General features: G+C 39.4%; 3 protein-coding genes across 4 annotated transcripts in view; all 3 read right to left on the bottom strand.

Annotated features, from left to right (window-relative positions):
* Positions 1–16,622: 16,622 nt before the first annotated feature.
* Positions 16,623–115,870, bottom strand: LOC145981230 (sodium-coupled monocarboxylate transporter 1-like). 2 transcript variants are annotated; one of them, XM_083114375.1, is made up of 15 exons: positions 115,732–115,870; positions 90,472–90,684; positions 89,402–89,561; positions 87,164–87,229; positions 82,238–82,289; positions 81,475–81,542; positions 78,966–79,120; positions 74,935–75,075; positions 72,940–73,048; positions 64,171–64,280; positions 63,037–63,220; positions 60,662–60,748; positions 37,586–37,764; positions 36,842–37,043; positions 16,623–16,730 (listed from the first exon to the last, which is right to left on the bottom strand). In XM_083114375.1, the coding sequence occupies exons 2-15, from the start codon at positions 90,678–90,680 to the stop codon at positions 16,668–16,670; spliced, it is 1,785 nt and encodes a 594-aa protein (XP_082970501.1). In that variant the 5' UTR covers positions 90,681–90,684; positions 115,732–115,870; the 3' UTR covers positions 16,623–16,667. The 2 variants fall into 2 exon arrangements, with proteins under 2 accessions (XP_082970501.1, XP_082970502.1); XM_083114376.1 differs by lacking the exon at positions 87,164–87,229.
* Positions 115,871–117,277: 1,407 nt separating this feature from the next.
* LOC145981411 (uncharacterized) lies at positions 117,278–196,750 on the bottom strand. Its single transcript, XM_083114648.1, has 29 exons — positions 196,507–196,750; positions 187,528–187,743; positions 183,790–183,949; positions 180,372–180,437; positions 179,386–179,437; positions 178,349–178,416; positions 177,314–177,468; positions 175,550–175,690; positions 172,740–172,848; positions 171,099–171,208; positions 170,462–170,645; positions 169,233–169,319; positions 168,125–168,291; positions 161,795–162,005; positions 153,205–153,266; positions 150,636–150,842; positions 148,509–148,668; positions 146,052–146,117; positions 142,964–143,015; positions 142,552–142,619; positions 140,801–140,955; positions 139,224–139,364; positions 138,117–138,225; positions 135,243–135,352; positions 132,245–132,428; positions 128,588–128,674; positions 120,319–120,497; positions 118,695–118,920; positions 117,278–117,399 (listed from the first exon to the last, which is right to left on the bottom strand). The coding sequence occupies exons 1-29, from the start codon at positions 196,533–196,535 to the stop codon at positions 117,364–117,366; spliced, it is 3,597 nt and encodes a 1,198-aa protein (XP_082970774.1). The 5' UTR covers positions 196,536–196,750; the 3' UTR covers positions 117,278–117,363.
* A 7,393-nt stretch (positions 196,751–204,143) lies between these two features.
* LOC145981413 (sodium-coupled monocarboxylate transporter 2-like) overlaps positions 204,144–245,047 on the bottom strand; it is a 43,532-nt gene continuing 2,628 nt past the window's right edge. Inside the window, exons 2-8 of the mRNA XM_083114649.1 lie at positions 244,571–244,679; positions 244,035–244,144; positions 238,997–239,180; positions 231,725–231,811; positions 224,256–224,434; positions 222,401–222,611; positions 204,144–204,316 (exon numbers count right to left, since the gene is read on the bottom strand). Coding sequence (XP_082970775.1) covers positions 204,218–204,316; positions 222,401–222,611; positions 224,256–224,434; positions 231,725–231,811; positions 238,997–239,180; positions 244,035–244,144; positions 244,571–244,679 — 979 coding nt within the window. The 3' untranslated portion in view covers positions 204,144–204,217. The remainder of the gene's footprint in view (positions 204,317–222,400; positions 222,612–224,255; positions 224,435–231,724; positions 231,812–238,996; positions 239,181–244,034; positions 244,145–244,570; positions 244,680–245,047) is intronic.

A 245,047-nucleotide genomic window follows, 5' to 3' on the forward strand; every position in this document is an offset into this window, starting at 1 on the left:
CCAAACAAGAATCCTGTAAACTCTTCTTTTCTATCCCATTCGTGCCACATGGCCTGCCTACCTAAGTCTTCTTGATTTAATTATTCTAATAATATCTGGACAGGAATACAAATTGTGCAGTTCTAAACTGTGCAACCTTCTCTACTCACCTGTCTCCTCAATCCTTTTAGGTTCAAATAAATACAATTGCTTCATATTAATATGCCCAAGGATTTTAGTTCATATTCGTATTTTTGTTTTCTTGTATCTAAATTAATGTAGCCACTATTTCTGATGTATTAAATCACATAGTTAAAGAAGTTTTGCAGGAATAAGACAAACTAACTATCTGCACTCATTCACAAAAATAAATAATATCCTTGATAATTGAGTCAATTGTTTTACTTGTTTATGTACTCAACAAGTATATCTCCACATTAACATGACTGACACCTAATATATATTCTATTTATGTAGCCTTCATTGATAAATATATTAATTGAGTAATATTTTCTACGCTAATCTTCAAATTTATTGTTTCACGCTGTACTTTAAGCCGCTGGAAACATTCTAGAATAAATATATATATATATATATATATATATATATATATATATATATATAATATTAATGCTGCTACATTTCCATTCATAAACTTTTATCTACTCGTGTAATATCTAAGAAACTAAAATTTAATATACCGGGTGTTCCAAAAGCCGCTTGACCGAGAAATAAATATTTGTATGTATTTATTAAATTATTGTTGATTTAATAACACAAGTATTGTTTTCAAATACAAATATTTATTTCTCGGTCAAGCGACTTTTGGGACACGCGGTATACAAAACAGTAATTTTGCCTGTAGTATTATATGGATGTGAAACTTGGTCCCTTACATTGAAAGAGGAACATAAATTAAGAGTATTTGAAAATAAGATCCTTAGGAAAATATTTGGACCTAAAATGGATGAGGAGACAGGTGACTGGAGAAGGTCACATAATTTAGAACTGCACAACTTGTATTCCTGTTATTAGAATAATTAAATCAAAACGACTTAGGTGGGAAGGCCATGTGGCACGAATGGGAGAGGAAAGAGGAGTTTACAGGATTCTTGTTGGGAAACCTGATGGTAAGAGACCTGTAGGAAGGCAAAGGCGAAGATGGAGGGAAGACGTTGAGATGGTCCTAAAGGAAATCGGTAAGGATGGAAAATATTGGATTGTCTTGCCCAGGATAGAGACAGATGGAAGGTTCGTGTTGCTGCAGCCATAAACCTTCGGGTTTAACAAGGCTAGAGAGTTAGAGGTGAAAAAGCTTATACCAATTACAGCACTGAGTGGCGAATTCAAATACATAATATTAAAATGCAACCATACATAACATTTAAAAATATATAGAAATGTGTGTGTGTGTGTTCCCCTAGCATTCCATGACATATTTGAAGAACTAACATACTTATCAACGTGGGCCTCCCTCATGGCGCAGTGGTAGCGTCATTGCCTTGTAATCAAGGAGTCCTGGGTTCGATACCCGGCGGAGGCACAAGTGGTTCGGATCCCACTTTAAACTGTAGGTCCAGTCTCGATTAGCCTTACTGTGCATAAAGTGGACAGCAACTCAAACTCAAACTTAGCAACGTATAAACTTGCCTGTTAGAAATCTCTTCTCGAAGTACCTTGGGCTGTTTCCCGATCGCTACCCAGAACTCACAAAAGCATTCGTCCACCTGATATTCACTGTCATTTAGTCATATCCTGATGCGCATATTCCAATACCATCACATTGTATTCTCCAACAGTATTTATACTAGTAGGAAGGAAATGTATATTACTCACTGCGAAAGCTGCAGTCCTCACCTAACCTTTCTAATCGTGTGATTGTACTATTATGTACTGACAAAAACACCAGCTTGGGATTAAACAGTATGACGAGAAAGTCACGTGGCCCCTGAACTTTGACCGAAAACTAAGTCCAGAAACTTAGTGCCATTACAGGCTCTTTCTATTCAGTGTCTAAACCAGGGTTCATAGGCGTAGCTAGAACTTTATATTTGGGTGTGCACAAAGGAAAAAAATGAGGTCTTGTACCTTTTTAATAGCATATTTTGCAACACAATCACTTGGCTCTTTAACTCCACTGATGTTTGTAAATTAATATAAATTCACTAAATGACAGTGTTGAAAATTTCTGAATAAGTAGAAAAAATCAAATTGCATAGATATTACACACACACACAAAATGCTCATAATGTTACAAACAAATACATCAAAATACACGTCATCTATTACAAGAGTTGTCTGTCAGAAGGTACAATGTTCTTAAACCCATCAATAACTTCATTTACATCAATAGACGAAGCTTTTTCCTGTTCCACAAATAGCAAGAGCAGGGCTTCCAATCTACCCTGCTTCTCAGTTGCTCTTAATTTAGTTTTTAGTTTATTTAATAGTTTTAACTTGGAAAGGGTAAGCTTGGAGAAAGCTCTCTCTCACACGTCTTGTGACAGGTATAGAAGAAAAGCGCTGCAGTACAGAGTAGAATGCAGTAAATATCTTCCTTCTCCAATGACATCAAAAAATCGAAAACCTATAGACACCCGTTTCATCAGCGATAATGCACGCTTTGTACCAAGTAATGACATTTTCAACTTCTTATAAACTGCCGCTTATTTTCTCTCTTATTGAAATATCTGTATTTAATTCTCTTTGATAAAGCAGCCCATTAGGGTGTGCCTAGGCACACCCGGCACACCCCGTAGCTACGCCTATGCCAGGAACCAATTAATTCTAATGGGTTCTGTTGGGTTCCGTTAGAGGACCGGAACCTTTTTTTTTGGGGGGGGAGACAATTTAGACTTCTTCATCCAAGTTGTGTATTGTTTCATTGAAAAAGTTCCTGGACTGAATTTAAATTGATCTAGTAAAAAAAGTTCCTGGACCGAATTGAAATAATTTACAGATAAAATTGTTCTTTACGGTCCAGAACCCATTTACGCTTGCTGATTTTCTCTCCTGGACCGGAATTGAATTTATTTAAAATTCCTGGACCTTTAGCAACCCTGTTCTAAACCCTGTTCGGCAAAAGAACGAACTTGAAATTTCTTTGTTTGTCTTTTCTGTCGAAAACCAGGGAGAGTCACATGAACCGCTGAGCCAATCGGCTTGGTCCAGTTGCAACCGTGAGGGGAAAATTTATCTTGGTATTCTGTGTTGCCAATTTTTTCGCGAGGTTTGGCGTTTAGCAACACCTCTTTCCCACCCTTGAAACTCCCACAACTGGAGGCGAAAAGTCTGGGTTTCCTCAAGTCCATTCTTTGGCCGATCGGACTTTAGATGAAATTGGAATTCGCCACTGGCTGTAGAGAGAAATACTGAGATATTAATGAAAAACAAACCAAATATTTGACATGTGCTTCGTCGTTCGTACCCTTAGCCCCTTGGATTAAATTATGTTTAGCAATTTTTACCCTCTTTTCATTTAATGTTAAAATTATAAATGTGCAAAAGAAGTATTTTTCAAAATAATGCAATTGAGTGTGTCAGTAATTTAATAATAATACCGGGTGGCCAGAATTAAAGTTACCCAACGCAGAGCCCTCTGTAGCCTGTTTGAGGCATCGTAGAACTCTGAAATTTGGTGAATCCACTATGCAGAAAATATAGTTCAATTTTCCGCCACCAGGTTGAAATGTGGTGCTGTACTTCCATGATGGGTTGTACACCCAACGGCGAAAGAAACAGTAGACGAATTGTTCACTACCATTTTCATTCGGTCTGTATTACACAATGTGATTACAATGAATTCAAATAATGACGTCAATAAGCAGAGAAGAATGCCTGCTTCGAACAAACATAGTTTCATTCCTTACAACAACACAGGATATAGAATAAAAAAGTATTGAAAATAGTGGTGGACAATTTGCCTACCATTATCTTTGCCGTTGACTGTACAAATAATCACGTTAAGTGATTTAGCTGAGTTATTATTAGAAATACATTTGTTAGTGGCTGGAAGTTGCGAGAAAATAATCTCTCGTTTATTGCAAGATTGCATGGTAAAGGCAAATCCATAACCAATTGGAGCAGTTTACGTCATTATTACAACCCATCATGGATGTAGAGCGCCACATTTCAACCTGGTGGCGGAAAATTTAACTATTTTTTTATCGCCATTCTCTTCGCCATGGTCTGCATAGTGGATTCACCAAATTTCAGAGTTCTACGATGCCTCAAACAGGCTACAGAGGGCTCTGAGTTGGGTAACTTTAATTCTGGCCACCCGGGGCTGCTCTGCCACTTAACCAAGTTTGTCGGAAAGAAGATTGATAAAATTATACATTTTAATTGCATGTTAATACGAACTTGCTTTGGCATGAATTTGTCTTAAAATGTCAAGTTCCGTTCGGTCGCGTGACTAAATAATACCAGGTTTATATAAAATAACGGGATTGTAATAATGCTGGAGAAGTTCTCAACTGCTTCGCTTTCGTTCATTTCCCAAAACAAAGAGAATTCACATAGACAATTTTTTCAGGTAATATATGTGTATTCAACTGTACAACTCAATGGCTGGAATGCTCTTTTAATATGGATTTACTATCTGAATTTTCATCTCTTAAACCGTTGCTTCGTCACACATCAAGCTGGATTAAGCATAGGCGTGAACAGACCCTCTGATTCGGGGTGGGGGCAAAGGTCTTGATGAATATATATATATATATATATATATATACGAGGCTTGTCCGGAAAGTAAAGATACAAACACATTTGCACGTTAGGGGAAAAATGTGTACCAAAGTTGGCAACACTGGCAGTAACCGTGATCCATTCGACGAGTAATGGGAGTGAGTCGACAGTGCTGCGTTGAGTCTTGTTCGAGGAACACGCGTTGGAAATGTCAACGGCGATACCGAATCCCGCCAAGTGCGAAGTGCGCGCCGTGATCAGGTTTTTGCAGGCACAAGGAAAGCGTCCATCGGAGATCCACCGAGAAATTGTGACTGTGCACAGGAACGTAATGAATCGTCAAAATGTGGCGAAATGGTGCCGTGCCTTCGCAGAAGGTCGACGTGATGTTCATGATGAAGAGAGAAGTGGGAGGCCGTCAAAACAAACGGAGAGGCATGTTGTCAAGTGGAATCCGCTTGATTCACGACAACGCCCGCCCCCATGCAGCGAATGTCACCAAGGATCTGCTTGCACAGTTTCAATGGGAGGTTCTTCCCAATCCGCCATACAGCCCCGACCTTGCACCCAGCGACTACCACCTGTTCCTGTACCTCAAGAAAAATCTTGACGGAAAACACTTTGCCGACGACGATGAAGTCAGGGCAGAAGTCACAACTTGGTTCCAGATGCAGGCGGTGGATTTCTACGATTCATGGATACAAAAACTTGTTCCGCGTCTGAACAAATGTTTGGACAATGGTTGCACTTATGTGGAGAATTAGCCTCTGTATCAGTGTATCAAGTGTAACTTTAGTTACGAGCAATACATTTATTTTATATCTTATTTTTGGTTTGTATCTTTACTTTCCGGACAAGCCTCGTATATATATATATATATATATATATATATATATATATATATATATATATATATATATATATATATATATATATATATATATATATATATGATGCAGCAACATAGGGGCACCATAACGAATAAATAAATTGTCTCTGAAATGTGCGGCGCTCCTTTTCCTCCAAACAATTGTGTTCGTGCATTTAAGACAAAACTGTTTAGCAGCAAGAGTCCGAAGTACTTAATAGTCATAACTTCTCTGTCTGGTAATTTACAATGCATTGCAGAAAATAATAAAAGTGCGAGCGAAGTGAGCAAGAAAATAGTTAGATCCAAATTTTTGCAACCTGAAAACAATATTGATTTAATATGACACCACAAATATCCTGGGGCGCCATGGCATTATCTTTTACAATTTTTTTTTATTTAGATCGTTTCGGCGCCCAGGGACAACTCCCGTCACCACCTCTGAACTTAATAATACTAATAAAAGCAGACACTGCGAGGAAAGCGAGCAAGAAAATTTTACGAAATGTATTTGTATTTGCATAAAATTTGATATCGAGGGGGCAATTGCGCCTTTGTGCCCCCTTTCAGGTGCTCTTGGCCGTCTAGAAGAAATAATGCAGGAAAGACGTGAAACTAATTCCATCTTGAGTATCCTTTTGTCCTGCTACTATTACATTCTACTAGTCTTGCTATCTTTTACCTCAATGTTTGCTCCCCTAGAGTTGATTTCTCTGCAAGATTGGGGAGGGGCAATGTCCATTGCTCCCTGTGGTTGCGCCACTGCACCCCCTTCCCCCGTAGTTGCTAATCGACTTGAAAATACTTGATTTTCTTTAAGAGTAGAGTATACTATCGTTTAATAACGGCGATAACGTTCCTCTACACTAAATTTATAGGTGAAAGTATGATACTGTAGGGACATGGATCTCTTAAGGGGGGTAAGGATGGTCATACCTCCCCCTTTAGAAAACGAATGTCAACCTAAAAATACACATATCACACGTATATTTTGATTTCAGTCATAGTAAGTTACATAATTTCAAATTCAAGTGGTGTTTCTTGAGTTGTAACAATATTATCGGGGTAATATGCCCCATGGAAAAATAGCTTACATGTCCTTCCTTGGGAATAATCTGCGGACGTGCATGATTATGGGGAGGGCAATTGCCCCACTTTCCCCCGTGCGCACGCCTATGGCGAGTAAGGAATTTTTGATTGTAAATAAAAATGGTCATTCATACCTGTCCCTCTGGTGTTGAAGTTATCAGTTACATTCGGTCAGTGAATCCATGTAGCTTGTTGGCAGTAGTCTGTGGTTATCTTCCACAGCGGGACGTTTTCATGGAACCCATTGAGTTCCTGATATTCTTGAGTGCAAGGGGGAGACCTTTGGACCTTTGAACTTGTACAGCTTAAGGTGGTGATGAGTTGATTGTGTGTCTAAACCACGCGAACTGAGAATTTTTCTTTCCTCGTGCAAAACTCCCGGACGTTTGATCTTTTCTTTTTAATACTGTTTTCTAGTAACGGGCATAAGCTTGTAAGCTTTGCGATAAGATAATCGGGAGCAAAGAGCGATTGTTATCCAGTTTATAACAACGAAAGTGTTTATTGCAGTCAGTGGTGTCACGAGAGAGTTTCATTTGGGTGGGAATGTGGAGAAAAGATTTCCCTCTGATTCTTTTTTATCTTTCATTATTTCCCTGTTTCTTTCTCTATCCTGTCTTTTTGTTTCTCTCTTCCATCGTCTATTCGTACTTCTTCCTTCCTTTATCTTTCTTCTCTTCAGTGTGAAAACACGAGGGAATGCGGGGGTTATCCCCCCACAAAGAAAATATCCCTGGCAAAATACAATTATTTTTATCCATGCCAGGGGTGTTTAATCCCCCCCCAAAAAATGGAATTGAGAGCATAATTTCTTAACTATATAACAAACAGGTGAACAACTCCCCGAGCTAACAGCAGGCTGTTTTCCAGTAAAGTTTTCATGGTATATTACTGACATTTTACATGTATTCAAGTTCACAATAAATTTGTAGTTAGTTTGTCAATAGAAATTTGGTCAAGTTTTCGATATTATTAATTGGTTAGCACTTTTTGTAAATTTACAGGGTGTACCAAAAGTCCCATTACCCCCTTTGAATTGTAGGCAAACTTGCAAAATGTTATTTTAACTGCATGCGTATGATGAGAGGATGGTACACCATTAAATCAGACCAATGACCACTATTTACTCCAGAGGATCTGTGTGCACACCGCCATTTTCATGGCACAGTATTATTTGCCTCCAGGTGCGATGTGAAATCCTCCGTAACATAAGATGTCAGGTCCTGATTTCGGGGTGGCCATTTTAAGAGAATACCTCAATGATGTGTTCAGAGACAAACGGATTGGACGAGGATCGCCAAATCTACCAGCAGCTTTAAAATGGCCACCCCGAAGTCCAAATCTGACATCTTGTGATAATGCGCTATGGGGACACATCAAACAGAAAGTCGCCCATAGTCGTTATCAGACAACTGTGGAACTTCAAGATGCTGTTCGCAGTGCGTTTGCTTCCTTTACGCCAGCCAAGTTACGAAGGATTTCACATCGCACCTGGAGGCGAATAATACTGTGCCATGAAAATGGCGGTGTGTACACAGAGTAAATGGTGGCCATTGGTCTGATTTAATGGTATACCATCCTCTCATCATACGCATGCTGTTAAAATAACATTTTACAGGTTTGTCTACAATTCAAAGAGGGGGTAATGGGACTTTTGGTACACCCTGTATGTATTAGTGTTTCTTAATTACGTATAAATGTTATCATAACATTTAATGGCTGAGGTTAGAACAAATGTGCTAAGATTCTTACAACTGCCAGGCAATAACTGACTGGTAACACAAATTTGCATACCCCCAAAAAAACACCTACCCCTCGAAATTAAATCACAAGTACGCCACTGAGTGGGCACAACCTCCCCATAGCAAAGAAGTAAATTCGCACAGTGAATCTATTCATTTGTTTCTGTCTTTATTTCTCTTCACGTGATTCCTTTATTTTTCCTGTTTTTTACCATTTCTTTCTTGCTTTCTTCGTCTCTCTTTTCCCCCATATTTCTTTCTCTATGCCGGCTCGGTTGGACAGAGCATACTTGCGCATTCGCCACCGAAGTTCCCCGGTTCGAACCCCTGCTACCAGTTTTATTTCCTTAAATTTCATCTAATCGTCACTCATGCTCACCGTCGCGATTAGCCGAATTAATTAACGAAAGCAAGTTATTCAGTTCTCTTCCTGTATGTCTTACTTTAATTCTTCTGTTCCTCATTTTCTTCGTTCTTGCCATGTGTATCTTTATCTCCCTCTATCTTCATCCGTTGATCTTCTTATTAAGTATTTATGATCCCTGATAACCTAATGGTATCATCAAGGGGGGCCGGGTTCGATACCTGGTGGAGGCACATAGTGGTTCGAATCCCACTTTAAACTGTGGGTCCAGTCCAGATCTGTGCGTACAGTGGATTTCAAACAAAACTCACTAATCTTAAGTCTTTAACCTGACGTCAGTTTCAACAATCTCCTTTTTCCCATTCGACAAATTTCCAATTTACTTCAGGAAGGCCTTATTGGTTAGTAAGGTACTTGAACCCAATATGGCCTAGTACCCAATATGGCCTATTTGCTGTTTCCAAGTAGTTACAAGGTTAATTCAACAGATGGCGTTAGTGTGTCATTTAGACTGTCCGAATGACGTGATTGAACCTGTTGGCTGTAGCTATAGTACAGTAACTTGAAGACAAAGATTCAAAATAGTTGAACTTCATGATTGTGTTCTCCTTGATCTAATATTGCATATTCAAGTTATTATTTACTACATCTTCCAAGTGATAGGTAGTTATATCTCTAGCATATTATGATAGTTCATAATTAGTACTTTGCAACAATATACTTAGTTTAGACTGTAATCTAACGTACTGTTTGTAACGAAGGAAAAAGAACACTATGTAAGGTTCTCTGAATATGGCCTACATAGAATATACCGTGAAAGACATGCGCAAACATGACATTTGATGCTCTTATGTTCACTGTGTGTGTGTGGAACTTAGGATGATAAAGGACTTTTCATTTGTCAAGACTGTGATGGTCTTCTGTTGACAAATTGTGACATGTCACTCCCTTTTTGTTGATTTGTAAATAATATTAATTCTCTGTGCAAATCTAGCATGTTATTATGTAAATAGGATGCAAGCGTGTCGATATACGTATAAAAGCATTGTGGTACTTTATTTACAATTTCTGTTGCATATTTTGATGTGAAAGAACAAAATATATGACTAGGATATATTGGGTATATACGTACCCAATACGCCCTAAACGCTACTTTTTAATAAAATCTTCCGTGCACCCATGTTATTATTTGGAATTGGCTCCAATTTTCAGGAAACGTCCAAAAATGTTCCCTTTTTTAATCTTGCCACAAGTTTTACCTATCTGACTTTGTACACCATTACAAACAATCGAAAACCTTAGGTAGGCTACATTGAGTTCAGGTGCCTTACCTGGAATAGTTATTTCCTTGCTTCTTCAAAATCTATATTTGATATTAACAACTTCCAAACCTTATAATTTGCACTAAACTTGCCCATATAAGCCGTAAATGTGACTTTGTGCAAATATTATCACTTACAACTGAGGATAATGAGTCACTATGTTAAACCATATGCACATCTCACATCTAACTTAAAGACTCGTTCAAACATCCTCGAGGTTAACATTTCCAACGTCATGTGCTGTTCGGCGATATTGAATACCTCAAACTATGAGAGTGATGCTGCCATTTTGGCAGTTTCCCTGAATAAGGACCATCGAATAGAAGATTTGATACTAAATATGCTTCTCTTACTCCACATGATACACTATATTTTACCATTTTAATTTTCTTGGGACGATATTCTCCAAAAGTATTACTTTTGAGTTGAATATTGTACTCGTATTATTTTCATGTTTTCTCATAATTATTGTTAGTACAATTATTGTGCATTTTAACCAGTGCAGTGCCGTAGACTATAAGTTTACGTCTACATACGTTGTCTACACGTAATCTACGCGTAGATTACATTGGGTTGTAGTTTACATAGACTACGTAGACAATCTAAATTGCATTAAAATTAATTTTCAAGGCTTTCGTGAAAGGAGAGTGACATTTTCAACTATATTGGTTCCTAACGAACTGAAAAGAATCCTATTTACAACAAAATTTATCTTCTCTTCCATCATCAACTATGAAAGAAGATAAGTAGTATGCAAAAAATACAACAGATGGCAGTCGTGAGCCAAGAGTGGTCTTTTTCCCATAAAACACTAGAATATTTCCTATATTAGGTTTCTTCCTAGGTGAGAAATTGTTCGAATTTGGAAGAAAGGGTATGTAAAGCTATCCTTACACATCAGCAACTGATACGCAGTATAATTTTCTCTTAATTCCACGGCGCCCTTTGCTAAGTTATCACCTACATAGATTACGTCATCTACGTGTATAAAAGTCTACGTGTAGAATGTAGACTATCGTTGTTTACGCGTAGACGCACATCACTAATTTTAACTCAAATAGAGTTGCTTTTTATTTCCTTATTTTATTTATTTATTTATTACCACTCCTCAATGTGGTAATGAATACAGCATATACCCCCAAGCCAGTGGCGTGTCCGGAAGGGGGTGGTGGGGGTCATAACCCCCTTTTGGCCCATTATTCCTTAAAAAGAACGTCAAAGGTAGGAATATATGGCAAAATGAGGGCTAAGTACTAAAAAAGAAGCGTACGTTACATATCCATTTCGAAAATCATGAGCACGCCACTGTCCCAAACACGAAGTTCAGTTCTCACACACTATTATCCTGCCCCCGCCTTCCGGTACGGCTGATGTATTTCTCCTTCACCAATATAGGATATCCAGTGAATGGGAATGTAAAAACAATACTTTTTTTTTACACTTAAAATAATTATATAAACTTTCACAGAACATGAAATCAAATTTTAGAATACAAGAGACGTCCTGTAAATCCGAGATAATGGTAGTCCTACCCAGGGACATAAATTTAGCAAACTTACCTTGTTCAATACGGTAGTTTCGAAATGCAGTAGACCAAGTACACTCTTGTTTTTTATTTGGGCGAGATAAATTTATCGATATACACAGTAATATCTTGATAGTGCTATCAAAATTCCATTGGCATTTTAACGTGCAGTTAAGGAAACGACTTTCCTTTCATTGTATCAGAAGTTCCTATTGTTTTTGCTTTGTTGTTGAAATGACCATTTTGTCATGACGTAAGCAGGATGTGGACTTTGACTGTGAAACGAACGTTATTGTTCCAGTAGACATATCAATTCGTGTTTGTGAAAGGTAACCGTAGAGGTTTAAAATTTTAATACTAAGAACGTGTGAAGTTACGAATTATGAAAATCAACACTTTGTTACTAAAAACGCGTGGGTGTAGTCTACAGGATACGTCAGGAATGTCAAGAAAAAGTCAAGAAAATGAAGAAATTATGCTTGGGGTCAAGCATGAATTTACATTGTTATATACCTTTACTTGGATTTGATAAAATTGAATATTTGGAAATCTAAAATCGCATTGAGTTGTGGTTAAGAATTGTTCACTTCGTTTCTTAAGATTTACATTCTTGCATGTTTGAATAAGGTAATGTTGCCATTCCCCATCCAGGATGAAGTCAGAAGCATGAATTTTCACTTGCAGTAATAACACTGTTCTACAAAAAAACTTTTTTCATTTTTCTGTAGGAAAAAGTTGTGATTCCTATTGCACATTTTGCGCTGATTTAAAATCTGTATTTAGATTTTCTCTACCAGGGATAGTTTACGAGTAATCGTGATTTTAATTTTATCTAAAATTCTTGAAATTTTAAGGCGAATACTGAGTGAACTCGTGGAATAATTTAATCATCCTTTCTCGAAACATGGTATATTATGTTTAAAAGTGATAAATGTGATATGTGACACAATATTCGCACACAGAATTGTTATATAATACTTTTTTTTAAAATTTATATTGCATATAACATTATATCTATGCTCTTTTTCCTTTGTTAGTTAGACATGCTTCAAACTCTGGATTTGCTGAAGTTCCCTAATTTGAGGTTCCACAAAGTACCTTTCTTTCGCTTTGCTAGTGAAAGACGAGGCATTTTGTTTGAAAGACACTTAAATCTTCTTCCAGTTGTGTCCATACCCTTTGCAAATTGTTTCGTAAGGCTTGGCTTGGTGTGAAGAGGGGGAAGAGGAACATCACACGCTGTATATTTTTCCTCCCACTTGTCAATTTCGTTGAGCCCAATTCTTTTTTGTATAGTGGTTCTTCTGTCACGGGTATACCACTTGCAGAGGAAGCAGGTATACTTTGTGTAGCCAGGCTGCATCCCAATATCATTGCAACTATCTTGAAGTCGCCAATTATCTTCCACTTATGCTCATTATATTCCATGGATTTCTTCTAATATCCCTGGACCTAAAGGAAATCGGTAAGGATGGAAAATATTGGATAGATCTTGCCTAGGATAGGGACCGATGGAAGGCTTGTGTTGCTGCAGATGTAGCTTAACACAAAAGCTGCAAACACAATGCTTAGTATTTTGACAATAACTTGCAGGTACATCATGTAGCTTAGTAACAGGACTGCCAACATCTGAAACAGAAGCAGATGTTGCCAACTGCTCATCTGACAATTCCCTGCATTTATCACGAATGGTGAATCTGAGTAAAATGAGACTCTTTATTTCCTTATAAATAAAAAACTGTCCCTGATAGCGAAATTCTGATTACGGATTTGAATTTCGCGTACCAAATTCCTTCAGAAAAACTTATTTTCACATAAGAAATAAAACCCTTGTAGTACAGTGTAATTAAAGCAAGTTTATATCTCTTGTAAAAGTACAGCTTAAGTTCTCATCTTAACCGGCCTTGTGTTAGGAGTTTTTCATTGAATAAAAATACATATATATATTCTTAATTTCCAACTATAACTAAGTAGGGGACGATTAAATAAATGTTAAGACAAAGGGGGAAAAATGGTCAAGATAAAGGAAAGGAAGGTCAAGAAAAAGTGAAGAATTTTGGATTTGTGATTTTCGTAGACACCCTGCGTATGCGAATTCAAGTATGTTTAAAACGGAAATTCTCTAAAGAATTTATCAGATTGTTTAAGTTTTATAAGGTAAAAGTAACTTGGGGAAAATGCAACAATATTTTTTGCTAATTTACGAATATAAACTGAATGAATTATTACGGGTTTTCATATTTTTATATACATGAATTTTCCATGTCCCTATACAGTCCACGCGATGAAAGAACAGATTTTTTTGGAAGGGTGCGAAGTCACTTTGTTCCGTTACTCTCTGTCATAAACCACTCTTCAGCCAATCCCCTTGCAGTTGGGCCAAGGCATTCCCTCTAAAGTAAACCGTTGCGTCTGTTAAGCTTGGCAATGCAGTAGAAAGAGAACAAAAACAAATCGTTTTCATAGTAAAGAACCTTCTTTATTTGGCTCATACGGTAACACACCTCTTTCTACCCATCCACAAAATTGACAAATGTTGACTGACAGTTGGAACTCCTGTCGCTCGTAGAATAGTAATCATCAAGTCACGCGCATTACACTAGACAATCAATAAAGAACTGAGCAACATTTCGCTTACCTTATAGTTTGGATGTCAGACGGCGAAACAGTGACGTTGTATCATGCTCTCAACAGCCATGGTTTGAACGTTTCGTACACCGTCACACTAACACTAGGAAGTGCCACCACCTTCGCTTTCAATATACCCAGAAGATAATCTTATCATAATTTCATCGAAAGTGTGACCTTTGTCTATGACGTATGATATTGTGACAATTTTATGATAAGTTTCACAACTTTCAGACTTAGGTGAGATGTATCAAGCCGGTGTATTAACAAATCCCTTCTGTTAAACTGTACAGTAGGACATAAGTATTATCAAGCAAATGGTCCATCGCCATTTTTATTTTCTTTATTTTATGAAAAGAGAGTTTCAAGAATTGCAAACAAAACACTACACAACCTTCTGACAACCTCTGCACAAGAATACTTAAAAATATATTCCTTAAAAACACTTAAGATGCAAGGGAAAAAATAATTAAAATGGTCATGGACAATTTGCCGAGCAATATTTAAGCATCCTACTGTACTGAACATTTATTGAAGGATGAAAACAAAGAAATCTATGTTTTCAAGAACACATTATTTATTTACAAATACTATAACATGCCTACAAATGTATAAATACAGAGTTGATAGTTTTTACCGCAATAAATAGATTGCTAAATATCTCGTCTAGATCACCAACATGAAATTTCTAATTGTCATCGTAGACAATTTGCAGTTTCTTTCAGTCAACCACAAACGACCTGAACCAGACCAAATAATAAATGTCTTCATTGTTGATTGTGAGCGTCTTGCTTTACGCATAGAGATGGTCTAAATATAGCGAGCGGTCTTTCATATTAGAAATTAAAATTTGAAATTGGCTTGAAATCCGGTGTACAGTGGGATCCATGAGTATTACCGTGCAAATTGTCCATGACTATTTTCATTAATTTTTCTCTTACATCCTATGTTCTTTAAGCGATGGATTTTTTGTATGCTGGTGCAGAAATTGTTAACTGCTTGTTTCGAGTTTTCTCTTAATTCTTGAAGCTCTTTTTGGGTCAAATAAAGTGCACGAACATGGTGATGGACACGGTAATACTCATGGATCCCACTGTACTACAAGGGAATCCTACAGAATAGTACGGCCTATCCACGTTAGGGCCTTACTGGCTAATATGAAGAGATGTCAGTAAATAAGTCGCAAACTGATGTATGATAGCTAAAAATAATAATGAATAGTTTCTAAAGGTGTCATTAGGTGGCAGCACAATCCAGCTTGATGATATTCAGATAGCAGTCGCTAGATCAGAGGTGCAACCACGAATTTGTGTCTGGGGGGACAAGTATCAGGATAAACGCACCAGTAGTAGTAATAATAATAATAAAAACGATGTTATTATTATTATTGGTAAGTTATTATAATAATAACAATGATATTATTATTACTATCTATATATTTTCAAAACTTTCAATTTCATATTAATAATGGAAAACAAGCACCCAAACTGTATTTTTGAAAGAGACAGAAAATGCATCATAAATGCATTCCGAAAATAATTATTTTATTTTTTTACATATAACATGTATAACTTTAATGTACAACATATATTTTACACATATGCAACATGGAGCGACTTAAAATAAGATAATACATATGCAACATGCTAACACTAAATTGTGTACGTATTCAAAGTTTCTTTAATCGCGTACAATATATGTTATTTAAATAAATTACATAATCCACCTCATAATAAACCAACAGCAAAAATTGTATAAATTATCTCTCAAATGTGGTACGCTCCCTTTCTTCAAAAGAATTGTTCATCCATTTAACAGAATACCAATTCTTCTTTGTGGTAATTTACAATACATTACAGAAAAATACCATAAATTGCGAGCGAAGCGAGCAAGAAAATTTTTAGATTCATTGTTTTGCAAACTTAAAACAATATTGATTTAATGAAACGCAATTTCAATGAACGACAAGGCATTCTCTCTTTTACATTTTTCATTTAGATCGTTCGGCACCCAGGGCCGACTTCCCCCATTTCGCGGATGCGACTGTGACTTGGACAGCAGCCCAAAGAATTTTATGCAGCAGGTTTCGTCGTATGTAATGTTGGTGGAGATTATGTTGAAAAATGAAAACGGTTTACAAGTCAGTATCGCAGTATTTTTTAAATAAACGTTTGTGACTTACGTACTTACTGACTTACCCTTGTATTTTGAGGAATGGTGAATGAATGATAACTACCGGTCTGTTACTAGATGCCTGTGGTCAAAGAGAATTGCTTATCGCTTTCTCGCTCGAACTTTTTATTTTACCTTCAACGTGTTTGTACAAAAGGAACAGTGATCCTTACGTTGAATCCTGCAACCAGTGTTGCCAGAAATGAATGAACGATGACAAACTAAATGTACATGTTTTTGAGGAGAGGTTTCATAAATACTGCTATAAATGAATGTGAACTAAAAAAATGCTTCATAATGCTTGTGTTGCTATATCTGCTTTCTTCACAATGTATGTCTCTGGCTCTTTGATGTTCTGTAAAAGAAAATGAATGAAAACTCACATTATCTAGCAAATGAGATCGCTTGATACTATACAAGATATAGTAGGTGTGAAGATAATAGTTTCGCTAAAACTTAAATGCGCTCGATGATGTCAAAATTTAATAATATTCCAGCTTATGTAAACGCTATTTTCTGTGCATGTCTCAATGTTGCTACAGACTTACATGGTTATATGAAGGAAATAAAATGTGAAATACATATTTCTCAATTCTCAGACAACGTAACATGTTAAATAGTATATCCTAAGATTCGAAAAGACCATACACTACTTCCGGTCTGGATGACGTCAATTTGAATATGCTCAATTCCCGTTATGAAATAATGAACGAAACCACATGTTAACGTCATGGAAAAAGCTACATTTAGGGTCTTCAGAAATTTTACACATCGCGTTATGAAACATTAGTCGGAGATTTTTCTCTTCCATAGTACAAAAAATTGATAGAAGTGAAATTGTATTATGTTCTATGACTCTTTTCGGAAGGAATAAATTTATGAAGATGACAATATAGAATCAGAATAGAGTTCACACAGAAGAATGACGTTCCTAGATTGATAATTGAAATCTTTCACAGTTCACAGTGGACAACTTTCGATTCTTGTAATAGAAGACATAAAATTGATACTTAATTAGTGCAGTTGTTAGACTTCAATAATATAATGAAAAATTATATAATAATAACCTACCGACAAAATTCAGTGTATAACTGTTTTGGAATTCAGTTAAATTTTAAATTTCATCAACTGTAATCTTCATCGCCAATTTACAAATAAATATCTGATAAATGGATCGTATGATCTCCGAAACGTAACATTATAAGGAACGGGTTTATATGATTATAAAAACTCTATTCAGGAAACCTACAATACGAAAACGTAGTGCATTTATGAATATTTCTGGTTAGCCTTTCTGAACATAAAGTGGACTTACATTATGCTATCGTAATTCATTTTTCTTTACTTTCCAGTGAATTTTGACCTGTTTGAATACGTTTTCATACCAATTTAACATTTTCTTATGATAATTTCATCCTATAAGTCAGTGAATAGTGCATCATGTACTAGATTTGCTCGATATTGAAGTAGATAGTAAATATGCCTTTGACGCCAACTCTGATTTCTTGACCAAACGACCACAAAAAGTTGAAAAACTCACTTTCTCTCCCCGTTCCGCGCCTCATTTATTACGCTGACGACGTTTCACGGGCGCAAAAAGGCAGTGATGAGTGAAAGATGAGCTCTCATCCCCTCATCCTCTCATCTTTCTCATTCTCTTTTTATTCTCTCATCTTCCTCTCATCCTCCTCTCATCCTCCCATCTTTCTCTTATTCTCTCATTTTTTTATTTTCTTATTTTCTTATTTTTTGAAAGATGAGTGCATCTTATCGTAATTTTCCAAGTCTGGGACCAAATGTTTATATATCATGACCTACGTAAACCTCTTTTCTCATTCTCTCATTCTCTCATTCTCTTATTTTTTGAAGGGTGAGTGCACTTTATCGTAATTTTCCAAGTTTGGGACCAAATGTTTATATATCGTGATCTTCGTAAACCTCTCTTCTCATCTTCTTATTCTCTCATTCTCTCATTCTCTCATTCTCTCATTCTCTCTACCTTTAGAATATTGTCGTCAACATTAGAGATGAAGTTGGAGTGCTGGAATCAACGGGGCCAAATGTTTATATATAGTGACCTTCGTAAACCTCTCTCTCGGGGGAACGATGTGGCATATACACACGCGCGCGCTCTCATCTTCTCATCCTCTTATTCTCTCATTCTCTTATTTTTGAAAGATGAGTGTATTTTATCGTAATTTTCCAAGTCCGGGACCAAATGTTTATATATTGCGACCTACGTAAACCTCTCCTCTCATCTTCTCATCTTCTCATTTTTGAAAAATGAGTGCACCTTATCGTAATTTTCCAAGTCCGGAGCCAAATGTTTATATATATCGTGACCTTCGTAAACCTCTCCTCTCACCCTCTTATTTTTTGAAAGATGAGTGTACCTTATCGTAATTTTCTAAGTCCGGAGCCAAATGTTTATATATATCGTGATCTTCGTAAACCTCTCTCTCGGGGAGGGAACGATGTGCCACACACATACGTGCGCGCGCTTATGTATTGTAACACAAACAAACAAACAAATAATAATTGTTGTTTTTTAGGATGCCTGGCCCCTATAACCTCGCCAGGGTGGGTGGTGCCCAACCAAAAATGTAAAAGTTTTCTAATGGCTGCGGTTATAGATTACCGCACCTCTGTAGAGTTTCACGTGTTTTTTTTTTTCCCCCAAACTTCCATGAAACCCTACAGAGGACCTCCGTAATGCATGCAACGTGTACTAACGACTCTAGTGTTATTTGATGTTGTGATATTTTTTGGATATAGAGTTTTATTGTGAGATATAGATAAAAATAATTATGTTTATTATAATATTTTCTTGATGAAGATGGAGAATGTATGTGTGTGTTACAAATAAAGTTGCATGCTTATTTTCTAGTGTGTGTGTATATGTTTTTGATGTTTCGACAGCATCTGAAACGATAAAAAAGAAATTTTATTGTTAATTTTCACGTGTAAAAACAACAACAAATTTTTTTGTGCAAATTTTCTGATTGTCTCGTGCTATAGTGCAAAAAGATATTGTAGCTGATAGCTAATGAAATTGAGATTTGTAACTGATCTGAACTAGTGAAATTCGTATTGTGCCATTGTAACTGATTGTGCTAGTGCAGAAAATTTCTTATTATGCAAGAAAAGATGTTAAAAACTTGTTAAAACTGCTCTGTGACCCTCTCGTTCTTCACGTCGTAGGCGAAGGACTTCTCTGCAATCAGGATGACACTGCATAGGGTATCCTCGGGCAAGGCATCGTGGAACTCGCAGACGACCTTGATGTTGGTTCGATCGTTGACCACCACCTTCTTCCTCTTAGATGTGTTGATGACGGTCATGGGTCTCCGTGCTTTAAACTCGCTGGGCGTGTAGTACATGTCCACGCTTCCCTCGGTCACGCGTTTGTAAGCCGAAAACGCTTCGTAAAGTTTGAGGTAATCGTTTTTGGTCACGTCAAGATTGTAATTCTCGCGCGGGAACACTTCATTGCGTCCATTCTTGAGATAAACATTCTTGATCTTGCAGTCGTCGAATTTGCTGGAATCTTTTTCCTGATTTTTGTCTCTTCCGGTCTGAAAGAGCACTACGACGAAATCTGGCATGTCGAACTGTATGTTGTTGAACTGCGTCGTCACGTCGAATTCCATGTGACTTCCGGACGCCATCTTTTGCACGCACTGGTAACCGTGAAAGTGAATCGGCACCTGGGGACTTTTCAAGATCTCCGCTTTGTACTTGAGGGCGTAGTTTGTTTCGTATTCCACCACCGGCATTCTCAATTCCATGCTTCGGATGACGCATTTCGCTGCTTCGGGTAAAGTGTTGGCTATCGGCGTGGTGCCGTCCGGGCCCAAAGTAGCGTATCGCATCAGTGCGTCGTTGTCGTTGGCTGCTCTTCGAAACGTTACTCTCAGTCCTCCCTTCCACATGATCTCCTTGTAATCGGAGAAGAATCCCTGAAGCAGACGCATGGGAAAGAGCACTGTGTGACTTCTCGTCGATATTTTGGTCCCCGCTTCGAATCCTCCCGCCTGATAGTATGCTGCATCCGTTTTGGATAATTTCAAAGTTCCCACTGCCGTCGACGTGATGCCTGGATAATCTATTCTGTCGATGACGGTGTTGTGTTTCCTCACCTCCACCTGCGAGAACAGGTGAGGCACGAAGTTGTCTACGAGTATCAAGTTTGCTGCTGCGGGAAACGTGTCTCCGCTTTCTTTCTTCACCACGTCGAATTGAAGGTAGAGGTCCGCTCTGTGAGGATGAATGAACCCGTCGCCTACGTCAACGTCGTATTCGACCTCCCTGTTCGCCTCGTTCAGATTGGCGAACGTGCGACGGTTGGGAGGGAAAGATTGCAATTCGTAACTTTCGATTTGCTCCATTTTACATGTATGGTTATTTATTATACGTTGATCTCCACGATGGCAGTAGTTGTTGCACCTGCGAAATCCACCACGTCTCCTTTCTCGTTCGTCACCACCAACTCTATGTCGTCTATGCGGTTGCGACATACTGGAAAATAGATCGGCGAAGAGGGCGTGTAGATGATCGGTTCCATGAATTCGGAACTTGGTTTGAAAGTGGCTATGATTCCCGTCTGCTTGTGACTTCCTAACAATCCGTCCGAGGATTTCGTGATCATACCTTCTGCCACGTTGCAGTGTACGTTCAGAGTCTCTATGGCCAAAAATTTAGGAATGTTTGTTGCCACGTGCTTGATGCCAGCTTCGAGTTTTGTGTTGTTCTCGAAACCTAAAAGTTCTCCTATGGTGCCCAGGTCCACGGTCTCCGTCGCCGACAGGATTTCCACTCTGTGCGTGACCGAATTTTGAGAAAGGTACGTGCCTTTGGGTAATTGAGCTTGCAAAGTGGAAAGATTGTATTGTCCTGGCGTGACGACGATGTGTTCGCTTCCGACGCTAATTTTGTTGTTGTGCTGCGTGACGTTAGGTATGAGGTACATGCTGTAGAATGCACGCAGAGCCACGGATTTAGGATAGACGATGTCGTCGTGCAGCGTGAGTTTCAAGATTGAAGATTCGCTCGTGAGATGGAACACGCCCATCCTAGTGATGCTGTTTGAGGTTCCACAATGCTTTCTGGAAATCCTCGATCGTAGGGTTATTTATTTTAGAGAGAAACGCGAGCACGGAGAGGCAGAGATGACCGCAGTTCACGTCTCCGAAATCTTGAATGCGTTCGTCGTTGTAGTATATGGAGGTTTTGCTTGTTTTCAGATAATGAACTAAATTTGTAGGTGGAACACCTCCGAAAGAATCGAAAACGAATGCTTTATCATTATCGTTTTTGTGGTAACATATCCAATGCGTGCCTGGATTTTCTTGACCGTCCAAGTTGACTACTCCACATTCTCTTTTTTTCACGCTTGAAGGTAACGAGTCGGACATAAAAACTCCTCTGAAGTGTTTGATTTGTAACGGTTCGATCAGAGATTCAATGTCTCGGTTGGTGAGTGCTTCTGTTTCTTTTTTTTATATTTCTTCAAAGCATCGAGGTTGCTTTTTTGTTTTTTGGTTATACCTTTCCCCTTCTTCTCCATGGCCAGGTTGTGACGTTTCTGTTCTTCCAATTCCGCCTTGTTCTTCTTCGAGTCGATGACGGTTTTCGCAATGGCGGCACTTCCGCCGGCCAAACTTCCAACGGCCCCCAATGCTGCCAGGATGGCCGGGATGCTGAATATGAAACCTCCAATCTTTTGCTGTTTCCGCGAACGCTGCAACCTTTTCAATTGAGGTGTACTGAGCAGCAATTTCATTCCATGTCCTTTCGACAAGCAAGAACGTTTCTTCTCGCGTTGTTTCTTGGTGAGTAACCCATCGAGGGTACCTAGATTTTTTAGATTCGAATATGGTATCTGGTACACGACACCCTTGGGCTTCATGTTGATGCTCTATGTGTTATTTTCGCGGTATGTTATTTATATATATTCTGAGATTTTTTTCTTGTGTAGTTTTTTTACGGTATGTTATTTATATATAAATATTCTAAGATTTTTTTTCACGGCCCCGCAGTCGCTACACAAATTCTATTACGTGCTTTGTTTTCTTGCCAAAAAGTTCCTTTGTCCCCTTGTACACGATTCGAGTTTTGTTCTCGATTAAAATAGATAGCTTCTCGTCCGATAACATATTAACATATCGATCTGGTAAAAATAAACTGTATTGTGCGTTGAGCAACAGGCATACCTTGGGGCCATACTGGGTAGAAACGATTGAACCGGAAGTTATCGTGTAAGATTTGTCGACTTCCAATTCCCGAATTTTTACATACTCGACTGACAAATTTAGCATTTGTTTTAATGCTTGGAGATCACTCATTTTTTCAGTTGTCATATCGAAGAAGAGAAAAATTTCAGTGTGTGTGTTAGAGAAATTTAATTGTTTTTCACGATGAGTGTTATTTATATATACCGAAGATTATTTTTTTCACGATGTGTGTTATTTATATATCAAGTTTTTTTGACACGTATATATATTATTATTTTTTTAACAGAGGAAGAAAGTTCGTGCTTCGGAAAACGCGAGGATGTGCGTAGTGATATCTTCCGTCTCCTGCATAGACTTGTACCAATCATCAGTATACCGTCTTCTTCCCTGCCTTGCCTCGTACAGTTCGTCCGACCTATCGTTCAATTTCTCCCCCGCGGCCGAAAGCAGAATGTTGAGATCACCGCACCTCAGGCCGCTGATCTCCCGAAGATGGTTCTTGAGAACCATTTCACAAGGGATGCGAAATTCCGGCGTTGTTCTTGCTATGATTAGAAGTTTATTAACATCTCCGTTTACTATCTTTTTGAATATTTTAGATAGTAGCTCGGGTGGCAAATCAGTTATACGAGACATGTTGTTATTATTATTATTTTTTACTCTATGTTATTTATATACCCCACCCCAATTTTTGTTTCGTGTTCATGGCGATAGTGGTACCCAGTGCGGCGACCCGTTCACCCAGCGATGCGTCTCTGCTGACGAATCTTTCGAAAGCTGCGTGCTCTAACTTTCTGTTTGCTTCGTGACGTGCATCCAGATCCGTCTGCGTGGTGTTGTAAGCGATGTCGTGATCTTTGCATGCCGCGTCCAACGGATTCACACCCTTGTCTCCTCTCTCCAATCTTTTCTCGAGTTTGGTACCCGGTCCGCAGTACTGGTAGCCAGGTAAATGCATCTCGAAAGGTAACTTGTTGATGATGTCGTTCACAAGCCCCTTTCCTTCAGCCACGTTCCAAAATTTAGGAGGCAGCGTGTTGATGATTTTGATCAGGTAACCTATGCCCTTGTCATCGTTCACGATGAAGTTGGAAAGTTTCGTGCTGATCATGTCCACGATGCCAACCTTCTCGTTGTAGAAATTACGGTTGCCTGCATTCTCTTCGCCGGCTATCACCAACAATCGGTCCACGAGCTTCCTCACGTCGTCCACCCAAACGAATTCTTTGGGTAACGTGTTGTAGCGTTTGACCCCGCTGCCTGTTTTGACCTGGTTCCAAATCGGTTTGATGAGATTCCTGTACTTCTCGCCGCTGCTCGATTTCACCCTATTCTGCGAGGCGTCGTTGTTCTGGTACAAGGCATCCGTCATGATCAGAATTTCCTTGTAACTTTGGTAATCTTCGTCGGTGTAATCTTTCGGCTGCTTTTTGGCGACGAGTTCCCACAGTCCCACCGTACCCGGATACCTGTTCCAACTATCCTTGTCGCCTAAATTGACTTTAATGTCGTTGCCCTCGAAGGTCACCTTCGATTTCCCAATCTTCCACACCACACCGCCGCCTTCGTTGGTTTCCATGCTGGGATACAATCCGAACACTTCATCCTTGTCGAACTTCCCCGTGCTCAGGTAGTCTCGTGCCAAAGGTCCCAACTCGATTTTATCCGAAGACGACGTGCTACCAATGGCTCGACGTCGTACCGGTGCATCCTTCAGTTCGAACGGTGTCGAAGGAATGCTCGAAATGGGCGTGGGTACAGCATAACTTTTAGCTGCGAGCGGTACGAGTTCATTAATCAAATTTTTATTTTGTTCCGTGACACTTTTAATTTCTTTACCTAGACCGCTGATGGCATCGATCACAGGTTGATCCTGACGTTTCTTCTCTTCGTAGAATCCGCGATTCTCGGATTTCCAACCTTTGAAGCGTTTCGCGAGGTAATCGCGAAGCTTGAGATTTTCGTCTTCAATTTTTCGTTTCCTCATGACGTTATTTATATACGTCGTTTCTCACAACGTTGCAACGTTTAGAAAGTCGTTGATTTTGTTTCTGTATTTTCCGTCGTTGGGTTTTCTCGTCATGTCGATCGTCACGAATCCGAAATCGTCAGCGTTCCAGCAAGAAGAGCAGCCTTCCGAAAATTGATTGTAGTTCATGTCCCCGCCTACGTAGTCATCGTACGCGTGCTTGAGGTTGGTGTGATCTTGACGAAACAAACATATGAAATTAGCATTGTCGCGTACTAACTGTTTTGGAATTTTGGAAAACGTTTGAGCTAGGTAGAAGCAATCCATTCCTTTGTGACGACCTTGCGTGAAAAAGTTGCGAATTTCATTTTGATTTTCCAGGATGGCGTCGTCGAACACAACGACTGAATTTTCACGACAATCGTCAAGTGGTTTTATTTCCGAGGCGAACGTTGCAATGTCCAGACCATCGTACAGTTTCATCAGTTGCTGGTATTTGGATTGCTCCAAACTTTTCGAGAACACGTACAGGTGCCTGTTCTTCCAATCTAACCAATTCGGTGCGAGGAGAAAATTGTCCACGAGCAGTGTCGTTTTCCCACACCCTGAAGGACCTACGATCAGACAGCGGATGCTGTCGGGAAGCAATTCGCCGTTCTTTTTTTTTCTCGTTTGACTTTCCGAATTAGGTAAACGTTTCGCAACATTCCACGTACTCATAGAATCACTTCGTTTGAATCGATCCAACTTGTTTCCGGAAGTCCCAGCCATTTCACCAAAAATTTGTTGGCTCTCTTGCGCAAAACTTTTTCAATAAGGTACGTGTCGGGGTATTTAGTTTTAGAGAGTTCCTCTTCATAGAAGCGCCCCAATAAAATTTCACCGCCACTGTCTTTTATTATATACGTGTGACGGTTCCCGGGTAGAACTCGAACCACGGTAAAAAGTTCGGTGCTCCAGTTTCGTGTGAAACCCCTGTCGAACGTTCGCTTCAATTTACTAACCCTCACCTGTTCTCCAATTTTGTATTTAGCCTTTTTTGTCGTGGGCGTGTACTTTGGACAGTAAACGCTAGAAATTAAACGTTGCTCGTCAGACTTGGTAACGTCAGCTGGCTTCATGCCTATCGTTGCGTGCCGTGTGTGATTATAGTCGTTAACAAGTTCCGGAAGAATAGTGACCCACTTGTAGCTTCCCTGAAGCGTGAAGCGTGACCACATGCGCGATTTCAGAGTGCGATTGAATCTTTCCACGATGCTGGCCTTGACGTCACTGAAGGTCGAGTAATGTTGAACGTTGTGTTTCTGAATAAACTTTTGGAATACGGCATTGTAAAATTCCTTCCCTTTGTCCGTGTGCAGAAACCGTGGTTGTCTGCTGCCGCTTTCGCGAAAAATTGTCTTGAATGCTTCCGTGACGCATGTTCCCGTTTTCGCCTTCAAAGGTAGAGCCCATGCGAATTTCGAAAACGTGTCTATGACGGTGAGGAGGTACTTGTTGCCCTTGTTCAATTTATGTACGTTTTTTAACTTGCCGCTACTCATCTCCACGAGGTCACTTTCCCAGAGGTCGTCGATTCCCTTGGTTACCACAGCCAAACGTTTGTAGTTGCGGCGTGCAGGTTTATGCAATTCTTGGACGATAGCTTGCCTAGACATTTTTATTATTTTTAGAGATTACGTTTGAAGAGAAGCACAAGCGTGATGGGATTCAAAGAGGGTGGTACTTCGCTCGTGTTTTGAACGATCAGCTTATCGCCGGCACTCACGTCGAAAACGGTGAGATCTTCGTCTTCGTGTATTTCATATATGTTGCGCGTTTCGTTCCAACGTGCCAGAGGAATATTTCCTGCTTTCTGGACACCACGATTCGATATCAAAGTCATGGTGGGAACGCTAGCTTTTCTACCGTGAGACCAGTACGAAAATTCGTTTATCTGAATCGTACCATCGAGGAGAAACTTGTAGTACGGATGATAAGGATGCAACATGTACAGTTTGTTACCTTCGATGAACGTGGAGATTCTCTGTTGATTGGGTACGCTGTTGATTTCGATGGCTTGCAGAGAATGCAGTTTAGCGAATTTAGTATCGATGCTAACGAGGTTGCTGTGAAGCTGACCCAGTGTGTTTTGTACGGGCACCAAATGCTCGACTATGGTATCCGTTACGGTAGAAAATGACGGTTTGATTTTCACTTCCACGTTCAACTGCTTGTAGCTTTCGTTGAGTTCTTGCAACTTGGCACCGAAAGAGGCCAGCGTTAATTCCTGCGTTGATTCCAGCACTCCAACTTGATCTCTGATGTTGACCACAATGTTCTGAAGGTTCTCGACTTGATTCAATTTCGAGCTCTTCTCGGTAAGATCGTTCACGATGCTTCGCATCTCTGTAAACTGCGTGTGAAGGTCGGCGACGCTCTGCGAAGTGGGTAGCGTCGACACCAGCGAAGCAAGTTCGTCTCGAATCTGTTCCACGTTCGTCGTTTCCGTTTCCAGTCGTTTCAGCATACGTGATATGTTCCTTTTCAAAGCGTGTAATTCTTTGGAGGTAGGGAGATTGGCCACTTTACTCTCGAGATCGCTCAACGAACTTTTGATGTCACTCGAATCGGATAGTGCCGTCACCGCCGTTTTCAATTTTTCCAAATCTTCGCTCGAAGGCACGCTCGTTCGTAACGATTCCAAGTCACCCTGTATGTTGTCCAGTACGTGATGAAAATGAGTAAGATTGGATTCGACGTTCAAATTTTCCAAATATTGGATCTTCTGCTGAACTGTGCTTAACGTGTCCTGAATACTCGTCAACACACTTGCTTCAGCGTGAATATTTTTAATTTCTTCGTTGATCAACTCCAGAGACGCCTGAAGCGTAGCGATGGTGGTTTGAATGTGTTCGAAATCTTGATAAGCCTCCAGTTGAATTTTTATGTTCGCGACGCTTTTACCGATGACCTGCAGTTCGTCCGACGATGGTAGGTTCGTCATTGTATCTTCCAAAGTCTGCAACTTGGATTTAATTTCTTCCAACGTGCTGGTGAATTCTTCTTGTAATTTGGAAACGACGACATGCAAGCGTTCTGCGTCTATATCGTTCACGACGGTTTGAAGTTCAGAGAAATTCTTTTCTATTGCGGAAGTTCGTTCTTCGATTTCGAGTTTCAATTTTTCTAAATCTTCATTTTTCGATTGAAATTGTTGTAATTTGGCCAAATCATTTTGAAGCGAATCCACGTTCAACTGTATATTTTGAACGCTGTCGTAAGAAGGTACGTCGACATAATTTTTTATCAGCGTTTTCAGTTCGGAATCGATTTTCAGAATAGGGTCGAGACATTGCGTTTGGAGCGTAGCGATTTCCGACTCTAAACTTTTGTTTAAGGTTTCCTGCAAAGCGATCAAATCAGTCCTCAACTTCTTAACTCGAATGTCCAACATGAGAATCTCTTCTGCATGGTCCACACGCTTGGTGTTGCCGAAAATGTCGTTAGGCATTTTTGGTTAACGGTTATTTATAATAGGATAGACGATTCGTAATTCTACGAAGAGAGGAATAAGTTTGTCGTAGTCTCCGAGGAGTTCCACGTAAAGATAATCTCCTGCAGACACATCGTACGTAATGTTAGAAAGTATCTTGTCGTGCTTCATTCGAAAAATGTTCTTGCCGGTAGAAATTTTGATTTCGCCTGTGTTCTCCGGATTCACGGTGATTTGAAGTTTCCCGTCGATCGGAATTTCATAGAAATGTAAATTGTTATTAAAAACATAAAACATCTTGCCCACATCATTATTTATTTCCGTCCATATACTATTAAGATGTACAATTAGTAGACCATTGAGTTTAGATAACACGGAAGGTAAGAGGTTATTAGAATTTGCTGATGGAGTGTCCATCTTGCTTTGTTTGCGAAAACCAAAGAGATTCATTGTCCTTGTTAGTTATTTAACACATTGTGCTTTTTTGCTATTCTTCAAAACATACGGAGGAAAAGAATGAAAGAGGGAGCCCTCGGGCGATGAAAAGTTGCAACCTGTTATTATGTAGTTAAGCCCGCTCCAAACTGAGGCTCATTAAATTCAACTCTTATTTTTCATCGCCCGAGGGCTCCCTCTTTCATTCTTTTCCTCCGTATGCTATTCTTCTTCAAAAACACAACGGACTTCATGCTATGGGGTTACGGTTAACACACGTCACATTTATCGCTTCCATTGCAGTGACCCCACTCTCTCGTGTGGATTTGACAATCGAGAACACGTAATTTGTTGTCTCTTGCATCGAGTGCTACTTTGGTTACACGGGTCGTGTACAAATCATGCAATTTACTTGCAATGCGATAATCGGTGCTGAGTTGCCTTTTACCATGAAAAAGGCATTCCTTGTAGTCTTGCATGCTAAATTTGCTGGTACTTATTTTTCCCACCCCCTTCGCTTTCTTGATCTCTTTTTCTTCTGCAATCTTTACACAGTACATTTTGGCACGAAGCCCCGCAAATTCGCTGATGTACTCCCCGCCAACTTCATCTTTGTATTTTCCAATCGTCATTTTGTTTTCTGCCGAATGTAAGTGATGGCCTGATGGTAAGTTGCTAAAATCAAACAGATGCTTCATCTTAGTCAGATCATGTTCGAGGCTTGGTGTTTGGATTAGAAAAATGAAGCTATCCGTGTCAATGTAACATATTTGGATGTTATCTCCATAAAAAGGTTGAAACTGATCGTAGTACGATTGGTACATGTGCAATTTTGATAGTTCAAGGACAGTGGCACCTATGGCAATCGGCTTGTTGAGCATCACTTGCTTCTTGTTCCTCTCGACGAATACTAGATTCTCGTCGAAAATAGTGAAGTTTTTGAAGTAGGGTGACGCGACGATCTTTTCAAATTTCTTTTCGTCCGTGACCAACGTTGCGTCGATGTAATTACGCACGTTCTCCATCGTCTTGCCGTAGATGGCGTTATTGAACAGTTTGTACAGATCCTTGTCTGCAGGCGATGTCGATTGCGCTCTGCGTCGCGTGTTCTCGGTTATGTAGGGTTCCAGCCACTTGCTCTGTCGGAACTTCAATCCTCTATGAACTTTCTTCAACTGCAAGCCGTGACTTATGTAAAATTGGAGGAGTCGGTAGTGCAGAACGTAATTCCGCTTGTTCTCCATGCTTAGTATGAGTTTTGGCTCCGATCCTCCAGGTGGCTTCTTTTTGGAGGGGGCCAGGGCCAATCCATGATGTTTCTCGTGAAGTGTTTCGGGATAATCGAGATCCACTTCCAAGAAACAACCCCATTCGTTATCTTCGCTCCAGTTGAGAAAATCCTCGCAGGAGAGTTCCTCTTCGGTCATCCACGCGTAGTCGCTGATGGGAAGACACTGGGACATGGAGTGGCCGTACAGGTTGTTGACATCCCAGTAGACAATATAGGTGTTGGGCTTCGATGCATCGTAACCAGGCGTATGAGGATTGTTTGCCTGAGCATGGCGTCGGGGACATTGGACGATGCCACCGCGTATCGCACTCTCCATGAAAGCATACTGTTCCTTCTCTGCGATGAGTCCCAGTTCCACCTTGGTGTATTTCATCATCGATTCCCAAGTCAATCCCGGCGTGGTGAAGAAATACGCAGGATCCAACTTGTATATCGTGATGCATCTCTTACGAAACGATTCGAAAATATCCATCAGAAGTGTCACGTCCAATTTCAGATAGAGATCGTGATAATCGCGAAAAGTTTGGCAATTGAATGCCGTCCATACACTACGAGCGTGTTCGTAGTCCTCTTCGGAACAGACGTCCTCCGTGAGAGAAGAATAAAATACCTCCCGGGGTGGAAGTTCCGTCTCGTCAAATTTGTCGAAATTGTTGACGTACTCGTAAGGGTAGACGCCCTTGCGACGCAACAGATTCAAATTCTCATCTCTCCCCGAAAAACATTTTTGCTTGGTGGCCACAAGATCTTCGTCGCCAAGTTGAGATGCAAGGCTTGCGAGGCTGGAGGACAGGAAATTGTAAGAGTCCAGGATTCGCACTTCCACACTTTTTCCTTCTTCGAGAGGGATCCACACTCTCACTGTAATATACTTCTCGCTCGTTCTCGGAATAATGCTGATTCGAGAAGTTATGTTGTAGAGCTCTTTAACGAAGAGATGCGTGTCGTATTTTTCCGTGTAGTGCAGAAACACGGCAACGAAATGCGACTCCTTAATCTTGAGATTGCACGAATTACAGATGGTGCTCAGAAATAATCCATTCTGGTGGTCATGGTGGACGACCTTGTAATTTTCGGCGGTGAAAGTCTGGTTACACTCCTCGCATCTTGTCGCCGCGTCATGTCCCCGTTGTTGTTCTGTTGTGAGAGCAGGTGGAGAAACGTAAGAGCCTTTCAGGCCGGGTGCAAGTTCTCTCGCGCATTCCGCTATCTTCTCAACAAAATGTTTTGCCGCATCGGGTCCGCAATACAAGATGACATCATTCAATTTTTCTCCGTAGATGGAGAAACTGCAAGGCTCGTGGTGAAAAATTTGGGTCGTGCTTGAGGTAGAGGGATCAGGGTTGCAAGACGTCATGGGAACTTGGAAGCTTTCAAAGTCGGCATAAAGGACAGCGGGATGGTGGAGAAGAGCCTGGTGTTTCTGAAATTTCATCTTGGTTCCGGGTTCCGGCATGACATCTTCGGGTTCTGCATTCACGGAGCCAAAACACTTGTGCTGTTCTTTCATCTTCTTTCCCTCGCGAAAAATTTTTAAGCATCGATCGCAAATTTCGATCTTATCGTGATCCTTGGTGATCTGTCTTCCTACTAATCGTGAGAAATTCCGTATCAAACTGTAACGGCCATCTACAAGCAAGAGTCGAATTACATTATTCTGGCTTCTAGCAGGTCTTAACACACGAATATTGCCGGAATCGTCAACCCCAAACACAGAAATATCGATATCTTCTCCTTTTTCCTCTCTATAGTTTTTTAAAAATTGATTGATCTTATTCAGGGGCACAGGATAGGAAATTCCTCTCATCATATTCTCGTATCTCCCCTCATATCCTCTGTAATTGGACAGGCGTTGGGGTTTATCATTATTTGCTGGGTGTAATGCGGCGATGACAGACCATAGGAAACTCTTCTGATCATTACTTTGTATGTTCAACACTGCATTTTGCTTTTTTTGTTTTTTTGTTTTTTTTTTGAGCGCTGCGTAACGGTTTGAAATTGCAGACTCGAAGTTCTAACATGTGGCTGCGACCGCAAAGACTCCATCCACTTCCTCTACCTTCAAACTCTTCTTGTTTTTGTGTCAAGTGCTCAAATAGCCGTGTCACTATCTCGTCAAGATCCTCGTTATTGTCATCGTGTAAGGCTTCACACCCTACGTAAAAGCTAAAAGTACTTGACTCGGACGAGACAACTTTCTCATACAGCAGGGTCAAGACGAGATGAATTTTAATTGCAACATTGACGAGGCAATCACGTAATTTATCGACTACCAGAGATTTCACATTGTCGAGGAAGATGCTCGAGTCACATTTTTCGTCGCTTCCAGATTTATAGGTCATGATGCGTGCACTTTTATTCAAAGCACCGCATTCATGCCCATCAGTGCGAGATTTCTTTGCCGGCGGGACTAGGACATCATGATCCGGTCGACGACATTTTTTCAAATGCCTAGCAATATTAGGTTTAGAAATTGATATTCCGCAGTTGCGACATGCCACTTTAACGCAAAGACCGGAGGGACCTGGTTGCGATTCCATTTTTTCTCTCTGTTATTTATATATATATATACAGAGAAATTTTTTGGGGGGGTTGTGGTGATGGTAGTGGAAAGCGCACTGAAACAGAAGGAAAAAAAAAGTTGAAAAATGCTAGATATTTTTTCCTTCCACATATATATTAGACGCGAACAGTATGTATGTATGTATGTATGTGTGTGTGCACTGTTGTAGGGGGTTAAAAATATACGACATGTAAGTGTGTGTCAATTTTTTATGACTCCTTTGAATATGTGTGTGTCAGACGCAAAACAAAAAATATTAATATATCATGAAAATAAAAACTTACCTTTCAACAGAGATAGAGAGAGAGACTTCAAAATAAAAACTTGTAGCTCACTAAAACTTCCACGATGATATATATGTATACTGCTAGATAAACAATTAAGAATACTGAACTGCCACGATTGACGTTCACCTTTCAAGAGAGATAGAGAAACTTCAAAATAAAACTTGTAGCTCACTAAAACTTCCACGATGATATATATGTATACTGCCAGACAAACAATTAAGAATACTGAACTGCCACGATTGACGTTCACTATGATAATGACGTACAAAAAAGAAACTGATACGTTATATAGGAACTCCTCTTCTTTTTTCTCCTTCTCTCCTTCCTACTCCACGCGACTCTCTTTGGTGAAAACACAATGAGCGCTATAGTCAATGTCCTAGCAAATAAAACCCTTGTTGACTATAGCGCTCATGCTATATTTTTTTTCAACAAAAAACTTTTGTGATGCGCACAATATCCTGTGGGGGACAAATAACAATAAACGGGACGTTGATAGTTCCACCCATGTATGTATTGTCGATCATTTCCCCTCGGCCTCTATTCCACGCCCCGTCAGGGTGTGGTGTGTGAAACAAACGATTCCCAGTATAAAACTCAAAAAGCGGAAGATGCTGCTGTGTTTGCTTCCGCCACATCCCCCTCTGATTCTATTGTTATCGGGGATGTGATGGATTCTTCATTCAGAACCGTGGGAAAGCTGAAAAAAATAGAATCTCTTCGGGCGAAAGAGGATGCAAGGTGAATGGGTTCGGGGAGGGGTTGCTGTGGATAGTTTGGTCCGTGATGAAAATGTTACATTGGGCGACGAAACACAATTGCTCCACAGTAGGACAGGAAAAATTCTACCAAGCATCGCTATCCACGCGAACATTAGAAATTGCCTGAATGCCTTGGGGGCTTGGCATAGGATTATCGATTTTCGTTTTTAGAGAATAATTTATGTAAGATTCTAGCATCGAGAATAAACAATATTGATTAAATTTTTGACAACATTCGCAGTACAAATCTAAACTCGTGATGATTTCGCTGCCACCACATGCACCTCTGGCGAGGTTATAGGGGCCAGGCATCCTAAAAAACAACAATTATTATTTGTTTGTTTGTTTGTGTTACAATACATAAGCGCGCGCACGTATGTGTGTGGCACATCGTTCCCTCCCCGAGAGAGAGGTTTACGTAGGTCGCAATATATATAAACATTTGGCCCCGGACTTAGAAAATTACGATAAGGTACACTCATCTTTCAAAAAATAAGAGGGTGAGAGGAGAGATTTACGAAGGTCACGATATATATAAACATTTGGCTCCGGACTTGGAAAATTACGATAAGGTGCACTCATTTTTCAAAAATGAGAAGATGAGAAGATGAGAGGAGAGGTTTACGTAGGTCGCAATATATAAACATTTGGTCCCGGACTTGGAAAATTACGATAAAATACACTCATCTTTCAAAAATAAGAGAATGAGAGAATAAGAGGATGAGAAGATGAGAGCGCGCGCGTGTGTATATGCCACATCCTTCCCCCCCCGAGAGAGAGGTTTACGAAGATCACTATATATAAACATTTGGCCCCGTTGATTCCAGCACTCCAACTTCATCTCTAATGTTGACGACAATATTCTAAAGGTAGAGAGAATGAGAGAATGAGAGAATGAGAGAATAAGAAGATGAGAAGAGAGGTTTACGAAGATCACGATATATAAACATTTGGTCCCAAACTTGGAAAATTACGATAAAGTGCACTCACCCTTCAAAAAATAAGAGAATGAGAGAATGAGAGAATGAGAAAAGAGGTTTACGTAGGTCATGATATATAAACATTTGGTCCCAGACTTGGAAAATTACGATAAGATGCACTCATCTTTCAAAAAATAAGAAAATAAGAAAATAAAAAAATGAGAGAATAAGAGAAAGATGGGAGGATGAGAGGAGGATGAGAGGAAGATGAGAGAATAAAAAGAGAATGAGAAAGATGAGAGGATGAGGGGATGAGAGCTCATCTTTCACTCATCACTGCCTTTTTGCGCCCGTGAAACGTCGTCAGCGTAATAAATGAGGCGCGGAACGGGGAGAGAAAGTGAGTTTTTCAACTTTTTGTGGTCGTTTGGTCAAGAAATCAGAGTTGGCGTCAAAGGCATATTTACTATCTACTTATTGAAATGTTTAATATGCATTCTCTCTGTCCCAGGAGTCCATAGAGCAAACGAGCCATAACAAATCTTCCGTGCAAGTAGTGATTCAAGACGGCTCGACCAATGAAGTCCGTTTGCAGCAGCGCGCACTGCTTTACTCCGCCCATTCTCTACCTTTCTGCACGGCGTTGCTGTAAAGACTCTTGGGACAGGCTATAGAACTTTCCATATGATTTCCATAATCTTGGATATGTAAAATGATGAAACTACATGCAGTCTTTTTTTTAATATTCACGTAATTAACTTCCCAAGTTTGAAATGCTAATTGTACTATTATAACAGGTGCGGCAGTGAAACGGGCGATTTTGAAACCTCCACCAGAGATATAAATTTATTCACAACGATATCAAACAAATACAACATGAATTTACAATGCTTGCAATTTGTGATGAATGTTTCTGAACAACGTGCACATCTTGCACAGACATGTCACGGCACAAAATGTCCATCACTTGAAAATTACATCACTCAGGTGGCCCCCATTTTCCGTCACACACATGCGAAGTCTTTTACAAAAGTTCGACATCACATCTTGCAGTATTGGCACTGGAATTCAATTAACTTCCTCCCGAATGCGATCCTTCAGGTCCTGGATGGTCTGTGGTGGGTCACAACGGAAGATCTCAGATTTCAAATAACCCCAAAGGAAATCACAAGCCGAAAGGTCAGGGGATCTTGGAGGCCAGGAACTGTCCCCGTTCTTGGAGATGAGGTGACCAGGAAAGATGTTCTGTAGCACGTTAATGGAAATCCGCGAGGTATGGCATGTGGCCCCGTCTTGTTGGAAGAAAGTGTTTCCAGTTACAGGAAGATCAGCGAGCTGTGGCACTAGGAAATAGTTCAACATGTGAGCATAACGTTCTGTATTCACAGTCACAGCATTGCCGCGAACGTCTTCAAAAAAATAAGGCTGCGCGGCCACGTAGCTGTCGTTGTTTTTGTAAAACGCCTTGACGGCAAAAGCGCGTTGTTCACCTGTCCACGACGCCATTTCGACTGAACACCGATATCAGTGTCAATGGCAAAGATTTGTTGTCCAGATGGCACCACTCCCGTTTTCTGCTTGCTTACGTAACGTGCTATTTCCAGGGTTGCCAAATCGCCCGTTTCACTGCCGCACCTGTTATATGCACAGTACTGTCCCGGGTTCGATACCCGGTGGAGGCACAAAGTCGATCGGATCCCACTTTAAACTGTGGGTTCCGTCCCGATTAGCCTTACTGTGCATAAAGTGAACTTAAAATACCAACTCAATCAATATACACAGTACTTTTTTTCTGGCGGTTCACAACGGTACGCAGTATCGGCACCTTTTTATAGGTGGGAGCAAAAACTAATAAACTTTTACGAAGGATTTGCCATCATAAGAAGAATTAAGGGAGATGGAAAAAGAGAGATGAAATAAGCAATAGAATGGGAGAAGGGAAAGGAATTAATGAAACCACAGAAAGAGAGAGAGAGAGAAGGAAAGACAGCAGAAACATAAGTGAGAAACAGGTAAAATATGAGAACCAAAGATGCAAAGAAACACACACAGAGAGATAGAAGGAGATAGAGAGAGAGAGAGGGGGGAAGTGAAGGAGCTAGAAAGAAATAGAGAAGCCAAAAAGACAAAGAATGAGAAAGAAAGAAAAAGAAAAGCAGAAAGTACAAAGAGAAATATAGAGGAAAGAGGGGATAAGAGAGAAGAAAGAGTAATAGCAGAAGTTCGATATAGAGAAAGAATAAAGAAGAAACTGACAGAAAATGTGAGAAGGTCAAGAAGAGATGAAGTAAAGACGAAGGAATAGGTACTAAAGTGAGAAAGGGTAGAAAGCTGAGAAGAAGATACAAGGAAAAAAAGAGTCAAAAGAGTTGCAAATAAAAGGGAAGGAAGAAGAGGAAGTAGCCACTTTTTCCATATTTCAAAAGGACACCAACAAGTTGAAGAGTACCAGACCTTTCATCCCAGACAGGAAAAGCACTATACACCCTTTAGGCTCGGGTAACTATTGAACGAAAACCCCAGGAAACTCACAAGCAATTTCTTCTCGGCCGCTTCCTTCGACCTCTTGGGCAGGAACCGTTGGGTGAATGGTGCAAAGAGAGAGGGGTCCATTTCACTGGGGTCGTTGGCGCCTGAGATGAAGCTGACGGCGAGACCAACCACGATCACCGCCAGAGCACCGAGGCCCGTGAACCAGAGATAGGACATCCTGTACAAGGGGAACACTCCGTCCCTGAGGGAAAATTTAGAACATAACACTGTAGATTAGGTTCATTCAAATTTTCTGGACCAGTTATTTGATCAAGGAAAGAATAATATTAAAATTTCAGAGTTCTGCTGCAATTTTCTGAAAACTAGGGCTATGTACACTCCCGGTCAGATAAAGTGCACGTTCTTCAACTGATCAACCCTATAAAGTGTGCCACTTTATGTGAACAGGAGTGTATGCCCAACGACAAACAATCCTTTTCAGTTATTTTGTTTTCCGTAATGTGATGACAATGTCCCAATTGTATTGCCAGTGACTGAACTAACTAGTGAAAATTTCTTGAAAATCAAAATGGAAGGTGACTGTATTATACACTCAGCGTTGTCTCCAAACTTAGCCCAAGGAAATAATGCAGTGAGCTCTTTCTAATTCGAATTCCTAAGGGAAACAAAAAAAGTTCGAACCATCCAAAATTCGAATTAGCAAGAACATGATGTATCATTAAAGATGATTTCAATGGGAATAAACTTTGTTCGAATTAACGAGAGTTTACTGTATATACTTACATAATCTGCTCTGTAAGGACATCGATGACCACACCCGTTGTGTTGACCCCTGCCGGACAACCGTCGACCGAAATAGGCTTCTTTGGAAAGAGGATTTGGCCGGATGCAACCGCTGCCTGCGTTCCTAGGGACGTCCAGGCGACCAGCGTTATGCCCGATATTCCACCTACAAGCGCTCCCTGCAATTTCACACAGACCATTATAAAAACCTCGAATTATCAACTTAGCCAGCTCACTCTAATACCAGCCCCGTCTAGTCCGCTACACTTTTTGACACTGGGTGTAGTGCATGTGTATCCCGGTGGCGTATTTACAAACCCTATATTGCTGCAGAACCTCCATCGATACCTGGCTTCTGATTGGCTGTCGTTCCGGAAGTTAATGCGTTTAACGCTAGAGGGCAGGGTTGAGATTAACAGGGTAGATTTCAGTTATTCATCGCAAACAAGATAAGTAACCCCTTTAAACACAGATTGATATTTGAGGACAATTTTAAAATTGATGTTTTGAAAGACAGAAAAGCAAAACTTTCAGAAAAAATTATCTTCACTTAAAAAACATTATCCGTCATTAATACGCCTCTATTGTATATTTACAATGTCATGTTCATGGTTGATTATACAGAAATGTCATTTTAGAACCATATTTCAAGATATTTATTCAACATTATTATATTTCGATGGCTTCGTATTGATTTTTATCACCAGACAACGATTGAACAGTATTTTCTTACTGTCTCCCCATACAAAAGTATATTTCTTCACACAATTTGGACAATTTGATTACAAACTTTATTACTAAATAATCGCAAGTCTGACATCTTCATCCTTATTCTCAAAACAAACACTCAAGGGATGATGAACACGGAACATAAACACTTTCGGTGGGCACAGCCAATAAGAAAGCATTATAATCGTCTGGTTCTGCAACACTCGATGGTTTGTAAATACGCATCCGGGTGTCAGACTGTTGTAAGGAAATGACGTTCAACCAAGTAGACGGATAGGGGTGCTCACAACAAATGCCTGTCTGCTGCTTTGAACGTTCACTTGATTAGTTAGCACGCACCACGTGACCATACAGCACACGTTACACCGTTCCTGAACGTAAGGTAGGTGAACCAAAGGTTCTACTTCACGAAAATGATATTAGTATTTAACAAAGTTAACAAATGACACTACATCAATGTACCCAGTCCCCCTCTGGTGGACTGTGCAGAAAACGAACTGTCTCGGGCAGGCGCAGCCATTTTATGTAAGTTATTGTATCAAGGATCGAGCAGATAAATTGTCGTTGTTATTTTAAGGTAAGTTAGTAATGCGTGTGTGTAGGTCTTTGAAATTAACGAATGTTAATATTTTATACATGTTTTGAAAGCTCCTTTAATTATCTTTTTGATCACATAGTTACATTGTAAAAATGTTTTTGTGTCAAAGGAACGATACCTATTTTTGTAGAAAAACGTAGGCGAGAAGCGAGTTCCCAAGGTGGCCCATGGCACATTAACATAAGTGTTATTATCAAATATTACCTAATAATGTTAAATTTACACAGCCTTTTATGAATCAATTAATGTTATTATTATGTTGGTTTTATATGTTAAATACTTCAGTGATAATTTTATTTCCGAGAATTTCTTTTATTTATATCGTTATGCGTCGTTATTGTATACATAATGCATGTCACCAATCAAAAGTTTGAGACTAACAATTTCTCTAATAAATTATATAAAAATGAATAATCATGATTAAATATGTTTTCTTGAGCGCAAGCAACATTTTATACGAAACTATAATCAGTGGGCCACTTTTGGTAGGGGAGACCGGGGTCAAATGTAACACGGGTCAATTTTTCTAACAATCGCGATTGTGGGTTTGTTTTAATTGACTTGAATGCCGGCAGATGGCTGAAGTAGCCGGAGAGACAAAGTGAACGAAGCCACGAAGGACCGTTAGAGTCAGTTGCAATCTAGCTGCGCATTATGAATGGTTGTCGTGAACAATTTACAGTGTGACGCTGTAATTTACAATGACAAGGCTAATGTTTATATTCATAAGGAAGTTCATAAACAGAATATGCGACCCTTGTCATCTGATAACTAACTTTGGACAGAAACTGCTTCACAACGTTCCCATAGTGTTCTGGTGTTCCTCCCTATTGAAAAAAGCTCTGTAAAAAGTACCTTCTTCCATAAGCAAGGATGAAGAAACATGTTTATTTAACAAATCCAAGTAACCCTAAGCATTTAAGGTTCCGTTGATGGAAAATTGACACCTCGAAAAGAAGCAAATTGGTACAAGAATTCAGTCATAACTTTTTACTGGTTAAAGATACATCAAAAAAATCTTCACCATTGCATTTCTCGTGAAATTCTAGTCTGATTTGATATATCATATCACCCCCTTCCCATTTAAAATTCTAAAGTTGAATTCAAGATGGCGGATATCAAGATGGCCGCCGACCGTGCGGGGGGCGTCAATGTGGTCCCCCCTTGGCCTGGCAACGATTGGTCATCACCATTTCCATGTTGCACGCTGCAGTGGCCTTGTACCGGTGGTGTTAAGTGACTTTTTGAGCCACCCTGTACACTCACGTTGTGTGCTAAATTGTTTTCCTTTGTAGTTCCCTTTAACAATTTCATTACATATTATGTATTTGTTTGTTTCAGTATGACGCGTAATCGTGAAAGACGAACGGACCGAGGGACACCCCAAGATGTGATGGAAGCTGCTGCTTCTGCTGTTATGGACAATGACCAATCAGTGAGGAGTGCCGCTAAGGATTTCGGACCTTGCCATGTCTCCCTCTACAGGTTTTGTAATAAGAAACGCGGAAACAAGAATCCAAAAACTGGATACAATTTTCATAACTGTGTCTTCCAATCGCATGAAGAGGAAATATTGACAGATTATGTGAAGAGAGCTGCTGATTTTTATTACGGACTCTCCACCAAGGATCTGAGGCGGCTGGCCTATCAGTGCGCCGTTCGCTACAGTTTAAATTTTCCGAAGAACGTGAATGACAATGAGATGGCTGGTGTTGACTGGCTGAGTGCCTTTTTGAAGAGGAATCCGTCCCTGTCCCTTCGCCGACCGGAAGCAACAAGTCTTTCCAGAGCAATTAACTTCAATCGAACGAATAAACAATTTTTTTGATAATCTGTCAAAAGTCCTAGACGAGCATAACTTCGAGCCACACAATGTCTACAACATAGACGAGACGAGAGTCCATACAGAGTCCGACCAAAATCATTGCTCCAAAAGAAACAAAGCAAGTGGGCTCCATAACATCTGCAGAACGAGGGACTTTGGTAACAGTTTGCGCGGCAGTTAGTGCGGTGGGGAACTGTGTGCCACCAATGTTTATATTCCCCCGTAAAAACTTTCGCGAGCATTTTGTTAATGGTGGACCTGTGGGGTGCATTGGGACTGGAAATGCATGTGACAAGTTAGTCTGTTCATAATCTGAGAACCATTTATGAATGTATGAATCTATGTATGTTGTATTTTATGTATGATGGCCCACTATACTCACCAATTCTTTTAATTTATTATGAGTGTTACAATTGACCCATATGCGTGTTACAATTATCCCCACTAGTGGGTCAATTGTAACAGTACACCCTTCCGCACTTATTTGCATATTATGCACATATTATGGATCATAAATATGTTTTGTGTGTGTACTACAATGATTGGCGAAGGGTGAATAGATGGTTTCCAATAAAAATCCGTGATTAATTATTGCAAGTGTTACAAATATGCCACATTATTCAAATTTTGTTACATTTGACCCCGGTCTCCCCTACCCATCGGCCACCTTGGGAACAGATGTAACGGTTTTGTAATTATTAAAAAAGAAAGTTGCAAGCAATTTCACAAAATATTTATATGGTACATGTTGTTAATTAGTTATAGGAGTTATTTCTTAAAATTTCATAAATGTATCTCTCATTTGATATTTGTAAATTGTCCTAGAAGCTTATCTATGGCCACCTCTGGCTCACCTACCTTAGTGCAAACGGTGCATACACCAAATACACTACTTGACACCCAATCAACAAAGTAGAGGAGTTGGTGTTGCACCGTGTAACCAATTAGACGCACGAGCGCAGCTAGAGTAAAAAAATGTCGCGAACTGGACGGGGCTGCTGTAATACCATCTCAAGTCGTGTGTTGCAATAATAACATGATTAACAAGGAAATGAAACAAAATGCACAATAGGCATTTTAATTTTCAAATAAACGGGTGCATGCATGTATAAAATACCAATTGATACACTGTTAACTGGTGCATGGATTTTGTTCACAACCAATAAATGTTTATATATACATATATATATATAAGTAGAGTAAATATGTACTTCTGACGACAACTCTGATTTCTTGACTAAACGACCACAAAAAGTTGAAAAACTCACTTTCCCCCCCCGTTCCGCGCCTCATTTATTACGCTGACGACGTTTCACGGGCGCAAAAAGGCAGTGATGAGTGAAAGATGAGCTCTCATCCCCTCATCCTCTCATCTTTCTCATTCTCTTTTTATTCTCTCATCTTCCTCTCATCCTCCTCTCATCCTCCCATCTTTCTCTTATTCTCTCATTTTTTTATTTTCTTATTTTCTTATTTTTTGAAAGATGAGTGCATCTTATCGTAATTTTCCAAGTCTGGGACCAAATGTTTATATATCACGACCTACGTAAACCTCTTTTCTCATTCTCTCATTCTCTCATTCTCTCATTCTCTTATTTTTTGAAGGATGAGTGCACTTTATCGTAATTTTCCAAGTTTGGGACCAAATGTTTATATATTGTGATCTTCGTAAACCTCTCTTCTCATCCTCTTATTCTCTCATTCTCTCATTCTCTCATTCTCTCTACCTTTAGAATATTGTCGTCAATATTAGAGATGAAGTTGGAGTGCTGGAATCAACGGGGCCAAATGTTTATATATGGTGATCTTCGTAAACTTTTCTCTCGGGGGGGAAAGATGTGGCATATACACATGCGCGCTCTCTCATCTTCTCATTTTCTTATTCTCTCATTCTCTTATTTTTGAAAGATGAGTGTATTTTATCGTAATTTTCCAAGTCCGGGACCAAATGTTTATGTATTGCGAGCTACGTAAACCTCTCTTCTCATCTTCTCATCTTCTCATTTTGAAAAATGAGTGCACCTTATCGTAATTTTCCAAGTCCGGAGCCAAATGTTTATATATATCGTGACCTTCGTAAACCTCTCCTCTCATTCTTTTATTTTTGAAAGATGAGTGTATTTTATCGTAATTTTCCAAGTCCGGGACCAAATGTTTATGTATTGCGACCTACGTAAACCTCTCTCTCGGGGAGGGAACGATGTGCCACACACATACGTGCGCGCGTGCGTATGCCTCTTATTATTTTCCGTATTGTAACACAAACAAGCAAACAAATAATAATTGTTGTTTTTTAGAATGCCTGGCCCCTATATAACCTCGCCGGGGGGGTGCATGGTGGCGACGAAATCATCACGAGTTTAGATTTGTACTGTGAATGTTGTCAAAAATTTAATCAATATTGTTTATTCTCGATGCTAGAATCTTACATAAATTATTCTCTAAAAACAAAAATCGATAATCCTATGCCAAGCCCCCCAAGGCATTCAGGCAATTTCTAATGTTCGCGTGGATAGCGACGCTCGGTAGAATTTTTCCTGTCCCACTGTGGAGCAATTGTGTTTCGTCGCCCAATGTAACATTTTCATCACGGACCAAACTATCCACAGCAACCCCTCCCCGAACCCATTCACCTTGCATCCTCTTTCGCCCGAAGAGATTCTATTTTTTTTCAGCTTTCCCACGGTTCTGAATGAAGAATCCATCACATCCCCGATAACAATAGAATCAGAGGGGAATATGACGGAAGCAAACACAGCAGCAACTTCCGCTTTTTGAGTTTTATACTGGGAATCGTTTGTTTCACACACCACACCCTGACGGGGCGTGGAATAGAGGCCGGGGGGGAAATAATCGACAATACATACATGGGTAGAACTATCAACGTCCCGTTTATTGTTATTTGTCCCCACAGGATATTGTGCGCATCATAAAATCTTTTGTTGAAAAAAAATATAGCATGAATAAATGAATCAGCCAACAAGGGTTTTATTTGCTAGAATATTGACTATAGCGCTCATTGTGTTTTCACCAAAGAGAGTTGCGTGGAGTAGGAAGGAGAGAAGGGGGGAAAAAAAGGAGTTCCTATATAACGTACCAGTTTCTTCTTTTGTACATTATTATCATAGTGAACGTCAATCGTGGCAGTTCAGTATTTTTTAATTTGTTTGTCTGGCAGTATACATATATCATATATCATCGTGGAAGTTTTAGTGAGCTACAAGTTTTATTTTGAAGTCTCTCTATCTCTCTTGAAAGGTGAACGTCAATCGTGGCAGTTCAGTATTTTTAATTGTTTATCTGGCAGTATACATATTTATCATCGTGGAAGTTTTAGTGAGCTACAAGTTTTTATTTTGAAGTTTCTCTCTATCTCTCTTGAAAGGTAAGTTTTTATTTTTTCATGATATATTAATATTTTTGTTTTGCGTCTGACACACACATATTCAGAGGAGCCATAAAAAATTGACACACACTTACATGTCCCATATTTTTAACCTCCTACAACAGTGCACACACACATACATACATACTGTTCGCGTCTAATATATATGTGGAAGGAAAAAATATCTAGCATTTTTTCAATTTTTTTTCCTTCTGTTTCAGTGCGCTTTCCACTACCATCACCACAACCTCCCCAAAAAATTTCTCTGTATATATATATAAATAACAGAGAGAAAAATGGAATCGCAACCAGGTCCCTCCGGTCTTTGCGGGAAAGTGGCATGTCGCAACTGTGGAAAGTTGATTTCTAAACCTAATATTGCTAGGCATTTGAAAAAATGTCGTCGACCGGATCATGATGTTGTAGCCCCGCCGGCAAAAAAATCTCGCATTGATGTGCATGAAGACGGTGCTTTGAATAAAAATGCACGCATCATGACGTATAAATCTGGAAGCGACGAAAAATGTGACTCGAGCATCTTCCTCGACAATGTGAAATCTCTGGTAGTCGATAAATTACGTGATTGCCTCGTCAATGTTGCAATTAAAATTCATCTCGTCTTGACCCTGCTGTATGAGAAAGTTGTCTCGTCCGAGTCAAGCACTTTTAGCTTTTACGTAGGGTGTGAAAGCTTACACGATGACAATAACGAGAATCTTGACGAGATAGTGACACGGCTATTTGAGCACCTGACACAAAAACAAGAAGAGTTTGAAGGTAGAGGAAGTGGGTGGAGTCTTTGCGGTCACAACCACATGTTAGAACTTCGAGTCTGCAATTACAAACCATTACGCAGCACTCAAAAAAAAACAAAAAAACAAAAAAAACAAAATGCAGTGTTGAACATACAAAGTAATGATCAGAAGAGTTTCCTATGGTCTGTCATCGCCGCATTACACCCAGCTAATAATGTTCACCCCGAACGCCTGTCCAATTACAGAGGATACGAGGGAAGATACGAGAATATGATGAGAGGAATTTCCTATCCTGTGCCCCTGAATAAGATCAATCAATTTTTAAAAAACTATAGAGAGGAAAAAGGAGAATATATCGATATTTCTGTGTTTGGGGTTGACGATTCCGGCAATATTCGTGTGTTAAGACCTGCTAGAAGCCAGAATAATGTAATTCGACTCTTGCTTGTAGATGGCCGTTACAGTTTGATACGGAATTTCTCAGGATTAGTAGGAAGACAGATCACCAAGCATCACGATAAGATCGAAATTTGCGATCGATGCTTGAGAATTTTTCGCGAGGGAAAGAAGATGAAAGAACAGCACAAGTGTTTTGGCTCCGTGAATGCAGAACCCGAAGATGTCATGCCGGAACCCGGAACCAAGATGAAATTTCAGAAACACCAGGCTCTTCTCCACCATCCCGTCGTCCTTTATGCCGACTTTGAAAGCTTCCAAGTTCCCATGACGTCTTGCGACCCTGATCCCTCTACCTCAAGCACGACCCAAATTTTTCACCACGAGCCTTGCAGTTTCTCCATCTACGGAGAAAAATTGAATGATGTCATCTTGTATTGCGGACCCGATGCGGCAAAACATTTTGTTGAGAAGATAGCGGAATGCGCGAGAGAACTTGCACCCAGCCTGAAAGGCTCTTACGTTTCTCCACCTGCTCTCACGACGGAACAACAACAGAGACATGACGCGGCGACAAGATGCGAGGAGTGTAACCAGACTTTCACCGCCGAAAATTACAAGGTCGTCCACCATAACCACCAGAATGGATTATTTCTAAGCACCATCTGTAATTCGTGCAATCTTAAAATTAAGGAGTCGCATTTTGTTGCCGTGTTTCTGCACTACACGGAGAAGTACGACACACATCTCTTCGTCAAAGAGCTCCACAACATAACTTCTCGAATCAGCATCATTCCGAGAACGAGCGAGAAGTATATTACAGTGAGAGTGTGGATCCCTCTCCAAGAAGGAGGAAGTGTGGAAGTGCGAATCCTGGACTCTTACAATTTTCTGTCCTCCAGCCTCGCAAGCCTTGCATCTCAACTTGACGACGAAGATCTTGTGGCCACCAAGCAAATGTGTTTTTCGGGGAGAGATGAGAATTTGAATCTGTTGCGTCGCAAGGGCGTCTACCCCTACGAGTACGTCAACGATTTCGACAAATTTGACGAGACGGAACTTCCACCCCGGAAGGCATTTTATTCTTCTCTCACGGAGGACGTCTGTTCCGAAGAGGACTACGAACACGCTCGTAGTGTATGGACGGCATTCAATTGCCAAACTTTTCGTGATTATCACGATCTTTATCTGAAATTGGACGTGACACTTCTGATGGATATTTTCGAATCGTTTCGTAAGAGATGCATCACGATATACAAGTTGGATCCTGCGTATTTCTTCACCACGCCGGGATTGACTTGGGAATCGATGATGAAATACACCAAGGTGGAACTGGGACTCATCGCAGAGAAGGAACAGTATGCTTTCATGGAGAGTGCGATACGCGGTGGCATCGTCCAATGTCCCCGACGCCATGCTCAGGCAAACAATTCTCATACGCCTGGTTACGATGCATCGAAGCCCAACACCTATATTGTCTACTGGGATGTCAACAACCTGTACGGCCACTCCATGTCCCAGTGTCTTCCCATCAGCGACTACGCGTGGATGACCGAAGAGGAACTCTCCTGCGAGGATTTTCTCAACTGGAGCGAAGATAACGAATGGGGCTGTTTCTTGGAAGTGGATCTCGATTATCCCGAAACACTTTACGAGAAACATCATGGATTGGCCCTGGCCCCCTCCAAAAAGAAGCCACCTGGAGGATCGGAGCCAAAACTCATACTAAGCATGGAGAACAAGCGGAATTACGTTCTGCACTACCGACTCCTCCAATTTTACATAAGTCACGGCTTGCAGTTGAAGAAAGTTCATAGAGGATTGAAGTTCCGACAGAGCAAGTGGCTCGAACCGTACATAGCCGAGAACACGCGACGCAGAGCGCAATCGACATCGCCTGCAGACAAGGATCTGTACAAACTGTTCAATAACGCCATCTACGGCAAGACGATGGAGAACGTGCGTAATTACATCGACGCAATGTTGGTCACGGATGAAAAGAAATTTGAAAAGATCGTCGCATCCCCCTACTTCAAAAACTTCACTATTTTCGACGAGAATCTAGTATTCGTCGAGAGGAGCAAGAAGCAGGTGATGCTCAACAAGCCGATTGCCATAGGTGCTACTGTCCTTGAACTATCAAAATTGCACATGTACCAATCGTACTACGATCAGTTTCAACCTTTTTATAGAGATAACATCCAAATATGTTACATTGACACGGATAGCTTCATTTTTCTAATCCAAACACCAAGCCTCGAACATGATCTGACTAAGATGAAGCATCTGTTTGATTTTAGCAACTTACCATCAGGCCATCACTTACATTCGGCAGAAAACAAAATGACGATTGGAAAATACAAAGATGAAGTTGGCGGGGAGTACATCAGCGAATTTGCGGGGCTTCGTGCCAAAATGTACTGTGTAAAGATTACAGAAGAAAAAGAGATCAAGAAGGCGAAGGGGGTGGGAAAAATAAGTACCAGCAAATTTAGCATGCAAGACTACAAAGAATGCCTTTTTCATGGTAAAAGGCAACTCAGCACCGATCATCGCATTGCAAGTAAATTGCATGATTTGTACACGATGCGCGTAACCAAAGTAGCATTGGATGCAAGGGACAACAAGTTACGTGTTCTCAATTGTCAAATCCACACGCGAGAGTGGGGGCACTACAATGGAAGCGATAAATGTGACGTGTGTTAACCGTAACCCCATAGCATGAAGTCCGCTGTGTTTTTTCCTCTTCAAAAGCAGGCGGAGGAAAAGAATGAAAGTGGAAGCCCTCGGGCGATGAAAATAAGAGTTGAATTTAATGAGTCTCGTTTTGGAGCGGGCTTAACAGCATAATAACAGGTTGCAACTTTTCATCGCCCGAGGGCTCCCACTTTCATTCTTTTCCTCCCTATGCTATTCTTCTTCAAAAAACACAGCGGACTTCATTAACACTTATTGTGTTAAATAACTAACAAGGACAATGAATCTCTTTGGTTTTCGCAAAGAAAGCAAGATGGACACTCCTTCACCGAATTCTAATAACCTCTTACCTTCCGTATTATCTAAACTCAATGGTCTACTAATTGTACATCTTAATAGTATATGGACGGAAATAAATAGCGATGTGGGCAAGATGTTTTATGTTTTTAATAACAATTTACATTTCTATGAAATTCCGATCGACGGGAAACTTCAAATCACCGTGAATCCGGAAAACGCAGGCGAAATCAAAATATCTACCGGCAAGAATATTTTTCGAATCAAGCACGACAAGATGCTTTCTAACATTACGTACGATGTTTCTGCAGGAGATTACCTGTACGTGGAACTCCTCGGAGACTACGACAAACTTATTCCTCTCTTCGTAGAATTACGAATCGTCTATCCTATTATAAATAACCGTTAACCAAAAAATGCCTAACGACATTTTCGGCAACACCAAGCGTGTGGACCATGCAGAAGAGATTCTCATGTTGGACATTCGAGTTAAGAAGTTGAGGACTGATTTGATCGCTTTGCAGGAAACCTTAAACAAAAGTTTAGAGTCGGAAATCGCTACGCTCCAAACGCAATGTCTCGACCCTATTCTGAAAATCGATTCCGAACTGAAAACGCTGATAAAAAATTATGTCGACGTACCTTCTTACGACAGCGTTCAAAATATACAGTTGAACGTGGATTCGCTTCAAAATGATTTGGCCAAATTACAACAATTTCAATCGAAAAATGAAGATTTGGAAAAATTGAAACTCGAAATCGAAGAACGAACTTCCGCAATAGAAAAGAATTTCTCTGAACTTCAAACTGTGGTGAACGATATAGACGCAGAACGCTTGCATGTCGTCGTTTCCAAATTACAAGAAGAATTCACCAGCACGTTGGAAGAAATTAAATCCAAGTTGCAGACTTTGGAAGATACAATGACGAACCTACCATCGTCGGACGAACTGCAGGTCATCGGTAAAAGCGTTGCGAACATAAAAATTCAATTGGAGGCTTATCAAGATTTCGAACACATTCAAACCACCATTGCTACGCTTCAGGCGTCTCTGGAGTTGATCAACGAAGAAATTAAAAATATTCACGCTGAAGCAAGTGTGTTGACGAGTATTCAGGACAGGTTAAGCACAGTTCAGCAGAAGATCCAATATTTGGAAAATTTGAACGTCGAATCCAATCTTCCTCATTTTCATCACGTACTGGACAACATACAGGGTGACTTGGAATCGTTACGAACAAGCGTGCCTTCGAGCGAAGATTTGGAAAAATTGAAAACGGCGGTGACGGCACTATCCGATTCGAGTGACATCAAAAGTTCGTTGAGCGATCTCGAGAGTAAAGTGGCCAATCTCCCTACCTCCAAAGAATTACACGCTTTGAAAAGGAACATATCACGTATGCTGAAACGACTGGAAACGGAAACGGCGAATGTGGAAGAGATTCGAGACGAACTTGCTTCGCTGGTGTCGACGCTACCCACTTCGCAGAGCGTCGCCGACCTTCACACGCAGTTTACAGAGATGCGAATCATCGTGAACGATCTTACCGAGAAGAGCTCGAAATTGAATCAAATTGAGAACCTTCAGAACATTGTGGTCAACATCAGAGATCAAGTTGGAGTGCTGGAATCAACGCAGGAATCAACACTGGCCTCTTTCGGTGCCAAGTTGCAAGAACTCAACGAAAGCTACAAGCAGTTGAACGTGGAAGTGAAAATCAAACCGTCATTTTCTACCGTAACGGATACCATAGTTGAGCATTTGGTGCCCGTACAAAACACACTGGGTCAGCTTCACAGCAACCTCGTTAGCATCGATACTAAATTCGCTAAACTGCATTCTCTGCAAGCCATCGAAATCAACAGCGTACCCAATCAACAGAGAATCTCCACCTTCGTCGAAGGTAACAAACTGTACATGTTGCATCCTTATCATCCGTACTACAAGTTTCTCCTCGATGGCACGATTCAGATAAACGAATTTTCGTACTGGTCTCACGGCAGAAAAGCTAGCGTTCCCACCATGACTTTGATATCGAATCGTGGTGTCCAGAAAGCAGGAAACATTCCTCTGGCGCGTTGGAACGAAACGCGCAACATATATGAAATACACGAAGACGAAGATCTTACTGTTTTCGACGTGAGTGCCGGCGATAAGCTGATCATTCAAAACACGAGCGAAGTGCCACCCTCTTTGAATCCCATCACGCTGGTGCTTCTTTTGAAACGTAATCTCTAAAAAAATAATAAAAAATGTCTAGGCAAGCCATCGTCCAAGAATTGCATAAACCTGCACGCCGCAACTACAAACGTTTGGCTGTGGTAACCAAGGGAATCGACGACCTCTGGGAAAGTGACCTCGTGGAGATGAGTAGCGGCAAGTTAAAAAACGTACATAAATTGAACAAGGCCAACAAGTACCTCCTCACCGTCATAGACACGTTTTCGAAATTCGCATGGGCTCTACCTTTGAAGGCGAAAACGGGGACATGCGTCACGGAAGCATTCAAGACAATTTTTCGCGAAAGCGGCGGCAGACAACCACGGTTTCTGCACACGGACAAAGGGAAGGAATTTTACAATGCCGTATTCCAAAAGTTTATTCGGAAACACAACGTTCAACATTACTCGACCTTCAGTGACGTCAAGGCCAGCATCGTGGAAAGATTCAATCGCACTCTGAAATCGCGCATGTGGTCACGCTTCACGCTTCAGGGAAGCTACAAGTGGGTCACTATTCTTCCGGAACTTGTTAACGACTATAATCACACACGGCACGCAACGATAGGCATGAAGCCAGCTGACGTTACCAAGTCTGATGAGCAACGTTTAATTTCTAGCGTTTACTGTCCAAAATACACGCCCACGACAAAAAAGGCTAAATACAAAATTGGAGAACAGGTGAGGATTAGTAAATTGAAGCGAACGTTTGACAGGGGTTTCACACGAAACTGGAGTACTGAACTTTTTACCGTGGTTCGAGTTCTACCCGGGAACCGTCACACGTATATAATAAAGGACAGTGGCGGTGAAATTTTATTGGGGCGCTTCTATGAAGAGGAACTCTCTAAAACTAAATACCCCGACACGTACCTTATTGAAAAAGTTTTGCGCAAGAGAGGCAACAAACTTTTGGTGAAATGGCTGGGACTTCCGGAAACAAGTTGGATCGATTCAAACAAAGTGATTCTATGAGTACGTGGAATGTTGTGAAACGTTTACCTAATTCGGAAAGTGGAAGGAAGAAAAAGAACGGCGAATTGCTTCCCGACAGCATCCGCTGTCTGATCGTAGGTCCTTCGGGGTGTGGGAAAACAACACTGCTCGTGGACAATTTTCTCCTCGCACCGAATTGGTTAGATTGGAAGAACAGGCATCTGTACGTGTTCTCGAAAAGTTTGGAGCAATCCAAATACCAGCAACTGATGAAACTGTACGATGGTCTGGACATTGCAACGTTCGCCTCGGAAATAAAACCACTTGACGATTGTCGTGAAAATTCAGTTGTTGTGTTCGACGACGCCATCCTGGAAAATCAAAATGAAATTCGCAACTTTTTCACGCAAGGTCGTCACAAAGGAATGGATTGCTTTTACCTAGCTCAAACGTTTTCCAAAATTCCAAAACAGTTAGTACGCGACAATGCTAATTTCATATGTTTGTTTCGTCAAGATCACACCAACCTCAAGCATGCGTACGATGACTACGTAGGCGGGGACATGAACTACAATCAATTTTCGGAAGGCTGCTCTTCTTGCTGGAACGGTGACGATTTCGGATTCGTGACGATCGACATGACGAGGAAACCCAACGACGGAAAATACAGAAACAAAATCAACGACTTTCTAAACGTTGCAACGTTGTGAGAAACGACGTATATAAATAACGTCATGAGGAAACGAAAAATTGAAGACGAAAATCTCAAGCTTCGCGATTACCTCGCGAAACGCTTCAAAGGTTGGAAATCCGAGAATCGCGGATTCTACGAAGAGAAGAAACGTCAGGATCAACCTGTGATCGATGCCATCAGCGGTCTAGGTAAAGAAATTAAAAGTGTCACGGAACAAAATAAAAATTTGATTAATGAACTCGTGCCACTCGCAGCTAAAAGTTATGCCGTACCCACGCCTATTTCAAGCATTCCTTCGACGCCGTTCGAACTGAAGGATGCACCGGCACGACGTCGAGCCATAGGCAGCACGTCGTCGTCTTCGGATAAAATCGAGTTGGGACCTTTGGCACGAGACTACCTGAGTACAGGGAAATTCGACAAGGATGAAGTGTTCGGATTGTATCCCAGCATGGAAACCAGCGAAGGTGGCGGTGTGGTGTGGAAGATTGGGAAATCGAAGGTAACCTTCGAAGGCAACGACATTAAAGTCAATTTAGGCGAAAAGGATAGTTGGAACAGGTATCCGGGTACGGTGGGACTGTGGGAACTTGTTGCCAAAAAGCAGCCGAAAGATTATACCGACGAAGATTACCAGAGTTACAAGGAAATTCTGATCATGACGGATGCCTTGTACCAGAACAACGACGCCTCGCAGAATAGGGTGAAATCAAGCAGCGGCGAGAAGTACAGGAATCTCATCAAACCGATTTGGAACCAGGTCAAAACAGGCAGCGGGGTCAAACGCTACAACACGTTACCCAAAGAATTCGTTTGGGTGGACGACGTTAGGAAACTCGTGGACCGATTGTTGGTGATAGCCGGCGAGGAGAATGCAGGCAACCGTAATTTCTACAACGAGAAGGTTGGCATCGTGGACATGATCAGCACGAAACTTTCCAACTTCATCGTGAACGACGACAAGGGCATAGGTTACCTCATCAAAATCATCAACACGCTGCCTCCTAAATTTTGGAACGTGGCCGAAGGAAAGGGGCTTGTGAACGACATCATCAACAAGTTACCTTTCGAGATGCATCTACCTGGCTACCAGTACTGCGGACCGGGTACCAAACTCGAGAAAAGATTGGAGAGAGGAGACAAGGGTGTGAATCCGTTGGACGCGGCATGCAAAGATCACGACATCGCTTACAACACCACACAGACGGATCTGGACGCACGTCACGAAGCAGACAGAAAGTTAGAGCACGCAGCTTTCGAAAGGTTCGTGAGCAGAGACGCATCGCTGGGTGAACGGGTCGCCGCACTAGGCACCACCATCGCCATGAACACGAAACAAAAATTGGGGTGGGGTATATAAATAACATACCGTAAAAAAAAACAACATGGATTACATAACTAATTTGCCACCCGAGCTATTATCTAAAATATTCAAAAAGATAGTAAACGGAGATGTTAATAAACTTCTAATCATGGCAAGAACAATGCCGGAATTTCGCATCCCTTGTGAAATGGTTCTCAAGGACCTTCTTCGGGAGATCAGCGGCCTGAGGTGCGGTGATCTCAACATTCTGCTTTCGGCTGCAGGGGAAAAATTGGACGATAGGTCGGACGAACTGTACGAGGCGATGCAGGGAAGAAGACAGTATACTGATGATTGGTACAAGTCCATGCAGGAGAAGGAAGATATCACTACGCACATCCTCGCGTTTTCCGAAGCACGAACTTTCTTCCTCTGTTAAAAAAATAATAATATATATACGTGTCAAAAAACTTGATATATAAATAACACACATCGTGAAAAAAAAAACAATTAAATTTCTCTAACACACACACTGAAATTTTTCTCTTCTTCGATATGACAACTGAAAAAATGAGTGATCTCCAGGCATTAAAACAAATGCTAAATTTGTCAGTCGAGTATGTAAAAATTCGGGAATTGGAAGTCGACAAATCTTACACGATAACTTCCGGTTCAATCGTTTCTACCCAGTATGGTCCTAAGGTACGCCTGTTGCTCAACGCACAATACAGTCTATTTTTACCAGATCGATACGCTAACATGTTATCGGATGAGAAGCTATCTATTTTAATCGAGAACAAAACTCGAATCGTGTACAAGGGGACAAAGGAACTTTTTGGCAAGAAAACAAAGCACGTTATAGAATTTGTGTAACGACTGCGAGGCCTTGAAAATATATAAATAACATACCGTAAAAAACTACACAAGAAAAAATCTCAGAATATATATATAAATAACATACCGTGAAAATAACACATAGAGCATCAACATGAAGCCCAAGGGTGTCGTGTACCAGATACCATACTCCAATCTAAAAAATCTAGGTACCCTCGATGGGTTACTCACCAAGAAACAATGCGAGAAGAAACGTTCTTGCTTGTCGAAAGGACATGGAATGAAATTGCTGCTCAGCACACCTCAATTGAAAAGGTTGCAGCGTTCGCGGAAACAGCAAAAGATCGGAGGTTTCATATTCAGCATCCCGGCCATCCTGGCAGCATTGGGGGCCGTTGGAAGTTTGGCCGGCGGAAGTGCCGCCATTGCGAAAACCGTCATCGACTCGAAGAAGAACAAGGCGGAATTGGAAGAACAGAAACGTCACAACCTGGCCATGGAGAAGAAGGGGAAAGGTATAACCAAAAAACAAAAAAGCAACCTCGATGCTTTGAAGAAATATAAAAAAAAGAAACAGAAGCACTCACCAACCGAGACATTGAATCTCTGATCGAACCGTTACGAATCAAACACTTCAGAGGAGTTTTTATGTCCGACTCGTTACCTTCAAGCGTCAAAAGAAGAGAATGCGGAGTAGTCAACTTGGACGGTCAAGAAAATCCAGGCACGCATTGGATATGTTACCACAAAAATGATGATAAAGCATTCGTTTTCGATTCTTTCGGAGGCGTTCCACCTACAAATTTAGTTCATTATCTGAAAACGAGCAAAACCTCCATATACTACAACGACGAACGCATTCAAGATTTCGGAGACGTGAACTGCGGTCATCTCTGCCTCTCCGTGCTCGCGTTTCTCTCTAAAATAAATAACCCTACGATCGAGGATTTCCAGAAAGTATTGTGGAACCTCAAACAGCATCACTAGGATGGGCGTGTTCCACCTCACGAGCGAATCTTCAATCTTGAAACTCACGCTGCACGACGACATTGTCTATCCTAAATCCGTGGCTCTGCGTGCATTCTACAGCATGTACCTCATACCTAATGTTACGCAGCACAACAACAAAATTAGCGTCGGAAGCGAACACATCGTCGTCACGCCAGGACAATACAATCTTTCCACTTTGCAAGCTCAGTTACCCAAAGGCACGTACCTTTCTCAAAATTCGGTCACGCACAGAGTGGAAATCCTGTCGGCGACGGAGACCGTGGACCTGGGCACCATAGGAGAACTTTTAGGTTTCGAGAACAACACAAAACTCGAAGCTGGCATCAAGCACGTGGCAACAAACATTCCTAAATTTTTGGCCATAGAGACTCTGAACGTACACTGCAACGTGGCAGAAGGTATGATCACGAAATCCTCGGACGGATTGTTAGGAAGTCACAAGCAGACGGGAATCATAGCCACTTTCAAACCAAGTTCCGAGTTCATGGAACCGATCATCTACACGCCCTCTTCGCCGATCTATTTTCCAGTATGTCGCAACCGCATAGACGACATAGAGTTGGTGGTGACGAACGAGAAAGGAGACGTGGTAGATTTCGCAGGTGCCACTACGACGGCCATCGTGGAGATCAACGTATAATAAATAACCATACATGTAAAATGGAGCAAATCGAAAGTTACGAATTGCAATCTTTCCCTCCCAACCGTCGCACGTTCGCCAATCTCAACGAGGCGAACAGGGAGATCGAATACGACGTGGACGTAGGCGATGGGTTCATTCATCCTCACAGAGCGGACCTCTACCTTCAATTCGACGTGGTGAAGAAAGAAAGCGGAGACACGTTTCCCGCAGCAGCAAACTTGATACTCGTAGACAACTTCGTGCCTCACCTGTTCTCGCAGGTGGAGGTGAGGAAACACAACACCGTCATCGACAGAATAGATTATCCAGGCATCACGTCGACAGCAGTGGGAACTTTGAAATTATCCAAAACGGACGCAGCATACTATCAAGCGGGAGGATTCGAAGCCGGGACCAAAATATCGACGAGAAGTCACACGGTGCTCTTTCCCATGCGTCTGCTTCCGGGATTCTTCTCCGATTACAAGGAGATCATGTGGAAGGGAGGACTGAGAGTCACGTTTCGAAGAGCGGCCAACGACAACGACGCACTGATGCGATACGCTACTTTGGGTCCGGACGGCACCACGCCGATAGCCAACACTTTACCCGAAGCGGCGAAATGCGTCATCCGGAGCATGGAATTGAGAATGCCGGTGGTGGAATACGAAACGAACTACGCCCTCAAGTACAAAGCGGAGATCTTGAAAAGTCCGCAGGTGTTGATTCACTTTCACGGTTACCAGTGCGTGCAGAAGATGGCGTCGGGAAGTCACATGGAATTCGACGTGACGACGCAGTTCAACAACATACAGTTCGACATGCCAGATTTCGTCGTGGTGCTCTTTCAGACCGGGAGGGACAAAAATCAGGAAAAAGATTCCAGCAAATTCGACGACTGCAAGATCAAGAACGTTTATCTGAAGAATGGACGCAATGAAGTGTTCCCGCGCGAGAATTACAATCTTGACGTGACCAAAAACGATTACCTCAAACTTTACGAAGCGTTTTCGGCTTACAAACGCGTGACCGAGGGAAGTGTGGACATGTACTACACGCCCAGCGAATTCAAAGCACGGAGACCCATGACCGTCATCAACACATCTAAGAGAAAGCAGGTGGTGGTCAACGATCGAACCAACATCAAGGTCGTCTGCGAGTTCCACGATGCCTTGCCCGAGGATACCCTATGCAGTGTCATCCTGATTGCAGAGAAGTCCTTCGCCTACGACGTGAAGAATGAGAGGGTCACAGAGCAGTTTTAACAAGTTTTTTAACATCTTTTCTTGCACAATAAGAAATTTTCTGCACTAGCACAATCAGTTACAATGGCACAATACGAATTTCACTAGTTCAGATCAGTTACAAATCTCAATTTCATTAGCTATCAGCTACAATATCTTTTTGCACTATAGCACGAGACAATCAGAAAATTTGCACAAAAAAATTTGTTGTTGTTTTTACACGTGAAAATTAACAATAAAATTTCTTTTTTATCGTTTCAGATGCTGTCGAAACATCAAAAACATATACACACACGCTAGAAAATAAGCATGCAACTTTATTTGTAACACACACACATACATTCTCCATCTTCATCAAGAAAATATTATAATAAACATAATCATTTTTATCTATCTTATAATAAAACTCTATATCCAAAAAATATCACAACATCAAATAACACTAGAGTCGTTAGTACACGTTGCATGCATTACGGAGGTCCTCTGTAGGGTTTCATGGAAGTTTGGGGGAAAAAAAAAAACACGTGAAACTCTACAGAGGTGCGGTAATCTATAACCGCAGCCATTAGAAAACTTTTACATTTTTGGTTGGGCACCACGCACCCTGGCGAGGTTATAGGGGCCAGGCATTCTAAAAAACAACAATTATTATTTGTTTGTTTGTTTGTGTTACAATATATAAGCGCGCGCACGTATGTGTGTGGCACATCGTTCCCTCCCCGAGAGAGAGGTTTACGTAGGTCGCAATACATAAACATTTGGTCCCGGACTTGGAAAATTACGATAAAATACACTCATCTTTCAAAAATAAAAGAATGAGAGGAGAGGTTTACGAAGGTCACGATATATATAAACATTTGGCTCCGGACTTGGAAAATTACGATAAGGTGCACTCATTTTTCAAAATGAGAAGATGAGAAGATGAGAAGAGAGGTTTACGTAGCTCGCAATACATAAACATTTGGTCCCGGACTTGGAAAATTACGATAAAATACACTCATCTTTCAAAAATAAGAGAATGAGAGAATAAGAAAATGAGAAGATGAGAGCGCGCGCATGTGTATATGCCACATCTTTCCCCCCCGAGAGAAAAGTTTACGAAGATCACCATATATAAACATTTGGCCCCGTTGATTCCAGCACTCCAACTTCATCTCTAATATTGACGACAATATTCTAAAGGTAGAGAGAATGAGAGAATGAGAGAATGAGAGAATAAGAGGATGAGAAGAGAGGTTTACGAAGATCACAATATATAAACATTTGGTCCCAAACTTGGAAAATTACGATAAAGTGCACTCATCCTTCAAAAAATAAGAGAATGAGAGAATGAGAGAATGAGAGAATGAGAAAAGAGGTTTACGTAGGTCGTGATATATAAACATTTGGTCCCAGACTTGGAAAATTACGATAAGATGCACTCATCTTTCAAAAAATAAGAAAATAAGAAAATAAAAAAATGAGAGAATAAGAGAAAGATGGGAGGATGAGAGGAGGATGAGAGGAAGATGAGAGAATAAAAAGAGAATGAGAAAGATGAGAGGATGAGGGGATGAGAGCTCATCTTTCACTCATCACTGCCTTTTTGCGCCCGTGAAACGTCGTCAGCGTAATAAATGAGGCGCGGAACGGGGGGGGAAAGTGAGTTTTTCAACTTTTTGTGGTCGTTTAGTCAAGAAATCAGAGTTGTCGTCAGAAGTACATATTTACTCTACTTATATACCGTGCGTTCATTTCGATCTGCAGCCGAGAGATCGGGCGAAGCGTGGCGGGCGGCGCTGGCGGAGATGCCGACATTTGCGGCCTGTAATGCCTGCTTATTTTTATGGACATATGCAGACATTTATATAAATATTGCAAAACGGGCACTAACCTGTGTTATAAGGGTACAGTTTTAATTTTAGTAGCTTAGTGGCTGTATGTGCTGATGATTTTGACACGCCCATCTCCTGGAAACTCGGCGTAGAGGTTTGTTTGGAGAACGTTCTAACGCTGCACCAATTTCATCGAGTTTTGCTTCGATTAGAATCACTCGTTTTTGCTTAGGTATTTTAAAATTTAACGATCCAATTTTCTCGTAATTTAAGGACAAGACGTCTAACCGTATCTCTATGTGGAGGTGAAACACCTGGGAATTTCTGTAGAAATTGCCTACACACGTCTCGACACGAGTCTGTTTTCACGTAAGTGTCATACATAAAAATTATTTGTTCTAACGTGAACCTTGCGGCTGTCATTCCAATCGTCTCACTGACACAACACACATACACACTGCACTAACACAAACAAGTAACGGCAAGTAACCAAGAATAACACTCTTGCGAACAGTTCGAAATTAACACGTTCTTGGTTTACATCTGCTCGCCACTAAATTCACAGCTCTGTCTTCATCTAATCGCGAAGGTACAAAAAACTCGAGCTCTGAGATTTCGGAAGCTCACGAACACCACTGACTTTTAACGGTTTCGTCTGCAGCGTAATCTTGATACAGTGTTGCACATTCGAAACCTCCAAACGATCCCCATCGACACAAAACTCTTCCAAGGATATAAACTTAAGCAGGACGTTACTGGTCAAAACTATGATTAAAATGTTTATTATCTGTGGCTCTTAACATCATTTCTAAAGCGTATTTATTTGTGTATATAACGACAGAACTTGGATGAATTACAGAAGAACTTTTGCGTGTTATAACACAGGTTAGTGCTGGTTTTGCAATATTTATATAAATGTCTGCATAGGTCAATAAAAATAAGCGGGCATTACAGGCCGCAAATGTCGGCATCTCCGTCAGCGCCGCCCGCCACGCTTCTCCCGATCTCTCGGCTGCAGATCGAAATGAACACACGGTATATACCTATACTCGTAGAAACAAACTTCAATTGTACAAAACGGTCACAAATTATTGACCACATTTCAGTCATCGATTGATTGCGTTGGTGTTTTAAGTCCACTTTATGCGCAGTGAGGCTAATCGGGACTGGACCTACAGTTTAAAGTGGGATCCGAACCACTATGTGCCTCTACCGGGTATCGAACCCGGCAACCCTTGATTACAATGCGGCGACGCTACCACTGCGCCATCAGCGAGATACGCATTTCAGTCATGAATAGCAAAAGAACTACGTATATTAATCCATAGAGCAGCTCATAATGTTTTTTGTTTTCAAATTTTAATTCAGTGCCATAATTTGGTTATTGTGCAGCTAGAACGCGAAATTAAATGTACGTAAGCCCTGATTATCGAGTCTGCATTTACTCATCCAATAATCGTTCAGCCTGTTTAATTGACTCATTCGCCTTGCACCAACACACACATTCTACATAATAATGCAATTAGTAATCTCGTGTCTGATTAAGCGGGATAGTCAAGTAACTTTGATTTAGGTGAATTTTTATAAACTTTACACCCTTACTCTTACCTCTCATTATCATCTCAACAATTAGCAACTGATGTGTTCTTAATTCTGTGACAATGCAAGACAAATAAGCACTAGCATATAAGTCAAAATATAATTTATTCTCTTACCAGTGGATTGGCCCATGGAAAGAACATCCCAAGAGAAAATAGTCCCAAAAGAGGGCCTGCCGTTATTCCAGCCAGACTCTTGCCAACCTGAAATTTTAAAAGCAATTGTTTATCATTTTCCACTTTGATTTTTAGGCATGTAATATTTGAATAACCGACATTTCCATTGTTAATGTTTCGTTATATTGTGTGTTATGTCTGTAAACATGAATGTTAAATGAGTCTTGAGGCCAAGGGTAGATAAAGGTTCCGTTAACCGTGTTCCTGGTGATTAAAACGAAGCGAGCCTTCCTTGCAACTTGTAAATGCATTTCTTGGATCGGATTTAAATGTTTAACAGTGTTTCTGTGCCTCAACTTTTACCTTACCATACCATACACAACATTCTGAAATACTTGCAACAATCTCAGTTTCCTGTAACTATATTCTACAACCACGATGATGTATCCATGCAGAAAACGAAATTCATCAAATTTATTTGAACCAGAAACGCATGGATTCATGGGCGTATTTAAAGGGGAGTTCAACGGATCCTAACCTCTCCTCCCTTTTGGTTCAGTAAAATTACCAGATTACCTGTTCTATCCGCTTGTTCATAAAAATTTATTTGTACTTACTTTATTTTCCTAAATTTGAGACAATATGGATGGGAAGGAAATTACTTAATTCCACACATCAGATTGGACTAGAGACCAAATGTCTGCAATTTCCTCGTAGTTTCGGAATTTCTGCAATAAGAAACTACATTGGGACTGCCAATCAGTTATATTTTGTCCCCTTCGAGTCTTAAAGGAATTACGTTTTTAAAAACCCAGTCCAAGAAAACCAGTGAACTTCGTAATATTCTCAAGCTGTTTGACACAAGATGAACAGTAAAGTGTGAATACTAAGTAGCGTCACTTCGTGACTACACACAACTCTGTCGGGTCAACCCCCACCCCCCGGCTCCCCAACAAACTTCAGGTCAGCAGTGTCCTGGATTTTCACTTATGAAATAAAGCAACCCTAATCATACCACAAATTGAACGCCCCCTTACGTGATCTATATATACGCCCATGCATGGATTGATGCACTAATGTTTGTATTTTGGCGTTTGCCAAGAATCAGTTTACAGTGTCATGCATTTTTGTATATCGATTGTAAAATTAACGCCAAAATACATCATATGATTCAAATGAGTGTTTCTTTCCACATTGATGCGTTTTTTTATGCACCTGCCTGCATCTTTCTCACTGATGCACTTAGACATCTGGTCTGGGCTACAAACTTCATGCATTTTTGTTTCAACTGATGCATTTACTTCCCTGTTTGCATAGAGGCAAAACACAAATGTAGATATGTATGGTCGCAAGAGAGTTAATCCCGCTGTAGACGAGAGCATTTCCTTTAGCATTTTTCTTAACATTTATGCCATGACCAAAAAGCTACCGTGTAAAGTGAGAAATGTTATGGTATTTCAGATGCCATGGCATATTTCATGGCATTTCTCAAGGATAGGCTCGGTCCGAATCATTTTTCGTAGCGTAACCAATCAGAGGCGAGCTCTAGGTCACGAGTGCAGTTATAATGGCGGCCGCGTGAGATGTAAACAGCGTATCACTTCACATTTTTAAAAGACGATAACTATTCTCCCGAGAGGAATATCGCTTCGTATTAAATGGTTTTAGGTAGAGAAGAATGGCGCTGAATAAATACATACTTTACAACGTTTACTGTACACGAATGGAAGAATATTTTAGTTGTTTCAAATGTAAACACCGTGCACTAACCATAGACCATGTAACTCGACGTGCCTTTCATGCTGTATATATTATATATTGTAATCGCAAAAATTAACCGAAATGCTCCATGAAATGTTTCCGTGTAAAGTACTATCTTCTATAATATTTTTGGAAGCATTTACGATAGCAAAAATCTTAAAGGAAATGCCTTCGTCTAAAGCCGGCCTTACGAAATGGGGACTGAGGAAGCCTGCAGCCCCCCTCAAATGCACGATACGAATTCAAAATATGAAAGCCTATTCACTATTACTAAGATGGGTTCCCGGGCTCCGATACCCGATGGAGGCATGTAGTGGTTCGGATCCCACTTTAAACTGTAGGTCAAGAACCGATTAGCCTTTCTGTGTATAAAGTGGACCAGCGCTCCAAGTGGAAAATGTTAGCTCGGGGAATGTTTGGTCGAGCCTTGGGGTTAGCTGAGGGATGCTCTTGCGGTTTAACATGATGACAAGTTTCTAGCTGGTAGGATACCATCCCCCCTCACTTCGAGTACTGAGTGGGCTTGTAAACAAAACTCAAGCTATTACAAAAGCGAAAATGGTTAAGTAGGAATATTGCAATGTCACTAATTGAGGTTCCGAAGGAGAGCTTACCTGTAGAATGGCCCCTAGCTTTTCCACGAGGAAAACAGCCCCGACGCAAATGACCCCCACCACGACGACAATCACCTTCATGAAGAAGCTGGCCTGGGCCTCTGTGATTGGCTTCCGAAGCACCGGCCGCAGAAAGTCCTCCATGATGACACCGGTCATGGAGTTCAGGCCGGTGGACATGGAGCTACATGAGGCAACCAGGACATACAAAATAGACAAAAGTTAATGCATTCGAAAGCAGTCAAGTAAATGCATGTTTAATTAATAAGAGAAAATGATGACTTATACAGGGTGTTCCAGACGTTTCCGTACTCCCTAGATTAGATAACATAGTACATATTACTAGATACGTCCCGATGGTACAGTGGTTGCGTCGCCGCCTTGAAATTAAGAGGTCCTGGGTTCGATACCCGGTGGAGGCATATACTGGTTCGGATCTCACTTTAAACTGTAGGTCCAGTCTCGATTAGCCTCTCTGGCTACAGGACGCGCGCAGATTCGAGTCTCCTTGGGGACTGTTACTCGACGGGTGAGATTATACATTATAACATACTTGTGAACTTTACGTTACATTACGTTACAGTCCGCTTTTCATCGACAGCAATATTACGCTCTAAAAAGATCAAGCTTGCGACAAATCATGTAAATCTAAAAACAAAAAATCCTAGAGGTTAATTCTGTATAAATGAGAAAATCATAAAGTGTAACTGCTTTTTATAATAACAATAATTCTCAGATAAAATTCAACTTTTGTAAACGAACAAAATTTCCAAGAAATCGTTAGGAACGTTTTATAGTAGCAACTATTCACTAAACCGATCAGTCGGCTAGTACCAATTAATTGAGGAATAGGCTAATAGTAATCTTATTAACTTACTAAAGGATTTCTAGGCTAATTATAAAATGGGGTTTGTATCTTCCATGTCTGTATTTCTGACTGAGTTTTGCTTACGCAGAAAAAATGTCATACTAGCCTTGCATACAGCATATACCAATGGAGGTGAAAAGATGCCTTAAATAACGTTTTCGGTGATATTAAAATGTGACTCAACGTAAGATTACTGCCCAACGATTTCTATGTATTGCGATTTTTAGTGCGGATACACCGCTAGTTATAATTGTAACTTTACTCACCTGAGGGCAGCACTGAACACGCCCGCAACGAACATGCCTGGGAGACCAGGAATGTAGCTAGCGACATCCATTACAAAGTAAGGCAACAACTGGTCGGATTTCGTTATAGACTGAAAAGAAGATGATGAAGATCAGGCCCGTAGCCAGGATTTCTTAGTGTAGGGGGGGGGGGGCGAGGTCAATTCTAGGGGGGGCAATTTTTTAATATATTGTATTGCATTGGCAAATATTGCAGGGTACAAATCGGCACTTGCCCCCTCCTCCAAAAGTGTTAAGTAACATGAAAGGGATGATATCTTGAAACTCCAATGAACAAAAAAAGTTCGAACAACATCAAATAACAATATTACGATGATGACCTTTCGAACTACCAAAGAATACAAAGATAAAGTTTAACGTAAATAGGCTAATCGGGACTGTATCTACTCTATATTTACAAGTCAATAATGTTAATATGTACCAACAGCTTTGGGCTTCTCTGCAGAACTGATTAAGGAAGTTCTTTATAAATCGTGCTTCATAATAATTCCCTCTTAGTTTCTAGTATGCAAGATTTTTACACACAAAGGAATCTAACGATAATCCAACACCATTGTGTTGTGTTATGCATCAAAAATCGAATTAATTAAATAATAATGGTTACATATTATCTACATTTTGATGAATTGTGTAAAAATTTTAATACATTTCTTGTACTTCCTTAAACATTAAAACATGGGTCCACCACACTACAGACAATGTTTGTCTACTGGTTACGTTAACCATTTTTGCAAAATATTGTCTGAATTGTATTATTGTTGAAACACATGTGTTTGACACCCAACAAACAAATAGGCGTCCCTTGATTGATCGATGACTTCCTGGATGATAGTGTCATCTTTAATATTTCATAGTAAGTTTCAAAGAGGGAAATTTTGAATCATCTTTACGTTTGAAAAAGATGTTCCTTAATGACTATGGTACGAAACCAAACGATACAAGGGGTCTCCTTCGCCATACCCCATCCCCGCGGCACAAGGTCTCTGGGTCGCTTATCACCACCACTTTTTAAACAGAAGCGTACAAACCCCAAATATCAGTCTTTATTATGCTGATACGGATTTCTGCCAATCACAGAATGGCTTAAGATTTATTAATAAAATTAGGAGAATCAACTCCATAGCAGAAGAGTTTACATAATTATTTGTCAAAAAATGAGGTTGTGTCTGAGGTACTTTAAGAGACAACGTCTGCTACATAAACAATGTAATATTATAAATATAAGAAAAAAATAGAATATAATTTGAGAGATATTCAATCGTATTTATTTCACTGCAGCCTTTTTGTACTTGTCATTTTCTTGAACCTATATTCACAGGGTGGCGCCACCGACAACTTTCACAGTGTGTACAGGACATCAAGGCAAGCAACTTCTCTCAGTGACTATTTGCTCGTCTAATTCTTCTTTCGATGTTACAAGCAATCGAAATATAGCATCTTCTGTCCTTAATGTATGCAATCCCATTGTAACCTTCGCAGTTGCAAATATAATTTATTTTTACTGGCGTTTAAAATTGTGAGATAAATATATAACATGCTATGGAAACGATATCATGCAAACAGAGTTAAAACTTAACTTTTCCTTTATAAAATGGATATCGTAACACACCTATGTTGCTTATCATATTTGATGAGTTTGCATAGAGAAATGATTCAAAAGATTTGAAATTGATACCAAGGTATTTACAACACTCCATGACATGCTTAGTGTAACCCGTATCAAACTACAAATTTTATCGCTTTACAACCGAAATAATAAATGTGAAACACTATCACATTTTCATCGTGTTTGATGTTAATTTGAGCCAGTAAGCTGTCCTACATCTTTCACTAACCGACCCCCATGGTGGGATGGTTACATAACACACTACGAAGCCAGGGGTTCCAGGTTCGAGTCTGGGCATGAGTGTTCTTTGTGAGCAGAGGCGAAACCACAAATTTTTATCTGGAAAGGAGGGTCAAGTACCAGGACAAATGTGCCAATAATAATAATAGTAATATAGTGGTGGTAGTGGTAGTAATAATAGTAGCATTAATAAAAGACGTTATTATCGTCGTAAATCATGCAAAAGGGGGTAGAAGTTGGTGCTATAGCATTTGTGTTTGAACAAATGATTTGAAATACTTTTCCAACACGTTCAATTTATAGTTTTTCTTGTATGTACGCATTGCTTGCATGATAGAATTATTTTCCTGTAGTTTACGGTTATTACAAGCATAAGAAAACAGTTTTTTCTTTGTGACGTTTCAGGAGAACACACGCTCCTTTCATCAGACATTTATTTTCATTTTGACTAAAGATACAGTTATAACAATGGTTAGTAATTTTTAAACAAAAAGAATCTGTTATATAATGGATGTTGTCAATGTTACATTGTTGTAATATAGCAACTTAACTGTGAAAAAAGCAGTCTATTTTTTAAATTATGAATCCCAAATATCATCAGGTAATTCAAATTCATCATTGTTTTCACAAAGTCTCTTGATGTTTTCTGTTACATTAAATTTTAAAGATGGTGGCTTACTCCATTTGTGAAAAAGAAAACTCCACACTGGATCTATATTACCATTTTCATTATTTAATTTATTCCAGTGTTCTTCCGCAATGAACGAGGCTTCCCAGACATTCAACTCTGTGTTTCCCGTTAATCTTTTTAAAACCCTTCTCTTTTTAATCAAATTCTTCTCTTCGATGATATGAGTTGACAAACCTGTTCTTGGGTTTAGATTTATAATGTCCAAATCATGTTCGTGCCATCTTATTGCCATTTTCCTTGCTGTTTGTCCCACATAATCTTTTGAACATGAACAACTTATATTATATATTCCTGTGGTTTCCACATCTGGTAGCGAGTTTCTCATTTTGAATTCATTAAATGTACATTCCAAACTTCTTGGTGATTTAAAAACAATTTTGAAATTAAAACTTCTAAAAATTTTTGCAATTTTATGTGAGAATCCCTTGTGGAATGGAATGCACACAAATTTCTTTTCAACAGATTTTTCATCTTTGTCTGTATTTCTCTTTTCCTTTAGTTTTCTTGCAACTTGTTTTTTGATTTGGTTTATTCTGGTAGTGTGAAAGCCATTTTCTTTTGCTATATTAAAGAGCCTTTCTTCTTCATTTTTGATATCCTCATTATTAGAACATAGTCTTTGTGCTCTCAGGAAAAAATTTAAAAATATGTTATCCATTGTTATACGCGAATGTTCTGATTTGGCATGGATGTATTTTTCCCCCGCTAATTTTTTTCTATGGACTGATGTTTGAATTATTGAGTCAGTTGTCTTAATTTGCAGATCAAGGAAAGAAATTACATTGTTATTCATGGGTTCGCAAGTGAATTTTATGCGACGATATGATTCATTTAACGATTTAAATACGTTCTCCTGAAACGTCACAAAGAAAAAACTGTTTTCTTATGCTTGTAATAACCGTAAACTACAGGAAAATAGTTCAATTTATAGTAGCTAATAATGGAAAACAAGCACACAAACTGTATTTTTGAAAGACAGAATATACATGACGAACATTATTCTTTTTGTACATATGACACGTATAATTTTCATGTATTGGGTTGGCAACTAAGTTCCCGCCGTTTTTTTTAATTGGAAAAATCTCTATGACATTAAATACGTTTGGCACGAAGGTGTACATCATGCAAAAGAGAATATATTGTTCTACCTAAATTTATGTTTCTTTGTTACTAAGACAATTTTTTTTGTTATTTGCAGATTATTAAAATGGAATGTCAAGTTGAGAAGAATGAGCATTTTCGACACCTCCTCCTTTTTGCCTTTAATCAAGGTTCTAAGGCCGCAGAAGCTGCTCGCAACGTTTGTGCTGTGTATGGAGTGGGTGCTATAGCTGAAAGAACCGCCCGTGATTGGTATGCGAAGTTCAAAAAAGGAAATTTTGACCTCAAAGACGCATCTCGTTCTGGCCGTCCAGTTGAGTTCGATGAAGAGCGATTCAACCACCTGTTGCATGAAAATCCGCGTCAAACAACAAGGAAACTGGCAGAGACAATGGGTTGCTCCCACACTACTGTAGAGAAGCATCTTCACTCGATGGGAAAGGTTCAGAAGTGTGGAGCATGGGTGCCTCACACTTTAAGTGTCACCAACAAAAATCAACGAGCCACAATCTCCGCTGGTTTGCTTGCTCGGCACCGTGCAACCCATGGACACAAGGAACGATTTCTTCACCGAATCGTTACTGGCAATGAAAAATGGTGCCTTTACGTGAATATGAAGCGGCGTAAGGAATGGCTGAGCCCCGGGAAACAAGCGACCCCACGCGCGAAACAGGAACTTCATCCGCGTAAAACGATGTTGTGCGTATGGTGGGACTGGGAAGGGATTCTCCATTTCGAATTGCTTGAAAGGAACCAAACGATCAACGCGGAACTCTATGTGCAACAAATGGAACGACTCAACACGGCTATTCAAGAGAAAAGACCGAATCGGCAGCATGGTGTTCTTTTGCTGCACGACAACGCCCGCCCTCATATCGCCAATATGACCAAGGACGCCATTCAAGCTCATGGTTGGGAAGTGCTGCCACACCCACCATACTCTCCCGATTTGGCACCAACGGATTATCACCCCTTTCGATATCTTTCAAATGCTATGCGGGGAGTTTCGTTCAATACTGATGCAGAATTGAGAGCTTGGTTGGATGACTTTTTCGAGTCTAAACCACGTGATTTCTACCGACGAGGTATTGAAAACCTTGTTGAACATTGGCAAAACGTTGTAAACAACACAGGAGAATACATTATTGATTAACTACTTGTATCTGTTTATTGAAAACTAACCTTTTAACACCTTCCTTAAAAAACAGCGGGAACTTAGTTCCCAACCCAATACAACATATATTTTACACATATGCAACATGGAGCGACGTAAAATAAGAAAATACGTATGCAACATATTAAAGATAAATTGTGTACATATTCAAAGTTTCTTTAATATATATATATATATATATAATTTAAATACATTACATGATAAATTCATCCTCCAAATTGTCTCTCAAATGTGGGAGCTCCTTTTCCTCAAAAGAATTGTTCATGCATTTAAGCAGCAACAATCTGAAGTATATATCTGGCGTTACTTCTCTCTCGGGTAATTTAAAATGCATTACAGAAAAGAATCATATGGGGATCGAAGCGAGCAGGAAAATTCTTAGATCCAAATATTTGAAAACTGAAAACAATATTGATTTAATAGGGCGCAAATAATTTCATGAGGCGCCATGGTATTCTCCTTCATTTTTTTTTTCATGTAGATCGTTTTGGCTCGCAGGGCTGACTCCCACCGCCTCCTAGCTATGGCTCTGAACTTGGAATTAAGAATATGAGATACATCGTCTGCGAGCGAAGCGAGCAAGAAAATTTTACGAAATGTACCTTTTTTTGTATAAAGTTTGAAATCGAGAAGGCAGTTGCCCCTCTGTGCCCCCTGCAAGTGCCCTAAGCCCTGGAAGAAAAATACAATAAACACTTGAAAACTAATTCCATCCTGCGTATCCATTTGCCCTGCTATTCTTAGATTCTGCTAGTCATGATTCTTTACTTGAAGTTTGCCAGAAGTGAAATCGACAAGGGGGTTTGAGAACTGAAATCTCCTTACTCAGGTTAAAAGCTTAGGTTAGAAAGAGGCACTCCGCACATGAGGACAAAAGAGAGGGAAACAGAATCGTTTGTTTGTTTGCATTGTTGTTCTAAGCAGGGTTCTTAAAGGTCCAGGACCTTTAAATAAAATCAATTCCGGTCCAGGAGAGAAAATCAACAAGCCTGGACCGTAAAGAACCTTTTTATCCTGCTGAATTTAAATACAGCGTGTCCACAAAAACACTCCTAGATTTTTATTTGGTTATAAAATGAAAACTTTTTGCAATATGTTTGTAAGTATGGTGTCAGAAGGTGTAGTAACTCAAAATATTTTTGTTTATTCCCTACAGGTTGTGAAATTGACCCATTTTTCCGCTAGAGGACAGTAAATTCAAGATGGCGCTTTCAAAACAGCAACGAAGTTGGTGTGTGTTAGAATTACACACCACAAAGAGTGTCGAGTCTGTTCAACGTTCGTTCAGGCGTAAATTTGGTGTGGAACCACCTTCGAACAAGTCCATTTTGAAGTGGTACAAGGATTTCGTCGAAGAAGGGTGCATCTGTGACAAGCGGAAAGGGCACTCTGGCCGACCGACAGTCCCACAGCAAGTTGTCGAGAGTGTGAGGGAAACCTTTGTTCGGAGCCCCAAAACGTCAGTGCGCAGAGCGAGTATTGAACTACAAATCCCAAAAAATACGATTAGCAAGGTGTTACGAAAACGCTTGCACTTTCAGCCATATAAACTGCAACTGGTGCAGAAGTTAAAACCTGAAGACCGTCCAAAGCGACAGCAGTTCTGTTCGGATCTCCAGCAGTTAATGGAAAATGATGACAATCTTCTGTCGAAGATCATTTTCAGTGATGAAGCAACCTTCCACCTGCATGGTAAGGTAAACAGACACAATGTGCGGATATGGGGATTGGAGAATCCCCACGCCACGCTGGAGATACAACGTGATTCTCCTAAGTGTAATGTGTTTTGTGCCATATCTGAACAGAGAGTTTATGGTCCTTTATTCTTTGAAGGCGAAACTGTGTCCGGCGACAGTTACTTGGATGTGTTACAAAACTGGTTGATGCCTCAACTTACTGAGGTAGGTGACTGACTACCTTTTCCAACAAGATGGGGCACCACCGCACTGGCATCGTAACGTCCGTAACTTTCTCAATTAGGTCCTGCCAAACAGATGGATAGGTCGTGCTGGACGCCATGATCAGGTGTTTCTTCCCTGGCCTCCTAGGTCACCGGACCTTAGTGTTTGCGATTTTTTCTTGTGGGGGTATATCAAAGACATAGTGTTCGTACCTCCCCTACCTGCATCCATTGAAATTCTGCAGGACAGAATCACAGAAGCTGTAAACCCAATCACGCCCGATATGCTTTCCAGAGTCTGGAATGAGCTCGATTATCGCCTAGATGTTTGCCGTGTGACAGGTGGGGCACACATTGAGTGTCTGTAATGAAATTCAATCACATGAAACTTTATGAGTTTTTACACGTTTACCCAAAAAATGAACACAATATTCCTCAAAGTTTTCATTTTATAACTAAATAAAATCGAGGAGTGTTTTTGTGGACACGCTGTATAATCCAGGAACAATTTTTCCTGCTGAATTTAAATATAGTCTAGGAACAATTTTTCCTGCTGAATTTAAATATAGTCCAGGAACATTTTTTCCTGCTGAATTTAAATATAGTCCACGAACAATTTTTACTGCTGAATTTAAATATAGTCCAGGAACAATTTTTCCTGCTGAATTTAAATATAGTCCACGAACAATTTTTACTGCTGAATTTAAATATAGTCCACGAACAATTTTTACTGCTGAATTTAAATGCTGTCCAGGAACGTTTTTTTCGGATGAAACAATACGCAACTTGAATGGAATTTAAATTTTGCGAGAAAAAAGGTTCCTTTCCTGCAGCGAAACCAAATAGAACCCATTAGAATTTAAGGTTCCTGGATGTTTAGCAATCCTGGTTCTAAGTCCACTTTAAACTGGTTTTAGCCCATATTTAAAATAAATATGAAGTGGTGAAAACTGGTCGTAGAAGGTGATCTGTTGTTACGGTGACAGCAGATAGGGGACATAGTGTTGATACCTATTGTGTATCGGTGCGAATACTATATCGATGTTCCTATATCTACTAACTTGTTGACGCTTTCCCTGAAAAACTACCCGACTTTCTTACGTTATTTCTTCACTAACCCCTTATCCTTGAGGAATGAGTAAAATATCCAGGTGTTTTTCCAGAATATAGTCTTTACATTGATACACAATACCCACTACCTTTCTGTTTCTTAACTGCTGTGAGTGCAATAAAAAGTCACGCCTTTTTGATAATTTTGCAATGCCGAAGCATAGGGTCTTCGCGGGTGAAAGTTTATTTGGAAACACATCCGGGACACTGGCTCTGGTGTCGTCACGCTTAGCCAGTTCATTTGTTGTTACTGTGATTTAGGGATCACGGTTGTCACTATGATTTAGGGATCACGGGTTTGACTGTGATTTAGGGATCACAGGGTTGACTGTGATTTAAGGATCACTGTTGTGACAGTGATTTAGGGATCAAGATTGTGACTGTGATTTAGGGATCACGGGTTTGACTGTGATTTAGGGATCACGGGTTTGACTGTGATTTAAGGATCACTGTTGTGACTGTGATTTAGGGATCAAGATTGTGACTGGGATTTAGGGATCACGGTTGTGACTGGTTTAGGGATCACGGTTTTGACTGGTTTAGGGATCACGGTTTTGACTGATTTCGGGATCAAGATTGTGACTGTGATTTAGGGATCACAGTTGTCACTGTGATTTAGGGATCACGGGTTTGACTGTGATTTAGGATCACAGTTTTGACTGTGATTTAAGGATCACTGTTGTGACTGTGATTTAGGGATCAAGATTGTGACTGTGATTTAGGGATCACGGTTGTGACTGGTTTAGGGATCACGGTTTTGACTGGTTTAGGGATCACTGTTTTGACTGATTTAGGGATCACGGTTGTGACTGTGATTTAGGTATCACGGTTGTGATTCTGTTTCATAGATCACGGTTGTGGCTATCACCATTCTGTGATTTGCTTAACCACTGGTTAATGCTAGTTACCTTAGTTACGAGAGGGTCGCAGTCGTGGTAGGTGGCGTAGATGAGAAGTCCTGTGTAGCAGCTCATGGACACAATCACCATGATGCCAATCGCTAAGTTAAGCACAGCACTAAAAGACAAGGAGTAGAGAATAATTATATACAGCAATATCACCATGTACATTTCAAAACTTGAATAATCCTCCACTATAAAATCTTCTTTGAAACCGCCTTGACCCAAATTTTCTAGATAAAAACGTGAAATGCATGAAACAATTGTAAACGATACCCACGACGACATTTGTGAATGGCCTATAACGTGCATTCAGTAAGTACCGTGCGTTCATTTCGATCTGCAGCCGAGAGATCGGGAGAAGCGTGGCGGGCGGCGCTGACGGAGATGCCGACATTTGCGGCCTGTAATGCCCGCTTATTTTTATAGACATATGCAGACATTTATATAAATATTGCAAAACGATCACTAACCTGTGTTATAACACGCAAAAGTTCTTCTGTAATTCATCCAAGTTCTGCTCTTATATACACAAAAAAATACGCTTTAGAAACGATGTTAAGAGCCACAGATAATAAAACATTTTAATCATAGTTTTGACCAGTAACGTCCTGCTTAAGTTTATATCCTTGAAAGAGTTTTGTGCCGATGGGGATCGTTTGGAGGTTTTGAATGTGCAACACTGTATCAAGATTACGCTATAGAAGAAACCGTTAAAAGTCAATAGTGTTCGTGAGCTTCCTTGCAATCCGAAATCTCCGAGCTCGAGTTTTTTGTTCCTTCGCGACTAGATGAGCGTGTTAATTTCGTACTGTGCGCAAGAGTGTTATTCTTGGTTACTTGCAGTTACTTGTTTGTGTTATTGTTGTGTGTATGTGTGACGTGTCAGTGAGACGATTGGAATGCCAGCCGCAAGGTTCACGTTAAAACAAAGGTTTATTATGTATGACACGTACATGAAAACAGACTCGTGTCGAGACGTGTGTAGGCAATTTGTACAGAAATTCCCATGCGTTTCAACTCCACACAGAGATACGGTTAGACATCTTGTCCTTAAATTACGAGAAACTGTATCGTTAAATTTTAAAACACCTAAGCAAAAACGACGGATTCTAACCGAAGCAAAACTCGATGATATTGGTGCAGCGTTAGAACGTTCTCCAAGCAAACCTCTACGCCGTGTTTCACAAGAGGTGGGCGTGTCAAAATCATCGGCACATACAGTCACTAAGCTACTAAAATTAAAACCATACTCTTATAACACAGGTTAGTGCTCGTTTTGCAATATTTATATAAATGTCTGCATATGTCCATAAAAATAAGCGGGCATTTCAGGCCGCAAATGTCGGCATCTCCGTCAGTGCCGCCCGCCACGCTTCTCCCGATCTCTCGGCTGCAGATCGAAATGGACGCACGGTATTACACCACAGACTGACTTTCATTGTTCTCGATATCGTCTCGGCATGTCTCGTTTTGGGTCACTGCCATTTTTAGAAATTTTAGGTCATTTTATGCCTTGCCATAATCATAATAGTTTAGTAGCCAGACAAATTCACTCAGGTTACTACTTTCTTTCATAATAATCTCAGTACAACCTCTACAGTTAAGAGAGAACATTTTGATCCATTCATTTGTTTTAATTAACTTGGCTTTTCTGCCTCTTTGGCTAATTGCGACAATGAGAATGAGTGATATGATGAAATTAATGAAGGGACACTTCAACCAAGCGTGTGTTCAAGTTCAGGAAGATTCAACAAATGCCTGTCTCCTGCATTTGATTAGTTAGCACGCACGTGATCATACACCACATGCTACACCGGTCCAGAACGTAGTGCAAACGGTGCACGCAGAGAGAGTCAAAAAGTGTAGCGAACTGGATGGGGCTAATGATAAAAGCTACCACGTATATTTTATGATTTCAACTTTCTCTTTTAACTCCAGAGACCCACCCTTTCCGCACACTCTTAAGTTTAACAGAAGCTGAAAAACTGAAAAGTCACCAACATTTTAGCCTTGGCGAAAGTAGGTAGGGCCAAGCACCTCTGCACCATCGCTTGGTTCACCGAGCAAGAGGCCAGCCAGTTGAAGTAATTGCCCAAGGTAACAGTCCAGAAGGTGTGGCGTGTCGTTGGGTCTGGGTCGAAACTGTAGAAGAGAAGCAAGATTATCTTAAACCTTAAACAAAGTACCTACACGACCTTACAATTTGCCTAAATGTTACAGTCATTTTACAGAACATATTTGTCCTCTGTGCCTCAACCTGGTATCGAACCCGGGACCTTTTGATTATAACGCGACGGCGTTAGCACTACCGCCATTGGGGAGCCCAATTAAAACACATAAAAATTATCACCAGAGGAAGTATTTTAAGGTGCGAAATTATGGTCGGAAAAAGGGAAAAAAGGTTCTTAAAATGTTTTCAAAAAGGTGCTGATAAAATGCCTGTATTTAATGCTCTCTTTTTCTGCACCTTCTGTATATAACACAGGAGTCTCGTGAACGCATGCGGTGCATGCGTCAATTGTGGGCAAAAGGACAGCTTGGTCTGCGACGACATTCATGAGCATTTCTACATTTTAATTTCTTCATATAGGAGAAGTATTTATTTTACAGGAGAGCGCTGAACGAAGCTTATATTACATTTCTTGGATCTGAAGTGACGGATGCATCAATTGTGGGAAAAGAATTATTACTTTCTATCACTTCAGATCCAAGAAATGTAATATAAGCTTAGTTGAGCGATCTCGTGTAAAATAAATTCTTCTCCTATAAGAAGAAATTAGAATGTAGAAATGCTCATGAATGTCGTCACAGAGCAAGCTGTCCTTTTGCCCACAATTGACGCATGCGTTCAAGAGAAGCCTCTGGTATATAATGTGCGCGGACCGCATAGAGAACAGAGGCCTGCACAAGACCTGGAGCAGACCCGTTCGCGAGACATCGCTCCTGAAATGCCATGCAACCTGCGCAACACCCTCGCTTGAGCAGCTTGTATGCCCACCTGCCCAGATCGTTCCTGGCAGGCATTGTAGACCCGCCGGGTACCCGCAGTCTTACGATACCTAGTAGGTCTCAGTTCGTTCTTTCCATCAACTGCAGACCCCTCCCTCTGCATGACGTAGTTGCTTCGAGTTGAAACTGCACCGGGCCCACACCGTTCTGCAGTGTTGCCAACTGCAATAGATTTTCACTACTTAAAAAAGGGAACTCAAAGCTTCGTAAGCCACATCACCAATGAAATGAGATTTACGAATGTTGCTAACCCCCCCCCCCCCACACACACATTGAAATAGGTTTTCCGTGGCACAGGATCCATAGGTATATGTCGTAAATAACCAATATACGTATATATACGGTAGTGATATAGGGCAGGACTGAAACATGTCACGTTCGACGCTGAGGATTCGAGTCAAACAACACACTGTTCTACTGCGAACACCAGGGCCGTAGCCAGCCAGGGGCATTGCCGTTACACTCGTTTGGGGGGGGGAAGTACTTAGATAAACGTAACAACAACAACAATCACAATAATAGTAATAAAGTAGCATGAAAGGCATTATCATCCTCATAAATCACGCAAAAAGGGGGTAGAAGTCGGTTCTCACGCATTTGTGTTGAAACAGAGGATTAGAAATATTTTTTTCAACACGTCAATTTCACGTTAGCTAATAATGGAAAACAAGCACACAAACTATTTTTGAAAGAAAGAAAGTGCATGATAAATGCATTCCGAATGTACATACATATGGCATGTAAAATTTCCATCTACAATATTTTCTTTTCACATGGAGCGACGTATTACATAATTAATTCATCCAACTCGTAACAAACCAACATTAATAGCAAATAATATAACGGGCCGCCATAGCATTCTCTGTTTTAAAACTTTTCTCACATAGATCGTTCGGCGCTCAGGGCCGACTCCCGCTACCCCTTTGCTACGGCATTGAACTTGATGAGACTTGTACTTTAATGTTTGACCCCCACCCTGACCCCTCCGCTAGACAATTTCCGTCCAAGGTTGTGAGCAATGCACCCTGCCCCTTCTGGTTGCGCCACTGCGTGCCTGGTTAAGGCACCATGCAATGAAAAACAATTAGTTTTCAGTGAGGAGATTTTTGTTTGCTCGATCATTCATTTAGATAAATGAAACTGTAATATTGCGTGCATTTCCTGGCAATAAGATAAAAACTGCTTACGCTGAACTGAAATCGCTAAGTATATAAATTCTCCTTGGAGAAGAAGCTCCTCCTAGGACTTCGTAGGATTTAGTAGCTACGTAAGTAGGCAACACTGGCTGCAGCCGTCCACGTGGTGATGAAACACCTGGAGCGACACGCTGCCGGAGGGCTGTTTCCTTCCAGCAGGTTTTGCAGGCCCCCGGGTCTTGTTGAATGCCCAGGTTCCTTGTAAGCGCAGAGCGCCTTGAAGACCAAGAACCCGGGTAAAGACGCAAGTCGACTCGTTGCCGTGGGCAGGCGAGCAGGTAAACCTGTTATCGCGTGCAAGCGGGCAGTGGGTAGGTAAAAGTCAGACTATGCTGGCCTCTAATAGAGAACTGTGATTCTGCCGAATTGGTTTTCTTGAAGTTTGTGTTTTGTCTCCCTGGTTTTGCTACATTATCTTGGGAACTATTGGAGCTGAAATGATTATATTATACCATTTTGTAGCTCTCGTTCTGTTCTACAAAATGAGACTATAGGATCTTATGTAGTTGCTCAAGAAGAGTGCAAAATCGTTTATTTTTTGTCAAATGTTTTAACAAAACATGAAAGATAAGGAAGGGAAAAGCTGCTGAAGCATGAAACAGGGGTAAAAGGGAATACATGTGCTAATCTCACGAAAAGGTGCAACAAAATGTGTTCATTGTACTTGATTTCATGGCCTAAAATACATATCTCAAACGATCGGTATGAAAACAGTGCGGTGCTGTACCTTAAAATCCGTTTCCTAATTATCACTGTTGCATAAGGGCTGGATAATACAATTGCGTTCAGTGTGTGTCTTGCAGGATGTAAAATCCTAAGGGGACGGAGGAATTTCCCCCACCAACAATATTGACCAACAAAAATTTCTGGGGTCAATGGCGTCCGGACGCGTGCTGATCACATCATCCCAACTTTGACCGAAATCAAGAATATGTGGAGCTCTACCCCCTACAACATCCCATATGTCTTCATGTCATGTGTGCACGTGTGCTTTTACCTTACATTATCTTATACTTGTACACCCATATTTTACTTGAAAGAACTGCTAAATATTTGAAACTCGGGCAATGTTACCATGCAACGGAAAGAATTAAACCGTGTCTCAGCTGTTTCTGAAGCAAGGCCGCGCATAGCGGCAGAGAAGGGGGGAAATCGAGTGGGTAGAGCGAGGCAGTACTCGCTACTGCGAAGGCTGGAAACTGAAGTCGCTTTCCCCCTCCACGCAATCCCGTTCCTCTCACGTGTTCATTGGTGAAGCCGTCTCACGTCACTACTTGCTCAGATACAGATATAGAGTGTATAGTCCTATATCTTTGCAATGTACAGTCACGGACACTAGTGTTATAAAAATTCCATTGACTTTTAATGGGATATTACAACCCAGACATTTCAGTGGCGTGTCCTAGGGGGGATGGTAGGGGATTAGCCCCCATTTTGCTCAGTATTTCTGAAAATAATGTCAAAGGCAGGAAGAGATGGCAAAATATAGGCTGACTACTAAAGGAATTATATGTAACCTCCCCTTTCGAAAATTCTGGGCTCGCAAATAATGACTGTGGATTAAATTTATAGCTCTTTTCTGGTCTTACGGCGGCCGGTTCTCATGCTGGCAAAGGGGAGCGGGGAAGCGGCCAATCCAGCACGATAAAAAACGCAGCAGCTTGTAGAACGAGGTAGCTGTAGCTGTTGTCTGGTTTGTCTTTGGCGTAATCCCCGCTCCCCACTTCCCTTGCCAGCATGAGGACCGTCCGCCGTAAGCGTAGAAAAACCTATAGTTTGATTTTGTTATTTTTTATGAAACTAATGCCTAGAATTCTGCCTACTTACTTGAAAAACTCCAATCTGCCACTCTGTTTGCCTTTCTCGAAGACGAATCCAGGACCTCCTAAGGCGACAGTTCCAAGCACCATGACAAAGATCACTCCACCGAACATGACAACAGTCTGAAGCGCGTCGGTCCACACAACGGCTTTCAAGCCACCCTGAGGATACAAAAGTTTTCATTTCAGCAATATTTCACCTCAGTGGCGAATCGTTGTTAAAATATTAATACCGGGATAACACCGACTAAATCCAGCACGTATAGATTAATGCTCTATCCCGGCTTGCTGCAGTCGCTTTTACCCCTCCACGCAATCCCCTTACTCTCCCACGCTTTCATTGGTCGAGACCAAAGATTCCCTGGACAGTGTATAGCTACCAATTTCAAAACTTCCTTGCATCTTTGCAATTAGCTAAAGTTGTAGAAAATCCACGAAATTCATTCATTCAGAGCTTCTTCTGCCGATTAACGTTGTAGAGGGAGATTATTTCCGCAACATCTTTGGCTGTTATGCATTTGAAGCTTCGGAACGAGTCACAACACTCGAAGCAGCCAATCAACCATGCGAGCAGCTGACGTCATCTCAACACAGAGCCTATCGCTAAGCCCTTTGCTCAGGCTCTGCACACCCACTAGGCTCGCTAGACAGACTCGCTTAGTCTTCTGGAGATGTTCCGGAAGTATTTGGACTCTAATAACCCGTGGCTCGACAGCCCTTGAAGGGCCTAGGCCGATCTCCCGACTGCCAGTCTCCCTCCCACAACCCTACCTAGAGGTGTGGAGATCTTCAACCTGTGTGATCAGCGTCGAACCCTCAGCCGTTATAGGAGATATCCGTGACCGGGTTACGCTACTCACCCGTAGCTCCCCAATGTCCTCACGCTGGTGGGTTGCCACCGGTCCTATACACAGGGCGAGAACCCAGAGACTGAACCCAGGCGGACTCGAACCCATGCCGTCCCGCAGTCGGAGTCTAAAGCACAGCGCCTTAGACCGCACGGTCACGGAGGAGGACGCCGATTAACGTAGTATACCTTGGTAACTGCTCATTGCACGCCAACGAGGCTCTGGCTCCTAAACCTACGCCCAGGATAATCCTCCATAGGGCTGTGTTGTCCTGTGTTTGTCGTTCTGTGTGCTGAGTGCTTCTTTACAGCCTCAGCTTTGAAAATATAAGGATATTGTAGTCCTCAGAGGCAGTATTGTGTTAGTACTTGTTAGGTAATGAATGAATGAATTAGTTTTTAACGAATGAATAAGGAAGTTTTTAAAATACCGGGTGTCCCAGAAGTCCTTCCCTAGTTACAAACTTTATTCATATCCGCTATATGCAATGTAGAGATGTGAAAGTGGTGCCAAAATGTTGGAAAACTAACCAAGTTTATTTGTTGCAGGTTTCAGTAATGTGGCTGTAGTGTAGCAGTGTCAGTGCCAAGGAATCCGGAATTAATGCTCTTGACATCGGGTGGCATCTTTCCATACAATGTTTCTTGGACTTGACAGGATTTGGGAATGAAGATAAATTCCATTTTTTAAATACCAACTTATTGATGGCAGATATTCTAGACGAAAGAATTCTGTACATTTGAAAGTTCCTCTGCACTGTTATTGGTGACCGGGTCTCGTGATACCAGAGGAAATGCTGAGCTCTTTCCTGATTTGTGAACATTTCCGGTTTTCTGGGCACTGACACTGCTACACTACAGCCACGTTACTCAAACCTGCAACAAAAAAACTTGGTTAGTTTTCCAACATTTTGGCACCACTTTCACATCTCTACCTTGCTTATAGCGGATATGAATAAAGTTTGTAATGAGGGAAGGACTTCTGAGACACCCGGTACTATATTTTTTTTATTTTTTCATGGTAGGGACCTGCCCTCAATTTCGTTTTAGTTAAGGTGCTTCCCCCTTAACGGGCAAAAATAACCTATATGCTGATGTGTCCACACTGTAAAAATCTATCAATCATCTCGCGGTTAGTTATTGTGACGTTATAAAATGTGATCTCAAATTGAGTACATTCAGTGATGTAGCAGCAAAAGAACGAAAAAACACAGAACAGGCTAAATTTACCTTGCATTCCATTCATAAGATATAGGAAGTTCAGAGTTTATGAACGAAGAGATAAGGATTAATTGTAAATGTGAAATATATTTGTTATGGTTAAAAAATTTCGTTTCATTCACACTGAAACTACTTACATAAACAATTCAGTTCGTTTCTGTAAATAATCTCTGAAATATTTGACACGGTGTTTTTGCAATACAACAAAGATTTTGTTGCATGGAAAGAAAACCACTAGATGTCACTACTGGCAAAACAGCAAGATGGCAGACATTAATTTTTTCTTATTTTCTTCACGTCACTCAAGGAACAGATTACTATTTTGGCTCTAATTCGATACATTGTACAAAATATAGTTGGTACTGTACTATAATACTATACTGTACTGTACTATATTAAATATGCATTGAAAACACACACAAATCCGTAGTGTAAAATATATACTTACCACTGTAGTGTAGAAGATGCACACCAAACATACAAGTGGCGTCACAAGATGGAGGTTTACTCCCGTCACTGTAAAAAATATATAAAATTTAATGTATTTTTTAAGAATTTTTATGAATAGGATACGACACAAAAACGTAACCAGTATAGCCAACATGAAGCTACCCATTTAAATTACTATAGTAAGATGAACTATCGTTGTCACTTACAAAGGAAGGTGGCAGCACCTACCGTGATCAGATATTTACAGGGACATTGAGATTTTGGTGTGCGCAATATTACCAGACGCGCAGAATTACCCCACCTGCCCCTAGTCCTAAGTGGTGAGAAATTACTGGGCAGAAGTGGTATCGAGACGCCATTGGCAGTTGGTATATCTCGTTCTTGGACTGGTCTTGAGTTGTCTCGTTTCTATCTCGATTTATAAACACCTGTCTTGTCTCAGTGTCGAATGGTAAGTTCTTATCTCGAAATAAATTAGCAAAATTTCCACAGAGTAAAGTGTTATTGAATTTGAACTTTTGTTGTATGTGCACTTTATGGACAGATAGGCTGATAGGAACTGGTCCTACAGTTTAAAGTGGGATCCGCACCACTATGTGCCTCTGCAGGACCCCTTGACTAAAACTTCCAGCAACTACCACCAGATGGCAAATCAGCTAACTAGAATCACATAAATGAAGATTTCCTAAACAGAGTATTGTTTGAGAGAAGTACACATAGAGAAACATTTAAGAATTACAGGAGTTATAAATATGTCTTACCTTGATTGAATGCCAAAGCGGGAATATAAACGACGAGAGGAATATACAACATCTGTAAACAAAATCATAATTCTAGAAAAATATATAAATGATAATTTAACCCAAATAATTGATCTACCAAGAAGAAAAAACTCCTAAGGGTGCATGGGTAATGCAATCAGCTGCTTGCCGTGTAAGCCTGCTACTGACTGAGAAAAGAAAGCTCAATATGTGGGATGTTCTTCCAAACAACTTCATCACTTTGATTCAGTGTTAAATGTTTGTATGGAAAGGGAAAACGGTACGTAATATTTAACTTTGCTGAATGTTTTGAACGAATCATGGTGGGTTAAATATGACAACACGGGGTTACAAGCAAGAGAACATTTTCGTCTGTGTTGTCTGCGGGGTTAGGTGGAGGTCTCTCTCTCTCTCTCTCTCTCTCACTCACACACTCTCTCCCTCTCACTCACACACTCTCTCCCTCTCTCTCTCCCTGTCACTCTCTCTCTCTTCCTCTCTCTTTCTCCCCCTCTCTCTCTCCCTCTCACTCTCTCTCTCACACACTCTCTCACACACACTCTCTCACTATCTCTCTCCCTGTCGCTCTCTCTCACACACTCTTCCTCCCCATCTCTTTCCCTCTCACTCTCTCTCTCTCACACACTCTCACTCTCTCACTCTCTCCATATCACTCTCTTTCTCCCTCTCCCTCTCTCTCTACCTCTCTCCTTCTCCCTCTCCCTCTCTCTCTACCTCTCTCTTTCTCCCCCTCTCTCCCTCTCACTCTCTCTCTCTCACACACTCTCTCACTATCTCTCTCCCTCTCACTATCTCTCTCCCTCTCCCTCTCTCTCTCACACACTCTCACTCTCTCCCCCTCTCACTCTCTCTCACTCTCTATCACTCTCTCACTCTCTCTCTACCTCTCCCCCCTCTCTCCCTCTCACTCTCTATCTCTCACACACTCTCTCTCTCTCGCTTTCACTATCTCTCTCTCGCTTTCACTATCTCTCTCCCTCTCGCTCTCTCCCTCTCACTCTCTCTCTCACACACTCTCACTCTCTCTCTCCCTCTCACTCTCTCTCACTCTCTCCCTCACTCTCTCACTCTCTCTCTACCTCTCTCCCCCTCTCTCTCTTCCTCTCTCTCTTACTCTCTCTCGCTCCCTCTCTCTCCCTCTCTCTACCTCTCTCCCCCTTTCTCTCTCACTCTCTCTCATTCTCACTCTCTCTCCCTTTCTCTCTCTCTCACACACTCTCTCCCTCTCTCTCTACCTCTCTCCCTCTCTCTCTCTCTCACTCTCTCGCTCCCTCTCCCCCTCTATCTCTCTCCCCCTCTCCCTCTCACTCTCTCTCTTCCTCTCTCTTTCTCCCCCCTCTCTCTCTCCCTCTCACTCTCTCTCTCTCACACACTCTCTCCCTCTCTCTCTCACTATCTCTCTCCCTCTCGCTCTGTCTCTTACACACTCTCATTCTCTCTCTCCTTCTCTCATTCTCACTCTCTCTCTCCCTCTCTCCCTCTCTCATTCTCCCTCTCTCTCTCCCTCTCTCACTCTCTCCCTCTCTCACTCTCTCCCTCTCTCTAACTCTCTCCCTCTCTCTCTCTTCTTGGTACGGCAATTAAATTATTGTGTTTTTAAACATTAAATTAATAATCAAATTATTACAAACTTACAGAAATATTTTATAGCAGCCAATGCCAATGACAATGATTCTACATTAGCACGCAATGTTAATTGGGCAATATTCATTATCTAGTGCAGCGGTTCTTAAACTTTTTTCTCATTGTACCCTTCATTGTACCCTTTAGTTGCAACTAAACGTGTAATAGGTTTTCTCCAAATAGTGGGTTTTGGGATTTTCTTCTTGGTATCGGATTGGTGGGGCGTTTTTTATATGTTGGAGGCATGTACGAGTATCTGCAATGGAGCAAAATGGCATTCGGGATGTATGTGGAAAGATGGTAAATAAATAAACATTAGAATCCTATGATTCTTATTTTATTGTGTGTTCCGACGTTTGTGATTGGTTACAAAAAAAATGAAATGTGAAACACATGTATGCTAAGAAAAAAACACTTTAATTTTCACATATTTTTCCATACTTATTGAAAAGGAGTAAAGAACAAAAATAAGTTAAGCACAATTTTGTAATTTTTATTGTAAATCCTCAGAGTTTCTAGTGAGAAGGATGTGCCTGAATAGCCTCACACAGTTTCTTGATGTCTGATTGTGCACTTGAAACTTTCAAGCGGAAATTCGGCTCCAATTTAGTCCATTTCAGTACTTGTCTTTTAAGTACACCATAGATGAGAAACCACTCTCCGAGCTGATTGCGTACCCCCTTCAAGTAGTTCATGTACCCCTGGGGGTACGCGTACCACAGTTTGAGAACCACTGGTCTAGTGCTCTAAACTATACTTATTCTAACACTAAGTTTCAGGACCCTCTTCTCTCGTCTTCAGGTGAACTAATTTTTCCTTGCCGGTGATGGGAATCGAACCTATGAAAAGCCTGTGATTATTACTACCAGTGTTTTAACTAATTACTCCAATTACACCCCGTGGGGCGCCGTTGCATGTTAACCTCTCATTGTAGTTCCAAAATTAACAGTGAACTATGCTATTGCACGTTGTCTTTTATAATTTACTCTAGGGTATCCAAGGTGTAATGATACAGGTGGGCCGTCGTGATAATCAGAAACACATTAGATGGCGTCAAATTAGTTGACGTTCTGTAGAATAATAGTATTATAATTACAACACTTTCTAACTAACTAACTCTCTAGTCTTCTTAAACACGAAGGTTTATGACTGCAGCAACACAGGCCTTCCATCTGGCCCTATCGTGAACAATATCAATCCACTCTTTTCCATCTCAACATTATCCCTCCATCTTCATCTTGGCCTTCCTACAGATCTCTTACCATCAGGTTTCCCCGACAAGAATCCTACAAACTCTTCTTTCTGCTCCCATTCGTGCTACATGGCCTTCCCACCTAAGTCTTCTTGATTTAATTATTCGGTAACAGTTTGATATAGGCAAAACACATTTCTTCAATTTTACAGGAGAAAGTAGTTGCGGAACTGAGTTTCAGTAGACTTCTGAAAAGTCGTGGAAGTGTTTTCACCCTTCGTTCAATTTATTCGGCCGGTAAATCATGTATTTTTCGACATCAATATGTCTGCGATGCACAAAATCTCCTGCCTCCATTACCTTCGACTACGTGAACCAAATGTTCCGTGCGTTCGATGACGTAACTCCCGGTCAGTGTTTCCAACGACGCCATTGTTTTCCCGGAACATGACAATTTTAACTATGTTTGCCTAACCTAACAGAACCTAACCTAACCTTGCCGTGAATGGTTCGTGGGGCTATTTATGAATGGTTTGTGGGGCTATCCGTGCATGGTTCGTGGGGCTAATCAAATGGTTTGTGGGGCTATGCGTGCATGGTTCGTGGGGCTATCCAAGCATGGTTCGTGGGGCTATCCGTGCATGGTTCGAGGGGTTTTGGAACCCGGAAACAGATACAAAATCTGTGACACGAAAGTAGGAATTTTTCGGTTAAGATGGTTTGAAACACTGCATACCCACAGATGATAGACAACGCTAGTCAAGATTTGCCCGCCATATTGCGTGTAACGGAAGCGAGAAAGCAACGAACAATAAATACTCGTAATGTGAAAAATTACAATTATTTTCAGTGAAAAAGTAAAATCCCACCTTAAATAATGTTTCGCAATGCATAATAGGTAAGTACGAATGTAAAAAGTGACGAAATGGACGAGTGAAATGTGCTTTGCCTATATCAAACTGGTAATAATTATTCTAATAATATCTGGACATGAATACAAATTATGTACTTCTAAACATCTCGGTAACAGATGCGTTGGGCCCTGAACTCACCAGCTGATCACTGATATCTTGATATCACCAATGCTTTTAAAGAATCAGTTGGATAAAACTTGGTGAGGAAGTCAGTACGATTAAGTTGGATAAAACTTGGTGAGACATCAAAAGAGTAACAGTTTCATACATCGGAGACACATTTCCTCAATTTTACACAAGAAACTACTTACGGAAATGAGTTTCTCCAATGTTAACAACGTTCGTCGAGGTATTTTCTTTCATCGTGGAATATATTTGACCGGGAAATCATGTATTTTTCAAGAGAAATATCTCACCGACGCACAATTGCCATTGCTTTCATTTGCCTGCCCTACGACAACCGGATGCTGCGTACGTTTGATGACGTAAGCCCCTGTCAGTGTTTCAACCCCCCCTTTTTTTTACTATGCTTGCCTAACGTAACCAAACCTAACCTAATCTTATCGGAAATGGTTCGTGGGGCTATACGTGAATGGTTCGTGGGGCTATCGGTCAGCTACCGTGCATAATGGTTCGTGGGGCTATCCGTGAATGGTTTGTGGGGCTATCCGTGTATGGTTCGTGGGGCTATCCGTCAGCTACTCGTGCATAATGTATAATTTCCACCGGTGACGAACACGATATGAGGTGTTTTTCGGTGAAGAAGGTTGAAACACTGCATACCCACAACGTGAGTCAAGATGTGCCCGCCATAACGTGTGTTACGGAAACGAAGAAAGGAATAAAAAAAAGCACTCAGGATGTGAAAAATTGCGTTTGTTTTCGTGTAAAAAGCATAATGGCACCTTGAACTATGTTCCGCAATACACAATTGGTAAGTACGAACTATGCCAAACACAAAATATCCGATTTTAATGTGTCTCCAATCTATGAAACTGTTACCTAAAGAATCAGTTGGATAAAACTTGGTGAGGACATCTAAAGACATTTCTCGAAGAGGAAAGTGTCCAACGTGGACATTAACGTAAAATTAATAAGCTGTGTCCTAGGGAAGTACTTAAATTATCAGAATATCCAATGCGTGTAAGATTAAACACACAAAAATACAAATCGAACCATTTTGATGACGAACATCAAAGATCCCAGCAGCCTCACCGATCGGTTGAACCGCCTCTCCAGGTACTGCAAGGGAAAGAAATAATATATGAAACCAGTCAGCTCTTTCCAATATGAAGAACTTTGAATCTATCACAATAAAACATTCAAAAAATCACTTGGATGCGGATAATGCGTTTCCATCCGTAAACCGGATTCTACGCATCAAAAAGCGACACGGCACAGTGAGTCATTTTGTTTGTTAGCTAAAATCTGATTGCAGATTCCGTCCATGTACGCAACAGGTCTAGGTCTGTCTTTTATAGTTTAGGAAGCAATTAACAATGCGTAAGAATCAATGTATATGCAGAAATAATGTATTAATTTGGTAAATTTCTCTTAAGGGGCAGACGGATTTCATCAAATTTACAGGAGAAATTACTTACACTTCTGGAAGTTCGGGGAAGTGTTTTCTCGCATCGTTCATTGAATTTTGCCGGTAAATCATCTATTTGTCGATATAAATGTGTGACCGATGCACGAAAGCTCTTCCATCCATTTACTTCCAGGTGGATGTAGCCTGTGTGTGATGACGTAATCCCGGTCAGTGTTTCCAAACATGTTTTTTGTAACTGAAGAAGGTACGTTTCCGCAAATGGTTCTTGGGGCTGTGTGTCAATGGTTCGTGGGGCTATGTGTCAATCGTTCGTGGGGCTATGTGTCAATGGTTCGTGGGGCTATGCGAGAATGGTGTGTGGGGCTACGCATATTTTTTTCGAAACCAATTTTTAACTATTGTAACCTATACGAGACCCTACCTAACCTAACCTTACCGGAAATGGTTCGTGTGGCTATGTATGAATGGTTCGTAGGGCTATGCGTCAATGGTTCGTGGGGCTACGTTGGTATTTTTGAGTGCAGTGGGGTGGAAATACTGCATGCCGAGTACGGTAGTGAAACTGTGACCGCCATTTTGGGTGTTACCGAAGGCAAAAAGAAACGAAGAAAACTTACTCGATATGTCGCAAATAGAGCTTATTTCCGTGAAATAAGTGAAATGCCACCTTCAGCAATGTTTCTCAATGCAGAATACATAAGTACGAATGTTCAAATTAAATGAAGTACTAAATTTCAGTTGTCTGTCCTTTACAAGAAATTTACCATTAATTTATATGTTTTGAATTGAAACTATATATGTATATACTATTACTGCTCTTGCACTGCGGCGATGTTTATTTTAGGGACCACAGGGGCTATTCAAATATATATATATATTTTTTGCTCCCGTTTCCGGTCTGTGGCTGAACCAAATGAACTCGCGCATGCGCAGATCGTTTTGTCGCAAGTTGCTCCACGCGAGATCATATTCCACGGACCTTCGTTGTTTTGTCGCAAACAGTCGCAACGTGACTCAAATGTTTCGTCCGGTGTGCGGCCGACCATAAGAGACTCATGTGAAACCTTCCCTGCGACGGTTTGCAACTGAAATGGCTCGACGTTTCGTGTCGTGTTGGATCCGATGTTCGGTTGGCCAATTTGGAATTGTTGGCGAAACTAAATACCTCGATGCTTGATATTTCTACTGTACGCGGAACGTTGCAACACTGTTTGCAGTGACAGCCTGCAGTTTTCATGGTTTAACGGATATCGCTGTATGCCGTTTTGCCACGTTCCGCAATAATGTTTACTTCGCTGAATAAAAATCTGTATAAAATCGGTTTCTCAATGTGAGTTGGCAACGATAATCTATTTTAAAAACAGATTCTACGAGCTTCAAAACAAGACCTATATTGTATTTGTAGGGCTAAACAATACTAAGAAAAAGTTGTTTCGGAAAATTGATGATAACGGTTTTTTGACAAATTTTTAAAATATGAAAATTAAGATTTATGTTTAAAAACCTTTCTGCCAGCACCATACCAAAATGTCATCACGACCATACAACCCGTTTTCGATTTATAGAATTTGAAAAAGAGCGATCGTTTCAAATACTCCAAAAAACCGGCCATTTTTTGTTCTCACGACGAAAAAAAATGTAAGGCCTACTCGAAAAGAAATGTTTAGCATAGATTAACGCAGAATTGATTAAGCTAAATTTTGATGTAAATCTTTTTATGTAGGTATACTGGTTAATTTTTAATTCGAGTCCAAAATCGAGTATCTATATTTTTTAATCCGTTAGTTAGTGTTCAAATTCTACAGTTGATACATTTCATGAAAAATTAGTCTTGTTGTTGATAACGTTCTGTGTTAACTCACCTCGTATGAAGAAGTAATCTGCAACGTGTAGAACACAGGGAGGTAAACGAAAGCCATTGTTGTACTGACCAGTACCTCGGAAATAATGATCATCCAATATTGAGTTCCATATGTGTACATTTCAGCAGGGAGTCCCAGAAGAGAAATTCCGGATATGTAGCTGAAAGTAACATTTGAAATAGTGTGTCAAGGGTGATTATACCTGAATGGCTCATTGTGCAGTTCCAAAACAACTAAATCTCTAATGACGTAGCACTATGTGTGAATTAATTGGAATGTATATTAAGTACAGAGGGATGCATAAATATTACTAGGTAAATTGTTCGTTGTTTTCATATTTCTCTTACATGACTGAGATTGTACTAATTAATCTGCGACTCTTTTCTTACTTGTATTCATATGCGCATGAAAAGGGAAGTTTATGGTGAACCAAAATAATTTTTACGTCCTATTTTTCCACTCATTACATTCCAAATGTTTTTTCTTTAGCCAAATCTTTCTTTAAAAAATTCCGGACGACCCAATGCTGGCAGTAAACCAAATATAAATGTACAATCTGTGTCAGAAGTCTATGAATCAACTCCGACGCACAACGTTAGAGACGAGGAGAAAGATAGTGAACGAAGCATAGCAATCCCATTCACTCGCACGTGCTCATTGGTCGAGCTCTCACGAGTCACTACTTGCGTAGAGACTTGATTTTCCTTCGCTCGCTCAGGAGATTGCAGGTATAGAGTATAGAAATCAGGTTTGTTAAAAGGTGCAGGAATTTTAAATAAATTCAATTCCGGTCCAAGGGAGAAAATCAGCAAGCGTAAATGGGTTCTGGACCGTAAAGAACCATTTTATCTGTAAAGTATTTCCATTCGGTCCAGGAACCTTTTCTCCGTATCAATTTAAATTCGGTCCAAGTTCCGTATTGAAATGAAACAACACGCAACTTGGACCGAATTTAAATTGTGCAAAAGGTTCCGGTCCTTTTGCTGAAGCCATTAGAATTTATGGGTTCTTGGACCTGTAACAATCTTGATAGAAATAGTTTCTCTGAGATAGTGAAGAAATTATCTTACCTGGCTATTAGGGACAGAGATATCGGGATGATCCCCATCTTCTTGCCTCCCATGAGGTACTCCTTGGTAGTGTTTTGTTTCTGCTTCGCGCAGAACCCGTAGTAGACGCCGATAAGGGCAGAAACACCCAACATGGCGGCGAACACCGTGTGGTCCACCCAACTGAAGTACTTGGCATCCTGCTCCAAACTTTCTCGTGTCCCGTTCATTGTCCTGAAAAGGAATTGAGTTGCTGTTTTAAGTCCACTATATGCACAGTAAGGCTAATCGGGACTGGACCTACAGTTTAAAGTGGGATCCGAACCACTTGTGCCTCCACCGGGTATCGAACCCGGGACCCCTTGATTACAAGGCAAAGACGCTACCACTGCGCCATGGGGAGGCCCTCCTGAAAAGGCAATGCCACTCCATGAACAAGAACAGTTCGAACTATATATACCCATAAGTACTTGCGTATGTCTCATTGTATCGTGAACAATGTGATCCATTGAAGTGTAGACCGCCGCGTCGGTGTTTGCGCCAAAGGCAACCGAGGCGCTCTCGGCCGTTTGTCGGAATTGTAGAGTGTCGATGAAGCAAGCGAGCAACGGTTTCCGTAATAATTATCAAAAGTGATTTACTTACCAGAGATGTTCAAATGATGTGCACACATTTTTGATACATCTTTATTAACACCTTAATCGAACCATGTTTTGTGTGACATAAACAGAACCACCGGTCTGTGAGACCGGGAGTAGATTTTTAAGGGATTTCTTCCTATTTACTATTAAAAAATGCTGTTTAACAGTTAAATTTGACAAGGTAAGGTTTAATAATACCGAGTTTAAAAGAAACCAACCTGTACACCTGATTAAGTGACATAAAAAATTTTAAAAACTCTTACAAAATGCGTTTATTGATAAAACTATATAAAATGACTTACAAAATAAGTGTTACAGATACTAATGTTTTTCATTTGTTTTGAGTTCACAGTGCATTCAGCACATGTCTCTAGCACAATTAGTGCACACCTTTCGACTGAATTCCAAGCATATTGGAACGTCGCACTGGATGCATCTGTACTGCGTTTTCCTCTCTTTGTGGGGACGGAGATTTAGAGCAAGTTGTTCGCTTTTCCATTTTATCTGATGTACTCCTTCACCAGCTCTTTGAGGTTGGGTTTCGCCAAGGACCCTCTTCATGGCATCTCTTACGTCACGCCGAAGGTTGTGGATATTCAAACGTCTTCTGAGGTGTGGCTCAACTAAGGCTTGTGCTAGTTTCTTTGTGCACTAAAAATGTTGTGATCAGTGCCTTGTCCTTTTCATATCGAGCACATCGACTCCGCATTTTGTTTTGTTATAGAAACAAACTATCTCCAGTGGCGACATCCCCATATTTGGCGACTTTCCCCTACTTGCGACCCCCCCCCCCCACCTAGACAAAAATTCGTGGTTGCACCTCTGATTACTTCCGGCTTGTTTTGCTCTTCATCAATGCGATTGTTATGATGCATTGTTGATAGTAGCACAACAGTTCTGTTTGTTTTTGGAATATACGAAACGAGTGTCGTGGTGCCATTGAATCCAAAACGAGCTGATTTAGTTCGTCGGGTCCGATTGGGAAGAAACTCTGTAGGATTTTCTTTTTTCTTCTTTTTTTACAGTCCCTACGTAAGTAAGACCAACTTTTTCGAGTTCGTCGGTGACCTTCCATCCTAGAAAACCAATTTTCTACAGTAATATTACGATTAGTTCTTCGGATTGGTTCGCATAATCGCAGAACAGACTGTGTTGGTTATCTATTGTTTCGTTCTTTTTGACCCAATAATATCGCTGTCCTTCCCTGTGTATATGTACGTATTGTACAAATATCACGACTTAGTATCAGATTTTTATCCCGTATTTGTGGGTTTTTTTTGGGCATGTACCGGATGGTCAAAATTAAAGTTACCCAACTCAGAGCCCTCTGTAGCCTGTTTGAGGCATCGTAGAACCAGAGCGCGTAGAAGCAATATTATGCGCACTCCCTGAGTTGCCGTGGTCACCGCCTAGATGACAGTGGTGACGTTTGAGACGGCGCGGAAGATGCTCGCGTTGCTTACATAACTATCTACATTGCAACGATCCCGCTAGATCGTTACAAAGTTACACATTTGTTCTTTTTATTGTTGAATAGCATTGTGTAATCTTATCTGTTTGTTATCGCTTCTGCATAGGATGTCACTGCTATGCTTGGTAGAGAACGAAGTTCTACCGTATCTCACTAGGGAGCGTTATTCTTCTAATAGTTCTTTGTTACCCTGTATAGATGGCACTAATGTTAAGCAGCGCTCCCGTAGTTCACGAGTATCCACTAGAGGCGCTGGCGCTGCGCTCAGAATTGTATATAAGCAACGACGCGGCCCCGGCCAGGGACCTCTGTCCGAAGGGACCTGGAGTGGATACCTCACGGTGTACAACGAAGCTCCAGTGTCGACAGAAGAACATCGCGACGAGCAGCAGCCAGCACCGGCGTGATGGAGAAGCCAGCCAATCGCAGCTCTTCCCGCGAATCTCGCGGAGCCAATAGCAGACGATCAACAGAACACTTCGGCGATTCGCTAAACACAACAGCCATTCAGATGCTTCCTCCTTCTGATTGGAGCGAACAAGTTGACCAATCGCTGCAGACTATAAATAGCCAACGCCACAACTCTTCAGACGACTCGTCAGCCACATCAGAACAGTCGACGTCCAGAGAGAGGAAGAAATCTAATTCTGCAGTGCCCATCCGTAGGAATCCATCTTCAAAAGGACGAAAATCAAAACAAAGAAAGATAACACAATCAGATGAAACGAATATTTATTTTCCCCAAGAACAAAAACAATTATTTTTGCGACCTCAAATTCCTATAGTTGACGCGCAAGGATTCCAACAGGTTCCTCCCCGAAAAGCAAGTTTTCCGAAGACAACGGACAATGTTACGCTCCAATCGATAGAAACCTCTAATCTATTTGCAAGTCTGCAGCAAGAAGACAGAAATGAAGAAGAAGACAACAACGAAATGCAAATAGACGGGGCAGTGGGGGGGGGGGGGCAGATATCCCACAAGATTTATCTGGCATAAATCCTTCGAATACTCGTCGCTGTCCATTGATATATGTAAATGAACAGCCTGCCCCACATAATTTTGTCAGTTCGATGACGCAAAAACTGAAAATTAACCCGAAAATCAGGATAACTAAAGACAGCATCAGATTTCACCTAAACTCATCGTCAGAATTTAGTCGTTTTTGTGAATATTTAAAATTTATGAAAGTAAAACATGCCATCGCTCCTGAGAGGACAAACGACAAAGTTAAAGTAGTTTTTCGCCTTCTCCCGATCGACTTGGACACCAAGGACATCTGTTCAGAATTGCACGCCGAAGGATTTGTAGTCCTGACAGTACAGCAAATGACTCAACGAGCCTCTACATCTACTGGATGAAAGAAAATTCCGCTATTTCTAGTGACTCTATACAAATCTCCGGAAGTTTCCAACATTTACCAACTAGAATTCCTCGGCCGTTATAGAGTGCAAGTGGAACCCTATCAGCCATCGCCGATTTTGCAATGTTTCCGCCGCCAGAGACTAGGGCATACCCAGCTACAATGTTTTACAACTCCTCGTTGTGTGAAATGTGGAAAAGATCACCTGGCTAAAAACTGTTCCTTGAAAGATGATCAACCTCCGAAGTGCGTTAACTGTGGGGGTGCTCACCCAGCGAACCACAGAGGATGCAGAACTTCTATAGACAGTCAGAACCGTTCAGCAAATGCCGCAAGAACAAGTCAACTAACCAACAGAACAGCGACCTCGACAGCTCCAAGAACTGCAAGCATCCCTTCATCTTCTGCGGGACCATCAAGAGTATCATCAGATGATCCACCAACAGCAGCAATGAAGACAGCATTTAGACCCACAGAAGCTTCGCAACCACTTACATACGCCCAATATGCGGATCCACAACAAAGGCAAAGAAGAAAATCTTACGTCCCACCTCCTACATCTACAGGCGATGGCATCATAGCACTTCTGGAAATGGCGAAAAACTGGAACATATCGAAAATTTGGCAACACCTTTCAAGAGGGCTCCAGCAAATATCTCAAGCCACAACTGGAATGGCAGTCATCAGCACCATTATTCAAATACTCCTAGAAATGCAATCTGATGGCTGGGCCAATTAAATTTGCTGTTTTAAAATGCCAACGGTATAAAACAGCAGACTCCAGAACTATATCAGCAGTTAACAGAAAAACGGGTGGACATCGCACTCATCAACGAATCTCACTTGAAACCCAATATCAAATGGAATTTGCCGGACTACCGAATAATTAGAGAAGACAGAATAGGTCGTCAAAAGGGAGGCCTTCTCATCTTAGCCCGGAAAGGAATGAATGTAGCCCAAATTGCAATACCTCAGTTGCACTCTATTAAAGCAATAGGAATTCGTCTGCATGCAGCTGATAAAGAACTAATTGTAGTTGCAGCATATAGATCTCCGAGCTCCGCTTTACAGGATCAGGACATTTTCACGTTAAACTCCTTAGGACCACATGTAGTAGTTGCAGGAGATCTTAACGCCAAACACCAACGTGGAATTCAAGGGTCTCAAATACGGCTGGCAATCTTCTTTGTCGATATCCGCACCGAAGGACCCTACCTTCTATCCCACGGGTAGAGGACTCCCGGATGTGTTAGACGTCATCCTATGTAAAGGAGTAGGAACGAGCATAGCTCCATACGTGGAAGACTCATTAACTTCAGACCATCTACCAGTTTTCACAGCCTTGGCCCAAGGGGTGTACTGCTACCGCTTTCAGCTTCCGAACATGTTCTCAACGAATTGGGAACAATTTCAAAGATGAACTCACCAAAAGCTCAATCTACATCAAAGTATGGATACCCCGGGAGATACTGACAACGCTGTTATGCATTTTACATCAGTGGTTGCTAGAGCTTATCGACAAGCTACCACCGTTCAGCAGACCAAGGGCAAGACCATCTCATCTCCAATTCTTACGATTCTTCTTCAACTCACCCTTTGGGCTAGAAGAAGATGGAAAAGAACAAGAGCATTACACCATCGATACGAGTGGAAGTTTATTGCAAACCAATTGCATAAATATTTAGAACGTGATAGAATATCCCAATGGGATGAACGACTTCAAAACCTCACAGAACAAGATCCATCCTTCTGGAAATTGGCTAGAAAACTAAATGCCAGAGATGCACGAGCACTTTCAGAACTTACTGGGGATAACCGAATGGTATTGGCTCCGGAGGAAAAAGCAAAACTTCTTGCTCGACAATTCCATAACAACTTCCAACTGAACGAAGATCTAACGGACTTAGAGACTGAGCAAGCAGCATCTCAAAGTTACATTTATCTGAGGCAGCTTCCGTCCGGATTAGATGCTCCCCATATTTCCCCAAGAGAAATAGGCAGCATTACAAAGACACTAAAATCTACTTCAGCGCCTGGACTGGATGGCATTCCTACCTCAGCTTTGCAAAAAATGACAAGAAAAGGTTTTGTGTTTCTGTCAAAATTGTTCACAGCCATATTGAAAATAAGTTACTTTCCTACAATCTGGAAGATGGCTAAGGTTATTGCAATTCCAAAACCTGGCAAAAACCCAAAAGAGGTTATCAACTATAGACCAATCAGTTTGCTCTCTCACGTTAGTAAACTGCTGGAACGAGTGCTTCGGAATCGTCTGACCAAGATTGTAGATGAAAACCATTTACTCCCTGATCACCAAGTCGGATTTCGTATGGGGCATGGGACAACCGAGCTACTGTTACGGGTCATTGACTATACTGCCTCTCAAATTAACAGGAAACACAGAGCACTAGGACTTTTCATAGATGTCCACAAAGCCTTCGATAGAGTTTGGCATAAAGGGCTACTATACAAATTGGTAAAACTACCAATTCCAGTTTGCTACAAAAAGTTATTTCTTATGTATTTAACAAACAGACAATTCCAGGTGGCAGTCCAAGGATCAAAGTCATGTGCATATGCCATAGCAGCAGGTGTTCCTCAAGGTTCAGCACTATCTCCAATGCTCTATGCCCTCTACACAGCCGATATTCCGGACATACCGGATGGACTTATAGCCATGTATGCAGACGACACTGCCTTCTTCGTTCATGGGAGGAAGTTATCCACCTGCGAAAATCGCATGAAAAAGTATCTGCCATTATTAGAGCGTTGGGCAAGTAAGTGGAAAATTAAACTAAATCCAGAAAAGTGTAATACCATGGTACTTGGATATGAAGGATCTAAAAAACCAAAACCAAGCACGCTTAAAGCTATTCGGAACCGACGTACCGGCTGCAAAAAATTTAAGATACCTGGGGGTCAAAATTGACTCCCTTCTCACTTTTGGCCCCCACATAGATATAGTGTGTACACGAGCAAGGAAAAGAATTGGATATTTAACTCCAATGCTTCGATCTCCGGTTTTGGCCATGAATTCAAAATTACATCTTTACATAATGATGGTCCGTCCCATTCTTACCTTACATATACCTATGGATGCAGGCAGCAAACACTCACCTGGCCAAAATTCAAAGACTTCAAAACCGAGTGCTTCGTGCAATAGGTAGTTACCCGCGATTAACAACAATAGTGTAATTACACGAAGATTTGGAAATGCCATATATTATTGAGGTACTTAGACACAATAGGAACAAATTATGGGACAAGCTGGTCACTCATCCAAATCCTCTCATTCAACAAATTGGGACCATCAAAAACAAATATGACAGAATAGCACTTCCCCGTCCACAATAGCAAATCTGTAGCTGGCTTCTCAGAACCATGTGGTATATGTTACCACCTTTGTATGTTAGTATTGTACCTTTTTGTATTGTCTTTCATTATGTTTGTATTGTATTGGGAAATTTAGGGAACAATAGAAAATGTCCCCTCTTGCGACAGTCGCAGAGGGCTTGTATTTGAAGATTGTAAACCCTTGATTATTGTAAATTTATAAATGTACGATACCTGTTAATGAATAAATTGTAAACAAGATGCAGGTCCCCTCAACTGCGGATGTCCTGACCTACACAGGTAAAAAAAAAAAAACGGCCAGGGAGTTCTGTGTTGACTCTTCGGCGACTCATGGTCGAGCTCTGCTCCCGCAAATAGCCCAGCATTGTAAGCACACGGGTGCTTAGGGGTAAAGAGAGCTTTTTACAGTGTGGCCTACTCTGGTAGATTATACGAGTGGTAGGAATATACGCATTGTTTTAAGCTCAACCTCCTACAGTGTGGCCTGCCTGTAGAACGGAAACGTACTCCTTGCACGGCCTACGGGTAGATTATACGCATTGTATTGAGTTACGGTTTAGCTCGAGGATATACTTACAGTTGGGAGACGGCCTACTAGTAGATTATACGAATGGTATCCGTATTCTTTGGCCTACTAGTAGATTATACATTTCACAACAGTAGATGCAGAAATGTCGTCATCTTTTGGCCTACTCTGGTAGATTATTCGAAAGGTGATGTTCATCGATAGTTAATTTTTCATTAAGGAAAAAAATAAGAAGTGTTTAATTACTGTCTTTAGCTTAGCTTTATTAAAGTAATTAATTAAAGTAAATAAAGTTAACTAAGCCTTATCTATTATAAGCTTGCAAATACATTTCTTTTGCTTGTCGATATTACTCTTTGGTTACTAGGAAAGAAAATTTAAATGTTCCTTGAGTCGCTAAATTAATGCCCCATTGTCCCCATGTCAGCACAGAGGCGACCCAATGCCCTAAAAGGAAAATAAGGTCCCTTATTCCCCACAAGAGGAAAAATTGAATGGTCACTGTCCTCCCTCTCCAAGATTTCTGCAGAGGAGATTCGAACCTGGAACGTCAGGAACGACAAAGTGCAGTGAAATCGTATCAGGAGATATTGTGACTTTGTTTTGTGCGGATATCTAATTTCACCCCAGTGTAATAAACTGGTGAAGTCGACGCTAACATTCATTATATATATATATATATATATATATATATATATATATATATATATATATATATATATATATATATATATATATATATATACACACCCGAACCCTGAGTGTTTAAGTACATCATATCTCCGGCTAGAGAGGAGCTAACATCATGGGTAAAACTGAAAAATGTTCCCCGTCACAACGTCGAACCCGGTACGTTGCAGTCAAGTACGATTCTGAGTTTACCGCAACTGCAACGTTGTACCGAGGGTGTGTGTTGTGTGCAGGCGAGGTGCGTTTCAGTTATTTGGCGCCCAACGTGGGGCCCGATTAGTTATTGGTGAAACGTAGTGTCATTGCCCGACGATTGTTGGCCCGAACAGTGTGTCTGAGCCCGATGTACACAGAAAGTTGAAACTTAGTGTCATTGCTCGATAATCTTGTTGGAACAGAGTGTGACTGGTCCCGAAAGACTTAGAACTGTGAAACTTGGTGTGCGTACCTGAAGTATTCACGCGGGTGTAATGAACAGTGAGTTTAGTGGCAGATTTCTGAGGAGTAAATCAAAGAAAATCATGTACTCGCGAAAGAAGTACAGTTGGTGTGACGAAAGGTGTGACGAAACAGATCACTTCCAGTGTTGTCGATGTTCGTTACACTAGCACTTTAGTTGTGATGGACAAGATATAGCCACGGTGCAAGGGGATGTCGTATTCAAGGCGTGCAGGTCCCCATCCAACCCTGAAGCAGAACCTGTTGCTACCAGCACAGCCGCTATAGGTGATCTGATACTATTGTTTCAGTCACTAGAGAAGAGACTCGATAAACAGAAGCAAGAAGAAGAAGATAGAGAAGCAAGGTGATGAAGATAAACGAAAGAAACAAGATGGTGAAGATAGACGAGAAAAGGAGAAACAATCTCTGCCTCAGTATCTAGTCGATGAGCGGAAGAAAGAAAAGGACGAGGAAATAAAACAGAAGGCAGAAGAAGAGGTAGACGAAAGAAAGAGAAAGAAGAAGAAGATACCCTGCTTCACCTTCTAGCAGATGAACGAAAGAAAGAGAGAAGATGATGAAGATAGACTCAAGAAAAAAAAGAAGATGAATAGAAAGCGGAAGAAGAAAGACAAAAGAAAATAATATTTGAAGGATGAAATATTCTGGCAGAAAATAAGAATTCGCTTCAGAGAAGACCATCGTGAGTATATGTTAGAATCTGCTGAAAGACGAATAAAGAGTAGAGAAGATATAATAAAAATTAAACAAGAAGCCGTCCTCCGTGCCGAAACAGATATTAGAGAAGCAATAGGAAAAGCGTACAGCGATAAAGTAATCCTTCGGAGAAGAAAGTATGTAGAAAGAGCAATAAGGGAATATGAAGAAAGCTTACAGGAACTGGAAAGTTTCTATAAGTAAAACAATGATCGATTGCTGCAATATGAAGAAGAGAGAAAACAGGAGAAGGAAGAATTGGCAAAGTTGACTAATGCTTTAATGGGGGAATCCAGAGTTAAGTAGAAGAGTTAAATGATAAGGAATGTTCTCTTCAGTCTCCTCCAGAACAGGAAACGTTAATTTCCAGCATAGTTGTTGCTTAAGGGTCACTCCATGATACTCTCGAGCCGTTGCCTCTCGATGAAGAGACGAAGATGCAACCAGAAAAGCAGCCTGTAACAGAGATGCAGCCAGAAATGCAACCTTTAATAGAAATGCAGCCTGTAATGCCCTTACAACCAAGTGTTACTTCCCGCCTACCCGAGATGTTTCCTTCTTGTAAAGAAGAATATTGGAAACGAAAGAAGAAAACGAGGATAAAGAGACTCTTCTACTTTAGCCATCTCTTGCAGAAGAAGAAGATGAAGAAAAAGAAGAAGGGTTTACAGAGGAAAAGGCGAAGCATCTATACCACCGAAGCAGATGGAAGAGACATGACTGGCATTCTTCGGTTATTAGGATATGTAGAGATGCTATGCTTTCTTGTGAAGTCTACAAGGGCCGGAAAAAAGAGAAGTAATTAAAAGATAAACAAAGTAAAATTTCTCATTCTAGCCTAGTGGTGGTACTCCTGATTGTGTCTGGAGGACTGATACAATTGTGGAACTAAATAAATTAATAAATAAAGCACTTCATAGATATCAAAAAGTTGGAAGAAAACCAGCTGTTCAGCATAATGAGAGGAGGCATGACTCCAGTAAAATTAAGAAATGTAGAAATATACAGTTGAAGAAGAAGAAGAAGAAGAATGATAAATTAATGGTTGAATGGAAGCATGTGTTAAGGGTGCCTACTTGAAGTTATTAATTAATGGAAGGAATGGAGCTAGAAACAGGCCCAGATTAAAGGTAGTTTCCAGAGTCATAGCTAAATAGTGGTCGAGAGAAAAGACTCCCACGGAAGAGAGAAGACTCGCAGGGAATTTTATAGTGCTTATTTTTAGTTATTGCGCCCATGCCCTCAACCCAAGTCCAACTGTAATAAGAAACATGTCTCAAGAGCTGGAATAATATTGTCTTAACGATAGCTGAACGCACTTATAGGAGTGCCTATTTTAACTAAGCTGTTCATATATAATAGCCAATTTTACTGCTTCTTGAAAAGGCTTAGAATTTTTCAGAAATAAGAATGGAAACTAAAGCTACACTGGGATTCTCGGATGTTTGTTTAAAAGAAAGAAAGAATGAAACTAGAATAGACGAGAACTTTCGAAATGGTAATTCTAACAATGGGAGAAAAGATAAGTTCCACTGGATGGAAATTATCAGGGTTCTGCTGATAAAAAAGTTACACTTATTTTTGCGTTCTTGCAAGTTTAAGACATTGCTACCATTCTGCAGCATGACAGCACAGCACGCTGACGTTGAAATGCTACGTCGCCAGTTAGCAAGAAAGAAGATGCAAGCAAGGGCTTATCCTGTGCCTTTGGGACCGGCCCCTCCGAGGAGGAGACTACAGCTGATTCCCCCTCCTAACCACAACCCAGAGTTGAAGAACTCCTTTCAGAAGACCGAAATGAAAACTTCTACAGTAATATTTACTCAGAAACGGCGTGTGCGCTCTTGATGATCCAGTTTTGACTCTCCAGCCATGAAGGACAGCAGTGTCAGCCTTCAAGGGACCTCCTTCGAGTCCGAAGAGGTCGAATTCTGGCGAGAGAAGGTGCGCCTTTTGGATAAAGAGAAGAGACACCTGATTGCGGAGGTTAAGGCCCTGGACGACTCACTAATGGCCTGGAGTCCAATAGCCGAGACCAATCAACTGTCCGCGTCCTCTACCCCCAACGTAAACGTTGCAGCTCAGCGCAGTTTCCTTCCTGTTTCAGTGGAATCGGCGTCCAGCTCCCCCTCCGAGACCAGACAAGAATCTTTTGAGAAGTCTGTCCTGAACCTGGTTGGCATGAAGCAAGTGACTCTCCTCGAACTTAGGGAACTTCTGAAGAAGGAAGGAGTGCGGATTCCCTCGAAGTTTCCCTTGATATCCAGGATGAGGGAACTAGGAGTGCTGAAGAGGAAGTGAAGAAGGAAGAGTGAGTGTTTGAAAGGACTGACAGGAAGTATATGAGGACTAGTGCACTCTTATCAATTAGTGGATTTGTAATATTTAGTGGACTGTCAACTCGTATAAGATGTAATATTTAGTGGACTTTCAACTCGTATAAGATGTAATATTTAGTGGACTTTTAGTATTTAAATGACTCTTAAGTGTGTTGACGAACATATAAAAGTCAAGCGAGTGTAATACTTAGTGGACTTCTAATAACACAGTGCAACAAATTTGAACTTTGAGTCTTGCCGCGAGATGGAAGAAGGTGTTCTGTACTAAATCAAATACGCTGATTACGAAAATGAAATCAGAAATGTTCCATCACGTACCAATTTTCCTGTAAAATATATGCCACATGTACCACTTAGCCTATATTTGATGTAGTTAGCAATATATTGTAATTCATGAAAAACAAAGTAGCAACTTTCGCGACACTTGGAAACTACTCCATTACAGTACAGGAGAATCCTGTAGCTGGATTAAATACAGATCATGGAACAACATTAATTGTTTGCATTACAAAACATGAAATAAAGTACGAGAAAGATCTAAAAAGCTTGAAATGTACCTACAAGTTAGAAACGTGTCCTGGAAACTTTCCGTTTGTGGGTGGATGGTGAAACCTCTTGTAGGAGTGTCCAGCAGTTATCTGCCAAAAGGTTTGGTGACCATCTTCCCTTATATCGTCTTTCCATGTCAACGATATCTTTGTGAAATTGCTCACCATGTTGGTCGCTCACATCTCCGAGATTATGCGGGGGAAAATCCATATGAGAACGCAGGAAATGTATTTTCAAAGACATGTTGCACCCCATAGACTTGTAACAGTCCAGCATGTGTTCCGTCAGTTCCCTGTAATTGTCTGACCTGACGTTACCCAAGAAATTGTTGCATACATCTTTGAAGACAAGACAAGCTGCCTTCTCAGTATCTGTCAGCAACTCTTCAAAGGTTATGTCTTTCATCAAGTCAGGAATCTGAGGCCCATTGAAAATACCTTTAATTTTTGCAGTACAGGTCGCAGGAAATTTGGACAGTAAAAATTCAAAACCCCTGCCAACTTCGTTCATTGCTTTCACAAAATTCTTTGTAAAGCCCAATTTCAAATGGAGCTGTGGTAACAGCACACTGTCTTTGTCAACAAGGGGTTCATGCGACACATTTTTCGCACCCGGATTGAAGCTTTCAATGGCCCTGTTTCACTACATAATGCTCTTTCCTTGCCCTACTGTCCCAGTGACTCAAGAAACAGCAATATTTTGTGTAACCAGTCTGCATTCCCAGCATTTTCCATTTGTGGTTCGAATAGCCAATATACTTCAGAAGTAGTCTCATGTTCTCGTAGGTTTCTTTAACTGAACGGAATGGGCCACTGGTATCGAATGTTTCTCGTTCCCGTTATGCAAGAGAACAGCTTTGAGACTAGTTTTTGAGGAATCTATGAATAGGCGCCATTTTTCCGGATTGTGAATCATTCCAAATTCTATAAACAGTCATTACAATTATGTCATTACCATATACCAGACACTCTGTCATTGAGCAAAAGGTGGAAAGACCAAGATGTTGTGTACGGAATGATATACTAGTGTTTGGCTGTAGCAGGTTCTCTCCTTGAAGACGAGACCCAAGTAATTCTGCTCGCCTTTTTGAAAGATTTAGAACTCTTACAAGATCGTTCAATTCTACCTGTGACAATGGCTGTGGTTGGGGCTGTGATGTAGATGGCGTGTAATCAAGATCTTCGTGATCACTACCGTCGTCTGTTTCATCTTCCAGTGTCCGTTCCACTGGTGGTTTTGGAACTGGGAGAGAATCAGAATGCAAAACTGGGCGCATTGCAGATTCCAAATAGAGATATGAAACTGTGTGTTTCGATTTACTTGAGATTCCTGTTACTTTCGTTAAACAAAAGCAGCAATCTGTTATGTGGTCTCTAGGTTTCTTTTACAACTGTGTTACGGCAAATGGCATAGGTGGGTGGGTTCCATGCAACCAGCCTCTTAAATAGCGGGAGCAACGTGGGCAACAGTTCTGTGGTGTCCAACACTTACCCTCATCTACCTTTAATTCAAAATACAACTCGTACGCCTTTTTGACGAGCGAGAAAATGGGATGTCTTTGGGACTTCGTCGTAAACTCACCACACACAGGTATGGTGAATTATAACACATCCTAGACATCGCTGAACACAAGAAACACGCCAGCAATAGACACTGCTTGATCTCACTAGCAACTGACTGATGCAAATAACTGCAACTCCATTATACCTTACTATACCTCAACCAAGTGGCTATCTATCCCTTTCCTCTCCACCCCTTCTCCTATGCAATGTTGAGCCATAGTAACAGGCTGGGCTGATAAGCGCCGCGACAACAATAACATGAAGTCGTGCGCTGATAAAATTGTTTTTCCAGAGAGAAGTTTAGGTGATAGTGAAAAACGGTTTTCAACTATCATCATCAGGGCACTAAACTCCATAGGAATCACATGCTTTTCTTCTACGACAATTTTCATTATCGCACAGTGTAATTAAAGGACTGTGACTAACATATTATATTACCTACATAAAGGACTCTTAAGTGTAGTGGTGAATATATAAAAGTAAAGTGTAATATTTAGTGGACTATAATGGAACATTGTTTTGAATTTTTTTCAAGATTCTCATGTAAATTAAAATTTAGTTGAACTTTCAAAATCTTTCCCCAGGAGAGGGACAATTGCAACGATCCCGCTAGATCGTTACAAAGTTACGCATTTGTTGTTTTTATTGTTGAATAGCATTGTGTAATCTTATCTGTTTGTTATCGCTTCTGCATAGGATGTCACTGCTATGCTAGGTAGAGAACGAAGTTCTACCGCATCTCACTAGGGAGCGTTATTCTTCTAATAGTTATAACACCATTAAGCCTTGTTTACTTGATATGAAAAACTAAATATGCTGACCAAGACAGTAATTTATTTTATTAAAAAGATAAACTTCTAGCAAGGTCTTCTTCAGACTCTGTATCAAGTACAAATGTAACAAGATACACAAAAAGGGCATTATATATACACAAACATTACTCCCTCCAGACTATTTAAAGTTGTTAGGAACTTTCTAGCAGGTGGTTTTCACTTGCCAACTGTACTTTCACCTAAAAGGCTAAACATAATAACTTTCATATAGAATGTGGTTGGACTTTTTATCTCACGTCTTTTTCCTTCATTTTTCTTCCTTCTCCTCTCCTCTTTCTCTCTTGTCCTTTCCACTCTTTCTAACACCTTCTTCCATTCTTTGTTTAACTTCAGTCCCCCATTCCAGTTCATTGTGTCTTCTTCACCTTTCTTCTCTATTTCCTTGGCCTCCTTCCATTTTCTCACTAGTATTCTCTTCTCCCTTCCTATCTGCTTAGCCTCATCCCACTCTATGTCATGTCCTGTTTCTCTCGTGTTTAAATATTGCATTTCTCTCTCTCTTAAGTCGTACATCATCCCTATGTTGTTTCAACCTGTCTTTCAGCCTCTTTTTCGTTTCTCCTATGCACACACTCTGACATTCTTTACATTTCACTTCGTAGATAATCTACCTACCAGGTAGAATATACGCACTGTTTTAAGCTCAACCTCCTACAGTGTGCCCTGCTTGTAGAACAGAAACGTATTCCTTGTACGGCCTACAGGTAGGTTATACGCATTGTATTGGGTTACGGTTTAGCTCGTGGACATAATTACTGTTGGGAGATGGCCTACTAGTAGATTATACGAAGGGTATCCGTATTCTTTGGCCTACTAGTAGATTATACATCTCGCAACAGTCGAAGTAGAAATGACGTCATCTTTTGGCCTACTCTGGTAGATTATACGAAGGGCGATGTTCATCGATAGTTAATTTTTCATTTAAGAAAAAAAATAAGCAGTGTTCAATTACTGTCTTTAGCTTAGCTTTATTAAAGTAATTAATTAAAGTAAATAACGTTAACTAAGCCTTATCTATTATAAGCTTACAATAATTTTCTTTTGCTTGTCGATATTACTCTTTGGTTACTAGGAAAGCAGATTTAAATGTTCCTTGAGTCGCTAAATGAATGCCCCATTGTCCCCATGTCAGCACAGAGGCGACCCAATGCCCTAAAAGGAAAATAAGGTCCCTTATTCCCCACAAGAGGAAAAATTGAATGGTCACTGTCCTCCCTCTCCAAGATTTCTGCAGAGGAGATTCGAACCTGGAACTTCAGGAACGACAAAGTGCAGTGAAATTGTATCAGGAGATATTGTGACTTTGTTTTGTGCGGATATCTAATTTCACCCCAGTGTAATAAACTGTTTAAGCCGACACTAACTTTCATTATTTATATATATAAACACTTTTCGATGCATAGGTAAGGTATTTACAGCCGTCGCCCGAACCATAGTCTTGGATTAACGTAAGTGAGGCAAATACATTAGTTGGTTCCCCGTGCAGAAAAGTTGTACACAGTTTACAATCCGTCACTTTTGAAATATACCTCACTACGTATCCTGTCAAATGATACGCCAAGTATTCTTTACCAACACTTTGTTCATTTAAGTCCGGTATGTTGCTTTCCCATTCCGGTATTTGAATTTCATCTTCAACAATGGAAATGTTTTCCCTTATTTTATTTTCAGCTTGCTTCTTCACCGAAAGATTTTTATTTTCGGTTGATCTTGCCAGAGTTCACATTTGATTAACAAAAGACGTCAGAGGAGATTCAGTCCTGTATTCACAGTTTCCGCCCGAAAAGAAAGCAAGTTTTGCTAGTACGTAAATTGATTGCACATATGTAAGTGCAGAAAATCCACAGTGGAGGGATGATCATCACGAGTGAACGACCGCAATGTACCAAAATGGCGTTCTAGGGGATCTTGATTAAATTTTCCTGTCAAAACGTGCTTGTAATTGTTCTTCCACAAATATTCGGACACTTCTAAAGTACTTTCTAAAGTCACTCTTAAGGACTCTTAGAGTTTTTTTCTGAAGCGAAGGAATTTCGATTATCTCTAAGGACAGCATTCCATTTTATTAAAGTTGTATGTGCTTCTGATCCTTTATATAGTGCCTGTGCAGGAGTGAATGAATTTAATGCGTCAACCAGGCAGTTTAGGTCCCTTGTGAAATTTTCCGTTGTTTCACTACCTTCTAACCCCTCTGCATTAATACTCTGATAAAATTTTATTCCATTAGCCACAGATCTGCTGAACAGCTGCATGCGTGTCTTACATTCATTCGTTGGAATGAATTAGGATCCAAATGAGCAGAGGTCACTTTGTAGTAAGCTTTCATACCGGAAAATTCAGTAGATGAATCATGTTCATACACTTTTCTGTAAACTGAATAATCAACAGTATCACCATTATACAGTAGTACACCTGCACTTTATCATGGAAGTTATTCCTTATGCATTTAAATATATGTGGTGTGTCTGAAAATGCCCAAAGATTTCTACTAGAGTCAGCTGGATTGGGTATAGAGCACTTAACATTGTTTCTGTTTCCGGAAATTCCTAAGCGTTTCCATAACTTTTTGTTAGATTGGCTACCGTCAGATGTAAAACCAATAATTCTGACCCCTGCTTTTTCCAAATGTATGATTACCTGGATAAGTATTTTTGTGAGAATGTCACCAGGGGTGGCATTCCTGCTAGCATATACTGCTATGGGTTGAATCCAATTATACAGAAAAGGAACAAACATAAAAACTAGAGCATGATTTGCTAATTGATTCTTGCTTTCGTCTGGAGTAAGATTTCCCAAATCAACAAAGCCGTCTATTTTTAAGGAATTCGAGTTAAACTGAATTGCTTCCCTAATTATAACTCCATTAAGCCTTGTTTCCATGATTATGAAAAACTAAATATGCTGACCAAGGCAGTAATTTATTTTATTAAAAACATAAACTAACGTAACGTTTCAACCTTCTAGCAAGGTCTTCTTCAGACTCTGTATCAAGTACAAAAGTAACCAGATACAACAAGAAGGGTAATATATATACACAAACATTACTCCCTCCAGACTATTTAGAAAGTTGTTTGGAACTTTCTAGCAGATGACTTTCACTTTCCAACTTTACTTTCACCTAAAAGGCTAAACATAATTACTTCCATATAGAATGTGGTTGGACTTTTTAATCTCACGCTCTTTTCCCTTCATTTTTCTTCCTTCTGCTCTCCTCTTTTTCTCTTGTCCTTTCCACTCTTTCCAACATCTTCTTCCATTCTTTGTTTAACTTCAGTCCCCCATTCCAGTTCATTGTGTCTTCTTCGCCTTTCTTCTCTATTTCCTTGGCTTCCTTCCATTTTCTCACTAGCATTCTCTTCTCCCTTCCTATTTGCTTAGCCTCATCCCACTCTATGTCATGTCCTGTTTCTCTCGTGTGTTTAAATATTGCATTTCTCTCTCTCTTAAGTCGTACATCATCCCTATGTTGTTTCAACCTGTCTTTCAGCCTTTTTTCGTTTCTCCTATGTACACACTCTGACATTCTTTACATTTTACTTCGTAGATAATCCCTTCTTCTTCCTCTTCTCTGTTTTCCTTTTTCTTGTTAGCATTCCTCGCTATTCCTAAGATGCTTCTCCCTCCCTTCCTGTAAGTTTTAATTCCTACTTTCCTAAGCACTTTGCATATCTTTTCTGTGGTCTTTCCCATACTCCTTATTCCAAACCTTCTCTCCTCTTTTTCTTTCTCTTCCAATTCTCCCCTGCCCGTTTTCTTATTTCTTCTGTTTATGTCCAGTCTATCCTGCTTCTCATAGCCATTCTTTTCCAGCTGTTTCCATAGGCTATTTATTTTGCCTTCTTTTTCACATTCTTTCATGCATATTTTCTTGATTCTGTCCTCCATATTCTTTATAAAATTTATTTTTGTCACCTCACTTACATCACTTCTTTTGTGGCAGAATACCCCTGCTGCACACTTCTTCTGATGCCAAGCGGTTTCAATTTCTTGTCCTCTTTTCCTTTTCATCAATATATCTAGATAGCTTAACTTGTCTTCTTCTTCTATTTCAAGTTCCAATAATATCCCTCTTTCTTCATCTTGAATTTCTTTGGCAAAAATGTCAAGCTGCCTCTTCGTTCCCTTCCATATGCCAAAACAGTCGTCCACATATCTGCAAAACAGAATCATTTTGTCACCTCCCTTGAAATAGAAGAAGAAGACAAGTTAAGCTATCTAGATATATTGATGAAAAGGAAAAGAGGACAAGAAATTGAAACCGCTTGGCATCAGAAGAAGTGTGCAGCAGGGGTATTCTGCCACAAAAGAAGTGATGTAAGTGAGGTGACAAAAATAAATTTTATAAAGAATATGGAGGACAGAATCAAGAAAATATGCATGAAAGAATGTGAAAAAGAAGGCAAAATAAATAGCCTATGGAAACAGCTGGAAAAGAATGGCTATGAGAAGCAGGATAGACTGGACATAAACAGAAGAAATAAGAAAACGGGCAGGGGAGAATTGGAAGAGAAAGAAAAAGAGGAGAGAAGGTTTGGAATAAGGAGTATGGGAAAGACCACAGAAAAGATATGCAAAGTGCTTAGGAAAGTAGGAATTAAAACTTACAGGAAGGGAGGGAGAAGCATCTTAGGAATAGCGAGGAATGCTAACAAGAAAAAGGAAAACAGAGAAGAGGAAGAAGAAGGGATTATCTACGAAGTGAAATGTAAAGAATGTCAGAGTGTGTACATAGGAGAAACGAAAAAAAGGCTGAAAGACAGGTTGAAACAACATAGGGATGATGTACGACTTAAGAGAGAGAGAAATGCAATATTTAAACACACGAGAGAAACAGGACATGACATAGAGTGGGATGAGGCTAAGCAAATAGGAAGGGAGAAGAGAATGCTAGTGAGAAAATGGAAGGAAGCCAAGGAAATAGAGAAGAAAGGCGAAGAAGACACAATGAACTGGAATGGGGGACTGAAGTTAAACAAAGAATGGAAGAAGATGTTGGAAAGAGTGGAAAGGACAAGAGAAAAAGAGGAGAGCAGAAGGAAGAAAAATGAAGGGAAAAGAGCGTGAGATTAAAAAGTCCAACCACATTCTATATGGAAGTAATTGTGTTTAGCCTTTTAGGTGAAAGTAAAGTTGGAAAGTGAAAGTCATCTGCTAGAAAGTTCCAAACAACTTTCTAAATAGTCTGGAGGGGAGTAATGTTTGTGGATATATATTACCCTTCTTGTTGTATCTGGTTACTTTTGTACTTGATACAGAGTCTGAAGAAGACCTTGCTAGAAGGTTGAAACGTTACGTTAGTTTATGTTTTTAATAAAATAAATTACTGCCTTGGTCAGCATATTTAGTTTTTCATGCTTCCCTAAGTTTAACTTCATCACAAATCAGCATTCCGCTACCCTCATTCTCATCCTTTTCACTAAAAAAATGTGTTATAGCGTCGATGGCATGGGAATTGACGCCATAACGACATTTAAGACCCTTCACCAATTTTCTCAAGTGTGCTTCAGAAGACAAAGGTAGCAAATCGTGATGCAAACAGTGTCTATACCCCTTGGGGGACTTAATTTTTAATAGAAGAGAATCCAGTATAAACTCAGAACTGTATCTCATTCCTGTCTTACTTTTCAGTTGGCATTTCTTTAAGATTTCATCAATTACATTTTCTTTATTTTTGCTAAGAGACGCGAACTGTTTTGACTGTGTGACCGTTGTCTTTAATTTAGCATCTTTATCGCCTTTTTCAAGCAAATTTAGTTTAGCCTTTGCGACCTTTAGTTTATTCTGCGTTCTAATTAAATTGCGTTTCTGATGCTTTAGCAATGCTATTGTATTGCTAGCATCCGCAGTGTGAAGCAAATCATCCTCTACTGATAAGCTTAATGATACATTGCGACGAGTACTTACTTCGTATCATCTGTCCGCAAGGATTGCCTTTTCATGGGAGATTTTCGCTTTTTAACTGTCTTAGAGAGGTATTTGAGCAGATTAGGAAATATATGAGGAACTGCTTCTGGTTTTAATTTCCACCTTTGTCGTGGAATTTCTACTGTTTCGCCATCCACTATGAACGAATCCACTTTCACTAAATGGTCGGTGGAAAAATGAATATCACACACATAGCAATTATGACTTAGTTTTTTATCTTTTCTAGTGATGGCACTCTCCCATTTTGAGAAACCATTACTGTCTTTAGGTGGCCTGAAATAATGTCTACTACCTGAAGAATAGCGGCCGGGTACGAAACACGTATAGGCATCTTGTAGTTTTCGGTCGCTGCTGTCTCAAGCACAATAATAATGCGTTGAACACAACACAAACTAGTCACAAAGGATCAATCACAAATCTAACGACACTAAACTGAATAATGTAACAACGTTGCCATTAATAAAAGTACACAATGTTATTCTAGCACAACAAAATACAACGCTCTACGTAAAGCGCGGCCGCACTGCAAGCAGAAGACGCTCGTCGCAAGCGAAGGTGCTGCCAGTGTTTCGGTGGGGCACCGCTCTATTCACTTGGCTTACGGGAAGAAACCGAAGTGCGCACACTTTCTCTTCTATACGCTCTGGTAGAACTCTGAAATTTGGTTAATCCACTTTTTATCGCCATCCTCTTGACCATGGTCTGCATAGTGGATTCACCAAATTTCAGAGTTCTACGATGCCTCAAACAGGCTACAGAGGGCTCTGAGTTGGGTAACTTTATTTCTGGCCACCCGGTACATTCGAAACGACCATCGCCCTCTGAATGGCACGAGCATTTCATCAACTGTTACGTGCTCAGACAGAGAATAGTACTTTTGTGAATTGTCAGTAACCATTTGGAATATTTCAGATATAGTCGCTGCTTGTCAGTGGCTTTTCTCCTCCAGACTTCTAGCATCATCAAACCGCAAAGCAGATAACAGAATCTAAAAGCGCTTTAGCGACATTATAGGCGTTGACATACGGCCGATTAGAGTGCGCGTCAAATCTCCTGCATATGGCGATAGCCAATAGCAGCGCACTGCAGCGGTGCAATGTCGAAATCTCGCACGGAAAAGAGACAGCGTGGTTGAGCGAAATGCCTTGTAAAGGAGAGCACGGCAACGCCGCACGTCTGTGATTCGCTGGTGCTGTTCAGCCGTCCAAGGCCATATGCAGGAGACTTGACACGCACTAGTTGCGTCCTTTGAAAACATGGTTTCGTGGCTAGAGTTCAACACTGAAGTCCAATAAGGGCATTTACTTCCATTGTGTCTGTATCTATCTAATTTTGTTTATATGTTGTTGCACATAAACAGTTCCTTACATTTGCCAATTTGTTATTAGTATTAGTAACTATTGCATCAATTATCTTTTTGGTCAAATAATAAGTTCGAAACCTCTAATTTATCAGGTTTGTGTCCATGGGCGTCCGGAAGGGGGGGGGGGCAAGAGGGGGCCGTGGTCCCCCCTGGAAAATGAAAGTCAACCAAAAATTATGTATTTCACTTATATAATTTCATTTTAGCCACAATAATATGTGCTAAATATTGCATGAACACTATAAATTCAAATTTAAGCAATGTCTTTTTAGGGAACAACACTATTTTTTGTAGAAAATGTGCCTTGTTTGCCCCCCCTGGAAAAAAGTACCTTCCTTGCCCCTCCCTGGAAAAAATCCTGCGGACGTTCATGTTTGTGTCCTAATCTCCTTGCTGGTGTAGTCAAACCTGGCAGAGCACCCCTAATGATATTGCAGGCTCGTGGTCTTACTCTCACCTTTCTCTGTGGCTGTATGGTGCTCACAGGATAGCCAGGGCCAAATTTCTTTTCCCTGAGGTGACCACGAACCTATTCGGGCAGAGCTCTGTCAACAAGTAGGTCATTATCATCAAACTCGCCTTTCAAAAGCTGGCCATCACCTTCATCTGTACAGCCACTATCACTTCTGTCTTGTAGGGTTGCCACCCTCATGAAATAAAATTTACCTCCGGTCTCACAGACCCGTAGTTCGGTAAAGGTGTTAAGACATCCACTAACGTTAGCTGGCGAGGGGGTATAAACAGTTTTTTACGGAGGTCCAGAAAAGTGGACAGGAAACTGTAAAGTGATAATGGTCCTTGTTTTGTTTTGTGCAGCCTGTTTGTTAGTCTGGCAGCTGGGAAGTGATAGGTTGGTTATTACGTATTGTGTTCTTGTCTAGTGTACTCAACCGGAAAGTGTGTTACGGCTCAGCAAATGTTTACTACCGTGTTTATTTCTGATTCATGTGTGTTAACTCAATCGGCACGTGAAGATCAAAGGCGGTTTGAAACAAGATTCTCTGGTGTAAAAGTTCCATACGATTTTTATCACTGGGGTAAACGAGAAACGGGTGGGAAGATAACGGTAGAAAGAAAGCAGATACGATTTTCTGAAAGATGACAGTGCACGAAATAGCATGTCAAACGGAAGAAGACAAAAGGGGAACATGGAGTGAATGCGCGCTGAACATACAAATTCTTGTCCGGATACGTTTGGCGATAACAATACATAAATCGGTTGTAGGCAAGTTAGCGTATCGCTTTTGATTTTCATAAGAGAAAATCGGGGGCAGAGAGCGAGTGAAACACCCTGTATTAGTTAGTCTTCTACAGCATATCAATTTACATGAATTGAATTGTTGTTTTAAGTCCACTTTATGCACGGTTGGGCTAATCGGGACTGGACCTACAGTTTAAAGTAGGATCCGAACCACTGCGCATCCGCGGAATATCGAACGTGGGGACGATGTTACCACTACGCTATCCGCTCCAATTGGTATGAATGCAAATAACAGCAAGTTGTAAGCGTATACTCAAAACATACATTTGATTTGGTTTTGTTATTTGATTTGACAATTGTTGAAAACTACAGACGGAAACAACCGCATAATGCACTTGAAGACCACAATTTTGTCAACTAGTTTTTATTTAGGATTCCTGCATTGTAATTAGAAATATGTTAACATAATATTCAACTCTCTGCAACTATCATTACACATGGTGTCTCAAAAGTAATAACACCAACTGACACAGGTGAAACTACACGATAATAGAAGCAAAAAAAGTCTCAGTAAACATGGGTCTGCAAACGAGCCGTTTTCGAGATAATCGCGAATGTGTGGTTACAAGCTGCCACTGACTTCATTGTTTGTAAACGTCGTCCTAGTTGGTAAAATGCTAATAATACAGTAAGAAAAGTGACTCCCACAGTACGATTAGACAGTGTACTGATTGTATCCATCCTGTTTGATTCAAACGCCACCTCTCGGAAATCTTTTGTTTTGTAAACAAAGAGCAAACCTCATACTGCGCAAGGAGTAAAGCACTCGGTGTTTACAAAATGCAATCAATGACGACTTGTAACCACACATTCGCACACATTATTAGCATTTTACCAACTAGGGCTACGTTTACAAACAATGAAGTCAGTGGCGGCTTGTAATCACACATTCGCGATTATCTCGAAAACGGCTCGTTTGCAGACCCATGTTTACTGAGACTTTTTTGCTTCTATTATAGTGTACTTTCACCTGTGTCAGTTTGCACTATTACTTCTGAGACACCCTGTATGTAAAGACACTGTTAGCGTTTATAAAATTCACTATATATGATAATTATTAGGTACGTAATTTACTTCAGTGCGCTATGAAACTCATAACCATGTTTACTGTCTCTACTTAAATTGAGATAAGTTTATGTACATGTTGTTGTTGAGTAACTATATAAAGCTGTTCATATCCTCTGTCTGTAAGAAATGCGCAATCAAAAAGTAAACAACAAGACAAGATTTAAGTAAGTACATACTCTTTCACATCATATGTCCATATTCTTAATCGCGTGTTGACTATTCCAACACAGGATTGAGAAAGTTGAATTTCTACTTATATAGTTCGAGTAGGAAACGTAAAATTGTTCCCCGTGTATTTTAGTGTACCTTGATATGAAGCACATGAAGTCACATCAAGGTACCCATTTGTAAAAGTATGAACTCAGAGTATTAAAAATATAACTTTCAATCATTAATTTTACATCCTAAGATGAATATTGAGCTTACGTTGGCTATCTTTTTCCACAGATCACAAGATATGTAGCCTACGCTACGAATTGATCATAAACATTTACGACGGATATGCTTGCGCACCATCTGGTGGCAGAGCCTGAAATTTAAATAACATGCCACTGTGTTGTTGCGATTATAATCCAAGTACTTGCTTCGTAAAATAAGTGAATTCATATTCGCATTATAATATTACTGCAGTTCAAACTTATTGATGAATGAGTTAATGTTCGAGTAAGAAGTTATAACCTTGATGAAAATATCTTCATGTAAAACAATAGAAATATTGCACCAGTAATGGATGATACTCAACTAAATGTCATCACGCCGTGTACTTTTGTAAGAAATCGGGCAGATTTGGGTCTGTTAAGGAAAGCGTATGAGAAGCGTTCATACTGCGAGAAAAATATGCATCTCACCACGTCACACACTTTTCACGTTTTATGTAGGGCTTCGAAATCCTCATATAATCATGATAATGATACCTTGAATCGCTTCAGCAAAGGCCATATGCACAATGCTTGCACAGCACGTTTTCAACGCAGGAGCTGTTTGCCCGAAATGGCGCAATAAATTGTGGGGGAAGTTGTTCGCTTAATACCATCCATTATCACAGATCGAAGAAAAGCATCGCTGCTGCAAATACTTCTGCATCAAGTAGATACTTTGGTGAGATTGAAGGATACGCCTATTAAACCACAACTGAAAGATTACTTTGCAGATCATACATGAAATTACAACTTGGCCATACCTCGTTTCCTCCTTGTTGTCAAATTCGGCAGCAACCAGCAAATGCCAAAACAGATGAGACTTTTTCCTGTAGTTATGGAGGGGTTTGTGACCCAGGAAGATGACGAAATTCCGTTTTCTTTGTCTTGGCTAGATTTGCTATTTGCTTTTTCTCACATTTTGAGATTGTTTTCTGCGCCATTTAGAATTGTAATTCAACGTGAGGAGCTTTTGCTGCTACAGGAGAGTAAATGAATCAAGTCTTATCATGACCCATCGTGTGTGGAAATTTCCATTCAAATGTCACAAGTTCTAGGATTAACTCATTGATGTATACTTTATCTTGTACAGTTTTAAAACGTAGGTTGACTTTAGATTAAGCTGTTTATTGTGCAATTTGCGTTAAGAATAAAGAGAAGCATTTCCTTATCAATTATTTCACAACTTGAATCTGTGACTTACCGTTGATATTCATTACCACACGGACACTATGTTACTTAATGAAATGTTTAAGATTATGCCATGTAGATGGTTCGCATGAACATCAGGGAATAAATTCGACTGTAAGATGAAATTAGAGTGAGTTGTGGTACAGTGGGATCCACTAGTATTGCTCGGCAAATTGTCCATGATCATTTCTCTTAAATCCTGGGTTTTTAAGCGATGGATTTTTATGTATGCTGGTGCAGAAGTTGTCAACAGCTTGTTTCTAGCAAGGTAATACTCATGGATCCCACTGTACATCGAACGGCGAAAGAAACAGTAGGCGAATTGTCCACCACCATTTTAATTCGGTCTGTACACATTGTGATGACAATGAATTGAAATAATGACGTCAATAAGCAGAGAACAATGCCTGCTTCGAACCAACATAGTTTTATTCCTTAAAACAACACAGGATGTAGAATAAAAAAGTAATTAAAATAGCGGTGGACAATTTGACTACCATTATCTTTGCCGTTGACTGTACACGTTATGTATGTAAGTGGAATAGTAGATTTTGTACCCAGAAACGTGCATAAAATTTGGAGCTCTTGAACACCGAAAGAAATTAAACATATGACGCGAGATACTTCATCTCAAGTACAGTGGGATCCATGAGTATTACCGTACAAATTGTCCATGACTATTTTCATTAATTTTTCTCTTACATCCTATGTGTTTTTAAGCCATGAATTTTTATGTATGTTGGTGCAGAAGTTGTCAACAGCTTGTTTTGAGTTTTCTTTTAATTATTGAAGCTATTATTGGATCAAATAAAGTGCTCTAACATGGTGATGGACGATTTGCACGGTAATACTCATGGATCCCACTGTACAATGATTATAAATAAAGATGTGAATCCCAAACTGCCAAAAACATGAAAAGATCGCATAAGATTAGTTCCACTCTTTTACCTTAGGTTTGAATTATGATGTTATATTCAATATATATTGGTCCTAACACTTAATAAGCAAACGTTCCACTGGCATATAGGATATTTTTCGAAGACTTAAATCTGTCTGTAAAACATTTAACAACACACATTACAACTAAGATATGTCGTTTTATTGAGTAAACGATAAAAAATGAAGAGCAATTTTATAAAAAAGAAATCCTTTGCAGCGTTTAGTTCTTATAACTTATTTCCATCGTAGCGTCTTCAACGCAGGATTTATTGCCTGTTGCTCACTTGTTGTATTTTAACGTTCTGCAAGAAAGGAGAGTCACAATGTATGCATGGCTAACACTGACACTATATTAGCCTATGCTGTGAATTAAACACCAGCGCACACTTACACACACACACACAATCAAACAGGGTAAGGTGTGTTGTTGAGATAATTGAAGTGTTATTTCAACTCAGTTGTACTTCTTGTCTCGTTACTGTATAGCACTGCCCATAACCATGGACGTCGAACTGGTCTGTCGACTTCCCATAGGAATTGTCAGCATTGATTTCAAGTTACAGGAAATCAGAGAGCTTGTTATTTTCATTATGAATTATAGAAATAAAGTTTACTTAGTTAATATTCGAGCATGATAACCAAAGTAAAAACTGCATTAGAGCGTAAAATTTAGTGCAAAATACAGGAATCATGTTATCTTCTACCATGCAAAGAAAAATGGTTACACGGTTTTCAAAATTGCAAAGATAAGGTTCTCTGTGAGACGTCAGACAACGACTAAACTTTCCTACTAACTCTTAAACCTATTTCCGAATGAGATGTATAAAAGTGAAAAACAAAATTGAGTAAGCACAGTTGCCAGGCCCCACTGTAGTAGATGCTCTACTTTTATTGTGAAAATACCGAGGGATCCGTTTGAGATGTCAGAAAAATAAAGCTTTATACACAAGAGGTTAATGTACGTATCTGCGAGCAGCTTGTTGTAATATAAGCAGAAAGGATGTAAGTTTCGAGTGAGTGGAGGTTTGGTCTTTAGCTGCGTGGCGGCAGTAGCATGCATGTAATACTCGAAAATTTCTCATACCATACGACATGCTGTGTGCACTGTTCTGACGTGACCACCACTTTTGTTACCATGCACATTAGCGCCGTCGTGTGGCTGAAGTCTGTAAACCTCCACTCATTCCAAACCTACATCCTTTCTGCTTATATTACAAGAAGCTGCTCGGAGATATGTACTTTAATCTCTTGTGTATAAAGCTATACTTTTCTGACATCTCAAACGGATCACCCGGTACATTTACATTGGCAACAATGTACGTTAAGGGCGGAACAAACCTGTTCCATCCATATACTATAGAATCATAAAAATGATTTAAACACGTGTAAAAGAAACTAAGGCGTGTGTTTTAAACGTTTACAATTTGTTTTGAACACTTTTGTTTTACACATGCGAAACATGGTTCTTTGAGAGTGTCTCATCATCAATTTCATCATATGATTACTCATCATCATCTTCGCGATTAGCCAAAAGTTGCAGATGAGCAAAGTTAAATATAAACATAATAATTAAAAACAATAGAAATAAAAAACCTACACTTTTCTCCAGTAGAATTTCATCTGCTGGTTCGGAGCCTCTCGAAGGTAGAAACCTGTGGACAATCGGTGTCAGCAAATCTTGGTCCATGTCCATCGGGTCGTTTGGTCCAGTGAGGAAGCTGACCGCCAGTCCGACCACCAGGAGAGGAACGAACCCCAGGACAGTGTACCACAAGTATGAGAGTCTGTAGAGGACGAACACGTCATCGCTGCAATCAGAAAACCTGCTGGATGATGTCGTCGTACACAAAATTCAATAGAAATGTTTTGTTAGTTCTCTATTCGATTCTGGTGAGAGGGGTGTTGTCAATGTTTTGAGGAAATGTTTGGTCTACTCTCACATTTACAAATTTATTAAGTGGTGCATAGTTGAATCTAGATTTATGTTATTATAAAAGTCAAATGACAACCTTAAAGTCCAATAAAAATTGTAGGGCAGACGGTATTCAGCTCAAATTTACATGAGATAGCAACTGTTAGTTACAAACGACCTGAAGGCTGCAACACAAATCAAGTGAGCTTCAAAACGCCATTTTTGTTATTTTAAAGGTAGCGCCTCCTCTACACACTTGCACCAGTGAAGAGGAGTGCTTTCTTGTTCTCTGTCAGCCTAAAACTTACAGAAATTTCTCGGCAAATGAAAATTCAATATCATTCTGCATGCTTACCACACCAACAAGTTGCAGATTCGGAATCTGCACGTCACGACCCTTCAATAGGCTATATGGTCTACCATGTACTCTATTGAAAGGTCTTGACGTGCAGATTCCGAATTTGCAATTGCTTTCACTCTAGCTCAATTAGGGTCAGAGCGTCCCTTTGAAATTTTTGGGTTTTATAAAATTTTCCCTTTTTTTTTTCTTTCTTTTCGAAAATTTAAAATTGCCATATATTCGTTCCTAATTGAGCTAGGAGGATGGTTGATAGCTCGTTGGACTGAATGAAGTCCTCTTTACGATTCTAAAATACAAAATGGGGATTTCCCTTTAAAATTTCACAGTTGCCCCCGCCCCACCACCAAGGGGCTGAGGTGGGGATTCAAGTGTGATATCATTTCTTTCACTTATTAAACACACATTTTTTTCATTTTCCGATTCGATGTGTATTTCTCACAATATGTGACCGTTCCGGGACTTTTGGACCACCCGGTATGTATATATCTTTGTTCACTCCTGTTCAGAAAATGCGGCACATGCTTCAACTGTCCAACCTTATAAAATGTGCCTCCTTGTGTGAACAGGAATGTACATACCAATAACACATACAATTGGGACAGTGTACTAACCAGTGTGCAATCACAGCGCAGAACGGTTATTTTGACAAAATCCTGTTTCCCCAATGGCTGCTTTGTGGAGGAGGGATTGTAATGTTGTCCCTCTTGCCCAAGCGGTGGGCTTAATTGGTTGTTGAGTTCCTTCGTAGTAAACGCGGCAACAGAGGGTCACTGCCAGAAAGGCGGGTCCCGCATCGGAAGTTAGCGCGATTTCACTATAGGTGGGAGGGAAGGTTGGGCTCAGTCGCTGACACAAGATGGCACGGATTGAGCAATTCATAAAATGTAAGAAAAAAATAAGCGACGGCACAAATCAAGGCGTGATTCACTTTTTCTACCACCAACTTACTCAAACACTCGTGTCGTTGAGTTTGCTATGGTGAGATTGCCTGTGAGCTGCGTGGAGCATTCTTCTATGGAAGTGGGCTTCTTGGTGAAGTTTATCTTCCCCGTGGCAATGGCCGTCTGCGCCCCCATCGATACCCATCCGGCGAAGACCAGGCCCGCCACTCCTCCCACCAAAGCTCCCTGTACGAGACAAGGAAGCAATGAAAATTAGTATATTTTGACATCGCAGCAACAACTTTATTGAACCTACAGATTCCCATTTGGCTCTTGACAAGATGAGATTATAAAACACAAGGTGGAAACATGCAGGTTGGCCAATAAGGTACTTTTTAGTCATGTACATATATTGGAGGCTCTAAGGCACAGTGTGATATTTAAACTTTTCCCAGTAGCGAGATTGAAGTGATTTGCGACACATCAAGGTTTATGCAGAGTGAGTCAAAAGTTTGGTAAATTTCTCGTAAGGGACACGGATTTCATCAAATTTACAGGAGAAATTACTTACCGAATGCAGTTTCTTTATACTTCTGGAAGTTCGGGGAAGTGTTTTCTCGCATCGTTCATTGAATTTTGCCGGTAAATCATCTATTTGTCGATATAAATGTGTGACCGATGCACGAAAGCTCTTGCATCCATTTACTTCCAGGTGGATGTAGCCTGTGTGTGATGACGAAATCCCGGTCAGTGTTTCCAAACATGTGTTTTTGTAACTGAAGAAGGTACGTTTCCGCAAATGGTTCTTGGGGCTATGTGTGAATGGTTCTTGGGGCTATGTGTCAATGGTTCGTGGGGCTATGTGTAAATCGTTCGTGGGGCTATGTGTCTATGGTTCGTGGGGCTATGCGAGAATGGTGTGTGGGGCTACGCATATTTTTTTCGAAACCAATTTTTAACTATTGTAACCTATACGTGACCCTACCTAACCTAACCTTACCGGAAATGGTTCGTGGGGCTATGTATGAATGGTTCGTAGGGCTATGCGTCAATGGTTCGTGGGGCTACGTTGGTATTTTTGAGTGCAGTGGGGTGGAAATACTGCATGCCGAGTACGGTAGTGAAACTGTGACCGCCATTTTGGGTGTTACCGAAGGCAAAAAGAAACGAAGAAAACTTACTCGATATGTCGCAAATAGAGCTTATTTCCGTGAAATAAGCGAAATACCACCTTCAGCAATATTTCTCAATGCAGAATACGTAAGTACGAATATTCAAATTAAATGAATTAGCAAATTTCAGCTGTCTGTCCCTTACGAGAAATTTACCCAAAAGTTTATTATCACGCTTTCCTATAAAATGCAAATGAGTTATGTTGGGTACAATTGATCATGATAGAAACTAGGGATGGGCGGAACCCAATCTTTGAAGATTCGAATATCGAATCCTGAAAGAGTGTAATGAAGATTTGGGTAACGATCCAAAGACCCGGGATTCGAGATTTGAATCCATGATTCGGGATTAGGGATTCGAGATTTGAATCCATGATTCGGGATTAGGGATTAGGGATTTGAATCCATGATTCGGGATTAGGGATTCGATATTTGAATCCATGATTCGGGATTAGGGATTAGGGATTTGAATCGAGGATTAGGGATTAGGGATTCGAGATTTGAATCCATGATTCGGGATTAGTGATTCGAGATTTGAATCCATGATTCGGGATTAGTGATTCGAGATTTGAATCCATGATTCGGGATTAGGGATTCGAGATTTGAATCCATGATTCGGGATTAGGGATTCGAGATTTGAATCCATGATTCGGGATTAGGGATTAGGGATTTGAATCGAGGATTTGGGATTAGGGAATCGGGTTAGGGATCCAAATCCGAGATTCGAATTCAAACTGATCCGGATTGGGATAATTTTGGATTCGGATTCAAATGCCCATTCCTAACAGCAACGTTTCCGTAGCGCTGTCTGTTCATCAACAGGTAGGGACGTGAAGTTCTCGCTTTAACGATAACACCGAAATGTTGAGAGAAGCAAAATAAAGTGTTTAAAATGTATTTGGGTAGGTTAAGGAAGAAACTTTTCGGTGTTTCGGAATCGCGAAAGAATGCGAATTCTGCCATTTTTCAGAATAACACCGAATTTTACACTTTAAAGCGAAAAACGCCGCGAAATGTGCAATATAAATTAGGATAGCACTTCTTTTGTTAAAAAAGAACTAGGCCTACATGAAGAGCTAATCTGTCATTTGTAGTCTAGCTGGTAATAGTTCAATTCAGAAGTGATTGTCGCGCTTCATTTATTGCAGTTTGGCTCAGATATGACTGACAGTGTTTAACCTCGTCCTGGAATAGAATTCGCTCGGGGGGATCTTCCCAGAAGGAATATTTCGTAGGAACGGGAAAATTTTAAGGGAGAAGCACCTGCTGTGTTTCGGAGGGAGGGAGGGGGCGAGGACGTGTATGTGTGTGTACACAAAACGGTATTTTGAGGTCCAAGAAGGATTTTTCTGGCGTTGTTAGGGAAATATGATGTGTATGATTGTGCTCCAAGATTTGGGTGTTATCATTCAATAAACATTTTATATTTAGTGGTTGGTGAGTTGATATAGTTTTCCAAATGGAAGAAATTTGGCCATTTCCCACGAAAGTAAGTCATAAATATATTCTTTTTATCATTAGAACTAAAATTTGTCTCAATTTTCCAGAAGTAAACAATGTGAAAATCTTAAGCACAGAAGGAACTGTAAAAATGCATGTAGAAACAACACAGATGCGTAGTAGTTGTGCTGTCTAATTTGTTTGTGTTTGTCTTGTGTAGTAGTTGTGGTGTGTTTGTGTTTATATTGTGTTATAGTTGTGATATGTTTGGGTGGGTCTTGTGTAGTAGTTGTGCTGTCTAATGTGTTTGTGTTTGTCTTCTGTAGTTGTTCCTCCATTCATATTGGGGGTTAGGCGTAGAGCTGACAACTCTGCACTGTAAAAAGACATGTCAAGAATCAGCAATATAAGGCCATGGATGTTCCCAAGGTAAAATATTCCGGAGGTAAAATAGTCCCCCGTTCGGATCTCCGGGTGGGAACTACTTTGGGAGGTCCCTGGACTAAGGAGAAGATCTACGTTAGGAATAAGAATATTAAATTAGGCACCTGGAATGTTCTGAGCCTTTACCGGCCTGGGGCATTTCAATGTACAGTTAATGAGATAGTTAAGTATAAATTAGATGTAGTAGCTGTCCAGGAAGTTAGGTGGCCAGGAGAAGGGAATTGTAAAACTAAAAATTATACTTTTTTCTATGGTGGTACTGAAAATCATAATTTTGGAACAGGCTTTTTCATAAATAATAGAATTATCTCGGCTCTTAAAACAGTAGAATTTATTAATGATAGGATATCATATGTAGTTTTACAGGGTAGGTGGTGTAAAATTATTTTAATAAACATACATGCACCAACGGAAGATAAAGATGATAATACTAAAGATGATTTTTATACAGAGTTAGAACAGGTCTTTGATAAATTTTCTCAGTATGATATGAAAATTCTGTTAGGTGACTGTAATGCACAGATTGGCAAAGAAGAGACATTTAAACCCACGATTGGTAAAGAAAGTCTTCATGAATTAAGTAATGATAATGGTATAAGACTGATTACTTTTGCAACCTCAAAGAATTTAATTGTGAAAAGTACCACTTTTAAACATAAAGATATCCATAAATATACCTGGTCTTCTCCAGATGGTAAAACTCATAATCAGATAGATCATATTCTCATTGATAAGAGAAGGCGTACTAGTATAATTGACGTTCTTACGCATAGAGGTGCTGACTGTGCCAGTGACCATTATTTAGTAATTGCTAAATTAAGAGAAAGACTCTCAGTGATAAATCATAAGCAACAAAATCTAAAAGTTCTAAAATTTGATACAGGAAAGTTTACTGATGAAAGAATTAAGAAAGATTACCAAATTAAACTGTCAAATAGATTTGATGTTTTGCAGGATTTAAGTGATGATGAAAATATAAATGAAACAGACGTAAATAAGAATTGGGAGCACATACGTAATGCAATAGAATCAGCAGCTAAAGAAAGTATAGGATACCATAAACCGAGAAAAAGTAAGCCATGGTTTGATAATGAATGTCATAATCTAATAGAAATAAGAAATCAGGCTAGACTTAAATGGTTAAATAACTCTGATGATACAAATCTATACAATTATAATAGAATAAAGCGAGAAGTTAACCGCACGTTTAGAAGTAAAAAAAGAGATTACTTGAAAAGCAAAATTTACGAAATTGAAACAAACAGCAAAAATAAAAATATCAGAGATTTATATAAAGGTGTAAATGAGTTTAGAAAGGGGTGGCAACCTAAAGTAAACTTGATAAAAGATAAAGACGGTGATTTTCTTGCTGACCCAAGCGATATTCTAAATAGATGGAAGAACTATTTTAATGACCTTTTAAATGTCCATGTAGGAGATAAATCAGAAGTGAATGAAGTACACACAGCAGAACCTTTAGTTCCAGAACCTAACTTGACTGAAGTTAAAGATGCTATTAAAAGGCTAAAGAATAACAAAGCACCTGGCATTGATTTAATACCAGCTGAGTTAATTAAATATGGTGGAAATTCATTAATATGTCAAATTCATAAATTAATTTGTTTAATATGGAATAAAGAAGAAATCCCTCAACAGTGGAAAGAACCCATAATTGTTCCTGTGTTTAAAAAAGGTGATAAAATGAACTGCAATAATTACCGTGGAATTTCTCTACTCTCAACAACATATAAATATTATCTAACATTCTTTTAACAAGACTAACCCCATATGCTAATGAAATTATAGGTGATTATCAATGTGGATTTAAACGCAACAGATCAACTACAGATCAAATTTTTCACATCAGACAGACACTTGAAAAAAAGTGGGAATATAATCAAAATGTCCATCAGCTATTCATTGATTTCAAAAAAGCATATGATTCGGTCAAAAGAGATAAATTATATAATATATTAGTCGAGTTTGGAATACCTAAGAAGCTTGTTAGTATGATAAAAGTATGCACCAGTGAAACAGAAAGTAAAATTCGTGTGGGTATTAATATGTCTGACAAATTTACAATTCATGATGGGTTAAAACAAGGAGATGCATTATCTCCATTGCTTTTTAATTTTGCCTTAGAATATGCTGTTAGGAAGGTAAACGAAACTAAAGAAGGACTAAAATTAAATGGTGTGACTCAGTTGTTAGCATATGCAGATGATGTAGACTTACTGGGGGATGATGTGAATACAATTAAGAATAATGCTAAAATATTTTTCAAAACTGCTAAAGAGATAGGTTTGGAAGTTAACAAAGAGAAAACTAAATATATGCTTACAGGCCGAAACCAAGTGTTAGGTAATAATCAAAATCTAATTATTGATAACAACTCGTTTGAACCAGTTTCCAAATTCAAATACTTAGGAGTAATATTAACAAATGAAAATTATATTAAAGAGGAAATAAAAAGTAGGCTTAATTCAGGAAATGCATGTTACTTCTCTCTTCATAAACTTTTGTCTTCTCGTTTAATATCTAAGAAACTAAAAGTTAAAATATACAAAACAGTAATTTTGCCTGTAGTATTATATGGGTGTGAAACTTGGTCCCTTACATTGAAAGAGGAACATAAATTGAGAGTATTTGAAAATAGGATCCTTAGGAAAATATTTGGACCTAAAAGGGATGAGGAGACAGGTGAGTGGAGAAGGTTACATAATTTAGAACTACATAATTTGTATTCATGTCCATGTAATTAAATCAAGAAGACTTAGGTGGGCAGGCCATGTGGCACGAATGGGAGAGGAAAGAGGAGTTTACAGGATTCTTGTTGGAAAACCTGATGGTAAGAGACCAGTAGGAAGGCCAAGACGAAGATGGAGGGACAACGTCGAGATGGACCTGAGGGAAATCTGTAGGGATGGAAAAGAGTATATAGAACTTGCTCAAGATAGGGAAAGATGGAAGGCCTGTGTTGCTGCAGCCATGAACCTTCGGGTTTAAGAAGGCTAGAGAGTTAGTTAGAGTTAGTTAGTTAGAAACAACACAGATTGTGTATTAATAACACCGAATTTTGCCCTACACCGCGAAAAATAACATCGAAATTCAGGGAAAATAAAACGAAAACTTCAAGTGCCTATCAATAGGTTAGAAAGGCAGATCGGATGAATGAATCAAGTGTAAAATTCGAAATTAAAACAACGGAGTGCTTTCCCTCGATCTGAAACTCCAACAAGAAAGGAAGATGAAGCTAGTATCCTCAACTTGAAACCTGGAAGAATTTTGGATCTTTTTTTTTCTCGTTCGGAAGTCGGCTCCAGTGATAGAATATACTTTCTCTGTATCTGCGATGATAGATCTAAGTCTCCAACGGAGGATGAGTTGGGGGGAGAGTTCCTCTCTTCCTCCAATATTGTAGCAAAACGAAATTATTATTATAATGGTTATGATTGTGGTATAAACTAATAATAATGTACTACTGTATTTTATTCTAAGTTCATAATGATTATTATGATGATTATCTTTAAAATTATCATCATCATTATGAATATGATAATAATTAAAATTATGATGATGATGATGATGATGATGACGGTGATTATCACCTTTTTCTTCTTGGGAAGATTATACCTGATCCGCCAGATAAGTGAATATCCTGCAAAACTGTTTTTCATTTATAAAGTTCATACACATCTGGTTCAAAAGGACATCTTCAAAGGTGGGGGAAAGGGGAATTTGGAGGGAGACTCACAGTCCATTCTAGATTAAGAGGGGGGAGGGTGAAGCGACTTGCAGCCCGAGGTGGCAACCACCTTGAAAGATGACCTTTCGTTCGAGTTTCGACTGCGAGAACAGGGAATTCTTTTGCGACAGTGTCGGTAAGACCATGACTGTCTTACCTCTTCCATTTATGCTCAGCAGAAGTTGCCTTCCCTTCACTCTTCACACTAAACCAGCGCGCAACCACCCTTTGTAAAGATGAGCACACTTCAATCATGCATGTAAAGAAGAAATAAATGGTGCCAAATGAACATAATTACCCTACAACAAGTACAAAAATTACTGCTGTGGTATATTATTATTGTCTATAAAGTTCACCTGAGGTCTTGTACAGCTCACCCCTCACGAGAAGATCCCCAAATGAGGGGTGAGGACGTGCGGAGGGACAGGGGAAGATCGGTCTATTTGCAGATTTTAGGGGTAGCAGGAAGTCTTCCGCTGCGGTCATTGTCGTTGTGGAAGTGCTTGTGCGTGGGTGTTTAATTGTGATTTTTGGGGGGATTTTGCGTGGGTTTCGTGGTGTTTTAAGAGATATGGCAGGTGTAAGGAGGAAAGGTGCTACTGTGCATAGTGAAGCGCGTTAGATTATCAGCAAAGTTATTGAATTCTGAGATCGTGAATCTGAAGAAAAGAAACCTGTCAATTCCGCAGAGCACCAAGCGTGCGTCTGCAGCAACAGGTTTGTCGGATGATACGGAAAGAATCGCTTGAAGGGAATGATCGGCCACCGATGAGAAAACTTGTTTCCCCTGAAAGATTAGGAAAACACCACTTCACCGTAATGTGACTCAATGATTTTGACATGAATGTCATCATGAATTCAATTCGATTTCAATTATGAATTTGTTTATTTCTCAATGGTGGCTGTTTTTTCTTTTCAGTGTACAGAATATTTTTGTATTGCTTATCCTGCACATTATTAGCCGTGTTGTGTCGGAAACGTTCGAATAAAAGAAATTATCAACAATGTCCATATGAATCAATCAGCCCAAAATGTTCATGCCAAACCTAGATCGACAAAGTAATGTTTACCATTGTTGATATTTGTAGCTCTGCACATTGTAAGTGCAAATAAACGTTCCCTATTTTTCTTTGCCATTTTCTTCGAACGCCAGTGCTGTAACAGCCAATTCCGTCGTTAAAAATATCTTAACATTGTAGTTAGTACAATCGTCAGGTTCTTTATTTAAAAAAAAGTCAAAAGAAAAAATCGGTGTACTCTGTCAAGAAATCAACACCAGATTGACGATGATCTTACTTGACCACTAATGTGGATACCCCTTACCATGCGCGCGGACAGTGATTTGAGCGTACATGTGAATCAACCCTTACAGCGAGACCAAAGCGCTTGTTTCTGACCCAGGGTGCACTCCCCCAGCGTTAATAGTGGAGTCGCCTCCCCCTACGTCACTTGACTTCCGGCAGGGATCTTCTCCTGAGTGGTGAGCTGTACTCCATATTCAGAAATTCATGAAATTACAGAATGTCGGTACTTACTTTAGAGTTGGCCCACGGGAAAACCATTCCAAGAGTAAAAAGTCCCAGCATAGGACCTGCCGTTATCCCAGCTAAGCTTATAGCGATCTGAAAAAAATAAAAAAAAACAGTTACGTTTGGTCTTTGTATGTGTATGATATTTGCTATCTATAAAATAATTATATGTCGATATTTACCACATCATTCATCCTCATCGTTACGATATAACGTAGAGAGGCAAAAAAGCGCCGTGAAATAAACAAAAGTATAATGTTTATCATAATTTATCGAGGACCTAGAAGGGCAATCTCTGCTGGGTCACTGAGGCAGTTTACAAAATAATTGTACAGTGGGATCCATGAGTATTACCGTGCAAATTGTCCATCACCATGTTCGTGCACTTTATTTGACCCAATAAGAGCTTCAGGAATTAAAAGAAAACTCAAAACAAGCTGTTGACAACTTCTGCACCAGCATACATAAAAATCCATCGCTTAAATACACATAGGATGTAAGAGAAGAATTAATGAAAATAGTCATGGACAATTTGCACGGTAATACTCATGGATCCCACTGTACACTCGAATCATTTAGTACTCCGGCAGTGTGGTCCTTTACACAACGTATAAGGAAAAATAAAGTGCAAATACAGGAACCAGGTTGTATTTATATCTTCTACCATTTAATCCAATAATAAATGGTTTCACAGTTTGCACAATTTCAAAAGGCCAAAAGTTTAATAGCTGAACTTGTGGAAAGCTACAATATCGTAATAATCTTCAAATATAGAAAATACATTAGATTAAAACAGCACGAAATCGTAGACACTAGCTATCATTTTCCAGACAGGAACTCGACAATAAGGAATGCATTGTCAGACATTACCTAAGCTCTTCCTGGTCACCAACGGCGTAAACAGGTGAAGCCCAGGAAGAGGCTACAGGTGACTGACTCCTCATTGCTTATTGTGAAGTTCGTCTGGAAAATGATGATGAACTTATGATTATTATTATTTATTATCTCAATAGGGTTAAACTTAAGCCATACAACATTTCATTTAGAACAATATTAATACAAATAATGACTTGATGCCCTATGTGGTAAAAAATATACAAAAGCTACATCTAAGGAAAATGAGATGAATTTACATGAGTATACAGTATAAAGTGTTCTATAGTAGCAATGAAATAAAGAAAGTTTGAGAGTTATACACATTTAGAAGAAAGGATGCATAAGATTGTAGGATCTATTGTACTATATTATATATTTAATTTTGTAATTTTGTGTCCCATCACTATATAAAAATAAATTTGAAGGTACAAGACTGACACAATTGGCAACCTATGAATCTGGATTTTCTGAATCAGTAATATTTGATAAGACAATTTTTTACAGGCAAATTTTAAGAATTTAGAAACGCATATATTGCATATTTACAATCTAAAGATGTTAATATTTGAAGCGAAGAGAATGAATATGCATCAAGTATAGGGAATGTAATGTTATAATTTTCTACCCTTTCGCTTACAATCCAGATCATGGGCGTCGCCAGAAATGTTTGTAGGGGGACAGGTCAGGCCATTGATAAAACTTGATTAGTAGAGGAAGTCATAATAATTATTATTGCTATTATTATTATTATATAAATATGGAGACACGTCCAGCACAACTGTTTTAATTTTTTCTTAATATTTCATACAGTTAGTGTACTGAAGTTCATTTTGATATTAACTTTTATACACTTCGTTCAAGAAAAGGCTTCAAAAGTTAGAGGGGAATTTTAGTCATAAAGTTTATGTTGTATGACCTTTCGCATAAAACTATAATTTTTGAAAAAAATAATGTATCTCCTTCTTTTGACATAGTGATGTACTTGGTTGTGATACCGTGTTATCACTTAAATAAATATTATTATTGTTATTGTTATTAGACGTTAGATTGAAATGTTTAAAGTGTTTTGTTTGTCGATTCAACTTGGAGAGCTTTTTCTATACCACCTTAACTGCGGTGGTATACCAGCTAGGTCGAAATGATGGACCCGATTTGAGACATTTATTCTGTGTATGAGAAAGGAAAACTGTCAAAGTTTCTTTCAAACAAATCACAAGTGTTATATGTGAGCACCTCGCGTAACACGGCACACATCAAGCCGATAGTCTATCTCCTGCCAAACCTTGTGTAGCATGTTGCGGTCAATATCAGCAATGGCTGCTGTGATGCAGGCACGCAGGTCATCCAATGTTTGTTGGAAGTGGTGGTACATAAACATTATCCTTGACTAAACCCCACATAAAGAAATCACATGGGTCAAGTCGGGGGAACGAGGTGGCCAATGAAGGAGAGGTCAATTCTCTGGAGATGCACGGCCTATCCAACGTTGTTCCAATACCCCATTCAGATGGTCCCGAACGCTGCCATGGTAATGAGCAGGGGCACCATCCAATTGGAGAATGAAATCTACGCTATCCTCTGCAAGCTGTGGAAGGATCCATAGTTGCAGCATACCAAGGAAAACAAGTCCTGTCACAGTACGTTCATGGAAAAAGAGAGCCCATAAATATTTTCATGGGAAATGGCACAAAAGGCATTCACTTTGGGAGAATCGCGTTCGTGTTCCACAAATTTGGGGGTTAGCAGTTCCCCAAATCCTTACGTTGTGTCTATTCACTTTCCCTGAAAGGTAAAAAGTCACTGTAAATTAACCTCTCAGAGAACCTATCCGTTTCCATTAATCCGAGGAAATCAGCACAGAAGGACGCGCGCAAAGCATAATCAGTGTCTTTTAAGGCTTGAACTAGTTGCAAGAAGTAGGGTTTCATTTGTAAACGTTTCCACAGAACCCGCCAGACAGTTTTCTGTGGAAGTTGAAGTTCTCTCGCTGCCCGGTAGGTGGACTTCTGTGGACTCCGCACGAAACATGTGCGCACTCCATTAAATTAGGCACACACAGGAGATGTACTATGTAGATTTTCAGCGAAAAATGAAGGTTCGACCAGGACTCGAACCCGGGTCTCTGGCAATCCGTGCCATTTCTCTACCACTGAGCTACCGAGCCGGCCTGGCTTCCCCTGCATTTTCGCTGTCGCTGTTTTATCTGTGTGAAATCGTCTCTGAAAGTGCTACTGCAACGGGATCTGTTGCCTTTGAAACACTATAGACGTCGACGTTGCCTGGTTCCTCCCAGCGTAAAGTGGTAGAGCAATGGCACGGATTGTCAGAGGCTTGAGTTCGAGTCCTGGTCGAGCCTGCATTTTTCGCTGAAAATCTACATGTACGCACTCGTTCCACTGTCTCTTCCCCAGTCGAAGGACTACCAGTCGATTTTCGTTTACAGATGCAGCCCGAATTTCTGAGATGTTCATTCCACTTACGAATAGCCTTCCCCGTAGGTGGTTCTCTCCGATATTTGGTACGGAAATGCCGTTGCACACTAATCACAGACTTGTTCACATGATAATCAAGCACACAGAAAGATCTCTGTTCTCCAGTCAACGCCATTTTCCTGCTCGCTGCTGACTCCTAGCGGTAGAAAGTGGAAACACTACGTGGAAACTAAACTTTGAAAGTTAATCTTTCGAAGCGCATATCTCACAATAACATATGTTTATTAGATTTCATAGAATAAATTTCTGTAATCGGGTTCATCATTCTGACTTATCCTGTATATAATTGTTTTACCTGCAACACTCCTCCAAGGCGTTCCACGACGAACACCAGCGCCACGCAGATGAATCCAATGACCACAACCAGAATCTTCATGACTAAGCTTGCGCGGGCTTCCGATAGAGGTCTCCTCAGCCAGGTCTTTATGAAGTCTTCGTAGATGCAGCCAGACATCGAGTTCAGCCCTGTCGACATTGTGCTGGGAACATTCAACAGTTATGTTTGATTAAGTCCACTTTATGTTTAGGCAGGCTAGTAGGGTCTGGATCTACAGTTATTGTTAATATTATTAAGGTTATAGTTTCCAGTATACTATAACAAAGGAATAAGGCCAATAATGCTGGGTTTGAGATTTTAAAAAAATGTGGAAGTTTACTTCAACTAACTAAGATTTAAGAGTTTTAGATATATTTCATCTATACGCACGGCCATGAAAATAGGCGTCTGGCAGAATTGCGCTGGTGTCACATGTGGGAAAAGCCACGCGAAAGCGGGACAAAAGCCGCTGGTTCCCGCGCACTGTGTGACAATGTCAACCGGGCTGCGTTGCCTGGTTCGAGCGTCAGACCGCCTCTCTCTGGGGCACTTTTGTGTCATCCAGAGGCGTCTTCTGGGCGCATGCGTCAATCGTGGGAAAAGAATTATTACTTTCTTTCAATTCAGATCCAAGAAATGTAATATAAGCTTATTTGAGCGCTTTCGTGTAAAATAAATACTTCTCCTATATGAAGAAATTAGAATGTAGGAATGCTCATTAATGTCGTCGCAGAGCAAGCTGTCGAATGGACCGCATCAGCCAAGGAAGATTTTAACGTTGGCAAGCGCTGCTCGCGTGCTTCTCCCCTCTTCGCTTCTTCCCCCTCACAATGCATGAATATCGCATTGGCTGTATGCTGTGAGGTGACAGCTACAGAGAAAAGTGTGCTTGTTCTCTCGTTGAACAAAGAGGTGGCAGCGATTGATTTTTTTTCCTTGGAGGTTCAATGCAATGCACATTTAGTTTAAAGTTGTTGTTTTTTTTATTTCTGGGTCTCTTTCAAAGTTCCACATGACTTAGTGCAGTATTTTCCAGAAATATTTTTAAAAAATGACGGAAAATGAAACAGAGGGTATGATACAGGATTATTATTATTATTATTATAAAGCTAAAGAATGAGTTGATTGCTCTCTATTCTTCCCCCGAGTTTGAAAATAAACATGTACATGAACTACTACTATATATGAACACGAACAATATTCATAATATTGTGAGTGAAACTTACACGTTGGCTACACTCATTTTGTCAATACCAGCTTGAACTGCATCAATGTAACGATCTTTTTCAGCAATAAGAAGAATTAATAATTATATTAGAGCAACCCAATCGCAAGAAAGATTAAGTGCGCTTGGTATATTATCCATTGAAAAAGAGCTGCTTCTGAAAATTAAAGCATTGCCCTCATTTTACGAAGATGATGTTATAAGGGAATTTGCCACTCAAAACAGAAGAGCAGAATTTACATTTAAATTATTTTCATTAAGTCTGGTCTTTTGTTCCTGAATCTCTGTTTGTAATTTAGGCCCCTACTATAATGTCATTTGCATAAGCCAAACAAACCTAAATTGTGAATCTCCAATGTAAATATAAACTGTTTATAAATATCAAGTGATTTTATAATGTTATGAAGACTTCCACATCAGACATCAAACCTGGTGAGTTTTAAACTTTATTATCCATATTTCATTACTTTATACGTTATGCAATATTTAGTAATGTTAATGTGCAAATCGTCAACTGTTGAATATATATAATGCTATCGCCCATTCCATAATATATATGTTTTAAAAAAATTGTGTACAGCACGCCCTTTATGAAAATCCAGGATACGCCACTGGTGTCATCCTTGTCCTTTCGAGCAAATACTGTCAGTTCGTATCACATGGATTACAAATACCAACTCTACAGCGAGATCTTTCATTCTCTTAAACCTCCGAACACACGGGGTTGTGCTCTGACGTGACTTCAGCGCGAACTTCTGCCACCCGCCTAATTTCATGGCCCTGCGTTTAGATGTATATAATTGTAAGACAGAAAGACAAGCCAATGTTTGTCAACTTTATATTCAGGAAGACTAATTACAACTCCACCCACAGTTTATTTGTATTTGTCACGTCGCTTTTTCACCTGTCTAAGTTAATAGTGTCGATGAGGATGCATGAAGAACTCATGAACTGATATTCAAAATTGGATACAGATTTAAAAGAGACTCCTCCCGAGACTGGATGAGAGTCCCTGTGCTTCCTCTTCCCCTCCCCTTTCTCAAAATTTCGGCGTGAGGACAATTGAGGAGCTAGGTTACAAAACCTCTGTAAATATAAATATTGCCAAAAAGTTGAAAATGGATGATACATACTTTCCCATTTCTTTCTTAATCTGAAGAGTGAATTCTAGATGAAGAAACACACACGGTGAAACGACCATGTATTACTCAGGATTCCAACCTGGGATCTTTAGGATCGTACCTCTGTAGGCTAACCACACGTCCGCAGAACTTTGTGGATCTGTAGTTTAAAGTGAGATCCACCGGAAATCTTCGAATCCCGGCCTGGGAATTTTATGAGTGTCACTTCATGACTGTCATCTTATCATCACCCATCCTTATCGTCGCGATTAGTCAAGAGGAAAACAAGAGAGTGAGACCAATTATTTACAAGTTTGTCTCCAACTTAATACAGTGGGATCCATAAATATTGCTCGGCAAATTGTCCATGACTACTTTCATTAATTTCTCTCTTGCATCCTGATAGTTTTTAAGTAAATAGTTTTTACTTATACTGATGCAGAGGTTGCCAGCAGCCTATTTGGCGTTTTGTTCGAATTCTTGAAGCTCTCATTGCGTAAAATAAAGTGAGTAAACTTGGTGATGGACAATTTGCTGGGTAATAGATCCCACTGTACAAATCCGCGCTTTCCTAAATATCACGAATCGCGTGAAATGTATACATTGGCAAGTTAATAGTTCGAGGACCTACCTCAAGGCGGCGCTGAATACGCCTGCCACGAATAGACCTGGCAACCCTGGAATGTAGCCTGCTATGTCCATCACGAAGAAAGGTAGCAACTGATCGCTGGCTTTTATTTGCTGCAAGTTAAATTTACAAATATGATATAAAGTTTACGTACTTGCTCTGTATCTAAAATGTTAAAAGCGTCAGCTCTGGGATGAATATAATTATTATATCATGATTGTAATCCAATTTTTGACACATCTAAAACAATTAGCTGGGCATTACAACTGAAACACGGCATGGAATATTTCATTTAATAAAACTGGAGGAAAAGAAAATGTACAAATAAGTCGTACATTTATCATGAATATTGCAGTTTTTCATATTCTGAAATTCTGATAGTTCTATATTTATCCTGAAATGTATTAACTTTTCAACTAACATATTAAGATTGTAGATTACAACAACAAGTTTTGAGGAAGTTCATTTGTAATTACTATGCTAGGATTGTTATGACCTAAAAGTCACCAAAATATGCAAAATAAAATATGCTCTTATGACCTAAAAGTTTACAAAATATGCACTATAATTTGAAAAATATGCTCTTATAACTAGACTGTTTCAAACATCAATATCTATAAATATGGAGAAACTTGTACAAACTTTATATACTACCGTGTCTCTTTTCCAATTATGAATCAATATCTATCTTATATACATACTACTTCATATACATACTATTTTCAGTTCACTTTAGGGCCCTGATGAGTTGAAATACACAATTAATACTTTCTGTAAATTTTCAATTAAAAATGAAAAAGATTTTGCTGCAGTCTAAAAAAAAAACCTCGAGTGAACATGGAAGTGAGAACGAATCCACTTGGAAAATGACTGTATATTTCTTGAAAAAGCGAAAATATGCTGAATATGACCGAAAATCCATCAAAATTTGCTTCATCACGTAGGAATGGCTAAATATGCCCTTAAAAGAGCACCTTAATTCAATTCGTTTCTTCACAATATGAATATCTATATATTTAGGGAACACATCACCCTTAACCAAAAAAAAGCCTGCTAAGGTCATAAAAATCCTAGCCTTAGAAATTACAACTTAAATAAAAATAAATACGTGCGTTAATTTATAAATTTATAGTTTAAGTTTGGTACATTATTTATTGGATTTTATAGTTATCTATTTTATACAGTTAATTTTGCATACGCACTTTCGTGTACAAGACTACTTTATTTTTAGTGGCCGAAAATAAGGTGCCTGAACCCAATATGGCCTATTTGCTGTTCAACAAATGACGTTAGTATGTCATTCAGACTGTCCGAATGAAGTGATTGAACCTGTTGACTGCAACTGTAGTGTAGTAACTTGAAGATAAAGAGGTCAAATAGCTGAGCCTCGTGATTGGGTTCTATGTGATCTAATATTACATAGTCAAGTTATTACTTACTACACCTTCCAAGTGATACGTGTTGATATATCTAGTCCATATTATGGTAGCTCATCATATGTACGTTACAACAATGTACTTAGTTTAGACTTTAATCTATAGTACTATATACAACGAAGAAGAAAACAACAATATGTAAGGCGTATACTCAATATGGCCTACATAGGAATATGTCGTGAAAGACATGCGGAAATGTGACATTTGTTACTCTTTAGAACTCACTAAGGATGATGAAGGACCTTTCATTTGCCCAGACTGTGATGTGTAATCCATGGCCTTCTGGTAGCAAATTGTGAGTAAAAACTCAATATGCTGATCAAGGCAGTAATTTATTTTATTATAAAAACATAAACTAAACGTAACGTTTCAACCTTCTAGCAAGGTCTTCTTCAGACTTTGCACCAAGTACAAATGTAACAAGGTACAAGAACAGGACGATATATATACACAAACATTACTCCTCTCCAGACTATTAGAAAGTTGTTCTGGAACATTCTAGCAGGTGACTTTCCCTTGTCAACATTACTTTCACCTAAAAAGCTAAACATATTTACTTCCATCTAGATCGGTCCCGGGTTCGAATCCCGGTCGGGTATGGTTGTTTGTGAATGTCCATTCATCAATTTCATCATTTCATCACTCATCCCCATCTTCGCAAATTAGCCAAGAGGCACAAAACGCGAAGTAAAATAAACTAAATCAATCAATCAATCAATCAACTTCCATCTAGAATGTGGTTTGACTCTTTATCTCACGCTAGAAGGTTGAAACGTTACGTTTAGTTTATGTTTTTATAATAAAATAAAATTACTGCCTTGGTCAGCATATTTAGTTTTTAGTATCATGGAAACAAGGCTTAATGGTGTTACAAATTGTGAGATGTCACTCCCTTGTAAACAATGTTATTTCTTTGTGCAAATCTCACATGTCATTATGTAAATAAAATGTAAGCGTATCAATATACTGATCTACCTATGAAAACCACATGGTTGTACTTTCATTATAATTTCTGTTGCATATTTTGATGTGAAAGATCAAAATATGAGTTTTTTTTAAAAAAAAAATCTTCTCTGTTCCCATGATATTATTTGTAATTGGCTCCAATTTTCAGTAAACGTCAAGAAATGTTCCCTGTTTTGAATCTTGCCACTAGTTTTTTTCATTATTATCTTTCCGACTTTGTACACCACTAGAAACAATCGTAAACCTTAGGTAGGCCATATTGCGTTCAGATGCCTTATGTAATGGTTACACATGAAAAAATGTAAATCAACCTCTTCATTACTATGAACAGTTTTACGACTATGCTTCATTGATAACCTGGAAACATTGGGTGCATTCTTATTTTTAAATTCATTAATTAGAGCTATGCATGCGTTTCGGTAACCAACCTTGAATCGAATAACAAACACGTTAACTTAGATGACCTCAAACTTGCCTTTGTGCTCAGCGGGTCACACTTGTGATACGTCGCAAAGATGAGCAGCCCAGTGTAGCAACTTACGGAGATGATGATCAGGACTCCAATGCAAAATATTAAAATGGTGCTGGAAAAAAGGAAAATTTGTAACAAATACCATCTGCAACACAGTGATTCTAACATGCGTCTAATTTAGCCAGAGAAATATATTCTGAATTCCAAATGTAATCCGGCGTATTATCAACCGCCCACATTAAGAGGCGCCAACTTCACATAAATCACTTCATGTTTAGGCAGGCTAATGGGGACTGGACCTACAGTTGTTGTTAATATTATTACGGTTATACTTTCAAGGATACTATAACCTTAAAAACAAAGACGTAACGTGACAAGAGGCAGAACGACCTATTACTCAGTTGACACTTGTTTACATTAATAATATATATTTGTCAACTGACTTATGGGTATTCTCTGCTACGTTGCTGCCATGTCAACCAATGTCGCAATATATTTTCATTGCATGAGTTTTCTTTAAAGAAACAAGAATAACATGATGAAATAATGTAGATTTGAAACCAACATACTCTCAGGAAATGTAGTACTTTTACGTCAGCCCAGAAATTAAATTTTACGTCTTTGTTGGACGAGTTGAAAGTTTATGAACTGGAATGGTTAAAGTTACAGTGGTGTAAGTCACTTTCTTTAAAAAAGCAAAGAGTCTGACTCACAGCACTTTGCTGATCAACACAACAGATGTTTCCTCTTTAACCAGAACTTCAACTGTCATCTGTTGCTAGTTGAATGCATCTATGACTAACTTCACGTTTTCTGTTTACAGATTGACTTAACTCGATCTGGTTACTGTGTCTAGGTCTCTTTTTTTTACAACACCACTGTAACTTTAACCCATCCAACTGTACACTCACCTCAATTATTACTCCGGCAGTTTATTTCTTTATACAGCATATTTGCAAAAGATGCAATTCAACCTACATTTGTAACAATATACGCTGTATAGAACACACCTGATTACTAACTTCGTTGGCCCTGTACAAGACGTTAAGTTCATTCTGCCTAAATTGCTGCGCAGTGAACACAAAAAGGGAAAGAATTATTGGTATTTACATCTTCGCCCGTGCAAACGAAGGCATAGCAAGGAACCTCTGCACCATTCCTTGGTTCACAGCACAAAAGTTGAGCCATCGGAAGTAATTCCCGATCACCACAGTCCACACGGTGTGCCTCGCGAATGGGTCAGGGTCAAAACTAAAAAGAATAAGAAACAGGAAAAACTTCAGAATTGCAATCACTAATAAGTACGTACGTAACTGATTTCCACACTTGTATTTGTATCAAGCTTTTGTGTCGATTAATTTTAAGATTAGATTGTCACAAATAACATCCTACGGTTTCACAAATATTGTGCTCTATTCGAATATGTCTATTACATTGATCTAGTGTTGCGGCGTCGTAAAAAGTTAGGTAAATAGATTGAAAGTAAACGCATGTTCACGCTGTTTCTCATTATACAGCGTGTCCATAAATATACTGTCATACTTTAAAGTGGTATTACGTCGCTTTGGATAATCGTATTTAAATGAAATTGGTGACATTTGAAAGAAGAACTCAAATATTTTATTTTACAACTCATAGACATTGAATGTGGCCCCCACGAGTGGCCCTGCAGACATCAAGGCGATATTCCCATTCATGCCACACACGCTCCAACATTCCACAGTGATGGACTGGATTGCAGAAGTGATGCGAATTTGCAGTTCTTGCAGGTTTTGAGGCAATGGGGGTACATGGACACAATCACAGACCCGCAAGTCAGGTGACCTCGGCGGCCAATTGTAGAAGACCTTCACCAAACTCGGTGTGGAATGATATTCTAAAACACACCAACTACGTTCTTAAATCTTCTGTAATAACAACACAATTTTAAAGGGAAACATTCACATGCCTGCCTGCTAAATATCCAACAATGAACCCGCATCGTCCATTGTTGTCAGGAGTGAATTTATTTCAGTTTCTATGTTTCATCTCGTTCATTGTTGTCCATTGCTGATATTGGTGTCCATTGTTGACATGCACAAAAATATTTGAGTTTTTCTTTCAAATGTCACCAATTTAATTTAAATACGATTATCCAAAGTGACCTAATACCACTTTAAAGTATGACAGTATATTTATGGACACGGTGTATAATATAAAAGTCTTAAATGCAATATAGAAAACAAAATATAACAATTAAAAAATAAATGAAAAAGGGGACTAGTTAGTGGAGAAACATGCTTATTTAGAACATCTTGACTTGTATCATTGCTCTAATGATTTATGATGACTGTCCGTGCCATGATATTGTACCTTAAATATCAGATGAGTTGTTATAACTAAACATTTTAGATTTTGACAGAAATCGTTACTTGTCTTGTGAACACTATTCACTACAAGCATCTAATGAGCTAGAAAGAACCAAGTTTTCGATTCAAATCTATCAATTTCTAGAGTTCAAATCAAAGTTTAAACTCTAGCTAAGCCCCATCACTCCGTTTGTGCACAAATTATACAAAGGGAAGTGATAGCGAATTCTTTATCCGATTATGAGACTTAAATGCTTTACACTTTGAAAGCGTATATTATCTTTTGTTTTCAATAGAAGGCCAACACTGCTGATATCCTTTGCTTGGCGGATTACCAACTTGAAAAAATCCAGTCTATCACCAGCTTCGCTCCTGTTCCAGATGACTGCGGGTCCTCCGATGTCTATGGTGCCCATCAGCACCACCGCTATCATGGCACCAAACATCACCATGGTTTGAAGGGCATCGGTCCACACCACGGCCTTCAAGCCTCCCTGAGGGCAGAGAAACGACAGTTGTTTAGTTACAGGCGATATGGGTTCAGTATGGGGAGTTATGGGCTTCAACTATGAGGTCACCCACATAGAATTGAATTGTTTTTTTAAGTCCACTTTATGCACAGAAAGGCTATTCGGGACTGGACCTACAGTTTAAAGTGAGATCCGAACCACTGTGCCATACACCTCCATCGGGTATCGAACCCGTGACCCCTTGATTACAAGGCGACCCACTTACAAGAGTAGGAAGCATATTGACGAACTTTCGGCTGGAAATTCCCAGCCCTGTTCTTAACACAAACACGTGTTTGCAGCGAGTAACAACAACCAGCAAGTTGTTATATATTGTCCCCAATCAAATTACAAAAGAGCAGAAAGCTTGTTATTTTTATTGTTAATAACAGAAGTGAAGTTCATTTAGTTAGCAATTGAACAGTAAAAACTGTATTAGTTAAAAAAGAAATAGTGTATATTTTTTATATTCTACCACTTAATCCAAATGATAAATTGTTTCACAGTTTACAAAATTAAAAAAAATATAGTTTTATGTGAAAGGTCACACAACATAAACTTTATGAAAAAATGTCCCCGTAACTTTTGAAGCCTCTTCTTGATCGAGGTGTGTAAAACTTAATAGCAAAATATAATAACTATGAACTTCACTACACGAACTGTATGAAATGTTAAAAAAATAAAACAGTTGTGCTGGATGTGTCTCCATATTTATATAATAATAATAACAGCAATAATAATAATAATACATTTGGAATAAAGTTGGTGTATTCTTATTAGCTTATAATAGTTATTGCAAACGTATTATTATTTACTACTAATCAACTTGTATTAATGGCCTGACCACTCCCTCTGCACAAATATGTCCGGCGACGCCCATTATCTGGATTGTTTGAGAAAGAGTAGAAAATGAGATAATAACATTACATTCCCTATATTTAATGCATATTCATTCTTTTCTCTTCAAATATTAATATCTTTATGATTGTGATTATACAATACATGTGTTTCTAAACTCTAAAATTTATCTGTAAAAATTACCTCATAAGGAACTATTCCACTAACTTTGATTCAAAATATCCAGATTCATAGGTTGCCAATTGTGTCAGTCTGTTACCTTCAAATTTATTTTTATGTAGTGTTGGCAGGATATATTTGAAGATATTTTACTATGCGAGAAGTAAGACTACTACTTGTAAATTTAATAGGTTATATTTCTTTCATTACATGTTTCATGAATCACAAACAAAGAAATAAAATATAAATACAACTGCTTCAAAAATGTCAGATTGCTTTTATATAACTATATTATTAATGACTTTGAAATACTTGAATTTAGTTGTTGTGTAAGACTGCAACAATATCAGTATCTGCCACTGACACACGCACACAACACTAGTCACATAATCCACATAGTAAATATGTTGCTTAATATCCCATTTATCTAGAAAGTAATCAATAACCTCATTCCCCTTTGGTCTTTATACATTTACTTCCGATAACAACACAAGTGTCTCGCAGAGCTATTATTAATAACCAAAGTAGATTAGATAAGAATGCAACAAAATCAATTCAACATACCAAAGCCGTATAGAAAATGCAAACAAGGCAAACGAAGGGTGTCACGAGATGAACGTTTACTCCGGTAACTGAAAGTGATAGAAAAATGAAAATATTATTTTTCAATTAACAGATTTACTTATAGTAACCGTGATTCGTACCGTGGATAATTAAAACGTCCTACATAGCAATTACGTATCATAACATGAGGAAAAGGAGCACATTGTAGTTCCTTGTCTATTTCATTTAATCATTAAAGAGATTTTTAAGACCTTTATGACATACAATAGTAGAATATCATGACATTACATAACAAACACTGAGTTTCATATGCATATTATATCAAATGATTTTCCGAATCTTTTTTGTAAACCAAATATTCTCAATTTTGATCCCTTTTTCAACTCTTGATGGTAAAAGAAATTATTCTTACCTTGGCTGAATGCTAGTGCAGGAACATAGACGACTATGGGAATATAGAGAAACTGAAATTAAAAAGAAGACAACTTTGGTATTACATAATTGTAATTATTTCGTAAATGCTAATATATTAGTGGTACTTCCAATTAGTATGTGGTGTAACAAGATCGTTAGTTTATGCACACGCAAAACACGCTCTTTTGATATTATGTGAAATATGATGCTCAAAATAACATTTAAAAATAAATCTTTTATCTGTTGCAATTTGTAACAGATGCATTTTCGCAATGATGTGTCCAAAAATTTCGTAAGTGAGGCGAGAATTGTGACTTTCTCTAGTAATCAGTGGTATTTTAATCATAGTTTCTTTTTCATGAAGGTGGCGTTAGAAAATCATGGCCAGAGGTGAACTTTTAACCTTTTAGACTGCCGGGCGGGTTTTCGAAAGTAACCTCTCTCTGGCCGCCGCCTTTGCGCGGCATTTTAAAATTTTATACTTATTTCAGAAAAAAAGTTATATCTCGGACACTATTTGACCAAACTACTTCGAGTAACTTTTGTTTTTCAGCTAGAACATCAGGGCATGCAACCGTGCAGAAATCAAAACGCCAAAGCTAATAAGAGGGGTTGGGTGGGCCGCGGCCCCCAACTTTCAATGAAAAAAATCATAAACATGGGGAGTTTTTTTTACATATTCTATAATGTAATGCACCCAGAAACATGAAATGACTTTCATTCCGTTGAGAAAGGTCCATTCTTTGAAAATAAGGCTAAAGTTTGCCTCCCCTTTTAAAAATAGCGGGGAAGAGGGCGCAAACTCCCCATTTTTATGATTTTTTCATTGAAAGTTGGGGGCCGCGGCCCACCCAACCTCTCTTATTGTCTTTGGCGTTTTGATTCTTGCACGATTGCATGCCGTGATGTTTTAGCGGAAAAACAAAAGTTACCCGAAGTAGATTGGTCAAATAGACTACGAGTTATAACATTTTATGTCAAATAAGTGTACAAATTTAAAATTCGTTCCAGCTTCCATACGTAACTTTGGAGTCGTTGGGAGGGGGGTCCTGGGGAGGGGGGGTTCTTCCACATGACATTTCAAAGTTTTATCTCAACATCTGTGAGCGTTTACAACCTTACATACAAATATGAAGGCCTTAAAAGCACATGAATTGTTTAATCAGGACGATGGTCCCTGAGTGTGCCATTGGGCGACTCGGGCTATATTGTGGATGGAACACCCATAGACCATTGGGAAAGTAAAGGTTCAGTATGAACTCCCCTAGGCTCACCACTTCTACTCTCAGTGGAAAATAAACCTCTTGCTATTTCTTTAAATCAAGTAGACAACTTTAAATACCTTGAATGCATTAAAAGCAGTGATATGAAATGCAGCCAAGAAATAAGAATCAGAATAGCAATCGCGAAGGAAGCCTTCAATAGAAAGAAAAATATTGTCTGTGGATCTATGAACAAAGAACTGAGGAAAATACTAATGGGATGCTTTGTGTGGAATGTAGCTCTACGTGGTGCGGAAACATGGACTCTGAGAACAAGTGAGAAAAAGCGACTGGAAGCTCTAGAAATGTGGCTATGGAGACGAATGAAACGAGTGAAATGGACAGAAGAAGTGCTAGAAAGAGTTGGAGGAAAGAGATCAATGCTGGAGATAATCATGAAGAAATTGGTTGGGTCACTGGGTGAGAAGAAAGTGTATCCTAAGGGATGCTATTGAAGGAATGGTTTTGGGACAGAAAATCCGTGGAAGAAGAAGATTCGGTACAAGTTTCATAGATCGGAGACACATTAAAATCGCATATTTTGTGTTTGGCATGGTTCGTACTAACCAATTGTGTATTGCGGAACATAGTTCAAGGTGCCCTTATGCTTTTTACACGAAAACAAACGCATTTTTTCACATCCTGAGTGCTTTTTTTTTTATTCCTTTCTTCGCTTCCGGAACACTCAATATGGCGGGCACATCTTGACTCACGTTGTGGGTATGCAGTGTTTCAACCTTCTTCACCGACAAATACCTACTATCGTGTTCGTCACCGGTGGAAATTATACATTATGCACAAGTAGCTGACGGATAGTCCCACGAACCATACACGGATAGCCCCACAAACCAATCACGGATAGCCCCACGAACCATTTCCGATAAGGTTAGGTTAGGTTTGGTTACGTTAGGCAAGCATAGTAAAAAAAGGGGGTTGAAACACTGACAGGGCCTTACGTCATCAAACGTACGCAGCATCCGGTTCTCGTAGGGCAAGCAAATGAAAGCAATGGCAATTGTGCGTCGGTGAGATATTTCTCTTGAAAAATACATGGTTTCCCGGTCAAATATATTCCACGATGAAAGAAAATACCTCGACGAACGTTGTAAACCTTGGAGAAACTCATTTCCGTAAGTAGTTTCTTGTGTAAAATTTAATAAATGTGCTCCGATGTATGAACCTGTTAACGAAGATTCCAAATGATCGACGACATCAAAATAAATGGATCCAATGCTGCTACAAAGCAAAGAGCTGAAGATCGAACAACATGGAGGTTGCAAGGGGAGACCCGCCCCTGGGCGGAAAACAATGAATGAATGAAACATTTAGGCTTTATAGTCCTTCTAATTCTTTTTAAAATCCTTGAACAAATTTTAATTGTGAACTCCTTGCTGTTTATTAAATCAGTGTTGTAAAATGTACAAAATCTATATTCTCCAACTTCAACTAACTAAATATTAACATTTAAATGAAGAACGGTTGCATCCCGCTTTTGCTAATAGACAAAGTATTACCCAGATAGCACATTAAGCTTACTTTAGAATTGAAACTTTACTTGCTATCAACTTGCATCAACCTTGACTCAAACGAACCAGAAATCCGCGTCTCACTTGCAGCAAGTTTGTATCAAATTAACTTTGACAAACTATACTACGCATACTAAGGCAAGCTTGATACAAACTCGCGTGCTGTCTGGGTATATTTTAACAGCAGAATGTGGTAAACTGTACTGTAACTTCTAACAGTTCCATATGTGGCTAAAGAGTAAACTTATTTAGTAGCTTATATGAATATGTCGGTTTCTGTAGACATACAAGAACTTACCGTGGCTAGAAGATAAAGCAGAGATCCAAATTTACGAACCGTGCTACCAAACCGTTTTTCCAGGTACTGTAAAAAAAAGAAATGTTTATCACCCTTCTCATATTTTTCTAGAAGATACTTGAACTAAACTTTGTGCTAAACAGAATTAGTAAATATTTATACTTCTTCAAAAATCTTTTGAAGATATATATACTTTTATGTCCAACTTACACGAAAGTAACTTTAAACTGAGTGTACACCAAATGTCACGTGCCAGTTCCGACGACACAATGAAAAATGCAAGGAAGAAATGTTTCCCGAAAGTGACGATAGATGGCAGCACGCCATATAAAGAAGAGCAGAGTTCATTGTAGAAGCTAGGAGCAGAGAAGAGTTATTATATATATTATAGTCAATGCAAAATACATAAAGGAAGAGTATAAAAATTATAGAAGGAGTGAATAAAATGTTGTAAATATCCAATTAAGATAAATAAGAATATGCTCGTATATGAAACAATTAGGAAAGGTAATAAGTGAGCAAATGAATTCAGAAAAGTATCTCCTTTTTGATCCTAGTGATCAAAATTTGATTTAATACCTCTGACGAGGAGAACATCGTCAGTTTTTGTGTTTGTCCGTCCCTCGGTGGCGCAGTGTTCAATTAGACGCCCCGAAGCACTTACGGTTGCGCTTCTTATTAGACGCACTGGGCCATAGGCAGCGCTTGCTGTTAGCGATCCTGGGCTATTCCCCTTTTGGTCGTTACATAGGAGGTGGCGCTATTGTCAGTTTAGTCGACCCTACTCTTTCTATAAGTATAGCTTGTGTCGTTTATATAATGCCAAAGAAGCAGGGAAAACGAGCGCATATATGTAATAAATAAGATTACGCTTTAAAAGGAAAGACAATAAATTAGAAGAAAGAAAAGAAGAATAAGCCTTTTCCAAAAATAGAAGAAGAAGAAGCCTTTTCCCAAATCAAAGATAGAAAAGAAGAAGAAGTCTTTTACCAAAATAAAAGGAAGATAAGAAGAAGAAGCCTTTTCACTAATCAACGATAGAAAAGAAGAAGAAGCCTTTTCCCAAATCAAAGATAGAAAAGAAGAAGAAGCCTTTTACCAAAATAGAAGGAAGAAAAGAAGAAGAAGCCTTTTCCCCAAAATTGTAAGAAAAGAAAAAGAAGATTTCCTTTTCAATTATACATATATTTATAAGAAGAATATAACCGACGTAAATTTGGAATCAGCATATATATATATTTCAATATATATACAAGCTTCGCTATATATTTTCTCTGTATGTGTACAGTTTTCAGAATATAGATCCGCATTTAACTATATCCTGTTGGCTATAAAACGCTTTCTTATTAGGAATTCTCGAATAAAGAACCTATCCCCTGAGATTAAGATATCTGTAGCCGTGGTATAAGTTTATTTTAAGAAGTGCACTAGAGGGACGTTGCACAAATTTCATGCCAAATATAAAAAGATAAATTAAGTCAATTTTCCAAATGAAATATGCATTCATGTGAGTAGAATTTTGTTCTCCCATATTTACTCGGGATGCGATGCTTGAATTTGGGGGAAATGTTACCCCTCAGCTGTAAAATTTGCTCTCTTGTCAACATATTAATCAAGTATTATGACAACTGTTTAATATAAAATACCTGCGGGTGCAAGGACAATCTGAATTTTGTCACCATGTTGCAGTTAGTCAACCAATAGAGTGAACATTTTGCTTGCTCTGTTGGGATTTACAGAGCTGTCCTGCCATGGCTCTATGAGAGTCCCACAATCGGCAGAAGTGGGGTACGGTTGGTGGACTACAATGTGATCCTCCCAGCTAGATCCGAGGGATCCGCTGACCAACGACAGGTACGGTCCTCCATTCATATTCGGGGTTAGGCGTTGAGCTGACAACTCTGCACTGTAAAAAGACATGTCAAGAAACAAAATCGATAGGGATGGAAAAGAGTATATAGATCTTGCTCAAGATAGGGACAGATGGAAGGCCTGTGTTGCTGCAGCCATGAACCTTGGGGTTTAAGAAGGCTAGAGAGTTAGTTAGTTTTAGTTAGCAAAATCGTCAAATTATTTTACTTCATATTAATACTTTGGGGGTTTTCAGACCGAAAGAGACAAATTGCATATATGTAATATTTCGTTATGGAGTGACATAAACTGCACGTGTTGCTTGAGTACGAATGGTTCAATTTACTTTTGAAGGTTCGTTTGAAATTGACACTTGTCGGCTCCCTTGTCGCTTCAGTCTTAAAGATCCCTAAAAGGACATACACTGCACATGGCAACCACGAGACCGAGGCGACAAGATGCACCGTATTGAGAAAACGGCCCTTGTACTGCTTGTGTTACTGACATACAGTTCAAATTAAATAGTGTAATGTCTGTATTCAATTGTTCATGAAAGGTTGTAAATGAAGATAATTATTTTATAAGAATATTGATTGAGAGCGTTACCTCGTAGGACGAATTAAGTTGAAGTGTATAGAATACTGGCAGAAAAATTGCAGCATTTGTTATGCACACCAGTGTCATAGATAAAAGGACAATCCAGTATTGGGTCCCATAGACGTACATCTCCGCAGGAACACCAAGTAACGTAATCCCAGAAATGTAACTGGAATAAATACAGAAAGTTGTGTCATATCTTACAAGTAAAATTACAATTTGCTTTATAATTTTGTAGACATAATCAGTTAAAATATCGTAAAATGTATTTCACCATTCCATTTTTTTTTTTAGAAAATCCCACATGACTGATATGCTACTTGCCATAACCATTTGAATAATTTACATTAAATTCAGATGGCGGGCAGTTTGTGTAACGTGAGTCGGAGATGCATAACTTGGTCTCCTAGATAGGTCATATCCTATAATAGAAATTACGTGTGTATTTCAATACTTTTAAATCACTCCTGTGCGTAGGCTACATACACATACTATCGGAATAGATAAATTTCATGGTTCGTCACGTCATAAGTTTTATGTAATTATCTTCCACATATCCGGAAAGGAAAAAACAGTGTACAATTGTTTTCTAGAATTTTGTGAGACCCTTCACCGTACTAACACTAAAATCTCTGAACACAGAAAGCTTCCTATAAGAAAGCCTTCTCTGAGGTAAATGACGTCATCAATGTTTAGCGAAACGAAATTGACTCTTTAAAACTGACGTCTTTTTCATCTTCATTCTTATTTTACATTGGAATGAAAACACGTGTACTTCCTTAGTAGTACAACATTGTGTGACATGTGCCAAAATTTCGTTACTACACTCTATTCACTATGTTAAAACTCGGTCACTTTTCTTCCTATTACGACTGTGATGTTGGTTGCTATCCGTGGTCTAATGGTGCCTTCCCGTTTCATCGCTTCCAGATCCATCGCTTCTCGAAAAGTGGTCGTGGTTTGTCCTGATCCATCGCTCCTGATAACGAAAGTGTTCTTTCCGGGTCAGGTGTTCACGATCCATCGCTTCCGAAAATAAGGAAATGAACACTCACAGACAGAGGCGTCTCGTGAACACATGCGGTGCATGCTGCGCATGCGTCAATTGTGGGAAAGAGGACAGCTTGCTCTGCGACGACATTCATGAGCATTTCTACATTCTAATTTCTTTATATAGGAGAAGTATTTATTTTACACGAGAGCGCTCAACTAAGCTTATATTACATTTCTTGGATCTGAAGTGAAAGAAAGTATTAATTATTTTCCCACAATTGACGCACGTCACTTCAGATCCAAGAAATACAATATAAGCTTAGTTCAGAGCTCTCTTGTAAAATAAATACTTCTCCTATATGAAGAAATTAGAATGTAGAAATGCTCATTAATGTCGTCGCAGAGCAAGCTGTCCTTTTTCCCACAATTGACGCATGCGCAGCGTGCACCGCATGCGTTCACGAGACGCCTCTGCTCACAGAATGTATATAAAAATCTACAAAACTAAGAAACATTGTTACACACATAAATATGTAAAAAGAAGTAAATAAACAACTGAGCGTTTCGCAATAATAAATGCAAATAATAAGCAAATAAATAAATGAATGAACAGTAGGTACACAATAAATATAAAAAAATGTTTGCTAACCTAACCTACCCCAATAATTCTGGCATCTCTTTCACAATACATACTCATCAAACTGAAGAAACTGTTCTTCATCTGATGTCTTCAAGATGTTTCCCGGGAACTTGATGTCTCTCACTGAATTCACTGTCAAAGGAACTCCTAGGGATGTTGCACGAGCTCTATACATGATCGACTTCAAGCCTGATAGAGACGGCATGCTGGTGACAAACTCCAGACCTCTATCTCACTTGCATACAACTGACGCTTCTGGGGTTGATGGATCGGGAACACCTCACCCGGAAAAAACACTTTCGTTATCAGGAGCGATGGATCGGGACAAACCACGCCCACGTTTCGATAAGCGATGGATCGGGAAGCGATGGATAGGGAAGACACCGTTGTCCCACAAATGCTTCTTACTGATGATTTATATGCGCATCACTGCCATCTTTGGGTCACCCATTGCTATGTGCAATCAGAAAACTATGAACCTCGTGATGATGCGGTCTCAGTACCTGGCTATTAACGACATAGATATGGGGAATATCCCCATAGTCTTTCCTCCCATAAGATACTCGCTGGTGGTATTTTGTTTGCTGAAGAATCCATAGTAGACTCCAATAATTGCCGAGACCAGAAGCATGGCTACGAACACCAGGTAGTCTACCCAGTTGAAGTAGTGCACTTCGACCCCCATCTCATCTTCTGTTGAGTTCATCAAGCTAAAAGTAATGAGCATTCACTACATTAGTGATAAATTTAGAACGTGCACTTTATGAATTTTTTTTTAATATAAATATACTTGAATGAGATAGTTATGCTTGAGCTTGATTTGATTTTTAATAAATGTACTGTGGCTATTTGCCACATTCTTTTAATACAAGCACCCTTTAACAAATACAAAAACTAGTTCGAGCCAGCATTAAAGAAACGACATGCTCAAAACTATGAACTCTTGTCATGAACAAATTAATCACATTCAAATACTAAAATTCCGTGGCCTTTGATAACAGTTGATCTAAAATTACAAGGCTTTTCATAGCAGTTGAACTAAGATTACAAGGTTTTAGATACAGCTGAACTAAAATTACAAGGTTTTTGATAGCAGTTGAAATTAAATTACAAGGCTTTTGATAGCAGTTGAACTAAAATTACAAGGTTTTTGATGGCAGTTGAACTAAAATTACAAGGCTTTTCATATCAGTTGAACTAAAATTACAAGGTTTTTGATGGCAGTTGAACTAAAATTACAAGACATTTGGTAGCAGTTGAACTAAAATTATAAGGTTTTTTTATTGCAATTGAACTAAAATTACAAGGTTTTTGATAGCAGTTGAACTAAAATTAGAAGGCTTTAGATAGCAGTTGAACTAAAATTACAAGGGTTTTGATAGCAGTTGAACTAAAATTACAAGGCCTTTGATAGCAGTTGAACTAAAATTACAAGGTTTTAGATACAGCTGAACTAAAATTACAAGGTTTTTGATAGCAGTTGAACTTAAATTACAAGGCTTTTGATAGCAGTTGAACTAAAATTACAAGGGTTTTGATAGCAGTTGAACTAAAATTACAAGGGTTTTGATAACAGTTGAATTAAAATTACAAGGTTTTTCATATCAGTTGAACTAAACTTACTACATCCTTCATTAAAAAATATATATATATATATGGTTCTGTATTGAAGCACATGGACTGTTCACTCACATGGACAGAATTATTCTGGCTCTGAGTACATACGACGGACCCTCGTTAGCTTGAGAGAGGCTGTCTTTGGAGTAGCCCTTCAGACAAGGTCACCGCTTGCAAGTACAATCATGTTAATAAAACTTAATAAATGATGACAACTTAATCACAACTTAGATAGGAGTAGTTAAAAACTCACAGGCCACAACGTGTCTGCTTGAGATTTATAGGAGTACCTTAAACAGAAACTAGTAAAGTCGAACCTTGATAACTCGAACCTCAACATCTTGAATTCCTTGATAAGTTGATTTTTTTTGTAATCCCCTTGAATTGTCCATAACATTCAATACTAATTTTACCTCAACAACTCGAATAAAACCTTGATAAGACGAATTGTTTTACAGTATATGGGATGCCGTTCCAGCTCAATAACTCGAATGCAGAGTTTGAAAAACCTCTATGAGTTGAAGTTAAATTCTAATCATCTCTATAACTCGAAGTTTTAGTCGCACGGACCTCAATAAGTCGAAGTGTAGGGTGCGTAAGTACAATGTCAGGTGATCAACAATGGTGTCGGGACATACGTAGTGCCGACGTTCAGAAGTAAACTTTAGACCTCTATAACTCGAAGTCGGCGATTTTGGCCCTCAATAACTCGAACCTTAGTAAGTCGAAATCCTTGATACCTTGATTCCCCCCCCCCTCAAGTTCGAGTTATCAAGGTTCCACTGTATTTGGGGGGGAACTACTTGATTCCAACAACATCACAAATTACTTAATACTATTATAGCTCTCTCCACGAAAATAGACCAGTCAAGGTCGTATCTTCCTCTTGCCTCCTCCACACCCCTGCCCTCCGCTGTTGCCACTCTTCTTCTAAGCTGCTCAGTCTACACTTCACGCGTTGTACGTACGTATGTGGTTAATTTCGTCGGTTGAAATTGTTACTTATTGGCAACACTGTAGGTTGGTGGCGTGACCTTGACTGGAGTGTTTTCGTGGCGAGAGCTTTAGAGAGATTTTGATTGCTTTAAAAAAGATACAGTAGATGTTAACCTTTTCATTCGAGTCAAATACCAACTACGATCGCATTTTGTTCCGGTAGTTTACAAAATAAAGTCACAGTCCTTTCGTAAAGTCTTTCTCATTGAAAAGTATCCTATTTTTAAATAGGAAAGTAAATACCTAAAGCTGTAAAAATTATACTAGAATTATTGTTCAGAAAATTAATGGTCTACACGCGCCATATACCCGTGCAGATCCACCAACGGATGGCGCCACTGTACACTCTATAAATAAGCTTAGGTTTATATTAAACTGGTCTCGCCAAGTTAAGCATCTTACAATTACTTCAGTTCATTTACTGCAGTGCATTAACTCGTAATTGTTTTCAGAACTTACATGTATCTTAGGTGTGTACTGGGAGAATGTTCCTCGCGAGGTTTCTGTAATGAATTCACTTTCTGCTTTCAGAAGCCGACGTTTTGTTCAAAGTTTGCTCAGGGATTTTGTTTTGCTCCCAAAATGTCTCAACTCTAGATTTCTTTATCTCGGCTACCAGGTAACCTGGATGTGCAAACATACACAGTGTCCTTACGGACGCCTTCAGCTGAAGCGAGACGAATCAGAGTCATGACGTAGTGTATACAAACCTATAAGAAAGATTAGTATTTTTGGCAACAGTTAGTTATTGTTTTTGCATTCTATTTCAGGATTTTTCGAGCCTAATTTAAGGTTTTTAGAACCTATTTTCGGATTTTTAGAACCTATTTTAAGGTTTTTAGAACCTATTTTAAGGTTTTTAGAACCTATTTTCGGATTTTTAGAACCTATTGTAGGAACCTAAATGCATACTTTTTAGATCCTAAAAATCCGAGGTCTACTTATATCTCTTACAATCCGTCGGAATCGCTACTTGTAAATTTCAAAATACACTTTACCTCTTGCATTGAAACCGCCGCTACCAAATTTAGTGGAATTTAAAAGACAGGTGGAAGCTCAAAATGGCTGAATATGAGTAAAATCGATTATAGTGTTTCTGAACATTGAACAATATTTTTCTTTGAAAAAGTGGCCACCTATGTATTGTTGCCTCTTTACTTCAAAATGAAACCTATTTAATCTTCCTACTTCCATTCGTTCCCGAGATATGCACATTTGAAAATATCCTGTTTCGTAAAAATATACTCTTTTTATGGTTTTTTTTCACAAGACCCTTGTAAGGTGATTGGGGGTTCATAATAATAAGACCCACGCCAGTTCATAAACAATAGTCAACAAAACCTGTCTGATGGGAGTGGGACACGATCTTTTTTTTCCCAGCAAAGCTTTGAATGAAAACAGATGTGCTCCGCGCTATGAACCAAAGATGGCTGCCAACATAAACAAAATATATTAGACTAGATTAGCCAGAAGTGGCAGAAAGGCGACGTAAAATAAAGCAAATCAATCAAAAAATATTATAAATATAGTAATGTCCATTTTCCATCAACAATATTCATGCGTGGTATACCATACAGAATTTGATTCAAAAATGCAGTTGATGAAGAGACACTCCACAACTCGCATGTGAAGAAGTCAGCTTGCAATACACAAACAGTCAAAAGGAGTTAGGAATGAAAACACTTACAGGCCATGTTTGGTTTTGGAGCGTCACCGTCGCGTTGGCGGAGCTTGGACAGACTACGAGGGCATTAGCATGGAAAACCAATCCGTTTCACAAGGGAGTCTTAACGACACACTTCCTCTCCAAGACCTAATTTCGCGTTGCTTCACCCGTCTCCTATTTTCAAATAGGTCTTCCTCATCGCTGGCTTCAACCGTAGTCCAAGCTTCAATCAGTCTATCACCGCTCTTCAAGACTTCAAGACTTCAACCCAGAAATAATGTTTCTCGTGTTACCAGCAGGGTTGTGTAATTACGCGTAAAAGAAGGTTTTCTACATAACACGTAAATTACGCATAAAATACGCATAAAACGTAAATTACGCATAAAATACGCATAAAACGTAAAGTAGCGTGTCCCGTTTATACATATAATAAAGTTTACACTGTATATTAACGACCTCCCGTCGGTGTTTAATCACTGTAGGTATCACATCTATGCCGACGACTTTCAATTATACTTTTCTTTCCCTCCTCAAGAAATATTGAATGCAACCGAACGTGTAAACAACGACCTGAAAAAAATCAACAAGTGGTCTGTAGACCACGGCTTGCACGTCAACCCGACCAAAACCCAGTGTATGCTCGTAGGCTCCCCAAAGATTCTGAACAGAATTGACGAATTAAATCTCCCTAATCTTACGGTCAACGATAAACACTTGCCTCTCTCTACCACGGTTAAAAATCTGGGAATTACGCTAAACAATAATCTTACCTGGAGAGAACACGTAAACTCCGTGTGTAAAAGAGCTTTCGGTGCACTACACTCTCTTTACCGGCTTAAAAACTTCCTCCCCGAACGTATAAAAACCAAAGTTGTTCAATCTCTTGTTTTCCCTATTATTGATTACTGTGACACTGTTTACTCGGACGTTAATTGCGAGCAAGCTAAACGCCTTCAGCGAATCCAGAACGCATGTGTCCGCTTCGTTTTCGACATAAAATATTCCGAACATTTGACACCGTATTATGCGAAGGTCGAATGGCTGAAATTAAGTGACAAACGGATTTACCACAACCTAGATTAAATTCCCAGAAAGAAATGCGTTATACATTTAGCCCACGAAATATGCTTTCTATGTAGATACTGGTGTGTGAATGTGTGTGTTTGTGTGTGCATGTAGAAACTGTATTGCTTTTACTTTTAATTTCTTCTAAACTACATTTTTTCATTGTGTTAGTAAAAATAATGAGCAATGTACGTAATTAATGGTTAATCCAGGACTTGGCTGCTCGTATTCAAACTGTATTGCTTTAATTTTTATTTTCATTTTACTTTCATTACTTTATTTTTCTTTTATTATTTTCTTTTTCTTTTATCTTCTTTAATTTTTTAATTGTATACAATTTACTGCAAAAAAATGATCCCTGTAATTAATGGTTAAGTGGAAGAGAAGGCATTAATGCCTTAACTTCGCCATGTAAACAAAGTCGTAAATAAATAAATAAACTGTCAGAATGATGTCATTGTTGTTTCATTTTAAAGAATGACTCAGAATTTTTTTTTAGCAACACATTCAGTGGTAGTTGCGCATGCGCAGTAGCCAGAATGTCTTGAAAACTGATATTATCAGTTCCTTAGTAGCCGTTCGTCATATGGTCACCACAAGAAAAGGTGTTTTGTGTTTTAACGTTGTCTGAAGTGAAGTCTGTGACACTTGTGCAGAGACGATTTCGTGAACGTTATGGTTTAGGTGCTAAAGAAGTAGTTCCATCGTACATTTCAATAAAGAAATGGGAAAAACAGTTACGCGAAACTCGTTAGAGACTTGCTGGACGAGCATTTCAATAGAAAATGGATAGGAAGAAGTTCGAATTTTATTGAATGGCCCCCACGGTCACCAGACCTCACTGTGTGTGATTTTTTTTTGGGGGGGGGGGGTATGTTACGGACAAAGTTTGCTGTACGCCGGTTAGAGATTTGCAAGACTTGCATGAAAGAATTGTGGTTGTAGTAAGCAACTTTACCCCGCACATGCTTCAAAACGTGTGGCTTGAGGATGACAACCGGTTTGACGTTTGCCGTGCCACTAACGGTACACATGTGGAAGTACGCTAGTTTTCTTGATTTGTAAAAAAAAATTCTAAGTTGTTACATGTTTGTACAAAGTTTGGACAAAAAAAAATTGGTAAGTAAAAAAGTTGTGTTTGTGATTTTTTTTCTTTTATTATACGTATAAGCGGGACACGCTGTACGTAAATACTAGAATCAACCTAAAAATTCTATGCAATCATGTTTTTTTCGGTGGTTATTGTTATGTATCGCAGGTGGTAGTGGTAGAAAACAAAAAAAAAGGCTTTTAAAAAAAATCCTTCTGAATTTGTTTGTGCTCCTACGTTGGAAGTTTACAACCTGCCATATTCACATTCACATCATAATTAGCCTATGCAAGTGTATAATATGCATGAAAAAGAAATTTGAAGCTGTTACTAAAACTGAAATCGAATCCAAATAAATTGTCGACAATCGTTATGTTATGTTATATATACAAGTATTAGTGCAAGACGTATATATCAACAGGTTTATCAATTTTTAAAAATGTGTAAACAAACTCTTCTATTTTTAAAAAAAATCTGTTGCTGAGGGTGAGGGCGTGAGGTGGCTGTATAAAAAATCTTCAGGAAATAATGATTTTATGCTGAAATATGTACGAAAACTAAAGTTTAAAATGTAATACAATTAAAGAAGTTTTTTATATTATTAATTTACGAAAGAAAATTAGTTTTTTACATCTGCGTAGAAGAAACTGGTTTTCTACGCGAAGTAAATTACTAGTAAATTACGCGTAATTTACGTTAAAGACGTAACGAGTAAATTATCTTGCAACCGTGGTTACCAATCAGTACCAAGTATACCTCTTAGAACATTGATTCTATCTTACGTCATTAAATTTTAGAATAACATTTAATGGTAATTTAGAAACACTTCGTTAAAACCCAGTCTCAAACCACTGAATACTAATGTTAAGTCTAAACCACTAATTTTTACCACCTTCCCACAGGTCAGAGAAGTGTGTTGTTTCGCTCCAACAGAATGGTACACATCACCCGCTGAAAGTATGAAAAATATTTGGAATTGAGGTTACTTAAATTAAAGTTTCGTAATATGTTTCCATGGCAGAGTTTATTTCACCTTCTTATATGTATATTTAATATATATTCATTTGTAAATGAGAATTAGCGTTATAGAAATGAAAACAAGATAACAACATACATTAAATAACGAGATATGTCAAAGTCCATGTTCTGAAAATTTGCCCCTTCTGTAGCTATGTTTCTAGAATAATAAAATCAAGAAGTCAGGTGGGCAGGTCATGTGGCACGAATGGGAGAGGAAAGAGGACTTTACAGGATTCATGTTGGGAAACCTGATGACAAGAGACCTGTAGGAAGGCCAAGACGAAGATGGAGGGATAACGTTGAAATGAACCTAAAAAGAATGGATAAACCTTCGGGTTTAAGAAGGCTAGAAGGTTATTTAGTTAGAACCATGTTTCATAAGTTCATGTACATTTTATAACATCTACATTTAGTTTTGTAACCTTTATTAGTCATGTGGATGAGATTAACTTAACAACTGTGCCAAAACAGATACTTTTTAATATCCAATTTTAGACATCATGAAACTGTCGACACGATATTTCCTAGATATTCCTTCGTATTAGGTTGTGGAAAGGAACGCTGATTTTTATCAGCAAAATATCCCAAATGTCACTATCAGAAAATCGACTCCAAGACACTTTAGGTTGTCAGTTTTTGCTCAAGAAGAACAGCAAAGTTCAGTAATGCATCAAAGATCCACTCATGGTCTAAAACTACCACAACTATGATGCGATTCACTGTTGGAGATTTTATTGTTCTTCGGAATCACATACGTCATGGCAGCATTCTAATTTCAATAAATTAACAACGTTGCTGTTCTACGTTATCCACTACTAGTGGTTCAGGAGTTGTTGGTACAATCACAATTTTCTGTTAAAAGAAATAAAAAATTTAAATTATAAACATTGTAGACACTTCAACGGATATTTTCTCAAGAACGAACATACGTATAAGGTAAACCGGGGTATTGAGGACCACCAAATTGCTATTTCATTGAAGAAATTCATCAGGAGCTGTTCAAGAAAACACAAACAGGGTACATTCTGGAATGTATATTTTCTAGATTACATTAATGATAACACAAACGAGTAGGAATATAATGCAAAGGCAAAAACAACAATGAATTGAAAGGTAGGTTGTATGGTCCCAATTGCCCCTTTGCTGGGTAATGAGGACCAGCCAATGGGGTATTAAGGACCCGTCCGCTTTTGAATGGTACGTCCTTTTTTGAAACACAATAATCTTGAACTACGTAACACAAGTCTTCTTTGTTCATTCCAAAACCCCACTGAGGAAATAGAATGAAGCACTCCTCTAATTGTGATTCTTCTGCAGCTGTCAGTGCAGTAGACGTTCCAGGATGCGCTTTTAACTTCATGCAGCCGCTCAGCAGTTCTTTATGGCGTTTTCGCGCGTCTGCTTTTGGCTGGTTTCGTTTCCCGGTCTTAACTACGCAGCTTACACGCCATTTATGTGCAGAGTACTATTTACACAAACAAAAGACCGTGCACACGACTGGTGCGCCTGCCGCTTCGCATTTCATTGCGCTTTTTACGAAATTCAAGCACACGGTCCTTAATGCCCCGTGGTCCTTAATACCCCGGCTTACCTTAGTGTTATTCACAGGAGTATGAAAAATAATTAGTTTTAAATGATGGGCTTTAGAACTGTTACTCTCTAGAGAAGAAATTGTACACAACAAAATACAAAAATTAATCTTTCTAACTATTATTAGCCTTATGTACCATAAATAAGGATCCACGAAGCTTCGATAAACTTTGATGAAGTGCATATGTTTTTGCTTGCATCGTAAAACTAAGACATTTACTTATGTAAATTATGTCAATGAAACTAATAAGTTATTAAAACATCTATATTAGTCTCAACTCCAATTTCTCAACATCGTTCGTAGCATTTGTACTCAACACTCGTATCACCTTTCTGAATATCGTGCACATAACAGTAGAGAAGGGGAGAAAGTGAGTATGCGGAGCAGAACATTGCACACTGCTTCAAACGTCTGGTAGCTGCACTCACTTCCCCTCTCACAAGTTCATTGACCGAGGTTCCTCGAGTCACTACTTGCGCTGAGACTTGTTTTCGTTCGTTTGCTCCAGAGATTGCCGGGAGCTAGTTTTCTTGTTTGCAAGAGGGTAGGGAGCTCGCCCGACTGCCCCCTCTGGCACAATCGCTGTTAATTACCATATAAAATTGTTTCCATGATTTAGCATGATGCAAATGATGCTTCAGACTCGAAGTATAGCGGGAATATTCACTACTTCGGTATAAATGTTGATTTCACTCTGTAAAAACTAAAATTCACAAAAATCGAAATACGGGGTGGCCAGAATTAAAGTTACCCAACTCAGAACCTTTTGTAGCTTGTTTGAGGCATCGTAGTACTCTGAAATTTGGTAAATCCACTATGCAGACCATGGGGAAGAGGATAGCGATAAAAAATAGTTCAATTTTCCTCCACCAGGTTAAAATGTGGCGCTGTACTTCCATGATGGGCTGTACAAATAATCACGTTAAGTAATTTAGCCGAGTTATTAATTAGAAAGACATTTGTTAGTGGCTGGAAGTTGCGAGTAAATAATATCTCGTTTATTGCAAGATTGCAAGGTAAAGGCAAATCCATAACCAATTGGAGAAGTTTACGTCATTATTACAATCCATCATGGAAGTACAGCGCCACATTTCAACCTGGTGGCGGAAAATTTAACTTTTTTTCATCCTCTTCCCCATGGTCTGCATAGTGGATTCACCAAATTTCAGAGTTCTACGATGGCTCAAACAGGCTACAGAGGGCTCTGAGTTGGGTAACTTTAATTCTGGCCACCCGGTACATTTCTAAGTTTGCCTTGTAGCTCCAATCTGAAATGCAAGCGTATATACACCGCTGGCCAGAAATGTACTGAAGAAAGGGCATCTGGCATTTATAACAAATTGCCGACATGTGTGGCGGAGTGGTTGAGCGGGGGCATAGGTGTTCCTTGTGAGTGTCCCTTCATCAATTTCATCATATTACTCATACTCACCTTCTTGAGCCAAGAGTGGCAGAAAAGCAATGTAAATTACAAGGGGTGGCAATAAAGTTTCCGGATTGATTTTCTTATTCATTTCAGGCCACATCGACAACAAAGAGCTGGTTAGGATATTGACCTGTGGACTATCCTCTGCCTGCGCATAAACTTTTACGCACATGAGTGGAGCAGTCTGGCTGTAGCATTTGTTAGAAGCGGACCGTGCATCTCAGCTCGGTCGGAATCAAGTTAAGTTCGAAAGTGGATCAACTTGTTAATGTCACAAAACTTGGGAAATCCGCCACGGCAACTTACAATTAGTTGAAAGAAATTTGTGGGGATCAGTGTTTATTTCGCACACGAGTTCTAGAAGTTTAAAAAGGATAGAGAAGGCGTCGGGGACGATCCATGATCAGTACGCCCTTGCTCTTCGAATACTCAAGTCAGTATCGAGAAGGTCGCTAAAATTGGTCGTTGATTGGGTGCCTGAAGGTCAGACTGTCAATCAGTTGTATCTTAAGAATCTTTGGGGACCCTTCGTGGACGGGTGAGAAAATGGAGACCAAACATGTGAAAGAATGGCTAATGCATTCTTCATCATGACAACGTGCCAATTCACAACGCGCTACCTGTGAAGAAGTTTTTGTTAAACACAACATTCCAGTGTTGAAATGTTCACCGTACTTGCCGGACCTAGCCCTTGCGACTTTTTCTCTTCCCAAAAGTCAAGTCTGCACTAAAAGGAACCAGGTTCGAGTCTGTGGACGCGGTGAAAGCCAAATCGACGCGACTCTTGAACAACATATCAGAAAATGACCTGCAACGCTTCTAACAGTGGGGGATCCTCGTGGATTAGGGTAGGGATCGGGGAGGGGACTACGTTGAAGGGTACAATATTTCGATTATCTGATTTTTTCAATAAAAGAGTTACAGCGTGAGTCCGAAAACTTTATTGCCACACCTCGTAAACCAAATCAATCAATCAATTTACGCCGGCTGAATACTATTTTGTCATATGTCTATACTAAGTCTTCACGAGAGCTCATTGAAGTTGGATTTACACGTATATATATTTTGAATACACAACATGATTTGCGCAAACATTTTATTAATGTTCATAATTCACACCACTCAAATTCAGATACGTTGCTTCGGAACGTGACACATTAACAGGGAACAGATTTCATTTTCCAAACTTACGTGTTTCTCGAGCAATTTCTCCTCCACTGGTTGTTTCCTCCTCTTGGGCAGGAACCGGTGGATGACTGGAGTCAGGAGGTCAGGATCCACGTCAGCCGGGTCCCTGGCTCCCGTCAGGAAAGTGACTGGGATGCCCACCACGCAGGTTGTCAGGAGGCCGACCGCCGTGTACCACAGATACGACAGGCGATACAGCGGGAAGGGGTCGCCACTGTGGGAAAGATTGTTATTGAAACTAGATAATGGCGGTAAGATGAAGACTTTAAGCTGGAAACGGAAGTTAGTCAGAACTTCCGGCTTGTGAGGAATCGAGTTCGGTTATAATTTTGAATTATATATATATATATATATATATATATATATATATATATATATATATATATATATATATATATATATATATATATATATATATATAAAGGGTGTTTCCGGACTGATGATACAAACTTTCAGGGATGATGGAGAAGGGTATATGTATCAATTTGAGATAAGGAACCCTGGTCCGGAAACGACTTAGTCGAAAGCTATAAGCGAAAACCGGTGGATGAAGATGTAATATTTTTATTACCTACACAAGTTCCACAAGCTGGTACATTCACAACAGTTGTTCAAAGTGACGTCATCCAGCTTCTTTGCATGAATGACATCGTTGCACAAAGTTCTGGCGTATCCGTTGGAACAACCCCTGGGACGTTCGAACAATGTCACAGGCAGCGAGAATTCTTGCCAGGAGATCCTCTTCAGTCTCGACAGGTGTCTCGTACACAAGACTTTTCACATGACCCCACAAGAAGAAATCAAGTGGTGTCAGATCAGGTGACCGAGCTGGCCACGGAACAGCTTGTGAAACTTGTGCAGGTAATAAAAGTATTTCATCTTCATGCACCGATCTTCGCTTATAACTTTCGACTAAGTCGTTTCCAGACCAGGGTTCCTTATCTTAAATTGATACATATACCCTTCTCCATCATCCCTGAAAGTTTGTATCATCAGCCAGCCCGGAAACACCCTGTGTGTGTGTGTGTGTGTGTGTGTGGGTGTGGGTGTGTGTGTGTGTGTGTGTGTGTGTGTGTGTGTGTGTGTGTGTGTGTGTATATATACAGGGTGTTGCAAAATACCTGTTACAACGCTTGGGAGGTGGTTCGACAAGTAAAAACGAGCAAAAAATGTCATGTGAAAAAATGTCGAAATCGGCACCGTTTGCGAGTGACAGGCGTGCGAAAATCGCCTCACACCATGCGTAAAGTACAATAACTCAAGAAGGAAGAAAGATATCAATGTCGGAATAAAAGAATACAAACAAAATCGTGCCTGACGAATACAATGGTGCAGCAATTGAGGCCCAGTGTAAATTGCGCAAGGTGACTCTCAAAGAAAGTGGGGAATCCCGATGGAAAATATAGGAAATTTACTACTATTTTCTACATAATGTTGAGATCGGAATGTAGGCAGTAAAAAATGGCGACGTATGTCCACATGTCCCACTACTGCTGGGACACCGTCCCACACTCGGGAAATAGGAAATTCACTCGAAAATGACGCTATGCCGTCAAATTACGCTCAGATTGATTTCAGCTAATTGGTACAGAAAGCTCCACTAGAGGCGCTGTGAGTGTAGGTCACCTGTTACGTATTAGTGTTGGTGGATACTACGTAGAGACTGTAGTCGACCGTTGTTTTTCCTGTCTTGTTCTGCGTCTCGCAGCGTGGAGTTTAGTCTGGCGTGTGTGTATGGTTGAATTGCGCTAAGGAATACTGTACGTAGAGTACGTATTCCCGTGTTCTTTCTCGGTTTGCAACAACTGCGTGGACACCTGTGTGACATTACGTGGGTGCTAATCACGGTAGTTGTGATCCGTCACTCGGAGGGAAAGTGCCCCTGTTTCTGGGCAGTTCTCGAACAAGACAATGGTGGAGTACTCTACCCACGAGCTTGCTGATATGCATCTCGTTTATGGAGAGGCAAACCGAAACAGCCGTGAAGCACGTCGTTTGTATCACGAACGATTTCCCAATAGGCGATTACCAGCACATGCACTCTTTCAAAGACTTGATGCTCGACTGCGTGAAACTGGATCTCTACTACCCCGTAGGTGGGATTGTGGAAGACCCCGCACTGTGCGCACTGTGCAATTTGAAGAGGACGTGTTGGACGCGATACGAGACCGTCCTGACACCAGCACACGTGTCATTGCTCGTACTCAACAAACCCACCATAGCAATGTGTTCCGCGTTCTTCGAGAGGAGGGATTGCACCCATACAAATTGCATAAGGTGCACCACATACTGCCCACGGACTTTCCCCTACGCATGGATTTCTGCCAATGGTACGTGCAACAAACTCTTTCCATTCCAGAGTTCCCAACAATAGTTTTGTGGACCGATGAGGCAATGTTCACCAGGGACGGCATGTTCAATAGCCACAACAGCCACGTCTGGGATATGGACAATCCGCATGCAATCATTGTGCGCCATCATCAACATAGGTTCGCAGTGAATGTGTGGTGTGGCGTAGTAGGTGACCACTTGATAGGCCCGTACATTTTGCCATCTACTTTGTGTGGTGGGAATTATCGGGTGTTTCTACATGACGTATTACCTGAACTTTTGGAAAACGTGCCACTGGCAGGTAGACAACGTATCTGGTTTCAACACGACGGCGCCCCCGCACATTTCGACCGGGGAGCCAGAGCCTTACTCAACGATATTTTCGGCGATCGTTGGATTGGCAGGGGTGGACCTTTACCGTGGCCACCTCGTTCCCCCGACCTCACACCACTGGATTTCTTTGTGTGGGGAGAAATGAAAAGGCTCGTGTATGAAACCCCTGTGGAAAGTGCTGAGGATCTCGTTGCTCGTGTTAGTGCCGCTGCTGGTACAATTGTTGACATGCCAGAGGTATTTGCACGTACCAGACAATCAGTGCTTCGCCGATGCCATCTTTGTCTTGAAGTCAATGGCGGACATTTTCAACAACGTCTCTGAGTATACCGGTGTTTGTGTGAGCCCCTATCAGCACCACATAGTGTCCTTTAGTGAAAGGTACGAGTGAAGATGCTGGATATCGCTGTACTTCATACCGTCGATCTGCATGTGCGGAGGTTGTGCGCTTCTCAGTGGAATCCCTTCCAGATGTGCTGTGCCTGGAAATGTTACATGCCATTGTGTGCGTTTTCTCGCCATTCTCCGTCTTCATTCCTTCGAGGATTACCCACTTTCTTTGGGGAGCTCTCTTGTAGTATATGTACAGCCTAACGACATGTGGCCATTGTTTAACTTTTGTTTTTCGTACTGCAAAGTAGTGTGTCAACATTAAGGGATTGAAAACTTTTTTTTATGATTTTCCAGTATTTTTTTCCATTTGGGATGGTGTCCCAGCAGTAGTGAGACATGCGACAAATTGGTTTCTTTTCTTCGAACCGCAATGTGAACCGTGTACAACAGGAGATTTGCAGTTATTTTCCTATTTCCCGGGTGTGGGACGGTGTCCCAGCAGTAGTGGGACATGTGGACATACGTCGCCATTTTTTACTGGCTACATTCCGATCTCAACATTATGTAGAAGATAGTAGTAAATTTCTTGTATTTTCCATCAGGGGATTCCCCACTTTCTTTGAGAGTCCCCTTGCGCAATTTACACTGGGCCTCAATTGATGCACCATTGTATTCACCAGGTACGATTTTGTTTGTATTATTTTATTCCGACATTGCTATATTTCTTCCTTCTTGAGTTATTGTACTTTACACATGGTGTGAGGCGATTTTCGCACGCCTGTCACTCGAAAACGGTGCCGATTTCGACATTTTTTCACATGACATTTTTTCCTTGTTTTTACTTGTAGAATCACCTCCCAAGCGTTGTAACAGGTATTTTGCAACACCCTGTATATGTGTGTGGGGGGGTGTATGTATTGCATTACCTGGGGAGGGGAGGGAGAGAGAGAGAGAGAGAGAGAGAGAGTGAGCTGTATCATCGAACTTTAAAAACTTAATATACTATGTGGGTCAAGATAATGAACAGTGTTGATAAAATCATACCCATCAGGCAAAAGCGTATTTAAAGAAGGGTCGAGGGATCTACTCCTCCTCCCCAAAAGAGTTGACAGCTATTAAAATGATTTTCATAAAAAAATAAAATTAAATGCCGCTTGTTGTATAAAATGAAGTTTATTTGGCCGGATTTACATGAACATAAAATTCGATTAAATCAATTAGATTTTTATTTACGAAAATTAATGGATTACATTAATATGCATAAAATAATAAATTTTTCATCAATTAGAAATAACTTTTTGTTGATTTCTATTTAATTTGACATTTATTTCCTTCGTAGATCAGCGTCTTTTATATAAAAAATATCGGTCTGAACCAGAAATATTGTATATCGTAATGAATGTATCTTGTTATATTTTTACATATTTTATAAAAATATGTAACAATAATATTGTTATTTTACATATTATTCTTAGTAATACATATAAATACATACAAATAATTCTAGTTATTATTAAATTATTATTCTCCTTAATAATAATAATAATAATGATAATAATAATAATAGTTATACATGTGAGATAGTATGCAAGGACACCGCCCGAAATATATTTTTAGATGCGTGCCTGCTATTGGGTATGATAAAAATCTTCCGTTTGCTGGTGTGGGTGTGAAATAACGTTTTGTTTAGATTGTATTTTTGATTGTATTTCATGGCATTAATTGTAATACAAACCCTTTAGCTCAACAGCCTATTGAATGCACTATGAATAAATGAAGAATTAGATATTGTTCTTTCTTTTTTTTTTTTAAGTTGACTAATGGTTAAAGTATGGGTCCATTTCCGATTTGGTAGTAAATATCTGTGGAGGGAAGACCTTTACGTAAGAGAAGGTTGATGTAGAACTAACAACAAAAAAAATGATTAGGGTAAGGACGGGGCAAACGGACACTGGGGCAAACGGACATCCCCTAAGAAAAGTAGGAATATTTTCGGTTTGAAGTTAGCAACAGTGCAGCAGTTGGAGTTGTGTACGAACCTGAACGTTTGCGAGCTGGTGTGTTGAGCATCGGAAGAAATCGTAAAGAAGAAACGCGAATCCAGCATAAAAACCTGACCAGGTAAGCAGAAAATGTACGTGCAAAACCTTGAATACTAAAAAAATGTGTTGCGAACACAAGGATTGCATAGGTTACTACGATCCTGCCGAAGTTGTGATTTGAAGTATGGTGGAGGCAGTGATTCCTTTATATATACACACGTGTTGACAACATTGTGCTGCCATCTGGTGGACTTTTTCGTAATGTAAAGTCAAAGGCTACAAGTGGGGCAGATGGACAGGTTGCCGTTGGGGCAAACGGACATAGATGAATTGTATTGCATTTAACTATTGGTAGGTACTTCTTGATTGAGATACTAATGTATATTTGACTCAGTAATGGAAATGGCAAGTGTGAATTGTATAGAATGCATTTTGTACCCTTCAAATGTTTGTGTTTCTAATAAAATGTGCCCTTGTTACAGGATGGTGAGACATCGAGAACGAACAATGCTGTAAATGGGTTCAATGCTTATGGAATATATCCCGTTAATCCACGACGACTTCCTGGGCATGTCTTTGTTCTTGCAACTGTCCATGTTCAAGATGAGCGATCATCAGAGCCTACAGCAAGAGAAGAGGATGTGTCATCTCGTAGAAGTTTTAAGGAGCCAAACCCTTTGCTATCAACTTCTGGGACATGCAGCAGGAAATGCAAAACTGGACAATCACATGTATTGAGGGATCCTTCCTTCATCGCTTGACTCAAGTACAATAAACTGAAAGCTACTGCAGAAAATCAAAGAAGTTTAAACGCACGACAAGTGATGAGTGCCGTAAATGCAAAGATGTGTACAACCAGGGTCAAAATTAGGTGCAGTGATTAGAGTGTTCTCTCTGGTTCCATGTAAAGTGTGTTGCAAACGGAAATGACCCATATTATGGGTGTTGTTATTGTGAGAGTGATGATAGTTCATAAATCATCACGTGTCTATCTGCCCCAATCAAATGTCCGTCTGCCCCGAACGTGCGGGGTAAACGGACACTGCCGCATCCGGAGATTGATCAGACTATTTTGAGACAGATGTTCATTTGCTTGCATACTATGTGCTACCATGTGTTAACTGAAGGTTCACACCTTTTATGCCAATAGTTTTTTTCATTCTTCAATAAAATGTTTCACAGTTATTTTGAAAATTGGGCTTAGGGTGTCCATTTGCCACGTCCTTACCCTATGACAAGAATAAAAAGTCTAGAATATTCACTTGAAAGATAAGAAATACTGTCAGCTACTCACAATTCCGAAGCCATCGTTGGCGCTTCTGTCACCTCCAGGTGTGGGCATCCTTCCACCGATGTGGGCTTCATGGGGTAGTGGATTTGTCCGTAGGCAATGGCCGCCTGGGAGCCAAACGAGATCCAAGATGTCAATATAGCTCCCGCGAGTCCCCCTGTGAATGCGCCCTGGAAACAATTTAATTTTCACGGGGTTTATTTGTAGCAGGTGGAACAATATAAAAACTACCCGCAAACACTGACATTTTCCCCAGAAAGTACTTTCTGATCGTCACTCACAATGAATCTGTAGATCTTTTGATTGTTTCCTTGTTTATGTTTAGATTTACCATTCTTGTTTTCACCTAAACCATCTTGACTTGTTTTTGTTAATCTATTACAGTTTCAGTGTAAATTGGCCATTAGAGTGTCATATTATATGTCCAATCCTTGCAAACTTCTCCAAACACGAAATTCTATCCACTCTACAAATTCATGATCTTCCTCTTCGCCGTCAACTTTCAGACTTAACATTTCTCTTCAGAATCATGAACGTACAACTTTTCATGCGAACTCTTGCCACTTCTTAATATCAGAATCCCACGTCCGAAAAGCAAATGCAACTTCTTTTACATTAAATCTTCAAGGCTATCTTTAGAACAAAGATCATTTATCTGCGGTCTACAAACAATTTACAACTCATTAAAATATACCCAGGGCTTCCATTTATCGAAACGGACTTGCAGAACGGCGTGTATCAAGCAGCTGAAGAGTAAATAATGTTGTTTTCACCCTAGTTGTTATTATAGTGTGTGTATGTTTCCATTTTATTATTTTGCTAATTTCTTTTTTGGTTGATATCCTGATGTAAAATGGATTTATCTGTATTAGAATTTTTCAAATAAATAAATTTTTAAAAAAATCCTTGAATATTGCGACTGCTGATTCATTTCATCTAACTCTTTACTGGAAACTACGGAACAAGAAAACCTCAATATAAATTACAATAATGTTGTCAGTCTTCTTGAAATATTTGAATTTAAATTGGAGGAAAATACACATTGTATCTTTGAAACTGAAGGCGTCACACATGAAGAGTATCAAATGATATTGTGTAAACTACCCCTTACCGTGGCATTCATCCAAGGTACAAATAGCCCAAGTGTGAATATCCCCAGCATTGGACCTGCGGCTATGCCTCCGAGACTACTGGACACCTGCAAATAGTTAGAAACGCATAAGCTTTTTTTCTTTATGTATTCATTGGTTTGTTTGTGGTAGGGAAACAGAACAGAACAAATGTGTAAAATCTGTCAGATTCGTACAGAGTATAACCCTGCAAATTGTCCATGACTATTTTCATAAATTTTTCTCTTGCATCCTGTGTGTCTTTAAGAGATGGATTTTATGTATGCTGGTGCAGTTGTTGTCAACAGTTTGTTTTCAGTTTTCCTTTAATTCTTGAAGCTCTTATTGGGTCCAATAAAGTGCACGAACATGGTGATAGACAATTTGCACGGTAATACTCATGGATCCCACTGCACAGTCTGAGAAAGAAACCAAAGTGAAATACAAAGAGGTGGGTCCGTCTAGAATATATCACCGGACACTGTTCGATCACGTCATGCAAAGGCCATTGATTTTCTTAAAGAATAATTAAAATCTTAACACTTGTATGCAATGAATTTCCTATGCATCCACAGATTTAAGTCGACTTATCTTTGGAAAGTCTTAATCGGAAATAAGACACCACAGAAGAGTCAATTTGTGAGGTCTTCCAAACTACGTCACGCGAAAATTCCCAATCACAAATTGTGCTGCTTGACTGGGCAAACTATATAAATTGCAGTGTGCACCTTGCACTCAGAACTCTAAGCACCAGAATAGTACAGTTGCCTAATGTTCCCGCCAGGTGTCAGTTCGAACGTTAGTGCTAAGTTCTGGGACGCAGGCGCACAACATTTAAGAACACATCTATAACCAAATATTGACATGCTTCATATCTATTTCCAATTGAAATTGAAAATTTGACATGTTATTTCTTATTTTACAGTTCTAAATAGCCTACAATGTCATCAATGAAATGTACAACCACCACTGAGTTTAGATATTCTACTATTTAAGTTACCTAATCGATTTGAAAGTTGCAACGTGGTTTCCGAGTCGAAGCATGCATTTGTTCCAAATCCCCACTCTCCCTTTCGAATGCCGCGGACTATGACGGCATAGAGTTTTCAAGGAAACTTAAACTGGGTACGCTTAACACGTCTGCGGCGAGCACTATTCTGTTTTCTTTTCATCTAGTAATTTACGATTTCCGAAAGCGAATTGTTACAAGTTAAAATTGAAAGAATCATACCTGTATAACTCCTCCTAGCTTTTCTACTATAAGAACAAGAAACACCGCGATAGCTCCAATGACTACGCAGATGATCTTCATAATAGTGCTGGCTTTAGCTTCTGACAGCTTCACCCTCAGACAGGGGTTGATGAAGTCTTCGTAAATAACCCCCGCCATGGCGTTCAGCCCCGTGGACATCGAACTGCAAGCAACAATAAACAAGGGTCACACAAAAGTGGTTCAATATAAACTTTGTAGTTGGCAACCCTGTGCCTCATTTAGTTTTTCAGTTACTGAATCGAACGTGCGAGGAACCAGCGTGCTGTACAGCGGTGCGAGACAACTTCAAGACATTGTTCCGGTTGCAAAAAAGCAAACGGTCACGGAACGGCTCTTCCATCCAACCTACTCACCCGATCTTGCACCATCAGGCTTCTTGTTTACTTCCATTAAATCATTTCTTCGCCCCACTTCCTGAAAACAAGACACTTATTTCTGCAACAGAGTATGATTCGAAGACCAAATCAATTTCCATTGAATCCTGTAGCACTACCTCTACAGACTGATTACGTCACATCCATAACTTAATTTTATACTTCCACAGAATATTATGTACCTGATACAAATATATTTGTAATTTTTTAATGTTAGTTACCTTAGCCCAGCGCTGAAAATGCCGGCCACGAATAGACCTGGTAACCCTGGAATGTGACCAGCTATGTCCATCACTAGATATGGCAACACTTGGTCCATTCTGTCTACTGCCTGTAAGATAGAAAACTCAATTATTACCACACCCAAGCGACAGAGAGGGAAAGAGACGGGATTCTATTCCATAACATAGTAGTGTTGATTTATTCTATTATCAACATTTATGTACCTATAAGTTGTTAATTTTGCATGAATTGCCCTTAATGATTCTCTAACTTTTAACTAGTCATGGCTGTTGCCTTTAAATTTAATATGAACCTAACATCCAAGGTGGTAATATATTAGTCTGTCTTTTTTTTAAAAAAAAGGATAAACAAAGCACTTTTGGTTATTTTCTAAATAATTTGATTAACTTAAATTGCATGTTAATGTAATCAAAAGTATTTGAATGGGAATGTGTATGTCTAAAATAGAGGGCAATGAGACACAGGGCAGGAACTCAGTTTCCCCCCTCAGGAATTTTCTGAAGGAAAGAAAGCACATTTCGCGCTTTTTTATTCTACCTGTACACAGTCAGTGACAGATATATCAGTGATGAATAAACCCCTGCTGCAAACAGAAACAATGAATCCCAAGGAATAATAATAATAACAAATAAACAAACGACGCTCGCGCTGACTAGATAGCGCCCTCTATAAGCCAATTGCAATAACATGCCAGTTCAACGTTTGCCACCTTGGCGTCCCTGCCGCATTGGTGTTGTGTAACATGATTATTTTTACTAATGGTTTTAAGATTTTGAAAATATATTTCATATTTATTGCTGTTGATTAAATTGCTGTATGTTTGAACTTTAGTGCAACGACCATGCATTTGTTCTATTCGTTGAATTTCTGACGTCTACATGTAAAATATATATCCTAATTTAAACTCCGTACCAGCTAACTGTAGACCAGGCGAACGAGAACAAGTCTCTGCGCAAGTAGTGCCGCGAGACGGCTCCACCAATGAACAGTGAGAGAAACGGGATTGTGTAATGGGCAACGGGAGTTTCCCGATTTCCTATACAGCGTTGCAAGCTTTTGAAAAGGATAATACCGAACGCACATGGCAAACGGACCGTATTTTTTGTCTCCAGGACCGTATGATTGATTGGTTGAAGAATTTCTTAGGGAAATATTAGGGATAAAACTGCAAGAGCAAATTTTGACAAGCCGTGCATTTAGCGTACGGACTAAGGTCTGGACCGTACGGTTGACAACACTGCGCTTTCACCACTAGATTTTCCTCCTCCTCTGCCGATATGCGCGGCCCTGCTCTACAGTTAGGTGGGACAGGGTATAGAGCTCACTGAAACAACTAATCTATTACAATGAACGATTTTTTCTTCCTTGCATTGCTGCAGAGGATGCCTATTGATGATAGTCTCAGTTCAGGCCTGATCTAAAAGATATGTTCATTCAAGTTACTTATTGACTGTTATTTTGCTTACATGTTTTTATGTGTGTAGTCGGTAGCGACTTTCTATAGAAATGTTTTCATTTGGAAGGTATCCAAGTTGCATAAACGTTTGCAAAGTGCATGCAAATATTACACGCATGAATTAAAATTGCAGTAGAGGACTTGGAACAATCGCAAAACTTACCTTTGTCCTCAAAGGATCGCAGTCATGGTAGGTGGCGAAGATAAGAAGCCCAGCGTAGCAGCTGGTAGACACGATCACAACGATCCCCACGGTAAATATCACAACAACGCTACAGTCAAGAAAAACAAAAATCTTAATGCTATTATCATCTCATTTGTATATGCCATTCTAATAGAATTACACGTTTATGTAAGTAGGTGAAGATACCTCATTAGTCATTACTACGGGGAGTGTCCAGGGTAAAAAAAAAACGGTAAAACTATCAAAGCCGGGAAATGTCTGTAACTCGTTTATTCTGTAATTGTTGACATTCGTACTTACCTATTCTGCATTGCGAAACATTGTTTAACAAGGGATTTCGCGTCTTTTTTTAACGAAATTAGTATCTATTGTCGACATATCGAGTAATTATTGTTCGTTCTTTTCTCGCTTCCTGAACACGCAAAATGGCGGGCAAATCTTGACTAGCGTTGTGTTTCAAACGGCAAAGCAGTGTTTCAACCTTCTTAACAGAAAAATTCCCACATAGCCCCGAAAACCATTCACGCGTAGCCCAAAAAACCATTTTGGATCGTATAACCATCCACGATAGCTCCACGCACCATCACGGTAAGGTTAGGTTAGGTTGCTTTATGTTGGGCAATATAGTGAAAAAACTGTGTGTTTCGAAACACTTACCGGGGATTACGTCATCAGATGTTCGCAACATCCGGTTCAAATACATGGATGGAAATGCAAGCAACAGCTTTCGTGCATCGGACCAACATTATTATAGAAAAATACATGATTTAGCAGCCAAATACATTGAAAAATACGAGAAAACACTTCTACGACCTTCCGATATTACACAGAAACTCAATTCCGTAAGTACTTTCTCCTGTAAATTTGAAGAAATCCATTTCCCGGCAATGACATTTTTACCAACAAAACAATTGAATAAGGTGTTGTGTTGTTGATTATACTAACATGAAACATGTTTATACAGTTTTTTTTTTTCAAAATCCAGCAATTTTTTGAGTTGCAATGATAATATTTTCTGGACGGAAAGAATGTGTCAATTTTAGAGAAGTTTGCAAATATGGTTCAAACTATTAAAAATGTAACTTTTGTATCTATAGTTGCTTATAGTAAAATAAATTTATAAATTATATATCTCAAGAAGAACAATTTTAATTTTTACTACAATACTGGGAACAAATTGAAATTTCAGTTGTTTGATTTAATGTTCAATTAATGCTCCAGTTCCGTTTGTATACAAAGATTTAAATCAAACTTTGCAGAATGTTCAAAGTTATCGGTATTTTACATTACATATAAACGGCATGAATGTTGAAACGATTTCCTTTAGGAAGAATGCAACCACTGCTGGATTCGTTTAAGCATGAAATGCATAGATTTACAAAAAAATTCAATTCCTTTACGGGGTAGTTAAATAGCCAATATTATTATTATTATTATTATTATTATTATTATTATTATTAACAATAACTAGAAGAGAACGTTATTATAAAACTACATTAGGAATCTGTCATTACCTCACATATATATAATTCACAAACTTCCCTGTTCTAGAGTTAGTTGTATACAATTTTCATTTCGGTATGTTTGGTCTTTTTCCAACTCTACAGCAATCGTATTTATTTCTTTACAGAACCAATATTCAAATTAAATCAACATTTGTACGATCACATACGTAATTTTATAAAAAAGTTGATTACTTTCATCTCCTTGTGGAAGGATCTATATGAGAATAAGGAAACAATAAACCTTTAATTGGATAGATAGAAGAGGCCTGTTCCATACTTGCATGTTACATTTGTTAATACCAATTTTTCCTTGAAAACAATAACAAAAACTTAAAACGGTTAGTTTAACAGTAAAGAGATGACGGGGAATTGCCAAGTAAAATTCAGTCTCGTTTGGGGCGATTTCCGGCATAATTTGCATCATGGTTATAATAATAATAACATCAAAATATAATAAGGTAAACCGGGGTATTAAGGACCACGGGGTATTAAGGACCACGGGGTATTAAGGACCACGGGGTATTAAGGTGTGCTAGAATTTCGTAAAAAGCTCAAAGAAATGCGAAGCAGCACGCGCACCATCCGTGTGCACGGCCTGTGATCCTCTTTTGTTTGTGTAAATAGTACTCTGCACACAAATGGCGTGTAAGCTGCGTAGTTAGGACCGGGAAACGGAACCAGCCAAAAGGCAGACGTGCGAGAACGCCATCAAGAACTGCTGAGCCGCTGTATGAAGTTAAAAGCGCTTCCTGGAACGTCTACTGCACTAACAGCTGCAGAAGAATCACAATTAGTGGAGTGCTTCATTCTATTTACTCAGTGGGGTTTTGGAATGAACAAACAAGACTTGTGTGACGTAGTTCAAGATTATCGTGTTTCGAAAAAGAAGGACGTACCATTCAAAAGCGGACCGGTCCTTGATACCCCATTGGCTGGTCCTTATTACCCAACACAGAGGCAATTGGGACCATACAACCTACCTTTCAATTCATTGTTGTTTTTGCCTTTGCATTATCTTCCTACTCGTTTGTGTTGTTATTAATGTAAACTAGAAAATATACATTCCAGAATGTATCCTGTTTGTGTTTTCTTGAACAGCTCCTGATGAATTTCTTCAATGAAATAGCAATTTGGTGGTCCTCAATACCCCGGTTTACCTTACATTAATTATGACACAACATTATGATTAATTTTATAATGAGGTACTTTCAAGCTCCTATAATTAACTTTTTAAGTGTAATTCTGCTAACATTGTATGCTAATTTATGAAAGTTGATACATTACATTCTTGCTTTTCCAATGGAGGGCATTGCCAGGAACCTCTGCACCATCCCTTGGTTCACAGCCATGTAGTTGAGCCACATGAAGAAGGAACCAAAAACAGCTGGCCAGAAAGATTGGCGCATCAGAGGATTGGGGTCAAAGCTGGAAAACATAGAACACAAATGCCGTGTATAATTTACGTAGCGCCTTCAACCTGAAGTCTTTATGGTAATAAAAAGTGCATATATACGAGGGACAGTCAAAAAGTTGCACGGACATTAAGCATATATCTGTTCTCATCCGGCCACTGACAGCTACGCCGCATGAACACCTCTGTCGATGCACTATTCTCCGGCCGCCGTACCAACCGGTGTCCATTAACAGCGCAGAACGGTTCTTTTGACAAAATCCTGTTTCCCTGCTTTGGGGAGGCGGATTTTGACCGCTAGTTCCTTCGTAGGTAAATGCGGCAACAGAGGGTCACTGCCATAAAGGCGGTTTCCGTGCCGGGTCCTAGGCCTTCCCGGCTTATAACGTCGCCTGTTTCATCGCAGAATCAAATAAGAAACCTTTATTGCGCTAGCCTGGGGAAAAAAAGTCATAACATGCAGATGCTATTGACAAGAGTTGAGAAGATTTGGCAACGGTGGCAGACGGTTCGTCGGTCGTACGAGTTTTGTTTTGCCTTCTTCGAAAAATTATCGTCCAACATGCGAGCGATTTGCAAGACTCTCTTTCATGGAAACGAACACATGAAAATCACGAGGTAGAATGTCTGGTTTGTAGGGAGGGTGTTCCCACCTCCTACTTCAATTTTTCCAGGAGAGCTTTCGTGACGAGTGAGAATATCGGTACCCCCATTCTCCCTAAATTGCTTTGTTGCTGTACACTTCCCACAAGTGACGATTAATTTAAGTGGGATTGTACCTTTCTTCATCACATAAAGCCCTCACGGACTGCCAATCACATCGTTCAAGACTGATAACGGAGAAACTATTTCTACTACATCGAAACCATTATTGCGACTGTGAAACAGGTTTACATCTAGTATTGGTAACATCTTTCACCAAAATATCTGCTTTGCACAGAAAGATATGAGCGAATGCAACTAACTTTTTGACTACCCCTCGTGCTTGCGCACAGATTTCTAAGTGACACAAAATTCCATTGATATTTCATCTAATCCTTTCTTCTTCATGAACTTCCCTCGCAATTTCTCATTAAGGCTCAAACCGACGTCTAGACTCTAGACCCACTTCACAAAATTATTTTTTTCCTTTTAACTTTGACGATACAATAAAAATACTCTTGTTCCTCAAACAATGAAGGACATACACCACTTAATCATGTTCGTTGGTTTATCTACATATCTCTCTCTCTCTCTCTCTCTCTCTCTCTCTCTCACACACACACACACACACACACACACACACACACACACACACACACACACACACACACACACACACATATACGCACACAAACATAGGTATATGCAATAACTTCGAAATAGTGTCACGTTGCAAAAATATAAATACGTCTTACATAAAATTTTGCATTTTACAACTTGTCTGCAATAATAGTAATAATTACATATTTCCGAAATAGGATGTAATTTTCACTTTTGTTGCAGCACCAAGGCGGTAGATTGCGTATATTTGAAGATTAATTTTGCAATATTTTTCCTTACCGTACGTAAACCAATTATCATATTAAATCTTTTCATATTGTTTTTATTCTCATATTTACATATTTTTACTGTAGACCATTATTGAATTGACTAACTTGAAAAACTCTATTCTTCCGCTTGCTTCACTCCTCTCCCAGACAGTCCCAAGGCCTCCCAGGGCAATCGTTCCCATACCAATGACGAAGAAGCTGGTAGCGAACATTATGATGGTTTGAATTGTGTCTGTCCACACCACAGCCTTCAGCCCTCCCTAAAATAGAAAACAGCGCAGAGCTATGATTAAAGCATAAGTAATAAATGTTAGTTTCTCAATTAGTAAGGCCAGCCGCACACTGGATCCGACACGACGCGATGCGACGAATCATTATTTTCGCAAACCGTATCGTGGAAAGTTTAACATTAGTCTCCTATGCCGGCCGCACACCGGAAGAAACATTTGACTCGAGTCACCTTGCAATCGATGGGTTACGACAAAATAACGAAGGTCCGTGGAATTTGGTCTAGCGTGGATCTGTTTGTGACAAAATTATCTGCGCATGCGCGAATCCATTCACTTAAGTCACAGACCTCTCATTACAGAACTGAAACAGACGTAAAAAATCCTATTTGAATAACCCCTCTAGCCCCAACAATAAATATTGCCGCGTTGCAAGAGCAGTAGTAGTATATCCATATACAGATTCACTTCAAAACATGTAAATTGATACATTAACTCTATATACACATCATACGCATCATACACATTGATACATTCATTCCGCTGTTATAATGCAGCGTTACCGCATCTCAAATTATAAAAGACAGACCTATACCTACTGCGAACATTGTCAAAATCTGCAATAATATTTTGAGTCTCACTTTTAACTGAAGCTTCTTTCTATGTTTGCAATCTAGACAGCCAATATGACCCTCACGATAATTTAAATCCTAAAGACCTCGCAAAGTCGTTATATCATAAGAACAGAATGGGCTACAACAATCAATAAGTCAATAGTGTTTCGAAGAAAGTGAAAGTTGGTCAACAACAGTTTGGAACATAATAGAACCTCAACTCAGCAACTCTGGCTAGAAATCGCAATAATACGAGGTGTGAGCCAAAAATAATGAAGAAGAAGCTTCTTTGCACTCACCAAGGTTGTGTAAAAGATGCACACCACACAAACAATTGGCGTCACTAGATGTATGTTAATATCAGCAACTGTAAAAGTAAACAATGTTGATAAATATTATTGTCTCCCAATACACTATTAGCTAATGCTGAATCAATGCTATTCATTAAAAAAATGCTCAAATATATATTACAGAAGGAACTGACACAAGTAGAATTATTATTATTATACATGTTATAATGTATATAATATATTAATAATAACACGAGCATAAAGTTCTTTAGCATTTGCTTACTGTACAGGTAAATATCTATTGTAATAATATCTGTTGTAATGTGCATACTGAATCACTAACTGGCCATAGGTAACAACAGGTTACACGGGATCAAAAAGTTGAGCAAATAGTTTGCATTAGGCTTCAAAATCACCAGTGACGAGAGGATAGACGTTTCAGTCTCGTACTAGATGTCTGTGAACAGAGATTGCACAACAAGCACACCCAAATAAGTTCGCCACAGATGTATTGACCGGTCAATTCACGGGTCTTCAGCCTCTTATGTGAAGGAAGGTGATTTTGTGGTCTTGCCAAGTTGGCAACTGACGAACATTAACCTCTAACTGTCTTTTACTTTATCACTTGACTTACCTTCAGCACGTGTACATTATGATACACCTGAAGTTGGTGGCCGCGGTGGCTCAGTCGGTAACGCGTCTGACTACCATGCTAAAGGTCCCGGGTTCGATCCCCGGCCGGTTCAAATCCGGGAACTTTTCTATCGATGGAAGCGGCTCCGGCGCCCACCCAGCGTCGAATAACATGGGTACCTGGGAAACCTGGGGGGTAAAGGCGGTCAGGGGCGTGATGCTGATCACATCACCCCCACTCACGACCGGATCAAGAAAGTGTGGGGCGTTACCACCACACCCCCTATACGCCTTCATGGCGTGGTGCTATTCACAGGGGAGCACTTTACTTTTACTTTACTTTTTTTACACCTGAAGTTTAACTAGGAATCAATTTGATCATTTTACTATTAGTTAATGTATCTCAGACTCACCTTGTTTGAAAGTTAATGCCGGAATGTATATAACAAATGGAATGTGGAACATCTGGAAAATAAAAATGTTATGAAAAAGAATAATTTATATATTGTATTTCATTCAATTTTAGATAATTTCTATGTATAGTCCAGAATGTTTGATGATTTTTCATAGTTTTTTTTTTGCAACAATAGACCTATGCTTTCATGTTGAGATGTGTATCTATGTATGAAGTGACTAACTTTAGTTTTTCTTTTTCAGGAAGAGGACGAAGCCATACTTTATTTTAGCCTCTAAAATTGACTAAATTTTGAAACTAAAGTCGATGCAATAATGGATTTTCTGTGCAGGTATGTTATATTTTTAAATGACATCATATTTTCATATTTAGCGTTGAATATATTGTAAATGAACAGTCCAGTAGGTAGAAAAGGGCAACTCGATATTGCGTATTCATTGAAATATACAAGTCGGACTGACTCGTATGTTAATAAATATCACATCTCGATTTTCACTACATTTATGTAGATATTCTGACTTTTGAAGTTGTGTGATTTTGTAACTGAGGAATGGAGTATGTAATTTACCACATTTATCATGAAAACAGCACGAATTGTGTCTCAATTTATATCATACTTTGAACACAAGCATTGAATTTCTTTCTCATTAGTAATGAACGAGGAATAAAGGATGGTAAAACAGTATCTCTACTTGTATGTACAGTAGGAAGACAATTGGCATATTTTTAGAATCATTAAAACAAACTCTATAAGCTCTCTTAATATTTCCGCTTTGGTAGACGTTCCAAGTAAAGGCAAAACTGAAGACGCAATACACGATGCAAGGTTGATTTTCAGAATATGATGTCTTCCAAATTCGAGGAATTTCAGCAAGATTTAGTCAATAATAACGACAATTTACTCTTAACTGCACGTTCTTCAGTAAGCAATTAAAGAAGATTATAAAGCAATGGGAGTAGGGAGAGAAAGTTAAGTTCACCTACCACGGCCATTAGGAAGAGAACGGAACCCAGCAAACGAACTTTCCGGTCAAATCTAATTTCCAGGTACTGAAAAGAAAAACAAGTACATTTCATATATTAACATTCTAGTTCCAAATTGTAGAAATTTGGCTCTTGTCACATTGAGATGCACGACTAAATTATTAGCATTGTTTGATGGAAGTGTCGTGTAACCTTAAGTTACCAAAGATCGTTATTTTGTAACAAGAACGATCGAAAGTTAATAATTAAATGGAAGCCTACCCACATGTAGGGTATCAAGCATTGTGTTGATATTCTATTAGACAATGGAGCAAACTCAAAATGTTCCAATATATTCACTGAAATTACACTTCTCTTCACATGGTTTTAGAATCGGACCATCGCATCAATCCAAATATGTGCTTATTTAGTACTTTTTACAATAAAATGTTTCTGAATTTGAAATATGTGTTTACTTTCTAACTTAAGCAACCTAACCACACTAAGTGAGCGTTGCAAATGCTAGATAGGCCTACGGGCGCCCCGGAATAATTTTGAAACACTAAGGGCGCCATGAAACGAAAAAGTTTGGGAACCCGTGGCCTAGACCATTGACTAGCATAATTCATTCTTTTGTTTTACAAGAATCTTTAACAAGTTCGTTAGTATTGCCTTAAAAACAATTTTGTGAACTATTGGTGAAATTGGTGCACAAATATTATCATTGTTATATAACAGCCTAGGTTTCAATGCGTTGAGAATAAGACTTGTTTTCGTCTGCTTAGCAAGAGTTTATCCATAAGTTTCAATCCTAAGTCGACTTTAGTGTGAGTGCAAAGGTAAATTTTTAAGGAGGTGTTAGGGCGTTTTGGATATTCGTGTGTGTTTTTAGTCCACTTTATGCACAGAAAGGTTAATCGGAACTGGACCTACAGTTTAAAGTAAGATCCGAGCAAGTATGTTCCTCAATCAGTATCGAACGCGGGACCTCTTGATTACAAAGCAGCTACGTTACTACTACGCCACCGGGAAGGCTCAATATGTGTGTGTGTGGAAAGGGTTCAAACCAATCATCCAACACTCAATTTGTTGCCTCTTTATCGAGTGTTCGACTTGTTTCGCCGTCGAATCTGTGGTCGAATGTGGCTCGAAGTATGGATGTTTCATCTAATAGGCATGCATTCGGATAGTCGAAATTAATGTAAGGAGGTAGAAAAATCGACGTTAAATACTCAAATATGCAATACACTTCTGCAATGTCGACATTCTCTGTACTCAAAGTCGTCCCTGTTGATGGATTTATCATCGGTTGGGTCACACGTGATTGCTTCGGAGAGAGAGAGACGCCTGAAATTTCGCTCGAGTGTGATCGTAGGGTTTGCTGGCTGCTAGCCAACCCCACACCACGTTCGTTGAACTATTCGGGGCTGATTTTCGTGTGGTGTCACGGCTGCTCGACGATTGCACATTCAATGTGTATCTTCTGAATTAGTGGACTTGCAGACGTCAAAAACGAGTGTGGAAAAGTTGTGGTAGCGTCTGACGAGTCGCTGGATACCAGGTACGTGCTAATGACTCACAAAATCGTGCGGCAAAGACGGATTTAGAGTGAATACGTAGCTAACCTTCACGTTGCTCTCTGTGAAGGTAGTTTCCACGATTTAACACGACTGAAGTGACGCGTGATCGAGCTATTCAGTGAGTAGAAACGGTAGTCTCGTCAACTCGGAGATCTCAATGCCAAGGCTTTAGTATCTTAAACTAATGTTTTTGCATGCAATCTAGTCGGACGTTTGAATTTCATGACAGATTTGGCTGAAACTTGTTAAAACATCCATCCTGTACATGTAAAGTGTAATCGGAACTGTACCTAAAGTTTATAATTGGGTTCGGACAGCTGAAATATGTCCCCACAGGCACGGTATTATATACAGTGAAGGCCCGGAGTTACAATATCGTGAGGGCCATATACAATTTCAGTTATAACATTTATGCCAAGTTATATTGCTTGGTCACTTACATTTTTCGACATATTTCAAATATCTAATTTGTGTCCATGTCGGAGCCCTTTCCCAAAACATTTTTCTTCAGTGGATGGCCCATTGATTTTAGTGTTGCCCACGAGACGAGACTTTGGCCTATCTCGTCTCGTGGAAATGCTGTGAAATGCTGTCTCGTCTCGAAAATATTCGTTTGTCTCGGGACACATGGTCAATCTCGTCTCGTCTCGAATTTTTAAAAGCCTGTCCCGTTTCGTCCCGTGGGCAACACTAATTGATTTCATGGTAATGACAATCACTACCCTATCAGGCAGGCAGGCCTTGATGTCTTGAGAGCAAGGACACTAGATATTGTCAGCTTTAGTGTATCTTCCATTACGAAATTATAATTATTACTAGTGTATAATTAAACAACAATAGTTTAAGGATTCTTTTCTCACTAGATATTGGAATGCCTCTTTCTCGTTTCCTTTTTTTTTTTAAAAAAAAATAGCTATAATGTGAAGTATATAATGTGCAAACCAGCACAATTTTCTGAGAACATTTCTAGAATAATAATTATTGCTTTACGTCATGCCCGGGCCGAACCAATTTAGTACTGCAATTATCAATTACAGGAGTGCTATTTGTGACCATTGAACGCATTTTCATTTCGTGTGAGGTCAGACTGTTAAATAAATCTTGCATGCCTTTCTCATAGAAATAATTTTTGGTGGAAAAAACTTGATTTTTGCTTCTCATAAGAAAGGGTGATTCAAAGATGGCGGCAATTTATATTTAAAAAGCATTGGTGAAAACTTATATATCAAAACAGTACTCTCCGTCACCGTATTATGATTTTTTTTTGTATCTTTAAGTTGGCCAATAGTAAATGATATGATTTTCTTCTCTGGTACTACATGTCTGTGGAGTAGATATATTATTGTTGAAGATTCCAAGTTGGAATAATACAGGTGGGTTTGTCATAGATATAATCAACTAACACAATTTGAAGGCGTCATATGAAGGTCATTAACTTTCTGAAGAATAACATTATTTTAACAGTTTTATGCAATTACTTCCTCCAGATATGCATTATTATTCTGATCGGTATTGCTGCTACAACCATTTTCGTCGTCTTCTTCTAAGAGAACCAAACCCAACTAGCCTAACCTAACCACCACAGATTATTTACTACCCCAAAAAGCTACCAGCCAATGGCAATGCTTGAAACAGTTGTAGCAGCAATCACTACCTTATTCAAATTTGAAATATGCTCCCATTTTGCGTCACACAGAGTCCAAAACGCCAACTATGTATTCTAACTTGACATTTATCTTCGCACTTGGAAGAAAAAAACGTAATTGTCACAGTTAAAGCTTAAAATTACTCTATCGTAGCACTATGTTAGCCACAATTATTGAGGAAAACTTTTATAGAGAACTTTTATTCATATTTACTTCGTAAACAGATGTAAGTCGCAGTTTGTAGAAGACTGGCAGATACACCGTTGCTAGGATTATGCATATGAATGGCAGGGCAAACACTACACTCCAGTACTGAGTCCCATATGCGTAGATTTCGGATGGCATGCCCATCATTGTGTTGCCGGATATGTAGCTGGAAAGTGAAATCACTTCGTTAATATCAGTATCAATTATAATTTCTTACATTTAAATTAAATTAAGTTTACTTTTGTACATATAGCTAACATTACATGTACAGGGAGGTTATTGCAGCATGCCACCGCAAAAGCGTCGGCCGCTTACCGGCCTTGTCATGCATCAGGTGCCGGCAAATTGCGTAACAGATAGCCCGTTACACAAACCGCTTGTTTTGTAATGTTTCCACTTTTCACAATTATAGTTACAATTACAACTTAAATAAGCACGTACCTTGTCGTAAGCATGCTGGAAAAGGTGTCCTCTAAAATACAAATATTTCTGGCACTTTATTTTTGACATGTAATCTTTCTTAGACACCGCGAGAGCTTCGGCCGCTTACCGGCCTTGTCATGCATCAGGTGCCGCCAAATTGCGTAACAGATAGTCCGTAACAGAAACCGCTTGTTTTGTAATGTTTCCACTTTTCACAATTACAGTTACAATTACAACCTTATTTCAGACATCTAATCTTTCTTAGACATCTCTACTTTATCCTCGGTTGACAGAAAGGGAAGACAGCATCGCGGCGCATAAAGCAAACCGAAAGTGTAAAATTATATTTAAAACTAATAATAATAATGATGATCACTAACCTTCTGTGTTATAAATGATGTTGAAAATGACCTCCTTCAACACCAATACATTTCCGGCATCTGCGTATGAAATTCCTCTGAACATCCATAAGCTCCTCAGGTGTGATTCTGGCAATTTCTCTTCTTATATTTTCTTTTAAATCCTCTATTGTACGCGGGTTATTCTGATACACTTTGTTTTTTAATGTTCCCCATAAATAATAATCACAAGGAGTAAGATCGGGGCTACGAGAGGGCCACAACTCAGTACTGATAATTCTGTCCTCAAAAATCTCGGCAATAAAATTAAGTGATTCATAAGCAGTGTGAGCAGTAGCAGAGTCCTGCTGAAAAAAATGACTGCTGGCATTCAATGTCCGTTAATTGTTCAAAAAAAGGTTGTAGTATGTCTCTTCGATACCTTTCACCATTGATAGTACCTTCATAAAAAATAGGCCCTATTATTCTGTGCGCATTCAAACCACACCACACACCAATTTTTGCAGGATGGAGCGGAACTTCATGCACAAGGTCAGGTTTTTCTGCGCTCCAATAGCGATTGTATTGTGAAATAACTCGGCCATTCAATTCGAACCAAGCTTCGTCTGAAAATATGATTAATTCTGGATTTACTCTGCCAGCAACAATATTATCCAGCATCCAGTTACAGAATCGAACTCTAGTCGCGTGATCGCGCGGTTGCAATTCATGAACCACTGTAATTTTGTAGGGTTTTAATCTAAGTAATTTAGTGGCATTTCGTGCTGAGGATTTTGAAATGCCTGTTTCCTGAGCAAGCCGACGGAGGGATTTTTTTGGAGTATGTTCAAGTCGTTCACCAATTTCGTCTAGCTTTTCTTCCGTAAGAACACGTCGTCTGGAAACACGTTTCTTAGGTTCAAGAGATCCTGTCTCTCGTAATCTTTTAACGAGGTTGTAAACAGTATGTCTGTCCGGAACAGGATTGCCAGGAAATTTTCTTGCGAATCGCCTGACTACTTTTCTGCAAGAGTTCGTTTTCACGTAAGTATCGTACATAAAAACTCTTTGTTCAAGACTATATTTGTTTGGCGGCATAACTAATAACTCAATAACACAGTATAAACAACACGAGTACTGATAAACGCAAACCGAAGTGAACACGTCTAAACAACTGGTAGCCGACAGCTGTCGCATTCGCGTAGTATCGAGAGGCTTCTCGCGGCTTACCACTACTCCGATAAGCCGCTGACGCTCTTGCGACATCTGAGGAATTTCGCTTCTAGCGTCGGCTCTATAGACACTGGATGGACCAAATTTTGAGGGAAGCACAACAAAAGACTACTCTATGAGGATATGTAATGCTCCTGCCGCAACTTTGAAAAAAAAAAAATATGGAAATTACGACGTTCAGAAATTTTGCGTAATTACGGGGAAAATAGAACTTTGGGATTTGGCCCCCGTTTCCCCCTGGACTCACAATTGTCGGAATTTACATAAAATGTTGCTTTTTGTTCATTCTTACATTTAGAATTTAAATTTCTTAAAAAGATGCAGTTGTTGAGCAGTTATAGCCTTTTATATTCAGTTTATCCCATAGTAGCAAAAGGGGAAAAGTGCTTATTTCAAATGGCGCTCTCAGAAAGAAAAACGCACACAGTGTATGATCGCTACTTTACTTCAAAAATATTCACACGTTAAAATTAAGTGACACTGTTAAATAATTCGTTTATCTGCGCTTTCGTTTTGCATAATAATGTATACGTAACCTCCCCCCTCGAAAATCTTGGGCACGCCACTGACTCTAGTGTTCAAAAGGATTAATCTTGTGTTATCTGCAAAATAAGAGTCACGGTTTTGTTTATTCGAAGGCAAGACAAGAATGAAAAATTGAATCCTTTATGTTGGATGAGTCATTGCTGTCAGAAGCGATATGGGCAGAAATAAAGTGCCAGAAATATTTGTATTTTAGAGGACACCTTTTCCAGCATCCTTGCGGCAAGGTACGTGCTTATTTAAGTTGTAATTGTAACTATAATTGTGAAAAGTGGAAACATTACAAAACAAGCGGTTTGTGTAACGGGCTATCTGTTACGCAATTTGCCGGCACCTGATGCATGACAAGGCCGGTAAGCGGCCGACGCTTTTGCGGTGGCATGCTGCAATAACCTCCCTGTATGATCATTAATGGTTTTGGCACACTAAATCTTGAATTAACCGTTCCAGAAGTATTCCTGATACACACCTTAGCAATGTTTTGTTTCGTTGGTGTCAAGCACGTTAAGTGGTCAACTGTCTCGCTACCGTTAGTCCCAGGTTCGAGCCTTGGCATAGACTCTCTTCATTATTTTCTTCTAATCATTATTCTTGCTTATCGTCCTAATTAGCTTAAGTAGGCACAAAGTGACGTACAATAAGAAAAATGAAAGAAATATTTCTTTGTATGATTGAAACAAAAATTACATACTTATTTAAAATGTTTGCTATCAATTTTTAATTTATAGTGTGTGCAACATATATTCATAATCACATACCATATTGTTTTTTTTTCTTTTTAAATTAATATAAGTTTCATAAAAGTAAGGTCTTATTGTAATAAATTCATCCCTTAAACTCAGCAAATGTTCTCATTCGTGAATTCTATTTAGCTGTTAACTTTTAGTTTTTTCTTACTTCCTTGCATGCTATCTCTTGCCCCTATGTCTGTTTCTTCATCTCACCTCCCCCACCCTTTCTCTCTCTCTCTCTCTCTCTCTCTCTCTCTCTCTCTCTCTCTCTCTCTCTCTCTCTCTCTCTTCTTCGTCCCATTGTCCTATTCGGATTTACTTTTATTCCATTCCGAACATATTCCTTCTCATCTTTTCTGTACCGAATATTATGAATATATATTCACTTGTCGTCATTCCTTGTCAACCAATGATCGTTCACTCACCCGTATGTACTCCACCTTGAGCTATCCTATACTGCATGCATTCAAACTTACCTCGATATTAGGGACATGGCAATGGGGAAAATTCCCATTTTTCTTCCTCCCATAAGATATTCTTCTTTCGTATTTTGTTTAGTTTTCGCGAAGAAAGCATAATATACCCCTACAAGGGCTGACGCCACTAACATCACAGTAAAAACACTGTAGTCGAGCCAGTTGAAAAGGTTAACAAAAGGAGATCGAGGTTCTTCTGAAGTCGACATGGCGTCACTAGAAATGAGAAGTTCATTTGTTAAAGTACTTTCTATAGTCATAATCCTAACAATTGTGTCCTTATTTTCTATCGTTAAATAGCAAATTTACTTGTCTTTCTCGAGAAATGTCACTGAAGTTAAAAGTGCTCGGCCATCATGTACATGATCTTGCGACAACTTCTATCCAACGCCGCAAGATGTCTCCACCTAATGGTCAGTTTCGGTTGTTGTTCCAGAATGCAAGTGTACATTAGGAATCTCCTCGCGAACAAATATTATTAACCCTTTGAAGCAATAGCCAAGAGTGGGTCATGCACACACCTGAGAAAGCCCTTACAAGTAAGTTTATCTTATCATGTGCTACGATGTAGGCAGGAAGCATTGGATTAGTTCCAAAAAGTGAAGGCCGTTCAGTGTGATGGAACAAATGCAATTCATCTGTCACTTGCCTTTCGTTCATTGTGCAGTCTTATTTGCATTTAGAACTTGTTAAGCAACGCGAATATGTGATTCAGTAATCCATTTGACCTTGTCTTCAGCATTTTATTTCTTCCGTTGGTTATATTAAGCAATTAGCTTTCTTTAGAAGTACCGCATTGGTTGTAGAGACGTTATGCTCATCGCAGATTGGGAAACAATCACTTCGATGGTCACATCTCTCGGTTACATATTTTGGGTACCCCTTTTCCGATTCCTGTCTTCAAAGAGATTCTGATTAATCTACTTCGATACCCAGTTAGTTTCATAATGTTTCTAATTCAAATTTAAATGTGTCCCCACACCTGATTAGCCTGCATTTATAAATTGAAATTAAAGCGAACTGTTGACATTATTGCTTCAATTATTTATTTGTGTTGCAGTTCCCTTTTTTGCCTACACTCACGACTTTAGTGTAATCATTAATTCGACAAACACGTTTTTAAATAATTTACGAAAAAATATTTAATACTCTCATTAAATGTAAGTAAGTATGCATAAAATATCATCTCAAGCAGTAACAATAATGTGTAAATTGTTAATTTTAGGTGTGATGAGTATATATTTTAACTTGTTCACGATAACTGAAACTATCAATTGTAATTTGTAAACAGTGCGACTCCAAGCGAAAATACAAACATTTTACTGGCGCTTTCTGATGACCATGCTTAGTGAAACAATATTTAACCAATAGCGACGTTATATCAACGTTTGGTAAAACATCATTGCTTGATCTATGTGTGAAGAAGAATTTTGTGTCGTCCTCCTCCAAAACCAATGTCACACTGACTAGCAGATCGGGCTGTTGCAGCTTTTCTTGTTGTAGATCTACAAACATAATTTCGGGATACGCTTAACTTAAAGAAATTTCATACGACAGTTTTTATTTAACGGAACTGTACCATATGTTTTATACAATTGATGGAATGTAGCCCTTTAGAAGTTAGATAATATATTCAATCATATTTACAAAATTTGGAGAGTTATAGATTCATATACACAGATGCATCAAAAAATAAAGAAGAAGTAGGATGTGCTTTTATTTACTCTTCTAATGGAAATATTAAGACGTTTAGACTACATGGAGAGTGTTCTATTTCCTCGGAAGAAGCATATGAAATATATCGTACATTGATGTACATTAATAATATTCCGGAGAAAAGGATACTAATATTAACAGATGCTAAAAGTGTTTTGTACAATGTGCAATCTTAATATAAAAAGTTATATAAGGCATCAGCATTGGTACTCTATATCAGTGGTATTCAACCTGGGGTACGTTAAGACTTTGTAGGGGGTACGCACAATTTAAAATACTGTAATTATAAATAATGAAAACTGTGTCTGACAGAGAGAACTTGAAAATGTAATAAAGGGAAGCAAAGAAAATAGACATTTCTTTGTCAACATTTTCCCCAAAGTAAATATAAAAAGGGATCGATTGAGGATTTCATGTTACTCCCTCCACCGACCACCAGTCTAAAGGATTCTAACTCTGATTTATTATTATGCTCAGAACTTGTATTATCATCTATTTCCAAGAATCGCTTTTGTTTACTCTTAGCAACAATGAAATCTTGCAATTGCGCTCATTGCTAATCTTGCTTGGAATGCTATTTCAATTGTTTGTTTCAAACGCTGACAATAATGGGAGTGTTTGTGAAAGTACGTTACGGACTGCCGAAAGAAAGAAAGAGAGGGAGGGAAGAGGGGAGAGAAAGGGGAGTTCAGTGTTATTTTGTGACTGTTGTGTGAAGGTGCGGTTTCTTCTCGTCTCTCCCTCTTTATAGTTACGTTCACTTTCTCGTTATTAGTATGGTTATTTTAGCTTTTGTTGCACCATGGACAAATTCATTATAAGAGGAAAACGTAAAATCAGTGAGACAAGTGAAAGTGTTGAACCACCGACAGTGAAAAGTGCTGCAGAATCGGATATCAGTGAAGATAGTGTTGAACCATCTACGAGCAAGTCGAAAATCTCGAAAAATGTGAAATACAGGTATTATAATGAACCTTACATTCAATATGGATTTGTATCGAATACGTGTGATCCACCTCTTCCCTTCTGCGTTATTTGTAATCAAACTTTATCGAATAACTGTATGAAACCATCCCTCCTTCACAGACACTTGGTAACCAATCATAACGAGTATAAAAACAAGACAATCGAGAAGCTGGTGTGCAGAAAACAAGCTCAGCCATCGCATTAACAGATAAGAAATATTAAAGTTCATAATATATTTTTGCTATACCCGTAATTTTCCTTTATTTATTTTATAATTCTCCTTTTTATAGTAAAACTGTATTATTTAATAGGTAATGATTTGCATAATTTATTTTAGATGTAGTTATGTATAATCTGAATTAAGGATAACTTGGAGAAGGGGGAGGGGGTACACGCTTGAGAGGAATAGTTTCTTTAAGGGTACGCGGAGAAAAAAGGTTGAATACCATTGCTCTACATAATAAGATTATATGGTAAGTTAACTACAGAGGGAAGGACAATTCATTTTGCATATATACCAGCACATTCAGGGTTCCATTATAATGAACTGGTAGATAAAAATGCTAAAGAAGCAAGTATTATGGATCAAGGAACGAATATATTATTATGATATACATATATGTTACCAAGAGTTAAAAACAAAATTCAACAAGATTGGGAGATATGGGTTAAACAAAAATTTACATATATGGGTCATTCATATAAAAATGTACTAAATTTAAACAATAAGACTCCGTGGTTTTATACAATTAATATACCCAGATAGTTTTTAGTTTTAATACTAAGATTGAGATCAGGTCACACACGTTTAAATCACCATTTATATAAAATTAATGTAGTTAATTCACCTATGTGTAAGTGCAATCTAGATCAGGAAGATGCTAATCATGTTATATTTCAATATCCGCTTTATAGCACTCGAAGGGAGATCTAATTCAAGAATTTAATAAAAAAAAAGGAATACCTCTCCCAACATCTTTATCCTCTTTAATATCGTCACCAGATGTAACATTTGTATTTATCATTTTTAGATTTTTTCATAATATTAATATTGACATATGAAAATTGTAAATATTTAAAATATGTAACTTGATATAGTCACCAGATATAACAATTGTATTTATTATCAATTTTAGATTTTGCATGATATTGATGTAGATATTTAATGTATATGAAAACTGTATATATTCAAAATTTGTAATTTGATGTAACAGTATCATGTTACATGCATGACGTATGTTTAGGACACTTGGTGCAGGGCTGGTATACGGCTAAAACCAATAAAGTATGAATGAATGAATGAAGTTAGATAATAATCACAGTTATAAAGTAATAATACTATGAAATGTGTGTACTTTTGACATAGGACGGTAGTAACACCTCATACCACTATCTCAATTTATGATTTGTCAATATATGTCCATATGATACATTAGGAGGACATTACATGTTCAAATGTATCCCATACATGAAAGATGAGCCAATAGTCAACGATAAGCTTAACATAAATATGACTCAATTCTAACTTATTACTTGGTTTGTAGGGAATAATATCTTGCAGTGTTTATGAGTATCCTCTAACAGGAGAATCGTTACATGATGCAGTGTTTCTGAACAGTTTATTTTTAAGATTACTTAAGGGCCATTCCATGTCAAACCATCCAATGGTGGTTGCATGACCATTTTAGAAAACTTTCATTTTTAACAGTTGGGCTGAAAAGTTCGTAGGCTGACTCATAGATGGCGTTACTAGAATTAAATCCATGTGATTTTTACTTAGTACTAACCTTCAAAATATACGTGTATAAATTTCACAGCTGCCGGATAATTAGTTCGTGAGATATAGCATTGTGAGTGAAGCAGCTTTTGTTATTGTGAAAAAATGGATAAAAACAGAATTTCGTGTGTTAATAAAGCATTGCTTTTTGGCGAAAAAAAATACTGTTGAAGCCAAGGCTTGGCTTGATAAACATTATTCGGACTCTGCACCAGGAAAATCAACCGTTGAGAAGTGGTTTGCTAATTTTAAACGAGGCGAAATGAGCATCGAAGACGATGCACGCAGTGGACGCCCCAAAGAGGCTGTTACCGACGAAAACATCAAAAAAGTCCACAAAATAATTTTAAATGATGGTAAAGTGAAGTTGATCGAGATAGCTGAGATTATTACATAGCGTTGTTGGAGCGTTTAAAGGATGAAATCACGAAAAAAACTGCCCCATTTGAAGAAGAAAAAAGTGCTGTTTCATCAAGACAATGCACCATGTCACAAATCAATGAAAACGATGGCAAAATTATATGAATTAGACTACGAATTGCTTCCCCATCCACCATATTCTCCAGATCTGGCCCCCAGTGACTTTTTCCTGTTTGCAGACCTTAAAAGAATGCTCGCTGGAAAGAAATTTAGCACTGATGAAGAGGTAATCGCCGAAACTGAGGCCTATTTTGAGGCTAAAGAGAAATCGTACTATAAAAATGACATCGAAAAATTGTATGACCGCTATAATCGTTGTATCGCCCTCGAAGGCAACTATATTGAATAATAAAAACGAATTTTGTCAAAAAAATATTTTTTACAATGTTAGCCTACGAACTTTTCAGCCCAACTGTTAGTACATAGGTTTGTACATGTTTCTAGATATCAAAACGAAAGTTCAAAAAAAAATATTGTCTTTAGTTCTCGTGGGGCAGAAATTTTTCCAACATGGCGCATGGCTTTTTTTGCTCATGTAGCAGTATACAGAAACCTTAATATCTAAAAAAAAACATTCAAGCTAGAGACCTGAAACAAAATTCATTTTGTAGCTAATGAAGTATACTTCCTATGATATTCAGGCATGTTTTGCTTGAAATTGCATCGTAAGTACGAAAATTATGGTGGAAAATGGGGTAACAATAGTTAGAAAATTGCATTTTTAAGCCCGATTGTTTTAATGAAGGGGTTTAGTCTAAGGCTAGATATTTTTTTCATGTGTGTACTTTTGACATAGGACGGTAGTAACACCTCATACCACTATCTCAATTTATGATTTGTGAATATATGTCCATATGATACATTAGGAGGACATTACACACTACCTGCAGGGTGTCTGTAAATAAAATATCAGTGCTTAGAAATGCACCCCCTTTTTATTTATTTATTTATTGCGTTTTGTTTATCATGGCGAAGTTAAGGCTTTGTAGCCTTCTCTACCACTTAACCATGTTTACAACAACATTTAAACCATTACATAGAAAGGTAAATATTAAAATAAAGAAAGAGAAATGTAAAATTACAAAAAAAAGGATAATAAAAAAATACATACGGGAATAAAAACCTAACCTATATTCACGAGCATACAACAAAACACACACACACACACAATCACATATTCATGACAGTAGTCAGGGATTTGAAATATTAAGGTGAATAAGGGTTTTCAGTGTTTTTCTGCGCTTAACTGTATTCAATTTATCACTAAAATATAATGTGCTAACTATGACATGGGCTCAAACATGGCCGTCCATTGAATTTTGACAGTTTTCGGGGTTAAATATCTCAGATGGGTCCCCTTTAAAAATTCTCAAATTTGGCACATAGGAAGCCCTTCATGAACCTAACTCACAGTAAAAATCTCAACTTTTAGATTCAACTCGTTTTGGTTAATATGAGGTAAGGTATGTCACCTAATTTCTGACGTTGCAAAGTAAGGTTAAACTACATTCCATACTTAGAATACTGAAGTATTTTATTTTTATTTTTTAAATTTGGGTTAAATGAAGCCTGAGAAAATATAGTAACATAAGGTTTTAATATTTGACTTACCATAAATTGAAATTACAAGGTATGACAATTGAAAATCTGCGAAATGTCATTGCAAAAGGTTTGATTTATTAGGTACCAATGGCCAGTTGGTGTTGTCAGCTCCAGTTTCCTATTCATTCTCTTTGTTAAATCAGGCAGAATTCTTTGTTCTTTCACTAAGTTCCTAAGTAAATTATCAGAAACTTTCACATATATTTTTTCTTGATCAAGTGGTAGCAATCAAACTGATGATTCTGACCTTTTCAACATTAGTTTCTGCTAATTTACATTTTTCTTCTTATAATTTTAATTATATGATTGTACTGGCCATGCAAAGGATTATCACACTTGCTTTCCTTTTCTTCAGTTCTAATACTTTGTTTAAAGCGACTTTCCAGTTTCCTTTGCACTCCTTGTATGATGTGAATATGTTCCGAGCAAGAGCACTTTATTGTTTTCCTGCAATCATCCTCCTCAGTTTTGAAACTGGAGACACATCAAAAACAGAAGAGACTTCATGCATTTCCTTTAGTTTTTCTTGGGTTGGCTGAAAGACATCATTTCCATTCTGGCATTTAAGTGAGTCACTTTCTCCAGATATGAAAATTTTACTCCAACAGGTCAGGCATATTGATTTTACTGGTATAAGGCTTACCTGACACTTTTTTGCCTTACCATATGATGCAAATTGATTTTAAAAATTCCCTTACTTAACTTTTTCTTTAAGTGGTAGGCACAACATAGTTTACCATATAAAAATCTATTTTCAATGGTATTTGCATATTGTCTCTAAGCCTGTAGTCTTGACCTAAGAAGTGTTTTATCATTTTCACTGAGTTCGTTAAGATTAATTAGATCTGTGGGAACCTTACCAAAAGTGTATTTATGATAGTCCTCTCCAGTTAAAAATTCTACAGAACACTCCATTTCCAGTCACAGATAACGAACAATCACAAGTCACTACTCTCGGCACATTAGGCAAAGAAAGAATGACAGCAGAGATTGTCCATGCACAGATCAATTCCAGGCTTGCCTCACATCCTATCAAAACATGTCTCTGAATCTTCTGCTGTACATGACTCACATCTACTTCAACGAATGTCTTTTCTTGAGGAATATATATATATATATACTACCAGCTTTGACCCTCCAAAAAAAATAGCCTACTTTCAGTGGAGTGCCCAAGGAAGGGTTGGTTGGGGGTCGTAACCCAATATCTTTAGCCTAGTATTCCATAAACAATTACGTCAAAGGCAGGATAATTAGGCAAGAACAGGGCTTTATTCTTAAAAAGTATATGTAACCCCATCCCCTCCCTTTCGAAATCCCTGAGCATGTCACTGCCTATCTTAAGCTGCATGTACTGCTACATTTAAAAAATGTGAGGGAGCTCAGTTTTGGAGCTGACAATACCAACTGGCCGTGGGTACCTAATAAATCAAACCTTTTGCAATGACATTTCGCAGATTTTCAATTGCCATACCTTGTAATTTCAATGTATGGTAAGCCAAGTATTAAAACCTTATGTTACTATATTTTCTGAGGCTTCATTTAACCCAAATTTAAAGGAGAAAAAGAAAAGACTTCCTTATTCTAAGTAGGGGATGTAGTTTAACCTTACTTTGCAACGTCAGAAATTAGGTGACATACGTTACCTTATATTGTCCAAAACAAGTTGAATCTAAAAGTTGAGATTTTTACTGTGAGTTAGGTTCATGAAGGGCTTCCTATGTGCCAAATTTGAGAATTTTTAAAGGGGACTGAGATATTTAACCCCGAAAACTGTCAAAATTCAATGAACGGCCATGTTTGAGCCCATGCTGTAAAAAGGGGGTGCATTTCTAAGCACTGATATTTTATTTACAGACACCCTGCAGGTAGGTGTACACATGAAAAGAAAATCAAGCCTTAGACTAAACCCCTGCAATTTTTTAACTATTGTTACCCCATTTTCCACCATAATTTTCGTACTTACGATGCAATTTCAAGCAAAACATAGCTGAATATCATAGGAAGTATACTTCATTAGCTACAAAATGAATTTTGTTTCAGGTCTCTAGCTTTAATGGTTTTTTTGAGATATTAAGGTTTCTGTATACTGCTACATGAGCAAAAAAAAGCCATGCGCCATGTTGGGAAAATGGCTGTCCCAGGAGAACTAAAGACAATAATTTTTTTTTGAACATTGCTTTTGATATCTAGAAACATGTACAAACCTATGTACTAAAAATGAAAGTTTTCTAAAATGTTCATGCAACCAAATATTTTAAAATTGGTTGATTTGACATGGAATGACCCTTAACATCAATGGGCATGTATATTCCAGTATCGACTGAATAGTCAGTTAACCTAACTATTCAGTTGGTCTACTGTATTGTAATATCACACATTTGTTGTTGAGAACATTGAATTCAAAACATGTCACTGAAGCATGGCTCACAACAAACTGCAATTTGGGTGTTATACTCATCTACGTTGCAATAGTAACTAAGATATCTTGCAATACCTACCTTGTACTAAAAATTTCTTCAGTCGTCATTCTTAATTCTTTTCTTCATTAAAGTTTAGAAACGAAATGAGGGTAGAAGAGCTTTCGAAAGACGATACTGCTTGTGCTATCACGTAGACACCATGTGCAGAAATTTTCTCTCATGCTTTTTCTTTCTTATTTCTTATCTTTGTCACCAGTGACGCTATTACTACTATCAGGTGAATAAAAACTAAAATCCTGGCACCAAATCATTCTCATGATTGCTCAAATGAATATACAACACCCCCTCTTGGTTTGGTTCCGAAACATGTCGCAATCGCGAGTTTATGCAGTGGCAACTGGCACCTTGATATCTAGCAATGGATTTGTTCCGAAAAGAATGCAAACAGAGAACACTTTTGTGTGTACCAACGAGTTCATGTTGTGTTAGAAATCTACAAAGGCGTCCAGTCATGCATGTAGACATACAGTTGCGGTGATTAGGTGGGGGCGAGGGGGTAGTTACCCCCCACTTTTCGCCACTTTTGTCCCCGCACTATGCTAAACCTTATCTACAAAGGGAAATATACTGTCTTTGCCCCCAGTTTTGGAACTGAATCGCCGCCACTGTAGACACATAACGAAACGTATACTTCATTTTGTTTTACTCATACACAGAGATTGCATATCCTAATGCATTCTCTAAAATCACGAATTGTAAGTGATTTACATGGGCGTCGGGGGGGGGGGGGGATCGACCTGATCCGACGACCCTTCCCGAAAATTTACATCCTTTATTGCAAGTTACAAAAGTTAGTTTGTATTCGAACAGAATAACCGAAGTAAAAACTGCCTTAGATCGAAATAATTGAGTATAATATACAGGAATCATTTTATGTTTTGATCATATTCTACCATATATATATATATATATATATATGAATATATATAATATATGAATATATTCATATTCATCCATAGAATAAATGGTTGGAGAGTTTTCAAAATTCGAAATTTAGATAGAGTTTTATGTGAGATGTCAAACAGCATAATCTTTATGACTAAAATTTCCTCATAACTCTTAAATCTTTCTCTTGAACGTGGTATGTAAAAGTTAATAACAAAACAGAATAACTATCCAATTCAGTACACAAACTGTGTGAAATGTTAAAATGAATGAAACACAATTGTGCTGGATATTCATTCATCTGGTGAAGAGAGTTGAAAAGTCTCTCCAAGGATATAAAAATAATAAATATTATTATAAAGTTGTTATGAAATTTGTTTATTAGTTTATGTTTAATATTGTATGATAATAATCATAACCATGATAACAGTAGTTTTTTATTAATTTCTACTATTCAATTTTTATCAGCAACACCGAACGCCCGAGCCAACAACCTTAACTTCCATAAAATTCTAAAAGTATAAGTTCTTTTGTAATGTAAACTTGTGAACAAGTCGAAAAAATCGTTTATATGCACATAAAACTTAATTTCAGTTTGCCTTTCCATCGGTAATAGAGCTCTATCTATGTATCTCTGTGATAACAGCACTTTCATGGATTATTTCTTCCCAACAGTTTGCATGAACAAGATCTATTTGTTTAAATGTTTTATGCGCTCATTGAGGTTGTTTTTCAGCCGGTAAATAGAGTGCAATGCACCGAGAAGACTCTTAGTACACTTCGTTGCTTATTCTAGCAAACGAAAATTGCAAATTTACCAGAAAAATTGCCATTTTTTTTAGAGATTTCAGAGTGCTTAATTCGAAAATGAAACCAGCTATTGTTGCTAAGTGGATGAAGTCCAGTTTTGGCATTTACTACTTGCTTTTCACTCAAGCTTTCAGTTTTCACCACACCATGTGGCTTCTTCAGGAGTTGAGACAAGAATAATCAAATTGATTGAGACAGTTTGAGATGGAGTAAGAAGTAATGACAGGACACTCTGCAGTCTCTCTTACCGTCAGTTTAACCTTTTTAACCAAACTTATATTTCCCATGTTTTAAACTGACCTTTTAAATGTCCATGTAGGAGATAAATCAGAAGTAAATGAAGTCCACACAGCAGAACCTTTAGTTCCAGAACCTAACTTGACTGAAGTTAAAGATGCTATTAAAAGGCTAAAGAATAACAAAGCACCTGGCATTGATTTAATACCAGCTGAGGTGACTGTAATGCACAGATTGGCAAAGAAGAGACATTTAAACCCACGATTGGTAAAGAAAGTCTTCATGAATTAAGTAATGATAATGGTATAAGATTGATTACTTTTGCAACCTCAAAGAATTTAATTGTGAAAAGTACCACTTTTAAACATAAAGATATCCATAAATATACCTGGTCTTCTCCAGATGGTAAAACTCATAATCAGATAGACCATATTCTCATTGATAAGAGAAGGCATACTAGTATAATTGACGTTCGTACACATAGAGGTGCTGACTGTGCCAGTGACCATTATTTAGTAATTGCTAAATTAAGAGAAAGACTCTCAGTGATAAATCATAAGCAACAAAATCTAAAAGTTATAAAATTTGATACAAGAAAGTTTACTGATGAAAGAATTAAGAAAGATTACCAAATTAAACTGTCAAATAGATTTGATGTTTTGCAGGATTTAAATGATGATGAAAATATAAATGAAACAGACGTAAATAAGAATTGGGAGCACATACGTAATGCAATAGAATCAGCAGCTAAAGAAAGTATAGGATACCATAAACCAAGAAAAAGTAAGCCATGGTTTGATAATGAATGTCATAATCTAATAGAAAAAAGAAATCAGGCTAGACTTAGGTGGTTAAATAACTCGGATGATACAAATCTAAGCAATTATAATAGAATAAAGCGAGAAGTTAACCGCACGTTTAGAAGTAAAAAAAGAGATTACTTGAAAAGCAAAATTAACGAAATTGAAACAAACAGCAAAAATAAAAATATCAGAGATTTATATAAAGGTGTAAATGAATTTAGAAAGGGGTGGCAACCTAAAGTAAACTTGATAAAAGATAAAGACAATGATTTTCTAGCTGACCCAAGCGATATTCTAAATAGATGGAAGAACTACTTTAATGACCTTTTAAATGTCCATGTAGGAGATAAATCAGAAGTAAATGAAGTCCACACAGCAGAACCTTTAGTTCCAGAACCTAACTTGACTGAAGTTAAAGATGCTATTAAAAGGCTAAAGAATAACAAAGCACCTGGCATTGATTTAATACCAGCTGAGTTAATTAAATATGGTGGAAATGTATTAATATGTCAAATTCATAAATTAATTTGTTTAATATGGAATAAAGAAGAAATACCTCAACAGTGGAAAGAATCCATAATTGTTCCTGTGTTTAAAAAAGGTGATAAAATGAACTGCAATAATTACCGTGGAATTTCTCTACTCTCAACAACATACAAAATATTGTCTAACATTCTTTTAACAAGACTAACCCCATATGCTAATGAAATTATAGGTGATTATCAATGTGGATTTAAACGTAACAGATCAACTACAGATCAATTTTTTCACATCAGACAGACACTTGAAAAAAAGTGGGAATATAATCAAAATGTCCATCAGCTATTCATTGATTTCATAAAAGCATATGATTCGGTCAAAAGAGATAAATTATATAATATATTAGTAGAGTTTGGAATACCTAAGAAGCTTGTTAGTATGATAAAAATATGCACCAGTGAAACAGAAAGTAAAATTCGTGTGGGTATTAATATGTCTGACAAATTTACAATTCATGATGGGTTAAAACAAGGAGATGCATTATCTCCATTGCTTTTTAATTTTGCCTTAGAATATGCTGTTAGGAAAGTAAAAGAAACTAAAGAAGGACTAAAATTAAATGGTGTGACTCAGTTGTTAGCATATGCAGATGATATAGACTTACTGGGGGATGATGTGAATACAATTAAGAATAATGCTAAAATATTTTTCAAAACTGCTAAAGAGATAGGTTTGGAAGTTAACAAAGAGAAAACTAAATATATGCTTACAGGCCGAAACGAAGTGTTAGGTAATAATCAAAATCTAATTATTGATAACAACTCGTTTGAACCACTTTCCAAATTCAAATACTTAGGAGTAATATTAACAAATGAAAATTATATTAAAGAGGAAATAAAAAGTAGGCTTCATTCAGGAAATGCATGTTACTTCTCTCTTCATAAACTTTTGTCTTCTCGTTTAATATCTAAGAAACTAAAAGTTAAAATATACAAAACAGTAATTTTGCCTGTAGTATTATATGGGTGTGAAACTTGGTCCCTTACATTGAAAGAGGAACATAAATTGAGAGTATTTGAAAATAAGATCCTTAGGAAAATATTTGGACCTAAAAGGGATGAGGAGACAGGTGAGTGGAGAAGGTTACATAATTTAGAACTACATAATTTGTACTCATGTCCAGATATTATTAGAATAATTAAATCAAGAAGACTTAGGTGGGCAGGCCATGTGGCACGAATGGGAGAGGAAAGAGGAGTTTACAGGATTCTTGTTGGGAAACCAGATGGTAAGAGACCTGTAGGAAGGCCAAGACGAAGATGGAGGGACAACGTTGAGATGGACCTAAAGGAAATCGGTATGGATGGAAAAGAGTATATAGATCTTGCTCAAGATAGGGACAGATGGAAGGCCTGTGTTGCTGCAGCCATGAACCTTCGGGTTTAAGAAGGCTAGAGAGTTAGTTAGTTAAACTTTGACTATTCTTGTCTTAACTTCTGAAGAAGCCACATGGTGTGGCTACACCTTGTTTATTTTTAATATGTATATGATTCATTTGTTTATTTTCACATTAATGTTCTTATAGACCGTGTTAAAAATGTAAACATAAACATTGGTTCCCCCGGAACTTCGGGATTAGTTCAGTCCGGGGCCGCCGAGATACTTATATACGGGCCTCACACCAGCTTCCGTGACGTCACAGGACTAGTCTACTATAGTAAATTTATAGCATTTAACAAAGTGCATTATAAGAGTATAATATTTATTTTTCTGTCTGAATCGTCCTTTCCTATTCATTCAGAACGTTGCTATCACATCAAGAACATTTCAAATGTTATACGGTATTACAAAATACGTGAATAATGTTGGTAAAAGTAAAATCCAATCTTTACCGTTCTGCATAATGTACCTTCATTTTTCAAATTACCAAGGGCAAAAAATTCGATCGAGATCAAATTTGATCCTACATTGGTACTCTAAATTCGTAATTATCATCGTTAATATATAATTGCTAATGATTTCCTGTGGAATAAACCCTTACGATTCAACTTATGCATGCAAGATAATTTTGTAAAAGTATTACCATACACAAATTCTTAAATGTATCTCGCGCTGGTTGAACACACTTTTTTTTACTAACGTGTAATTAAATGTTGTATTACATATAAACCCATAAATTTACTTATAACTGATCAGGACATAACTATGTTTAATTTGCGATAATAATTATTATTCTTACTGTGAAATAAATACATTTACAGGAACTCTTTTTAGAACAACTCGCTCATTCAAATACATGTATTTCGCCAAAACACACGATTAATCTTTTGACGTCATCAGGTTGCGGCCCGTATACGGAGTATACACGAGGTATACGCATCTCGGAGGCCCCGGTCTTTCCCCGTTATTTGCAGTACAGTTCACAAGTACACGAAGTAAGAAATGAGAACTTGTTTTCATCAGTTCTGCGACGATAGCGCCACAGACTGACGATAGTCAAGAAAAGTATTTGTTCATGTTTTACCATGAAGGAGTGAACTTGTTGAATCCTTTGGATGAGCAATTGCAGTGCAGATTATTAAAAAACAACGTTCCTTCTTTAAAAATAACAAAAATGCTGTGATACGTTTAAACTGTTCAACGATAGTTTGACTTGCATTGTACATTTTCAAACCCGAGGGTAGATGGCAGCACTAATCATAGTGTAATTACACGTCTATCTTTTCTACGGCCTTACATAATCTCCTTGGTCATATGGAAGTAGGCTAGAAACGAAATATAATAATTCGTTGTTTTGATTGTTTCACAATAAAATGGTGATTCAATTAAGACTAAGCCACATATATTTGTTTTGTGACGAGAAGGTGTTCATAGATTTCATCAATTAATATTTAAAGGTGTTGTAGAGTTATTTATTCAGGTATATTCAGACATACAAGCTCTCATGTATTTATTCTTTCTATGTCCTTCGGAAACTTATGAAATCATACTTGACTCAATAAGTTTGTTCCTTATGGAACTGTGCAACCATATGCTGCACAGCTGGCACACTTTTTCCTTGTGAAAGAATCTTCATTTCGCCGTTTGATATTAACGTCCATAGAACCGTCATCGTAACCGGATGTTCGAGGGGAACCAGATGAGTGCGCATGCTCAGCAGTAGTTCCGCCTTTAACTCCGTTTATTGGTTTGTGTTACAAAATTTATATTTTTTGGATTTATATATGATTAAAAGTGATAACAGAAGCGGAAGTCATTTCCGGTTTCTAGACATTTGTAGAACTGTCCAATCTTTTATTGAATCCGTTGCCAGGACAACATGCATAAATAGACAGAAAGTAAGTTGAGTTGCATGAGATGATGTGAATTTTGTGAAAAACTCTGTTATAAAAGAAAAGCTAGTTATTTTTTCTAATCTAACGTCCTGAGAATGCTCAGTGCAGCAATAACGTTAAGGAGAGTCTCATATAACTCTGTCGCATAGGGAGATTAGGTAACTACCGTGACGTGGTAATTCTGTGGCTCCCAGCTAAAGGAACGCCACTATCTTCTTAGTGAAATTATGTGGTGTTGAATGAATGTTGCTTGTTTTCATGTTATGCGAGGGAATTAATTGAAAGCGTCCGCAGATGCATCGTGGGCCCTGTAGGTAGGAACTTTACTTTTCGCAACTTTTAACGGTAACTTTTAACTGTTACTTTAAACTGCTTACGAGTGGCAAAATGACACGATAAGCACAATTTTTCGTTATAACTCTGGAAATACCACATTTTGCACATATTCTGTGAAAAAATCGCCACGTGAGTTTAAGGTGTTTGATAATATTCTGGAAAGTAGTATTTTATGAATGCAATAGTCATAATTGATGTACATAGTGACAGCTATATTGCACGGTTTTATTTAGCATTATTTTCTTCTAACAATCAAGGCTCTATTGTACATTGGGATCTAATACTATTGCTCGGCAAATTGTCCATGACTATTTTCATTAATTTTTCTCTTACATCTTATGTGTTTTCAAGCGATAGATTTTTATGTATGCTGGTGCAGAAATTGTCAACAGCTTGTTTTGAGTTTTCTTTAATTCTTGAAGCTCTTATTGGGTCAAATAAAGTGCACGAACATAGTGATGGACAATTTGCACGGTAATACTCATGGGTCACACTGTAAACATGACGTATCAGCTTGCAATCTGAAGTCATATTTCTGTACTACAAGCTCATATCTGAAAATAACTAATTACTAGGCCAAATGTCAGTCTCAGGTGACTTAAATATCATCTCTTCAATTTGCTGTACGATCATTAATTTGGATGTGGTTGGTTTAGAAGCTACTCACTACATATCTAAGAATAATTTTGAAACTACCTACATTTCAGACAGATAAATATTATTGCACTGACACAAAGGCAAATACAAAATATATTCTTTATTTCTCGGACGTTGAAATGCATACAAAAATATAACAAAACTTCATACGATTTCCACCTATGGTGTAATGTAAGAAACTAAATATTAAGTCGGTACGTTGTCATATATGGATCCTTGGGATAGTTTCTTCGCTTTTTCTTCAGGATAAATTACACTGTTACTAGTAAAGTGGATTTTCACTGGCTGAAACGTGAATGAAAAGAACATAAGAATAATGCAAATTAATTGATAGTAATTAAAAGATAGCGTAGACCTTAGACCAGAATGATTTATGATAAGCAATGTGTAATATATCTTTCCTGCCAATCCATACCAAATGATCCAGCACTAGTTGCCTGACCATTTTTTAGAAAATTCATTTCTTGTTGTTGTTGGAACCCCTATGCAAGGCTAGTTCAAAACAAGCATTATTTCATTTTTCTGCTTGATCTCGTTTTAAAATGGCGGCCATTTTTGTTTCATGGCTTCCGACACTTTTGACCTTTGCAAACAGTTGTGTTATATTTGATGACTCCGCTAAGAAAATGATAGAAAGCTGGCGGTAAACAACATTGTTTTCAATATATTTCAAGCTACATATTATGTCCTGTGCGTTTTTTCTACCTTTAGTGCAAATGGCTGAAATATAGGGTCAAAAGTGATATTCGCTCTTCAACAAGAATCAAAGTTTAGAAATTTTTAGCATGTGAGAACCTTAATATTAGAACTGTAATGTTTTAGAAGGAAGATATACATCCAATGTCTTAGCAGAAAATATTCGGATCGATAAGGTCTCACTTACCTGTAAAATTCATATCGTTAAAGTATCGATATGATATAGCCTACATGTTAATGTATGCGTCAGAGAAAAACCTTTAAAAGGCATTAAGAAAAAGTTAAAATATTAGTGCATATTTGTTCATGTATATTTTATCATTTTACACATATAGATTCATTCTAATATTACTTTGTTTGGATCAAGGACATTTCCGAGAAGGGTCCAATCTCTTACCTTATACAGGGTGTACATAAAGAATATAGCAGAGTAGTGCAGGTGCCCCGGTTCTAAATAATCTTTTGAGGCTCGAATCATCATTTGAGGCTCGTCGTAGCCTTTTATGATGTATATTTTGAGGGCACAGAGTTGGCAACACTGTGGGCCCACTGTAGCCTTTTATGAGGGGGGTCTATTGCCCTCTGTTTACATCTGGCAACACTACCGTAGATTTTTTGACAGTGTTGTTAACCTACTGGGTTTTTTCACTGTAAATTTTCATCAAAGGGCCTGAGGGGTCCATGTATTTTTTATGTCTGGCAATACTATTGGGGGGCTAGTGTTGGCAACACTGTGGGTTTTTACTGTAGCCTTTTATGAGGGGGACCTATTGTCCCCTTTTTATATTTGGCAACTCTATTGGATGTTTTTTTTTTGAGGCTTGGGTTTTACCAACCCATCCGAAGAAAATTCCACTATATGATCTTTTACTGGCTAAGCTAACCTACAAATAGAAATTGGCAACACCGACGAGTCTTGAATTATCATTTGAGGCTCGAATCATCATTTGATGCTCGAAATCATTATTTGAGGCTCGAAATCATCATTTGATGCTCGTCGGTGTTGCCAACCCACTCTACAAAAATTCCACTATATGATATTTTGAAGCCTTTCACGGTGTATGTTAACCTCACAAGCAGTGTTGCCAACTCGGGGCGAGGCGTAGCCTTTTATGGTGTATGTTAACCCTACCAGCAGTGTTTCCAACTCGTCGTAGCTTTTCACGGTGTATACTTTTTACACGCGCGCGCGTGTATTGTGACGAATGCACTCTCTCATCCTTGAAGGATGAATGCATCTTATCGTAATTTTCCAACTGTGGGACCAAATGTTTATATATCGTGACCTTTGTAAACCTTTTTCGGGAACAATGTGTCGCACACACACACGCGCGCGCGCGTGCCTGTATTGTGACGCAAGCAAACAAAAAAAAACTTTGCCTGTCATTACAAAAAAAAACTTTGACCGTATTCTTAAATAACTAACAAGGACAATGAATCTTTTTGGCTTCCGCAAACAGATCAACATGGAGACTGCACCGCCAAATTTCAATAACCTCTTACCTTCCGTATTATCTAAACTCAATGGTTTACTGATTGTTCATCTCAACAGCATTTGGACGAAACTGAATGACGATGTGGGCAAGATGTTTTATGTTTTTAATAACAATTTACATTTCTACGAAATTCCGATCGACGGGAAACTTCAAATCACCGTGAATCCGGAAAACGCAGGCGAAATCAAAATTTCTACCGGCAAGAATATTTTTCGAATCAAGCACGACAAGATGCTTTCTAACATTACGTACGATGTTTCTGCAGGAGATTATCTTTACATGGAACTTCTCGGAGATTACGACAAACTCATTCCTCTCTTTGTAGAATTACGAATCGTCTATCCTATTATAAATAACCGTTAACCAAAAATGCCTAACGACATTTTCGGCAACACCAAGCGTGTAGACCACGCAGAAGAGATTCTCATGTTGGACATTCGAGTTAAGAAGTTGAGGACTGATTTGATTGCTTTGCAGGAGACCTTAAACAAAAGTTTAGAGTCGGAAATCGCTACGCTCCAAACGCAATGTCTCGACCCCATTCTGAAAATCGATTCCGAACTGAAGACGCTGATAAAAAATTATGTCGACGTACCTTCTTACGACAACGTTCAAAATATACAGTTGAGCGTGGATTCGCTTCAAAATGATTTGGCCAAATTACAGCAATTTCAATCGAAAAATGAAGATTTGGAAAAATTGAAACTCGAAATCGAAGAACGAACTTCCGCAATAGAAAAGAATTTCTCTGAACTTCAAACCGTCGTGAACGATATAGACGCAGAACGCTTGCATGTCGTTGTTTCCAAATTACAAGAAGAATTCACCAGCACGTTGGAAGAAATTAAATCCAAGTTGCAGACTTTGGAAGATACAATGACGAACCTACCATCGTCGGACGAACTGCAGGTCATCGGTAAAAGCGTCGCGAACATAAAAATTCAATTGGAGGCCTATCAAGATTTCGAACACATTCAAACCACCATCGCCACGCTTCAGGCGTCCTTGGAATTGATCAACGAAGAAATTAAAAATATTCACGCTGAAGCGAGAGCGTTGACGAGCATTCAAGACACGTTAAGCACGGTTCAGCAGAAGATCGAATATTTAGAAAATTTGAACGTCGAAACGAATCTCGCTCAATTTCATCACGTACTCGACAACATACAGGGTGACTTGGAATCGTTACGGACGAGCGTGCCTTCGAGCGAAGATTTGGAAAAATTGAAAACGGCGGTGACGGCACTATCCGATTCGAACGACATCAAAAGTTCATTGAGCGATCTCGAGAGTAGGGTGGCCAATCTCCCCACCTCCAAAGAATTGCACGCTTTGAAAAGAAACATATCTCGAATGCTAAAACGACTAGAAACGGAAACGGCGAACGTGGAACAGATTCGAGACGAAATTAGTTCGCTGGTGTCGACGCTGCCCACTTCGCAGAGCGTCGCCGACCTTCACACGCAGTTTACAGAGATGCGAAGGATCGTGAACGATCTTACCGAGAAGAGCTCGAAATTGAATCAAGTCGAGAACCTTCAGAACATTGTCGTCAACATCAGAGATCAAGTTGGAGTGCTGGAATCCACGCAGGAATCGACGCTGGCCTCTTTCGGTGCCAAGTTGCAAGAACTCAACGAAAACTACAAGCAGTTGAACGTGGAAGTGAAAATCAAACCGTCGTTTTCTGCCGTAACGGATGCCATAATCGAGCATTTGCTGCCCATCGAAAATAAACTCGGACAAGTTCACAGTAATCTGCTCGGCGTCGACACTAAATTCGCCAAATTGTTCACCTTGCAAGCCATCGAAATCAACAGCGTTCCCAATCAACAGAGAATCTCCACGTTCGTCGAAGGTAACAAACTGTACATGTTGCATCCTTATCATCCGTACTACAAGTTTCTCCTCGATGGCACGATTCAGATAAACGAATTTTCGTACTGGTCTCACGGCAGAAAAGCTAGCGTTCCCACCATGACTTTGATATCGAATCGTGGTGTCCAGAAAGCAGGAAACATTCCTCTGGCACGTTGGAACGAAACGCGCAACATATATGAAATACACGAAGACGAAGATCTTACCGTTTTCGACGTGAGTGCCGGCGATAAGCTGATCATTCAAAACACGAGCGAAGTGCCACCCTCTTTGAATCCCATCACGCTTGTGCTTCTCTTGAAACGTAATCTCTAAAAAAAAAAATGTCTAGGCAAGCCATCGTCGAAGAATTGCATAAACCTGCACGCCGCAACTACGAACGTTTGGCTGTGGTAACCAAGGGCATCGACGACCTCTGGCAAAGTGACCTCGTGGAGATGAGTAGCGGCAATTTGAAAAACGTACATAAATTGAACAAGGGCAACAAGTACCTCCTCACCGTCATAGACACATTTTCGAAATTCGCATGGGCTCTACCTTTGAAGGCGAAAACGGGAACATGCGTCACGGAAGCATTCAAATTAATTTTTCGCGAAAGCGGCGGCAGACAACCACGGTTTCTGCAAACGGACAACGGTAAAGAATTTTACAACGCCGTATTCCAAAAGTTTATTCAAAAACACAAGATGCAATCGAACCTTGAAAACACACATGTGGAAACGATTCACGCTTCGGGGAAATTACAAATGGGTCGACATCCTGCCGGAACTCGTCGACACCTATAATGATACGGTACACAGAACGATAGGCATGAAGCCAGCTGACGTTACCAAGTCTGACGAGCAGCGTTTAATTTCTACAGTTTACTGTCCAAAGTACACACCCACGACAAAAAAAGCTAAATACAAAATTGGAGACCGGGTGAGGATCAGCAAATTCAAACGCACCTTCGAGAAGGGATTCACAAAAAATTGGAGCACGGAACTCTTTACGGTGGTTCGAGTTCTACCCGGAAACCGACACACGTATATAATAAAAGATAGTAGCGGCGAGATTTTGAAAGGAAGATTTTACGAAGAGGAACTCTCTAAAACAAAACACCCCGACAGGTACCTCATCGAGAAAGTATTGCGTAGGAAAGGTGACAAACTGTTTGTCAAATGGCTGGGACTTCCGGAAAAGAGTTGGATCGACGCGAACGAAGTGATCTTGTGAGTACGTGGAACGTGGTGAAGCGTCTACCGGATCCGGAAAGTCAAACGAGAAAAAAAAAGAACGGCAAGTTGCTTCCCGACAGCATCCGCTGTCTGATCGTAGGTCCTTCGGGGTGTGGGAAAACGACACTGCTCGTGGACAATTTTCTCCTCGCACCGAATTGGTTAGATTGGAAGAACAGGCACCTGTACGTGTTCTCGAAAAGTTTGGAGCAATCCAAATACCAGCAACTGATGAAACTGTACGATGGTCTGGACATTGCAACGTTCGCCTCGGAAATAAAACCACTCGACGATTGTCGTGAAAATTCAGTCGTCGTGTTCGACGACGCCATCCTGGAAAATCAAAATGAAATTCGCAACTTTTTCACGCAAGGTCGTCACAAAGGAATGGATTGCTTTTACCTAGCTCAAACGTTTTCCAAAATTCCAAAACAGTTAGTACGCGACAACGCTAATTTCATATGTTTGTTTCGTCAAGATCACACCAACCTCAAGCACGCGTACGATGACTACGTAGGCGGAGACATGAACTACAATCAATTTTCGGAACGCTGCTGCTCTACTTGCTGGAACGGTGACGATTTCGGATTCGCGACGATCGACATGACGAGGAAACCCAACGACGGAAAATACAGAAACAAAATCAACGACTTTCTAAACGTTGCAACGTTGTGAGAAACGACGTGTATAAATAACGTCATGACGAAACGAAAAATCGAAGACGAAAATCTCAAGCTTCGCGATTACCTCGCGAAACGCTTCAAAGGTTGGAAATCCGAGAATCGCGGATTCTACGAAGAGAAGAAACGTCAGGATCAACCCGTGATCGATGCCATCAGCGGTCTAGGTAAAGAAATTAAAAGTGTCACGGAACAAAATAAAAATTTGATCAACGAACTCGTACCGCTCGCAGCTAAAAGTTACGCCGTACCCACGCCTATTTCGAGCATTCCTTCGACGCCGTTCGAACTGAAGGATGCACCGGCACGACGTCGAGCCATAGGCAGCACGTCTTCGGATAAAATCGAGTTGGGACCTTTGGCACGAGACTACCTGAGCACGGGGAAATTCGACAAGGATGAAGTGTTCGGATTGTATCCCAGCATGGAAACCAGCGAAGGCGGCGGTGTGGTGTGGAAGATTGGGAAATCGAAGGTGACCTTCGAAGGCAACGACATTAAAGTCAATTTAGGCGACAAGGATAGTTGGAACAGGTATCCGGGTACGGTGGGACTGTGGGAACTCGTCGCCAAAAAGCAGCCGAAAGATTACACCGACGAAGATTACCAAAGTTACAAGGAAATTCTGATCATGACGGATGCCTTGTACCAGAACAACGACGCCTCGCAGAATAGGGTGAAATCGAGCAGCGGCGAGAAGTACAGGAATCTCATCAAACCGATTTGGAACCAGGTCAAAACAGGCAGCGGCGTCAAACGCTACAACACGTTACCCAAAGAATTCGTTTGGGTGGACGACGTTAGGAAACTCGTGGACCGATTGTTGGTGATAGCCGGCGAAGGGAATGCAGGCAACCGTAATTTCTACAACGAGAAGGTTGGCATCGTGGACATGATCAGCACGAAACTTTCCAACTTCATCGTGAACGACGACAAGGGCATAGGTTACCTGATCAAAATCATCAACACGCTGCCTCCGAAATTTTGGAACGTGGCCGAAGGAAAGGGACTCGTGAATGACATCATCAACAAGTTACCTTTCGAGATGCATCTACCTGGCTACCAGTACTGCGGACCGGGTACCAAACTCGAGAAAAGATTGGAGAGAGGAGACAAGGGTGTGAATCCGTTGGACGCGGCATGCAAAGATCACGACATCGCCTACAACACCACGCAGACGGATCTGGACGCATGTCACGAAGCAGACAAAAAATTGGAACATGCAGCTTTCGAAAGGTTCGTGAGCAGAGACGCATCGCTGGGTGAACGGGTCGCCGCACTGGGTACCACCATCGCCATGAACACGAAACAAAAATTGGGGTGGGGTATATAAATAACATACCGTAAAAAAAACTACACAAGAAAAAATCTCAGAATATATATATAAATAACATACCGTGAAAATAACACATAGAGCATCAACATGAAGCCCAAGGGTGTCGTGTACCAGATACCATACTCCAATCTAAAAAATCTAGGTGCTCTCGATGGGTTACTCACCAAGAAACAACGCGAGAAGAAACGTTCTTGCTTGTCGAAAGGACACGGAATGAAATTACTGCTCAGCACACCTCAATTGAAAAGATTGCAGCGTTCGCGGAAACAGCAAAAGATCGGAGGTTTCATATTCAGCATCCCCGCCATCCTGGCAGCATTGGGGGCCGTGGGAAGTTTGGCCGGTGGAAGTGCCGCCATCGCGAAAACCGTCATCGACTCGAAGAAGAACAAGGCCGAGTTGGAAGAACAGAAACGTCACAACCTGGCCATGGAGAAGAAAGGGGGGAAGGGCGTGATGAAGAAGTTTAAAAAAAAGAAACAACAGCACTCACCAACCGAGACATTGAATCTCTGATCGGACCGTTACAAATCAAACACTTCAGAGGAGTTTTCATGTCCGACTCGTTACCTTCAAGCGTTAAAAGAAGAGAATGCGGAGTAGTCAACTTGGACGGTCAAGAAAATCCAGGCACGCATTGGATATGTTACCACAAAAATGATGATAAAGCATTCGTTTTCGATTCTTTCGGAGGTGTTCCACCTACAAATTTAATTCATTATCTGAAAACGAACAAAACCTCTATATACTACAACGACGAACGCATTCAAAATTTCGGAGACGTGAACTGCGGTCATCTCTGCCTCTCCGTGCTCGCGTTTCTCTCTAAAATAAATAACCCTACGATCGAGGATTTCCAGAAAGCATTGTGGAACCTCAAACAGCATCACTAGGATGGGCGTGTTCCATCTCACGAGCGAATCTTCAATCTTGAAACTCACGCTGCACGACGACATCGTCTATCCTAAATCCGTGGCTCTGCGTGCATTCTACAGCATGTACCTCATACCTAACGTCACGCAGCACAACAACAAAATTAGCGTCGGAAACGAACACATCGTCGTCACGCCAGGACAATACAATCTTTCCACTTTGCAAGCTCAATTACCCAAAGGCACATACCTTTCTCAAAATTCGGTCACGCACAGAGTGGAAATCCTATCCGCGACGGAGACCGTGGACCTGGGCACCATGGGAGAACTTTTAGGTTTCGAGAACAACCACCCAAAACTCGAAGCTGGCATCAAGCACGTAGCAACCAACATTCCTAAATTCTTGGCCATAGAGACTCTGAACGTACACTGCAACGTGGCGGAAGGCATGATCACGAAATCTTCGGACGGATTATTAGGAAGTCACAAGCAGACGGGAATCATAGCCACTTTCAAACCAAGTTCCGAGTTCATGGAACCGATCATCTACACGCCCTCTTCGCCGATCTATTTTCCAGTATGTCGCAACCGCATAGACGACATAGAGTTGGTGGTGACGAACGAGAAAGGAGACGTGGTGGATTTCGCAGGTGCCACTACGACGGCCATCGTGGAGATCAACGTATAATAAATAACCATACATGTAAAATGGAGCAAATCGAAAGTTACGAATTGCAATCTTTCCCTCCCAACCGTCGCACGTTCGCCAATCTGAACGAAGCGAACAGGGAGATCGAATACGACGTGGACGTAGGCGACGGGTTTATTCATCCTCACAGAGCGGACCTCTACCTTCAATTCGACGTGGTGAAGAAGGAAAGCGGAGACGCGTTTCCTGCAGCAGCAAACTTGATACTCGTGGACAACTTCGTGCCTCACCTGTTCTCGCAGGTGGAGGTGAGGAAACACAACACCGTCATCGACAGAATAGATTATCCAGGCATCACGTCGACGGCAGTGGGAACGTTGAAATTATCCAAAACGGACGCAGCGTACTACCAGGCCGGGGGATTCGAAGCCGGGACCAAAATATCGACGAGAAGTCACACGGTGCTCTTTCCCATGCGTCTGCTGCCTGGTTTCTTCTCGGACTACAAGGAGATCATGTGGAAGGGAGGACTGAGGATCACGTTTCGAAGAGCGGCCAACGACAACGACGCACTAATGCGATACGCTACTTTGGGTCCGGACGGCACCACGCCGATAGCCAACACTTTACCCGAAGCAGCGAAATGCGTCATCCGGAGCATGGAATTGAGAATGCCGGTGGTGGAATACGAAACGAACTACGCCCTCAAGTACAAAGCGGAGATCTTGAAAAGTCCGCAGGTGCCGATTCACTTTCACGGTTACCAGTGCGTGCAGAAGATGGCGTCGGGAAGTCACATGGAATTCGACGTGACGACACAGTTCAACAACATACAGTTCGACATGCCAGATTTCGTCGTAGTGCTTTTTCAGACCGGACGCGATAACGATCAGGAAAAAGATTCCAGCAAGTTCGACGACTGCAAGATCAAGAACGTTTATCTGAAGAACGGTAGGAACGAAGTGTTCCCGCGCGAGAATTACAACCTCGACATGACCAAAGACGATTACCTCAAACTTTACGAAGCTTACACGGCTTACAAACGCGTGACCGAAGGAAGCGTGGACATGTACTACGCGCCCAGCGAATTCAAAGCACGGAGACCCATGACCGTCATCAACACCACGAAAAGAAAGCAAGTGGTGGTCAACGATCGTACCAACATCAAGATTGTATGCGAGTTCCACGATGCCTTGCCTGCAGATACTCTGTGCAGTGTCATTCTTATTGCAGAGAAAACATTTGTGTATGACGTCAAGAATGAAAGAGTGACTGAGCAGTTTTAAATAAATAAAAAAAAAATAGCACACAATAAGAAATGTGGAATTTTATATATATAAGTACAAATTGCAATTAGCAGTTTCCAGAAGTTTAATTTTGCTGTGCCATGCATGCATGTAATCGAGGAAGTGGAAGTAAATTAAAATTGTTTTTTTTTTCGCATTGCCTATTACTTTTTGTTGCACTCTGGGCAGGCCTTACTAGTTTGGAGGCGATAGTGGCCCCACGGAAGTGTATGGACCCCACATTCAAGAATACACCTCTTGTCGTCGTGTGCATCCAGAGCAACTTTCCTGACAATATTAGTTGTAAGCACATGATCGACGCTTTGGATACGATGCTCTTTTTGTAGAATGGGCGATTTTGTTCTGAGGCACTCGAGGTAATCCTCAAACTTGAGGTGCTCCCGAACCACTTGCCTGCTTACACCCTTTGCCTTTTTTGTTACAGAACCCTCAGCCCGGATCGCATAGGCTTTGGCACGAAGTCCAGCAAACTCCACAATCACATCCCCGTCTTTCTCGTCCTTGAGTTTGCCGGGTATTTTTTTGTTCCGGGGCAGAATTCCATACCGGTTTAGCTGGGGATAGCCCGATGTGTCGAAGAGCTTGACAAGAGCTGGAACTTTGGCTATATCACCATACGCATCGGCCGTGCGAACATGGTACACCAAGCTGTCTGTGTCTGTGTAGAGGAGCGAGATATTGTGGTTGTAGTGTGCACGTAGTATGCCGTAATATGTCTCGAACATGCACAACTTGCTCAGATCCAAAACTGCAGCTCCCACATAGATGGGCTTGTTGAGTAGCACCCCGCCCCGGTTCATGTGAATCAGAGACATCTGTTCGTTGTAAATTGTTCGAGACCTGAACAGCGGGCTTGCAACAAGTCGACGACACTGTGTTTTCTTCGTCACCAACCTCACATCAACGCGATTTCGCACATTCTCCATGGTCTTCCCAAATACCGCATTGTTCATTAATTTGAAAAAATCGCGATCAAGTTCCGAAGTGGCATCAGTGCGATGTTTGGTGTTCAGTTCGATGTACGGCTTCAACCATGGAGACTGCCTGAACAAGAGCACGTGGTTAACTGCTTTGACCGAGACCCCTTGCTGCATTAACCACTGGAGGTTCCGGTAGTGTAGCACATAACGCTTTTTGGGCTCCAAGTCCATGACGAGCTTCGGTTGATCCGAGCCAGGTGGGCACTTGAATTCCGGAGCAGGCGAGAGGTCACAGAATGTATCCTGCAGCTTCTCGGGGAAGTCAAGGTCCACCTCGGCAAAAAACCCAAACTCGTCGCACTCTTTTTCGATTTCGTGGTATAAAGGATCAGCCCACTCAAACTGTCCTGTTGGGAGTGGCTGCATCATGGAGTGCCCGTAAAGATTATTCACGTCAGTGTACATGATGTAGCTTGATGGTTGGGAGGGGTCGTAACCAGTGGCCATGTGGTGATTGTTGGCGTGTGCGAAGCGTTGCGACACTTGGACCATGCCGCCCCGGATAGCTCTCTCGATGAAAAGCATGATATCAACATCGGAGATAAGTGAAAGTTTAACTTTAGTCAGCAGGAGCATGGCCGACCATGCCAGTCCAGGAAGGCTGTAAAAATATACAGGGTCCAGGTTGTAAATTTTTATCGCAGTCGCCCGAAACGCCTGGAACACATCGGCAAGAAGCGTCACATCAAGCTTCAGGTATGCATCGTGGTAATCACCAAAAGTTCGGCAACCCAACTTGACCCACATAGACTGAGCATGCTTGTACTCCTCGTCGGTAATACCTGAACCTCTCAGCTGGCTGTAGAACTTATCCTGGGGAGGCAGCAACTCTTCTTCGAACTTGGAAGGGTCGGTGACGTATTCGTAGGGGTAGACCCCTTTACGTCTGATGAGTGCGACATCTAAGTTCGGGAAACTTGATGTGGTAATGGCTAGTTGGTCGTCTCTGAGCTTCCCAGCAAGAGCATCGAGGCTTGCCTGGAGGAACCTCAGAGAGTCGAGGAACCGAAGCTCGATGCTGCTGCTTGAGTCGGGGATCGGCACCCACTTGCTGATGCTAATATAACGCTCCTCGTTTTGTGCCAGGACATTGATTCTCGCATTGTCGTACCCTAGATGTGTGACCAAGTGATGGAAATCATATCCCGAGCCATTGTGAAAAAAGACCGGTATGAAGCGCGGGTCCCTGGCTCTCAAGTTACATCTGTTGCACCACGGGCCAATGTAGCTTCCGGTCCCATAATGGTCATGGTGGTGGACCTTTTTGTTATCGTCAGTGAAGACCGAGTTGCAAACAGGACAATTTAGAGCTATTTCGTGCTGATGCTTGTTTTTGGGAGACAGAGGCAGCATGGGCTTGGGGGCCAACAGCACCTTCCCTATCTTGATGGCTTCCTGTTGCATTCTCTCCAGGAAGTGTTTGACCGGGTCGGGACCGCGATACACATAGGGCTCGGAGGCAATATGTTGGTCTCGCCACACCACAACATAGGAGTAACTCGAGGCCTCGTGGATTTGGAAAGGAATGGTAGAGGATGTTTCGGGGTTGGGCTCGCAGTTAGACAGAGGTTGAAGAAAGGCCTCGAAGTCTGCTACAATATAGGCAGGATGCTTCACCATAGCACTGTGCATGCGAAAGCACTCTACTGCACCAGGTTCGGGCAGGATAGTTCGTGCAGGCTTGTTGGTACCACAGTAGAGCATGTGGCGAGCTAGCTTCTCAGCAGCAATGTTGGGTCCTCTGATGCGCCGGTAATCCTGCTGTTCTCGATTATGAAATGTAGACAAGCACCTGCGACACACCTCGACGTGGTGACTATCACTGCTCCGTTGGGTCGAAACAAGCCGAGAGAGGGAACGGATAAGGGTGTAATGGTGATGGGTTTCGTCCTTGATGAGCAGGAGGTTGATTTCTCGTACCTCGTTGTTGTTGCTCACGTTGCTCACCCGGATGGGGTGGACCTCATGTTTGTTCTCGGTGAGACCGTAAACATTGATGGCTAATTGCAGGCCCAACAAGTCACGAGCACGAACCTCAAACTTGTGAATATGCGAGACTTCTACAGGGTAGGCAATCCCGGCTATTGCATCCTCCAGTTCCGACTCATACTGCTTGTAGTGTGAAACATAGCGTGGACTGTTTTCCCAAGGTATAGGGTGCAATGCTGCCAGCACCGACCAGAGGAAGCATTTGGTGTCTTTGTTCTGAATATTGAGAACAGCTTTCCTTGCTTCAACCTCGGGTGGCAGGGCAATATAGCTAGACCCTGCCAGTGGCAGGGACTTGCTAAGTTTCAGACGAAGTTCGTGGGGGTCGCCACACAGCGAACCGCCCGAGCCTTCAGCCTGATGCTCCTCGTGCTTTGCCACAAGCTCCTCGACAAACTTGTCGTAGATGCTGTCGAGGTCAGTGACATCTGCCTGATGCAGTGTTTTTGCTTTTGTGGCATGGAAGAATTTATATATTTCATCAGACGGTTTCTTATACTTGCAGCATAGCACAGCATAGAATTTAGTGGAGTGTGTGGCCAATGCATCGTTGAGGATGGATATTATCTTAGCTCGCGCGCTCTCCAGAAAACTACGCACATCGCAGAAGCTGTCTGATGTTATGTCAAAGTCTTCTAATAAATGCTCAAACGCAAACCGGTCTGCTTTTTTCGCCAGCTTGACGCGTTTGGCAGGTGGCGATGCATCGAGGGAGGTTACTTCTACCTTTCGCTTGGCTTGGCAATAGTAATATTTTTTCCACACTTAGAGCACAGTTTGGTCGCACATATTCGCTTTCCCGGCACACAAATACGACAGTGTCTTTGAAAATTTTTACTTGACACAGCAATTTGGCACGTAGGGCAATTTTTTACAGAACGCATAATGCAGAGATTTTTTGGGGGTATGTTATTTAATACCTAATACTGTGCAATGCAAAATATAATTGTTAATTTTTTTTAAAAAAAAATCTATTTTTGAAATATTCTCTATGGCCTTACTTGGGTTTTTCCGCCAAATTATATGCTTCTAGTCTCCTATACTTTGGTGGAGCCCGTTCAGGTTCTATCCCCCCCCGTTATGTGGGTTCCTTTGTTAATTTAGTAAAGGTGAGATTTAGACAGCCAATAGAAATCTTGCTTACTTAAACCAATCAGAAAACACCACGTATAAATTATTAGCCAATCAAAATCTCTGTTTTTTACTCGAGACACTAAGCCAATCAGAAAACAACACAACTGATATGACATCATTATATTACGTAATAACTTGTCACCTAAACACTACAGCTCACAGGTTGGTAAAATCTGACATGAAAGCAGATAATACGCTTAAGTCTTATTTATATATAATTTTCACGGACGTACAATATTGTCAACAGTATCATATTTGAGCAGGTCGCTTGTCACCTAAACACTACAGCTCATAGGTTGGTAAAATCTGACATGAAAGCAGATAATACGCTTAAGTCTTATTTATATATAATTTTCACGAACGTACAATATTATCAACAGTATCATATTTGAGCAGGTCGCTTGTCACCTAAACACTACAGCTCACAGGTTGGTAAAATCTGACATGAAAGCAGATAATACGCTTAAGTCTTATTTATATATAATTTTCACGGACGTACACTATTGTCAACAGTATCATATTTGAGCAGGTCGCTTGTCACCTAAACACTACAGCTCACAGGTTGGTAAAATCTGACATGAAAGCAGATAATACGCTTAAGTCTTATTTATATATAATTTTCACGGGCGTACAATATTATCAACAGTATCATATTTGAGCAGGTCGCTTGTCACCTAAACACTACAGCTCACAGGTTGGTAAAATCTGACATGAAAGCAGATAATACGCTTAAGTCTTATTTATATATAATTTTCACGAACGTACAATATTATCAACAGTATCATATTTGAGCAGGTCGCTTGTCACCTAAACACTACAGCTCACAGGTTGGTAAAATCTGACATGAAAACAGATAATACGCTTAAGTCTTATTTATATATAATTTTCACGAACGTACAATATTATCAACAGTATCATATTTGAGCAGGTCGCTTGTCACCTAAACACTACAGCTCACAGGTTGGTAAAATCTGACATGAAAGCAGATAATACGCTTAAGTCTTATTTATATATAATTTTCACGAACGTACAATATTATCAACAGTATCATATTTGAGCAGGTCGCTTGTCACCTAAACACTACAGCTCACAGGTTGGTAAAATCTGACATGAAAGCAGATAATACGCTTAAGTCTTATTTATATATAATTTTCACGAACGTACAATATTATCAACAGTATCATATTTGAGCAGGTCGCTTGTCACCTAAACACTACAGCTCACAGGTTGGTAAAATCTGACATGAAAGCAGATAATACGCTTAAGTCTTATTTATATATAATTTTCACGAACGTACAATATTATCAACAGTATCATATTTGAGCAGGTCGCTTGTCACCTAAACACTACAGCTCACAGGTTGGTAAAATCTGACATGAAAGCAGATAATACGCTTAAGTCTTATTTATATATAATTTTCACGGACGTACAATATTGTTAAGAGCGTCAGTTTCCGTAGAGCTCTCTTTTTCCATCTTCCCTCTATACAGTGAAGCTGTAGAAGACACAATTAGCTAACCTAGCATACAACATACTTTCCTAATTAATATGGATATTGTCACACATTCCTCTTATTTTATACTGTTGTAAATGGAAAAGATTATGTAAGGTAAATGTTTTGTACATTATAGGGAAAAAATGCAAAATATCCCCCAACTTTAATTCGATTCACCTCTGAATCGAATTTTTTACATATTCTCACGCCGCCATATGTTGTTCTATTTTGCTTCTTTTACTTGCCTTGCTTAATTAACTCTCGCTAATTAGCATTTTTTTGGAAGAAGTCAAATAGAACAACATATGGCGGTATGAGAAATATGCAAATTAAAGAATATTTTAGTAATATAAGGGCCCTAGCAATTAGCTTCGTCGACTAAGAGTACTCTTTTAAACGTCTTCAGCTAGATCGTATTACTACGCGAGGACGTTTAAAATGTTTGGGTGTTGAAAAAGTTTGACCCTACTTTTTATTTCTATTGTTTGCTAATAGATGGCGCTAATAGTACCCCCTCCCCTCCCTCTCCCCTCTTCTCCCCCCTCTTTCTCCTCCTCCTCTGCTGTATGACAAATAGCACAAACATAAAAATCAAGATTTTGGAGAGCAAAACATAAAATTTGCATGCATCTGATGTCGAACTAGGAACTTTTATTTTTCGGGGAGTCAACATTATTTTTTTACTCAGTCGTCATATAACATGAACACACGCAAATATTCACATGTGCTTTTTATTATTTTGTGTTCGGTAAGTACAAGTATATTCTTACATAAATTATTGTTTAATTTAATAAATTGTAAACTCGGAGCCTGCTATACTAACATTCCTTCTGTCTATTGAAAGCGAATGTTGCGTGCATGCGGAAATAACACAGAAAAAAAAAGCGGATGGAAGCAATTTAAAATCAGTGGAGCAAGGTTAGTATTACGAGAGCGTAAAAACATGTGCTTTCATTCAACTTCGAAAAATAAGAATAAATGTGTGCATACAGAACACATATGCTTTCTTTTCACAGTTGTAAAATCATATAAATTGTACATGAAGTAAGTTACGGGAAGGCTCTCTCTTTTATGTCTGTGTATATGTTGTACAATTAGGTACAAGTATTGTACAATTAGGTACAAATTGTTGTACAATTATTTTCCCCAGTTGTCCAGTTGGAGTTGGGGGCATAACACTGGTACTATTTGTAAGCACAGTGCTTACTCATGTATTTTGTTTAATATTTTATTTCAAATTCACTGTCAGAAACTAGTGTTGCCAGTTCCTGGATGTAGGTTTACCTACTCTGTTGGTTGTCACTGTCAAGCTTCCAGTATTCGTACAGCATAAAAAGCTATAACCCCCCTCTCAAAATATATACATTGTATACGCCAAGATGCTCAATAGCCTAGCAACACATCATGAAAAAACATGCCAAGAGAACCCAGTGGGTTTATAAGTCAGTGCTGCCAACTCCTATTTGTAGGTTAGCTTAACCTGTGAAAAATCATATAGTAGAATTTTTGTAGAGTGGGTAGGCAACACCGACGAGCCTCAAATGATAATTCAAGACTCGTCGGTGTTGCCAATTTCTATTTGTAGGTTAGCTTAGCCAGTAAAAGATCATATAGTGGAATTTTCTTCGGATGGGTTGGTAAAACCCAAGCCTCAAAGAAAAAACATCCAATAGAGTTGCCAAATATAAAAAAGGGGACAATAGGTCCCCCTCATAAAAGGCTACAGTAAAAACCCACAGTGTTGCCAACACTAGCCCCCCAACAGTATTGCCAGACATAAAAAATACATGGACCCCTCAGGCCCTTTGATGAAAATTTACAGTGAAAAAAACCCAGTAGGTTAACAACACTGTCAAAAAATCTACGGTAGTGTTGCCAGATGTAAACAGAGGGCAATAGACCCCCCTCATAAAAGGCTACAGTGGGCCCACAGTGTTGCCAACTCTGTGCCCTCAAAATATACATCATAAAAGGCTACGACGAGCCTCAAATGATGATTCGAGCCTCAAAAGATTATTTAGAACCGGGGCACCTGCACTACTTAGCAGTTTCAATTTTTTTTATTTCTCCTAGCGACGGAGTATGAGAACAAATAGTGCATTGGATGAAAGAAGAACTGTAAAAGATTTTTAAAAACACACCCGCGAACTTGTGCTTTCCCTCACTGCCGCGGGCGACGCCACTGTCGAGAAATGGCGACTCCCCAGCAAATAACATTCTATTTACCGTGGCCGCCACGTTTTCCCGACCGCACCCCACGTGATTTCTTCCATAGATGATTCGTGAAAGACCGTGTTTACGTGCCTCCACTACCGACAGATCTGACTCAATTGAGAAACGGGATTGTTTCAGCTTTCAGTCCATCACATCAGACATACTGATACGAGTGTGGCAGGAAATGGACTTCCGACTGATGTATGCCGTGTCACCAAGCGATAGCACATTGAACACTTGTAATCTACGTTGCACAAACTTGTACAGTTCTTCCTTCATGAAATGTAACATTTGTTCTCATACCCTGAAATAAATTGTTGAAACTGGTATATTATTTTGTGTACGCGCTGTGCTGTACATGCGGCACTATGCTAGGGGTTATATTATGTCAAATGAATATTGCAAGTTATAAAGAAAATTACTTACCTGGTTACTAAGTAGGGAGAGATTTACAGATTCCGGAACTTTCTTCGGGAGGAACCTGTGTATAACTGGCGACAACAACATTGGGTCGATGTCTCTTGGGTCATTGGCCCCAGTTAGAAAACTTACTATTACACCGACAAACAGGGCTGTCCCTATACCGAGAATTCCGTACCACATATAGGAGATCCTATACAGGACAAACACGTCATCGCTGAAACAATAGAAGAAACAAAATACGTTATTCTGAACTTCCAATATGGTATATATACAGGGTGACAAAGAAAGATTTTATTATTTTCGGATATTTTCTTTACGTATATTCGAGGTTTCAGAAATTTCACAAAATAACTCCGAAGAATGCCCTTTTTCCTAATTATAAACTTTCCAAGGATAATACAACATAAGTTAAGACATAAGAAAGTAATTAATGGCATGGATCAAGCCCTCATGTAACGTCATACTTTCTGTTCGTCGAATATTCTGGATGAAGCCATCTTGTGGTACTTCAGCTTCCCATTTTTCAATTCATATTAGAAAAAGAGCCAAGTTTTGAAAATTATAGAAGTAGGTCAATTGCATGTTTTGTTCTGATGTCGGAATTGCTGCATAAAGTGAATTTATTCACTTCAATCTCATACTGGGAAATTCATAAAAGTGTTTAACTATACAGATACACAGTAAACAACACTAATATCGCAACAGTAACGCATTACTGACGCAAGTGACTCAAAAGCAACGCATTACTGAAGCAAGTAACACATTACTGACGCAAATAATGCAACAGTAGCGCATTATTTACGCACGTATCGCAACAGCAACGCATTACTCACGCAGAAATCGCATTACTGACGCAAGTATTGCGACAGTAAAGCATTACTAATGCAAGTATCGCAACAGTAACGCATTAAACACAAGTATCGCAACAGCATCGCATTACTGACGCAAGTATCACAACAGCATCGCATTACTGACGCAAGTATCACAACAGCAACGCATTTCTGACGCAAATATCGCAACAGCAACGCATTACTGACGCAAATATCGCAACAGCAACGCATTACTGACGCAAATATCGCAACAGCAACGCATTACTAACGCAAGTATCGCAACAGTAATGCATTACTGACGCAAATATCGCAACAACAACGCATTACTGACGTAAGTATCCCAACAGTAACGCATTACTAACCCAAGTATCGCAACATTAATGCATTACTGCATTACTAATGCAAATATCGCAACAGCAACGCATTACTGACGCAAATATCGCCACAGTAACGCATTACTGACGCAAGTATCGCAGCAGTAATGCATTACTGACGCAAGTATCGCATTACTAACACAATTTGCACAACAGTAACACATTACTGACGCAAGTATCTCATTACTAACGCAAGTATCGCAACAGTAACGCATTACTGACGCAAGTATCGCAACAGCAACGCATTACCGACGCATGTATCACAACAGGAACGCATTACTGAGGCAAATATCGCAACAGCAACGCATTACTGACGCAAGTATCGCAACAGCAACGCATTACTGACGCAAGTGTCACAACAGTAAAGCATTACTCACGCAGATATTGCAACAGTAACGCATTTCTGACGCAAGTATCGCAACAGTAACGCATTTCTGACGCAAGTATCGCAACAGTAACGCATTTCTGACGCAAGTATCGCAACAGTAACGCATTTCTGACGCAAGTATCGCAACAGTAACGCATTACTGACGCAAGTAACGCAACAGGAAAACGTTACTAACGCAAGTAGAGCAAAAGTAACTTTTGTTTGCGTTACGTTACTCCCGAACAATGCTCCTAACCTATAAGAAGCGGCAGAGATGGATATCTTACTTGTTTTGCGCGACTGCTGATATTGTGGTGACGTTGCTCGCCTCAAACTCGTAGAGGCAGCCCTCCACGCTGACGGGCATCTTGGGGAAGGTGAGTCGATTGGAGGCGATGGCTATCTGTGTTCCCATGGAGATCCACGTCATCAGCGCTAGGCTCGCTATACCTCCACATAGAGCTCCCTAGAAAGATGGTTCAAAATTAGAGTAATGCACGGCGTTCGTATACTATGTCCCGGTAATCGACTGAGCGAGCGAACGAAAGCAAGTCTCTGCGCAGGTAGTGACTCGAGATGGCTTGACGAATGAACACGTGAGGGGGAACGGCATTCTGGATTGCGTACAGGGGGAATGTAGTTACAGCCTTTGCTTCGTTCTGCTCACGCGCTCTCCTCACCTATTCTTCCTTTATGCGCGGCCTTGCTCCAGAGGTAGCCGGGATAGGGTATAGTTGGAAATTATCTAGGCTTTTTCTTAATCCAAAGTACTGCATACACTATCATAGTATTTCAATTAAAGTGTAAATCACCAACCCTGAGACCTTCTGTAAACAAACCGTCTCACCGATTCGATGTATCACTCCGCGTCAGCTGATTCATGACCGCAACCATCTGCTGTTACACTCATAGTTCGCCGCACCTATTCATTTTATATAAGAGCCTTTGAATATGAGAACCCGCTCTCAAAACATCAGACGAATATGCAGCCGCATACATTGTTACTCTCCCGGTCATTCTCTCTTTCATAACCCTTAAAACTGCAGACACTGACACACCACTGCACTGGGATACCAACTTAACCACTTCTTTTACTGGTTTCTCAAGATACCACTGACAGAACGTTACATAAATATTGAGTAGAATGAATCTGTTTCTCACCCCTTTTCAAAGGCTGTCCTTGCTGGTGCTTTGAAAACAAGCTCGGAGAACACGGAGACCTTCCCGCAATATTATTTTTCTAAGGACAAGTCAGGCAATATTACTAAGTGGCACTACTTCCTTGCTGTTCACATGATTATTTTTAGAAAATAACCAATGTTATAAAATATCATTATGTACTCAAATCTCTAAGCTCATTGAAAGTTACAATACATATTCCTACAAAATGTTCACACTTATCTTGCCTTGCCATGTCACCAAGTTATTCTACGAAGTGCACTATATTTGGCAGAACAAAAATCGTTATTAGGATGGTTGTCAAAGTTTCCAACCGCAATAAATTTACGAACTTTCTTTGTCTTGTTTTGATCATCATCATCATCAATATATTTATTGGACTTACAGCATTACATATGGCTGTTTATGCCAATTATATATGTTATTTACATAAGATACAATTTACATAAAATCTACAAACAAATTTCAAATACACTCCTATCTATATCAAACCTTAGAAATATACATTACCATATTATATCATTTTGTCTAAAAAAATGCAAGTAAAATATATTCAATTCGCATGCAAGAAAGAAGCCAAATTTATGGGAAATGATTACTGGTGCAAAGAGTTAACCATAAAGGTGAAGCAATAAGTACAAAAGAAAGAGCATTGGTTTAAAGTGAGACGTCATTTGCCATAGTACAATTTGGCCGTTGTTTTGCCTTACATAATGAATCCTGTAACAACGCTGGATTTTCGTGTGGATTATTTTACTTCTATGAGTTTGCAATGCTTTCTGCATGCAGGTGGTTTTGTTTACAGAAGGTCTCAGGGTTGGTGATTTGAACTTTAGGTGGTGAACTTACACTTTCTCTTGGTGGTTTGAAAGTTCTCCAGCAAAATCACTGAAGCAGTCTCGTCTAGTGAATGGGGAAGGCTGCGTCGTTCTGGGTCATGTCTAACCTTACAAATTCACTGACGGTCTAACTACCGTAAAAATAAAAGATACCATGATCGTTTTGAAAGCAGTAACGACCGTTGTACAGGGTCAGTGAAGTTAGTAATAAGTTGTGGTTTATACAGCGTATATAGATACACTTGTATTTTGAATTGTATCTTCTGCAAATATGCTTTATAAAGAAGTACTAATTGAGGCGACTGTACAATTAACCGAATTGCTGTAACCTTTATGAATCAGTTTTAAAAAAGATAGTACACAAAACTGCAATGCTTATGAATTGTGACAATTAAAAGTTGTTCAAAATATTTCTCAGTATTTTGTGTATATATGCTTCCCCAATATATGCATCAACTTATCAAGAAATGTTCTTTCAAATATTCAAGAATTGCATCAGAATATGAAAAGAGATGTTACGTAATAATAAAATTAATGCAGTTCTTCATGCAAAATTGGTGCAAAATGAAAGGAAAGTTTGAATGTTGCATAATTTCCAGGATAATTTGCCACGCGGTATTTTTGCGGACCGCGTGAAATATCAAAATGCCGGGAAAGTATCGACTGATGAATTCCAACCGATACTTGTCGATACCGATACATCTTGATAAAAAAAAACTCAATATGCTGACCAAGACAGTAATTTATTTTATTATAAAACATAAAATAAACGTAACGTTTCAACCTCTAGCAAGGGCTTCTTCAGATTCTGCACGAAGTACAAATGTAACAAAATACAAAAACAGGACGATATATACAGGGTGACTGGTAATTAGATGTATTCCCTGAAAGGGGTTAAAGTAGAGACAATTTGCAATAAATTTGACCATATGATACCCCGTCCGAAAATTAGTAGTTTTCGAGATAATCGAATTTCAATGTTTTTTTTTTAAAAAATTACATTTTTCCACATAAAAAGATGAATTGAGAAAAAACTGCTCATTGTATGGAACTTATTTCAGCGTTTTCTGGTAGCTAATAAATTAGTGGTTCGTTGAAAAAAAGTTTTTCCCAAATAACAATCACATGTAAGTAACGAGTGGGTCTAAACTTACAAGTGATGATAAAAAATTGCACTCTTAGTTTACTTGGCAACGTATTAATAACAAAAATGGTATGACACGAAGCGTACAAATTACTTAAATTACTTCCTTGTGACATCTGCTATCCAACAAGGTACAAATGTTGCTGACATTCACATTTGTGTACAAGAAATAATACTTCATTCATCTTCATGTGACTGGAATCAATGAACAATACAATTAAAGAACATTACATGTCTTGTTCAAAGTGGGCACCTCCGTTACGAATGCGGGCACGCAGGTTTTTACGGACATTTGGTCTCTTAACTCGCGATGTGATGGTGTACTTGATGTGTTGACCAGCTGATGAGATGCTCTCCCTGAGCTCTTCTTGCGAGTTTACCCGTGTTTTGTCATGTGGCTCTAAATGTAAAAGTCGCAAGGCTTGAAATCGATGGGGGATCGAGCTGGGCAGTCATCATGCTGATAAATCATGTCACGTCTTGTAGCTAGAGGCACACCCTCCAACAACATTGCCATCCCGTTCCTCAAGAAATGTTCATAAGTGATGCCTTTTAAGATTTGGGGCAGGAAAAATGGCTCGATCAAATGACTGTTGATGAAGCCCATCCATACTTCTGCCTGGGTGTGAGACTGCGGCTGGATGAAAATTACCCAAAAGAAATGGATTGGCCGAGGCGGCTCGATTCCCTGGCCGGCTCGATCCCCCGATTTGAAGCCTTGCGACTTTTACATTTGGAGCCACATGACAAGACACCGGTAAACTCGTAAGAAGAGCTCAGGGAGAGCATCTCATCAGCTGGTCAACACATCAAGTACACCATCACATCACGAGTTAAGAGACCAAATGTCCGTAAAAACCTGCGTGCCCGCATTCGTAACGGAGGTGCCCACTTTGAGCAAGACATGTAATGTTCTTTAATTGTGTTGTTCATTGATTCCAGTCACATGAAGATGAATGAAGTATTATTTCTTGTACACAAATGTGAATGTCAGCAACATTTGTACCTTGTTGGATAGCAGATGTCACAAGGAAGTAATTTAAGTAATTTGTACGCTTCGTGTCATACCATTTTTGTTATTAATACGTTGCCAAGTAAACTAAGAGTGCAATTTTTTATCATCACTTGTAAGTTTAGACCCACCCGTTACTTACATGTGATTGTTATTTGGGAAAAACTTTTTTTCAACGAACCACTTATTTGTTAGCTACCAGAAAACGTTGAAAAAAGTTCCATATAATGAGCACATTGTTCTCAATTCATGTTTTTATGTGGGAAATTGTCATTTTTTAAAAAAAACAATTGAAATTCGATTATCTCGAAAACTACTAATTTTCGGACGGGGTATCATATGGTCAAATTTATTGCAAATTGTATCTACTTTAACCCCTTTCAGGGAATACATCTAATTACCAGTCACCCTGTATATACACAAACATTACTCCCCTCCAGAATATTAGAAAGTTGGAGAGAAGTGAACTGAAATGGGGGACTAAAGTTAAACAAAGAATGGAAGAAGGTGTTAGAAAGAGTGGAAAGGACAAGAGAGAAAGAGGAGAGAAGAAGGAAGAAGAATGAAAAATAAGAGCATGAGATAAAGAGTCCAACCACATTCTAGATGGAAGTAAATATGATTAGCCTTTTAGGTGAAAGTACAGTTGACAAGGGCAAGCCACCTGCTATAATGTTCCAGAACAACTTTCTAATAGTCTGGAAGGGAGTAATGTTTGTGTATATATATCGTCCTGTTTTTGTATCTTGTTACATTTGTACTTGGTGCAGAGTCTGAAGAAGACCTTGCTAGAAGGTTGAAACGTTACGTTTAGTTTATGTTTTATAATAAAATAAATTAATGCCTTGGTCAGCATATTGAATTTTTCAAATCATGGAAACAAGGTTTAATGGTGTTATAATCTTGATACATGGCAAAAAATATTATAATGTAAATAACGTCCCTTTATTGTCAATTAACAGGCAGAATTGTTAAATTTTAACGAAAAAATCTTGTAAGCTTTACGTTAACTTCTAACAACGTACCTGTGTGTCCTGTCTCGTTACAGTATCGAAGAAAAATTCTCGATCTCTGATTGATCTGCGTCACTCTTTAGTCAACTAACTGTAGAGTAATACCAATTCCAGATTTTCTCGCTTGAAGCGCGTGTTTTAAATGACTACAAAGCCAGGGGGTGCCTTCTTCATCATACCTTTTTCAAAACCTACTTTCAAACGAATACACTATTATCTTGCAGTGTCATGTTACATTATGACTTATTAAAACCATGTTATATTTTGAGCGTAGAACGTTAGGTATTGAAATGAGACCGCATTGATCCTAATCTGAAAGAGCCGGCCCCCGTGGCGGTACGCGGTACGACGCCAGGGATCTCGGGTTCTAATCCCGACCTGGGCATGGATTTTTTGAGTGTTCATTCATCAATTTCATCATATCATCAATCATCCCATCTTCGCAAATTAGTCAAAAGTGGCACAAAAGGCGAAGTAAAATAAAGCAAATCAATCAGTCTGAAATAGTTTGCATTCGTGAACTGGGGATGTGTCTACAATAATCACTGGCTGTTGTCCTTCTTTCGTCAGCATTGTTGTTAACAATTGTATCTTTTGTAAGTCACAATATACGTATGTCATCGTGTTCTCCCGCTTCGCCTTATTGCGTTTTCACCTCCCCCAATAGAATTTCAAATGATTTGTGACAAACTTTCTAAGGCGAAACGGGACATGCCATTTCGCCTTACACACAAAACATTTCCCACCTGGGAATATTATCTACTTGAAGGGTAATTCATAATGGGAGCTCCCATTGTCCTGTCGGTTAGGTTAGGTTAATAATACATTAATAATAATGACCCTTCATGTCGATAATATTCCCTGGGGGGAATTTTTTTGTGTGTAAGGTGAAATGGGATGTCCCGTTTCGCCTTAGAAAGTTCGTGTCACATAAATAATTTGAAATTACATATATTGGGGGAGTTGAAAACGCAATAAGGCGAAACGGGCCGTAATTGTATGTCATTGTCCTGCCTTGAACAAGCTTGTTCGTTTGATATTAGAAAACATGTGGTTGTGATCATAGCAATTCAAGTGAAGTGATCGGTTAGTTCGTATGAACTTTCCAGCCTGATCATTACCAGTGCGTAATTAGAGATCGGTTACTTCATTGAACTCTCCAGCCTAATTATTGCCTATTTTTGTGGGAGCAGGAAAAGGTATTAAAAAAAAGTAAAGTAAAGTAAAGTGTTCCCCTGTGCATAGCACCACGCCATGAAGGCGTATAGGGGGTGTGGGGGTAACGCCCCACACTTTCTTGATCCGGTCGTGAGTGGGGGTGATGTGATCAGCATCACGCCCCTGACCGCCTTTACCCCCCAGGGTTTCCCCCAGGTACCCATGTTATTCGACGCTGGGTAGGCGCCGGGGCCGCTTCCACCGTTAGAAAAGTTCCCGGATTTGAACCGGCCGAGGATCGAACCCGGGACCTTGAGCATGGTAGTCAGACGCGTTACCGACTGAGCCACCGCGGCCACCGGAAAAGGTATTATATTATCTAATTGAAATGAAGATGTCACTAGTAGTCTTCAGTTTTGTTAGCATACTTTCATAGAATCCTATAGAAAGTTGAATGGTAAAGTTGATGTTGCATGTAGTGTTGCGAGATATTAAAAAAATATCGTCCAGGCGGTATCGTCATAATATTCGGCGATATATATCGTGTTGGCGATATATCGTCACTATATTCGGCGATATATATCGTGTTGGCGATATATCGTCACTATATTTGGCGATATATATCGTGTTGGCGATATATCGTCACAATATTTGGCGATATATATCGTGTTGGCGATATATCGTCACTATATTTGGCGATATATATCGTGTTGGCGATATATCGTCACTATATTTGGCGATATATATCGTGTTGGCGATATATCGTCACTACATTTGGCGATATATATCGTGTTGGCGATATATCGTCACTATATTTGGCGATATATATCGTGTTGGCGATATATCGTCACAATATTTGGCGATATATATCGTGTTGGCGATATATCGTCACTATATTTGGCGATATATATCGTGTTGGCGATATATCGTCACTATATTTGGCGATATATATCGTGTTGGCGATATATCGTCACTATATTTGGCGATATATATCGTGTTGGCGATATATCGTCACTATATTTGGCGATATATATCGTATCAGCAATATATCGTCACGATATTTGGCGATATATATCGTATCAGCGATATATCGTCACGATATTTTAGCGATATATATCGTGTCAGCGATATATATCGTAGAGACGCTATATCGCCGATATCACGATACGGAAAAATTATCGTATAGTCTGTGACGATATTTTCATATCGCGGTATCAAATTTCCGATATTTTCCATCCCTAGTTGCATGCATGCATGTTTCATGTTTTCTATAAATTCAACAACGCACCCCCTATGTTTCATTCCACACCCCAAGCATCCCTAGATGATAAATCCTGGCGCCGCTGCTTCTACAAAGTTACGTTCGTAGTTTAAGTGTCTGTGAACAAGGTCGTTAGCAGAAATACCATACCTTAACGTTGGCCCAAGGGAAGAATATGCCGAGGGAAAATATTCCTAACATGGCTCCTCCGTGTATTCCACTGAGACTTGCGCTTGCCTAGAGAGAGAAGAAACCAGTTACTTACCCTTCTCAGACCCAAAATATAATTTTTTTTTATTATTTTTCAAGTTTTCATCAAATCATGTTTCCACCCTTTAAATGACTGCAAAAAGTTTTTTTTTTTTTGCTTGTTGAATATTCCGTTATTGAAAAACAACGTTGAGTCTCAGGCACACTAAAGTACCCTCATAAAATATGAACAAAATTGAAATTTCCTTGGAACATACCAAAGTATTTTGTTATTAAATATTATTGATATCAAGAATAAATTGTGAAATTTACATAAAGAAACATCGTGACTCTAACGTTGATATCAGATGTGATATCATTGATAACGTAATGACTAATACAAGAATGTAAACAATATTAGAAAACAATGAAATTAAGCAACAAAGAAATTGTACTACTAAAATATTTTAGATGAAGATTAGAGTAAATTTAGCCCGTGTGAATTGCACTGCGCCACGAAGGCCACCATTTGCACTATTAGTACACAATGAGAATATTACTGAGATTCTGCTGTGTCACTTTCACATTGTCTCAGTGGGCAGATATAATTTTGCACTAAAATTAGCGTTTGACAAGTTACTATAGTTACTGCAATCAACAAAAAAATTCAAATTGTACAGCTGCTTGATACCCAATGTGGCGTATAAGACACATGAATGATAACAATGAAAACTGGCATATCACTAATAACGTCATGAAATTTTTAAAGCACTTACAGTAATGTCCAAGTCATACTAATAGAGATAATAGGTATGTAGAAAAAAGTACAAATTACTAGGGCAATTAACATATTTTATAAGACCTGTATCATTTATCATGACTACAATGCGATGCTGTTTTCAATAAATTACATACAACAAAGCTTTTGAACTGCTCCTTCTAATCCCAGAGAAACACTTTCCTGGAATCTAGAGAAGCTTCTAATAACTATTTTGACCTTGTGTTGTCAACCAAACAGCAGATCTCAAACAAAAAATCAGTACGTGTTTGTTGTGTCCTATAGGAGGTTATAGACAGCGAAATGGCGTTGCTATCAGGTGGGCGGAAATAGGTAGGCAAAGCGGTGTATTGTAACTTCTTGAATTTTTTAAGAGGGGCAGGGGATGGAACAAACTCCGTGACACAAGCAGCCAAATGAAGGCTACTGCCAATCGGTTTCTCGTTGGGTGATGTGAGGTTACTGCGTCCCATCGCCGCTGTTTTCTGCGAAGCTTTCAAGTACCTCTGCAGTTGTTCTTATGATGCTGGTCAACACCGGAAATTTTGGAGCTACCAACAGGAATGGAAGCCTGGACCGGTCGCACCAAAGTACTTACTACAAGGCAGCTCTGGGAGATAAAGCCATCTAAGTCGTCAATCCAAAATTGCATTTCTTCATATTTGTCTGACAGTTCATACTTTCCCCATCAATAAACATTGGAACAAGATGGCACTAACATAATTTAGATACTTCAAATTTAGACCCAAGAATGGATTTGTCACCTCACATATTGAGGAGTAGAATACGAAGACGAAAAAGATTTTTTTTCAAAATAATAACGTGAGATTATAACACCATTAAGCCTTGTTTCCATGATTATGAAAAACTAAATATGCTGACCAAGGCAGTAATTTACTTTATTATAAACATAAACTAAAACGTAACGTTTCAACCTTCTAGCAAGGTCTTCATCAGACTCTGTATCAAGTACAAAAGTAACAAGATACACAAAAAGAGCATTATATATACACAAACATTACTCCCTCCAGACTATTAGAAAGTTGTTAGGAACTTTCTAGCAGGTGGCTTTCACTTTCCAACTGTACTTTCACCTAAAAGGATAAACATAATTACTTTCATATAGAATGTGAAGAGATATTCATATAGAATATCTCACGCTCTTTTCCTTCATTTTTCTCCCTTCTCCTCTCCTCTTTCTCTCTTGTCCTTTCCACTCTTTCTAACACCTTCTTCCATTCTTTGTTTAACTTCAGTCCCCCATTCCTCACCTTTCTTCTCTATTTCCTTGGCTTCCTTCCATTTTCTCACTAGCATTCTCTTCTCCCTTCCTGTCTGCTTAGCCTCATCCCACTCTATGTCATGTCCTGTTTCTCTCGTGTGTTTAGAAAGTTCCTAACAACTTTCTAATAGTCTGGAGGGAGTAATGTTTGTGTGTATATATAATGCTCTTTTTGTGTATCTTGTTACTTTTGTACTTGATACAGAGTCTGATGAAGACTTTGCTAGAAGGTTGAAACGTTACGTTTTAGTTTATGTTTTTAATCAAATAAATTACTGCCTTGGTCAGCACATTTAGTTTTTCATAACGTGAGACGTAGCTTTTAATGTATGGTTGACTTCTCTCATTGCAGAACTCGGAAAGAAATTAAATAACGAGAATGGCTGCAGACTCTCTATGAAATTCTGATTTTTACAAATGGGGAAAACCATGATCTTTGAAATTTGATCCTACAGAAGACATTTTCAACAAAATATTATTTTAGATTACCTGATGGCATTTGGGATTCACAATCCAAATTTGATAAGATCTTCAGTTAGCAGTCAGATTGCTTGTTTCACAGTTACGTTCCAACAATATAACGTTATTGATAATATTCATTGTATAAATATTTCTTTATCATTTTCTTTTGTTAAATTTATTCCATTGTTATAACATGTAACATTCATCAGATTAAGAATAAATGTCTCATGAAGGGAGCGTGTGTTCTCCAGAAATATTACATCCAGGAACATGTTTAAATTCTTGTAACAACCATAAAGTACAAGAGGAATAATTCTGCAATGCAATCAATACATACATAAACAAGATAATAATAATTAGGAAGTTTATATATATTCATTCATTCATTGTTTTCTGCCTAATTGGCAGGTTTTTCACTGCAATCTCCAGCTTTCCCTGTTCTCTGCCTTACGCTTCGTAATAGCATACGACCCAGTTAATTTAATATCATCCATAAGCTGATATCTCTTTCTTCCACGGACTTTTCTTCCTTCAACCATTCCCTCCAAGGCATCTCTTAGCAGGCAGTTCCTTCTTAGACAGTGTCCTAACCAGTTTCTTTTCCTCTTCTTGATGGTCTCCAGTATTGATCTTTTTTCACCAACTCTTTTCAGTACGGCTTCGTTTCTTACCTTGTCTGTCCATTTTACATGCTCCATTTTTCGCCATGTCCACATTTCAAAAGCTTCGAGTCGTTTCTCTTCATTTCTTCTCAATGTCCAGGTTTCTGCACCGTATAGTGCTACACTCCACACAAAACATTTCACTAATCTCTTCCTTAGACCTATGTCCATGGGTCCACAAAAAACATTTTTTCTTCTATTGAAAGCTTCTTTTGCTATTGCGATTCTCATTTTCACTTCTTGGTTGCAGCTCATGTCACTGCTTATAGTGCATCCGAGGTACTTGAAGCTATCCACTTGCTGGATTCTTTCACTGTTTGCTCTCACATTAATATTCCTTGGTTTCCGTCCTATAACCATTGCCTTTGTCTTCTTTACATTAATCTTCATTCCATACTGCTCACAGCTGCTGTTTAACTCTTCTAACATACTATTTATGGTTATTTCATCCTCAGCGAATAATGCCATGTCATCAGCAAATCTTATGCAGTTTATTCTTCTTCCTCCCAATTTGACACCTCCTGTACCCTGGAAACAAGTTTTCACTATATCTTCTAAATAGATATTAAACAAAGTAGGCGATAGGCAGCATCCTTGTCGTACTCCTCTTCCAATTTCACAGCCTTCTGTCATTTCGTCTCCTGTTCTCACTTTAACTCGTTGATTCATGTATAAGTTGCTTAGAAGTCTTCTCTCTTTCCAATCTACACGAATTTTCTTCAGAATTTCTAAAAGTTTAACCCAATTCACTCTATCAAAGGCTTTCTCCAGGTCTACAAATACTACAAATACCTCCTTTCCTTTCTCTAAATATCTTTCCCCAATGGTCCTCAGTAAACCAATTGCATCCCTTGTACCTCTTCCTTTCCTGAAACCAAACTGTTCTTCCTCTAACTCGCCACTGACCTTCGAGTATAGGCGTCTGTTCAGAATTCTTAGAAGAATTTTTGCCGAGTGAGATATCAAGCTGATTGTCCTGTACTCAGAACATTTTCTGGCATTGCTTTTCTTCTGCAGAGGTATCAAAACAGTCTCCGTGAAATCTTGTGGCCAATCCCCTTTCTCATAGATTTCATTGAATAAGTGCAGTATTTCTCTTTTTCCATCTCCCAGGCATTTGATAAGTTCAACAGGAATTTCATCAGTGCCCGTTGCTTTCCCATTCCTCATTTCTTTGAGTGCTTGCTCAAATTCTTCATTCAGGATATAGTATCCTTTCTCATCATCAGGCACGTCGTCTTCATTTTCTACATTCAGACTGTCTGGGCGATTCTCTTTCTGGTAGAGCTCTTCAACGTACTTTCCCCACACATTCGATATTCCTTTTTTGTCTGTGATTTCACATCCTTCCTCGTCTTCTATCATCCACATTGTTTTCCATTTCTTCTTTTGGAAGCCCAAGCAGTTTACTTCACGATACATCAAGTCATACCTTCCTCTTTTTTCCAGTTCTTCAATTTCTTCACATTTTTGTTTCATCCATTGTTCTTTTGCCCTGTCAGTTTCTCTTCTTAGCTGGTTATTCAGTATCTTGTAATTATGTCTTCCCTCTTCTGTATTTACATTCTTCCATTTTCTCCGTTCCTCCATTTTTTCCAGCATACTTTCAGTAATCCATGGTTTCTTTGCACTTTTCCTTTCCCTGTAGCCTATTGTTTCATCCACTGCCTTCTGTAAGCAGCTTTTTATTCCATCCCACATCTCATCCTTATTGTTACAACTAGCTTTAAACTTATTATAGTTTCCTTGGAAATGTTCTGCAAATTTTTGTCTTTCGTCTTCTTCCCTTAGCTTCTCTAAGTGGGGTTTCTTGCTCACCTGGTTTTGGGTTATCTTCTTCAATGTAAGATTGATTTCTCCTATTAGCAAGACGTGGTCTGAATTAATGTCAGCTCCTGGCAATGTCTTCGCATTTTTCAAACAATTTCGAAATCTTTCTTGTACCAGTATGTAATCTATCTGGTATCTTTTACAATCTCTTGGACATATCCAGGTGTACCTCCTTCTCTTATGTTGCTGGAACAGTGTGTTTCCAACAATTAGGGAGTTTATTTTACAGAAATTTACCAGGCTTTCCCCTCTCTCATTTCTCTCGCCTAATCCATATCTTCCTACTGTACTTCCATCCTGCCTTTCTCCTACTACAGCATTCCAATCACCCATTACGATAATGCACGATCCCTTTCTCTCTTTTTCCATCAATTCCTCTATCTTCTCATAGTTTTCCTCCACTTCTTCTTCTGACAACCCACTATGTGGCATATACACTTGAATTAACACTAAGTCTTTCTTCTTTCCTTGAAGTTTCACCATTATAATCCTGTCATCCACATAACGCACTGCTATAACTTTATGTTTCACACGTGGTCCTAGCACTATTCCCACACCACGGTTTCCTTGTTGATCACCTCCAGAATAAAACATCTTGAACTCATCACTCACTATTTCACCATTCTGTTCCCACCTCACTTCTGATATTCCCATAACATCTACTTTGTTTCTTCTCATTTCTGCCTTTAAGTTTTCTAGCTTTCCCGACTGTAACAGGGTTCTGACATTCCACGTTCCAATCCTTAATCTTACCTTCTGTTTGCTTCTCTTTTCCCCATCAGTGTCCTTTGTCATAACGTGTCCTTCCCAGACATCCCCCTCCCGGACATCCGAATGGGGGGCTAGTTTACGTCCGGAATATTTTGCCTTGGAATGACTCATCATGATTGCAGTTTTTCTAGGGAAAAGATATATGCGGTAGCTTCCCGTTGCTTTCCGCACACCACTCTCTCTTTCGCATCTTGAAAGATCCCAGGGGGCCCCAACGAGGAGGTGAGGAGAGTGGATTTGACTAAATGAGCCCTCCGGACTTCACCGAAATTCACTGCACCAAACGTATGGTGTTTGGATATAGGTTGCATATCAGTTCCATCAGGGTTTTTGACTCAAGGTCGAGAAATCCCATTTAGCCTTTGCCCCCCTTTATATATATATATATATATATATATATATATATATATATATATATATATATATATATATATATTGCCTTAAATGTCGAATGGTGTCTTGTGAATGGTGCTATATGGAAAGGGCGCGTCACGGGAAACGTACGGTTTTCAAATGGGGATCTGGATTGATTGATTGAATTGCTTTGTTTTACTTCGCTTCTTGTGCCACTTTTGTCTAAATAGCGAAGATGAGGATGAGTGATGATATGATGAAATTGATGAATGGACACTCACAAACATCCATGCCCAGGCCAGGATTCGAACCCGGGACACCTGGTGTTGTAGCACGATGTGCTAGCCACTCTGCCACGGCGGCCGGCTCAAATGGGGATCTCGAAGCAGGAACAGGGGGTAGAGATGAAACTAGGTGGCATTGAACTCGCTCGGCCATGGCATTTTCGGCACAGTTCGGATCGGCTCGGATCGGCGTGGCAGCAAAAAGAAATAGAGAGCGCGTGTGTGAAGTCAGCTGAAGCAAAAATAGCTTGCGGCGACAGCCATGTTGGGTGGTGCCACCCGCCTGTTGCGTCCATTTGTTAACATTCAGCGAGAGGGAATTTCGTCGGGAGAAATAAGGCTGCTTGTTATGTTTCTTTGTTTAAATCGTGAGAAACAATAATTTTCTGCTCGCCCACATTCTGAGTGAAAGCACTGCGAATCTTACACAAGGGTTTCGTTCCATCTGTACAAACTTGTGACCGTGCAGAAGTTACCCGAAGAAGATTATCCACAACGTTCAGCCTTCTTCAGGAACATGCTCGCCATGACGAGTGCAGCTGACATTACGTGTACTGCTGTCGTCCCAGCGGAGGTGATCCGAACCGTACCGAAAATGGCACGGCCGAGCGAGTTCAATACCACCCTGCTTTCATCTCTACTCCCTCTCCCTGCTTCGAGATCTCCATTTGAAAACCGTCCGTTTCCCGTGATTCACCCTGTATAAGATGTCTACAATATCACTTCCGTTCATAATTCAAGTATCTAGAAGAAATTTGGGTACGGCAGAAAGGGGGTGTGAACTTAAAACCCCTGTGGAACCTGAATTACCTGTAGAACTCCCCCGAGATGCTCTACCATGAAGACAAACCCCACGCACACCGCCCCCACAATGACGACGACGGACTTCATGATGACGCTGGCCTTCTGGTCTGAAAACTCCTTCCTCCAGTAGCCCTTCAAGAAGTCTTCTAGGATCACTGCAGCCATAGCGTTCAGCCCCGTGGACATCGAACTGGCAAAAAAAAACCAAAAAAACAGCGATTTACTTTAAAATGGTACTACCATGTTAAGAAGAACCAAAATATTCTACTATTATCTTATGCAACTTCTCTTTTCTACATTGTAAAAAGTTGATTGAGGAAATACAGTCCAAGATCGTCAATTTCTGATGTAACTACAGCAAAAAACATGACAATGAGTATTAGAGTATTAACGACCATTCCATATGCTTATCGTAATTAATGTAATTTAAAGTATTCAGTTTTAAAACTAACATTTATCTATCTTTATGCATTATACATGGGCATCGGGACAAGGGGTCGAACGGGTCGTTGAACCATTTCTGGAAATTGACTCAAAAGTTTGTTACTCTTATTGTTAACAACAGAAATAAAGTTCATTTAGTTTAGTATTCGAACAGAATAATCAAAGTAAAAATCCATTGGATGGAAAACATTGAGCGAAAAATACAGAAACAAGGTTATGTTCTATCATTTCATCCAAAGAACAAATGGCTCTGTAGTTTTCAAAACTCTAAGAATTATAGTTGTAGGTGCGAGGTCACACAACAAACTTTATGGAAAAAAATCCCCTAACATTTAAAGTATTTTCTTGAACGAGGCGTGCAAAAGTTAATATCAAAATGCACTTCAGATACTAACTGCTTAAACTGCAAAAGACATAATGAAAAATATTTGTGCTGGTATTCACTCGTTTGATGGATCGAGTCTCCACATTTATATAATAATAATAATTATTATTATTATTATTTCGAATAACATTCATTTTTGTTAGTTTATAATATTCATTATTGTATAATAACATTTATAACCGTGCAATAATTCTTGCTATTTTTCTACTATTCAACTTTTATCATTTGCCCAACCCCCCCTGTCAAAATTTCTGGCGACGCCCATGGCATTATACGTATATATTCAAACTAAATTAAAAACGGATGCGTCACCTTTTTGTACATTAACAGACACATTGTTAAATTTTAACAGTAGAATATTAATATTATGGTAATTTCTAACGGTGCTTCTGCTGTGGGGCAGGTATATTTTTTTTTAAGTTCTCTCCCGTTAGGTGTAGACAACGGATGAGGAATCTTCTTTTAGCCACTCTGTTAATTGACGATAGGCTATATTTAGTTTTAGAAGTTTCCGGAAGGGTGTGATACCTTAATTTTAGATTTCAAGGGGTACGTTAGTCTTATCTGCAATGGCTCGGGCTGGAAGTATTTAGTGGTTATGCACTTTTTTTCTTTTTTTAACGTGGTTTAAATCGACAATCGTTTGAATTAGCAGCGCAAATCCTAGCACAATCACACACATACATGATATATACTTCACTCTCTCTGTTCCGTCTTTGCCCTATGTGGAAATGTTCAGACCTAAGCAACAGGTAACAAGCGACACGTGTCGCTTGTAAGCGAACCCTCGGTAATCAATGCAACCTTTCGAAAGATTAGGGACAGGCTGCACGTGTCGATCGAACTGGATCGTTTCCTCAATACCGTGCATCGTGTTAAATCGGTCGGTCGTTCGCGCATGCGCGGTGAATGTTTTCCTTTAAACTGAAGAGGCTCGTGTCGCTTCGGTCTGAAAGCTCCCTATCTCTTTCTTTCTCTTTTATTTCTCTATGTCTTTTCCTTACCTCTCTTCTTCTTCTTCCGTTGTTCTATCTTTTTCTTTCACTCTCTATTTTCATTTCTCTATTTCAGCGGTTCTCAAACTTTTCTCATTGTACCCTTTAGTTTTTTAAACGTATCTTTAACCAGTAAAAAGTTATGACTGAATTCTTGTTCCAATTTGCTCCTTTTCGAGGTGTTACAAAAATGCCTGAAAATTTGTTTAGCTCATCGGTAATGCATCGAGATCAAAGTGACGTCTAGGGAGAGAAGTTCGCATGCCATTGCACACGATTTTAATCGGATACATCCACGAAGAGCTGCGCATTATGAATGATTGTCGCGAACAATTTACAGTGTGACGCTTCCATTGAATTAAAAGTCCTTCACAGTGACAAGGCTAATGTTTATGTTCATAAGGGGAGTTCATATACAGAATATGAGACCCTTGTCATCTGATAACTAACTTTGGACAGAAACTGCTTCACAACGTTCCCATAGTGTTCTGGTGTTCCTCCCTATTGAAAAAAACTCTGTAAAAAGTACCTTCTTCCGTACGCAAGGATGAAAAAACCTATTTATTTAACAAATCCAAGTAGCCCCAAACATTTAAGGTTCCGTTGATGGAAAATTGACTAACCAATCGTGTTCCACACAGCACGCCACACCATTAACTTACCAGCACTAACCATTCAGCTTTGATCTGTCGAAAATGAGTTATCAGATAAAAAGCATCGAATATTCTGTTTATGAACTTCCTTATGAACATAAACATTAGCCTTGTCACTGTGAAGGACTTTTAATTCAATGGAAGCGTCACACTGTAATTGTTCGCGACAACCATTCATAATGCACAGCTCTTCATGGATGTATCCGATTAAAATCTTGTGCAATGGCATGCGAACTTCTCTCCCTTTACGTCACTTTGATCTCGATGCGTTACCAATGCGCTAAACAAATTTTTAGGCATTTTTGTAACACCTCGAAAAGGAGCAAATTGGTACAAGAATTCAGTCATAACTTTTTACTGGTTAAAGATACATCCAAAAAACCTTCACCATTGCATTTCTCGTGAAATTCTAGCCTGATTTGATATATCATATCACCCCCTTCCCATTTAAAATTCTGAAGTTGAATTCAAGATGGCGGACATCAAGATGGCCGCCGACCGTGCGGGTGGCGTCAATGTGGTTCCCCCTTGGCCTGGCAACGATTGGTCATCACCATTTTTATGTTGCGCGCTGCAGTGGCCTTGTACTGAGGGTGTTAACTGACTTTTTGAGTCACCCTGTAAAGAACACGTGTATTGTAGGTATGTGTCTATTTTATACCTACATAATGACATCAAAACAACAATAATCTTATTAAGTTATTTAGCACCAGCTTCAATTAATTCTTGTCAACAATGAATTCAACTCTTTTAAAAACAAATAGCCACGCCACGCAGCCAGTGGAGGCACATAGTGGTTCGGACCCCTCTTGAAATTGTAGATCGTCTGTCTCTATTTGCTTTTCTGTACATAAAGTGGACTAAAAAATAAACTCACGCTTAGGATTTGGCTCTAATCAAGGTTTGGCGCCCCAGGGTAGTCGCCCGATCCTGCTTGTTTGATGTATGCAAATGTAATTATTCTGTTCACATTTATCAGTGGAGCGAGGAGGAAATTTTTACTAAATACTTTGCAAATCAATAATATTGAATATTGTAGATTGGCATTTCTATGTTTATAGTGATTTTGTCAGCTTATCGAATGTTGAATTATCTATATATCCAATAGCATCGCTCTTTTCGTGATCGACGGAAAATTCGCCGCGGTATTTGAAATTTGTAAAAGTTAATATATTTTATGAAATAAAACTCTTCCATAACCTCATTTTTCAGTAAAAGCGTCCATAACTTTGGTTACCAATACATTTAGCATCATTATGGACTCAAAAGAAAAAAAGAGCGAGTATTTGAGAGGGTTATAACAACACTTCTTCTGGACGCGATGCTGAAGTGCACACCCGTAAAGTCAGACCACGAGCCGCCACTGAGTATCATTGGACAAAACCAACTCGCCCGCTATTTATCCCCACCCACGTTTGTGACGGCGGATTCTTTAGTTCTTCGACGTTAACAAGTAAATGTGTGGACTATAACAATAACTCAAAATTACTTGATGTCTGGTAGTGCACTTGAAACTTTCAAGCGTAAATCCGGCTCCAAATTTAGTCTATTATGGAATTCTCTATCTCTATTTCGTTCTCTGTTCCTCTATCTCTATTTCGTTCTCTGTTCCTCTATCTCTATTTCGTTCTCTGTTTCTCTGTTTCATTCTCTTCTCTAAATGATTGTGAACATAGGCGTAGCTACGGGGTGTGCCGGGTGTGCCTAGGCACACCCTAATGGACTGCTTTATCAAAGAGAATTAAAGACAGATATTTCAATAAGAGAGAAAATAAGCGGCAGTTTATAAGAAGTTGAAAATGTCATTACTGGTACAAACGTGTGCATTATCGCTGATGAAACGAGTGTCTATAGTTTTTCGATTTTTTGATGTAATTGGAGAAATAAGATATTTACTGCATTCTACTCTGTACTACAGCGCTTTTCTTGTATACCTGTCACAAGCTGCACGTGAGACAGAGAGCTTTCTCCAAGCTTACCCAAGTTAAAACTAAATTAACAGCAACTCAGAAGCAGGATAGATTGGAAGCCCTCCTCTTGCTATTTGTGGAACAGGAAAAAGCTTAGTCTATTGATGTAAATGAAGTTATTGATGAGCTTAAGAACATTGTACCCTTTGACAGACGTCTCTTGTTATAGATGACGTGTATTTTGATGTATTTGTTTGTAACATTTATGAACATTTTGTGTGTGTGTAATTTCTATGCAATTTGATTTTTTTGTACTACATATATTCAGAAATTTCCAACAGTCATTTAGTGAATTTATATTCCTTTACAAACATCAGTGCAGTTAAAGAGCCAAGTGATTGTGTTGCAAAATATGCTATTAAAAAGGTTCAAGACCTCATTTTTTTCTTTGTGCACACCCAAATATAAAGTTCTAGCTACGCCTATGATTGCGAATATTCCTCGTGTAGGGCCAATTGGATGGGAAAAAAGGTGAGCTATAGCTAGACAGACCTGGCAGTGGGAGTACACTGTGCCTATATCCCAAAATTACTACTCCGGAGGAAAAAATCGCCAATCCCTCTATAACATAAGCTATTGTATGAAATGTGTCATTACCTGAGAGCAGCACTGAAGACTCCAGCAACGAACAGCCCTGGAAGACCTGGAATGTGGCCAGAACTGTCCATCACGAAGAGAGGCAACAGTTGATCGCGTGCTTTGGCCAACTGGAAAATAAATAGGCCTATGCGAATGTTTATTTACAAATAATGTTGCATGGAAATTTTTTATATGTAGGCTCTCTAAACATTGTTACAATCACGAAGAATTCCATATTATTATTACTCTAATAAGCTCATTTCGTGGAGACAATATTTAATAATTTCCTTTAAAAATTGTATTTTCTACCAACAGTGAAGAGAAGAAGTTGCCATGACTCATGAAACAACCCTCGTATATACTTACAACATGCAAAGTCTTATCAAGGAAGACACAGAAATTGTTTGGACAAATTTGTTAGCTTCCACAACTACGTCACAGAAAATTCCCCAGCACAAACAGGTTTCGACGGGACCACCTCTAAGTAAATCGCTTTGGTTGTCATTGTCACTTACTTTAACTTGTACCTGTGAGTTTACCTAAATGATTTGTACCTTAGTGGTGAGAGGATCACACTCGTAGTAGGTGGCGAATATAAGGAGACCCGTGTACACGCAGATTGAGATCAGTGACAACGCTCCCAGGACAAACAGCCACAAAGCCCTGGAACAATAAGAAGCCCACTTAAATGTCGCCTAACAGCCATACACAAGACTAGAAAGCAAAGTATCATCGACTAGAAAATACAGTTTTAACAAAAACCTTTAACACACGGAACGCTCTTGAAATTGTCAATAGAATCTACATATATAAAAATGTCGAGTTGACATTTTTGAAAAGCAGGCAAGTTTTAAAAAGCTACTGTGTAACAACGTGTAATTCACTTTATCACATATATGTATTTTAGTTTATGTTATTATTATTTATTGTTACTTCCATTGTTATTCTTTGTTATTTCCATTATTATTACATTCCAATGTAAAATGGCAGTAGATGGTATCCGAGATGAAAGCAATAAATCATCATTTTAA

The sequence above is a fragment of the Lepisma saccharinum genome, chromosome 29, assembly GCF_977018435.1.
Source record: "Lepisma saccharinum chromosome 29, izLepSacc3.1, whole genome shotgun sequence".
Taxonomy (NCBI): Eukaryota; Metazoa; Arthropoda; class Insecta; order Zygentoma; family Lepismatidae; genus Lepisma; species Lepisma saccharinum.

Excerpts from the sequence above, each read along its gene's own strand:
- LOC145981411 (XM_083114648.1), bottom strand. The coding sequence starts at position 196,535 with ATGACGACTGAAGAAATTTTTAGTACAAG. Across the intron at positions 180,438-183,789 it reads GACTTACATCTGTTTACGAA|TACCTGGAAATTAGATTTGA; the intron begins GTAAATATGAAT and ends TTTTCTTTTCAG. Across the intron at positions 179,438-180,371 it reads TTCTCTTCCTAATGGCCGTG|ATGTTCCACATTCCATTTGT; the intron begins GTAGGTGAACTT and ends TTTATTTTCCAG.
- LOC145981230 (XM_083114375.1), bottom strand. The coding sequence starts at position 90,680 with ATGAACGGGACACGAGAAAGTTTGGAGCAGGATGCCAAGTACTTCAGT. Across the intron at positions 79,121-81,474 it reads GCATCTTCTACACTACAGTG|GGTGGCTTGAAAGCCGTTGT; the intron begins GTAAGTATATAT and ends TTGTATCCTCAG. Across the intron at positions 75,076-78,965 it reads GGCAGATTGGAGTTTTTCAA|TTTCGACCCAGACCCAACGA; the intron begins GTAAGTAGGCAG and ends TCTCTTCTACAG.